We start from the raw sequence: 288,358 nt of genomic DNA on the forward strand, positions 1-288,358 counted from the left end.
TGGAGGCAGAGTCTGGGGACATCGGGGGGGGCCCTTCTATCTCTGGGGCCGAGGTCGCCGAGGTGGTTGAAAAGCTCCGCGGTGGCAGGGCCCCTGGGGTGGACGAGGTCCGCCCGGAGTTCCTTAAGGCTCTGGATGTTGTAGGGCTGTCTTGGTTGACACGACTCTGCAACATCGCGTGGACATCGGGGACAGTGCCTCTGGACTGGCAGACCGGGGTGGTGGTTCCCCTCTTTAAAAAGGGGGACCGGAGGGTGTGCTCCAACTTTAGGGGGATCACACTCCTCAGCCTCCCTGGGAAAGTCTATTCAGGGGTCCTGGAGAGGAGGGTCCGCCGGATTGTCGAACCTCGGATTCAGGAGGAGCAATGTGGTTTTTGTCCTGGCCGTGGAACAGTGGACCAGCTCTATACCCTCCGCGGAGTCCTGGAGGGTACATGGGAGTTCGCCCAACCAGTCTACACATGTTTTGTGGATTTGGAAAAGGCGTTCGACCGTGTCCCTCGGGGGCTCATGTGGGGGGTGCTCCGAGAGTACGGGGTACCGGATTCCCTGATCGGGGCTGTCCGGTCCCTGTACGACCGGTGCCAGAGTTTGGTCCGCATTGCCGGTAGTAAGTCGAACTTGTTTCCGGTGAGGGTTGGACTCCGCCAGGGCTGCCCTATGTCACCGATTCTGTTCATTACCTATATGGACAGGATTTCTAGGCGCAGCCAGGGTGTTGAGGGGGTCCGGTTTGGTGACCTCAGGATCGGGTCGCTGCTTTTTGCAGATGATGTGGTCCTGTTGGCTTCATCGGGCCGTGACCTTCAGCTCTCACTGGAGCGGTTCGCAACCGAATGTGAAGCGGCTGGGATGCGAATCAGCACCTCCAAATCTGAGGCCATGGTTATCGACCGGAAAAGGGTGGAGTGCCATCTCCGGGTCGGGGAGGAGATCCTGAACCAAGTGGAGGAGTTCAAGTACCTCGGGGTCTTGTTCACGAGTGAGGGAAGAATGGAGCGCGAGGTCGACAGGCGGATCGGTGCGGCGTCCGCAGTGATGCGGGCTCTGCATCGGTCCGTCGTGGTGAAGAAGGAGCTGAGTCGAAAGGCGAAGCTCTCTATTTACCAGTCGATCTACGTTCCTACCCTCACCTATGGTCACGAACTATGGGTAGTGACCGAAAGAACGAGATCGCGAATACAAGCGGCCGAAATGAGCTTTCTCCGCAGGGTGTCCGGGCTCTCCCTTAGAGATAGGGTGAGAAGCTCGGTCATCCGGGAGGGGCTCAGAGTAGAACCGCTGCTCCTCCGCGTCGAGAGGAGCCAGCTGAGGTGGCTCGGGCATCTGATTAGGATGCCTCCTGGACGCCTCCCTGGTGAGGTGTTCCGGGCACGTCCCACTGGGAAGAGGCCCCGGGGAAGACCCAGGACACGCTGGAGGGACTATGTCACTCGGCTGGCCTGGGAACGCCTCGGGGTCCCCCAGGAAGAGGTGGTGGAAGTGGCCGGGGAGAGGGAAGCCTGGGCCTCCCTGCTTAGGTCGTTGCCCCCGCGACCCGATCCCCGGACAAGCGGCAGATGACGACGACGACGACGACGACGTGTACTAAACATTCTCAAGAGTCTTCATATGAACTTGTTTGACTGGCTTACGTGTAAAGCATTGCGAACCATTGAAAAATGTATATTCTTGGCAAATTGTAACTGTATAGAAAAATCAATGCTGCAGAATTTCCAATGGGATACCAAATCTGAAATGCAATAACATCAAGATCCACAAGGGCCTTTATTTCAAGCCAAGAAGTGAAGTGCTTTAATCTTCACAAGAAGTGAAGTGCTTTGTGCTTTAGGGCGTGGCCTGTAGTGACACCTATTGGTAATGGTGGGCCATTTGTGGTGTGGTAGTTACTCTTGGCCTATACTATCAATGTTTCAGGATGTTTTTAACTTTTTACCATTGCATACAAAATCGGAAATGCAATACCAACAAGATCCACATGGGCTTTTGTTAAAGTGTTGTTGTTACTGTTGGCCTTTACTATCAATGTTTCAGGATTTTGAGAACTTTTTACCATGGCAAACAAAATCTGAAATGCAATACCATCAAGATCCACAAGGCCTTTGCAAAAGACCAAGGAATGAGTGGGGGCTTGGTCAGCCCACACTCTCCTGAAATGTTGCGTGTGCGTCTTGCCAAGCCCGCGCGTGTGTCAAGGGAAGACCTATGGGTAATAGTGGGCCATTTGTGGTGTGGTAGTTACTCTTGGTCTATACTATCAATGTTTCAGGATTTTTATAACTTTTTACCATTGTATACAAAATCGGAAAAGCAATACCAACAAGATCCACATGGGCTTTTTGTTAAAGTATTTCTTTGCCTATACTATCTATGTTTCAGGATTTTGAGACCTTTTTACCATTGCATACAAAATCGGAAATGCAATACCATCAAGATCCACATGGGCCTTTTTTTCAAGCCAATAAGTGAAGGGAGGGTGCTTGTTGAGCCTATCCATTCCAGAAAGCCTTGTATCTTTGTGCTTTTGGGCGTGGCCTGTAGCGCCACCTATGGGTAATGGTGGGCCATTTGTGGTGTGGTAGTTACTCTTGGTCTATACTATCAATGTTTCAGGATTTTTATAACTTTTTACCATTGCATACAAAATCGGAAATGCAATACCAACAAGATCCACATGGGCTTTTGTTAAAGTGTTTCTCGGCCTACACTATCAATGTTTCAGGATTTGAGACCTTTTTACCATTGCATACAAAATCGGAAATGCAATACCATCAAGAGCCACATGGGCCTTTGCTAAAGACCAAGGAATGAGTGGGGGCTTGGTCAGCCCACACTCTCCTGAAATGTTGCGTGTGCGTCTTGGCCGCGCGTGTGTCAAGGGAAGGCTGAGTGTGTGTGAGATTTTGGAGCACGCGCGGGGAGGAGCAGGGGAGACATTCATTGGAAATTTGCCTAGAAATTAGCCAAGCAAGCATGTTTCAAATATTCACCAAAAATCGACCTTTCATCTTACAGTCAACTTTTTCACAGATTTGTGTTATGAACATTCTCAAGAGCCTTCATAAGAACTTGTGATTGAATCAGAGTATCAGTTTTTGACTGGCTGATGTGTAAAGCATTATTTTAGCGTTAGCGATAAGTTCAATTTGATTTATATCAATCATTTTTTGAGATATGAATTTGCCTTTGCACATGGTAATATGTTGTAGTGTCTTCCTCCGATCTACCAAGTTTAGTGTTGATATCTCAAAGATTTGCTGAGACATGACTTCACATCCTGTTTGGCGGCTTTTCTGATGAATTTGATTGGCTGTACCGGACAGACGGTTATGAGGATCAAAATTCCTTTGATAACTTTTGTGAGGCTTGGTCTGAAGATCATCTCTGGTGATTTTGAAGAAGATATGACAAAAATTGTAGGAGGAGTAGGCTTTCAAAGGTTTTTGATAAAACCGGAAATGGCGGGAAATCTATATAACCGGAAATTAACGCCATGGTGTGCGTTGAACTCGGCTTGATCCAGGGAATCCAATGGTACCTCATTTTTGAAAATGAGTCATACGGTTCAAAAGTTGCGTGTGTAAACACAAGTCCAACTTTGACCCATTGGTGGCGCTAGAGTGGTCTAATGGGAGACATGAAACTTGGTGTAGGTATAGAAGAAACTGTCCTTAATGAGTGTGCCAAATTTCACAAAAAGTTGTCGATGGGGTCTAGGGGCTGCCATTGACTCCCATGGTACAAGAATTACAAATAATAAAACCACCAATAACAATAGGTTTCCTCCTTACGGAGGAATCCTAATAAAACTAACAATAACAATAGGTTTCCTCCTGACGGAGGAATCCTAATAACAATAGGTTTCCTCCTGACGGAGGAATCCTAATAACAATAGGTTTCCTCCTGACGGAGGAATCCTAAATATAGCTACAAACAGCAATGGAGGGGCCAAGCAGTCCAGAGCAGGACATGGCCTCCATAGCACTTGCGCAACAATTAAGTCACAACAACCTGTTGCACTCATGCAACACACCAAGTTTGGTTGAAATATCTGTTTGCGTTCAAGAGTACTGAGTGTTCAAATGTTTTTTTTCTGGTATAAAACCACAAGCCTCCTCTGCTCCTCGTGGGAACAAAGGAACCGAAGTTTGGTGATGATCGGACACATTTTTGCTGAGTTATGCTCTCACGTGTCTTTGGCGGCTTTACCGCCGCCTTTGATCAGCTCTACCGAACAAACGGTTTTGAAAATGGAAAGTCCATCCGACATCTTTGTGAAGCTTCGTCTGAAGATAATCTGTGCCAAATTTAGTAAACATTGGACAAAATTTGGGGCGTGCAAAAGGTTTTTACACTTTTCCATTAAATCCAAAATGGCGGCCGCGTCAATTCGGTTGTTATGAAATATTATCGATGGTCAAGCTTGATAACTCATAAGACATCAACAGACAAAGAAATTACCTTATTAAGGTAAACACTTAAATAGTTATTAGCCAAAACACGTTTATGCTTCCGGCCACGCCCCCTTTTAGTCACATGACACAATATTTGGAGGACATCCTCAGAATAAGGTTCCGAGTAAGCATACCAAATTTGGTGTCACTGTCTCAAAGAACTGCTGAGATATTACTTCATTTCCTGTTTGGTGGCTTTCCTGATGACTTTGATTGGCTGTCACGGACAAACGGTTGTGGGGATCAAAATGCTCTACCATAACTTTTGTGCGGCTTAGTCTGAAGATCATCTCTGGTAATTTTTAAGAAGATTTGACAAAAATTGTAGGAGGAGTAGGCTTTCAAAGGTTTTTGATAAAACCGGAAATAGCAGACACTCTATATAACCGGAAATTGACGCCATGGTGTGCATTGAACTCGGCTTGATCCACGGAATCCAACGGTATCTCATTTTTGAAAATGGGTCATACGGTTCAAAAGTTGCGTGTGTAAACATAAGTCCAACTTTGACCCGTTGCCCAAGTATGGGACATGAAACTTTGTGAATTGGACCAGAGCAGGACATGGCCTCCATAGCACTTGCGCAACAATTAAGTCACAACAACCTGTTGCACTCATGCAACACACCAAGTTTGGTTGAAATATCTGTTTGCGTTCAAGAGTACTGAGTGTTCAAATGTTTTTTTTCTGGTATAAAACCACAAGCCTCCTCTGCTCCTCGTGGGAACGATGGAACCCAAGTTTGGTGACAATCGCACAAATGGTTGCTGAGTTACGGTCTCACGTGTCTTTGGCGGCTTTACCGCCGCCTTTGATCAGCTCTACCGAACAAACGGTTTTGAAAATGGTAAATCCATTTTACACCTTTTTGAAGCTTGTTCTGAAGATCATCTGTGCCAAATTTTGTAAACATCGGACAAAATTTGGGGGATGTAAAAGGTTTTTACACTTTTCCATGAAATCCAAAATGGCGGCCGCGTCAATTCGGTTGTTAGCTTTGCTGCTTGGCCCCTAATAATAATAATAATAATAATAATAATACTAACAATAACAATAGGTGCCTCGCAGCTCGCTGCTTGGTTAAATATAGCTGCAAGCAGCAATGAGGTGGCCAAGCAGTCAAATGACCCAGAAAACATTTTAGACATCCTCAGAAGAGGGTAACAAGTACACGCAGCAAGTTTGGTGTGAATCCATCAAAGATTTGCTGAAATACGACCCAACTTCCTGTTTGCAGGCTTACCGGCATTTTAATTGCCTGTACCAGGCGGGCAAACGGTTTCGAAAATCAGAAAAACATGTGATAGCTATTGTGATGCTTGGTCTGAAGATAATCTCTGCCAAATTTGGTGAAGATTGGACAACACGTGTAGGAGGAGTAGAGAAAAAACGTTTTTCAATTAATTCAAAATGGCGGCCGCATCAATTCGGCTATTATCACAAATTATTATGAGTCACGGGATGTCCCAAGATATCATGAGACAAAGGAATCACTTAATAAAGGCAAAAAAATCAATAGTTATTGGCCAAAACACATTTTTGCTTCCTGCGGCCACGCCCAGTGATTACATGACACCAAATTGTGTGGACAATCCTTGGCCACCAATAATAAGAAAAGGTAGAAACACTTAAGTGGCTTCGCCGCTTCGCGACCAATAAGAAAAGGTAGAAACACTTAACCCTTGTGCTGCCTTCGGGTCACATGACCAAAAGGTTCATAACGAACCATCGTTGTGTTTACCCAATTTTACCCTATACAAAAGCAAATAAAAATAATTTTCTTTTCACCTTCGCAATGTGGGGGGTCTGAGACAGCCCAACAATTAAAAGAAAATGCTTTTTTTTGTTTTTGTATGCGGTAAAGTTGTTGCAAACAACGGTGGGTCACAATGACTGATGCGTCAGAATGACCCGAGGAGAACACAAGGGTTAAGTGGCTTTGCCGCTTCGCGGCTTGGCCACCAATAAGAATACCAACAATGGCCGCGTTTCCCAGATTCGATTGTTCTTAAGGACTTAAGAAGGCTCTTAAGAAGGGTTCGGCTAAGAAGGAGCGCTAAGATAGGGGTGTTTCCCAGACGCGTTCTTAACTGCCTTCTTAAGATCCCGCCAAAGAAGCCTCTTAACCCTTGTGCTGCCTTCGGGTCACATGACCAAAAGGTTCATAACGAACCATCGTTGTGTTTACCCAATTTTACCTAATACAAAAGCAAATAAAAATAATTTTCTTTTAACCTTCGCTATGTGGGGGGTCTGAGACTGCCCAACGGTTAAAAAAAAATGCTCCTTTTTGTTTTGTATGCGGTAAAGTTGTTGCAAACGACGGTGGGTCACAATGACTGATGGGTCAGAATGACCCGAAGAAAACACAAGGGTTAAGAAGCTCTTAGTGGGAGCTGTCCACCGCCGTGGTGTTGAAACTAAATCAATCGATGCCAGGAAAATCGATCACCCACCACTTTATCAGCGCATAGATCACACACAACACCGTGTAAGGCCGTAATCATAATACATATTAGGGGGACACATCCCCCCCCAATATTCAAATCTGGTCAAAATGTCCCCCCAATATATTGATATAAAAATATAAATGTGCTACGCTACGACAGGCAACCACGCACGTTGTCTGAAACTATTATAAAAAATGTAATTCGTACCCCCCAATGTTGACTCCATGGCTACGGCCTTGAGCCCTATACATGATAGTTGATATGGGTTGTGTGATGGTAGTGGGTTTATTGTTGGGAGTAGGGTGGTGCTGATATCCATGCTTGGTGACTGGTGGTGACGGCGTAGGGGCTGATAGACATCAAAAGAGATTGACAAGCTCCTCTCTGGTCTGGACACCAGCTTGGTGGAGTGTTGCTCGGGATTTGCGGGGGGCGAGGTTGTGGGCTTCATCTTCCGATGATTCCCCATCTTCATCCTCAGGAGGCCGCTCATCTGCTCCAACGCGCACTGCTTTGTTGTGCAGCATGGCTGTGACAACAATGACGCGGCAACATTTTACAGGTGACAAGCGCAGCCCCCCCGACGAACGATGGATACTGAGGGCAAAATTGCAGCGGGTTGCCCTCCGGATGTGTGGTTACACTAGCGTGACGAGGCGTTGCATCTCCATACGGGGAAGCAGGTCCTTGGACTGGACAGCCCAGTCCGACAGCACATTCAGTGGGGAGAAGTGCTGACGCACATAGGCATTTATATAAGCTATCTGGCTTCGCGCACGGCGACGCTGTTGATTAGCAGCGAGAATATGTATGTATTGCTGTATTGCAGCCATGGTGTCTCACTCGCGTGGACTTCAGCAATGCCTTTATATATAGACTGAGGTGGAGCCTCGATCTCTTGATGAGGTTCCAGCCAAGTTCAATTACACCTGTCAGTTTCCCTGATATCTGTGAAATACCAGGGTTGTTGATATTTTTATATCTAATGTAAACTCATGCAGATGCCGAATGTTTGTGAAAACGTAATGAGTGATAGTAATGATGATTCATTTTATTTATGTAGCTACAGGAACACATGGGCAATTATTTATTTTTACATCGTTATTTTTCTTCTTATGCTATTATTTTTCTTGTTCTGCAGCTGTGGGCGCACATTTATCATCACGCATGGTTTTAGAATTCCTTTGTGTCAGATATAACTTTCCCTGATAAGGCTGCAGTGAGTGTTTGGTCGCTAAGAAGGCTGATAAGAGTGGGTCAGGCTGATCTTACATTTCCCTCTTAGTGAAAGATCTTCTTAAGCTAAGAACGACTCTGGTAAACACGTCCTTCTTTCACAGCGCTGTTAAGAGGGCTCCTAAGAAGCTCTTAGCGCTTAAGAGCTTCTTAACGAAGCACTCATCGGCATGTAAAAATGTTGATAGAGCTTGATGGACACATGGACTTGCTTGTTCAAGGGAAGAACATTGTGATCAATAAAGGGCCATCAAAACACAATGATGGCTATAAGGAGTCTGTGATTTCACAGCCAGCTACGGAGCGGTGTAAGGTAGAAGAGTGCGAGTCAGCTAGTTTACTATAGGCATAGACTGTTTTAAATCTGTATAGCAGCCCCTCAGTGGCTTTAAGTTTTAGGCTTAACCATTATACATAAACTGACTTGTTAATTACACATTGTGGTGCTAATTGTGTGTTATTGTTTAACCACCCACATGTGGCTACACAGTTTGCCAACCATGGTTTCTGATGTTGGATTATGGGGTAGATTGCCTATAATTGGCCTTGTGTATATCAGGGTGAAGGCTATGAATGCAGGTAGGCCTTTGAGTGTGTAACCCATTGACATTGTCTTATAATACAAAGTAGCACACAATGAGGGTGAAGGAAAATGACACAGGTTATTACTGGATAAAGCGTCGGCTAAATGACAATTAACGTAGGCTAATAGACTATTAAATATGCAAGCTGTCTTTTAAAGACTCAATGTCCGGCGCGGAATCAGCTGCTATCTGGTAAGCTGAAAAGATATAGCGGTCATGGCTTGAAAATGCAGAATTTTTTGATGGCTGAACGGTTTTAATAGCTGAAGATTTGAAGGCACTGAAAGGTGGAGCGGAAGAAATAGAATAAGAAGTTGAATAAAGATTCAAAGAACAATACTTGGAATGCTGAAGCAGCATTCCAACAATTATCTTCTCCGGCCACGACAACAAAATCTTTCTCTGTTGCACCAGCTTCTACGTTAAGTTTGCATGCTGCAAGTTTTCAGGCAGTGATAAGCGTGCTCTGATGATTTGCATGTTAAACAAATAATATTTTTAATTTCTAGTACATTGTAAGAGATACTAAATACCGTTGGCTTTCGGTTACAACAGGACTGATGATACGAGTCTTATTATTATCCACACCCTACAATTCCCCCAGAAATTGTACCCTCTCTAGTTTTATTTGTAATGCACTTTATATTTAGCTAAATCTCAAAAGTGCTACAGGGCTTTTGTTGCCAATACCTGATGACAGACTGCCAAATAGGACACATGTTCTCGCCTTCACCTCAGTTGTTAGAACCTCGATCTCAGTAAAATTCTTTTTTTGCGTGTTTAGCCATTTTCATTTTTAATTCAGACAAAGAAAGGACCTCAGGAGCAAATTTATAGGCCATCTGCATATTCATTTATGGGAGGAGGCAAGGCGGGGTCAGTGGCTCGTTCACGTGAGGCAATCTCTCGTTGATTGTGATTTATAAAGAAAAGGTGCGCAGGATCTGGCGTATAACCGGTTTTCTACATGTGACCATTTCTGTGGGTAGGTACTTAAGTTTTGGTCGTACGCCATCTTCTGGTATGAAACAGGAGCAAATCTAGGTTCCCACTCTTGGGGGGGCTAAGCCCCTAGATAAAACCTATAATTTTTCCTGTGACCCAGCAAAACTAGGGGGGTCTGGAGGGCATGTTCCCCCAGAAGAATTTGTTTTCAATATCCTTTTAAATAGTGTCCTCTAGTGTTATTTTATTTTCATAAAACATTTTTTTGGGGGGGCTAATTAAACTTTTGGGGCTCCAACCCCCTTTGGTCTGTAAACTAACATTTTAACAAGTGGCTCAGCTTCACTAACACTCCAATCCATCCTTAAATTCACATTTTCAGATCAGTGGTCAAAGGAATGACGTGAGAAAAAAAAGCACTACAATAAAGAAAATTTAATTCAAAAAAATTTAATTTAAGAAAACATAAGTTCATGCAATGTTGACCAGGTGTCTGGTGAGAGCTCTTGACTTTCCTTCAGTTTTACTGGGGAGTCTGGATCTAGTACCAGCTTGATCTGTAGTAGGAAAAACCCAGACCCCTATGTCACAGATCCCCAGATAATGGCCCAGTCCCAGTCCATGATAGTGGTGGATGACGGTATACACCTCACTGGGGTTAGTAGGGGGTGTAGATAGACAGGCTGTAATGGTAGGCCAGGACAGTCCTCCCTAGCGGTTGACCTCAGGTCAGTCATTCAACCATTTGATCAGAACTTGGATCAAATGACCTGATGCTGATCCACTAGCTCCGTTTCTGACAATTGGTTCCCCACCTAAACTGATACATGATCATATTTAATGTATCTATGCAGACGACTGACTGAAATGAGAGACGCTTCTTCTGACTAATGTGACCTGCCGGAAAGGTTTGCCTTTGGGTGTGGGAGGAGCACAGCAGGCTGACCAGTAAAGTGTTTGGCTACTCTGAACGGGGCTTGCAAACTCATCAAAGAGCCAATGACCTTCATGAGCCCAACACTTCCCAAGAGCTAGATGTCAGTACAAAATCATTTAGGGGGCCAAAATGCCCAACAAAACTAGACAGAAACACTTTTAAACAAGTCTTCCGAGTTGTAAGAACCCCTCAAAGACTCCCCTTACAAAACAATCATGATAAATGCCTTCTACATCCAACACTATCAAATTAACTACAGTATCAAATCCAAAGCACCTGAGAAAGTGCTGAATGATGTTGATTAAAGAACAACTAAAGTTTAGCCAAGGGCAGAAACTTATATATATATATATATCCTGACATAACCCTGTTTTAACCAGTTTGGTGTACTTAACATTCCAAGTTCTGGCCTGTCATCTATGTCTCAGTGCGGCTGTTTGGAACTATCCTCTCTCCCCACTTGTCCACTCTTCCCCCTCTCCCCCAACCAATCACCTACCACTACAGTTCTTCCTGGGGGGGGGGGGGGGGGGGGGGCTCAAAGAGTCAGCCTTTTGCTCTGCCACTCTGTGTCAGCGGTGACAGTTCCAGGATTGTCCTCTGCGCCACCACCATTCCGGCCGTCCGCCAAGTACCCGCTGCTGCCCTTGTCCTCACTGCAGCTGGCGTACTCCGCCGACTCAGGCTGCGAATCGATGTCCTCGACCGCCGTCTCCCATTCCTCGATGTCTCCGCCCTCTTTCTCTTCCTCCTCTGCCCCCTCCCCAGCTGAACCGCCACCCTCCCCGTCTCCATCCCTCTCCTGCTGGGCCTGGATCTGCCTCAGACGGGCCATGGCCTGGTCGATAGTGGCTGTGCTGACCAGGTTAAAGTCGTGCATGCTCACCAGGTGGAGCAGGAAGTTCCTGCACAGGCTCCCATGGGTAAGGTAGGGACCGTAGCATTCCACGAACTGCAGGCATGCTTGCTTCATCTGGTTGTCTGCTATATAGCTGTCGGAAGGGAGGTTGAAGATAGGACAGATTAATGATCAAATTAAAATAATTCGACATACAAGTAAAATGTTGTCTCTTTTTTTGATTATCCCAAAAATGATCAGATGATTGACTAAAAACCGTGATCCAATCAGAGTTTTGCGCCACTATTTGCGGGTGCACCATCCGGCTGAACATGCTACTGTAGCATCCAGGGCCAGGTTAAGGACATCTGGGGCCCGGGGCAGAAGCCGACCCCATTTTAGTGGCGGCTGCTGGTCTTTTAAAGAGGGGAAGCTCATTTTCGACCTACATCCTAAAAATGTTGTATTTATTTGGCTAGTTCACAGGCTAATTCACCCCTACAACAAGCCTAGCCTACTGAATGAACCAACAATCTAACAAAACAATATTAATCAAGGAGGAAATGTGGAAATTAGGTTATATATGATGAATATTGGTTAGCAATTTCGCGAGGCAAATACCAAGAAATAGGTTGCTGCAGTTTGTCCTTCAACTACAGTTGCAAAATCCGCAATGGGACTGAGTTTGAATACTTTCGGTGACTTTTTGTAGTACAAAATTACTGTCAATCAAAAGGAGATGCAATCTTTCAACAGACCCTCCAATCATCACGTGGAAGCCCAACGTCCAGGCCAGCCCACTCCTCCATTCACCCCCAGAGACGCTGAGCGTCCGAGGCGGGACATAATCTGCTGAGATTCATCCAATGACCGTATAGTTTCGAAGCACTGAAAAAACCTGTTCAGAGTAACCCCATTGAAGTCCATGGAAGCTGAGCTTCAACAGGGAAATGCACTGTGACGCTACGGGAATGTATGAGAAGGAAATCAGTCAGTCGAGCTGCTAATATATGTTGCTGATTCTGAAAGAACTCGTCTTCAATATGAACGTGTTCTAACGCATTTAAAATGTTAACAGTGACTTCACCCTACTTGCCTTGGGGGGAAAGTCCCTGTACTTACTGTAAGTCGTTTTGGATAAGAGCATCTACTAAATGTAAATGTAGTATTCACTCTTTTCAAGCTAGCATGTTAGTATTGGGAAATTCTATAGGCTAATATTTTGTAACTTATTGCTGGTGAGCTGTCAACAGCTGGCTGCGGTAACTTTAGTGTGGAAAAGCAACAATATTGACTCGACCATTGATATGGTTTTACTTATTGCTAATTCATATTTATTTTCATCTAATGTCTGATTAATCTTTTGTCTTTTAACTGAGATTGGATTTAATTGGATTTGTTGCCTGCTGTTCCTCCGCAATTCATGTGCCTCTTGCTCAGTTGTTAATAACACCTCTGCCTGATTGAGAACTACCGTAACGCACATTGATTGGAGGGGCAAAGTGCGCGCAGGTAGACAGACAGACAGACAGGTAGTCCCTCCAACCATTAGACTGGGCCCGGCTTAATGATTGGTTGTTTTTTACAGTCTTGCGATGCCCACTGATGCTTGATTGATTTCATGTTACCGTTAAACCTTTATACGTATTGGTTGCTATCAAGATGTGAAGTTTATTTAGGCAAATATGACAAAAAGTGCTTCTCAATAACATTGGCTACACCATCTTGAACAATAATAAATAGGCAATATATTTTTGTAATTTCTCCAGTACCGAAAGCAGAACCAATAGCGTCAGAGCTTATCGATACTACGGTCTTTCAGAATTTAGCACCGGGGCCAGTTTAATACTGGGTTTCGGTATGCATTCCTAGCCATCATACCCATGCTTCAGGACGTGTAGGTTCCACAGCTTCATGATCTCCTTCTCCCCTTCGTTCACGTCTGTAAACTCCTCGATTTGCTGTTAACGGGACAGTCAGATCAACGTCACCATCATGGGCCTTTACATGTGTTTGAGTCTGCTTATCGGATGTGTGGAGTTTTTGTGCTTGCGCGGGTACGACGGCATGCGTGCGTTCGTGTGCCAGTGTCCCACCGTGGCCGTCTTCTCCCGCAGCCAGGCAGGGTCCTGTTCGTCCTCGCTGTCCACCTCCATCTCCTGGGGCCAGCGGGGTACGCAGCTGTCGCTACGGAAGTACAGACGGTTGTGTCCGCTCACGTAGGTCCTCTGCTGCTCTTCCTCGCCGTCCTCCGGCTCCAGGAACTCAGTCAGGCTGGGGCGCACCCGCCTGGGCCTGAGAGTGGGGAGTAGAGGCAGGGTGTGACTGATCCGCTGAGTGGCTATCTCTATACAATGTTTGCTTCAGGTGTGATTTGTGTAAAATAAATTGGTTCAGTTTTCTGTGTTCATGTGTGATCAAAGACTTGAGGGTGTGTTACCTGCAGACAAAGACATGTGTGACGGCGGTCCTCTTGACGGGCCCATTTCTGCTGAAGGCAAAGCCAGGCTGGCTGTGGACCTCCTGGGGGTTGCCCACATACGAACCGTCGTAGCACTCATTGATGGACACGTCTACCCGGGCGCCCTTTGGATGGGGCTGGGGGGTGAAGGAGGTGGATGAGTAGGAAAGGAAAGAGAGGGGCAATTGAGAGGAAAGGAACGGGAGAAAAAAATGGATGGGGAGAAGCAGGGAGAAGTTGAAGTTAGGAAGAAGAGACTAAATCTACTTAAGCACCTGAGCAACGCACTTATGCAGTTCTGTAACTGGAGATCCATTTCCTGATTGTTGCCTCATTCCTAGTCTTTTGCTCACACACACACAGGGTCCCTCACCACATAATTGAAGATGAAACGGCTGTGCGAGAGTTTGAGGTGCTTTAGCAGGCTGTAGAGCTTCCTGCAGTTTAGGGTGCACCAGGGACAGTGGAGGTCATCCCTGGCCTCAGTCTGCTGCCTCGTGTTGTTGTTGTACAGGAACTAAGAGGCAGAGTTTAAAAGAATGGCAGTGGTATAAGGTAGGTACAGTCAAATAGAGGGGAGTGGGGCATAAAAAATGAACACATGCCACACCAATCAATAACAGAGAAAAAGGTAATTGCCACAGAAAATTATTTTGGCCCCCTGCTGTGAATCCTACCCGTACCATTGTATTGGAGGGGCGTCCCGACCCGCCAAAACATCCTCCCACCCCGCTTAAAGAATTAAAAAATATTGAAAATTAGGCTATACTCGTGCATAGTGCCCATGATCAAATTGGTGGCAGACACAAACAGATTCCTAGAATTATTGATAGTAATGCAGCTTGTGATGACATTTCTTCAGTGGTTTTGGTACTTATATTTCTCAGATCACAAATGAAATTCTTAGTCACCTCTGAAGTATTTGTTCAACCTCCACATCTATACTAGTGTGTGATGAGTGTCTCACTCTCACCTGGTAGAATATGCGCAGCTTCTGCTGAGTCTCCATTGAGATGTTCTCTCTCCTGGTCTGTACGTCGCTACTCAGAGGCTCCTTCAGTACTACATGAGAGGACGGGGCTGCGAGTGAGTCAGGAAGCGCAGCAGGCAGATTGGCTGGCCATCCACAAACTCACAGACGAAGCACAAGTTATGGAAACCCCAATTTAACCCCTCTCGGCCATCTCACCAAGCATGTGGGATGGTCTGACAGTTCCCGGTCTGGGCTCACTGGCGGCAGCACTGGCACAGTCTGAGTTGCGTGTAGCGAGGGGCTTGGCCACAGGTGCCGTGGAGTGGCCTCTGGCCTCGCCAGTCCAGCGCAGCGTGAACTGCAGCGTGGGACCCCGGGAAAAGGTCTCGAACGGAGGTAGGCACTGGGCTCAGCAGCAAAGATACAGACCGGAGATTATAGTTAAAGGGATGCAGTGTTTCCCCTATGTTGATTTTGTCGTGGCGGCCTGCCACAGCTAAATTTCTGCCGCCACGGTATCAGAAATAGGCCATCTATCAGCGGTGATTGTTAGAGTGCATGTCGGAGAATAGCAAGGACGCGCGTCACAGCGCAGTTGAGATTGCGTGTGCATCTTTGAGAACTGTAAGTCGTATAACTTATGTTTTCAGTTCATTAAAGCCTGTTATTGTATTAGTCTACAGTTATTGCAAATTTAAGTTAACTGGTGATTTTCGTTGTTTGTATTCTTCCCCTGCTAGCATAATTGCATGCCTGTTGATTCTATAGCGATTGCTGCCCTTGCTAGTGGCTATATTTTTATTATTTGCTAAAGAATGCTTAGCCTATAAGATCAAATGAAGCCGACACTGTACATGCTTTCGAGTACCTTGATCGATAGGCTAGGCTACTGACCATTTACAATAAGTTGTTACGTCAATTATAACTTTTACATTTACATTTAGTCATTTAGCAGACGCTCTGCATCATATGGCAGCATATTTCTGCCATTTAGAACATACTTTAAGTAACCTAACTGTATTACTTTACGGAAAATAGGACAAAAATATATGCAATATTACATTTGTTATTAGACTATTACATTAATCTACTCCAAAATATAGGGTTAGAACTTTATTTTGGCGGGGGAGGGAGGGGGGCGGGGGGGGGGGGGGTCGGACAGACCTTGCCCCACTGCAAAACAAAATCCTAGGGTAAACACTGGGATGGTTCACCCAAAGATATTTATCCACTTACCCATTTGCCTATCTAGATTTTTTTTTGTGAATTGCTGAGTTTTGTAGATATCGGCCGTAGAAATGTCTGCTTTCTCTCGAAATAATGAAGCTAGATGGCACTTAGGATTGTGGTGCTCAAAATACATTTGAAAAGCAGTTTCATGGAGAAAGTTCAGTAGAATAAAAATTGTTGCAACATGACCTTAACAATAAGGTCTGTGGTTTATCTTGAGGAACCCGGTCATGATTGCTGGAAACTGACATTGCTGTCGAGTTTTTCACATTTATTTTTGGGAGCTTTGAGCATGTATTGTGTGTATTTTTGGGTGAACTGTAGCTATAACTCTATGAATGGGTCTGCTGTTTATGTCTCACTTTTACAGCTGTCTTGTAGTCTTGTGGTTGTATGTTATCTATTTGTCGTGCCTCCCCACCCAACCCCCCCACCCCCCACACACACACACCTTTCCATCAAGGATGGTCTCCCAGGTAGCCCTCTTCTTGCTAACAGGACACACTTCCATCTCCTGCATAGACACCTCATACTCCCCATCCAGCAACTGCAGACGCCTGCACACGCGAGTATTTGCACGCCCGAGGATGAGAACGTTAACATTCTTTACAGAAGACATTCAGTTTTTCAGGAAGATTAGTGTCTGGGACAAGTGTGGAATTTGGCGTCACACCTGTTCTTATCGAACACAGTCATCTGAGCCACAAACGTTATCTCTCCCTCGTCCCTGAGAGAATACATTCTTTTCTTCCTGTTTGGCAGCTCCTCTGTAAAGTCTAACACACACACACACTAAACGTTTCAAATAAGTATATGCAAATCTTGCACAATTATTGTGCAAAAACATGTTGCATGAAAACCTAATTTCACTCTCTCCGTCCCTCACCGTCTCACCTATGTTTTTGTTAGTGCCCTCGGCACGGCCCAGTCCATTGAGCTGGCCGCGGTGGGTGGAGCCTGGCTGCGACACCCTGAACAGCAGGGAATAAGACTTGATCATGTGGCTGTTGCTGGCCTCAAACTCGCTGCTTGAGACCAGCAGAGAGGGACAGCTGGCCGGCTTTCTGGGGTCCGGGTTTAGTGGGACCTGCTTCTGCCCCGTGGGGACCTGCTTCACTGGGCAGCTCACATCCTGGGTGGGGAAGGGGAGGAGGAAGAGAGCGTCAGGTCCTTTTGTCATTTCATCGCCCTCACCCCTTCAACATCTCTGGCATATGCTTCATATGCAATACACCAGGTCAAACAAGTGTGTAGAGGAGGGATGTATAAGTTCACGCTCAACACACACACACACACACACAACCGGGTGACTTGGAGGCAAGCTTGTGGGAAGGAGAGGAGGAGGAGACTGGCGTGGAGAGGTACAGTGAGGCAGTCTTGCTAACTGACCCTCCTCTAAAGTTGATGTAGCATTATGAGACGTATCCACGTCCTCACTGGGAGACAACAGGGTAGTGAGATGTGCGGAGGGGGGAGAGAAAGAAAGTGAGAGAAAGAAAGAATATACAGTATTAGGGCTGAACGATTAATTGCATTTGCGATAATATCGCGATGTGACAACGAGATTTTGTAATCGCAAAGGCTGCGATTTTACTTTGGTGCACATTACACTTTACCTTGACCTGTACGATGGCCTCAGACTCGACAGAACCTGACACTACAGACACTTTGCCAATTTTGCCTTTAAAAACCTGTGCAAAACCTGCCTGGCTAACGTTGCTACCTCACGGGACAACACCACCAACCTAATTCAGCCCTAAAAAACACCACAAAGCCATGTACGATGCATAGCTAAAATGCTGAAGACCAGTATGTCAAATAACACCCGACAGGATCACTGATCAAAATGTTTCAAAGCCTAACTACATATTCATGTACGAAATTACTCAAGCAGTAACAGCGTTCATCACGAAAGATATGATGCCCCTCGGCGATACACATACAGTAGGATCACTATGGCTGTCAGTGCCATTATGTTTCTATTAGGCTACTGACTGGACGAGAAATGTTCAGTGTTTCTTTTTCTTACCAGATTTAACCTTTAGATGTGCGAATTCTAAATATTTCAGACGGTCCCCACAGCGCATGTTTTTTCTCTCCAAAACGGTAGCTAGCTAGTTAAGAGAATGCAACCTGCACATGTTATTAGCCTACGTTTAGCTTTGATTTGACCAAAATATTTTCAAAGAGGTACAGGCGGAATGTTTTCCGAAATTGTTCTGAACTTTGTGTGTTATGTTGCTGACTGGAGATCAGTAGTATATTGCCTATCTATATTTATTAATAATAAATCATATAATAATCGCATATTAAATCGCTATATTAGTCAAAATAAAAATGTGCGTTTTTTCCGAAATCGTTCAGCCCTATACAGTACACAGTCTGTAAGATCCTACTCTAAAACAAGTCCCATCAAACAAATAAAAAGTACACACACCTTTCTCTTCTTGTGGCAGACTTTAACCAGTAGGACCTCTAAAGACACAGAGTTCTGCTCATTTTCAGAGTCCTGCGATGGCTTTTCTGGGAAGTTGTCACAAAGCAGAGTTAGAGAAACATCCTAGAAGCAGTGTTATTGTGAGTTAGCCTGACGTTGTCATACTCATAATTCTTGTCAGAATATGTGTCTGAAACCGCTGTTGGGCTGTGAGTCTTGATTCAAGACGTACCAAGTTCATGGAAGAAGCCGGTGAAGGTGAGTTGCAGGTGAGAAGCCAAGCTGAGGAGATGAAGACAGAACTGTTGAATGCCATTCTCATTATGCCAGGTGGGTCAAGCATGACCATCTCAGGTAAGATGTGGTACTATTTAAAGTCTGAACTACATATCCACATGACACAGTGACTACAAACAGCTGAAGGGCTACCAAATATCTAACAAAAATAAGTCGCCAAAGTTCAGTGATTGGGATGATTTCAATGACGATTTATTTTTCTAAAAAGAGGCAAGGCCTGTTTTTGAAACGTATACCTACATCAGGAAGACTGCGTTAGACTATGTTAAGAGTGCCCAGGATTGGGTCTGAGTTGTTCACCTGTACGTCTCCTGCTCGCCCCTCATCTTCTCCACTTTGAACAGCAGGTCGTCCACTTTGGAGCAATTCCTGTACCCAGAGATACATTAACAAAACCAGCACACAGAGGAACATCATCTGTATATAGAAGGCTATATGATACCGATGCAGAGGTGATCATACACAGTTCATGCACACACCCAGTTCACGCTGCTTTCTTATAGAGACTGGTGGTAATCTGTAGGCCAATTCTCGAAACATGATTGGTAGGGCAGTTGGGTGACGGGGCCGATTGGGCAAATGAAGGACCACACTTGCCCGTAACACAATAAATGTGCATCAAGACAAGTGAGGGGACTGTACATTTAGTATAGTGATAATAGTTAACGAGAATCTTCTCAGCTGGAATAATAAACATTACCCTTTGGAAACCCAATACCTTCAATGAACCTTACCTTTTGGCATTTGTTCTTGAGTTTCTATGGGACATATAAGTGAGAGTTCTGTGCAAGAATATGGGCTGAAAAGCAACACAAATAACAATATTACTCACAGGTAACATTTGCTATGGTCAGGGACGTGCACAGGCTATGGCTAAGGTTGCCCGGGCAACTGCCCTTTTGCCCTCCTCGAATCAAAGTGCCCCTCAGAGGAAAATAAATAATAGTGAATTTAAACAGCTGCAGAATTTCAAGTAGACCTAGATTTAAAAAATCGACACCCGAAACATTTCATAAAGTAGCCTTATTCACTTTCAATCGATAAGCCTAAGGGCAACGAGAGTGGAAGTCACAAAGGAGAGGGGGTATGCCCCCTACTCTGTTTACTCTGCGGTACTGCACGCGACTGCCAACTGAGCCTGCATTTTCTTGCACTTAAGAGACGGTCACGGTTGTTTTATTCTGTGTCGATAAACTGCTTTGACGTTGTCAGAAAAGGTGAGTTTTAAGTTGTAAAAATTTATAACAAACAAACAATCATCATCAAGTTTTATGAAATAAATTAAAATCTTTATAAATCCAGGTTCAGTTTGCCACGTTTACCCTAAATAATCAGACGGCTAGCTTTCCTGCCAGACAACAAGCCCGTTCTCACATGCACATTTTTGGTAGGAAAACTAAGCTACATGTCTGCTGATGGTTATTTTATAACATTTTGTTTTAACAAGAAGAATAAATGATGGAAGTAATGCATGACATGAAATTATTATTAGTAGGCAGGCTATTTTTTTCTTTTTTGGGGGGAGGAGGGGGCTTTCTTCAGGCCAGAGCAACTGCCCTTCAACATTCCTGTGCACGTCCCTGGCTATGGTTGTCAGTGACTTGATGGCAGTTGTGAATGTTGTAAATGCTCAAGACATGAAGACTCACTGCTATCAAGTTCCTGGTTCTAAGAAATCTGTAGATTTGAGTTGGCTCTGAAAATAGACAATTTACATGTCATGTCACATGGTATTTTTTGTCGGTAATGATGACTTTCGGAGGTCAATTATGTTTTACCTAAAACTAGGACATAACTAACTTCGCTGTAAAAAGCTCTGATCAAGGATTAAACAGTGTTTAATGCTGACGGGAATGATTTAGGACCCAGACGTTGCTACAGTAATATTATCAGTGGAATGCACATCTGCAAGGCAGCACATGTCATCTTCGGAGCTGGCTGCACGTGGCTCAGCATTGTGTTCAGAATAAATAAACTTGTGGGGTTTAAAGATTAATATAAACTATTCTTCCCCTCATATTGCGAACGGAATCTGCAATATATACAAGTATTTTCACCTGTATTAACTTTCGGTAGAAAATGGTAGCGTATTATTTACAGCTCATAATGTAAACTCCTCAAATCAATAATTTGATTCTGACACAGGGTATTATTTGTTCATACTTATTCTTTGTCTGTCCTGCTTTCCAAATCCTATTTTCTGGTTATTCTGTCAAGTGTCACAAAGTTGTATCAAACCGAGCACTCATTTTTATATCCACTTCAAAGACTTAAATTAGAATGTTTTATTGCATGCAGGACACTCTAAAGCATAACTAGTGATGACAAGCAACTCACTTTCGAAAGCCTGCAAGAAGAGCTCATGGTCGGCTTGAACGTGTTCCATCTTGGGCTTCTTGGCTGCGGCCATCACCACAGCAGAGGAGTGGTACACACTGCCATTGGCTTTTCCGGTATTGGTGCCATAACTTGGGCCCGAACCAATGTGACCTCCTCCAGAAGACCCATGCTTCTGGGGAGCCATTTCACAAAAAATAAAGTGTCACGCGCGTTTCCAATATGTCAAGGGAGAAAACTATTGTTATTTGTCAAAACAAAGGACTCGATAAACTAACGTTCGCCAGCTAACCTAGCTGTAGCTCTGTTAGTGTGAAATATAGTAGCTAGCTATAAACACAGTCGTTATCCGTTTTGATGGCTTTATCAGCTGACTAAATGTGGATGTTTTGACAAGAGTTTTCCCGAGGCAAGAACTCGAGAAGTCACATGGAAATGCGCAACATGCAATCTCAAAACACTTCCTTTAGACTGAACCTCAAAGATAATAAGCTCACTAAAGCTTCCCGGATTCTGTAGCTAGCTTAGCGTTGCTAACTGGAGATGCCTATTCAGTGCTCCAGCAGCCGAGTAAGGGAAATCTATGAAAAGAACATGGCTAGCTGCTGTTTAGCCACTCAGGTGGCGGATTGTTCCAACTAAAGGTACCGGCGGTATAGTTCGCGTGTCCAGGCTGAAGGCAGTGATCATTCTAAAAATGCAATGAGTGAAATGAACCAACCTTGTTAAATTACAATATAAAAATAACATGCAGATAATATAAAACTCCAAAACCTCCATGATTTGTGTCTACAGAACCCGCCTTCACGGGTGCTCGTCAAATCAAAGGACTTGTTGGGGAAAGTCAGAGTTCTTATTGGTGCGAATAATCGTCGTTCTAATGCAAGAAGGTTTGGTAGAGATACATGAACCGAGGGCAGGGTTGCCATATCAACATGAACCGCAGGCAGGGTTGCCATATCCGCAGTTTTCTAGCCAAATTGGGCAACTTTGAAAACAGTGTCGCGGGTGAAAATGTATCGGTCGCGGGTGGCGGGTTTTTTGGCCTACTTCCAGGGACGTGCACAGGCTATGGCTAAGGTTGCCCGGGCAACTGCCCTTTTGCCCTCCTCGAATCAAAGTGCCCCTCCGAGGAAAATAAATAATTGTGAATTTAAACAGCTGCAGAATTTCATGTAGACCTAGATTTTAAAAATCGCCACCCGAAACATTTCATAAAGTAGCCATATTCACTTCCAATCGATAAGCCTAAGGGCAACGAGAGTGGAAGTCACAAAGGAGAGTATGCCCCCTACTCTGTTTACTCTGCGGTATTGCACGCGACTGCCACCTGACCCTGCATTTTCTTGCACGGTCACGGTTGTTTTATTCTGTGTCGATAAACTGCTTTGACGTTGTCAGAAAAGGTGAGTTTTAAGTTGTAGAAATGTATAACAAACAAACAATCATCATCAAGTATTATGAAATCAATTAACATCGTTATAAATCCAGGCTCAGTTTGCCACGTTTAGCCTAAATAATCAGACGGCTAGCTTTACTACCAGACAACAAGCCCGTTCTCACATGCTAATTTTTTGGTAGGAAAACTAAGCTAGCGTTACATGTCTGCTGATGGTTATTTTATAACAATTTGTTTTAACAAGAAGAATAAATGATGGCAGTAATGCATGACATGAAATTATTATTAGTAGGCAGGCTATTTTTTTCTTTTTGGGGGGGAGGAGGGGGGGGCTTTTTTCAGGCCAGAGCAACTGCCCTTTAACATTCCTGTGCACGTCCCTATGGAGGACCAAACCTGCCATATTAAAAAATGAATGAATGAATAAATAAATAAATGTCCACATCCATGCATTTAGACATAAATAAATGAATACATGTACTAATTAATGCACAATTGTCAATCAATATTACCTTATAATTTACATGTATTTATGTATTTATTTGTGTATTCATTTATTTATTCATTCATGTATTCATTCATTTATTAATTCATGTGTTTATTCATTTATTCATTCATTCATTCATTCCTGTATTTCTTCTTCTCAATATGTTAATGAGATGTGTCAATCAAAATAGGTAGGCGGTATTTGACACACCATTGGCTAATGGTTTTCCACGCTTTGTATTCGATTATGTAGCCTCACATCCATCCTTGCTGTCATGGACAACATAGCCTACATGGACAGGCTGGCTGACCTTGTTGAAAACAAATATTTAATTCACCATATATGATATTTGGATAAACAAACATGTTATAAAGATTTTACTACGTTAGTTGTGGGCTATCACTTAACACCCAACTTCACTACGCTGACCGGCCAACCATGTGTTTACCCCGATAAAAACGTTAACATTTAAAAATAAAAAATCCTGATTGTTGATTGTCAAACCAACATATTTGTCCTGTGTGTAAGAGCGAGATAGACAATCTGGCATATAGGCCTAGCCCCCAATCAAGCAGAAGAGAAATTTGTGAAGATTGACGACACAAAGTTAATAATCGAAGATGAAAAGTAGCTTAGTCCTAAATGGAGTTGTATGCCCCATAGCACATATTTTACAAAGACTACGGCAACAAAAGCCAAACGTTGCCACGTTATGTTGGGAATGGGATGCCGTTGCGACGGTTATTGTTGGAGCAACAAGTTGCCTAAATAGCCTGTAGCCTATGCCATGTTTATGTACATGTCAGCTTTACATGTAGAAAAGAAAATCTCAGAGAAGGTGAAAGGCTTGGTGACCGGCGTGGAGAAATGCGCGTCTAGTGTGAACAGCATCGCGCCATTCGTAGTATATTGTGGCGCTCCAGGGCGCTTCGCAGCCAGTGTGTCCCAGGCGTTAGCTAGATTGAATCTATGGCTCTGGATTGATTGCAATGTCTGAACATCAGTTTCCACGCCTACTGGCCTCCTCTCATTATCATATTGGGAACAATGAATGAATAAATAAATGAATATATAAATGAATGAATGAATGAATGAATGAATAAATAAATCAATCAATAAATAAATAAATACAAAATAAATAAATACATAAATGTAAAATATATGTAACTATTGATTGACAATTGTGCATTAATTAATATATATATTTGTTTATTTCTGTCTAAATGCATGGATGTGGACATTTATTTATTCATTCATTCATTTGTAAATATGGCAGGTTTGGTCCTCCATACGTCCCTGCCTACTTCTAACAGTGCGTGTCCACTGCAGCGACGCGATGCAAGCGACAACATGTTTTCCATTCATTTTATATGGAGCCAGACGAATCGCTTGCGTGGTGCATTGTGGGTAGCGACGCGACGCAACAGAGTTGAGATTTTCTCAACTTTATGCAAATGAGGAGCGATTTTCGCTAGCGATGGCCAATCTGAGTGTTTTCTAGCTTTCTAGGTTTCAAGGTGGAGGAGAAACTAATCGTTTGAGTGGCTGCTTACCCAGTCCTGTACGATACATAGCTGTATTTGTACAGAGGTGTTAATAATTAAAAAATGATGCATGGCGCAAGGTTGCCGAAGTTGTTGGTGCTTGTACTTTCTAATTCAGCCTAGTGACATTACGTAACTTCGTTCTGTAGTAGCTAGCTTGCTAACCCGGCTGGAACTCACTATCGTATCGACAGATTACTGTGGCAGAGACTGAGGAATATAGTAAAACGTTTTTACACATGTCAACATGTATGTCTATTAAGCAGTTTTGTATTTTGTATACAAGTTGTATTTTGATTGATGTTGCAACTACGTAAACCCAAGTCTGCACACTTGGCCATGACAACTACGAGTGATTTTAGAGAACTACATTCTACATTCATCCGTTTGAAATGCCCCCGAGCGTGGTGAACTGTGGGAAGGCGAGCGATGGCAAGCGATTCGCGTTGCTGCGGTGGACACGCACTGTAACGGTGCGTTCACACTGCAGCGACGCAAATCGCTTGCCATCGCTCGCCTTCCCACAGTGCACCACGCTCGGGGGCGTTTCAAACAGAGTCATGTAGAATGTAGTTATTTTAAGTCACTGTTGTAGTTGTCATGGCCAAGTGTGCAGACTTGGGTTTACGTACTCGCAACATCGATCAAAATACCAAACTGTTTAATAGACATACACGTTGACATGTGTAAAAAACGTTTTACTATATTACTCAGTCTCTGCTAATCTGTCGATACGATAGGGAGTTCCAGCCGGGCTAGCTAGCTAAGTAGTTACTACAGAACAAAGTTACGTAATGTCACTAAACTGAATTAGAAAGTACAAGCACCAACAACTTCGGCAACCTTGCGCCATGCATCGTTTTTTTATTATTAACATCTCTGTACAAATACAGCTTATATCGTACAGGACTGGGTAAGCAGCCACACAAACAATTAGTTTCTCCTCCACCTTGAAACCTAGAAAGCTAGAAATGTTTACCATGGTTGCTACGTTACGAGAAACAAGAAAAAACACCCCGATTGGCCATCGCTAGCGAAAATCGCTCCTCATTTGAATAAAGTTGAGAAAATCTCAACTCTGTTGCGTCGCTACCCACAATGCACCACGCAAGCGATTCGCCTGGCTCCATAGAAAATGAATGGAAAACATGTTGTCGCTGCAGTGGACACGCACTGTTACAGTGCGTTCACACTGCAGCGATGCGATGCGAGCCAGGCGAATAGGTCTAGTGACATTACTTAACTTCGTTCTGTAGTAACTAGCTAGGTAGCTAGCCCGGCTGGAACTCACTATCGTATCGACAGATTAGCAGAGACTGAGGAATATAGTAAAACGTTTTTTACACATGTCAACGTGTATGTCTGTTAAGCAGTTTTGTATTTTGTATACAAGTTGTATTTTGATCGATGATGCAACTACGTAAACCCAAGTCTGCACACTTGGCCATGACAACTACAACAGTGATTTTAGAGAACTTAATTCTACATTCATTCGTTTGAAACGCCCCCGAGCGTGGTGAACTGTGGGAAGGCGAGCGATGGCAAGCGATTCGCGTCGCTGCAGTGGAGCAGTTTTGTATTTTGTATACAAGTTGTATTTTGATCGCTGTTGCAACTACGTAAACCCAAGTCTACACACTTGGCCATGACAACTACAACAGTGATTTAAGAGAACTACATTCTAACATTCATCTGTTTGAAACGCCCCCGAGCGTGGTGAACGGTGGGAAGGCGAGCGATGGCAAGCGATTCGCGTTCACACTGCAGACTTTTTTACCGCTCTGCACCGCTGGCCTTCCCACAGTGCTCCACGCTCGGGGGCGTGTTAAAAAAGTTAATACAGAGTTGTAGTTCTCTAAGGTCACTGTTGTAGTTTGTGTAAAACGGTGTCATGGACAAGTGCGCAGACTTGGGTTCATGTATTTACAATAGCGATAACGATTATTGGAAAATAATATAATTTCAATTATTTTTACTAATATTGCAATTGCGATTGAATATGCGATTATTATATGATATATATATATATATATATATATATATATATATATATATATAATGCAAACCAAACGAACAATGTATGGTTTCAACCTAAAACAAACAAAACGTTGTTTGGTTTGCATCGACATACATTGTGTGTGTCGCCCCCTATGGGATGTATTTGGTACCTAGGATGCATGGGCGGATTTCTGATCCAGTGTCAGTAGCCTGCAAGGGCTCTCAAGTGTCACGCATTGAGAGTGACGGTCACTAATTTCGGTCTTTAGTTACGCCCTCCCGCCACACATTGTATTTCTCACGCAGAAAAAAAATATGATAATAAATTTAATATGCCGCAGCACCCAACCAAAATTCCTCTGGCCGCCCCACTCTCACTATGGAACAGGTGTTGGATCACCCGATGCATGACTCTCTGGATTGGCACCCCCTCACGGGAGCGTGCGCGATTCAAAGAGTGAAGGATTTCGTCTTGATATTGCATCCAAAAGAAGGGGAGACAGAAGTCTCACATTATACCGTCTTTATTGTTGAATTCAAGAGAAGGATGTCTGTTATCTGTGTAAATATCAGATGCTATTTTCAACACAAAACCCTTAAAATTCGTCATTCAAACGGTATAGTAAAGAACGCGAACCAACATTCTTGCTCCACAACATCGCATTCTGAGGAAATATACCCCAGTATGATCATGATGCCATGTGAAATACTTTGAACCTGCTACACAAAATGTATTTTGTGTAGCAGGTTCAAAGTATTTCACATGGCATGGCTCTTCATACTAATGTATAGGTTCAAAGGCATGCGATTTTAATGCAGTTAGCCTGTGCGTAGGGTGGGTTACTCAGACAGGTCGAAAACAACAGCCTTCTGATCCAGAATCAGCTGTCCTGAAAAGGGACCAAAGGTTCACATGCCTAGCCTACAAAAGACAAGTACTAAAAACAATGTATCAACCATGTATCAACATCAAAAGAACCATCACATCCTTTTTTAAGATAGGAAATATTCTTATTGTTTAAACCAATGAAATAAATGAAAAAATAAAACATAATAATCCCTCACCTCCCATGGACTGTTGTGTTTTCAGACCTGTCCACCCTATACATACACATGTATTGGTATTCAATTTATGCTATTAAATGTACATAATGCTGGCGTAGAAGGATAGAAACGTATGCGGGGGGAGAGCATTTCATGGCAGGTTTCCCATTAGATGTAAGTGCAATGCACCCCCTGTTAACCCTGACTAGGACAGTGTGACATGCCTGAAACTTACTGTGCTTACTCATACTAGTGCCCTCAGTGTACAGTTAGAATCATTTGATGCTGGGATATACAGAACAGACAATAGAAGGGGGGTGCATCTCACGACAGGCTTGTTGTATTCCTTCTTGTCACAAAATGCACCCCCCGCTAACCCTGACTAGGAAAGTGTCACATGCCTGAAACTTACTATGCTTACTCATACTAGTGCCCTCAGTGTACAGTAAGAATCATTTGATGCTGGGATATACAGAACAGACAATAGAAGGGGGGTGCATCTCACGACAGGCTTGTTGTATTCCTTCTTGTCACAAAATGCACCCCCCGCTAACCCTGACTAGGAAAGTGTCACATGCCTGAAACTTACTGTGCTTACTCATACTAGTGCCCTCAGTGTACAGGAAGAATCATTTGATGCTGGGATATACAGAACAGACAATAGAGGGGGGGTGCATCTCACGACAGGCTTGTTTCATTCCTTCTTGTCACGAAATGCACCACCCGCTAACCCTGACTAGGAAAGTGTCACATGCCTGAAACTTACTGTGCATACTCATACAAGTGCCCTCAGTGTACAGTAAGAATCATTTGATTCTGGGATATACAGAACAGACAATAGAGGGGGTGTGCATCTCACGACAGGCTTAATGCACCCCCTGCTAACCCTGACTAGGAAAGTGTTACATGCCTGAAACTTACTGTGGTTACTCATACTAGCCCCATATTGTGCAATGCACACACTCTGTGAATAACAGACACTATAAAATTAAAGATATTGAAAACAATTCAATAATATAAACCTTTTATTATTTGCAATGCAGTTGCAGTCCCATATTACCTGCTGGTAGGTATTTTGATTTTGGGAAACAGTACAAATGAGCTGACAGGACAGGATTGGTTATGCATATAACTACAACAGGACAGTGGTTGTCCTAACCACTGTCCTGTTGTAGTTATATGCATAACCAATACAATCTAGTGTATGATAAATACGTGACTCCTTTTTCGTGTTATTTTCTTTGTTACTAATGTTTATTGAGGTACATCTTCACAAAGTTTTTCTTTATGTCAAGGCAGTTCTGTATATCCCAGCATCAAATGATTCTTACTGTACACTGAGGGCAATAGTATGAGTAAGCACAGTAAGTTTCAGGCATGTCACACTGTCCTAGTCAGGGTTAACAGGGGGTGCATTGCACTTACATCCCACGTAAAACCTGCCATGAAATGCTCTCCCCCCCGCATACGTTTCTCTCCTTCTACGCCAGCGTTATGTACATTTAATAGCATAAATTGAATACCAATACATGTGTATGTATAGGGTGGACAGGTCTGAAAACTGAATAGTCCATGGTAGTTGAGGGATTATTATGTTTTATTTATTTAATTGACTTAAACAATAAGAATAATATTTCATATCTTAAAAAAGGATTTGATGGTTCTTTTGATGTTGATACATGGTTGATACATTGTTTTTAGTACTTGTCTTTTGTAAGCTAGGTATGTGAACCTTTGGTCCATTTTCAGGACAGCTGATTCTGGATCAGAAGGCTGTTGTTTTCGACCTGTCTGAGTAACCCACCCTACGCACAGGCTAACTGCATTAAAATCGCATGCCTTTGAACCTATATATTAGTATGAAGAGCCATGCCATGTGAAATACTTTGAACCTGCTTGTGTAGCAATAATCATGATCATACTGGGGGGGTATATTTCCTCAGAATGCGATGTCGTGGAGCAATAATCTTGGTTCGCGTTCTTTACTATACCGTTTGAATGACAAATTTTAAGGATTTTGTGTTGAAAATAGCATCTGTTATTTACAGACATTAACAGACATCCTTCTCTTGAATTCAACAACAAAGACGGTATAATGTGAGACTTCTGTCTCCCTTTCTTTTTTCTCTCAGGGCATCGACAACACAGCTGACAGGTTAGGCTCTCCCTGTCAATACACATGCTAGAAAGAGTTTTGGCTTGCAAATGTTGTTGCTAATGTTGCTAATGCTCCGACAGTCTAATTCCGCTTCGGACGCCATCAAGCGGGAGCTCTGGTCGTATCAGTCCTTCACTAACCAATCAGCATTCATTAGCAGAATGCTTGCGTGTTATGGGTAACAACGACTCACCTTGTTAGAATTCAAATGGACATAAGTATTCGTTCATTCAACTTTCGACCTATAATCCATGTTGAACATGCTAAAACTACAATCAAATCGGAGATTTCTCAACAACAATCAGGCGAAAGAGACACATTTAGCCGTTTAGCTCCATAGACTCCCATTCAACATGCACTCGCTCGCGATCACCCCCAGTGGAACTCTGGTGGAACTGCAGCCAAATTCGGTACAATGGGGCTTAATAGGGAGTGGCAAGGCTCTCCTTTAACAGGCTCTGTCCACGGTGTAACTTTCTGCAGCAAAATAAATCCGTCGTCCTACGTCACCAAGTCAGGGGGCGGGTTCAAACCCCTGATTGGTGGTTCAACTTGAATCCACTGATTTTGACTATTCCAAGATGGCAGTACCTTGTGCGGATTCAATGAATGAAATATTGAATACTACAGTGGTCGAAATGTTGGCGGTAGCTGAAGAGATGAAGGCACCTGCCAATTCACTTCTTTTTTACGTCACATTGAGAGCTTCGCTGAAATTATAGGAATGATATTGGCCCTAACTGACACGGACATTAATGAAAATGTGTTCACGATCCTCTGAGTGATGATACAGCATAGGGGTGGGCAAATCGATCTCAAGACCGACAGTGGCCGGGTTGGGAAACCCGGAAACTATCGATACCAATGTTGGTATCAATAGCCTGATTGATAGCGTGATAAGATCGATACTTAAGTTTCATTCCACACCGAGTACACAACTCCCTTTACATCATAGTGGAAACACCGTCTGACTTCGCTCAAACTCACTTTGCCCCTCCCCTGCTAGGTTGAGTTGTTGCCGTGTACGTGCAGTAACACGACTCAGCGGCACACATTAACAGTATTTTTGACAAAACTCGTTGTCCTGTTTTATTATGGTCATAAGCATGAACAATTAAATAAAGGAAACTTTCAAATGTTTATTCAAATATTCATATTAATGATGCATTCACTTAATCAATTATGAGGCATTGCTTTCCCCGACACGAAAGTAGATAAACTGCTTTTCTAAGCCAAAAGTATCGGTATTGGCAATACTGGCCCTGTATTTACTCCTTGGTATTGGATCTATACCACATCGTGCAGTGTCACACACCCCTTGCAGCTGTAGAGTGAGGCAATAGAGGATCCCTCTAGATTGAAGAGAGCTTGATCGACTGGTAGATCTGCCTGGTGTGTAATACTGTTCATTCACCAATCAGAGGCTTTAACCCGCCCCCTGACTTGGTGACGGGGGACGACGAGAAGGGTCCAAATGCAGTGCTCCCTCCTCAGGCCCCTCCAAACCGGAACTCTCTCCTCAGGCCCCTGAAGCCGGAACTCTCTCCTCAGGCCCCTTTTTTCATGTGTATCCGAGGTATTAGTGCCACCGCTGGTCGGAGGATACTGTAGGCTATTTATATTAATAGGCTAACTTACATTGAACTTCGGTTTTAGCATAAGTCAATAGTGTTTAACAAAGCGGAAATTAGCATTGCGGCTAGCGTTAGGTACAGAGTTCTAAATTAACACCCTCCAAATGCGGGCTAAATTTCATTTTCATAATAAAAACTCGCTAGCCAGTTTGGCCGGTGATAGCCTAAATGAGGCATTTCATCAACGATACATAAGGCTATGTTCTCGGCATGGTTATTGTTAATTTATCCCCCTGCAGTAGCCTAAGTTTCCCATGAACACCGTAATCCTACGTTATTGGAATATGGAATATATGTTTAGTGCTATTACACATCTTTATGATTGAAGTGGTAATTGATGAAGCAACATTTAACATAAATACAAGGATGGATATTGATTTCAGATTAAGAGAGTAGTGTTTGTATTATCAACGTTAAAAAATGAATTATTTCAGAGCCGGCTCTTGTTGCCGTGGAAACAATAAACAATAACACGAGCCAGCTGTTGCTGCTGCAAATGACCAACGGAAAAAATGTGATATTCTATAATGACCACTAGATGACGCTAAACTGCCAAACCTATTTTCTATGCTTGCCAGGGTTAGAACAGTGATCATGTTTGTAATGTTAGCAATACGTAACGCTAGCCGCAATGCTAATTTCCGCTTTGTTAAACATTATTGACTTATGCTAACACCGAAGTTCAATGTAAGGTAGCCTATTAATATAAATAGCCTACAGTATCCTCCGACCAGCGGTGGCGCTAATACCTCGGATAGACATGAAAAAAGGGGCCTGAGGAGAGAGTTCCGGGGCCTGAGGAGAGAGTTCCGGCTCTAGGGGCCTGAGGAGAGAGTTCCGGTTTAGAGGGGCCTGAGGAGGGAGCACTGCATTTGGACCCTATTGGAGACGACGGATATATTTTGCTGCAGAAATGTACACCGTGGATAAATGTAAGTATAAATAAATAAATGTAAGTATAAATAAATAAATGTAAGTATAAATAAATAAATGTAAACACATTAAAACGTAAATATATATATATTCACACAAATACATGTAACATTTATATATTTAGTGTCTCATTTAATTTGTAATTTATATATTTTGTCTGTCAATTAGGCATTACATTATATAATTAGTCATTTATTTAAGCTTTGTGTTACAATATTTATTTATTTAGTTTTGGCCCCTATAATCCTCCATAGTCGTTGGCTGTCTTCTGGTGAAACATAAATCCCAATTCTGTACTACCCTTGTAGGTACAGTTACAATGTAACATTCACGAGAATAGCCTAATAAAACATACATATCTAACAGCTCAAAAAAGTAGCAACAAAGTTGCCATCGACTTGAACAATGATGCTCACTTGCTTCTTCTTGCTTCAAATCCACATGCAGGATAAATTGACAATTTTGGTTTGTCAGCAAAACAAAATAAAGAGTATATTAGCCTAGACAACTTACATTCCATTTTAAAACATTTGTGTAAAATGTTTCTTCCAAATTTCTTAAAAGTCTTAAAAAAATATCAAGTAGCCCATAGTCCGTAATATCAAGAATGTCTATCTCAGTATTCCTCAGTACTGGCAGAAATACTTTGCTTGTAGAAAAAAATTATAAGTGCGTACTGTCAAATGAGTTCAAGAAACAACTGGACTTGGCAATATGATTCATTTAACATGTGTGATGAGTGAAAGTTTATTTCATGAAGGATAAAAAACAATGGAATTATAATTGTATTCAATCTTTGCACACTTCTGTTCCATAATGCATTATGAGAAAATTAATCACCAAGTCAAAGCATAGGCTATTCATTCCTTTGCATTTCTTGCATTATGCAAAACTATTGGTCAAATACATTTCAGATAAGTCGAATATAACTTCAAATGGAAATCTCAAGCCAATCAATGTTATCAGTACTAATTCTATATCTCATGTAGAAGACAACAGTGTGCTCTACCTGACACTTCTCCTGATCTTTCTTATACAGTAGGTACCTGAAGGACATTTGCCTCAAAGGAAATTGTATTTCCTCTTCCTAAAGTCAGAGGCCAAACCAGTACACTCTGCAACTTTGTCCTTTCAGAGATTAACAGTCTTAACCAAGTTAATCCACATGCACTGCCACCCAAAGCCTGTAAGCCTTCGCCATGCCTTACTTGTAATTAAAATGACAATGAAGGGACTTCCTGTTAAATTACCATCAAGCCAGGGAGGCTAATAGTTTGCAACTATCACCGTAGTTACATGGATTCGAATTACTGGCATATTTGGACTGAAATATAATCATCCCTTTCTTGTAAACACCTTTGTTCGAATAATTGAAGTCCGACTACGATCCAATCGACACCCCGAGATAACTTGAATCCGAGTCGGTTGATAATTCTGACATCGCATGCTTGTAAACGGTGAATTTGACTATGAACTGGACTCTGCGTCTTTGCGCATGCTTTAGATCCCGCCGCCTTCCCTCCTGGAAGTCGAAAAAGACAATAAGTTGTCGCTGCCGGGAGCCGGCCCGGCCCGGCAGAAACAAACAAACAACGCGAGCCAATACCACCGTTTACATTCGCAGTACTCCTATTGTCATCATGCACAAAATGTAGAGGGACTTAGCTTCACCTTGCTCTCCGTTTGCCGTCTTTCATGAAATGTTGTTGTTGTTGGTAGTGGTGTAGAGGTCAAGTGGAAAGGGCTGTATCACCACTAGTTGTAATGAAAACAGCGCCACGTATCGTACTGGGATATGACATGCTTTCGGCCAATGATTTGGTTTATTCACTGCCATATATATTAGGATAATATCAGTTGCCCCAAAAATGTGCATTATCCGAATAAAGCTAGATTCGAATTGATGCCATCAAAGGAAACGTACTGTATGCTAACACTGTAACGAGGACTATATAAAAAATCAGGGCTGGCCGGACCCAATAAACAAATTAAACATTTGTTTACTGTCGCAGATCCCAGGGTGATTGCGAGATCGTGGGAGATGGAGGGTTTGGCCGGGATGATGACAACATTTAACATTTGTTTATGGCGCCGCGATTGGTTCGGGGCCTCCCCCCAAAAAAACATTAGTAAAAAGAATGTTTGGATAATCAAAGGGACCCCTACACTATTTTTGTTTAGGGCCCCCAAAACCCTAGGGCCGGTCCTGCAAGAAAGGTAATGTTTTCAATTAAGTTCAGAACATGAAGTATGATTCAGCCTTTTCAAGGACATTACCAATAGTCTGAGTCATTCTAACCATGCCAAAATAAAAACTATGTATGTAAAAAGGTTGCGTGGAAGAAATTGGATTTCCTGTGTACTTATGTTATTCACTAATCAATGGACAGCAGTTTGTATGTACTCATGTGCATATGCTATTGATAATAGTTGATTGTGTCTATTTGTCAGGCTGAATAGATGTCCAGGGTCAAGAAAATGTACTGGGCGAACGTCCCTTGTGATGACTACGGGGAGAGCTCCACCTATGATCTTTCTTTGACCTGAGTGGTCATGCGCACTGTGAATCTCTTTCTCTGTGACTGTTGCACACCATTGCTACCTGAGTTTCACTATCTGTGAGACTATGACGAAAATGTCAGATCCTTATTTGTTACCCCCAGTTTTCTTTGGTCCCTTATTATCTGCCCCAGGATGCTCCCAATTGGATTTCCATGACAGAGCTATAAACATGTATTTTGTGCATAACCCCTCCCCATACAGTGGGGATAGCTTGAAGGCTTTGAAGAGTAGGGATGCTATCAATATGCTGTGGCTGGATGGGTGAATGACATCAAAGTGCGGCACATGGCCACCAAGGACTTATATTTAGTCATGGGAAAGTTATTTATTATAAAAAAATATCAAATGTATAATTTTTGTGGTAGTTAAGTCTGATCTATTTACTTTCTTGTGCCCTATAAAATGTGCCCAAGACTGGCCACTCCACGGAAACTGCCCTCCTGTCAGTCACCACTGCCCTCCAGTCTGCCAGTGCTGCTTCAAGGTCATCCGTCATCATTCTGCTGGAACTATCTGCAGCATTTGATACGGTTAACGATCACATCCTGCTCGCTACACTTTCTGAGATGGGCATCTCTGGCACTGCACTTCAGTGGACCTCATCCTACCTGTCGGGAAGATCCTACCAGGTCTCTTGGGGAGGCAAAGTGTCAGGCCCCTGCCAGCTCTCCACTGGTGTCCCACAGGGCTCTGTCCTTGGACCCTCCTCTTCTCCCTGTACACCGCCTCACTTGGAGCAAACGCCACCTCCCATGGCTTCTCCTACCACTGCTACGCTGACGACACGCAGCTGTACCTGTTGTTCCCCCTGACTGGTCCGGGGATCTCAGTTAGTATCGAGGCCTGCCTCACAGACATCTCCACCTGAATGACCAAGCACCACCTCCAGCTGAACCTTGCCAAAACAGAACTTCTCATCATCCCGGCCAAACCCTCCATCTCCCACAATCTCTCAATCATCCTGGGATCTGCAACAGTGACCCCTTCATCCTCTGCCAGGAACCTCGGGGCTATCATGGATGACAAGCTCTCCCTCGCGGCCTCACATTGCTGCAATCTCCGGTCGTGTAGATTCACCCTCTACAACATCCGGAAGATCAGGAGATACCTGTTTGACTATTTCATCCAGCTGCTAGTCCAAACACTTGTCCTCTCCAAATTGAACTACAGCAACTCGTTTCTCGCAGGTCTCCCAGCATGCGCAACCCGCCCTCTCCAGAGGATTCAGAACGCAGCAGCCCGCCTGATCTTCAACCTACCTAGACGCTCCCATGTCACCCTGCTCCTCATCTCCCTCCACTGGCTACCCATCACGGCCTGAATCAGATTAAAGACCCTGGTACTGACCTTTGTGAACGGGACTGCACCTGACTACATCCAGTCTCTCCTCCAGCCTTACACCCCCACCCGCCACCTTTGGTCTTCTTCTGACAACTGTCTGGTGGTCCCACCTCTCAAGAGCGCCCGCTCCAAACCCAAGCTCTTCTCCTGTCTGGCTCCCCAATGGTGGATTCACCTCCATCAGAGACACTGACTGTCTCCCCACCTTCAAGCAAGGCTAAAGACGCACTTGTTCCGGGAGTACAATGGTACTTAAGAAAGATTTGCTGGATCAGATGTCAGTTTATTTCCTCCAGGAACACAATGTCATTTATTGAGGGACTTGTTGCACTTGTTGGTTAGTTGACTGATTTAACTTCTTGTACTCGCTGTGAATTATATTATTGTTGCTTGTTCTCCTACAGGCAAACTCTTGCACTTTTGAGGTTCATGTTGTTTAAGTGTAATTTATTTAACTACATGCTCTTATGTTTCTTGCCATTGGCACTCATTTGCTTTTCACAATGTATGCTTCATTTTTTGGCTACCCGAAATGTTTTTGGAGTTATCTCATGGTTTATGATCATTGACCTTTGCACTTTTGTAAAGCTGTCTCTTGGAAGTCGCTTTGGATAAAAGTGTGTGCTAAATTAATAAATATAATATAAGGTAAATGTATAAAAGATGGTCCTCCGGCCTTTAGAGCGGACTTCATCACTCTGTTAATGAAGAGGCCGACAAAACACTTAATCAGTAGTTTAAAAAAACAAATAGCCGCTCAGTGCATTACGGAAAATACTTGGTTATATGATTGCACCACTAATCTTTTACAGTAAACTGAACAATTGTTAGCCTTGATAAATACATTGTAGCAGTATCAATTTTTGTTTTCACATCCTATTGAAGACTGACACCTGTCAATGTCATCTGTGTAACAATTCCTAAAAACCATAGTTCCTTAAGGTCTCTGAATAGGGTATGTAACATTTGTTGGGCTGAAAATGGCCCGGGTGCTATTCTATGCGCTTTAATGCAACCCTATTAAATAGCCCTAGAATAAGAAGAGGTTTTCTCCCTTTTATGGTATGCTCATGAATATTTAGATGAGCTGCGCAATGATTGTTTTGTTTACAACGAGCAAAGCTCCAACGGGTGCTTTGCTTTTGTCTCAATTCTTTTCCTTTTTTCCAGGTTTGAACTTTGAATAAATCGATTAAATATCGATTACATTTTGTTTATGTCCCCTCCTTGAGTCACCACCTTACCACGGTGGAGGGGTTTGCGTGTCCTAGTGATCCTAGAAGCTATGTTGTTGGGGGCTTTATGCCCCTGGTAGGGTCACCCAAGGCAAACAGGTTCCAGGTGAAAGACCAGACAAAGCGTGGCTCAAAAAAACAACCATGAAGAAAAACATTAATGGTTCTCAGTTGCCCCTGCCCGGAAGCGGGTCACCGGGGCCCCCCCCTGGAGCCAGGCCCGGAGGTGGGGCTCGATGGCGAGCGCCTGGTGGCCGGGGCTTTTCCCATGGGGCCCGGTCGGCCACAGCCCGAAGAGACAACGTGGGACCCTCTTCCAGTGGGCTCACCACCCGCAGGAGGGGTCATGGGGGTCGGGTGCAGTGTGAGACGGGCGGCGGCCGAAGGCGGGGGCCTTGGTGGTCCGATCCTCGGCTGCAGAAGCTAGCTGTAGGGACGTGGAATGTCACCTCGCTGGCGGGAAAGGAGCCTGAGCTGGTGCGCGAGGTAGAGAGTTTCCGGCTAGATATAGTCGGCCTCGCCTCGACGCACAGCATAGGCTCCGGAACCAGTCTCCTTGAGAGGGGCTGGACTCTCTTCCACTCTGGAGTTACCCTTGGTGAGAGGCGTCGAGCTGGGGTGGGAATACTTGTTTCCCCTCGGTTTGGCGCCTGTACATTGGGGTTCACCCCGGTGGACGAGAGGGTAGCCTCCCTCCGCCTCCGGGTGGGGGGACGGGTCCTCACTGTCGTTTGTGCTTATGCACCAAACGGCAGCTCAGAGTACCCACCCTTTTTGGAGTCTCTGGGGGGGGTGCTGGAAAGAGCTCCTCCCGGGGATTCCCTCGTCCTCCTGGGGGACTTTAATGCTCATGTGGGCAATGACAGTGAGACCTGGAGGGGCGTGATTGGGAGGAACGGCCCCCCCGATCTGAACCCGAGTGGTGTTTTGTTGTTGGACTTCTGTGCTAGACACGGCTTGTCCATAACGAACACCATGTTCAAGCATAAGGGTGTTCATATGTGCACCTGGCACCAGGACACCCGAGGTCTCAGTTCGATGATCGACTTTGTAGTCGTGTCGACGGACTTGGGGCCGCATGTCTTGGACACTTGGGTGAAGAGAGGGGCGGAGCTGTCAACTGATCACCACCTGGTGGTGAGTTGGCTTCAATGGTGGGGGAAGACGCCGGTCAGGCCTGGCAGGCCCAAACGTAATGTGAGGGTCTGCTGGGAACGGCTGGCGGAACCCTCTGTCAGAAGGAGCTTCAACTCCCACCTCCGGGAGAGCTTCGATCATGTCTCGGGGGGAGCCGTGGACATTGAGTCCGAATGGGCCATGTTCCAGGCCTCCATTGTTGAAGCGGCTGACCGGAGCTGCGGCCGCAAGGCGGTCGGTGCATGTCCCGACGGTAACCCTCGGACCCGGTGCTGGACTCCGGAGGTGAATCTGGAGCAATCTGTAAATATATTACAAGTCCAAGGCAGAGGACCTATAAGCAGATAAGAGTATCCTGGAAAACAGGAAAATAATTGAGACAAGGCTACAGGTGCTTCTTATTTATAGTATCAAAAGTGTCAAAAATAAAACAATACATGCGTTTGAATGTACTAATCCTTTACAAAATTGGATTTTGAGTTCAGTACTTTAACCTCAACTATAGTACAAACAAAAAACGAACACACAATGGCTACCCTACACTTGGTTGGTAGACATGCTAGCAAAGTAAAATTTTCTTAAGATCTGACATGTGATATATGAAACATTCATATATCGAAATATTATAACAAAAACACATCTCCTAAATACAAATACCATAACAAATAAACAGTATTTCCTTATCATGAAATGTGATTGAGTCTTACGTAAAACATGTCTCGGTTTTACAAAAAAGTTGTTGCCTGCGCCATGTTTGGCCCCATGCAATATAACTTAAATGATTTGAGATAATACATATTACACATACAAATTCTTATCACCATATATCTGTAACATTTAATACCAATGCTAAACAATATGTCCATCCATCGACCGGAAAAGGGTGGAGTGCCAACTCCGGGTCGGGGAGGAGATCCTGAACCAAGCAGAGGAGTTCAAGTATCTCGGGGTCTTGTTCACGAGTGAGGGAAGAATGGAGCGCGAGGTCGACAGGCGGATCGGTGCGGCGTCCGCAGTGACGCGGGCTCTGCATCGGTCTGTCGTGGTGAAGAAGGAGCTGAGTCGAAAGGCAAAGCTCTCTATTTACCAGTCGATCTACGTTCCTACCCTCACCTATGGTCACAAACTATGGGTAGTGACCGAAAGAACGAGATCGCGAATACAAGCGGCCGAAATGAGCTTTCTCCGCAGGGTGTCCGGGCTCTCCCTTAGAGATAGGGTGAGAAGCTCGGTCATCCGGGAGGGGCTCAGAGTAGAACCGCTGCTCCTCCGCGTCAAGAGGAGCCAGCTGAAGTGGCTCGGGTATCTGATTAGGATGCCTCCTGGACGCCTCCCTGGTGAGGTGTTCCGGGCACGTCCCACTGGGAAGAGGCCCCGGGGAAGACCCAGGACACGCTGGAGGGACTATGTCTCTCGGCTGGCCTGGGAACGCCTCGGGGTCCCCCAGGAAGAGCTGGTGGAAGTGGCCGGGTAGAGGGAAGTCTGGGCCTCCCTGCTTAGGTCGCTGCCCCCGCGACCCGATCCCCGGACAAGCGGCAGATGATGGATGGATGGATGGATGGACATATTGTTTAGCATTGGTATTAAATGTTACAGATATATGGTGATAAGAATTTGTATGTGTAATATGTATTATCTCAAATCATTTAAGTTATATTGCATGGGGCCAAACATGGCGCAGGCAACAACTTTTTTGTAAAACCGAGACATGTTTTACGTAAGGCTCAATCACATTTCATGATAAGGAAATACTGTTTATCTGTTATGGTATTTGTATTTAGGAGATGTGTTTTTGTTATAATAATATATATATAATATATAGTTTGTTTGTACTATAGTTGAGGTTAAAGTACTGAACTCAAAATCCAATTTTGTAAAGGATTAGTACATTCAAACGCATGTATTGTTTTATTTTTGACACTTTTGATACTATAAATAAGAAGCACCTGTAGCCTTGTCTCAATTATTTTCCTGTTTTCCAGGATACTCTTATCTGCTTATAGGTCGTCTGCCTTGGACTTGTAACATATTTACAGATTGCTCCAGATTCATTGTGTTTGATTTGGGGTATTGATTTGAGTATGTAAGAAACCAAATATGGATTTTTCGACAGGTTTTACCTACAGTTTTACCTATGGTTTTGGTCAACAAACGTTTTAACAAATCTCTGCCAAACCTTTACAAAAAAAACATTAAAGTATTCTTAAATATGGCTAGTACAGTTTTAGTTCACTTTTGATATACTTTTAAAAGTATGCTTGCTAAATAGTTATCTTTTGATATACTTTTAAGGAGCATACTTAGAAAATAGTTCACTTTTGATATACTTTTTAGTATGCTTTTAAATTAGTTCACTTTTGATATACTTTTAAGAAGTATAGTTAAAAAATAGTTCACTTTGGATATCCTTTTAAGAAGTATGCTTAGAAACAGAAAATGGTATACATTTCTTCTGGAGTACTTTCAAAAGTACATTACAGGTTAAATGTTTTAGATCCATCTTATTTTAATTATTCATGTCTAGGAAAATCTATTATGCATTGCACGTTGAATCTTTTTTGGTACTGAAGCTGTAACTTTAATTACTGCCAAAACATTTTGAAGCCCTATACTCTTATACTAATAATTATCAATTGGAGTATTAATGGAAAAATCGAAAAAGCTACTTGAGAAAAAAGCAGACAGAAGGGTTGCATTAAACATTTGAAGGTTATGCTGTCAAACTGACTTAAGAACGAAATAACGACGTGAAAAAATTAAGATAGCGTGGCTCATTGGCTGGTCAATTCCCATGGTAAAAGGTGGAAAATAGTGTTAAAATTGGGGGGCTTCCCCCTTAAGGAAAGAAAATATATTTACCAATATATGATTTGAAATACATTTTAATATATTGTATTATTATACGGCAACGACGGTACAAGCTTTCTGATTGGCTAATGGGGAGTCATGCCAGACGCGTATTGCCCTCCAGCGGTCAATACGGCTCCGTATTGCCCTCTGACGTCATCTTCAATATGAGCGACGAGTCAGCTGCTGAGTTTTACTATCCAGATGATGCTGAAAAGATTTGTCATCGAAAGTGAGGATGAAGACTAGACTCTTTTAATCACTTGTGTCGTTATTTTGTGTTGAAATTAAAGCCATTTTAGCAGAACCATGTTGTCCGCTTTCTATCAAAAGTAATGAGTTGCTAGGCAACACATGAAACACAGCGTGAGAAGACTTGAGAGCTAGCTACAATTAGCCTAGAGGTACCATTTATTTTTGTTTACAAAATGAAAAGAAGCTAAAAATGCCATATAATAAACTACTTACTAACCCCGACCGTTCGTTCATGCCGGGAAATATCAAACCTCGGCTTTGCCGTATCAAGCCTCAGTTCCAGCCTCAGTTTGATATTTCCCGGCATGACCTCACTCTCGGTTAGTAAGTAGTTAATATATTTTTTTCCATTACATTGACCAATATATTATATATGGAAATACATAGGATAATATATTGATGATAAATATATTACTAATATATTATAAACTAATATATTTTCATGTAATATATTGCAATATATTGCAGAATACAGCAATGATTGCCGTTTTCCATATATTGCGATATATGGAACATTAATATATAATATATGTGGTTATATATCTCAAAATATATGCAATTATGTATTCATAAATAACCACCAAAATGTATGCCGCTTTAAATGGGAAAATGTATGGGTAATATATGTAAAGATATAGTGTCACATGTATGCTTCATATATGGTAGAATATATTCTAAATATATGTAAAGATATATTATACGCATGTGTACATATATGAGAACATGCCCATACAATGTACAGACATATATGGTGATATTTACATTTAGTAGACAATCTTTTCCAGAGTGACGTACAGTAAGTACAGGGACACACCCCGAGGCAAATAGAGTGAATTGCCTTGCCCAAGGACACAGCTTCAATTTTAAGCTGCCGGAAATTGAACCTGCAACCTTCTGATTAACAGCCTGATTCCCTAACTGCTCAGCCATCTAGAAGGTATTCTAATAAGGTTGTCAACGGCAGTACTTCAAATGGAATTCCGATTCAAAAAGTATCACCTGCTAACTGAAAATGTGCCCCCAAAAACATAATCATAATCGATCATTGTCAGTATATATTTCAAAACAATTTCCATATAATTTGACCTATATTTAAAATATATTCCACAATATATTGAACACATATCCATACATTTATTTTATGTATATCTTTCCATATAATTAGGATTCCCCCGTCAGGAATAGGCTTTAAGGTGACTTCCCCCTGAAGTACCCTGCAAAGTTTCACCTTAATATGTGAAAATATGACTGAATTAGAGCTGTTTGAGCTTGGACCAAATGTGACTATGATTGCCATAGGAGAAACGTCTTATTTCATTATTCAGTAACTGAACAATGATAAATCTAGATATTGGAATGGCTCAATTGGATGAGAGGTTGTGCTGGTTATTTAAGGGTTCCAGGTTCAACTCCAGACATAGGCTTTTTTTTTTTTTTTCAAAACAGTTTCGAGTTTTCTGGGTAATCCCGATGTAACTATTATTAATATTTTGCCGTTTTGAAGGAGGAATCCGCCATTGCTGCTTGCAGCTATATATATTCTTAACTTATATAACTTGCAGCTTATACAGTGAGTAAAAAAAGTATTTGAACACCCTGCTATTTTGCAAGTTCTCCCACTTAGAAATCATGGAGGGGTCTGAAATTGTCATCGTAGGTGCATGTCCACTGTGAGAGACATAATCAACAAAAAGAAATCCAGAAATCACAATGTATGATTTTTTAAACTATTTATTTGTATGATACAGCTGCAAATAAGTATTTGAACACCTGAGAAAGTCAATGTTAATATTTGGTACAGTAGCCTTTGTTTGCAATTACAGATGTCAAACGTTTCCTGTAGTTTTTCACCCGGTTTGCACACACTGCAGGAGGGATTTTGGCCCACTCCTCCACACAGATATTCTCTAGATCAGTCAGGTTTCCGGCCTGTCGCTGAGAAACACGGAGTTTCAGCTCCCTCCAAAGATTCTCCATTGGGTTTAGGTCTGGAGACTGGCTAGGCCACGCCAGAACCTTGATATGCTTCTTACGGAGCCACTCCTTGGTTATCCTGGCTGTGTGCTTCGGGTCATTGTCATGTTGGAAGACCCAGCCTCGACCCATCTTTAATGCTCTAACTGAGGGATTGAGGTTGTTCCCCAAAATCTCGCAATACATGGCCCCGGTCATCCTCTCCTTAATACAGTGCAGTCGCTGTGTCCCATGTGCAGAAAAACACCCCCAAAGCATGATGCTACCACCCCCATGCTTCACAGTAAGAATGGTGTTCTTGGGATGTTACTCATCATTCTTCTTCCTCCAAACACGTTTAGTGGAATTATGACCCCAAAGTTCTATTTTGGTCTCATCTGACCACATGACTTTCTCCCATGACTCTTCTGGTCATCCAAATGGTCATTGGCAAACTTAAGACGTGCCTGGACATGTGCTGGTTTAAGCAGGGGAACTTTCCGTGCCATGCATGATTTCAAACCATGATGTTTCAGTGTATTACCAACAGTAACCTTGGACCCAGCTCTTTTCAGGTCATTGACCAGCTCCTCCCGTGTAGTTCTGGGCTGATTTCAACTACAGGATCATTGAGACCCCACGAGGTGAGATCTTGCATGGAGCCCCAGTCCGAGGGAGATTGACCGTCATGTTTAGCTTCTTCCATTTTCTAATGATTGCTCCAACATTGGATCTTTTTTCACCAAGCTGCTTGGCAATTTCCCCGTAGCCCTTTCCAGCCTTGTGGAGGTGTACAATTTTGTCTCTAGTGTCTTTGGACAGCTCTTTGGTCTTGGCCATGTTAGTAGTTGGATTCTTACTGATTGTATGGTGGACAGGCGGCTTTATGCAGCTAAAGACCTCAAACAGGTGTAGCTAATTTAGGATAATAAATGTAGTGGAGGTGGACATTTTAAAGGCAGACTAACAGGTCTTTGAGGGTCAGAATTCTAGCTGATAGGCAGGTGTTCAAATACTTATTTGCAGCTGTATCATACAAATAAATAGTTAGAAAATCATACATTGTGATTTCTGGATTTTTTGTTGTTGATTATGTCTCTCACAGTGGACATGCACCTACGATGACAATTTCAGACCCCTCCATGATTTCTAACTGGAAGAACTTGCAAAATAGCAGGGTGTTCGAAAACTTATTTTCCTCACTGTATATTCATGTTCCATATATTGCAATATATGGAAAACGGCAATCATTGCTGTATTCTGCAATATATTACAATATATTACATGAATATATATTACAGTTTATAATATATTAGTAATATATTTATCATCAATATATTATCCCACGTATTTCCATATATAATATATTGGTCAATGTAATTGAAAATAATATATTACAATATATTTAAATGTATTTTAAATCATATATTGCTAAATATATTTTCTTTCCTTAAGGGGCCCTTTAAAGTCAATCCTGTAACTTACAGGGAGCCAGTGCAGGTATTTCAGTATAGGGGTTATGTGGTCAGTTCTTTTTGTTTTTGTAAGAACTCTGGCTGCTGCATTTTGTATCATTGAAGCTGTTTAAGGTTTTTTTTCAGAGGCCTGTGAACAGCCCATTTCAGCAATCAACCCTACTGGAGATAAAGGCATAAATTCGTTTTTCCAAGTCATCTTTTGACTTAAAACCCCTAAGCTTAGCAATGGTTTTGAGATGGTAGAACGCAGATTTAGTAATTGCCTTCATGTGGCTGTTAAAATTTTGATCACTGTCTAAAAGGACACCAAGATTTCTGACAGTGTCCTTTGCTTTAAGTCCTTTTTTGTTAATAAGGGTGGCAATCATACATCTTTCCCCCTTTTTACCAAAAACTATTACTTCAGTTTTGTCTTTGTTTAGCTGGAGAAAGTTCTGAGACATCCAGTGGTTAATTTGCTCAAGACAATCACAAAGAGATTTAAGGGTTTTGCTTGCTTTACACTTGCACTTATAGCAGTTCATGTTGTTTTAACTGTTAATTGTAACTTGTTTAACTACACGCTCTTATGGTTCTTCCCTTTGGCACTTATTTAGGTTGTTTGGTTGTTATTTTGGTTGTTTGGCACTTCATGTTTTGTCTACCCGCAATGTTTTGGGGGCTATCTTGTTATTATCAGTGACCTATGCACTTTGTCTTTAATCCAAAGCTCTCGCTTTGGATTAAAGCGTCTGCTAAATGAATAAATGTAAGGGGACCATAGTCATTAGGTGTTGTCAGCGCAGTTATGATAGGAGATCAAATTATTCTTTAAGATTTGTCCAAGTGGGAGCATATAAAGGTTAAATAGAGGTGGACCCAAAATTGAGCCCTGGGGGACTCCACAGGTCAGGGACGTAGGTCTTGAGGTGCAGTTGCCAACTGCAACAAAAAACTCCTGTCTTGTAAGTATTATTTCAGCCATTTGATAACAACACCTGGGGGGTATTTGTCATAGCTCGCTAAGCGGTTTAACTAGCTAATTTTCAGGCTAAGATAAAAAACGCCCCTCTTTTTGGTTTGTGGAAGCAACTTTCGATAAATCACCATAGTAACATATCAATTAGCACTAACCTGCTCCAGAGCAGGCTTACGTAAGTGTAGCTGGGTAAGCTTGCCACACACATTGGCTAGTCTATTCCCATGATGCAAAGCGGTAAATAGTGTTAACATTTGCTGATAAGTTTGCCGTTTGTTCGAAATACAAATGTAACTTCATGAATTTCGTTTTTTAAATGTGTCTGCTTAGAATGTAGTGTTTTAGTTGCGTGGTAATTGTCATTGTTGTGCTGGTTTACCATTGTAACCATGAGTTAAATGACTGTTACGTTTAATGAGAAGAGCTGGATTCGTAAAGCCTTAAGGCCTGTGCAGTTCATAGCTTCTTTCAGAATCTGCAGTGTAATGTTGTGAGGGCCCCGTTCTCGCCATGTGATGCAAGATCTGAGGTGTCTGAGGGGCACCTAAACATTTTAATTTATTACTAATTCATAGTAAAATTAAGTTTATTAAGTTTACTTCTTGAGGTACTTATATTAATTGAAAGTGCACTTGAAAGTATTGCAAAGTATACTTTGAGGCTCTTTAGGAAGTATACTTGAACATACTTGAACAAGTATACATGAACTGAAAGTGCACTACACAGGTTACTTTAGAGTATTCCAAGGTATACTTTTAAGTACTTTAGGAAGTATACTTCATGAACTGAAAGTGCACTACACAGGCTACTTTGCAGTATTCAAAAGTAAACCTTGAAATACACTACAAGTGTACTTTAAAGGGTACTAAATGACCTAAAAGTGGGCCAATTCAGTTTACTTAGTACAAAAAAAGTACGTAAATAAGTACACTGCTAGTATACTTTAAGCAACATGATAACAGTATACTTTTTATACTAAGTATACTTACAAAATAAACTTGAAGTACACTTCTTTTTTGTAAGGGCACTCATGGTTCCCAACAGTTGGTATGTAGCAGAGAGGATAGAGAGACTGACTTGTAACCTTACGCTCATTAGTTCAAATCCCCATTCAGCCTATTTGGGTGTTGTTGGCCAAACATGAAATTGTTTTGCTTGTACATTTTTATAATATTTTGCCATTTTGAGGAGGAACCCGCATCGCTGCTTGCAGTTATATTTTTTAATTGGTTTTGAATTACATGAAATGTGTAGAGAAGTAAACATTTATGCTCATGTTTTCTGTTCTTATGTAAAGTGCAATCTGTTTAAATAACCCTTACATGTACATAGAACAAACTCAACAAGCTAAACAGCTTTCCACAACATGTGCACATTAAAGTATCTCCTCAAAATGGTATGTTTTTTTTTTGTTGTTGCTGGATCCTCTTACATAACTGCACCAATGATTGGCTGGAACCCAATTCCTTAAAGTGGAGATCCAGGCCAGATAATTACTTCATTAATTCAAATCTAATTAAAAATGTAAGAAAAACACTTGTTAATCTAATTTTTAATTATATTTGAATTAATACAAGCAACTACAAGCAAATAATAATGAAAAAACCTCCACAAGGCCAGTGGAATCACATCATGCTTTAACCTTTTAAAAGTATTTTAATTAAACAAAACGTCAAGTAATATTTCCACTTCCCCATGTTTTCTGTTATCTATAGTCGATCTGTTTAACTAACCGTATACACAGAATAAACTCAACATTGTGCACATTAAAGATCCAACTATAATTTGCATCAAATCAAAAGTTAACAAAATGGTAGTGTTTTTTGACCTATTATTATTGAAAAGTACTAATGAATGTTCCACAGGTTCCATCTATTGGAAGCAGAATGCCCGCAAAGTCCTTGCTGTAGCAGAGAACAAATTTGTGGAATTGCAGAGTGGCAAACGAAGAAGATCAAGGTAGCTACCCTAAATATTGAACAGAATACTTCCTTTAAATTACACAAAAAATAATAATCTGACTATGTTAAGTCTTTTTGTCGAAAAGAGGATGAAACTGCAGATCTGCAGGACATCTATGAAAAGATAGAAGAGGTGATGCTCGCTGCCCAGAGTCTTCCGGACGTGACCTTGACAATTAAAAGGCTTTCTGAACTGGCCATCAGTGAAAGAGTTACATACATCTTGACAGCAGCACAGGCAGAGCACGTGCGAGTTGCTTTCAACTGTGTTGTGTGCAAGAGTATGCAGATATTTACACTTTTACTTAAACTGCTGTATAAAACTGTCTACAAAACCTGTAGTGGAGTTTGTCCATTTCTCTCATGTCTATCTTGCAGGGCCAGTGGGTGAGCCAGTTATTTCCGCCTGCTGTAAAACCCTCCTAGGATGCAAGGTCTGCATTGACGAGTGGCTTCAAAATGCATCGCAGTGTGTGAAGTGCAGAGAGGAAAACTTCAGAGCCAATGTGATTGTTGTCACTGGTCTGTCTGAGGCGTTGTTAGCCTTAAAGGATATCATAAAAGTGGTTAAGTGTTGCATCAATGGATCTAAATTTAAGTTCGTGTTAAATGTTGTGTTTTGTGATAGTGCTACTTGCATGTTTACAGTAACACAACCCTGGGATAGTTACACACATGCATAACCTTACTATACTTGTCTTTTAGTTAAGTTGACAGATCACTGCATCTTTAAAAGGTGAAAGATTTTTGTTAACTGCACTGTTGAACAGATCTGCCATGTCAGGGTAAGTTTCAGCAAAAAGACTTTCAACTGTAGCTTTCTCTTCTTCTGTTGAAAAGGGGTCTGTTCCAAATGACGACTCTCTTGTTAAGGTAACTCCCAGTTCCTCAGCGTAAAGGTTGGCTGCTTCAGGTGCCTGAGGCAGTAACACCTGCGAGACCTTTTTTGGGCACCCACCCCCTGCAAGTTGATTGGGGACACCTTTTCCTGTAATTGAATTGTTCAAATGAGTACACCTGTTACAATTGCTTACCTCGGCAACTGCTGTCAACACATCTACTTCCAACTGCGCATCAGATTTTCCCCGCTTGAGTTTGTGACCATCACAAAATCTTTGCACACTCATCACAGAGCACCCACTTCCCACCCCAATGTCTGTAAGGTGCCATGTCAGCATGAGTCTCATGCCTTCTCAACATATCAGTAATTATATCACCGTATGCCTCAAGAGAAGCCATGCTGGCCATTCATATCACCCCCTCAGTTCAAATTACCCACCAGGTCATAGCCTAGTTTTTCCAGGTCAACAGCATCACCAGGTGGCCCATCCTTAAGCCTACGAATTCATTTGAATGACGTTCTCTCATTATTGCATTTTCCCTTTTTATATGAATCCAAATTAATATTCATTTGATAGGTAGACACAAGAAAGGGGTCAATATTTATTTTTTTAATCCTAAATTATATATATAAAAAATCTACTCTTCATTCAATTAGTCACTACAGATTTTAGGAAAATCCATACCACTTGTTTTTTGTTTTTCATTTCCCTTCCAAAAATAGAATAATGAATGAATGCAAAAGTACACGGACCCACAAGCTTGACAGTCACATATTCAGGAGGGCGCATAGCAGAGCAGATGAACGATAAAATTGCTCGCAGAACAATAGAGCCTCAATGCAAAATTTGATTACATCGGACTCACTGAAGCACAAATAAAGAAGGTTCTACACCAAATTTGAATATTTTTCTAAGAAAGTCAGCAACCGGATATAATTTATAAATTATTTTTAAGTGAGTTTCCTTGACTTTTGGAGAAAAGGGACATTTAATGAATTTAAAATATGGACAATACAACCATATTTGGAACCTGTACAAAGCATCACTAATATATGTATTATTTCATTTACTGTCAAATAAAATACAACAATTAATAACATTTAGTAAAGTTGGTAAGGGTCTTATTCTTGCATTTAACAATGTGCTTTGAACTAACTGTAATAATGGTATAGGTATTGCTTTACATATCTTGTTGTATTCTCTATAAGTAAAGTTTAAATTATATTTGTCCAAGAAAGCATATTCCAAAAGTTACCATTATCATCTATAACATAATTCACAAACACAATGCCCCTTTCACACATAATATTGAAACAATGAATTCTTATTGATTACAATCACATTTACATTTATGAATTTAGCAGACGCTTTTATCCAAAGCGACTTCCAAGAGAGAGCTTTACAAAAGAGCATAGGTCACTGATCATAACAACGATGTAGCCCCAAACATTGCAGCCAAAACATGAAGCATACATTGTGAAAAAACAAATAAGTGCCAAAGAAAAGAACCATAAGAGCATGCAGTTAAACAAGTTACAATCAAACAACATGAAACCCAAAAAGTGCAAGAGTGTACCTGTAGAAGAACAATCAACAGTCAAATATTTCACAGCGAGTACAAAAGTTTAAATCCGTTATAACTAACCAACAAGAGCAACAAGTCTCTCAATAAGAGTCATTGTGAACCTGGAGGAAACTAACATCAGGCCCAGCCAAGCATTCCTAATTGCCGTTGTACTCAACCTATTGTTCCTTAAAGCTGACATTTACACAAGCTAGACAATTTTAGGCTCGAATTTGATAGGCTCGAAATTTTTAAGATCAAATTTTTTGGGGGGGTTCGAATTTCAGCAGCCTTAATATCCAAGGCTTGAATTTTTGGGTCGGATTTTATTTAACATTAAAATATATATTCATATGTGAATTCAGTTTAAATTTCAATATCAAGTATTCAATGCCTTTTAAAATTCAAAACATTATGTCACTGATTTGCTTCCATACAAATGGCAGCGTGCACTCCACTGTAATGATAAGTTTGGATCATTTTACTGATTCGGTTCTTTGAATCTCGTTCAGTAAAATGAACGAGTCTTTTTTCGAGTCACATTCCTGCATTAAAATAATGTATCATGACAGTTTGTATGATTTGGTCATTTATTATTACACTAGATTTTAATTATGACGGCAAACAATTACACTGCACTAAACTGTAAGTTTAAATGTAAAGTGAAAATAACAAAACCAGTCTGTATGATGACTTGAGCGAATATCATTCACATCTTACTATAACAGCGGCCACGCGAAGGGGAATGAGGAAACTGTTTCCTCTACTTAAAAATACAATGCGGGTCACGTGAAAAATTATCCAAAGACTCGTAGAAAGACAGAGTCGGGAAATAAACGAATCATTTCTATGTCCTACTTGGACGAGCCTATGCAACAGTCCCGATGCGCGGCCATGAGAAAATGAACAAATCACTCTTTGAGAGGACTCCTTACTCCCGAGTCCTTGTAAGGATTCGTTCAAAATGAACGAATCGTTCACGAATGAAACGTCACTACTCCACTGACATCCTGAATATGTGGACCAGACTAACTGTCAAGCTCGTGGGAGCAACTTCCGGGTCACAACACAAAAATCTAGCCTATGCAAAGATTTGAGAAGATTTCGTATAAGACATTTAAATTCCCGATTTCCATGTTTAAGCACATCAAAGAAAAAACTGGTCGTTTTTTTGTTTTCCATTTTCTAATTATCGAAACAAAACTCTGTACTCTATTGTATTCTGCATTTTTACTTAATTATCAGTTTTTTTTTATCAGTATTTGATCTTGTTTCTGTTTTGTTTCGTTTTTGTTGTTGTTTGTAAAAAGCCTCCTGTGGACAGGTGTTGTAAACCAGAGCCATAGAAAAAGAGAGTTGCGACACGCTCTGATCTCGCCGACACGTGATCACGTGGTTCATGTAGCTCGCTGTAGTTCCAAAAAGCCCCACTGTTGTCAACTTTTTTGAATGGTTTTCAATGGAGCTGGCCAACGGAAGTCGCTTTCTCAGGCAAATTACGAATGAAACAGGCTCGCATGAAGAAATCCGATATTCTGGCTATCTTCAACTGACTCGTATCTACATAACGCAGTCCTCTCTGACGTTTTTGGTGTAAAATGGAGTGAACTACAACATTGTGAAAACTCACTGCCAGTGAAACGCAGGAAAAAAGCTAGAGCTTTTTTGTGACGTGATTCCGGTAGCTCGCTGTTGTTAAAAAAAACCCCACTGCTGTCAACCTGTTTGAATGGTTTTCGGCGGGACAGACAGCAGCACCATCTCATTTCACGGATATTTTCGGTATATTAACACAATGTCAATTGGTTACTGGTGTGTTGTATCATGTATGTCTGCTACTTTATTAACATGTATATATAACATTAATTTATAATACATAACGCAATATTGTGAAGCAGAGCTAGAAATGGCTATGCTAGCTACCATACTTTACGAACTGTACATACCAAACAGTAGCCTAATGAGGACTAAATTGTTCCACTTAACGTTTAACATTCGACTGTTGAAGTAACTGGTATTTTTTAAATTCATCATTCCACTTACAATTTACCACATTAACAACACTTATATCTGTAGTACTTGATGCAAGTTGAATCAAACCATGATCACCAGCAACTGTTCAATAGATAAAAATAGAACAGAATATACAAGGCAACCAACTGCAATTCAATAAAACATGTTATTGTTTACTGTACAAAATGTCCAGTGTTCTTCCACTCCGTTTGTTTGTAGTGATCCAGTGATCTAAATGTCTGCTGTTCACAAACCTCAGCCTAGGCACACACACAATTATTATAGTGGTTGAAATGCAGTATAAAATGTCCAATGATTGAGCTCCTGCACTTCATTTGATCCTAGAAAAAGTGTTGCTTAGCTCTACATTAGATACTAGCCCTAGTCTAGCTCTAACTGCAATTAGAATCTAACAAGTCATAATCTTACAATAAATTGTATCCAAAGCTGGCTATATGAAATACTACTAATAACAATTGATATGTGTTGGTTGAAATATATAAAAAATGCAGGATTTTCATCAATTTACCAGCTAACTTGCTTCGGATCCTTTAATCTGCCATTCATTGTTGCTAGCTCCACTAACTAGGCTAATATGAGAAGACTAACTTTGTATGCCAATGAACACCAATAACTAGAACTAATTTCACAGACTATAACCAAACCAACGGACTTCTGGTTATGATACACGTGCTCTCTAGCTATAGCTTCAGTAAAAGTGTTTCTTAGCTCTACGTTAGATAGCTAGCTAGCTAGCTACTAGATTTACAGTTTAGCTCTAACTGCATTTAGAATCTAACACGCTATAATCTTACGATAAATTTGATCTAAAGCTGGTTATATGAAATACTACTAAAAACAATGGATATGTGGTGGTTGAAATATAAAAAAATGCAGGATTTTCATCAATTTACCAGCAAACTTGCTTCGGAGACACTGAAAATGAATGGGGTTCAACGGTGGAAAATACAATGTTTGGAACTATAGGTCGCGTGAGACATACTTTACTTCCGCATTCCTCAATAACAATGGGAGTCTATGGAAGTGTCGCAACTCTCTTTTTCTATGGATCTGTTGTAAACTAGCATTTATGCTAATACGCTGTAAACAATGCATCTGGTTCGTCCAATGACATTGTCATGTCCATGTCCAAATAAAATCTACTACTACTACTACTACTACTACTACTACTAAAAAACGGCAAATTTGTTGTTTTCCGTTTTTTGTTTTCCTATTTCTAAATGATAGTTTGGAAACAGCTCGGTGCCCGATTATGGTTTTCTGATTTCAAAACGAAAATACGTTGGCCGCAAAGTAGGCTACACGGACCCACAACGTACACGGACCCCTCCAGCCTGCACTCCGCGTTGGATTATAAAAAGGACACCTGGGGCCCGTTCGTCGTAAGAGTTGAAGCTAAGCTAATCCATTGTCCCTTTAGCCCGTTAACTTTAGCGAGCTAACTGAGAACCGCAAATATCGGTTCGTTGACGGCTGATCCGCATCCAAATCATGTGTTTAATTTCAATCAGGCTAAACTTATCAGGGCAAGTGCACGAGCACGCCACACTTCAAAAGGCAGGAAAGGTCGATCACCAAAACCGTGATTTTCTAACGGTATGATGGCGGAAAAGACGAAAGAGAGAGCGGTGATATTCTCGCCATCTGAGCAAACTATTATAATGAGTCTCTACGAAGACGCATAAGCATATTATCATGGCTAAGTCAAACACCGCTGCCAGAGCAAGACAGGCATCTTGGCAAAAAAATTGCCGATAAACTAAATGCGTATTTTGGTAAAATGGCTCATCTTTAGTGCCTTATTACCCCGATCAATCAGATCACATTTCTTTAAATGTGTCTGCTGGCAGTAGGCTTAATGGAAATTAATCATCGAATGAGATCTTGCTAGCGAAAATTATGATATCAACTTTTTCAGAATAAGTATAAAAACAAAGAGTATAATTGATACGAATTCATAGACACTTATGAGGATATATGTAGGCCTACTGAAAGCGCATGTACTAGGGTGATATCAGGTCAAATGGGCCACTTTTTGGTAAATCGTTTGGGACAATAATACAATACCATATATGCCTTTTGCATGTTACTAATTACTGTTTTTGATCTTTTTTTTTAAAATGATGTAATAAAATTATTTAGGCCCTACAGTTCTTGAAACATCAACTGTGCCAACTTTTTTGGCACAAGCATTTTCAGGTAAAATGGGCCAGTGAAACTGCAAAGGGAAATTGTAATTTATCATCAAATTTACTTTTAAAACACAGTTGCTTATACAGCCACAAAACATTTAAACTGCATTAAACAAACATATTCATATGTGCCATAATTTAAAAAAAATGATCCTGAAGCCAAGACTCGTCACAGTTTCATATATATGTAACGGTGTGCCCTCAATACCCAGCTTGACCAAAAGGCTCTCATACTGGTTAAACCACTGGCTAACCACCTCTTTGTTGAGTCCAGCAACCCGTGCTGCAGACAGGACCTCTGGCTTGCACATCCAAAGCTCTGGGTTGTGCTTCAGAAAGTTCTTAAACCAATAATATCCGGCCCTCCTTGCTGTCTTGGAGAAACCAGAAATGTTGTTCTTGGCTGCAAAATCAAAGGCCACTTGCCGGACATCACGTTTTGTGAAGGGAAACCCCCTCTGCGCCAATGTGTTGAGGGTGGCAGCAAGCTCCCTTTCTGCCTCCTGTGGAAGGTAGGGCTTCTGCCCTGACACATGTTCACTGCCAGTCACCTTTCCACTGATGCGTCTTTGCAGTGTTGATTGCGGCACACCCCATGCTCTTGATAAGAGGTGCACACTCACTGTAATTCCTTTCTTCTCTCCCTCCATGTATTAATCTAAGGCCCCCTTCATCCTCTCCTCTTTCCACAGATTGTAATTGTTTGGCCTTCCTTTCCATCCCTGTTTCATCTTTGTATCCTTTCCTCTCTGGTCCTTGCTCCTACTCTCTTTTTTGTCTCTCTTTCCTTCTCCCTTTCTCCTCTCCTCTCGCTTCCTTCTCCTTCGCCATACTCACTGTACATAAAAAAACTACTACCATTATTACTGTTGGGGGGGTCATGGTGTGACACACACACACACACACACACCCTCACACACACTCCAACACGTGTATGTGTGTTTGTGAGTGACACAGATGATGGCCCATTTTATCTGAAACCATGTTGCCCATTTTACCTCAGTGGGTTAAGGTAAATTGGACCACCAAGAAAAACATAACTTTTTCAAAAAATATGTTCATATACCAAACTAACAACATTATTTGTGATTGATGCCATCAAGACAGATATTCATAGTTTTTTTATGTGCATGTGAAAAAAAAAAAAAAGATTTATCATCCTTATAATAGTTAAATTAGATTTGGTATGCCAGGCTACTTACCATGCAGCTTTCTGGTGCAGTCTTGTTTGAATTATTGGCCCGCCCACCATAGCAACCATAAAGCAATCAAATCCCCTGTTACTTGTCAGGGCTGGGACCCCCAAACCTTAAATGGCCCATTTTACCTGATATCACCCTATGTATGTGTATATGCATGTAGGCCTATGTGTAGATCCCTCTTTGATTTCATTGACTGGGGCATCGCCAGGAATATGATGAATTGATTCATCAACTGGTTAAGCGCCAAGTACACTTTTCTTACAGCAACGCATGCTGTGGCTTTGCCAATGTTTTCTGCATCGCCTATACTGTATAAAAATGTAACCTACCTGACGCGAAAAACCTCAAGGCTATGCAGAGAGTCTGAAGCACAGTAAAAGTTTCAAGTAGCTTTATTGTCCATTTCTTCACGTCAAGACATAAAAAGGAATCGATATGACGTTTCCCACTCTCCCACAGTGAAACATAAAAAGCACAGGCACAACAGATAAGACATTTCTTAGAACATAGCGTTACATATTCACATACAGCAGCATAAGCTCATAAAGCATAGCTTGCTGCGGCGTGTGATATTTGCAATGTACGGCCCGAGAAGGTCTTGCAAATAAATGAGTCCTTGTCGGCTGAATCGATATTGCTCAAACAAGAACTCATCCGTGTGAAATAAAGGATCTTGGCGATAGTGAAGAACTATATTGGTATGGAAAGTTAATCGAATTATATCTCCTTGGTCAGCTGGGTCTCTCAAAAAGGGAGCTGCCAATTATTTTCCGGGGGTGTGGCAAGCTTATCCAGCTACACTTACGTTAGCCTGCTCTCGAGCAGGTTAGTGCTAATTGATATGTTACTATGGTGATTTATCTAAACTTGCTTCCACGAACCAAAAATAGGGGCGTGTTTTATCTTAGCCTGAAAATTAGCTCGCTAAACTGCTTAGCGAGCTACGACGAATACCCCCCTGCGCGCGTGCGCACACACACAGATTTATGTTATTATTAGAGACCTCAGGTTTCTGTGATTATGCAGACTTTTGTGCGACTGTTCACAGGGTAGCCAGCCTGTATGACTTCCCACTCTTAAATCACTCTTAAAGAAGGAATGTTGTTTATTTAAACAATTTCTGGTTTCTTCAGTAGGCCTACTCTCTTTCAAAAGATTTAAATAGACTTGCTCAAAGTGGCATTTGTCATCCATCCACAATATCATACGGTCAGAGATCGGCTTATAGCGCCCTCTGTCTGTAACCTTCTCTACACTGATGTCCAGAAGCGCTTTCACAGACTGGGGTTATGAAACCAAAGCTTTAGCACCACCAAATTATCTAGCTAGCTAAAGATAACTTAAACTTCGGCGAATGGGTATTGACAAGTTCTGCAGTGTTGACGGTTCCGATCCATTTTGGGTAAGTTTTCCCATAGCGACCTTTCGATAGCAGCTTACAAAGTTTATCCAGTTGTTATTAGCAGCAAACGGCTTTGCTCACGTTCTCGTAGGGCAACGCTAGCTAGTAGCTGCCTATAATATTGATACTAGGATGCAGGTTAGCAGCAAGCTACTAGCTAGGCCGTTATTGTGTCGGTGAGGCTACTATGTATGTGTGCTGGAATAGTGTAACACTGATTGGTGATATTTTGGTTGTGTATACAACAAACAAGGTTTAGATATTTTCTTTGTTTGCTTGATAAACTGCATCATTTTTACTGCAGCAGATTTGTAAGAAAAAATTCACTTTTGTACGCCAGACAGCTATCTCGCTAGTTAGCAAACCTTATTGTACAGCAGCCTAAATTGCTAGCTAGTCAGGCAATCCAAAATAAACTTGGAAGTTGGGATCACTTCACCGCACTATTGACTGTTATACTATAACAATCAGAGGCGTGTTGTTTGCCGGTGTTACGTCCCAACTGGTTCCCAATTTAACTGGCTCCCCAGCTGTGCGTGCACCTATCAGTCTGCCTCTATCACCACATTCGTCACAAATTCACAAACATATTACTGGCGATTTCCAAGTCGGATCTCATATTTGCTGCGGCAAATATGAAAGTAGGCATATGGGCCACGTGCGCACTACATTGCCTGACGTTTTCATACTCATAATTCAAGTCAGAATATTAGTCTGAGAACTCTCCGTTGGGCTGTGAGTATGGGAACAAGTAAAACAAATGCCTCTTCCCTCAATTGGATAGACCAGTGGTTCTCAACCCTGTCCTGCATGTTATAGATGTTTCCCTGCTCCAACACACCTGATTCAAATAAAAGGGTCGTTATCTAGCTCTGTAGAAGCCTGGTAACGAACATGCATTTGTATCAGGTGTGTTGGAGCAGGGAAACATCTAAAACAAGCAGGACAGGGGGACCCTGAGGACAGGGTTGAGAACTACTGGGATAGACCTACAACCAATAAGAGCAACGTAATATGTTGTTTGTTGAAAACAAATTCAACCCAAGCTCTCTTTGGTGACGTGGTTGATTACGTTACTGTTGATCATCTGTCCATCATTGTATAAAGCCCGCCTTGACAATTTCATTGGTCCGAACAGCTCCTGTTCAGACATAGTTTTTCCCCAAACGTGCCCCCCCAGACCCAACTTCCCGACCACATTTTTTGTGGGCGGGGATAAGTTGGGCTGGCAGCCAGGCTAACTGTGAACTATACCAGCTCTGAAAAGTTAGCCAAATGGTTACGTATTTGTTAACTACGTTGGCCTTCAGGTAACATTTTGATTTGGCTTCTTCTGAATCAACTGGTTCCCATAGACACTACCCGAATGTAGGCTACTAATCACGTATTTGGGGTTGTTTGGAGGCTATAGCTGTCTTTACCACATCATCAAAGCTCCTTCTGACACCACAAAATTAATACCAAGAACGTCGCTGCTAACCCAGACAATACAATCAAAATACGTATAACACAACATGGAAACATTCGTTTCCTATGCGATTTGTGTAGCCTATGGCTGAGTGTTTCTTCGCTATATCTTTTGAAATAAATTCATTTCATAATTGTATATTCTGAACAAATGTAGTGAGCACTACATTACAGCCATTCACACCAAAATAAATGGAAGCTAAGAAAATAAAAGATTTGAGTGGGATTCGATCCCACAAGCAAAAACGCATGTTTTGTAGATATCCGTTGCATTACACCGCAAGCTACTGGGGAACATGAATGCACCAGTCACAAATTTGCTAACTACGTTGGCCTTCAGGCAACAGGTTTTGGTTCTTCTGAATCAACTAGTTACCGTAGACACTACCCGAATGTAGGCTACTCATCACGTATTTGGAGTTGTCTCTAGGCAGGGCTTGAAATTAACTTTTTGGCTTACCAGCCAAAATGTCTGGGAGATGAAAAAAATTACCGGCCAATAATATTTTTTACTGGCCAAAATTAAACCTGGCATTTCAGACGTACTCTGAAATTATTTGACATAAACAACCTTTACCTATGATTTTAATATCATTATAAATCACTCTCAGAATGCAGGGGTTTTTCCTGGGTCAAAATTGGTCTTTGGTGCTCAAAAAAAATAAATAATAATATATATATATATATATATTCCCACGTGTTTTACAATTTCCTTAAATTTTTTGTTCGTGCTTACACTATAATTCCAGGTTAAGAATACCAATGGAGGCTGCGTTGGAAATCGTTAATCAAAGTTTTGTCAGCATTTTGAGTGGAAATTTAATTTGCATTTGTACAGGTGTATTCGTGCACGTCGGGCTGACACTCACAGCGGAATGACTGTTTACTGGCCGCTCTGTCCATTCGCGCACCTCACAGTTGCATATTGATCAGACAAGAAGACACGCTTATCAACTCGATTACTATTGATTCAAACAGAACGAGGGTTCGGCTGTAGCCTACTTGAAACATACTATTGAGAACATATTCGCTGACATTTTTCATAGGCGACATTTTTCATTCGCTCGGATTTTCCAAATCAGAATTCTGATGTGACAGATCAATGGGGAATTGCTTTCCGAAATGCTGTGATCCTCAACCTTTTTAGTATTTTTAAATCTAACTATTTGTATTATCCTGTCATTCTCTAGCTGTTATAAAAGGTATGTTCCCAGTTTTCTGTCATCTACATGCGCGCACAACTGTTCGTGTTGGCGGTGCAAGCTTTTTTTAACCATAACGGGCGCGGTAGTCGGGAGCTGTACTCCGCCATTTCACTCGCCAAATGGCGGAGCATCGGACACAATTTAGTCGCCAGCCCAAATATCTACACGCCATTGGCGCTTGGCGGGTGCCAATTTCTAGCCCTGTCTCTAGGCAATAGCCATATTAACCACGATATCACAGACCCTTAGGCCCCGTTTACACGGAAGAAAAACGCATATATTTTCATGCGGTTTGGCCTTTCATTTACACGAAAACTGAGATTTTATCACGGAAAACGATCATTTCTGAAAGTGGAGATTTCTGAAAACTCAGTTTTTGTGTTTGCGTGTGCACTATCTTAAACGGAGTTTCAGGTTCTCAAACGTCACAGTATGGGACTAAAAAACGTAGTTTAACTTAATAGTTTATGGTAATAAGTGCTTTCGACTTCATGCAGCGCCGGCGTCGCCTGCAGCCCGGCTGACTTAATGCAGTCAATGGCTTTCTCAGCTTCATTGCAGCCGGCTGTCGGCCCTGCCGGTGCTGCATGAACTAGTGTAATGGGTCATTTAATTGTGAATTGCGTTACATTTCTGAATCACGAAATATATTTGAGCATCGCATTTGTGAATCATTCAAGCAAATGAACCTCGCGCCTGAAAGGTAAAGGAAGTCGATCGTGTTATCCTTAGTTGTTGTTGATTTTGAACATTCTGATTGGTTTGCATGGCTTTATCCTTCACATTACACTGCCGCCAACTGGTTTGGCATAGTTATAATGGCGCTCGGGGGCGTATATGCGGGTTCATGTAAACAGAAACATTTTTGAAAACGTACTTGTGTGTACGACGTTATTTTTGAAAACGGAGGGGCAGAAATATTCGTTTCTGTAAACACCCGGCTATGTGTAAACGTGGCCTTAATGACACCACTTTTTTCTATCATTTTTCACGTGACCTGCATAGGCTCTGTAGCTAGAGGAAACGAACGATTCGTTAATTTCCCGACTTGGTCTTTCTACGAGTCTTTGGATCATTCTTCACATGACCTGCATCTGTAGCAAGAGGGAACGAACGATTCGTTCATTTCCCGACTTGGTCTTTCTACGAGTCTTTGGATCCTTTTTTCACGTGACCCGCATTATATTGTTTAGTAGAGGAAACTGTTTCTTCAATCCCTTTCGCGTGGCCGCTGTTTTAGTAGCACATGCATGATATTCGCTCAAGTCATCATACTGACAGGTTTTGTTATTTTCACTTTACATTTACACTTACAGTTTAGTGCAGTGTAATTGTCTGCCGTGATAATTAAATGCTAGTGTGATAATAAATGACCCAATCATACAAACTGTCATGATACATTATTTTAATGACTCGAAAAAAGATTAGTTCATTTTACTGAACGAGATGCAAAGAACCAAATGATCCGAACTTCCCATCACTAATTCTGACTTTTTTCTGCTATGCCTTAGCTGCAGCTCACAAGCTCGCGACTGGTTGTCGCAAAGTATGACGTATGCAGCTAGTTGCAAGCATGCACGAGTTTCGGAGCTTAAGTGCTTATTTTCTGACATGAAGGAGGAAGAGGTCCATATAAGCAGAGCCTGTTTAAGGAGAGCATTGCCACTCTATTAGGCCAAGTCTCAATACTCCCCCTTACCCCTTCCCCTTACCCCTTCCCCTTACCCCTTCCCCTTACCCCTTACCCTTACCCCTTCCCCTTACCCCTTCCCCTTACCCCTTCCCCTTACCCCTTCCCCTTACCCCTTCCCCTTACCCCTTACCCCTTCCCCTTACCCCTTCCCCTTACTTTACCCCTTGCCTTTGGCCCTCAAAATTGAGGGGTAAGGGCTACATATCCCTAAGAAATGGGACACCACTTGGTTACAGGTAGGTCATCTAGCACGTATTAATATCTCCAAAGCAAGTCGTGTTATGCACTGATATTAAACAAAATTCGCTGCAAATGGAGTTTACTTAAAGGTGACATGACATGCTGTTTTTGGATGCTTTTATATAGGCCTTAGTTGTCCCCTAATACTGTATCTGAAGTCTCTTTCCCGAAATTCAGCCATGGTGCAGAATTATAGCCACTACAAGTAGTCCCACAATCAGCTTTCCTCAGAACGCGCTGTTTCTGTGTCTGTAGCTTTAAATTCTAATGAGGAGGAGAGAGGCGGCAACATGCGCTAATGTTTACAGGATGTATCGCAATGGCTCGTTGCCCCCGTTGCTGTAAAATGCCTCGAATTTAGCCATTCTCATCTGATCACCCTGGTTTGCAGAGGTGCACACTCAGTCATTTCAATGTGGAGAAAGGCGGATATCGCGAGCCATAACACCAACAGCAGAACGGTTATCCAAATAACAAAGAAGTGTACAACACTCGCGTTACAGCGTTTGTATTCACACACACACTTGATGCCATTTATCTTTACGTTAGCAACAGTAACTCAGCTGTTAGCTGCAGAGCTTATGTTAAAGCCACATTCTAAGGGTAGCAAGCTAGGTAACCATATACAGTAAAGCAACAACATGATATAGCGTTAGTTAACTTACTTGTCCAAGGTTTGTAGCTTGACCAAGGAGATTTAGTAATGATCCAGAATTTAATTTCAGCAAGGCCAGCTTTGAGTTGGCTCAAGTTGAGGAAATGTTTGGCGCAGACATACAACACTTTGGGAAGTTGTGTTGGCGCATTTCCAGCGAAAATACAATTAAGATACAATTAAGATACGGGTTGTGCAGAGGCTCGGATGAAGGAACAAAAAAAAAAGATGTGTGCTTGCATTTGTATATCCAAGCACTGAGGAACTGTTATGCTCCGTTTGTTTGCTCGCCATGATGTCTCTCCAGGAAAAACCGATATCGCACTCGCCCTTGCACGGTGGTAGCTCAGTTTCTCATGGGTGGGCTAGATGATCTGGTCGGGCAAAGCAGAGAGAGGGGAGGTAACCTTCCCCCTATCTACGTCACTAGGGGGAGATTTTCAAACAGCGCAATTGAGCCTTCATTTTGTCAAAGGCGGAGAAGAACACGCAGGGCTTGGTTTACACTTATCGAAAATTCTAGCCACTGGGGGACCAAAGGCAGGCTAGGGGAACTCATATTAATGTTAAATAACCTCATAAAATGAAGTTTTCATGTCATGTCACCTTTAAAACTGTAGACATGCTAGTTAGAGAAATGCGGGACTGTTGTGCAATTCAGCACTGTAACATTAGCGTACCAAACTACCGATTTTTAGAAACGTTTCAATTAGGAAAATGGTTGCAAATATATATGTTCAGGACTGAGTATAACACAAAACAAGACTGTCAATTTTTAATCAATTAATTAAGCCGAAAATATTACATTTATCTGACTCTCTGGATGATCTGGCCGCCATCGTTGCCGGTCGCGCAGTATTCACATAGCCCTAGGTTTCAAGTAAGCTCCCGATCTTACTTGGTTTTAAGGGGTGTATACTCCTTAGTCTTAGCCCTACCCCTAGCTCAAAAAGAGTATTGGGACACCACTAGCTCTCACGGGAACGCTCAAAACTAAGGGGAAGGGGTAAGGGTAAGGGGTAAGCGGGAGTATTGGGATTCGGTCTTAAGCCCCATTGTACCGAATTTGGCTGCAGTTCCACTAGAGTTCCAGTGGGGGTGATCGCGAGCGAATGCATGTTGAATGGGAGTCTATGGAGCTAAACGGCTAAATTTGTCTCTTTCGCCTGATTGTCGTTGAGAAATCTCCGATTTGATTGTAGTTTTAGCATGTTCAACATGGATTATAGGTCGAAAGTTGAATGAACGAATACTTATGTCCATTTGAATTCTAACAAGGTGAGTCGTTGTTACCCATAACACGCTAGCATTCTGCTAATGAATGCTGATTGGTTAGTGAAGGACTGATACGACCAGAGCTCCCGCTTGATGGCGTCCGAAGCGGAATCAGAATGTCAGAGCATTAGCGACATTAGCAACAACATTAGCAAGCCAAAACTCTTTCTAGCATGTGTATTGAAAGGGAGAGCCTAACCTGTCAGCTGGGTTGTCGATACCTTGAGAGAAAAAAGGAAGTGACCAGAGCTTGCCATAAAGCAGTAGCTCTGGTCATACGTATGACGTATGACGTCAATGACATTTTCAAAGGCTTTTTAGGACAGAAAGGTGACTTTAAAACAATCTAACAGCCAGCAGTGTCTTTCTTTTGCCTCCCCTTTTCAATTCAGAATTCAAATTACAAGACAAAAAATTATATCCTGAGAAAAGTGGATTTTGAAGGGTATAGCTCCATAGACCTCTATTCATTCTGCATTAGCTCGTTAGCGCCCTCACATGGAACTACAGTGGAACTTCAACCAGTTCAGAACCCGGAAGTTTCCCCGAGAGTGGCAGTTCTCCCTATGTTAGACATTCTCTAATATAAGTAAACTTCTCCTTCTCCCCCAGAATTGGAACCGTACATGGCACACCCCCAACCCGGACCTGACCCGTTGCTTCCAGAACACGGTGCTCGTGTGGCTGCCTTGCCTCTACCTCTGGGTGTGTGCCCCGTTCTACTTTCTATACCTCAAAAGCCATGATCAGGGCTACATATGCATGACCCACCTCAACAAAGCCAAGACTGTGAGTACACTTACACACACAATGCAACAAGTGTCTGTTTGTTTGTCAATCAGGGACAGAAGGAGGTGAGCAGTAGATGTATATCAGTGGCGGCTGCTGGTCTTTCAAAGAGGTGAAGCTAATTTTCGGCCTACATCCTAAAACATCCTATACTATCCCTGGCTAGTTCACCCCTACGACACTAGCCTAACCTACTGAATGAATTAATGAATGAACGATCTAACAAAACAATATTAATAGTGCTGTCAGTTTAACGTGTTATTAACGGCGTTAACGCAAACCCAAATTAACGGTGTCAATTATTTTATCGCGCGATTAACGCTCTTTTTGGCCTAGCAAACTTTGTAGTTTTTTTCACATGCTGTTGCAACAACTACCGACGTTAGAAAAACTACAACACCACACCGGATCTAGCTAGACCGGAAACAAAACAACAGGCACGCCAGACACTCGTTTGGCTTGCGAGCTGGCTAAAGAGTAGTAGCAGAGCCCGTTTACGGATATTAGACATTCTCTGGTAGTAGGCTAACGTTACGTTTTGAGTGGATGACGAGCGCGAGATGCCGAAATGGATGCCAATAAGATTCTGAATGGAAAGTTTGCTTTTAAAAAGTTGCCAAATGGTTCTATTGACAAGACCAGTGATCTGTGTGTTTTGTCGTTGTAAACTGAGCTATCATCGCAGCACGTCCAGTCTGAAATACCACTTGATGGCCAAGCACACAGCTGATGCGAATTCTCTGCCCCCTCGTCAAAGCCAGGCGATTGCAATGTTGTTTTCAATAAAAAAAATATTTGCACAAAGCAATCCGAACCACTTTTCTATGTTGATAAGAGCATAAAAATTTGAAAAAAGATTGGGACAAAAAGAAATCAGGGACATTTAGAATAGATAAAAATGTGCGATTAATTGTGATTAATCGCGAGTTAACTATGACATTAATGCGATTAATCGCGATTAAATATTTTAATCGTTTGACAGCACTAAATATTAATCTTGAAGGAGGAAATGTGGAAATTAAGTTAAACTGAAACAAGGAACGTGGTGTATAATTGTATGAACTGTATGATGAAAATTGTTTAGCAATTTTGCCTAGCAAATACCAAGAAATTGGTTGCTGCAGTTTGTCTTTCAACTACAGTTGCAAAATCCGCGATGGGACTGAGTTTGAATAGCTTTGATGACTTTTTATAGTACAAAAATACTGTCAATCAAAAGGAGATGCAGTCTTTCGACAGACCCTCCAATCATAGAAGGATATGGTTTTAAGACAATTTATTTAGATTATACAATTGCATATGATTAAACAAAGCTTTGTTGATCAGTCATTACGAAGGAGGTGCTATCCACACAAATCGTTCGCAAGAGTGATACCGGACAATAAGGAAAGGCTCCCTTATATGAACAGATACCAGATGTTAATAATCAATCAATACAGCGGTCACCATGATTGGTCAGCACTGGTCAGTGACAGTTTAGGATAATAAAACCCCCCAGGCCAGTGTCCCATGTTGATGCAGTTTCTAGTTTCAACAAACAGGATGCCTGGCTTGGCCATCTCCTTGGCCAAAAGATCAGTTCAGGTCAGCTCTGCCCAACCCCCAAGCCTAACTAAGACCCTCTGGATCTTAGTTAGGCAACTTAAAACAACACCATAACTACCTTAAGACAATCTGAGTGTCCATTCTACAGAGTAAACCACATCACAGAACCTCAGTTTCTGTCTATAACAAAGGAACTTACTTTTTACAGCTTAAAGAAACATAGATATTGTAACTATGTCAAAAATTGCCATTACATTCCATACTTAAAAAATAAATAAAAAAAATAATAATAATATAAAACATCCACACATAACATATGGAGGCAAGAAAATAAATGTAACCCCTTTAATCAAACATTACCCCCAAAAGAACAATAGAATCACATATCATTCCCATTATCCTCCTCATCCATCTTCAGTTGGCTATAGGCAATCTTCTTTCAGGCAGTGTAGTCTAGTCGAACCAATTGCAAACAACGATCAAATTGCTTACAGCAACTTTCAACGACACCGCACTTTGCGTACAGCTCGGAAATTGCCTTGGTACTACGCAGAACGCGCATCCTCTCCTTCCGTCTCCAGGCAAGGCCCACGCTTACAATGGCTAGCGTGTATCCACGTTGCTCTCCCCTCAACCTTAACCGCCGAATTAGTCGTCAGGAGAATCTGGTATGGCACCAGGACTTGAGTTTCAGGTCCTTCACCACAATCCAGTCCCCTGGTATCAAATTATGCAGCGGTCCAGTCACCGGATGAGAAATAGCCTTCACCTGTCTGTGGATCTCACACAAAGACTACAAAGGTTGCACAGTGATAAACAAGCACATTCTCACAAAGGTCAGTTAATAGGTAACTGACTTCTTGTCGTCTGACTTCATCTTCAAAATCCCATTTTGAAGTAATTAACACAATGTTGACTCCTATCAACACCAAAATAACTTCCTTAACCAAGTGTAGCCCACTATCATTATATATCCTCAAAGACAAATCTCATTGAAGAATAATCTAAATTACCAAAAGCCTGAAACGTGTAAAACTTCTTCCAACAATTTCTTCTATCAACCATCAACAATCATTAAAAAGTATCACTTCTCCAAAATGTAACTCTGAAAAATCCTTCTATCAATACTCAAATGCTTTTTCTAACCTTAACCATGAAGCTTAACGTGTTTCAATTCCTTTTCCCATATTACTTGTTCCACATATGAGTCTGACAAAATGACTATGCAATCATTAAAAATCCCCTTGTATGTTAAAATGTATGTATACTTGATATCACACAAACTGTAGAGGCATGATCTTGAACTAAGCAAAACCTCAAGGTAAATGTTTTATGCAGACCATACAACCTCCATTTCATTCTCATATCCTTCCTTTTTCTTGTGGTTTAGTCCAAATCTCCATTCCACCATTCCTTTCTTCATCTGTCTGCTGCATTCTGTTATTCTTGTAAAAAAAAAATACTCAAACAAAAACTAAATTCTCACTCTGGGTTAAATACAGTCAAACATTTTCAACTTAGCAGTATTACATAAAACTCTCACAGTCCTACCATAAAGTCAAACTGCTGAAGCTAAAGTCATAAAACTGTTAAAACACCAATAGTCATTTTCTGTTTGGATCAGTCAGTCATAAATTCAGTCGTATTACTAAACGTCATCTCTTCCTCTCTAAGAAGCCTGCGCTTCCCTTAAAGAATCTGTGACAAATATTGTATCAAAGTCACACAACAATTTTCCTTGAGAGACTCTTGTTAACCCTATTTAAACACGTATTTAAATTCACCAAATCAAATCTCTCTTTGTCCAACACATGAGGAAAACCATCCACTACCCCAAATCAGAATTTAATCTGTATGATTCCAAAATGAAACATAGACCTTAGCCAAACTTATCCCATCTATATTTCTATATAGGTTAGATAGTTAGAACTTCATAACTTGCTTTGGCTGCAGTCCAAAAACAGGCAAATTAGCACCAACCATCATAACGACAATTTATTATACATAATGAGTCTTCCCAAATCATTTCAAACCCCAAAGTTATAATAACTCTCTTTATGCACCAATATCATAATAAAACATTCTCATTACAGCGTAACTGTTCATCCCAAACATTGTATCAAGCTCCTGATAAAACATCCATATCAACTTAAAATCAAAATGACAATCAAACTCCAAATAAAAGCATATTGTAGTCATTTTCTCATTTCATAACCAAATTACATCCAATACCTCTATCAAACTCTTAAAAACCTTAGATTGTACTATTTTGACTTAAAATGTTGCCCATATACTTCTTCAAAGCATATGCATAGTTCCTTTTTCTTTTTAAACCTTTAAATTCACAATTTAACAAAAGTAAAATAAGCCCATAAAACAAAAACTTATTCTTTAACTTCTCAAAAGTCTTATCAAACCATGTAATACAGAATACTCCTTTGAATATTTACCAGCCATAACACCCTTAGCTTGCGTAATGCACGGATCTCAAATTTCAAATTTTCGCGGACCCAAATGAAAATATTTAACTTGAATATTTTTAATGTAGCACTTCTCACTTTCTCAATTACCCTTTAGTTTTTACTCGAAGAACTCAACTCAATCATATTGTTTCTATCAGTGCCCATTTCAAACTCGAATCAAACAACGCTCTATGGGACAAAGCAAAACCCTTTTTTTCTTCTTCTTTTGACAACACAGCTGGTTGGCGTTAACCTTCTATTTACTTAATTCCGTTCTTGTTTAACTCTTCCAATTGTATTAGAAACAATTTAGGGGTTCAACTTCTGCATTTTTATTGAATACCGTCACACATCATAGATGTGCCGCTTATAAATACAATTTCTGGTCGGAAAGGCTTCAAAAAGCCTCCCTGTTTGGCTAGGAATTACAACAAATGTTGATCATGCATTTGTTAACCACCTAACTTCGAATTCATGCAAACGAACACATCTCTCGCCATAAATACTCACATAATTATGCAGAATTACACCCTCTGGGATCACCATTGTAAAACTTCAACGTAACAGGACTCTTGTCCCTTTCCTCGGAATTTCTGAAACTCATGTTGGCCTAAAATGTACTCAAACAAAAAAAACCTTGTTAAAGAATGTATTAAAATACTCATCACCTAACATTTTTCAAAAGCAACCAAATCAGTATGTAAAACTCCCTCCAAATTCATCTATTACTGTAAATTTGCGTCTTTGTAAATTTCTCAATTTACGTCTGTGCATGCGTCGTGCGCTTACATGTCAAGCTGCAATACCTTTACTAGCCTGTACCTGCCGCCATTGCTGTTGAGTCTGTCTGTAAGTTTGTTAGGTACAAACAGAGCCTGTTTAAGGAGAGCCTTGCCACTCCCTATTAAGCCCCATTGTACCGAATTTGGCTGCAGTTCCACCAAAGTTCCACTGGGGGTGATCGCGAGCGAGTGCATGTTGAATGGGAGTCTATGGAGCTAAACGGCTAAATTTGTCTCTTTCGCCTGATTGTCGTTGAGAAATCTCCGATTTGATTGTAGTTTTTGCATGTTCAACATGGATTATAGGTCGAAAGTTGAATGAACGAGTACTTATGTCCATTTCTTACAGGGTGAGTCATTGTTGCCCATAACACGCAAGCATTCTGCTAATGAATGCTGATTGGTTAGTGAAGGACTGATACGACCAGAGCTCCCGCTTGATGGCATCCGAAGCGGAATCAGAATGTCAGAGCATTAGCAACATTAGCAAGCCAAAACTCTTTCTTGCATGTGTATTGACAGGGAGAGCCTAACCTGTCAGCTGTGTTGTCGATGTCCTGAGAGAAAAAAGTAAGTGACCAGAGCTTGCCGTAAAGCAGTAGCTCTGGTCGTACGACGTGTATGAAGTCAATTACATTTTCAAAAGCTTTTTAGAACAGAAAGGCGACTTTAAAACAATGTAACAGCCAGCAGTGTGTATTATTTTTGCCTCCCCTTTCGAATTCAGAATTCAAATTACTAGACAAAAAATGATATCCTGAGAAAAGTGGATTTTGAGGGGTACCGCTCCATAGACCTCCATTCATTCTGCACTCGCTCGTTAGCGCCCTCACATGGAACTTCAACCAGTTCAGAACCCGGAAGTTTCCCGAGAGTGGCAGTTCTCTCTATATTAGACATTCTCTGGTACAGATGTCGTTACCACGGTTGCAAATGCAACTTCCTGGAATCTCCTCAGTCTCGGGACAAAGCAAAATGCACTTTCTCCACGTTTTACACCGTTAGCCATTAGCTAGCTAACAAAGTCACAGCTTGGATCTTTTCCTCTCAGATCCCAAAGCTACCCTAACAATTTGTAACAGACTTTGTTCAACAGACTGGCCTAAAACGGAACTAAAATCATATAAACCTTTCTAATCACATCTTCATAACCCTTTACATATTTCTTTAAATAACCATCACATCTGTGAACTTCCCACACAAATGAAAATAAAAACCATTGATTGCTTCCATGTCAATCACCAGTATGCACGTATTGAAATCAAATGTAAACATTACAGTAACCTCATTCACATAACACAAAACCAAAGCAACATTTCCAGATAAATTCAATACGTAGGCCTAAACAAAAAATATTCCTTAACAACATAAACTGAAATTTCCGTTTGAACACATTAAGACTTTCCATAAACGTTTCAATAACCTGGGATTGTAATTCTTAAAATGAATATCACTTTCGTTGCCAAAACTGGCCTTTATCTGACCCAAGAACCGAAATTTAGCAGTGATGAAGAAAGTGTTTTGTCCGTCTCTTCATAAACGGAGTGACTAAGTTCAGTTGTTCTGGATTTAGTATTTATCAATCTGCAGATTGGGAGAGAAAACCAGACCTCTGACAATAAATGACAACACAACACCAGGCTTAGGTCTCAATCAAGTCTCTCTCCGCTCTGAAGGACAGAGGACCATCTTTTATAGGGCACAAGAATGTAAACATAGATAGTGACAGTCAGGCAGTAATGACGTTACAACAGTCTCAGAGAAAGAGATTCACAGCTCCCAACACATGACCACTCAAACTACAGAGTTCATAGTTGGAGCTCTCCTTGTAGTCATGACAAGGACCATTTAGCCAGTACTTTCTCCTGATCTCAAACATCGATTAACCCTGACACATACACAATCTACTCTTATTAATAGCAAGCTTACATGAGAACATACTAACTAGTATCCAATGACTAGTTCTCTTGATTAGTGAATAATGTAAGCACACAGGAAATCTAAATTTCTTCCACAGCAAGGCAACAGCCTACGGTTCGATCCAATATCGAATCAAGCTCATAAGATAGAAAATTGGTCTGTACATGATTTCGAAATCAAAAGTATGGCAATATTTTCTTAACTTCGACAAAGAAACAGAAACACACATCTGTTTTCGGACCAATACATTTTTATTTTCAACGTCAAATTATCTTTCAGATGAGTGTCTTTTTTTTAATCACTCATTGTGGGCCACTGCAGGCAAAATGAGCTGTTAGACTCAAGCGCATGCGCCTTTTTTCAAATGGAGAATTCAGCCAAAGAATTAACATTAGCACTTTCAAAAACAGACTGTCTCCATCCTCAAAACAAATCAGACAGATGTAAAATCTAACATCAAATATTGAACGGTTAACACAAAGTTGTAAAACAATATAACAAGTGTCTCCTCATACCAACAATGTCATAACCGATAAACATCTATAAGAATCTGAAGAGGATATAACAAGTTCTCTCCCAAGCGTTTAATCTGTGTACTTGTGTCAACATTGTACCTCACCAGTTTGGAACTCAACTTCCATTCACGAGGCCCTCTGACTTGCGAGAGTTCGCCCCCAATTTCCAGAAAACTTTTAACAGTGATGACACATTTTCGGACATTCACGTCCATACCCGCGGTTAAACCACGCATTTTGTGCTCAACATAGATTGACCATTCCTATCTAATTCTGTTGGCATAACTTTGTGTCTTTGGCTTTCCTGCATGTTTTCCAACCACATTTCAACATGTTCTACATTCACTTTGATCAATAACTCAGAGCTGTCCCCTGAGACAGAGGCAATACCACCTAAGCCTATAACATTCTTCATTCCAAACACAAAAACTCATTCAGGGACTCAAACCCTTTTGTACCGGAGAGGACTGTAACTTCTCCTTCTTTTGTATATTTTGTATAAGTAATAATGCAAGTCAAAGCACAAACCGCAATCTTTGCGGGAATCTAATTCCAGGATCCTACATTTAACCGTCTGTCAGACACCCGTATCGTAAGACAAATATCTGACATGAAGTTAGTAGTTTGTTCTCTCTTTGCCAGCCGAACCTCATGCGCTTGTGCATCCTGGCGCAAAACCCCTCCAGGCTGCGGTTTGCGGTACAGCCAGAAAATTTGAATCGTGAATCTGTGTGGAAATAGATGAAAAATTCCCCACATTCTGTTCTAATCAGGCTTACATCTATTATTTTCCAATTTGTGTAACAATTTCACTCTGCACAAGCTTTTGATAATTTCACAACAAAATGACCCCACACTCTGAAATCCACATATCAATCCACATTTGCACTAAACTATCGTTACCATACTTTTGCTTCATGTAATCGATGTTTGGACAGGTTAATTCTGCCTCCAGACCATTTTTAGCCCTATTCATTTTTGAATTACAATCCACATTTAAACACATTGAACCAACAATAACCAACGAAGGAACATAAAGATTTAACAAAATTATCGCTTTCCTTTTCTAAAACTCAAATTCCGACTTCACAACTTGTCGATTAACATATACCCTTACCGAATAGCCTACAATCGTAAATTACAAACGTTCAAACCCCCCCCAATTTTTAAAAAATGTTTTATTTTTGTAATTTGTAGATATAGCTTTTATGTTGACACCATTAATTACTACCCATACTTCTTTTAACCTCAAAAAACATAACTTGCAACTAAAACAAAAAAAACGCGTGTCAACTCAAACCTTTATTCTGAAAATCCCTCAGGATACTTCCTAACTTTTTGTGTTTCACCAATTTCATGGACTCAAACCCTCCCCAAAAAAACCACTCAGCTGATTACCTCACTAGTATACTTTACTCTCTGGAATCACGTTTAGGCCACGTTAATAAATAAGAACTGTCATGACCACCGATGCCAATACAACTTCTCAAACTATCGCAAACCCAAATATTCTAACACACAACACAATATCACATGTGAGTTTTTCTCCCTCTGTGTTGTTTCGTCAAACACACTCTGCAGATCTTTTTCTTACGACTCTCACGTAAAAGATAGGTTCAACAACCTTACCTTATTAATTCGTACGACTCAACACGTACAGGACACTGTTCCTCTGACCACTGCCCAATTACTCGAATTATTGACAATAGCCTATCACCATATTTAGAATATTCAATATCACACAGTGACCAAAAATAATATCTCACCAGTTCTTTTGAATCCTGCGTCAGCCACAACGCAATCAGCCAAGCACCCCCAAAACGGCCCCGTTGTCTCCTGTCAATTTGAGGACTGAGGTTTAGGCGGCTTTACCGGACTGATCAGGTCACCGTCGGAGGGAGACTGTCCGAAGTACGCTGAGCAGACGAGGATTCCCGTACTAGGCCACCAAATGTTATGGAAGAATTCGAGTGGCACTGTGTGGATCTGAATAGTCAAAGGATATGGTTTTAATACAATTTATTTAGATTATACAATTGCATATGATTAAACAAAGCTTTGTTGATCAGTCATTACAAAGGAGGTGCTATCCACACAAATCGTTCGCAAGAGTGATACCGGACAATAAGGAAAGGCTCCCTTATATGAACAGATACCAGATGTTAATAATAAATCAATACAGCGGTCACCATGATTGGTCAGCACTGGTCAGTGACACTTTAGGATAATAAAACCAGTGTCCCATGTTGATGCAGTTTCTAGTTTCTACAAACAGGATGCCTGGCTTGGCCATCTCCTTGGCCAAAAGATCAGGTCAGGTCAGCTCTGCCCAACCCCCAAGCCTAACTAAGACCCTCTGGATCTTAGTTAGGCATCTTAAAACAACACCATAAATACCTTAAGACAATCTGAGTGTCCCTTCTACAGAGTAAACCACATCACAGAACCTCAGTTTCTGTCTATAACAAAGGAACTTACTTTTTACCACTTAAAGAAACATAGATATTGTAACTATGTCAAAAATTGCCATTACAATGCAAATTTGCACTATTCACGTCTATTAAATTATAATTTCAATGTTATGAAGTAAACTGCGTGTCGGAAAAATGTCAAACTTTGGACAATGGGGATCAGAGCGATGGAATCGCACGTGCAGAGCAAAAAAACACAGACTACGAAGGGCACGCCAGAAGTCTGCAAGTGCTAGTTTTTGCTCCAACATTTCCATCGCTAGCAACAATGTCTACGCTACAACGGTGGATGTTACAATAGGAGATCCAGAGCCAACAATGCCATCTGACCCCTGAGCAATTACACACATTTAGTCAATGTTCTTAAACTCAACCGATTATTGTCATTTTGTTATACTGTTCATTTTGAACAGACATCAGTGTGTTTATTTGGAAAGATTACTGTATATTTCCACTTTTGATTTGTATTTACATTGTAAGTTTGATCTTAAATTTCATTTAGAAGTGGTATTAAAAGGTCTTAAATTTAACTTGTTTATACCTGTAGACACCCTGATTAGGTAGGCCTGTTGCATTTGCAGTAGCCAAATGATTTGATGTTTGCAAATTGGTTTCTGGTTGATGATGTTCTCATTGTCATTTGCTTCACACCCAAAGTATTTCCATACGTGGCTCTTCCACCTTTATTGTTGAAAACTATTAGTGGAGCCCCTGCAGCATTAGCTGTTGGTCCAGTGTTGCCAATCGAACAACTTTGTACTAGATTTAGCAACTTTTTGCCTTCCCTAGTGACAAAAAATATAATCCAGCGACAAATCCAGCAACTTTTCAGAGAGCCACTATCGACTTCTAGCGAGATTTCTTTGGCAAAACCGTGCTTGTCAGCGTCTGACTGCATGCATACCTGGTAGACCCTCTACTCGGTACTACTGTTACTCTGGTATTGTACAGTTTTTTTTGGTTTGAGTACCAACTTTGTACCGGATTACCGTTTTTTGTGACAACACTACTCTCACTCTCTCTTCCTCTCTTCTCTAAGACACACAGACACACACACAGAAACATACTTTTTGCAGACATTTCTGTGCGATGTGGAAAACAAAGACCTGTCTGCAAATGTGTCTGTAAACATCCCAACAACCTGAGGCCTGTTTTATAGAAAATATAGATTTGATTGATCTCTTTCTTCCTGCCCACTACCTCTAGGCAGTTGGCTTTCTGCTGTGGATTGTCTGCTGGGCAGATGTTTTTTACTCTTTCTGGGAAAGAACCTATGGTAACAGTGCCCTTGCACCTGTGTATCTGGTCAGCCCCACCATGCTTGGCATCACCATGGTAATATGCCCGAGACTCCCCCCCCTCTACACACATACACAATGCCAATGAGTGCCAGGTATTAGGGCCTTTTGATTTTTAATCACTCTTTAATAGTATGTTGCTTAACTATTAGGAAAAAATGCCAGTTATACAAATGAATGGATGCTTTTGTTGTGTGTTTTGTAAATGTGTTGTGTTTTGTTGTCTGTGAGTGCATATCCTTTTGTGTATACTGTATTTGCATGTGGATTTGTGTGTGCGTGTGTGTGCTCGTGTGCATTCCACAGCTTCTGGCTACTTTTCTGACCCAGTACGAGAGGATAAAAGGGGTTCAGTCGTCAGGGGTGATGCTCAACTTCTGGCTGGTGGCTGTCCTGTGTGCCACGGTCACCTTCAGGTCCAAGGTCCTACAGGCACTTCAAGAGGTGAGCAAGCGGGCGTACAGGCCGCCAGTGGTCCGGCTGGTTATGGGTTAGGTTTGCACAGGAAATCAATATTCGAGCTGGCATGTTCTGAAGAAAAGTTTGCCTTAAGAATGAGTGGCATTTAATGATACGGAATCAACTCAATGAAGCTCTCCCCCAAGCAAAAAATAATCCTATTGCCCTTGGCCTGTGTACTGCAGACCTTTTGAGGACCCAACTTATTCCATTCTGTCTGCAGTCTAATTGGGTGTGCTCAAGCTTTCGGCGAGCATACCCATTGTTCTCTCATATTTATTATTATAGACATAGACAACGTCGGTTTCAAAATGTCCGTGTTGGTCCCGATTGTGTTGCTTCTCATGGGATTTACATTCTGTTGCATGGTTTAGGCTTGAATTAAGATTTTGTGGCAAAAAGTGCTTAACGTCACAACGTCAGCATACGTTAGCAAACGATGCATAAATACCACGTGGTGACATGCTAGTAAGACTGTTCCGCAAGTATTGAGGTGTACTAGCAATATCAGACATTTGTCACATTAAATAATGTATTTAAACTCAAGCTTGTGTGGTGCGTCGCTGTCTTCAATGCCACAGCCTAAACTTTATGTCAATCGTTTGTGAAAATGGCCCTGCACTACCACTAGTTAGCTTGCCATAAGCAGTTCTGACATGGACAGATGAAGGGAAATTCTGTCTTGTTTGACCTCATCTGTTTCCATATAGTTGAAATGTATGCCTACATCTACGAATGTATGGACTCAGATATACATAACCCATTTGCAACCGACGCAAGCACACCTCACAATTTCCCCAGAAACACAATTTTCCCAGAAATTGTACCCTCTCTAGTTTCAATTGAGTTCCATTGTCCTGTAACGTAAATAGGAAACATTGTAAACTAAAGTGTGTCTGTGTGCATGTGTCCTGCGTGCAGCCATCCACCCTGTGTGTGTTCAGATACACAACCTTCTACACATACTACACCCTGCTGCTCCTCTCCCTGCTGCTGTCCAGCCTGTCTGACCAGCCCCCCCTCTTCTGCCAGACCGTTAAAGACACAGTGAGTCCGCCTCCATATATCTTTCGGTCAGTCTGTCTATCTGTCTCTCTTTCTCACTCTGTCTCTCACTCTGTCTCCCTCACTGTCTCCATCTTTCTCTCCTTTTTCTAGATCACTGAGGTATTTTTAGTAGAGCAAAAAAAATAGTCTGTTCCATTGTGTTTCATTGCACGCTGTTTTTATAAATGCACACTGTGTGTTTTCTGCTCATATGTGTTTTGATGCACACTGTTCAATACATTGAGTGTTGTAATGAACACATGTCAAGTGTATAAACTGGCACTTTGTGCATGGAGAGAATGGATGGGGGGGCAATGCACCGTTTGTGTCATATTGTATCAATCTGTGTGAACAGAATGGCTACAATGATGTTTGCCTTGTCTAGTTGTTTCTAGCCATTGCTTACCTTGTTTAGACACTGAGATAACGTTTTATCTCTTATCAGTACAGTATCTAGCAAATACATTTTCCACACATCGATAGCCAGTAAGTAGTTGACCTCTTAACTCTACAAACAGTCTATTAGAAGATCAATGAGAAAAACATGTAAAAAGATAAGATATTTCCAAACTGCCACTGTATTTAAGCTTCCATGTACTGATTTAACATAGGTAATGGTAGTCTTTTTACAGTGTTTTGGATGTTCTAATTCAGTGTGAATGTGTGGACTGCAGAATCCCTGTCCTGAAGCTGGGGCCTCCTTCCTGTCCAGAATAAGCTTCTGGTGGATCACTAGGTAAGTTACATCAGCCAACGGGAACCAGGGTGTGGAGGGCTTCAGTCAATGGGCATCAAGAACAGACTGGTGGGGCAATGGTCAAATGGCCAATGGTTAATAGACAGATGAGTGGAGGAGTCAGGAGGACCTGAAGTGCCGACAAGTTTCCCTCTTGGGCTCTTGTTAGTTGTTATGGCTCTATAATACACCCCTGTTTTGTCTTTTTCTCTCCCTTTCCACTTGTTTCCTCACCCCTTTTCTTTCTTCCTTGTATTCTTTCCACCATGGCCCACTTCTCTGCTCTCTTCTCCTGTTCCAGGCTGATGGTGACCGGCTATAAGCGTCCCCTGGAGGAGAAGGACCTGTGGTCTCTGAACTCAGAGGATCGCTCCCAGCAGGTGGTTCCCCAGCTTGTACACCGCTGGAACACAGAGTGCCAAAAGGTCAAAAGGTCAGGAGCCTGGAGACCAGGCTTATGCCATGCATAAGCCCTTCCAACATAAGTAGATTTTAAGAAAGAGTGCCTTGGAGCCTTTGGGGTCACATGCTCTGCTAGGCAATAGCTCTTTACTGTTCCAGCAAAAACTCTCCTTTTCTCTTTTCCTGTGCCAGGCCAGAAGAGAAGACCCTGTACTCTCCAAAACGAACGTCCAGGGCTGAGAAGAAAGAGGGCCGGCCCATGGAGGAGTCTGAGATCCTGATTGTGAAGGCCCCCCAGAAGACAGGCGAGCCCTCGCTGTTCTGGGCCCTGTGTCTTACCTTTGGCCCCTACTTTCTTATCTCCTCCCTCTACAAGATCATTCAGGACATCCTCATGTTTGTCGGCCCTGAAATCCTCAGGTAAAGCTTCTCTTTTGTCCCCCAAGTTTTTTTTCCTCCTACTTTTTCTTTTTGTTCAGCTCAGTCTCTCCTCCCCTCTATTCTTCTATCTACTTTCTCACTCTCTCTACCTGTACCCCTTGCCGTGCCTCTTGTAACAAATGCTCTGAAAGCGGCAGAGTAGGCCTGTCGCGATACCAAACTGAAATACCACGTCATTCTCATGCACACCTATGCTGAATACCTGGCTCCAGTGTTTGTTTCCTCAAGGTGCACTTGATTGACCTTTAGGTATATGCGCTTTATGAACATTCCCGATGGTTTTAGACTCACCGGAATGAGTAAATTAAGTGCACCCTCCGCTGTGTTGTAGGTCTGTCCTCACGTGTGTTTTCTCAAGCCCAGCTGGATAGTTGAGCAGCTCCCTCTGGTAAAGAGAGCCAAGCTAATAAGTGCATGCAGGCAGGAGCTAGCAGTCCCAGTTAAAGCTAGTTTTGATAAACAGGTCAGCCCTAGTGATGTCGGTTGTTAGAGAGATTGTACTGTGTTTTAAAAAACAATGTGGAGTGGCCTATGCTTCATTCTTTCTAGCCTTCTGTCTTTCTTTCTCTCTACCTCTTTCACTTTCTTTGACCTCTTTCTTTCCTTTCCCAGAACCCACTTTTTGTTCTCTCATCCTCTTTGGTTGTGTTTGCCACTTCTCTCCTGTTACCTAAGCAGCCTGTTCCCTGATGAGACTCTCAGACACTTCTCTGCCCTTCCCTTCCTTTCTCCCCCACTCCATTTCACCCATCCCTCCCTACCTTTCCTTCCCCCAGGCTCCTGATCCGCTATGTGAACGACTCCAGTGCCCCTTCCTGGCAGGGCTACTTCTACACCGCGCTGCTGTTTGTGTGCACATGCGTGCAGACACTAATCCTGCAGAAGTACTTCCACGTGTGCTTTGTCACTGGCATGCGCCTGCGAACCGCTATTGTGGGGGCCGTTTACCGGAAGGTACACACACACAAAGTAATAATATCATGAAGCAGACGCTTTAATCCAACTGGTACTTAAAGCATACTAGCAGTGTATTTATTTATATACTATTTTTTGTACCAAGTAAACTGAATTGGCCCACTTTAAGTCATGTAGTACACTTTAAAGTACACTTATAGTGTATTTGAGGTTTACTTTTGAATACTGTAAAGTAGCCTGTGTAGTACACTTTTAGTTTATGAAGTATACTTTCTAAAATACTTCAAGGTATACCTTTGAATACTCTAAAGTAACCTGTGTAGTGCACTTTCAGTTCATGAAGTATACTTCCTTAAGTACCTCAAAGTAAACTTTGGAATACTTACAAGTGCACTTTCAATTAATGTTTAATTAATACTAAGTACTTCAAGAAGTGAACTTAATAAATGTCCATTTACTACGATTTACTAATATATTTAAATGTTTAAGGGCCCCTCACACTCTGCCAATCTTGCGTCACTTGATGAGAATGTGGGCCCTCGCCAAGTGACACTGCAGATTAGTAGTTGTAAGAAGGTAATTACTGTGTATACACTCATGTCGTAAAAATCCAGCTCTTCTGATCAAACGTAACATACATTTAACTTATGGTTACAATGGTAAACCAGCACAACAATGACAAAAACCACGCATCAAAACACTACATTCTAGGCAGATACATTTAAAAAACGAAATTCATTAAGTCACATTTGTATTCCGAACAAACGGTAAATTTATCAGCAAATTTTAACACTATTTACCGCCTTGCATCATGTGAATTGACCAGCCAATGAGCCACGCAATCTTAATTTTTTCACTGCATTTCAATGCATAATGCCTGCTTCTTTCTCAAGTAGCTTTTTTTTCTATTAATACTCCAATTGATAATTATTAGTGTAAGAGTATAGGGCATCAAAATGTTTTGGAAGTAATTAAGGTTTAAGCTTCAAAACCAAGAAAGATTCAATGTGCAATGCATAATAGATTTTCCTAGACATGAATAATTAGACAATGAATAAATACATATACAGGTTAGGTATAATTGCCTTCAATTAGGCCAACTATCAATTGAAAACATCTTGCTGGTCTAAACTGACTGCTGCTTCTCAGTCAAGTGGTTGTTCTCTGCAAAACATATTGGCATAATTTCCCTGTGTACATCATCACCTGCACAATAGTTCACTCCACTGTCAAAATCTTTCAGGCACATAATACCATGAAAAACATCATGGTATATACTGTAATATGGATCTCTTGGATCATCTGCTTACAGTCATCGTCAGGTGCAACTAGAACTTTACAAAACAAGGGGACACATCCTATCACCAATCACACAGTAAGTTTAGTTAGCTGACAGGAGCAATGCAGCAATGCGTCCATCAAATATATAGACTTGTCCCAGGCCAGCTCGGGGGAAACATCACTGTTTGTGCTGCCATTTCAGAGAATGGTGTAGTCACCCACATTCCCAGTCTTGGCTGGTTTAGTAAGGCCTCACTTTCTTACATTTGTCGAGGATGAGCAGGAGAGTGAGGACGACAACTAGTGAAACTCCAGCTTTGCTTTACTTTCTTACTGTATGTGTTTCCTTCTCGCCATGAAATGCACCCTCTGTAACTCGGACTAGGAAGGGGTCACATGCCTGAAAAGTACCATGGTTACTCATACTAGTCCCTTCTGTGTACAATAGGAATCATTTGATGCTGGGATATACAGAACAGACAATAGAGGAGGTGCATTTCATGCCAGGTTTACTGTAATGCACCCCCTGCTAACTCTGACTAGGAAAGTGTCACTTGCCTGAAACTTACTGTGGTTACTCATACTACTAGTGTAGGTTATACATAGTTAGTTTTGATTTGCTTGTTGTATGACAGTATATTGTGCTGTACACATTTCCTGTTACAGTAACCATGATGTATGGCAATTACAGTAACAATTTCCATGGCAGTGTAAGTGCAATATGTGATGTAAAACCTTGTAGGCTACTTTTGAATTACTGTAATCTTTTTTCTGTTTGATACACATTTACATTTGACATATATTCATTTAGCTTTTATCCAAAGCGACTTCCAAGAGAGAGCTTTACAAAAGTGCATAGGTCAATGATCCTAAACAACGAGATAACATCGTGGTTAGCCAAAACATGAAGCATACATTACAGTATTGTTGCTTGCTTTTCTACAGGTACACGTTTGCACTTTTGAGGTTCATGTTGTTTAGTTGTAACTTGTTTGGCTACATGCTGTTATGGTTCTTCTCTTTGGCACTTACTGTATTTGGGTTTTTCAAAATGTATGCTTCATGTTTTGGTTACCCGAAATGTTTGGGGCTATTGCGTTGTTATGATCAGTGACCTATGCACTCTTGTAAAGCTCTCTTGGAAGTCGCTTTGGCTAAATGTAAATGTAGATTGAGACACATTGTATTCTGGAAAGAAAACATCTACTACAGTAACTGTAGCACAGTGCACATAAGGGATATTTCTAAGGTTCACTGCCATACTGATAAAACATCTAAACATTTTAACCAGCAGTGTTTACACAATGCCAAAGGGACTTCATTTTGGGGGCACTGATTATTTGGATGAGAAAAGGATTTAGTTTTGACTGATAAGTTGTCTGTTTTAGGAAAGAGATGACCCTTTGCAGGTGTTCTATGGTGTTTTGCTGAACCATCTGGGTTATTTTGGCAAATGTATTTAAAGGTTTGAGAATGTTCTCTTTTTTCTCGAGAGATGACCCAAAGCAATTGAGAAGGAACTTTTCATTTTGGGGGCACTGACTATTTATATGAGAAAATGATTTGATTTTGAAGCATGAGTTTGTTTTGGGTGAGATATGACCTTTTGAAGGTGATCTATGTAGTTGCGCTGAACCATATAGGCTATTTTGCAAAATGCACGTGGAGCTTTGAGAATGTAATTTCTGTTTCAAGAATTGAGCCAAAGCAATGGAGAAAAACTGTAATATACTTCTTTTTTGTAAGGGGATTCATTTTTGCTAATCGTACCTGAGCTTGTTTTCACTCGTATTCTTAAACTAGAGAGGGTACAATTTCTGGGGAAGTTGTGGGGTAGTTGCTAGATATAGGCCTACATTTCAACTATATGGAAACAGATTATGAGGTTGAACGGATTAAATGACCGAAAACGAGACAATTTCCCATCATCTGTCTCTATGACAAATGCCTATGGCAAGCTAATTAGTGCTAGTGCTGGGCATGTTAGCCGTTATCACAAACGATTGAAAACGTTTAGGCTGTGGTATTGAAGACAGCAACGCACCACACAAGCTTGAGTTTAAATACATTATTTAATGTGACATTACTTACTGTACATGTAAGTCTTGAATTGCTTAAATGTATTATGCTGTTAGTACACCACGGCACGATACGATACTTGCTGTTCAACAGTCATAGCCCGAATCCCAATACTCCCCCTTACCCTTACCCTTAGTTTTGCGCGTTCCCGTGAGAGCTAGTGTCCCAATACTGTTTTTGAGCTAGGGGTAGGGCTAAGACTAAGGGGTATACACCCCTTAATTAAGCAATAAGCCCCAAGAGGCCGTGGTTTAGCTAATTTTAGAACAGGTAAGGGGAGTTGTTAAGCACGACGCGAAGCGGAGTGCCGAAAACCCCCTTACCTGTTCTAAAATCAGCATAAACCACGACTCGCAGGGATTATTGCTTTTCTAAAACTGTTACTACAAATATTTGATATGGTTTCATCAATAAAAACAATTAGAAACTAAATAGTTAAATAATAAACCTTCATTCTTCTGCTACTACAAAGTATAGTTCCTACATAAATCGTTGCCACGCAACAGCCAGATGGACATCTTTACCGTCTTTTTCAATTTGAAATATTCGATGTGCAGTAATATGGAATGTTAAAGAATGTTATGAGGACAACCTGTGAGTTTATGCTGGATTTTACAACGGCATGGAATGCAATATAGCCAATCACAATCAAGGATGGGAACAACCAGTTTTAGAAAACCTAGTAAGATCTGGAGCTTACTTGAAACTTAGGGCTATGTTAATACTGCGCGACCGGCAACAATGGCGGCCTCAATTTAGAGGGCCAAGGGCTAGGGGTAAACTAAGGGGTAAGGGGAAGGGGTAAGGGGTAAGGGGTAAGGGGTAAGGGGAAGGGATAAGGGGGAAGGGGGAAGGGGTAAGGGGGAAGGGGTAAGGGGGAAGGGGTAAGGGGGAAGGGGTAAGGGGGAGTATTGGGATTCGGCCTTACTAGCACATCTATGCACGTCGTATCTATGCGTCATTGCTAACATGTGCTGACGTTGTGACATAAGGCTAGCACTGAGTTCCCTTTGTGCACACAAGGCACTTTTTGCCACAAAAACCTTGTAACCTCTTAAACCGTGCAAAGGAACGTAAATCCCAATCAAGCCCCCACCCCTCGACTCTCGGCTTAAGGCAACAGCCCTGGTGGATGTAGGTGGTATTGCATTTCCGATTTTCTACCCGACTCGTCCGGTCGTTTTTATTCTATTAACTCTTGTCAACATATCGAAAACTATCTCCCCCAAAAGATTTTGTTTGATTCTCGAACCTGGCTCATACTACTAGCTTTTTTTCATAGAAGAATTTTTCCTGATTTTTGCAAAGATTGAAACTAATCCGAAATGGGTAAACTAGCAGCCCATTTATTTGCTTACGTCAAGAAAAGTTGCCTGGAAACGTGCTCGCGGATACAAACAATGAACAAGCACAAGGGGGGGCACCATCTTAACTTTTTTTGAACAATTAAATATCTCTTGTTCTGCCTGTTTTGTGATATACATGCCTAAAAGGTGCCTTATATTTCTATACTGAAATAATTTTGGCATTATAATTATAACTATGAGGATTTTTCAGTTGTCTTATTTTTTGGTGCCCCCTCAGGACTTGGTTCCTTACGCGCAGCGCGTAGTGCGCGTTATGGGAGCGGCGGCTCTGAGGATACCCTTCAAGAGAGAAAGCGATTACCCATTGATCTGTCGCATCAGAATTTTGATTTGGGTCACGAAAGTCTTGAAATTTGAGTGAGAATGTCGCCCGGTACAGACCGCATAGTCGAGCGGCAACCATGTCTTCACGTCATGTCACAAAGTTAATAATTGTACAGTTTTTCAGTCAATTCTACATCTAAAAAGTCGAGCAGGGCAGCTTTCAAGAGATATGGGAATTCTGCTTTTAGCCAGCTGGTCCGATTATTTTTGTGATTTGTTTAAACTGCCAATCTGAGTGAGACTGCGTCCCCGTTACTGTTTTGACGTTAGCCTGAGTCTGACTGAAATACAACATTAGGTATCTAGTGGTGTTACTCTCGATACCGTGGTCACAAAGCGGTATCGACCTTTCAAAACAATTGGTACCGACATAAATGTGTCGAGCGTGGCTTCAAATTGGCAAAAAACACGTGATCAGTGTCGAAGTGACGTCCAAAGCTTCGGACGTCACACGAGCAGCTGAGACACACAGCATTTTATTCAAACACTTAAAAAGACATCAGAAATCACTAATATTCGTAGGTTATAGAGAGGAGACAGGCCTATTTACAGACGCTATAGAATACATTCATAGACAGAGATAGATACAGATATGAGATAGTACATAGTACACAAGCACATAGCCTATGTTCACATGGGCCCATGTGACATACAAATGTGGCCGTCCCTTTCCCGGTTACAAAAGCATGTCCCAAAACCTTAACCGCTAGCTTACATTATCATATAATAATGTATTAAATTAGCATATACTTGATGCTGATTACTATGTCTGAGTGATGGGCTGCGCTCTTACCATGAGGCCATACTCAATTGAACTTTTTCGTGTAAATGTTATAATCACCTAAAAATAAATGTTATAAATGTAAAGTAGCAAAGACGTTACGTTGTTTATAATACAACAAGATATATGATAAAATTTTTGACAATTGCAAATCGAAACATTTGTCACATAACCTTTATCAAGTTGTCACTGACGATTGTGAGACTGACGTCTCGAGAACTTGACGTCACTTGATTCCTTTCTTTCGCTTGATAGAATCGCCATACCATAAACTGACCAGCAGATGTCCCTATGGAGAAGATGTATTGAACGCTTCGAAAAAGCGATACTTTTTCGAGACAATTGTGTCAAATAGCTAGCCTGACGTCATACTCCTAATTCTAGTCAGAATATGAGTCTGAACTCTCCGTTGGGCTGTGACTATGGGGCGTGTTTCAATCCAACTCGTAAAACAAATGTCTCTTCGCTCAATTGGATAGACCTACAACCAATCAGAGCAACGCAATATGTTGTTTGTTGAAAACAAATTCAACCCAAGGGCTCTTTTGTGACATTGTTGATTACGTTACTGTTGATCATCTGTCCATCATCGTATAAAGCCCGCCCTGGCAATTTCATTGGTCCGCCCAGATCCTGGTTTTATATAATTGTTCCCAATACGAGACCTCCAGACCCAACTTACCGACCAAATTTTGTTGTGGGCGGGGCGAAGTTGGGCTGGCAGCCAGGCTATCAAATAGCTTGTTGCTTTGGAAAGCTTTGTTTCCCCCATCACTACTCATATTTACATTAGTCAGACTCGCTCACGAGCAGTGTGCACAATGTTGTATTTCACTCCATTCTACACCAGAAACGTCAGGGAGGACTGCCTAATGTAGATACGATCCTGATGAAGTTAGCCAGCATCTCGGATTTCTTTAACCAAGACCGTTTCATTTGTCATTTGCCTGAGAAAGCGACCTCCGTGAGCCCGGCTAGTTTTGCTAATCACTTGGTCAGGCTATTTAACGGTATCGGGGTCAAGTGACTTCTGTGCATAGACAAGTCAAACGTAAATGTATTTGTCCAAAGGCCAAGAGCCTCAAAAAGTTAATATCAACTAACCCTAGATTTTGGAGTAGGTTAATGTAATAGTCTAATAACAAATGTAATATTGCATATATTTTTGTCCTATTTTCCGTAAAGCAATACAGTTAGGCTACTTAAAGTATGTTCTAAATGGCAGAAATATGCTGCCAATTAATAATTTACGTAACAACTTATTGTAAATGGTCAGTAGCCTAGCCTATCGATCAAGGTACTCGAAAGCATGTTCACTGTCGGCTTCATTTGATCTCGATAGGCTAAGCATTCTTTAGCAAATAATAACAATATACCCACTATTAATTAAAACTACTTCAGCATAATAATGCACCTAAAATACAAACGTGAGCAAGGGCAGCTATCGCTATCGAATCAACAGGCATGCAATTATGATAGCAGGGGAAGAACGAAACAAACAACGAAAATCACCAGTTAACTTAAATTTGCAATAACGGTACACTAATACAATAAGAGGCTTTAATGAATTGAAAACATAAGTTATACGACTTACAGTTCTCAAAGACGCACACAATCAACTGCGCTGTGAAGCGCGTGTCCTTGCTATTCTCTGACATGCACTCTAACAATCACTGCTGATAGACGGCCTGTCTTGTACAGCCCTATTTCTGATACCGTGGCGCCAGAAATGTAGCCGTGGCAGGCCGCCACGACAAAATCAACATAGGGGAAACACTTAAATAATACGCATTATATTAGTGCTGTCAGTTTAACGCGTTATTAACGGCGTCAACGCAAACCCATTTTGACGGCGTCAATTTTTTTTGCTCGCGATTAACGTTCTTTTTGGCCATGCAAACGTTTGTTTTTTTTCACATGCAGCTGCAGCAACTATACTGACGTTAGAAAAACTACAACAGCACACCGGATCTAGCTAGACTGGAAACAAAACAACAGGCACACACGACTTGCGAGCCGGCTAATGAGTACGGATATTAGACATTCTCTGGTAGTAGGCTAAAGTTACGTTTTGAGTGAATGGCGGGCCCGACATGCCGAAATGGATGCCAATAAGATTATGAATGGAAAATGTACTTTTAAAAAGTCGGCAAATGGTTCCATTGACAAGACCAAAGTGATCTGTGTGTTTTGTCGTTGTGAACTGAGCTATCATCGCAGCACACAGCTGATGCAGTTCTCCACCCCCTCATCAAAGCCAGGCGATTGCAATGTTGTTTACAATTTTTTTTTAACCATTTGCACTAAGCCAGGGGTGTGAAACTCATTTTGGTTTGGGGGCCACATTCAGCGCAATCTAATCTCAAATGGGTCGGGCCAGTAAAATAATAGCAAATTAACCCATAAATACCTTTTGTACCCTTTTTTTCCCTCCAATATTTCAATATTATTCCTTAATGTATCATTGAGCCTACATATCTCACAGATCATAGTGGATCTACAAAGGTACAAAACATGTATTCACAGATAGGCCTATGGAACTGAAAAATTTGCTTTTCACTTCGATTAAAACAATTTGTTTATTTTAATGTACAGTAGATACACTTTCACATCTGACCACCTGAACTGACTCACCACACTATGCACAAACTAAGATGGGAGCTATGAAGAACGTTATCACCCTGCCTTGTAAATTTGTACATTTCAAAATCCCATAAAGGTGATAGCATGAGCAATAGTGTTACACCAGACCAAACTATTTTGTGCTGAAGCTGCTGTCTGATATTATACTGCACAATGTTCATGGTCTTTAAATATTACATTACCACAGTAAATGTTATTTTTCACAGAACTTTATTCTTCAGAGTGCAAAACGTCTCTTAAAGAGCATTACAGGAATTGGACTTACTCGCTGTTTAACCCCCTCCCCTCTCTTTCTCTCACTGCGGCCTACCTACTGCAGCCACCGGCTGCTCCTGAAACTTGGCATCTTTTAGCCTTCACGATTGCATCAATATCAGGTGTCAAATCTTGAGCAGCAGCCAATTTCATAATGTCATTTAAGTGCTTGTGTTAGCCTTAAGCGCAGCTTTGTTTTATTGACGTTCATTACAGAGAAAACCTGTTCACAAAGATAGGTAGTCCCAAACATGCATAAAACCTTTGCAGCCAGGGCTGTTAATTTGGGGTACCCTGGCAAGAGATACTGATAAAATGTGTTCAAGCCCACCGAGGCAAATTTGTCCTTCATACCTGAATTACACTGCAAGTCAATTATTTCGAGTTGGATGTCAGCGGGCAGATCAGAACCCTTGACTGTGAATGGCGAGCGAAAAACTGCAAATTCTGTCTCAAGTTCACCGAAGACCTGAAACAGTCGCTCAAACTCCCGCAGCAATCCTGTAATCTTGTCTTTGTATTGATCCATGTCAGCATTAAGTCCGGTGTCACGCACATCTCTTAGACAAGGGAAATGAGCGGTGTCACCGCTAGATAGTTGTGTCTCCCAGAGTGACAACTTTTTTGCGGCCCTGCAACAATTTGTTAAGATTATTCAGGTGCTCTGTAATATCCACCATGAAGGCAAGATCCTGCACCCATTCTGGGCATTTAAGTTCCTTCACTGGTTTGCCTTTTTTCTCCATGAACTGTCCAATTTCCTCTTGTAGCTCAAAGAACCGCTTCAGCACGGCACCTCGGCTTAACCACCGTACTTCGGTATGGCAAGCCATGCATAATGTCTTTTTCACTGAGAAGACTGTCCAACCGATGGTGATTCAGACCTCTTGCTCAGATGAAATTAACAGTGCGGACAACCACCATGACATGATCCATTTTGAATGATTTGCAACACAATGCTTCCTGGTGCAAAATACAATGAAATGTCCAAAAATCTTGTCCTCCATTTGCGGCCTATTCTTTCTCTTTGAATTTTGGCACAACGCCTGCTTTTCTCCCGATCATTGATGGCGCACCATCTGTAGCCAGGCTGACGGCACGGGTCCAGTCCACTCCGACCCTTTACAGCGCTCCAACGAGAGAGCTAATAATGTCATCCGCTGTTGTAGTATCCGTCATAGGTACCAACCCAAGGAACTCCTCGGTGACTGTCAAAGTCTCATCAACACCACGAATGAATATGGCCAGTTGAGCAACATCTGTAATATCAGTGCTCTCATCAATTGCAACCGAAAATGCAACAAATGCCTTGACTTTGTGATTAATTTGGCTGTCCACGTCTGCCGAGAGATCTGAAATTGTATCTGCGACAGTGTTCCTCGTTAGGCTAATGTTGACAAACAGCTTAATAACGATAAGGCAAGATTGCCAGTTAGCGCATTCTGGGAGCGTTGCTGTCACGTGCTGGTTACTTCAGGATCTCTCGTTTTGTCAGTGCGACCTCTGCTGAACAAATTTGGAATCTGTTCCTTTTTTTCTTTTTTTTTTGACGTCGTCTCGTGGGCCGTATTGAACCATCTGGCGGGCCAGTTTTGGCCTGCGGGCTGTATGTTTGACACCTCTGCACTAAGCAATCCGATCCACTTTTTCATGTTGATAAGAGCATTAAAATGAGAAAATAATGGGACAAAAAGAAATCAATGGACATTTAGAATATATAAACATGTGCGATTAATCGCGAGTTAATTATGACATTAATGCAAAATTAATTATTTGCAATTAAAATTGTTTGACAGCACTAGAATATATATAAAAGAGAACAATGGTTGTGCTCGCGGAAGGCTTGAGCACACCCTATTATGGCGTATCCAGAACAACAGGTCAGAAGGCCTACAACAACCATCTTTGAGTTTGAGTAGCTACACTATTTATCATCACAGTACCACACAAGCTCTTCCAAAACCCATCTCTGACCATTAATTCATCAGGCCCTGGTGATCAGTAATGCGGCTCGGCGCACCTCCACGGTGGGTGAGATTGTCAACCTGATGTCTGTGGACGCCCAGCGCTTCATGGACCTCATCACTTACATCAACATGATATGGTCGGCCCCATTGCAGGTCATCCTTGCCCTCTACTTCCTCTGGCAGGTACCACACTCTCAACAATGCCATGGTACCATAGCCTTAGCCCTAGCTAGCACGTTAGTGCACTAGTCTCCATTAGAATGCTCTTTGATCTGTTTGTAATAAATATCATCTATAGAGCTTCAGGTTTGCCAGAAAGTCTTGCTTAACAAATTGATACACGTTTACAATTTTTTTTGCCTTTCTTATTCTGTATTTTATTGACCCCTCAGTATTATTTTATGACTTGTCTCTGCTGTAGAACCTGGGTCCTTCTGTTCTAGCTGGAGTAGCAGTGATGGTTCTGATGGTACCAATCAATGCTGTTATCGCCATGAAGACTAAAACGTACCAGGTCAGACCCTTTTCTGCTTGACCACCTTACCCCTTTTTATTTTCCCACACTCTCAGAGCTAAGCCGAAAGGATGTGTATGTATTTGTTGTTGTTGTGAGCCATTTTTCATAATGGTTCATGTCTTCACCCTGTGTCTTTTAACCAAATTGCTTTCTCGATATTTAAATCAACTTTAATTACATTCTACACAAAACGATGAACACATGGTGCTGATGTAATCGCCACTAGTGTTCACTTATTACTCTTAAGTGTAGTCTAGTATTTGATAGTCTGCTTTGCATTCAAAATCATACTCGAGTGTACTCTACAGCAGTGGTCTTCAACCCTGGTCCTCAGAGCCCACTGTCCTCCATGTTTTAGATATTTCCCTGCTCCAACACACCCGATTCTGACCACTGCTCTACTATGCCTACTTCAGCATATTACTTTAGATTACTCTGAAGCATACTCCAGTGTGCCAACCTGTGTTTCTCCGGTAACGAGGAGCAGGTAGCCCAGATGAAGAGCAAAGACAACCGAATCAAGCTGATGAACGAAGTGCTGAATGGGATCAAGGTATTGAAGCTGTACGCCTGGGAACTGGCCTTCAAGGACAAGGTGTCGGCCATCCGGGAGAGCGAGCTGCGCGTCCTCAAAAAGACGGCCTACCTGGGCGCCGTGTCCACCTTCACCTGGGTCTGCGCCCCATTTCTGGTGAGTGAGGGTTTACACACGCATACACACACTACTCACATGGATTTGCTCACGCACTACTTACACACACAAACACGACATGTGCACACTCCCACACACCCAAAATACTGACAATGTTGTAATCGGTTGACTTTTTGCTCCTCAAGCACCATTTTCCTAATCCCATCCGTACCTGTAGGTGGCTCTCTCTACCTTCACCGTGTACGTGCTGATTGACGAGAAGAATGTGCTGGACGCCCAGAAGGCCTTTGTGTCTCTGGCACTCTTCAACATCCTGCGCTTCCCCCTCAACATGCTGCCCATGGTCATCAGCAGCATGGTGCAGGTACGTGTCCCGAGGACCCCCCTCCACATCTGTCAATCCATAACCCTCCCCCCCCCCCCCCCCACACACACACACACCAATCAGTCACCATGTCAATCAAGCAATCATCCAGGTTTCTTGATTCTTTAATATAGATCTTTCCTTCTAATGTGAACTAACCTTGGGCGAGTTGAAACTTGCTTCTATTATGGGCAGGATATCTTTTTTCACTAACCTTTTATTTCTAACTGTCCCATGTCCTGTCCCCCAATACACACACATTAAACATTGTACAGTGCCTCTTTGAGCATCACCCTTTGGCATTTGAAACCCTATTATAAATGTCACAAAATAAATCTAACTAAAATAAATAATATAAAATCACACAATACTAAATCAATATGATACCTTTACTGGTAGTGAATGGTCTTTATCAGGTCTATGGCGACAGTCCCTTTTGGAATCCAGATTGACCAGTTTGTTGTAGGGTCCTCGGCGCGCTGTGCTGCTGGTGGCGATTGACAGCACGTTGGTCAGTTGTGGTGCTGCAGGTCAGTGTGCTGAGGCCTCTACCGGGTCTTCGAGCGTCTACTGCACCTCCAACATGACTCGCCGCTGCTATGTTTTGGTACATGCTAGCTGTGCTTTATTCTCTAACCCAGGGGTTCCCAAACTTCTTTGCTCGAGACCCAAAAGAGAAATATGGTGTCTCCCTGGGACCCAAACATAAAAATACTACATAAATTCAAGTTCAAGTATTTTATTTGTCAGGTACACAAAACAACAAAAGGTCAGACTGGGCACTGAAATTCTTAAGACAAGACAACGCAAGCACCTGGCATAATATAACATACAAGTACATAGAACATATTTTACATCTATGCTGAACTTAAATAAGTGAAACTTCCTAAATATACAGATAGCAATAAATAATCGACTCTACTAACCCTAATACTAAAACTTCCTAAATTACAGATAACAATAAATGATAAACTATACTAACCCTAAATGCACATAAAACCTATTTCAACCCTATAACCTATTCTAACCTAAGTGGAGTACAGTACAATTGCCATAACATCCATATTTTGATAGGAACTTTTTGCAATTCGTGGTGAAAAGTATTTTTCATAGGTGAGTGAGTGTTCTACTATTTTTAATACAAATATAACTTGATGATAACAGTGTTTCCCCTAGGATTTGTTTTTAGCAGTGGGGGCAGGTCTGTCCGACCCCCCCCCCCCTCCCCCTCGGCCGAAATAAAGTTCTAACCCTATATTTTGGAGTAGGTTAATGTAATAGTCTAATAACAAATGTAATATTGCATATATTTTTGTCCTATTTTCCATAAAGCAATACAGTGAGGCTACTTAAATTATGTTCTAAATGGCAGAAATATGTTGCCAATTAACAATTGACGTAACAACTTATTGTAAATGGTCAGTAGCCTAACCTATCGATCAAGGTACTCGAAAGCATGTACACTGTTGGCTTCATTTGATCTTGATAGGCTTAGCATTCTTTAGCAACCCTAACCCTAATAACAATATACCCACTGTTAATTAAAACTACTTCAGCATAATAATGCATCTAAAATACAAACGCGAGCAAGGGCAGCTATCGCTATCGAATCAACAGGCATGCAATTATGCTAGCAGGGGAAGAATACAAACAACGAAAATCACCAGTTAACTTAAATTTGCAATAACTGTAGACTAATACAATAACAGGCTTTAATGAACTGAAAACATAAGTTATACAACTTACAGTTCTCAAAGACGCACACACGCAATCTCAACTGCGCTGTGACGCGCGTGTCCTTGCTATTCTCCGACATGCACTCTAACAATCACTGCTGATAGACGGCCTAAAATCTTGTACAGCCCTATTTCTGATACTGTGGCGGCAGAAATTTAGCCGTGGCGGGCCGCCACGACAAAATCAACATCGGGGAAACACTGGATAAGTTAGCTTTTAACAGGGGTAATATCAACTACATTGTCTTCTATTTAATAATTTAACAGTTCAACAACAGCCTACTGTACTGATCGGATTCACACTTATCTCTATGGTCTACTTGAAATGGCTACTATTATCAAGCAATAGCTGATGCATGCTGTGGCAAAGAAAATAGGTCGGGCGGAGAGTAAATGGTAACTTCTTTATTCCAGCCAAAAACCCAACTTAAAACACCCGGCAGACAGGGTCCGGTGGACCGTTAAAGTGGTAGAAAAAAAATAAAGTCGGCAAAAAGAGACAAAAACACAAACAGGGTCGGAACCCGGGGTCCGTCCTGTGCTGTCTCCATGGTTTTTATCGAGGGAGGGGGCCGTGCCCGCTTTCATTGGTCGAGTCTGGGGAAAGAGGGAAAGAGATTAGTCTCTGGTAGCGGTTCGTAGCTGCACTGTGATTCCCCCCCAAACTGGACTGGTCTCGCTTCTTTATGGCACGGCTGATGAGGTCTAATTTGGCACAGGTGTGGCCTTCAACCTATATTACTGTGACATAACACACACACATTAATGACTCTTCCGCTGTCAAAACAAAGTTGAATAAATGCACTTTGCGGCCTAATCCACACTAGGAACAACAGGGGCAGAATGTCACGTGGCATTGGCTGTCGCCACTATAGTAGGCCGTAAGGTGAACCCTGTTATCGTTTCATCCCGCTCTACAGTCTGACATCTACACAATCTTTACCTCATAAAAAAGAACGAGTCGTGCTAAGCTACCAAAAAAACGTTTGTCGCTGAAATTCCAGTCGATTGTTGATGCGTCTGTGTTTTATGTAAAACTAGTTTCTTCAGAGCGTAATAGGATTTTGGTGGCACGGTCAACACGTGATCGGTACACACCAATAAGGTAGCTGCTTTTTGTCAACATGGATGGATGTGGTTGGCAAATAGAGGATGGGTTCTTGCACGTCACCTGGATGACCAGAAATTCGGCCCCTGACAGTGTTTTGCATGTGATACACTGCGGCTGCAAAAGTGCCCGTAAGACAGGCAGATGTTCCTGTTTTTCTGCAGGACTGTGTTACAGAGACTTATGTCGTTCGTTTAAGTGTAGGCTATGCTTAGCGCCTCTCAGAAGGGACTAACCTTCCAGCCAGTTAGATGAAATATTAACAGATTAAGACCGTCTTTGACTCACTTATACTGGTAGAAATGGTCTTTATTTATTTTTGCACTGACTGTCTGTGTTCTACACACCTCCTCCATCACCTTTATTGTAAACCCTTTGCTATTGTACAGGCCTGCTCGCATACAATTAATTATCCCATCAGGCTGGTTTTACAAGTATGTCTACCCCGTTACACCCCTGAAGTACAATTTATTAAACTCTTGACAATAACAGTGACATAACATGTTGTTACATTTAGCACCAACAAATGCTTGTTTAAAAACAGAATGGAGGCTCTTTCTCTATACTCAAACTGTACATAAACGATGACCACCAACACACGTCAAAGGCAAACATTCTAAGCCTGTCCTGTGCAGCAAAGGAGAACATGTGCTGAAATCAGTTTTGGCATGAAACGCTCAGTCTTGCTCACTCTTGCTCAAGTCCAAATCTAGATCCAGTCCTTTGCAGGAGAGACAAGTTTATGTGATAGTCTAAATTTCCTACTGTTGCCTGCTTAGTTTTGGACAATCCTTTCAGATGGTTCAGAGTACCAAGAATGCAGGTCTTTGGGACTGAATCAGGAGTTGATTTAGGGCAGGGCATATGCCAGTTTAGCTACTATGCATTTTAAATGATCACAGCGTTTAACGTAGAGTACAGATGGGTCACACCCTCTATCACACACACACGTTGTCTCCCTCGACTTATGTCGTTGTTGTAATTGTGCCAACACAAAAAAGAAACTGAGGAACTGGAAGATAACTGTCCTGACACTGACAGTGAGGACTGAGTGTCCTTAATCTGTTATTCCTTATGCTGTTTTGTACAGTTTTATATATAATATTTCATATTTTTCATAAAGATCGTTTTTATGGTGGATCAGTGTTGTTTTCAAGGCCGTAATCATAATAAATAGTGGGGGGGACACATCCCAAATCTGGTCAAAATCCCCCCCCCCCCCCAATATATTGATATAAAAATATAAATGTGCTACTCTACGACAGGCAACCACGCACGCTGTCCGAAATTATCATAACAAAATTAATTTGTCCCCCCCAATGTTGACTCCATGGGTACGGCCTTGGTTGTTTTCATTTGTGGAAGAATGAATGAATGAATTGAATTTACAACTACGACATAAGTCTGTGCATTGTGCAAGACAGTCCTGCTGAAAAACAGGAACATCTGCCTGTCTCACAGGCACTTATGCAGCCGCAGTGTATCACATGCAAAACACTGTCGGGGGCGAATTTCTGGTCATCCAGGTGACGTGCAAGGTCCCATCCTCTATATGTCAACCATATCCATCCATGAGGAGCGAGGGCAAGACGGCGTCACGGTAACATCACTCTGTTATCACTCTGCAATGAAGTAGCAAACCTCGGTTTGTTGAACTGTTAACACGAATTGAGGGCTTTCAAATGGTATCCTAATACCTGACAACTCAGAGACTTCTTGAAGAAGACGTTTTTCTACGCGTTTCCTTACTTTTCCGGCTTTTTAAAAAACGGCCAAAGGTAGTTGCGATCTAGGGTTGCCAACTTCCTCAACCCCAAATGCAGGACACTTTCAACCCCTCCCCCCCCCCCCCCCGCTAATGTATGCAAATTATGGGCCTGATGTGATGCTAGTTAGGGACTTCCATGGTTAATGCGAGCGTGCGTTGCGAGCAAGCAAATTTCTTTGGCTGACAACATAGCAGTTTGTCCAATTGGTAAAACGTTGTCTAGTGAAGGTAATTACGTTTGTTTCTTAGCCTGGTTTTCCATCTTTATATTGTCTCAAATTAGCTTTCGATCTTTCAGTGTCACTGTTGTGTGTAAGCGGCACTAAGGGCTGCATAAGTTCATTTGGAATTTTCCACCGGAGCTTTAGCTAGCTGGGTAACGTTGCGTTCTGTCTTCCTGTGTTCAATGACTCAATTCATCAAGCTGTAGCTAACGTTAGCTAAGTCTATGTCAACAGAGCTCCTGGGTAACTTAACTTAGATATACCAGAAAATATAAAAATGATTGAAATCATCATTCACCAAATTCAGTCAGGTAAATCGCCAAGGCCAGGAGTGCTTTCAGCTTCTGATGGTCGTCTGCACTGGTGATGCAAGGGCCTTTGCGTTAATATTTCCATGCACTTGCTCTCCCTTCTGACACGCGCACCTGCTCATAGTTCACTGAATATGAATACCGGCCCGCGAGGCTGTGATTGGAAAACGGGACTGCAGCTGTCCCGGACGGGACAAATCAAAATCACCCATAAATCGGGATGTCCCGGAAAAATCGGGACGGTTGGCAACCCTATTGCTATCTAACGCAAACCACCCGATAATCTAAGTGTTAACGCTAGCTAACTTTACAAAAGGCACAGACTTATCTCTTCTATTCGGCCAGTTGTACTCGGTTGACCCAGAAATGGACAAAGAGGAAGATATTAGTAGCACAATGCACTCATATGCCAAGAAGGCTCTGCAGGTCAAGAAAGGCAAGATGGAGGTGACTTTGGCGGAGCAGGTGGGCTTGGACTCGGCGCAACCGTTGCCAAATGCGCCGAAGCCGCGAGCCGCCAAGAGAAGTAAAACATTTGAGGACAAAGTTGGATTCCTAGAGAAACAAAGCGGTGTGCTCTGTGACAGGTGCAATGAGCTTGATAATTACAAGAGGAGGTGGAATCTACGTGTCGCTGGGGTCAAGGAACAAACAGAGCAAAAAAAAGAAATTATGGTGGACCTACACAGCCAGGTCTCACCAGATATCGCAGACCAACTGGCCTTTTTCGTGGGCATCGCTCACAGACGGGACCCCCCCCCCCCCCGCTAATTTATTGCTGTATTTATTTCCGATCTCTCATGCAAACGAGAGGGGCGTGGTTATCTTCCGACCAACGCAGCTACACAAGATTGAAGGCAGATAGGGACATCTAGATTCGGTAGATAATGGAAGACATTAGCCGTGTCAGAGATTGCATGCTGGCCTTATAGATCAAATTGTTCAGCATGGCTTGTCAGGATATATTATTTTGCCACACATAGTAGATTTTGTAGAGGTAATTGGGCTGAAAAGTGCTCTACAAAACATAGATATTGAAGTCTTAAATAGTTTGAGACTTATCGAGCACTGTTCGTGTGCAAGATGTACAGGTAGTGGGGGGTGGTTAATGCCAGGTAATGTTAGCTAACACAGCTAGCAACCGTCGCTACGCCTAACAAAGACAACAATCACTGCCACCGCTACATCGCTTAAACAGATTTGTCTTTAACTGTTTTCATCAAAGGACATCAACATATTTATACAGAAGTTGCATGCATGCCTGTGGTCTTTTGCTAAGGGGTTTGTTTTTTCAATTGCAGAGTGTATAACAACTTTCTAACTAAGTATTTAGAGAGAATCTTGTTTATTCTTCCAGTTTTCAGGTTATACCTGATATTGTTCTATTATATATATTATATATATATATATATATATATTATATAATCTATTATATGGTGGATTATAGGGGCCAAAACTAAATAAATACTGTAACACAAAGCTTAAATAAATGACTAATTATATAATGTAATGCCTAATTGACATACAAAATATATAAATTACAAATTAAATGAGACTAAATATATTAATATTACATATATTTGTGTATATATATATGTTTTAATGTGTTCACATTTATTTATTTCTATTTACATTCAATTTATTTATCCTTACATTTATTTATTTATCCTTACATTTATCCACGGTGTAACTTTCTGCAGCAAAATAAATCGCCCTGTGACTTGCTGACGGGGGACAACGGATTTATTTTGCTGCAGCAAGTTAAACCGTGGATAAATGTAAGGATAAATAAATAAATGTAAGGATAAGTAAATAAATGTGAACACATTAAAACGTTAATAAATATATATATATATATACACACACAAACACATGTAACATTTATATATTTTGTATGTCAATTAGGCATTACATTGTATAATTAGTCATGTATTTAAGCTTTGTGTTATAGTATGTATTTATTTAGTTTTGGCCCCTATAATCCTCCATACTATTAATGCCAGGGGTCTTACAAATAGTGTGAAACACAATGCTCTGTTTTTGTTTGCAAAGAAAAATAGGACAGATTTGCCTTTTTACAAAAAAATTACGAAATAATTTAGATGACATTTATAAATCAAAAGCTAAACGAGCATATATAAGGTCAAGAAAACGATGAATAGAACAGGGTGAACAAAACTCAGCCTACTTCTTTAGACTTGAAAAGAGTAAAAATGCACTGGCTACTGTAGATCAAATTAAAGTGGAGGGAAAACTTATTGAAGATCCAAGAGAGATAACCGTCCACCGCTATAATTTCTATAACAATCTCGTCGTCGTCGTCATCTACCGCTTGTCCGGGGATCGGGTCGCGGGGGCAACGACCTAAGCAGGGAGGCCCAGGCTTCCCTCTCCCCGGCCACTTCCACCACCTCTTCCTGGGGGACCCCGAGGCGTTCCCAGGCCAGCCGAGTGACATAGTCCCGCCAGCGTGTCCTGGGTCTTCCCCGGGGCCTCTTCCCAGTGGGACGTGCCCGGAACACCTCACCAGGGAGGCGTCCAGGAGGCATCCTAATCAGATGCCCGAGCCACCTCAGCTGGCTCTTCTCGACGCGGAGGAGCAGCGGTTCTACTCTGAGCCCCTCCCGGATGACCGAGCTTCTCACCCTATCTCTAAGGGAGAGCCCGGACACCCGGCGGAGAAAGCTCATTTCGGCCGCTTGTATTCGCGATCTCGTTCTTTCGGTCACTACCCATAGTTCGTGACCATAGGTGAGGGTAGGAACGTAGATCGACTGGTAAATAGAGAGCTTTGCCTTTCGACTCAGCTCCTTCTTCACCACGACGGACCGATGCAGAGCCCGCATAACTGCGGACGCCGCACCCATCCGCCTGTCGACCTCGCGCTCCATTCTTCCCTCACTCGTGAACAAGACCCCGAGATACTTGAACTCCTCCACTTGGTTCAGGATCTCCTCCCCGACCCAGAGATGGCACTCCACCCTTTTCCGGTCGATAACCATGGCCTCAGATTTGGAGGTGCTGATTCGCATTCCCAGCCGCTTCACATTCGGTTGCGAACCGCTCCAGTGAGATCTGAAGGTCACAGCCCGATGAAGCCAACAGGACCACATCATCTGCAAAAAGCAGCGACCCGATCCTGAGGTCACCAAACCGGACCCCCTCAACACCCTGGCTGCGCCTAGAAATCATGTCCATATAGGTAATGAACAGAATCGGTGACGGAGTCCAACCCTCACCGGAAACAAGTTCGACTTACTACCGGCAATGCGGACCAAACTCTGGCACCGGTCGTACAGGGACCGGACAGCCCCGATCAGGGAATCCGGTACCCCGTACTCTCGGAGCACCCCCCACATGAGCCCCCGAGGGACACGGTCGAACGCCTTTTCCAAATCCACAAAACATGTGTAGACTGGTTGGGCGAACTCCCATGTACCCTCCAGGACTCCGCGGAGGGTATAGAGCTGGTCCACTGTTCCACGGCCAGGACGAAAACCACATTGCTCCTCCTGAATCCGAGGTTCGACAATCCGGCGGACCCTCCTCTCCAGGACCCCTGAATAGACTTTCCCAGGGAGGCTGAGGAGTGTGATCCCCCTAAAGTTGGAGCACACCCTCCGGTCCCCCTTTTTAAAGAGGGGAACCACCACCCCGGTCTGCCAGTCCAGAGGCACTGTCCCCGATGTCCACGCGATGTTGCAGAGTCGTGTCAACCAAGACAGCCCTACAACATCCAGAGCCTTAAGGAACTCCGGGCGGACCTCATCCACCCCAGGGGCCCTGCCACCGCGGAGCTTTTCAACCACCTCGGCGACCTCGGCCCCAGAGATAGAAGGGCCCCCCCCCGATGTCCCCAGACTCTGCCTCCACGTCGGAAAGTGTGTTGGTGGAATTAAGGAGGTCTTCAAAGTATTCCTTCCACCGATCCAGGACGTCCCCCGTCGAAGTCAGCAGCGCACCATCCCCCCCGTATACAGTGTTGACAGAGCACTGCTTCCCCCTCCTGAGTCGCCGGATGGTGGTCCAGAACCTTTTTGAAGCCGTTCGGAAGTCATTCTCCATGGCCTCGCCGAACTCCTCCCATGCCCGGGTTTTTGCCTCTGCGACCGCCAGAGCCGCGTTCCGCTTGGCCTGCCGGTACACATCAGCTGCCTCAGGAGTCCTACCAGCCAATAAAGCCCGATAGGCCTCCTTCTTCAGCTTGACGGCATCCCTCACCTCCGGAGTCCACCACCGGGTCCGAGGGTTACCGCCGCGACATGCACCGACCGCCTTGCGGCCGCAGCTCCGGTCAGCCGCTTCAACAATGGAGGCCCGGAACATGGCCCATTCGGACTCAATGTCCCCGGCCCCCCCCGAGACATGATCGAAGCTCTCCCGGAGGTGGGAGTTGAAGCTCCTTCTGACAGAGGGTTCCGCCAGCCGTTCCCAGCAGACCCTCACATTACGTTTGGGCCTGCCAGGCCTGACCGGCGTCCTCCCCCACCATCGGAGCCAACTCACCACCAGGTGGTGATCAGTTGACAGCTCCGCCCCTCTCCTCACCCGAGTGTCCAAGACATGCGGCCTCAAGTCCGACGACACGACTACGAAGTCGATCATCGAACTGAGACCTCGGGTGTCCTGGTGCCAGGTGCACATATGGACACCCTTATGCTTGAACATGGTGTTCGTTATGGACAAGCCGTGTTTAGCACAGAAGTCCAACAACAGAACACCACTCGGGTTCAGATCGGGGGGGCCGTTCCTCCTAATCACGCCCCTCCAGGTCTCACTGTCATTGCCCACATGAGCATTGAAGTCCCCCAGGAGGACGAGGGAATCCCCGGGAGGAGCGCTTTCCAGCACCCCCTCCAGAGACTCCAAAAAGGGTGGGTACTCTGAGCTGCCGTTTGGTGCATAAGCACAAACGACAGTGAGGACCCGTCCCCCCACCCGAAGGCGGAGGGAGGCTACCCTCTCATCCACCGGGGTGAACCCCAATGTACAGGCACCGAACCGAGGGGAAACAAGTATTCCCACCCCAGCTCGACGCCTCTCACCAAGGGCAACTCCAGAGTGGAAGAGAGTCCAGCCCCTCTCAAGGAGACTGGTTCCGGAGCCCGTGCTGTGCGTCGAGGCGAGGCCGACTATATCTAGCCGGAAACTCTCTACCTCGCGCACCAGCTCAGGCTCCTTTCCCGCCAGCGAGGTGACATTCCACGTCCCTAAAGCTAGCTTCTGCAGCCGAGGATCGGACCGCCAAGGCCGCCGCCCGTCTCACACTGCACCCGACCCCCATGACCCCTCCTGCGGATGGTGAGCCCACTGGAAGAGGGTCCCACGTTGTCTCTTCGGGCTGTGCCCGACCGGGCCCCATGGGAAAAGGCCCGGCCACCAGGCGCTCGCCATCGAGCCCCACCCCCGGGCCTGGCTCCAGGGGGGGGGCCCCGGTGACCCGCTTCCGGGCAGGGGCAACTGAGAACCATTGTTGTGTTTCTTCATGGTTGGTTTTTTGAGCCACGCTTTGTCTGGTCTTTCACCTGGAACCTGTTTGCCTTGGGAGACCCTACCAGGGGCATAAAGCCCCCGACAACATAGCTTCCAGGATCACTAGGACACGCAAACCCCTCCACTGCGGTAAGGTGGTGACTCATGGAGGGGTATATATAACAATCTCTACACATCTAATTACTGGGAGGTAACAACTCAATAATTTATGGACTCTATCAGCCATTGTAGAACTATATCCCCAGAAGATATAGACTACGGTGATGATAGCATTACCCAAGAAGAGGTGTTGAAGGCGATTAAAGAGCCCAGGGTGTGATGGTATAACTGCTGTACAAAATGTTTGATGAATTACTAACTCCCTTTCTGGTAAAAGTTTTTCTCAGAGAGCTTAGAGAAAGAAGCTCTTCCAACAACTATGATGCAGGTTGTCATCACATTGATTCCAAAACCAGACAAGTACAAAAACTGTCTAGAGAATTGGCGCCCTATTTCTCTCTTAAATAACGATTACAAAATATTTGCGCTAGTTTTTGCTAATAGACTTAAAGAAGTGTTAGACTTTTATAGTTACAAGTTACTAGTTACTTCTGAAAATTGTAACTAGATTACTTTACTTTACTAGTTACTGCATTTGAAAAGTAACTTCACAACTAGTTACTTTACTTTCAAATGTTTTGAGCAAATGTCCAAATTTACCGCAAAGATACATGGACAAACATCATGGCCCTTTCATCACTTTATTTTTCAATAAAGGGCATCTCTTAGCATTTCCACATAGTGTATTGTAATTGTAAACGTTTAAAACAAAATGGCATATAAAACTCAGCCATTCACTTGAACAAATATTATGCCTGTCCACAGTCTGACCAAAGAAATATGCCTCACTTTAAAATCTCATTGAATTGACAGCAGTTAAGACACCTCTTGCCTGGACAGAGTGCATTTTACTGTAATATTTTTGTCCTTTCGAGCAACAACGTTAAAATAATGAGAATATCGCCACTGGCTGATCCTCCCGTCTCCGTCTCATCCATTTTCCCGCTTCCCTCCTTCTTCTACGCCAACCTAGCATCATGTGATACTGGGTTGTCAATAGGTGCGTTCGACTTAATGCGGCGTCGTATGCAGCCGCCTGCAGCCCGGCTGACTTGAAGCAGCCAATGGCATTCTCAGATTCAAGGCAGCCGCCTGCAGCCGGCTGCAGCGCTGCATGAAGTCAGCCCATGTCGAACGCGCCTAATGTCTACGCACCAGCAGCTACGTCACTCAAATCGGTCTCTGTGGCAACGGTGTCCAAACAAGTAAGCACACAGGGAAGCATACAGGCCCACTAAAAGAGAACTTTTCGGACCGGCAAAAATGGCTTGGGTAACGCAGGAAAGCGCGTTCCTGAGGTCTAGTAAAGTAGTATAGTTACCAATATTTTGAGTGTAATGCGTTACTTTACTTTGTTACCGATAATAGCAGTATCGTTACTGTAATACGTTACTTTGTTACTCGTTACCCCCAACACTGATTATAGATGAATCACAGTCTGGGTTCATGAGGAAACGACATATTGCAAATAATATTAGATTATTGGATTCTAATGATCTTATCACTGACAACAGCTTCATTCTGTTCCTTGATTTTTATAAGGCGTTTGACTTGCTTGAACATGGCTGTTTCCTGCAAGCGCTTAAAACGTTTGGATTTGGAGATGGTTTTGCAGAACTGTCAGGACCCTGTATGAAAATGGTAGTAGTGCAGTCAAATTGAAATTTGATACTTTCCCTAGATTCAGAGTGTCACGTGGAATCAAACAAGGGTGCCCAATCTCCCCGTACTTGTTTTTGATTGCCTCCCAAATCTTAGCTCTACATGTCTCTAACAGTGCCTTGGAAGGCATAACATTGGCTGAACGAAGTATCATCCTTAAGTCAACTGGCTGATGACACAACCATCTTCCTGAGAAATGCCTCCCAGATTCCCCCTGCGATAGAGTTGATCAGAAGATTTTCACAAGCTTCAGGTCTCAAATTAAACTTAGAAAATTTGAATTTATGGCAGTTAAAGAATGTTATGTGCCAAGTATGTGTGATATCCCTATGAGGGATCAGGTTACATACTTGGGAAAATTAATAACTAAAGACCACAATACAAGAAGTCCATTCAATTTTAGCCCAATCATTGAAAAAACAAAAAATAAATTAAACTCTTGGCTACAAAGAGACTTATCCTTGAGAGGAAGAGTGTTACTGACAAAAGCGGAGGGAATTTCCAGACTTGCTTATTTGGCGGCCTCTTTGGATGTTGATTGTAGGGTATCAAAAATAATTGGCAATCAAACTGCCCAATTTTCATAAACACATGCTTTTTCCTTGGTCTCTCTTATTTAAACATAACTTCTCACCCCATCGATATTACATTTGGCATAATAAGGACATTTTCTTCAAAAACAAATCTCTATTTTTTGAAAACTGGTACAGGAATAATATTTTCTTGTTGGCCAACTCTATAACAAATGGCAGACTGTACAGTTATTCAGATTTTTTTGCGGAAATTTCAAATTCCTGTTTTGATTAAGGAGTATGCAATTGTCTTTGATGCAATTCCTTCTAGAATCAGAATGCTGCTGGGAGGCATTCATTTCCCATGGCCACTGACTCACAATATGGATTTATCTGATATTGCTGTGGGGAATGTATGCTTTTCTGCCGCGTGCCGGACAAAAAATAAAACAATTAGGACTTTATACGAAAAATATATTGTTACTATTCCTAATATAATCCCATATTGGAACAGTCTAATAGAGAAAGTCCCTTGGAAAAACGTTTGGTCTTTGCCTTTCAAGTTCAAGTCTGGTCAGACTGGGCACTGACATTTTTAAGACAAGACAACGCAAGCACCTGGCATAACATATAAGTACACAGAACATAATTTACATCTACGCTGAGCTTAAATAAGTGAAACTTCCTAAATATACAGATGGCAATAAATAATCGACTATACTAACCCTAATACTGAAACTTCCTAAATAACAGATACCATAAATAATACACTCTACTAACCCTAAATGCACATAAAACCTATTTCAACCCTATAACCTATTCTAACATACAACCTTTCAAATGTATGCTTACTAATAAAGTGAGAGAACTTGCGTTTAAATTAATTCACAGATTCTACCCAGCAAAGTGTGTGCTTAACTGGTATAAACCAGATATTGAATCTGAATGCTCTTTTTGTAAATGGTCAGATGAAGATATATCCCATTTATTTTGGAAATGTTTCTACACAGAAAAATTCTGGTCAGATGTCCTTGAATTTATCCAAACCTATTTTGTTACGGATTTCTAATTTTGTTTTAAAGATATTTTCTTTGGTGTGGTCGAGCTTAAGACAGACAAGGATGGAAAATATTTCATTATTAATCTTTTATTCCTAATCGCTACATCCATAAGTGTAAATTCAGGGGCTCTAAACCTTTCTTTACTGTGTTTGAGAGTGAAGTCAATAAATATTTGGACTCCATAAGATATTCACAGATTTGTGTAAAAACTGTAAAGCTCTGAAGGCAGATATATTCAACACTTGTGACATCACGTGACTGAATGAAATTGTAATTGTTCTTACTCTCAGTAGCGGTTCTGGCACATTGTGCGCCCAGGGCGAGTTTATCATCACCACACTTACTCTAAGTGATGCTATGATTTGGACTGCTTGCTAATTAGCCTTGCTGGACTTTGCAGACTCCCTGGGATATGATTTGTTTATACTTTTTTGTAGTTGTGTGTATATGTACTCATATGTGTTTGTAACTGCAAATGCTATCAATAAATTAAAAAAAAAAAAAAAAAAACATCCATCCATGTTGACAAAAAGCAGCTACCTCATTGGTGTAGACCGATCACATGTCGAACCATGCCACCAAAATCCTATTACGCTCTGAAGAAACTAGTTCTACATAAAGCATAGATGCATCGACAATCGACTGGAATTTCAGCGACTAACTTTTTTGGTAGGTTAGCACGACTCGTTCTTTTTTATGAGCTAAATATTGTGTAGATGCCAGGTAATCATTTTCTAAAAGACTTTTCGTGGTTCACCTTGTGGCCTATATGTAAAGTTAGCTAGTAGCAACGTTAACTACATACATTTTAGTCACAAAATAACCATTGGCATTGCAACTAACAGACACACAAAACATTTCAAATGCTACTGACTTACATTTCTGAGAATGCCTCATTTGGAGATGTCAGTCCAATTTGTTTATTTTCAAGCTCTCATTACTGAGCACGTCCCCACATAAAATCCACTGAGGCCTCTCTTCTCCATTTCGAATGGCTTTGGTGAAGCCAACGTTTATAAACTCTTCCTTAGTTGTATTTTCGTTTCGACATCTTGCATGCCAAGGGAATCACAGAAGTCCCTCTCAATGTTACCTCAGCCCAGACTCCAAGAAAGAGCAGGTAAACTCAGCATCAGGATCGTGAGAAGAAAGGGGGAGGGGTAAACCGCCTCGCACGCAGCATCTGTGCCGACTAGACGAGTGATGCAAAAAGAATGCTCCTCTTCTATTTTAATCAGGAAAATTATTTCACATCATAGAATTGCATGCATCAAGCATATTTTGGCATGCATCAAGCAAAAAAAAAAAAAAAAAAACTCTAAGGAGATTGCTGAAACTACTAAGATTGGGATAAGAACTGCCCAGATTGGACTCTGGAGCAATGAAAGAATTAGTGCTGATTAGATTCCAGATTAGTGCTGCAACAACAAATCGATTAAAATCGATTATTTAAAGCTTTGGCAACCAATTTCATTATCGATTCGTTGTTTCGCGCGATTATTACGCCACTCAATAAGTCGCAGAGACGTTAGTATAAAAAAAAGAGTTTAGTTTAGCGCGAAACGGAGGTAGAAGAAAGACCATCCGAGAGTACGGTGTTCATTTTAGGACATCCTCAGACTCAAACGAAAAGGCGTCAAGTCTCAGACCAAACGGCTTCAGTCTCAGAAAAACCTCAGACAAAACGTCCTCAAACTAAACGCCATCGTTCTCAGACCAAACGCTCTCAAACCGAACGCCATCGTTCTCAGACCAAACGCTCTCAAACCAAACGTCATCGTTCTCAGACCAAACGCTCTCAAACCAAACGCCATCGTTCTCAGACCAAACGCTCTCAAACTAAACTTTGTCAGATTTTTTGTTATCAAAGTTAGCTAGATGGGGGAGCTGCTGACTAGCTTTCTGAATTAGCTAAAGTAGCAGCTTTTAAAGTGAATACCATGGTGTTGTTTCTGTTAACTGGTACAGCAAGAAAAATTACTTTTGATATAGCTAATACAAAATAGTTGTTTTCTGCAACCTAGTTCACTCGTGTAACGTAAACCCATGTGTAGTCCTCCGGTTGCCATGGATACTGCAAACAAACTTTGGTAAAGAATCAGAAACGTCATCAACACGCAGCGCACAAGGGTTTTCTGATGACGTTTGGTTTGACTTCGTTTTGTCTGAGTCTTATTAGGATGTCCTAAAATGAACACTAGCGTGTTCCATAGAGTTAATATAACTAGAGACAGCTACTTCTGTCTTCCAAGATGGCGTCCCCATTCATTTCTATGAAAAGTGCTCAGTGGCGCAGTGAGGCAAGCGAGAGCGCGAGACTGTACGCAGCCATCTTTCCACTACCGTGTCTTCCGGTCTAGCTTTAAACAGTGGCTCTTTTTTTCCCTAGCTCAGAGACCTCGTGCACGCTTGCAACTAGCTGTACACGTCATACTTTGCGACAACCAGTCGCGAGCATAGATTGATATGGTTACGAGCCTATGTTACGAGCGTGTGAGCTAAGGCATTGCAGTGGCAGAATGGGGTACAAGTCCGATAAGAATCAGACACATGATGCAAACTTAACGGAAATGTATTCTGTCACTGTATAGTATTCCTTTCACTTGTTTTTTAGAAATAGGCTATAGGGCTAAATATAGGGCTATTCTAGATGGAACTCATCACATAGGTTGCTTTTTTTCTTTGTGATATAAGTATGATTTCCAACGCATTGTATCGGATGAAATAAACTGTTAGCATGAACAGCTCCGTCTTTGTTCTCGCCAGGCAAAGAAAGCTTTATAGTTATTTTGGTAACCGAAATCTTCCATAATGCAGACTTAGCATAGCTTACTTTCTTCACACTGCCTTCAATTTAACATCAGTGTAGAAATATGGCCATGTGTTTTATATGTTCATCCTAACCAAACGCCTATTAATGGATATAATGTGATCTAACAAGACTTGGTAATAATGTAATAAATAAAATCTTGAGAACTGTTTCTAAAATATACTTTATTGGACATTTGCCTTTGAAAGGGGAATATTCGAAGAACCATATAGGCTACACGACGTTTCCATCAGATGTAAGTGGGGGTGAAACATTTAGTCACCGAGGACCTTCATTGTCCCACAAAAGCAGTCTGGCTTGATGACACAATCAACAAAAGAATAATGGGTGTGTTTAACAAAAGCTTCTGAAGGCAAGACTAATATTATTTAAATATAGGCCTATATAATTTCCTATTGTGGTTACCGGTTAAAGTATTAATCTTCGTCTTTGCTCCAGATAGACGTCAACAATCTATGCTCGCGCTTAACATAATATTTTGGCCATCATGTCATGAACGTTTTTACGAAAAATCAAATCCGTTTTAAAATAACGGGAATAAACTATATTAACAACATTTCATGTATGTGTGACAACGATTTGCTAAACTTGCTACAACAAGGCAGGCAACTCAAGCCATTTCTCCCTGTGCTCATTCAATATAAGTCTATGGCTCATTCAGCTCAATGTAAATCGGCTACCGGCCAATGTGAACTTTGGTGCTCGTGCACTGTTAGTATCCGCGAGCACATTTGCAGGCAACTTTTATTGAAGTAAGCAAATAAATGGGGTTCTAGTTTACCCATTTCGGATTGGTCTCAAATTTAGCAAAAATCTGGAAAAATTATTCTATGAAAAAGCTAGTAGTATGAGCCAGGTTCGAGAATCGAACAAAAATTATTGGGGGAGATAGTTTTGTAAATGTTGACTGGAGTTAATAGAATAAAAACGACCAGAAGAGTCGGAAACCTAACCCTAATGCAATACCACCTACATCCACCGGGGCCGTTGCTTCAAGCCGAGGGGCGAGGGGTGGGGGCTTGGCGTGTTCATTGTAGGACATGGAGTTTGTAGTATCCATGGCAACCAAAGGACTACACATGGGTTTACGTTACACGAGTGAACTAGCTTGCAGAAAACAACTATTTTGTAATAGCTATATCAAAAGTATTTTTTCTTGCTGTACCAGTTAACAGAAACAACACCATGGTATTCACTTTAAAAGCTGCTACTTAAGCTAATTCAGAAAGCTAGTCAGCAGTTCCCCCATCTAGCTAACTTTGATAACAAAAAATCTGACAAAGTTTAGTTTGAGGGCGTTTTGTCTGAGAATGATGGCGTTTGGTTTGAGAGCGTTTTAGCTGAGAATGACAGAGGTTTTTCTGAGACTGAAGCTGTTTGGTCTGAGACTTGACGCCTTTTCGTTTGAGTCTGAGGATATGATAAAATAAACATCGTACGAGATACGTTGTTGAGTAACGTTAACGCATGGCGGCAGTGACGTACGGTGATGTCAGTAAGAGGCTGGGCATTGAGTTATGAAAGCCAGATTACCTAATTTATTGCTAGGCTAATATGTCAAAACAGTAAACGCAGTAAACAGTACAAGCAGTAGCCTACGGCCGCTGAATGTTAGCACAGCCACATAGCCAATCTTTTCTTCATACCAGTCTGTTTGAGACGATAGAAAACATGTTGTCCCATTTGCTGCAGTAGTCATTATAAGTCTGGCGTAGACCTCCCTCTTCTTATTAACTAATTTTTTGAATAAAATCGATCTTGGGGAAATTCCTCAACTCTGTGATATTGGCAGACACCGCTGCTGTCATTTTGACTTGAATTTTGCGGCGATTACGTTTACAACGTAGCCAGTGTAATGACGTTAGCTGCGCAAATGTCCAGTAATCTCGTTATATGTTTGATAGGCTACATAACGTAGATGATTACTGGCATATTTACGTGCAAAGGCACAGAAAAATTGTGAAGAATACAGGATCAAAGTGTGCTTGTCGCCCGCAATGAATGGACAGTAAAAGCACTGCTTATTCTACCATTTTTTTGTATTTGATTATGCGTAACTCTTACATTTGTCATCGTAACGTCTAAACAATTGGAATTACATACATATTGCATGTATAAATCACAAGAATAATTAGTAAAAATACAAATACTAGTTTAAATAAAACTTAAAAATAAGTAAAAAATAAAATGATTTAATAAACATTTTTACGTTTGAATTTTGGCTTTGTCTTCCCTGACTACACGTCATTGGCGAGGCAGAGAAATCAGTACGACCTAAGTCCTCCAAGGTGTGGGAGCATTTCACACTAAATACATTGAAAAATTGTGTTAATTGACCTAGGTGAAGTTAGTTTCATATTCAACATTTGTCTCACAATCGGAAGACACTACTTTGCAGCATCGCGTTAGGGACCGGGTGAAAACTACCCATACTTTTTTGAAAAATGTAGACTTTTATAATATTTTTAGGAATATGAAACTTCAAACAGACACCAGTATCTTAACAATGTCTGGTATACGTCCACAGCCTTTACTTTTTCAATTAAGTTTCAAATAAAATTATTGCAAATTGATAGCACTGAATTTGCACTGTCAGTCTTGTTTTTGAATAAAGGGTTGGAAATTAATGTTTTTTTTAATTTGTTTTTTTAATCCAATTCATCGATTAATCAAAAAAAGAATCAACAGATTAATCTATTATTAAAATAATCGTTAGTTGCAGCCCTATTCTAGATTTACCCTGTTCCAGAGTGATGGTTAGTGAATCCTTTGCAAGAGTCTTCTTTTGAGCAGTGGTCCAACTCCCATCATCAATACAAGGTCTTGGTGAAAAATGTATGTAGCTCTGGACAGAAAAATGTTGTGACATTGCAGAAGCTTATCAAAACAATGCCACAGCAAATGCGTGCCGTAATCAAAGCTAATGGTGGGCCAACAAAATATTAGTGTGGCTTTTTTTTGGTATGTGTGTGTGTGTGCAAGATAGATAGAGGTAGAGATATATGTACATATAGATTATATAACTGTGTGTGTATGTATTTGTATATGTATGTACGAGTTATGTCTTGATTGTCTCATCGATTTTTGCGTCTTTTCTTTTCTCTCTGTCCGTCTCTTGGTTTCTCTCCTTTCTTTATTCCGCAGGCGAGCGTGTCCATGAAGCGTCTGCATGTGTTTCTCTCTCATGAAGAGCTGCAGGCGGACAGTGTGGAGCGCAGGGCTACTGTAGGCTGTGAGTCTCTTACACACACATCACACTCACACATTATACTCACACATCACACATAGGTCAGTCCCTCTATGCCAGGGGTGCACAATAAAAATTCAAAGAGGTCAATTGATGTCCCCTTAAAGGTCCAAACCATTACCTCTGCCTCGTCCATTAATTTTTGATAGCGACACAAGTTATCCCTTATCAGCGTGAGAAATACAAAGTGTAGCATGTGAGATCTGACACCACTTTCCTGACCTTTGCGCACACCATTCTACAACTTCTCTTGCTTCAGTTTTTGCTTCTCTCGCTGTGTGGGGGTCAGATCGCTGAGCAGTTAAGGAATCGGGCTATTAATCAGAAGGTTGTCTGTTCGATTCCGGCAGTGCAAAATGACGTTGTGTTCTTGGGCAAGGCACTTCACCCTACTTGCCAAGGGGGAATGTACCTGTACTTACTGTAAGTCACTCTGAATAAGAGCGTCTGGTAAATGTAAATGTCTCTCTCTTAACATGCATTGTAGGGCTGTCAAAATTGCTCAAAAATGACAATCGAATTTCCCTTTAAAAAACCACATTCGAATTTCTGATTGCGCATTAGTTACGTCAATAACAGGACAAGTTAATACAATGAAACATAACTACTTGTATACTGTAGGTAGGCCTAAGTTATTTAAGTTTAAACATATTTGACAAATTACCTACACAAAAATAAGTAAATGAACTAATGGCCAAGACCACAGACCTTGGCCTCTCGATCGCACACACGCAGTCTTTCTTTCTCTCTCTCCTGCACCGTCGCGCTTTCTGCACATAGCGGTGTAAAATGAACGACAACAATAAACAAATGCTGAGTTCTGATCAAGAGTTTTGTGCGAGCAATTTAAGGTCGCGATTCTTGTCCCAAATGTGATTCAGTGATTGAAACAAATATTACTTACATTAAAGTTTTACAGTATAGAACTTAGGGCTGCACGATTAATCGAATTTTAATCACGATTTCTGCTTCCCACGATCAAATTCGCGTGATCGAGCGATATTTAAAATGCGTCATTCCGTTCATAGAACGCTCCGTATCAAAGTTTTTTTTTTTTGCAAAGCCAATCTAGCGCTCCGTAAACCAATAGGTGCGTTCGACATCGGCGGTGGCTGCATGAAACGACCAGCGAGAGTTGCCGCTTGTTGTCGGGGAGGAGTTATAAACGGCTTTAAAATTGGTCATTTTATGTATTGGGCTATGGTAAACTCTTTCTCCAATGTGCAGGCTGCAGCCGGCTGCGGCGCTGCGTGGAGTCGAATACACCTAATGTCCGTTCACGTGCCTCCATGAGCCAGTCAGAGTTGTTCCCTGCACCATACAGCTCAATTTCTAGATGTAGACGGTTACAGACAGAGTAACGTGAGGAAAATTCCGCAACAGATAGAAGTCGGTCATAAGGCTGCTATCTTAACAAAGAAAACTAAAAAAAACTACATGTGACCCGCCTTCGCTAATCCCTAAAGAATTATTTTAGATACAGTATAAGTTTAGATAGCTTGCAAATACAGAGGATAGCCTACCGAAGTTGAGTTAGCCAATGTTGTTAGCGATGCTAGCTAACGTTTGCTAGCTGCATAACTTTTAACTGGGTCTTGCAGCGCTGCTTGATTTACTGAAATTATTCTGAAATGTTATGTTCTACTAGCCATTAGCCTATTTGAGTTTGGCACAGTTTTCCAAAGCCCTAGTGTAACTGTGTCGACAGAGTAAATAATTCCTCTTTCAAGTAATAAGCCCCCGTTCAATTGTTGAGCATTAAATTAAATTCACTATTACTATAGCTGCAAGGTCTGTAGAGATCTTGGGACTATGCCACTCGAGCGAACACAGGTCTGTGTTTTGCTCATGCAGAATTCGGTTAAATAAAATCGGTAAAATAAACGTAATGAGTGGAACAAAAGATGAAGTAACGTGGCATTTTATTTTGTGTGAGTTTTAACTTGTCCAGTGGGGCAAGTACATTTCTCTTCCACTTGCCCTACAAAAAAATCCACTTGTCCCGGACAAGCGGACAAGCCTTAATGCTGAGCCCTGCCGTATTTGTTTTTTATTGATTATATATTATTTTTATACACATCCATTATGCAAGTACAATGTATAGTGACAATACAATTTGATTAGGTTATAATCAACAAATAATTGTGATAATTAATGGTGATCTCAATATTTATCAAAATAATCGTGATTATCATTTTGGCCTTAATCGTGCAGCCCTAATAGAACTGACATTAAACGCTCTGAGCGAGCTGTGCTGTGGTAAAAATGGAGGTGTAGCCTCAAGTTGCTAGTTGTTGAATGGTAAGCTATCCATAGTTTACACACAACTTTAGCTCTAGCCTCAACAAGTTAACCATCAACTGACCAAAATCCGAATATTTCGATTAGATTTTTTGGGTTACAATCACTTTCTCTGCTGCAGTCAAGCTGGGTTCAGCACTTACTGCCATCTTCCACGCAAGTCAACTGTCAGCAGTGACGCTCAGGCGCGCGCCCACCCGCAAAGCAGACAGACGCGCTGTCGCTGCGGTTGTGTTTTTTTAATTATTATTTTTACATTTGAATATTAATTTTCACATTCGAAATTCGTTTTTTCACCACTATTCAAATATATACTCGAATTTAGAATATTCGTTGACAGCCCTAATGCATTGTAAGGTTTTGCTTTGATTGTCTGAGATAGTCTTTAAGCATCAAATAATGAAAAAAGTAGTTTCCGCATCTCTCTTTGCGTCACAGCCCCTTCACTCTGATTGGTCCTCTGGTCTGCAGCGAGTCTGGTCTGATATTTCGAGAACCAGACACTCTGCAAAGTTAATATTTTGCCGTTGTCCTTTTTATAATCCAACAGACTGCAGTAGGCTACCGCAATTGAAGTAATGCAATTAACAGAGTTTCATATAATTGCGAATGCGTAGGCATAGTACGGAAAATAGGGAAATTAATTTTGAGTTATTTAGAAGGCTTTTAGGCTGCAACGGAAGGGGCTGGCTAGCTAACAGAATGACAATATAAAGTGAATATACTATCAGATATATAGATTAGTGAATTGTTACATAAATTAATGCCGGGCTTAAAGTATTCCGGCACCGTGCCGGATGTCCGGCGTGCGGTGCCATGAGAAAAAAAATAATAATTGGGAATTGCATGCGGTTTAATATTTTCGAGTCAATTGATTTTCTCTACCAATCATATGAGAGAAACACAGCTATACCTAACGTTACAAGCCTATCAGAAGCAGAGCAGGGCGGGTCCTGGCAACACAGTGTGAATAAGATCCATACGTCACGTTAGTGTTGACGGTGAAAGCATGGAGCTCAAAATTCATGAAGCCTGGGGATGATGTCCTACCCATTGATAAATGACTCAAAAATAAATGGCGCTGGGCGTGGATAGAAGGTAGATAAGGAGAGCCTTTTGGCACTGTGCGTAGGATTCTTACTAAAATTGTACGTATGGCCAAAAGCCTAAAATGGCCCCCCAAAAATTAGATGTTTAAAACCGCGCGTACGCACACCTGTAAGCAATGTTCCCTTTATAAATCACAGATTACCCTCAAGTGTGCATACGTGAATCAGCATTTTACCCCGCCCTGAACACGCCCCTTTTTAACCATAAATGGTCATGCAAAGCACTCAATGAATGCAAATCCAGTATATTAATGGCCCTGGTATGCGATTGTTCTTACGTTACGTTCAATCATGGCATCAGGAGGGAAAACAACGAAAAGGCGCAACTTCTCAGACACTGACATTGACATACATAAACGAGGTGGAGGAGCAAAAAACCACAATTGGCCTATTTAGTGGCCACAGCAGCGGGATCACCAATAAATTAAAAACAATTTGAAAACAAAAAAGTATCCGTAAACACACATTTCTTCATGCTGGTTTTGTTATGAACAGTATTAAAGTTTGGACTGAAGTACGTAGTGTAGCAATTGCACAGGAGCTTAATGCCTGTATTTCCAGTTGTTGACATGATAACATTCACATTATTAAAGAAATGTATTTAGTTATAGGCTACACTGTTTTTGCATAAAGGTAGGATATGTGATGTTATCCTGTATTCCATGCAGTCAGAACATCTCCCCTCCTGCACTCCCGTAGGGGACAATCTTGATGGTGAGACAGCACTTAATTTTGATGTAAATTTTTTTGTTGGATTGTACAAGGTGTTTATGGAACAATTATCACTCAGTACAAGTGCAAATAACACTGCTGGATGTAATCTTAATTATAATGATGAAATTGAGTGAAAAAACGTGTGTGGAAAACTAAATATCTATTAAGAGTCATCGTTCTTCCCACATTTACTTTCTGCCGTCTGACTACAGTACGGTCATCTGCGTCACCAATTCCCACTGTCTCCAAAATGTGCGTAGGCCTAAGGATGGGTCAGAGTTTGGAGGACCGCACATTCTCCCGTCGTTAGTTTTTTATAAATCACAACCTTTGCGTGGGAAGTAGTGTACGCTGATTTTCAGCCTTGTTTTGTGCGTACGCAACGTTTATAAAGACCCCTGGAGCTGAGTGCACCAGCTGGGCGTACGCCTGGTTGTAACGCTACGTCCGACGTAGAACTGAAAGTTACAACTAACTTAAAGTTACGATTAGTGCACTAGTTTGACTTAAGCCCTGCACCTGGTGTGCTGCACCTGGGTGTACATTTTATGCCTAGTGGGGAGCAGGCTTAAGTTGGAAAATCTGACTAATATCTATGGTAATTATAATGTACAACAGTTTGATAGTTCATGCAGTGTGTCTTGTTTATAGGCAACATATGGTGCGTCATCGCACAAATCCACTGTTAATTTTATTGGTTATTGGCCTGATTTCCAAGCTGATTGTTTCTGTTTGTTTGTGTTGATATTATTAAATTTCCCTGTGAGCACGCTTCTATTCTGAGTAAACTCAGAATAGAAGCGTTTTCTAATTTCTCTATCAGTAAAATGTATTTTTCTTTTGTTTTTGTTTTTATCCATGGCTTGTTTTGAATTGAGATAGGCTAGCTATAGAGTGCGCTTTGGATAGGCTCTTAAATGTGTTGCTTGGAACGATTGCCGCTTTCGCATTTTCACAACAAAGCGCATCTTAAAACCAGTTGTAGCTACGACCGTGGTCTGTCAAGCTTGGTGCACTTGGTGTAAATTTAAATCACAAAATCAAACGTAGCTAAGGCCGACGTAGGAAAAAAGACCAACTTTTTAAGCCCAGCTGGTGCACTCGGCTCCAGGTGCTTATTTCTGCACGTTAGAAAACTAGCAGAAGACAAAAGAGCGTTTCTCTCCAACCCCCCCCCCCCCCCCTTCCCCTTAAAAAAGTTCAGGCCCAGGATTTTTTGTCACTTCAACCCTTGTTAATGTGTTTACTGATGTCAAAACTGCCAGCACATTGCAAATGTACAAGCACTGTATGATGAATTAACCCTACAATTATGACAACTGGCTCAAACATTGTGCATGTAAGGACTTCTGTTATTAACTAAATGTTTAGATGTTTATGCTGGTAAGACAATGTAACAGGGAACCAATATAGTACATTTTGATCAACATCCATCCATCATCTGCTGCTTTTCCGGGGGTCGGGTTGCTGGGGCAGCAACCTAAGCAGGGAGGCCCAGACTTCCCTCTCCCCGGCCACTTCCACCAGCTCTTTGTGGGGGACCTCGAGACGTTCCAAGGCCAGCCATGAGACATAGTCCCTCCAGCGTGTCCTGGGTCTTCCCCGGGGCCTCTTCCCAGTGGGACGTGCCCAGAACACCTCACCAGGGAGGCGTCCAGGAGGCATCCTTATCAGATATCCGAGCCTCCTCAACTGGCCCCTCTTGACGCGGAGGAGCAGCGGTTCTACTCTGAGCCCCTCCCGGATGACCGAGCTTCTCACCCTCTCTCTAAGGGAGAGCCCGGACACACTGCAGAGAAAACCGATTTTGGCCGCTTGTATTCGCAATCTCGTTCTTTCGGTCACTAGCCACAGTTCGTGAACATAAGTGAGAGTAGGAACGTAGATCGACTGGTAAATAGAGAGCTTCACCTTTTGACTCAGCTCCTTCACCACGACGGACCGATGCAGAGCCCGCATCACCGCTGACGCCGCACCAATCCGCCTGTTGATCTCGCGCTCCATTCTTTCCTCACTCATGAACAAGAACCCGAGGTACTTGAACTCCTCCGCTTGGGTCAAGATCTCCTCCCCGACCCGGAGATTGCACTCAACCCTTTTCTGGTCAATAACCATGGCTTCATATTTGGAGGTGCTGGTTCTCATTCCAGCCACTTCGCATTCGGTTGCGAACCGTTCCAGTGAGAGCTGAAGGTCACGGCCCGATGAAGCCATCAGGACCACATCATCCGCAAAAAGCGGACTACCAAACCGGACTACCTTCAGGAGGAAGGCTGCGCGTATAAATTCTGTCCATATAAGTTATGAACAGAATCAGTGACAAAGGGCAGCCCTCACCGGGAATTCCAACCCTCACCGGGAACAAGTTCGACTTACTGCTGGCAATGCGTACCCAGCGTCGGAAATACATGAGGGCAAAGGGCAAAACTGCCCCCAAAAATTATAATTTTGCCCCTGATATCACTAGGAGAGGGGCAAAAAATGCCCCCAAAATTTCCTCTAATAATAATGATATTTTAATTAACTTGTCAAAAACATTGTGACCTGGTCCAGTTGCTATATAATGCTTTTGATTTTCACCTTGACTAATGTGCGTGTGCGTAAAGAACCCAACGTTCGAAAAAATGTAGCGCTTCTTAATCAGACCTGTGAGTGACTGCGAGTGTGAGGAGAACTGACGAAGCAGTAAAGTCTCCGTCACCATCTCAGGTTTGTCTTGGAGTGGACCCGATTTTTTGCGAAGCATGTCGAACTTGTGGACAACGAGTTGCCAAAGTTGTTGTCAATCCGGCACTGTCGAGTTTTTTTTTCTCCCCATCCTCATAAGTAACTGTCATCTTGTAGTTGACAACCAATCCTCTATTTGGGGAAAGTTGAGTGTGCAGTTGAAAAAAAGTTTAAAAATGAATGTAATAATAACAATTCATAAGCACAGAGAAATAAGATAAAATTGAATATGATGGTCTGATTTATGTTTTCTGTTAAAAGAAATCGAAGAAAACAATTTGAGTCTGTAGACTACTGCTTACAGTAATAGTAATATTATTGCCATTTGATGAAAATTGCTCATACTGTAAGCCTAAATAAGCACATTTATAATCTTGAACAAAGGTTAAATGTCTTATTATTACATTTAGTAGACGCTCTTATCCAGAGCGACTTACAGTAAGTACAGGGACATTCCCCTGAGGCAAGTAGGGTGAAACGCCTTGCCCAAGGACACAACATCATTTTTCACGGCCGGGAATTGAATTGGCAACCTTCTGATTACTAACCCGATTCCCTAAACCGCTCAGCCACCTGATTCCCTCAAAGCGTCTGCTAAATGACTAAATGTTGTTTCAAAAAGTGCCCCCAATAAAAAAAAAATGCCCCTGGATTTCAGTCACTGGGGGCAAAATTGCCCTCTAAAAAATATGTAAATTTCCTACCCTGTGCGTACCAAACTCTGGCACCGGTCGTACAGGGACCGGACAGCCCCGATTAGGGAATCCGGTACCCCGGACTCCCGGAGCCCAGGAGGGCAGAGAGAATAACAGAAATGTACCTCAAATCCACTCCTTAAATAAGTTAACCTAGGCGCAAAACTATACATCCAATCCAAAAAATCCGGATATTTTCCGAGACCCTAGACTCCACGCCGAAACCACAGATATCCTTTATATGTCTGTGCGGTCAGAAATACAACTCTATCGGCAGTTTCAAAATGTTGTTCCTTCTGCTTTATCTGACACATTTTACCCACCTCTCCATTGAAGTTAGTGAGAGCATTTGAAAGGCTGCTCTCGCTTCAAGGCTCATAGCTGAAAATCTGTAAATGTGAGCTCTTTAGTAGTTGGCTGAAAGAGGACAGGTTTTCCTACATTTTAAGGTAGAGGAATTTGTTTGACAATGTAGTTGAATATCAGAAAAAGAACAGCCACTCATGGCTGCTCATTTATAAAAATCAAGCAGGAGCAAAAATGTTGATGTATTTGAAACTGACATAATTCAAAATTGGCTGAATATTTGAAAAAGCTGAATCATTTGGGAATAGCTGAATGTATTGTGAATGGTGTCTCTAGCTGAAAGTATGCTGAAGTAGTTAAGTTTGAAAGAGGAGGAAGCTTTTTTTTTTATGATTTGAAAGGATTTACCATTACTTTTAAAGGGAGAATAATTTGCACAAAAACATTAATATGAGAAAAGTGATAGCACACATATCCTGAAGGAGTTGAACGTTTTGATACCAAAATGGTAGGAATCGGTGAAAGTATGCAGGGGTGGGGGTTGCCAACCGTCCCAAATTGTCCGGGACATCCCGAATAATGGGTGATTTTGATTTGTCCCGTCAGGGACATCTCCAGTCCCGTATTTCAATCACAGCCTCGCCGGCCAATAATAGGCTACTGTAAATGTGCCAAAACTCACACAAACGTTGCTATGGAACACGGTTGTTGCTTGTTGGTGACAATGTTTGGTTTAGGGCTAAAGCTTATCAGTGTCTGTGGCATATGGTTAGAGTCTAATGCTATTTCAAGAAAACAACATGAAATTTGACAGAAACTTGTAATAATTGTCTTGACTATTACTATGAACAATACATACAAGCAAGTACAGTAGTGGTTTGCCAACATTACACTGAAATTAGTAGGTTTATGGTATGGCTAATGAAACCTTGCGATTTCCTTTATTGTTGGTTAGCTGTTGGCGCAGGTGCATAGAAAAGTGTCCCTCATTTGGGGTTGAGGAAGGTGGCAACCCTAAGGAGTAGTTAAAGGACAAAAAAAACAGCGGAACTAAGAAGTTGGAATAATAAAGAGAAACAGGAAAACAATAGCATGCTCACAATAAGTATGCGGAATAACAATAGTGTTTTTGCTTTCAGTAAACACACTAATGAGAAGAATATGAAGAAGTTGAATAAAGATTCAAAGAACAATACTTGGAACAATAAGAATATGAAGAAGTTAAATAAAGATGCAAAGAACAATACTTGGAATGCCGAAGCTACATTCCAACAATTATGATCTGAGAAATATAAGTACCAAAACCACTGAAAATTACCAGAAAAAATCTGTAATCACCAGCTGCATCAGGGGCACTGTACTATCTATAATTCCAGGAATCTGTGTGTGTGCCACCAATTCTATCACGGGCACTATGCCCCAGTCAGTATTTAATTTTAGGGATGCACCGAATCCAGGATTCAGCTTCGGATTTGGCAGAATATTGGGCTTTTTGACACGGTTCGGTTTCTGCAGAACCTTAGAATTTTTTCCCACCGAACCCTATGCTTGCACTAGGCGTGCTAAGCTGGTTGACTTAATTAACGATGACGGGAAGGTGTTTACGTAGGTGGACCGTTCAATGCAGTAGGCTGTGAGAAAGTGGAAAATGGAACAGAAAAAGTGTAGTTTGGCATCACTTTCAGTCAAAAGAAGGCAATTCAAGTTGAGCTACATGTTTTGCAATGCTGATTTGTCTCGTTGGGGGCAAGGACCCTAAACAATACACAACATTGCCGCTGTTAAAACATTTGCGTTTGAAACATCCGAAATAAATTCAAGTATACGAGTTGTGCATGATGAAATCGTCAGACAGCAGCCAAAATGCAGCAACTTCAGGTATGGCAAGACAAGTTTTTAAAAACTTGTGTTAATCAGATGACCATTAACAGCTTTGCTAGCCCTTCACCAAACAAACAGTGGGCCTCAGATCACCCATGAGCCAAAGCCATCCATGCAGCAATTGGGAAAATGATAGCCATTGACTTGTACTGTACTTTTGTGACAGTCTGTAAATGCAACATTAATTAAGTAACCTATATTTTTGAATTCTACTGAGTTATATTGGGGCGGTTCATATGCAGACCTCATTTGCCCAAAATGCTACTTGTTCTTGTATAATAGGCTACATGGTAGCCAACTTTAGGAGGACTATGTTTGTGTGATGTGTAGCCTAACTCAAGCTAATCATAAACGAGGCAGCATTTCCATGTAACATTCAGTCATTTTATTTTAAACAAAGTGCCAAACAGTGAATTAAAATCTTCTGCCAGTCACCGCTACAGGTCCTGTCAATGGCCCTGACAATGAAGCACAAAATAAGTTGGTGTCCTATCAACATAATTGCACGTGTGAAAGGGGCTATACAAGTCACAAAAAAATTACATCTAAAATAATATACATCATCAAAAAAATATTATGTGATTCTGGTTTTTGTCACATAGCCATGTGAAAGGTTGGATATGGAAGCTGCAATCGTGATTCATTCACCTGGCTTGTTTTGAATTGGCTTCTGGGGCAAGTTTGAGTGTCTCCGCTAGTATAAGGAACTCCAGACCCTTAGGACAAATCCCAATACTCTCCCTTATCCCTTCCCCTTACCCCTTAGTTTTGCGCGTTCCCGTGAGAGCTATTGGTGTCCCAATACTCTATTTGAGCTAGGGGTAGGGCTAAGATGAAGGGGTATGCACCCCTTAAAACCAGGTAAGATCGGGAGCTTACTTGAAACCTAGGGCTGTGTGAATACTGCGCGACCGGCAACAATGGCGGCCGGATCATCCAAAAAGTCTGATAAATGTAATATTTAATTTAATTAATTAATTATGACAATCTTGTTTTGTGGTATACACAGTCATGTACATATATATTTGCAACCATTTTCCTAATAACGTTTCAAAAAATCGCTAGTTTGGTACACTAATGTTACAGTGCTGATTTGCACAACAGTCTTGCATTTCTCTGACTAGCATTTCCACAGTTTTAAGTAAACTCCATAAGCAGCAAATTTCGTTTGATATCAGTGCATCACACTATTTGCTTTGGAGATATTGATACGTGCTAGATGATGTACCCGTAACCAAGTGGCGTCCCATTTCTTAGGGATATGTAGCCCTTACCCCTCAGTTTCGAGGGCTACGGGTAAATTAAGGGCTAGGGGGAAGGGTAAGGGGGAGTATTGGGATTCAGCCTTGATTCTCTCCCAGTCCCGTCTTCCACTTCATCATAGCGTCTGCAATTAGAAGTCATGAACTTATTGTCAGCACCAATTTGAACGTTGAACGCTGCGTGTAAGCCATAGTTCCTGGCATCTCCAAACACCTACCACTCTCTTTCGGAACTCCAGCACATTATTAAAACAATATGGCACTAGCTAAATTAGCTAAGCAGAGCTAGCATTGGGAGGAGCGTCGGCAAACTTTGCATGTGTTTGTAATGTTATGCTAACTATTCTAACTATAATAGGAGAAGGCTAATATAGAAGCATTTCGTAACTCAATTAATTAAAGGTGATTTTGAATTAGACGGCTCAAATATATAAGGTCCTTACTAAAGTTGTATATAGGCAGCGCCATTGCTGTGTATTCCATGACCGACTGTCTCAAAACGTGGTCAGCCACGCTAGCTACACAGTCTTCGAAAATGTATGGCTATAGCTATTTTGGAATACGTTTTTCTAACAGTTCTGAAAGATTATTTTCACAGATTCTTTTGTGGGTGATTTGTGAGACGCTAAACTTTGATATCATATATGCATTTTCACTATTTCAACATGACTGTCTGGAGGATTTAACCGATTACCTCTAGCTAGCGAAATCCTAACAAACAATGTGAATCTGATAACAAATAAACAGGCTAAATAGCCTACATTTCAAACCCATACGTAATAGCATGCCCCATTCAATTTCTGCAAATACATTTATGTATTTATATTTATACAATTATGTATTATTTACATTTATTAAGAAACTCACCTTTAAAGTAGCTATTTCCGGGTGAAAAATTTGTGAAAGACGGTGGAACTTAAGATAACCCCTGCAAAATATATTTTAAAACCCCAGTTTCAGCGATGCATTTGGGCATGTGCAATGTTGTTGCTCAGAGGCAGACTGAGGGGCAGGTTTGCTAGGAAGAACTGCAATATTCTGTGATGACTTGTCTTTGGAATTTAAACTCTTAAGAGTCGCTTACCTTTTGGTCACATTTAACAATTTTGTATTACAAAATTATTGGAGCACAAATTTGCATTGTGTGTCATACAGCTTTGGTATGCTATACAAAGAATGTTTCCTTATGTTACACATCACCAATTGATTGCTTTTGTAGACTACATGTTTATAATAAAGAATGAAAGACTCAACTATATTCTAGATTCAGCAAAGTATTTTATTTATTAGCCTAAAACTATTTTTCTGCATATGAGAAAATTGATGTGGGGCTGAGTTGCACATGAATTACATGCATTGTCTACATTTATATGTGCTGGGATGCAACATTTAATGTTGTGTGTGATTGAAATTAATGTAAACTAGGCTACATTACCAAAGTGTCAGAACTGAGAGCAGTCCAGTTTGATCTCTCCATCTCTGTATAAACCACTTATAATGCACTCGAGAGCCGTTGTCCTTCAACCAAAGAGCGACGTAACTGCGACTTAATCCATGGTACCAAAATTAACGTAGCAGACCAGGGTACAACGTTGCGGCAAAGTTGTCCATGGTATCAACTGGCAACATTCATTTTCTAACGTTGCTACGACGTCGCGGCTACGTTGTCCACGGGACCAAAAATAAGGTTTCCAGCCGACCAAGGTACAATGTCGCGGCAACGTTGTCCACAGCACCAACTGGAAACGTTTATTTTTTAAAGTTGCGGCAACGTTGCGGGTTACCAAATGAGCACTGACTGGCAACGTTGCCGCAATGTCATGTATTAGCTGGGAAGGCGCTGAATTAAAAAAAAACACCAAAGTTTCCTTTTGTCTGCTCGTATCACTTGCAACATAAAGTGTGTCATAAGAAATACACTAGCTATATTGTAGTATGTTTTAGTACATTTACATTTATTTATTTAGCATACACTTTTATCCAAAGCGAGTTCCAAGAGAGAGCTTTACAAAGTGCATCGGTCACTTATAATAACAACAAGATATCCCCAAAAATATTGCGGGTAGCCAAAACATGAAGCACATATTGTGAACAACCAAAATAAGTGCCAAAGGGAAGAACCATTTGAGCATGTAGCTAAACAAGTTACAATAGTGTTCTCAATTTATGATATAAGTTGATTCAAGATTCTAACCAAATGTATAGGCATGGCTGTGAGGGAAAACAACTGCTGCAGTGCATCTAAATGTAATGTAAAGCTTGTAAAGAAACAACGCAGCAATCAAATTATTTAATAGATCCGTCTTTCTAATTGCCATTAGATAGGAGGGAAGATTACTAGTGCACACCCTATGAATCATGTAAGTTTTAACACGTTGCATAAAGCTTGTACCAAAGACCCTCGATGTAAAAGTTGTTACTATTTATAATTACAGCACAATTTGTGTAAATTGTCACTCATATATTTGCAGTTTATGGCTAATAGCAGAGACCTACTAGAGCCTCAAGTAGATAAACAAGAAGCTAACGTTATACTGCTAACAATGTTAGCTGGTCGGTTTTTCAGGGAATCTCAAATACATGTACTGACTGTAAAATTAATCACACGACTGAATTCTAGAGGACCTAAGCTTTCAAACAAGGTATAGCAAATGCATGTGCCCTGTAGTGAAATGTTTGTGGCTAATGTTACGCCTGCTTATCGCAGCACAGCAGAGCGCAGGGCAGCGATCTGACCAGCAAACTAATTATGTTAACACTTAAAAGCCATCCAGTGAAAGGGTGTATTGTTGACTTGTTGTAGCACACGAACATAGCACATCTGCCACAAATCCACCTAATTATTTAATATTTTAGCAGCAGGACTTCTCAGCAGTTCTCCATTGAATTGAATGATATCCCCGGTAAACCGGAAGTGCCAACATTTGAAAAAAGTGGGAGGAGCGGAATTCGGAGACCTTAAGGAACAGTGTGAAATACCCAAAAAACACAGTTAATCACCCTTTTAAGTCACCAAACATAAAAAAAGAAAAACACTTTTCTTTGCATTGTTGCACTTTTATTGACAGGTTTTGGTTTGTACTTGGGGGTAGCCTACTTTATGGGATTATAAATCTAAAATTCTAATATTTTGGATATTGATTGGATCTTGAGAGGGTAAACAGGCATTTGTCAAAATAGTTTTTCCCCACTTGTTGCCTATTCTTTTTTTACAGTTAAAATAACATTTTATTTAAAATACACTGCTGTGGACGTTGTTTTCTTACATTTTAGTCATTTAGCAGACGCTCTTATCCAGAGCAACTTACAGTTAGTACAGGGACATTCCCCCCGAGGTAAGTCAGGTGAAGTGCCTTGCCCAAGGACACAACGTCATTTGGCATTGCGGGGAATAGATCCGGCTACTTTCTGATTACTAGCCTGACTCCCTCACCACTCAGCCATCTGACTACCTAACACCCTACTTCATTAATGTGTTTACTGTGTTAATGGACTGAGGATGGGAGAAGGATTCGGTTTCGGCAGAATTTAACCAGTGGATTTGGTATTTGTCCGAACCCCAAAAATCTGGATTTGGTGCATCCCTATTTAATTTAGCAATTATTTATGAGAGACATATCTAGATCCAGATAGAACCTTTATTTGGTCTGTGTCTGGACTGAAGTCTGCCAATTATGGACCCCTGCTCTATGCATTAGCAGGTGCTGCTTGATGTGTAAAGCCTTGATTAAATAAGTGTTCCGACTATTTCTTTTTCTCCTCCCGTCTCTTCTGTTCTTTTCCTTTTTTACCTCTCCCCCTCCCCCCCTTCAGCCTGTAACAGTGTTTCCATTGTGAATGGAGTGTTTAGCTGGTCCAGAAATGAAACTCCCACACTTAAAAGGTAGGTTGGTGTGCATGTATGTGTGCATGTATTTGTTTGCGTGTTGTGTCTGCGTTTTCTTCCCAGGACAGTTAATAGTGTAAAATCTGCTTCTATTGTACCGAATGAGGCACACAAAGTGTCACACACACATACCTTCTGAATAGTTTGTCTGTCCCCAGATTGAATGTGTGTATCCCCGAGGGGTCTCTGGTGGCTGTGGTTGGCCACGTGGGCTCAGGGAAGTCCTCGCTGCTCTCTGCCATGCTTGGAGAGATGGAGAAACTGGAGGGCATGGTATCTGTTAAGGTAACCAAACAGAAGTGTATGCACACAAACATGCACACACAAATTGTGTCCATGGTACAGTATCTTCCACTGCACAGGGTACAGTGACATGAAAATATACACAACATCAGTGTGGGATCTTGTTTTGCACTTCCCAGCCTCGCCACCAGAGTTGCCAAGTCTGCTTATAATAAGCGACTTTAGGCTTATTTTTTCTTTCAGTTGCTTGAGAAAAAATCACTGGTTGCAGTGTTTTGGGAATGTTTTTCAAAATATGGTCGCATGTTAGATTATTCTAACAAGCGACCATATTTTTATTGGTGGCTGAACAGTGAAGCAGTTTTTTTTTTATTCCGGTAGGAATTTGTCTGAAATTTTTATCTATCAAGCATTGCACAGACAGTCGGTGAACAAGTTAAGAAAGCTTTATTGCTTGCGGCCACAAGGAGACAAAAACATCACACGCCATTGTGCTACAAGTTTGTCTGCTAGCATGTTGTGCTAGCTAGCTATTTAAGCAGCCCCGCTCTTTACAGTCATTAGCTAAGACAAAGGCATGCAAATGTCCCATGGCTCTTCTTCATTGGCTCCCTTGCATGGACCTGGCGCGCATGTGTGTGTGTGTTTACGACATCAACCCTGATTTAAACACAACAACAGGATCTCCGGTCCTGGGGTCATAAAAGGTCCTTCACATTAGGTATCAACAAATAGTCCTTGTCACACAGTAAAACAACCAAACCCCCCTCTTCTTAGTCCTTAGCCCCAAGATAAGGGTCTTGAATGTTTACTCAGAGTTCAGATTTGGGGTTAGGCCGTTCTTTGCACCCAAGTAATACTGAATTCTTATACAGGATAACAGTTATATCTTAAATTTTTCCAACATTATTTGAATTTGGTATGTTGAAACTGCAGAGCATTAGTAACTACCATACCAAACATGGCCCATATAAGACAATAAGTGGCGCTACAGGCCACGTCCTAATTTGTCAATTTTCAAAGTGATGCCATTTGCAGACCGAAGGTCCAAAAATTCTGAAACTTGGTATATATGGCTTATTACTCATGAGGAACGAAAAAAACCTCAAGAACCTATAATGGGCGCCATATTGGATTTGTCTGTACAATAAAAAATTCTCCAGGGGGGTCATCAGGTGGCTGAGCGGTTAGGGAGTCGGGCTATTAATCAGAAGGTTGATGGTTCGATTCCCGTCCGTTCCAAAAGGACGTTGTGTCCTTGGGCAAGGCACTTCACCCTACTTGCCTCTGGGAGAATGTCCATGTCCTTACTGTAAGTCGCTCTGCATAAGAGTGTTTGCTAAATGTCTAAATGTAAATGTAAACTTCCAAAACAACAAAATTATTTTCCTCACCATAGCTCCCATTGACTTGAAATACAAATTTGTAAGACATATGTCTTTGTATAGAGTGATAAGCTAAGATAAGATGTAAATGTACAAAATGGCCAAATTATTAACATATGGGTGAATTTACACCTGTGGCACAAATGTTATGTGCCACAGTGACTTTGGGACTAAAACTCTTCCACACACGGGGAAGACACTACAAAATGTTACCATGTGCAAAGGCAACTTCATATCTCCAAAAATAATTTAATTAAAATAAATCTAATTCATCGCTAACGCTAAGATAATGCTTTACACATCCGCCGGTCAAAAATTGATACTCTGATTCAATCACAAGTTCATATGAAGACTCTTGACAATGTCATGTACACAAATCTGAGAAATAGTAAGATGAAAGGTAGATTTATTGTGAATATATGAAATGTGCATGCTTGGCTAATTGCTATGGCTTCCTCCAAAATACTGTCTCCCTTGCTCCACAGCACGCACGCTCCAAATTCTCACAGACTCATCCTGGCCCTTGACACACATGCAAGCTTGGCGAGATGCACACACATCCTTTCTGGAAAGGGTGGGCTGACAAAGCCGCCACTCTCACTCCTTGGCATTTAGCAAAATCCCTTGTCGATCTTGGTGTAATTGCATTTCCGATTTTGTATGCAATGGTAAAAAGTTCTCCAAATCCTGAAACATTGATAGTATAGGCCATGAGTAACTACCACACCACAAATGGCCCACCATTGCCCATAGGTGGCGCTACAGGCCACGCCCTGGCATTTCCACCCCATCAGTCTACAATGTTTGAAACGTGCTCTATATGCCTTGTTAGTGAACCATACAGCCCATACAGTCCGCCATGTACGGTGAACATTTTGAAAAACTTAAAAATATGTTTGTGTGAACCATGACTCCAATTTACTTAAAATTTGGTATGTATGTGTAGGACACATGTAGTTATGCTAGTTTGAGACCACAATAGCTATGGAAATAAGAGTGAATGCAGTTTTCTTGTTGTTTGTTTATAATTTGAATGAAAATGTGTACACAACAATTTGTTCCAATCAAGTAGGTCTACTTTCATCGGACGAGGCATTCCAGGAGTGCTGACGTTTGACGGCCTCAGACAGGATGAGTCTGCCACTGGGCCAAATGAAAGGCTCTTGTCTTGATTTGCAATGCAGCTAGGGGAGGTTCTAGACCATGGGGGGCCAAGCTGGGGCCAGTAGTACTGTTAGAAAGGCCAATTACATTAAACATAGTTGTCATATAGTTTTCTTCCCAGCATTGCAGGCATTTACAGGCAAAAGCAGTGGAGGTTAACTTTGAATAGTCGTTTGCGAATGAGAAGTTGGAGTCAACCAGCAAAGGAAGACCTACACCAGAACTTCATTTTGTGCAGAAAACCAAAGCTTTTGAATGCAGCAATGCTGTGTGTGCACTGTATCAGAGAATGTCTAATATAGAGAGAACTGCCACTCTCAAGAAACTTCCGGGTTCTGAACTGGTTGAAGTTCCATGTGAGGGCGCTAACGAGCGAGTGCAGAATGAATGGAGGTCTATGGAGCGGTACCCCTCAAAATCCACTTTTCTCAGGATATTATTTTTTGTCTAGTAATTTGAATTCTAAATTCAAAAGGGGAGGTAAAACAAATACACACTGCTGGCTCTTAAATTGTTTTAAAGTCACCTTTCTGTTCTGAAAAGCTTTTGAAAATGTCATTGACATCATACACATCGTACGACCAGAGCTACTGCTTTATGGCAAGCTCTGGTCACTTACTTTTTTCTCTCAGGGCATCGACAACACAGCTGACAGGTTAGGCTCTCCCTGTCAATACACATGCTAGAAAGAGTTTTGGCTTGCTAATGTTGTTGCTAATGTTGCTAATGCTCTGACATTCTGATTCCGCTTCGAATGCCATCAAGCAAGAGCTCTGGTCGTATCAGTCCTTCACTAACCAATCAGCATTCATTAGCAGAATGCTAGCGTGTTATAGGCAACAACGACTCACCCTGTAAGAAATCAAAAGGACATAAGTACTCGTTCATTCAACTTTCGACCTATAATCCATGTTGAACATGCAAAAACTACAATCAAATCAGAGATTTTTCAACGACAATTAGGCAAAAGAGACAAATTTAGCCGTTTAGCTCCATAGACTCCCATTCAACATGCACACGCTCGCGATCAGTCCCAGTGGAACTCTGGTGGAACTGCAACCAAATTCGGTACAATGGGGCTTAATAGGGAGTGGCAAGGCTCTCCTTAAACAGGCTCTGGTCCAGTGATTACATACTCACTGTTTAAGCGCGACAAATTGACCAATTAAATCGTGTGAATATTTTCTACCAGAAGACATAGTTACCCTTTACGATTGGTACAATGGTAAGGGAGGGTGGGTTTAATGTAAACGCTGAAAAAATTTTGAAAAAAATATAGCCTAGCAAGACAGGCAGCGCAGAAAATAATGGATCGACTCACTCCTTGCGCTAGCGGGTAAGTTCAGCGAAAGCAAAAAAAGGAGATAAGCGAGAGGAGCAGCTCTTTTACAAAGTAGGATGCCTTCTATTGCCAGCTTTTTTTTTTTTAGGAGGTTGGTCGTCAGAGGAGGCACCTGTTGCTAGTGCTATCTCGTAATGTGAGCAGTGAGGCTGACTTTTCTTGACTCTACTGAGGTGGACAATAGAATGCGTTATTTTTGCCCAAGGGTAATCACTGTCAAATTATCCTGGAACGCAGGTAGCAAACACAGTGAATCGAACGTTCAGAAAACATAGGGTTATTATCCTGAATGTAGCTGAGAACGCCGTCTGAAAATATGGCACCAGAATTTTCAGGTCCACGTCCTTTTCTTAGTTTAATTACTAGCGACTTCTAGCAATAAATGAAAAACAAGTATGCCAGTTGGCACGTAGACATTTACACGTTAATGCTATCAAATGTTGGTTGCAATAAACATTGAGAAAGTGTATGAAAATACTGTTAATAGTTTTTGCTGCTTTGGCTACCTTTCATAGAAGGTCGGCACCATTGGGAGACATATGTTAAACTGAAGTGTAGGTTGTTTTTTTCAAAATAAGGTATGTTAAGTCAACGTTAAAACTATACATTTTGAGAAAAATCAAGTTGAAGTCATGTAGATGAAAATCCCATAGGAATACATTGGAATCTGAACGTTCTATTGAGAACAAAGTAGTTTTTTCCATTGTAACTTTTCAGCATGTCGGCACCACATGGACACTTCCTGAAAAGCTACATTAGGTCAGAGCCATATAAAAAGAGTAAATATAAGTAAATAAAGCAAGTAAATGTATCTTCCACTTGCCCTACAAAACAATCCACTTGAGGCATCTTTATTTATTATTAGGCCTACATGCTATTATGCTTGCTGCTGGTATGTATAATTTAATTACATTTATAGATTGTGTGCTGTTCATTTTTCATTGGCTGCTGTAGCCTACTGAACAATCAATATTATTTTGCAACGGACATAGTTTTACATATATAACTAGCTGTGGTTGCGTTAATAGGAGGAGTGGTGGGAGGGGCCCATGATGCCTTCGTGCCCAGGGGCCCAGAATTTGTTCATCCGGCCCTGACATTAGGGATGGTAAAATTTACCGGTTTGCATCGGTGCTTCGGCATAAAATGTCACAATGCGATTCCCCAGATCAAAAAAGTGTGCACCTGATACAATCCAATGTATTTATATAGAATTATGTGTAGAATTAAGGCGAACACCTTTAGTATTTAGAAATGTGACTAATGATTTGTGAACAATAATTTTATATTTACGTAGATTCCTCCTCTCTAACTTTCGCTCCCATCTCCACTGCTGCCAGTGGCCCATTCTCGTCAAGTCTCTTGGCCAAGTTTCACGCAAGTTGGAGGCGTGTTCTCCCCCTCGGATTCAGTTATGGCTACAGTCAGTGGCAAGCTCCACCGTTACCCCTAACAAAAAGACTGGTGAGCAAAATATTGCATTTTTTCATGCCCCGCTGGCTAGCTCTGCTTGTTCTAAGGCAATAACCGAAGCCATGGCCTTCTTTATTTGTAAATATATCCAGCCCTACAGTGTTATAGAGAACAAGGGCTTCCAATACCTCCTCAACATATTGGAACCAAGGTACCACATATGAAAAAGGAAGCTATTCACAGAGAAACAAATCCCTGTTGTGTACGACCAAAGTAAGACAAGAGATAGCTGAGTCATTGAGAAAAACCTTAAAGTAGGACATATGATTTCAATTTAGTGTGTGAGGTGTTATGACCATGTCTACAGCAGCTTGTGACTGCCAGTAATAGTTTACCTTTTTTTTCAGAGAACACACACAACAGGAAAGAAGGACTGGTTTAAGACTTTGTTTAGTATGTGAAGTAAAACGTTCACTTTTTTAGTTAATTTATGATTTGCTGTTTGACAACTACTTCCTAACAGAGTATGGTCATGCTGGGAAATATCAAACTGAGGCCTGAACGCCCGAGCGATAGCGAGTTCGATATGGCAAAGCCGAGGTGTGATTTTTTTTTTTCCGGCATGACCGAACAATCGAGGTTAGTTAGTTGTTTATTATATGGCTTTTTCCAGCTCTTTTCATTTTGTGAATGAAAATAAATGGTATGCTAATTGTAGCTAGTTCTCAAATCTTCTCACAGTGTGTTTTAGGTGTTGCCTGGCAACAATTATTTTTGATCGAAAGTGGACAAGATTGTTCTATATAGCTGCTATGCTGTTACAATGCGCCACCACTCGTTTCTTAATTTCGAGTTTTACATCGGACCATTTCCTCTTCATTTCTGCCATGGTCCGGTTCTCCGAACCCACAGCATTTACGGTCCTATAATAATAATAATTGTATTTGTAATGGACTTTATATTTAGCTAAATCTCAAAGTGCTACAGGGCTTTTGTTACTAATACCTGATGACAGACCCCCAAACAGGACACATGTTTTCGCCTTCACCTCTGTTGTTAGAACCTCGATCTCACAGTCTGTTCTTTCACGTGAAGTCAATCGCAGGTTGATTGTCATTTATAAAGGAAATGTGCGCAGGACCTGGTGTACGACCAGTTTTATACATGTGAATATTTCTGGGTGTAGGTACTTTTCAAGTTTTGGCCGTACGCCATCTTCTGGTATGAAAGGTACGCAATCTTTTATACATCTTTTATACCCTGGTTCCCTATCGTGTCTTTCAATAGCGTGGAGATGAAAGTCACCATATCACCGTTGGGTTCACTACCCTCTGGCACATTTATTATGCAGAGGTTTGCTCTCTGAGAACGGTTCTCCAAGTCATCGATGCGGTCTATCATCGTAGCATTCACAGCCTGTAGTTCAGAGATGGACTTCACCACTTAAGAGAGGGCCTCAAAGTTCTTGCCTGCAGCAATGATCTCCACAGATGTAACTCTTTGTCCCATTGTATCCACCATTTCCCGAAAACTAGCTTTAGATGTCTGGAGAGGCGCCAGTGAGGCTTGAATGAGTGTCGCCATGTCCTCTTTGAGATTCTCAGGCTGCTTTTCCATTTCTGCTGTTAGCATCACAGTGAGTTTGTTACTAGCGGCAGCCGTCGCCATATTAACCACTCTGCTACTAAGCGTTGATTTCTTCGGCTCTGTATCCACTGTATTACACATCCATGTTCCATGATACGTCCCTGTATTTGTACAAAGACATTAATAAAAAGAATGAGGCCTGGCGCAGGTTTGCCAATGTTGTCGGTGCTCCTGATGTTTTTTTTGTACTTTCAAATTCATTCTCTCGTCACATTACGTAACTTTGTTCTAGCTAGTTACAGTTGTAGCCCGGCTGGAACTCCCTGGTAGTATCGACAGATTAGCAGAGACTTTGAGTAATATAATAAAACGTTTACACATGTCAACGTGTGTGTTTATTAAACAGTATATTAGTACTTTGTATATAAGTTGTATTTTGATCGATGTTGCAAGTACATAAACCCAAGTCTGCACACTTGGCCATTACATCTACAACAGTGACTTTAGAGAACTACATTCTACATGAATCTGTTTGAAACGCCCCCCAGCATGGTAAACTGTGGGAAGGCGAGCGATGGCAAGCGAATCGCGTCGCTGCAGTGAACGCACTGTTAGCGAGCTAAACTAGTTTACATGCCTAAATTCTAGTTGTTTTCACTATTTAGCTGTTTTTCCTTCCTTGCAAACCAGCGTTTTGCAAGGCAAATAAAAAAACAATAAAAGGCAGATGAGCTACAGTCGAGCTAACATTGACTCGACGGGCATGGCTGATGTTTGTCTGTACCGTAGCGTAGAAGATCCCTGAGCAGTTCGACCCTCAATTACACATTTGCTCGAACCATTTCACCAAGGACTGTTCTGAAAACCTGGGACAAAGTGAAGCAGGATTTGCTATGAAGCTGTTGCTGAATGGAGGTGCGTTCCGACCTTATGTTCATCACAACCGCAAGCTGTAGTATGATTTTGTCTGTAACAGTTATTAGTAATGCTAACGTATCCTGTATCTAGCACCTGCCTTTCTCCAGTTCTTTCAAATAGATAATCTAGACAGGCGTTAGCAATAGGCTAGACTGCTATTCATTTTCTGGATATTTTTTCTGAAGCTTCCATTCTAATGCCAACTACAGCTAGTCTAGCTAGAGTCATTTGCTAAGTAAGGTATGTTGATGTGTTTAGAAACGTATTTAGCATTCTACCTATGCTAGATACAGGAGATGTTAGCATTGCTAATAGGCTAACTGTTAGCGACAAAATCATACTTACAGCTTGCGTTTGTGATGAGCATACGGTTGGAACAGCACCTCTTTTCAGCAACAGCGGCGTAGCAAATCCTTTAAATTGTCCAAGGTTTTCATTCAAAAATGGTTAGAGAAAATGAATAAATGTGTCTGGGATCTTCTCATAGAAGAACATCAGCCATGCCCGTTGAGTGTCTGGTTCCTTGGGAACATTATGAAAAGTGTTAGCATTCCCAATACAGCCTGGAACACTGCATGTACGATGGTCCATTTTCAATATACTTTAAAGGTCACATGATATGCTGGTTTTGGATGCTTTTATATAGGCCTTAGTGGTCCCCTAATACTGTATCTGAAGTCTCTTTCCCGAAATTCAGCCTTGGTGCATAATTACAGCCACTACGAGCAGTCCCACAATAATAATACATTTTATTTATATAGCGCTTTTCTAGGTACTCAATGTCGCTTTACAGAGTCCAGCATTCACTCAGTCAAACGGTGGTACGGAAGTGTGGCTGCCAATCCGCGTCTACGGCCCCTCCGACCACCCACCAACATTCGTTACCAACATTCATTCACATTCATACGATGCATGTCTTTATGATGGTGGGGGAAACCAGAGTACTCAGAGGAAAACCACGCAGGCACGGGGAGAACATGTAAACTCCACACAGAAAGGACCTGGAAGCGACCGGGGTTTGAACCAGGGACCTTCTTGCTGTGAGGCGACAGTGCTAACCACTGAGCCACCATACTGCCTTATGAGCAATGAGCTTTCATCAATATGTGCTGTTTCTTTGTCTGTAACTTTAAATGCTAACGAGGAGGAGAGAGGCAGCACCATGCGCTAATGTTTACAATGGATGTTTCGCAATGGCGCGAGCCCCGTTGCTCTAAGATGCCTTGAATTTTTCCAATTCTCATCTGATCACCCTGAGATGCACTTGCCAAATAACAATATATTTTACATTTACATGTATTCATTTAGCAGACACTTTTATCCAAAGCGACTTCCAAGAGAGAGCTTTACAAAATGCAAAGGTCACTGATAATAACAACAAGATAGCCCCAAGCATTGCAGGTAGCCAAAACAAGAAGCACACATTGGGAACAACCCAAAAATAAGTGCCACAGGGAAGCATGTAGTTAAGCATGTTACAATCAAACAACATGAATCGCTAAGTGCAAGTGTACCTGTACAAAAGCAAACAACCGTAAAATAAAAATAGGATTAACTGGAATAGAATATTTCACAGCGAATACAAACGTACCCTTGAGGGTAGCGTTGGGTTCAGCAAACCATTCCTAAGTACCGTTGTACTCCCTGAACAAATGCGTCTTGAGCCTTCTCTTGAAGGTGGAGAGACAGTCTGTGTCTCTGATGGAGGTGGGGTGTTGATTCCAACACTGGGGGGCCAGGCAGGAGAAGAGCTTGTGTTGGGACCGGGCAGTCTTGAGCGGTGGGACCATCAGGCGGTTGTCTGAAGAAGACCGTAGTGGCGGGTGTGGGTGTAAGGCTGCAGGAGAGACTTGTTGTAGTCGGGTGCAGTCCCGTTCACTGCTCGGAAGGTCAGTACCAGGGTCTTGAATCTGATGCGGGCCGTAATGGGTAGCCAGTGGAGGGAGATGAGGAGCGGGGTAACGTGGGAGCGTCTGGGTAGATTGTAGACCAGGCAAGCCACTGCATTCTGAATCCTCTGAAGAGGGCGGGTTGCGCATGCTGGGAGACCGGCTAGCAGCGAGTTGCAGCAGTCCAACTTGGAGAGGTTCTGGACAAGCAGCTAGGTGCAGTGTTCGGACAGGTATCTCCTGATATTCCGGATGTTGTAGAGGGTGAATCTACACAACCGGGAGACCGCAGCAAAGTGGGCCGTGAGGGAGAGCTCATCATCCATGGTAACTCCAAGGTTCCTGGCAGAGGAGGTAGGGGTCACCGTCGCAGATCCCTGGGTGATTGAGAGGTCGTGGGAGATGGAGGGTTTGGCCGGGATGATAAGAAGTTGTTTTGGTGAGGTTCAGCTGGAGGTGGTGCTCGGTCATCCAGGCGGAGATGTCTGTGAGGCAGGCCTCAATCCTAGCTGAGATCCCCGGATCGGTCGGGGGGAACGAAAGGTACAGCTGCGTGTCGTCAGCGTAGCAGTGGTAGGAGAAGCCATGGGAGGTGATGATTGGTCCAAGTGACTTGGTGTAAAGAGAGAAGAGGAGGGGTCCGAGGACGGAGCCCTGTGGGACACCAGTGGAGAGCTGGCGAGGGTCTGACAGTTTGCCTCCCCAGGAGACCTGGTAGGATCCTCCCGACAGGTAGGATGAGATCTACTGGAGTGCAGTGCCAGTGATGCCCATCTCAGAAAGTCTGTAGAGCAGGATATGGTGGTTAACCGTATCAAACGCTGCAGAAAGGTCCAGCAGAATGATGACGGATGACCTCAAAGCCGCTCTGGCTGACTGGAGCGCAGTGGTGACTGAAAGGAGGGTAGTCTCTGTGGAGTGGCTGGTCTTGAAGCCCGATTGGTTGGGGTCAAGCAGGTTGTTCTAATAGAGAAAGTTAGACAGTTGGTTAGATACAGCACGTTCAATTGTTTTAGAAAAGAAGGGTAACAGTGATACCGGTCTGTAGTTCTGGAGGATGGCAGGGTTATGGGAAGGGTTTTTGAGTAGAGGGGTAACTCTGGCCTGTTTGAAGGCAGAGGGGAAGGTGCCGGAGGTAAGAGAGGAGTTTAGGACATGGAGAAGAAAAGTTATGATGGAGGGGGAGATGGTTTGAAAGAGAGGGGAGGGGACAGGATCAAGGGGACAGGAGGTGGGAGGATGAGAGAGAATGAGGTCAGAGAGCTCTGCCTCGGACGGTGGAGAGAGAGTTTAGACATTTAGTTGGGTCAGTCATGGAGGGTGAGGGGGGAGGGTGAGGGGGTATAGGTACCCGGTGTATCTGCGGGTGCACCGTACATCTCTTAGTCGTTGTTTTTGATAAAAGCGTCTGCTAAATGCATAAATGTAATTTTACTAGTGCTGTCAAACAATTACAATATTTAATTGCATTAATGTCATAGTTAACTCGCGATTAATCGCAATTAATCACACATTTTTATCTATTCTAAATGTCCATTGATTTATTTTTGTTCCATTATTTTTTCTCATTTTGATGCTCTTATCAACATGGAAAAGTGGATCGGATTTCTTAGTGCAAATTTTTATTTTATTTTATTGATAACAACATTGCAATCGCCTGGCTTTGACAAGGGGACGGAGAATTCGCATCAGCTGTGTGCTTGGCCATCAAGTGGTTTTTCAGACTGGATGTGCTGCGATGATAGCTCAGTTCACAACAACAACAGACACAAAAGACACTTTGGTCTTGTCAATGGAACCATTTGGCAAATTTTTTAAAGTAAATGTTCCATTCAGAATTTTGTTGGAATCCATTTCCGCGTCCACTCAAAACATAACGTTAGCTTACTACTCTTTGGCCGGCTCGCAAGCCCAAACAGGTGTGTGCAGCGTGCCTGTTGTTTTGTTTCCGGTGTGGTGTTGTAGTTTTTCTAACGTCAGTAGTTGTTGCAACAGCATGTAAAAAAAAAAATACAAAGTTTGCTTGGCCAAAAAGAACATTAATTGCGCAATAAAAAAATGTATGCTGTTAAAATGGGTTTGCGTTAATGCTGTTAATAACGCGTTAAACTGACAGCACTAAAATTTACATTTACATTTATGGTGGTTATTTTCCCTAATGCATTGATTGACACCGCCTACTCAGTTTTACACCAGTATCAATGCTGCACAGAGCGCTCCCACAACAAATCCCTTTGTAAAACTATCCCGCGCCCTCCTGCCCCTCATTATAGAAATCATCTTCCAATTAATTGCAAACTTTCATTAGACAATAGGGACGATGATTCAACGTTGAAGGCATTATGTGCAAAAATGCCACCGTAAACTAGAGTGGCCTATGTTTCTGCTTTTCAAACTCAAATTTATTTGCCATGTGTTACAAGCACAGGCATATTGGATTTGTTGGTCCTGCTCCACTTGATAATCCCTAGATTAAAATGTATAATCATAATCTAAACATCTCTCTAATAATGACAGGAATCTCTGTGTGTGCCTGTGTACAAATTAGAATGGGTTTAGTTTCCTACGATCACAGAAAGAATCGGTCAGCATGCAAAGTTCACATTTTGCAAGTGTCCTTTTTATAATCCAACAGAGTGCCTTAACGAGATTGAACTAATGCAATTATCAAAGGCATTCCAGTGAAATGAAGTTAAGCATGGGTTTTGTTATTTAGAAGCAAATTAGCTTTTACAACCGATAATCAGCTGCTTTCAAAGGGGCTGGCTTGAGAACAGAACAACAATATTGATTGGATATACTTTCAGTTTAGACCACTGAATTTTGTTACATAAAATAATGTGTTTACTGATGTCAAAACTGCATGCACATTGCAAATGTACAAGTGCTGTATGGTGAATTAGGCCAACTGCCAAATTGTCAACTGGCTCAAACATTGTGCATGTGTAACCCCCTCTATTTCGTCTGCTTTGTGTAGTTTTTTTCCCAAGAAGTTGGGATTTCGTAGTGCAACAGCGTCGATCGCAACATTATATGCGTGACTAATCTTCCAAACTCTCAGGTTGTCAATTCAAGTTGAATTATAAAGTGCAATATCAAATAGAAATTACAAAATACAATAGAAATATTCAAAGACAATACAAAATATGTACCTGGCACAAATGACAACGAGTTGGGACTTCGTAGTGCAGCAGCACCGATGACAATATTCTATGCTAATGTAAGAGGGAGATGAAATGTTAGCTATCCGCACGTTAGTTTGAACTTTGATATATACATTCAGATGTGCATAATTACTAAAACAAACACTATTTACATAAGGACAGAATGTGGAACTCATTTTCATAATCAGTATGAATTTAGGACTTTCAATATTTTCTAAAACAATAGTGTAGGAGCTCTATTTACACCCAACTCGCCATGACTAATCCTCCGAACTCTGAGGAGAGCCACTCAGTTCAACTAACATCATAACTTATGCGCATGCTCAGTGTGATTTAATAGCAGAAAAAGCAAGTGGAAGAAACCAAATCTTCACTGTTACACATGTAATGACTTTTTTTATGAACTAAATATGCACAAAACTAAATATGCACTAAATATGCACAAGACTTTTGTTATGAACTAAATATGCACAAAATGTGGTGGTAAGACAGTTTTACAGAGAATCAATATTGTACATTTTTATCAACATAACAAGCAATTTATAACATAGGAAACAGCAGACAAATGAAGGCTACATAATCATTTGCATGAATGTAGGCTAGTTCAAGTTCAAGTATTTTATTTGTCAGGTATACAGAACAACACAAGGTCAGACTGGGCACTGACATTTTTAAGACAAGACAACACAAGCACCTGGCATAACATAACATATAAGTACACAGAACATAGTTGACATCTATGCTGAGCTTAAGTGAAACTTCCTAAATATACAAATAGCAATAAATAATACACTATACTAACCCTAAATGCACATAAAACCTATATCAACCCTATAACCTATTCTAACCTAAGTGGATTACAGTACAATAGTGCAAAATTGCAGATCAGTGACTATGTCAATGACCATACAGGAGCCTGGTGGCGAGGTACAGTGAGGTACAGTAGTGCAATGTTACTGATGCAACCAGTAGCTGAAAGTGACAGTGTATAAGTGATTAGTGTGCAGTAAATCAATGTCCATATCAGTGTCCATTCAGAAGCCTGATGGCCCTTGGGTAGAAACTGTTGTCCAGTCTGCGTGTGCGCGACCGGATGCTGCGGTAATACCTGCCAGAAGGCAAAGGGGTAAAGAGACTGAAGGATGGGTGGGAACAGTCTCTTAGAATCCTGCCGGCTTTCCTTAGGCAACGTGTGTGGTAGGTGTCCTGTAGGACTGGGAGCTTCCTGCCGATGATGCACTTCTGGTTAGATGCTAAACTGCATTTCGTTGCCTCAGTACTGTACACTGTGCAATGACAATAAAGTTGAATCTAATATAATGATGAACTCAGAAAAACGGACCACACTTTGTAGGGCCTTGCGATCCCTGTCTGTGCAGGTCCCGTTCTGGATACCACAGCATTGGCAATTTGACTAGAATAGATGTGAAGGTTTAAGTCTTTCAGAGATGACAAAGAATTTCAATTGTAATCTGAGAAATATAGGTACCAAAACCATTGCAAAGAACTGTCATCACAAGCTGCATCATGGGCACTGCGCTCTAATTCCAGGAATCTGTGTTTGTGCAATATTTAATCAAACAACTGAGAATACCCTATGCTAAGAATAAGAGTGGGTGAGATAGAGTGCAGAATCCTCCGAGTGGTATTAGTTTAGTAGGCTCAATCATTGATATTAATTTTGGGCTTTTTTCTGAAGCTGCGGTCGCTTATTTCTCTCTGATTGTTCTCTCTCATATATATTCTCATATATATTATTTATAATTTTTCCACCCCTAAAGACTCAGGGTCAAAGGGCCCCTAATTTGAAAAGCATACAAAAATACAGGGTTTGATATTCACACTCTCTCTCTCTCTCCCTCTCTCCAGGGCTCGGTGGCTTATGTTCCCCAGCAGGCCTGGATCCAGAACGCCACTCTGAAAGACAACATCATGTTTGGTCAAGAGAGGAAAGAGAGCTGGTACCACAGGGTGATGGAGGCCTGCGCCCTCCTGCCAGACCTGGAGATTTTGCCTGCTGGAGACAGCACTGAGATTGGGGAGAAGGTACAACCTTCTTGCACAGTGTATAATTTCCTGAAAAGTTGAATTTGCTGTACTTTTCAATAGTCTGTCTCTTTGGCTGTTGCAGGCCCCGACAAACGTTTTTTATATATTTATATCTTTTTTTACCACTAGTTTGAAACCCCTTTCTCTCTCTCCCCCTGATCCCTGTAGGGTGTTAATTTATCAGGAGGCCAGAAACAGAGGGTGAGTCTGGCCAGGGCGGTCTACTGTGACTGCGCCATCTACTTGTTGGATGACCCACTGTCAGCGGTTGACGCACACGTTGGGAAGCACATCTTCGAGAAGGTCATTGGCCCACACGGAGTTCTCAAGAGCAGGGTAAGAACACCCCTAGGTTTAAATGTCATGAATGAAGGTTAACAAAGTTGTTAAAGCGTACTAGTGTATTCACATTACAAACATTTGGCCTTCGATACCAATATCAAGTTTAGTATTACAATACTCAATACCGAAATGATACTTGAAACTGAAACGATACTGATTCGATACTCGGTACCAAATAGATCACAGACAGTCTACAAAGGTTGATCACATTTTCAAATTAAAAGTTTATGAAGAGCCTCGTAAGTCAAGTTGCAAGTCTAAAACTTTTTTTCCAATTGCAATGCTATGTTCGCCAAATTTGCGATAGAAGTGTGTATTTTTTTGGGCTGTTCTGTCTGACTATGGAGCCACCTTGACATGTATCTAGCTCGTAGACCTAATATGCTATTTAGCTAGTGACTGTTTTAAAAAGCACCAAAATGAGACCCCAAATAACTGTAGCTTAATTTATTTGGACACTGTAAAAATCCCTTCCACGTCAGTGCATGTAAGCTGTCCAGTTTCATGCACTAACAGAAGTGCCAGTGGCTCATTGGGTTAGAGTGTAGCATTTGTAACGCAAGGGTTTGTAGTTCAAATCATGATGACTGCTGCAGGGTGAAACTTGATATAACATTTCCTTTGTCAAGAGTTAACTCTGACCCTCTACCATGTTTTTATATTTTGCCATTTTGAGGAGGAACTCTCATCACTGCTTGCAGATAAAAAAAATTATACTTGTACTTCAATGAATTATACAGCTTTTTACTAAATGCTGATTGGTTAGTTGGGTGGTATAAAAGTCGATGACTGCGACGAGAGAGGTGCGCTCTGAAGTTTCTGGACAGTTGACAACCTCTTGTCACATCTGGTGGTTAGCTGGCAAAATTGTGTTTTGAGTCTTTGAACAAAACAGGGAGAAAACAGTTATTGCATTTGACATTTGTTTTAAAATGTATTTGCATTCCTACATTTGCTTTTTGGGAGAGGGGGCAGCTAGTGTTGTTGGATTTTAGGCTGTTGCATGTGAGGAGCAATTTGTTTCCGTATCACATGTCTCACTACTCTGTTCACCTTGCTGGTTTTAGCCAATAGGTTGCACAGCAGCACTGTTTCCATGGATTGTTAATGTTATGATTGTTTATCCTTGTGCATGCAGATTAATATTTCAATCAACTCGTACAGAGGAGCAAATGCATGCCACTATTTTTGGATGGCATTGCCACTCCTTTTATAACTTTCTTGTCAGTTATTAATGAGGATACGCAACTATACAACGAACCACACAAAGATCCATTACATTTTAGTCATAGTTCCCCTCAGATTGCACCAAATTGAAGCTTTAAATTGCTATTTTTAAAAAATATCCAGGGGAGGATGACCCCGGACCCCCTTGCTAACATTCCTTTGCACCCTACAAAATGGCTTTTAAATCCCGCTCAACAGTCTTACTAGTCAAACTTGCTATATAAACATCCTAAAAGAGATTAAAAAATATATATATATGCAGTGGCAGCAATGTAAATTAGAAATCTTACCTGAAAGAAAAAAAATTATATTAGATACACAAGTTACAAATCATTTTACAGTTATCTTCAACCTGAAAGAAAAGATTAATATTAGAAGATACACAATAATAACAAATTAAGACTACTACTGCATGTCCCCTGCTCTTTACTGTTGGCTTTTAAATCCTCTCTTTTAAGGTCACGCTCACAGCTGACATTTAATGTTTTAGGTGCAGAGGCAAGTTGGTCAACCAGTTCCTCAGACAGTCCATGTGTCGCGCCTAGCAGCACGCTCAAGTACCAGATCCTCCCAGGTCACAGACAATACCCAGAAACGGAGTACGTTTGTACAAGTTTATTTTTACAAAAAGGCAGGACTGTAGCACAGAACAGTTGTATCTGGGACCCCACTAGGTGCTAGACACAGACCCCCCTTACTGGCCAGCTATGCCTTGACCGGCGAGCCCCCCCCACAGAACAATATCACCCCACAGCAAGGTACTTAAGGACCCACAACAAAGCCACAGCAGAGCACAGCAAAGCCACCACAACATCACTGCAAAGTCACTACCAAGAGGGGAGTAGTCTTGGGCTGGGCAATAGCCAACCATGGGAACCCCTGCTCCCACACCTAACAGTCCCTTGTCCTCCCCAACAGCCTACAGTACTGACAAATATAAATTGGTACTGGTCGGTCGGTCCTTACCGACCAGTATTAAAAACAATGAAACAGGCAGTCTACGCAGTAGCCCAGCGCTGAATACCGTCTGTGAAGCGTGCAGTCACTGTCCAGTACGGCAGACACATGCCTTCGCCTGCTCCAGCGCAGACCCTGATCTGCGCACCGCTGTCCATTGCGAATGCCTCCGTAATAGCGCTGGTGATGCTCCGCCCACCTCGAGGACTCCCCCAAGCTGCAGAGAACAAAAACACGAGACAGGAATGCTTAGGCAAACTCACACCCTTCAACAGACCGAGCTAGTGGAACAGAAGCACAGTGAGGTGGAGTAATGAACTTCGCAAGGCGAACGTAGAGCAGGTTGACAGTCAGCCTTGACACCAGACCAGGCACCGCGTCCCCTCCCCAGGGTCCCTTCTCACTCCGTTGTCGCCAGAGCTGTTGAATTGCTAGTGCTCCCGTCCGTCGTATCAATCGCTCCCCCACATTCATCCACTGCCCCTTCTTATACAGGGAACGGACCTATCCCCACACACTACACCACTCCCTTCCCATCAAGCTAATTGCCCGGTAATTGGCAATTAGCCAATTGCCCGGTAATGGGCAATTAGCTTTGCAGCAGCATTTGTAGGCCATAGTAACGCCACCAACACAGACACATTCAACACATAACAGTCCAGCACATAATACACATGGCATTTACACTAAAACATTACAGTACACTTGACACATGCACTAAGTGGTCCACTAGCATGCTGCTACACACCTTTACCAGGCTGGCTAAAACTATCTCAACAGCCTGCACTGTCAAACCATCAAACTCTGTCAGTCTTTGTAGTCAAATACTTCAAAACAGAACTACCCTTACAAAAAAGTTTATTAAAGTATACTATAAGTATACTAAAATATGGATAGTATACTTTTAGTTCACTTTTAATATACTTTTAAGAAGTATGCTCAGAAAATAGGTCACTTTCAATATACTTTTAAGAAGTATACTTAGAAAATAGTTCACTTTTAATATACTTTTAAGTATGCTTTGAAAATAGTTCACTTTTGATATACTTTTAAGGAGTATACTTAGAATATACTTTTAAGTATGCTTTGAAAATAGTTCACTATTGATATACTTTTAAGGAGTATACTTAGAAAATAGTTCACTTTTGATGTACTTTCAAGTATGCTTTGAAAATAGTTCACTTTTGATATACTTTTAAGAAGTATGCTTAGAAACAGAAAATGGTATACATTTCTTCTGGAGTAAGATGTACGTTTTCTATTAATATACAGCAAAAGCAGTCAAAAGAATTTTAAAGTACATTACAGGTTACATTTAGATCCATCTCATTCTAATTATTCATGTCTATGAAAATCTATTATGCATTGCACATTGAATCTTTTTTGGTTACTGAAGCTGTAACCTTAATTACTGCCAAAACATTCTGAAGCCCTATACTCTTATACTAATAATTATCAATTGGAGTATTAATGAAAAAAAAAAAGAAAAAGCTACTTGAGAATTTGAAGGTTATACTGTCAAACTGACTGAAGAACAAAATAACAACATGAAATAATGAAGATAGTGTGGCTTATTGGCTAGTCAATTCCCATGATGCAAGGTGGTAAATAGTGTAAAAAAAAGTTTGCAGTTTGTTCGAAATACAAATGTAACTTCATGAATTTCGTTTTTTAAATGTGTCTGCTTAGAATGTAGTGTTTTGTTGCGTGGTAGTTGTCATTGTTGTGCTGGTTTACCATTGTAACCATAAGTTAAATGACTGTTACGTTTCATTAGAAGAGCTGGATTCGTAAAATGTTGATGCCTATGCAGTAAGTAGCTTCCTTCAGAATCTGCAGTGTGACTTCGTGAGGGCCCCCGTTCTCGCCATGTGACGCAAGATCTGATTTGAGGCGTCTGAGGGTCCCCTAAACATTTTAATTTATTACTAAGTCATAGTGAAATTAAATTTATTAAGTTTACTTCTTGAGGTACTTACATTAATTGAAAGTGCACTTGAAAGTATTGCAAAGTATACTTTGAGGCTCTTTAGGAAGTATACTTCATGAACTGAAAGTGCACTACACAGGTTACTTTAGAGTATTCCAAGGTATACTTTTAAGTACTTTAGGAAGTATACTTTATGAACTGAAAGTGTACTACACAGGCTACTTTACAGTATTCAAAAGTAAACCTTGAAATACACTATAAGTGTACTTTAAAGTGTACTAAATGACCAAAAAATTGGGCCAATCCAGTTTACTTAGTGCAAAAATAGTATATAAATAAGTACACTGCTAGTATACTTTAAGTAACATTATAATAGTATACTTTTTATACTAAGTATACTTACTAAATAAACTTGAAGTATACTTCTTTTTGTAAGGGTATCATGGACCACCATGTCCTCAAAGAGAGTCACTTACATTTACATTACATTTATTCACGTATTTATCCAAAGTGACTTACAAGAGAGAGCTTTACAAAAAGTGCATAGGTCAATGATCATAAACAACGAAAAACATGAAGCATACATTGTGAAAAGCAAATAAGTACCAATGGGTAGAACCAGCAGAGCATGTAGTTAAACAAATTACAATCAAACAACATGATCCTCGAAAGTGCTAGAGTGTACCTGGAGGAAAGCAAGCAGCAATAATATAATTCACAGCGAGTACAAGTAGTTAAATCAGTTACAACTAACCAACAAGTGCAACAAGTCCCTCAAGTGTCATTGTGTTCCTTGAGGAAATAAACTAACATCTGATCCAACATATCTTTCCTAAGTACAGTTGTACTCCCGGAACAAGTGCGTCTTTAGCCTTTTTTTGAAGGTGGAGAGACAGTCAGTATCTCTGATGGAAGTGGGGAGATTATTCCACCACTGGGGGGCCAGACGAGCTTGGGTTGGGAGCGAGCGGTCTTGAGAGGTGGGACCACCAGACGGTCAGAAGACCGAAGTTGGCGGGTGGGGGTGTAAGGCTGGACGAGAGACTGGATGTAGTCAGGTGCAGTCCCGTTCACCACTCGGAAGGTCAGTACCGGGGTATTGAATCTGATGCGGGCCGTGATGGGTAGCCAGTGGAGGGAGATGAAGAGCAGGGTGACATGGGAGTGTCTGGGTAATCCTGACATCCTTATATCCACAAAATAGGTTTGGTTTTGACTAGTGCTGTCAAACGATTAAAATATTTAATCACGATTAATCGCATTAATGTAATAGTTAACTTGCAATTAATCGCAAATTTTTATCTATTCTAAACGTCCCATGATTTATTTTTGTCCCTTTTTTTTTCTCATTTTAAAGCTCTTATCAACATGGAAAAGTGGATCGGCTTGCTTTGTGCAGATGTATTTTTATTGAAAACAACATCAGCCGTATTCTTGGCTAACAAGTGGTATTCCAGACTGGACATGCTGCGATTATAGCTCAGTTCACAAGACAAAACACACAGATCACTTGTCAATGGAACCATTTGGCAACTTTTTAAAAGTGAACTTTCCATTCAAAATCTTATTGGCATCCATTTCGGCGGCTCGCGATCGGCATCCACGCAAAACGTAATGTTAGCCTACTACTCTTTGGCCGGCTCGCAAACCCAAACAAGTGTGTGCGGCGTGCCTGTTGTTTTGTTTCCGGTCTAGCTAGATCCGGTGTGGTGTTGTAGTTTTTCTAACGTTACTAATTGTTGCAACAGCATGTGAAAAAAACACAAGTTTGCAAGGCCAAAAATAACGTTAATCTTGCAATAAAAATATTGTCGCTGTTAAAATGGGTTTGCGTTAACGCCGTTAATAACACGTTTAACTGACAGCACTAGTTTTGACATGATTTAATAAAAACACACAATGTTGATGCTATGTAATGTGACTGTGGCCGATATATGTTCGTTGCATGACTTGTAAAGGCTGTGAATACTTACTTTTTAAATACTTTTTTTTGTATGTTTTTTTTTGTATGCTATGTAATGTGACTGTGGCCGATATATGTTCGTTGCATGACTTGTAAAGGCTGTGAATACTTACTTTTTAAATACTTTTTTTTGTATGTGTGGATAATGATGATGTTGTGTGTTCAGACTCGTGTGCTGGTGACCCATGGTCTGGGCTACCTCCCCCAGGCTGACTTGATCCTAGTGATGGTGGAGGGAGAGATCACAGAGATGGGCTCCTACCTGCAGCTGATGGGGAGGGATGGAGCTTTCGCAGAGTTCCTGCGCACCTATGCCAACACTGAGCATGGCGAGGATGACAGCGGTGAGTGTCCCCTCCGCTGGCAACTTTAGTATCCTCTAGCCACTGACCAAACATTGTAATTTGTGTAGCTCTTTGCTGTCAATGATAAACTTGTGACTACACAACAGTATCAAAACTTCACAACAGTATAAAAAGGTGACTTGAGTTGGCTCAGAACTCAGGTTGTCATTCAAATATTCTCAACCAGGTTCAGTTGTGTGGGACATTAAAAAGCCTTGATACCATTAAAACTTAATCTTAACAGGATCACACACACACCACCCGCATGTCGAACATGAAACCCTTCGTAACTCGGTAGTCTTTCCTTCTCCTCTTTCAACCATTTTTGCTTTTCATTTTTTCCCAAACTGTCTGTGTTCACTTCTCTCCATCTTGTCTCTTGTGCCCTCCCTCTTTCTCCTGTCTGCCTCTCATCAGAAGAGCGCAGGGATGATGAGGAGAAGGTGGAGCAGGTCAAAGGTGAAGGTCTGAGTGGTTGTTGGTCCCTCACTGGTCTGTGGTTTAGGATCTAACGGGCTAATTCCTTTCCAGTTAACTGACCTCTCGTTGTCTCCTTTCCTTTGGAACGAGCCTACCGATGGCATACTGTGCTGCTGCACTACTTAGAGCCACCCAGTACTGTAGATGGTTTTTGTGACACTCGGTTGGAATTTGTCCATCATCCCAAAGATAAATACAAATGACTAAATGCAATTTAGAGGTCATACTGTGCATCTTGTACATACAAAGTTAATTCTGTGACCGTTCAGACACCTTCACGTTTACACATTTTATTATATTTGAGGCTAAATGTATTTAAAATGTAATAAAAACAATTTATTTCTTCAATGTAAAAACGTATATGGATATGTCTGGATATGGCCCCTTGTGTTTGCATGTTAGCCAACAACTGAAGTTGGAATGTTACTGGAATATTCCTTCTGGTTTCCTGAGTTGGGAATACACTCACATAATTCATAGCCCAGTTCTTTCAGACAGCACTGAATCCAGTGTAATTTGTGAGTGAGATGATACAACAGAATGTAAGAGTGAGATTGAACTTGTTCTTCTGGTTTGAGTCTTGATGATACATGTATGAATGATACTGTGCAGTACTGAGACTGTAATGGCCATTAAAGTTCTTACTTACTTCTTTTTGTGTGGAGAGTATCTTGGTAGATTTGAACCCACGGGTCAATTTAGTGGCAAGTCATGAGTTTCAAATGCACGTTTGGTTAATGGCACAAATAATTGCTGTCTCTGAAATCAGCGTAGTTTACGATAGTGGTTGTTGCTGCCTGTTGTTTCAGTTTCATAAGCACTAGTTGTTCAGTTGGGCTTTATGTTGATATTGGGTCATTATATTAACAAGTAAATTAGAATCTATACCAGTGCTTTCAGGCAGATGATTTTGGTGTGTGTGTGTGTACGTGCATATTTGAGAAATTTGAGAGATTCCAGACTAATATGTTTCTCTTTTTTGGACGAGGGGCATTGTAGACAGTGCACCAAAGAAAACTATGGAGAACGGTAGTCCTGCTACTACTATTGGGTGAGTAGATTCAATAAATTTGAGAATACATTCCCCATTGGCTCTTTACTTTTAAAAACTCTCAATGTGGTTTGTAATACACTGCACATTCAATCCATCAAAAATCTGCTTTTGTAATTGAACTGTTCTGTGGTAGGACCACCAGCCTCAGTGTCACCAAGTGGGCACCTTCATGTATCACACCCTGACATAGTGTAGAATGGAAAGTTTCAATTTTTAAGCGTTCTTTACTCTCAGCTAGGGCTAGGCGATAAATTGATATAAATAATTATTGAAGTAATGACTTCCCTCAATAAAGATATTGCAACAATAATTCATATTCAATCATATCGATAATGTCGACAGAGAATAATTAGGAACAGCAGTCCATTTAATTTCTGTGATGCAGCAGGAAGTTGCGGAGAAATGGTAGCTTACGCTCACTAAAATATACTGAGCACCTCGAGTGGAGTAGCTAATGTTAACTGCAGAAAATTTGTCTTATTGCCGAAAACAGTGGCAGCGATAGCCATGGCGAGAGCAACTTCCAATGAATAAATGATTGATAAAAAGGGTTTGTCTTCTTCAGTTATTTGGAGGTTGTTTGGCTTTTTGAAATCCGACAAAGAGCAGTTTGGTGAAAATTGATGTAGCACTAGTAAACAAACAGGTGGCTACCAAGTCTGGTAATGCGACAAACTGCAAATGTGGACTTCTTCTTGTTGACCTCGACCTACGGTCTCGGTTAACAAACCTTCTAAAACTGGTTGTTCCCATCCTTGATTGTGATTGGCTAAATCGCGTACCATGCCGTTGTAAAATCCAGCATAACCTTACAGGTTGTCCTCATAACATTCTTTAACATTCCATATTACTGCGCATCGAATATTTCAAATTTAAAAAGACGGCAAAGGTGTCCATCTGGCTGTTGCGTGGCAACGATTTATGAAGGAACTATACTTCGTAGTGGCGGAAGAATTAGGGTTTATTATTAAACAATTTTTTTTCTAAGTGTTCCTGTTTATGACACCATATCAAATATTTGTGGTAACAGTTTTAGAAAAGCAATTAGCCCCGCGAGTTGTGTTTTGCGCTGATTTTAGAACAGGTAAGGGGGTTTTCGGCACTCCGCTTCTCGTCGTGCCTAACAACTCCCCCGTGTTCTAAAATCTGCGCAAAACACAGCCTCTTGGGGCTTATTGCTTAATTTTTTACCACCTGAAGCAAAATCACTTGTTGGAACATGCAGAAAGTGTGAGTTTGCGCCAAGGTATTGATAGGTAGGCTATTGATAAAAAGCAAAGTTTTAAAAAGCTTAAGTTACTTGACCCCAGGTACGTGTTCCCTGGCCGCAAACATTTCTCTCACACCGCTCTGCCTAAACTTTATGCCGAGTGTAGGGAAAAAGTTGAGGAAGAGACTTATTTTGCTACTACTACGGATCTGTGGTCTATCGTCTTAATTATCGTTATCGAATGTAAATATCTGTATTGATCATTTTTTACCCATATTGCCCAGCCCTACTCTCAGCCTCAACAACACATTCAGAAACACCTAGTGCAGTATAAAGACATTTTAAACCCAACCCAACAGTGAGAACTGCTATCCCACTGGTTGATTTATTTGAACAAAAATACCATAATGGCAAAAAAGCCAGTCAACATTATAGCATGTCTCTTAACCTGTCCTGGCCATGTTTCTGTGCTCCTTGTCCAGTCAGAACACCTCAACCATCACTAAAACCACCCACAAGGCAAAGGGAGAAGAGGTACTAGGAAAGAAGGCCAAGAATGACGAGGTCGGGAAACTGACTGAGGCTGATAAGGCCAACACAGGACGGGTAAGTTGTTTAGAGCCTATGTATGTGTGTGAACTACAATAATCTATGTAGTGATTTACTTCCTACTGGTAACAAGATGTTTGTTGATAATCTAGGGTTTCATGTTTCTGCACTGAAAAGCCTGAACATTATGACCACTCACAGGTGACACAAGTAACACCGATCATCCGCAAACAAGGTCACGTGTCAAGGTAGATTAGATGAGAAATTAACAATCATTTCTCATAGTCTCATAGTTGGATGCAGGAGAAATGGGCTGGAATAAAGACTTTATGTAACTTTCACAAGGGTAAAACGATTGGGTCAGGGCATCTCTGACATAGCAAGGCCTGTGGGGTGCTCCCAGTCAGCAGTGGTGAGTACCTATTAATGGTGGTCCCAGGAGGGACAAACTACAAACCGGCGACAGGGTGTTGGGAGGCTGAGGCTCATCGATGCACAAGGGCTACAAAGGTTTTCCCGTTTGGTCTGAACAGACAGTCTCCTGCGGCACAAGTCACAATTTTTTTTTATTAGGATGGTCACGGGAGGAATGTGTCACAGCACAGTGCATCGCACCCTGCTGTGTATGGTGCTGCGCAGCCGTAGACTGGTCAGAGTGCCCATGATGACCCCTGTCCACCATCGAAAGCACCTACAATGGCCACACACGCTGGAACTGACTCTTGGAGCAGTGGAAGAAGGACACCTGATCCGATGAGTTCCGTTTCCTTTAACATCACCTGGGCGGCCGTGTACGCGTGCGTTGTTTGTGGGGAAGTCATGGCACTGTGGGAAGACGACATTCCGGTGGTGGGACATGCTCCGGGCAATGTTCTGCTGGGAAACCCCGGGTCTGGCCTTTCATGTGGACTTCAATTTGACATGTGCCAACTAGCTAAACATCGTTCAGGCCAGGTACACTCCTTCATGCCAGTGATATTCCGGGATGGCAGTGGCCTCTTTCAGTAGGATAATGCACCATCCCAAACTGCACATAATATTCCAGAATGGTTTGAGGAACACAAAGTGTGTTAGATGTTGTGCTGTTCTTTAAATTCCCAGATCTCAATTCGATTGAGCATCTGTGAGATGCGCTGGACCAAAAAGTCTGATGCACGGCGGCTCCACCTAGCCACTTACGGGACTTAAAGGATCTGATGCTAGTGTTTTCCTGCCAGATACCACAAGACACCTTCATGGGTCTTATAGAGTCCATGCGTCGGCAGGTCGGGCTTGTTTTGGCGGCACACAGAGGATGAACAGCATATTAGGCAAGTGGTCATAATGTTTTGTCTCATCGGTGTGTATATTAACTGTGTTATTTTACGTGTGTGTGTCCAGGTGAAGCTGTCTGTGTTCTGGGAGTACATGAAGGCCATCGGTGTGCTGCTCTCTTGCATCAGCATTGTGCTCTTCTTCAGCCACCACATGGCCTCGCTCTTCTCCAACTACTGGCTTAGCCTATGGACTGATGACCCTGTTGTCAATGGAACACAGCCCAACCGACAGATGAGGCTAGGGGTGTATGGAGCTCTGGGTGTCTCTCAAGGTGCGTGTGTCTGTTGTGTGTCATTGATTTGGAAAGTAACTATAAGAATAGGTGAGCAATATGAGTGTACACAGTATACTTTGCTTTACAATTTATGCATTACCACTCAACATGGGATCCCCCTGGGTGTGTATGTGTTTGTTTGCCTCACCGACCCTAACACCCCCCCACCGGTCCTTTGCAGGGGTTGCCGTGTTCTGTTACTCCATCTCGGTGTCCATCGGAGGCATCCTGGCATCGCGCTACCTCCACCAGAACATGCTATACAATGTACTCCGCTCGCCCATGGCCTTCTTCGAGCGCACACCCAGCGGCAACCTGGTCAACCGCTTTGCCAAGGAGACGGACACCATTGACGCGGTTATCCCCAGCATCATCAAGATGTTCATGGGCTCCATGTTCAATGTGATGGGCTCCTGCGTGGTCATTCTTATTGCGACACCGCTCGTGGCCATCATCATCCCCCCGCTGGGACTGCTGTACTTCTTTGTGCAGGTGGGTTGCTGGGCATGTTGGTTGGATGTGAGGGTGCATTGGTTGATTACAGTGTGGGGGGGTGGATTGGCTACTGTGTGGATTTGTTTAACCACGCGACACATCCCCATGCGAGATCCCATCTTGCTGAGCTACAAGTTAACCATTGGCCCCAACCATAGTGGTTCGGACCAGTTAGCATCCTATGAGGAGTGTCTGGCAGCTCCGGGCATGGTTGAACCTCGCCTGTGATTGGATGAACCATCTGTCTATCACCTGCAAAGTGCCTGCATGTTTCCAAACAGTGTCTAAGGATGTGTAACAAACAATCTGGCGAGTCAGGTTAGCGTTCATTAGGGTGGAATTCTGTGGATATACTGTTTTGGGGGGATTATTTGGTACCTAGTTAGTGAGTTGAATACAAATAAAATGACTTGAATCAAATGTAAACATTCACACAAGGGTCATAATATGTATCTTGTGTAAGAATTCAAAAAGGTGATGATCCTTGAAATCAAATTTTTTATGTAAAATGGTATGTCCTTCCTCCTCCATTGCCAGAGGTTCTACGTGGCGTCATCCCGCCAACTGAAACGACTGGAATCAGTGAGCCGTTCGCCGGTGTACACCCACTTTAACGAGACCCTGCTAGGAACCAGCGTCATCCGGGCCTTTGGTGAGCAGGAGCGCTTCATCCGCGAAAGTGACGGACGCGTTGACCATAACCAGAAGGCGTACTACCCCAGCATCGTGGCTAACCGGTGAGCAGTCGTGTTGGAGGGTCCAAAGCCATCCTTATCATGCTGTGGGTTATTCTTAGGATTAGGGGGGACAAGGATCTTTGAGTCCTGTTCAGATTTTGTTTTCCTGATACAAATTCTTTGTAGCTAGGCAATATTAAGTGTGTGAGTGTGTGTGTGTGTGTGTGCGTGTGTAGTTGGCTGGCAGTGCGTCTTGAGTTTGTAGGAAACTGCATTGTGACCTTCGCAGCCCTCTTCGCCGTCATGGCTCGGGAGAACCTTAGCCCAGGAATCATGGGATTGTCCATATCTTATGCACTGCAGGTTAGCTCCCCTGAACCCCTTACCAGCATAGGGGTTTGAGCATAGACTGTAAAAAGAATGGACGACGCGTCTCCGCTTTCTCCCACTGTACACAAATGAAGCCAAAATATCCCGGATACGGGTGCTGCCATCTTGCGCTGGTGATGTCCTTTGGAGCGTGTGGTGGAGCCGCAATATCGACCCCTTTTTATATCGTTAAATAACAAATACAAAACAAACTGATCGGAAAAATTTGCTCTTGAACAGACATCCGCGTAAAATAATAAAAATTAAAACCACCTAAAATGACAGAGACCATCTTTGGAAAACGTTATTAGACTTGCACTTAGATTTTTTTGTTTGGAATATGTCCCATCAGCTAACATGGAGGGGCAGGACTTATGACCTATACTGCAGCCAGCCACCAGGGGTGATCGAGTACTGTCCATTCTTTTTAGAGTCTATGGGTTTGAGTTTAAACTAAAACACAGATGTTTTGTGATAAAAGTATGTTATGTCTCGTTACATGTCTAGTGTGTTTTAAAATGCTAACCATCAACAAGAATGGTTTGTTTTTATCTATGTCTCTATGATAACATCATTTTGAAGTTACTTACTTCAAAGCCTTTGAGGTTGACAAAACTAAGCTTAATTATGTTGAGAATCCATAACCAGACAGTATATTAGTTTTGGCTTTTCTAATGGACCTCCTGTCTGTGTAGCTGACTGCCTCTCTAACTTGGCTGGTGAGGATGTCCTCAGACCTGGAGACCAACATTGTTGCTGTGGAGAAAGTGCAAGAATATAGCAACACAGAGAAAGAGGTAGGAGGGGCTAACCAGTTATTTGGCAGTATAACTGAAGAAAAATGTCCTCAGAATGTGGAGAGACAACCCAAAAGTGAGATCATTTTACTACTTTGAACACCATGTGAAAATGTATTCTGGTATGTATGTTTTTTTCTCTCAGGCTGAATGGAAGAACGAACAGTCAACCCTGCCTCCTGGCTGGCCTACGGCAGGACACATCCAGATCAGGGACTTTGGCCTGAGATACAGGGAGGATCAGGAGCTGGCCATCCGCAACATCACTGTCACCATCCACGGAGGAGAGAAGGTGTGGTTGTTGTGTGTTGGTGTTGTTGTTGGAGCCGGGTGTGTCTAAATTTGTAAGTGCATCTGTCTCTCTGTATGGTCTGTCGGGGTTATATGGCCTTTGGAGTCTTGGTGGTTCACCAACCGAAGATGTGTTTACAACACATAGTGTAGGTATATATGCTAGTTACAAAATTACAAATGTATTTCTTTGGATCAGACAGGGAGTTTTAATCCCCATTCATTCATAATAGAAGTGTGAGTGGATGTCCACCCAGGTTGGCATAGTCGGGCGGACGGGAGCCGGCAAGTCCTCTCTGACCCTGGGTCTCTTCCGCATCATCGAAGCCTCCCAGGGAGAGATCCACATTGACGGGGTCAACATCGCTCAGCTGGGCCTGCATGAGCTGAGATCCAGGATCACCATCATACCACAGGTATGAACTTTCACACACCAGTCTCCATATCTTCAAATGCTGTTTTCAGGGGGTTTTGGGGTCAGTGTCAGAATTACATTAAAGGTCACATGACATGAAAACTTCACTTTAGGAGGTTATTAACTACCTACTAACCGAGAGTGAGGTCATGCCAGGAAATAATCAAACTGAGGCTGGAACGTATCCGCTGATACCGCAAAGCCGAGGTGTGATATTTCCCGGCATGACCGAACGATGGAGGTTAGTAAGTAGTTTATTATATGGCATTTTTAGCTTCTTTTCATTTTGTAAACGAAAATAAATGGTACCTCTAGGCTAATTGTAGCTAGCTCTCAAGTCTTCTCACGCTGTGTTTCATGTGTTGCCTAGCAACTCATTACTTTTGATAGAAAGCGGACAACATGGTTCTGCTAAAATGGCTTTAATTTCAACACAAAATAACAACACAAGTGATTAAAAGAGTCTAGTCTTCATCCTCACTTTCGATGACAAATCTTTTCAGCATCATCTGGATAGTAAAACTCAGCAGCTGACTCGTCGCTCATTTTGAAGATGACGTCAGAGGGCAATACGGAGCCGTATTGACCGCTGAGGAGGGCAATACGCGTCTGGCATGACTACCCATTAGCCAATCAGAAAGCTCGTACCGTCGTTGCCATATAATAATTAACATTAATGAGTTTCCCTAGCCTGCCTTTGGTCCCCTAGTGGCTTGAATTTATTTTCGATAGGTGTAAACCAAGCCCAAGACCAAGACTCAAATGCTCTATTTGAAAATCTGTTACTTGTGACGTCACAAGGAGCCAGGCTACCACCCTTCTCTCTGCTTTGCCTGCCCAGATAATCTGGCCCGCCCATGAAAAACTGAGCTACGATTGTGCAAAGGCGAGTGCGATATCGGTTTTTCCTGGAGAGACATCATGGCTAGCAAACGAACGAAGCATAACAGAACGAAGCCTCTGCACAACCAGTATCTTAATTTTATTTTCGCTGGAAATGCGCAGACACAACTTCCGAAAGTTTTGTATGTCTGTGCCAAACATTTTGGCCACTACTGTTTCCTCAACCTGAGCCAATACAAAGCTGGCCTTGCTGAAATAAAATTCTCGATCATTACTATCTCTCCTTGGTCAAGCTACAAACCTTGGACAAGTAAGTTAACTAACGCTATATCATTTTGTTGCTTAACTGTATATGGTTACCTAGCTTGCTACCAGGGGCGGCGCCAGAGAATTTTTAATGCAGGTGCTAAGGAGGTGCTAGATCATTGACAGGGGGAGCTTCGCAATTCTATATATTATATATAAATACTATCAGGGCTGCCTGGGCCAGAGTGGCACCCATTTTCAGCCCGGCAGTGTAATGGCCAAAGCCAGCCCATCCCCCACCAGGGGCCGAGCCATACGTTGAACAATCGGGGCTTAACCTGAACCTAGAACCTAGTCAAGGTTTTGATGCGAGGTGAATTCGCAATTTTTTCCATAAATTTCTGTGCAAAATAGTTTTTTTTAGCTTTTTGTAGGCTAATATAAACATAACGTTGGACTCCTATTGTAATATTTTCCGGAAATTACAACCCAAATTTGTACCTGAAAGATTCAGGGCTTTTGAGAAAACATTTTTCCCACCCCTGCAGGAACCTCGATTTATGCAGTGACATATCTTTCTTTTATTACTTGGCTTTTTCAGTTCCTCCTGGCATCTTTTCCCCATCCATTTTATTCTTTTTTTTCATCAGCTTAATCTTGATAACTCCACAACAATACATGATTGTTTAGGGTTGTCTCAGTGACAACAAATTTGGTACGCACTTGTGTTTGAGAAAGAGAGCATGCGCGACAACTGAAAACAGCACTTTTTAATCCACCAATCTGATCATGCGTTTATTTAGATTAAAACCTAGTGTAGCCTATTAGTTTACTTATCAGTCACACAGTAACTTAACACATATCGTTTTATTCGGTGTGTGAAAAAAACTAAGAGAAAGCAGGCGATCTGCTGGACCAATTCATGAGCAGGCAGAGCGGACCACCGTGAATTCTCCCAATTGCCACTCCGGGCCTGAATACTATTAATAAGTGAGCAATATTTTTGGGGGTGCTATGGGGGTGTTTGTTCTTTCTTGGGGGTGCTGAAGCACCTGTTAGCCCCTCCGTAGCGCCATTGCTTGCTACCCTATAGAATGTGGCTGTAACATTAGCTCTGCAGCTAACAGCTGAGTTTCTGTTGCTAATAGGTACGTGGCATTAAGTGTGTGTGTGAACACAAACGCTGTAACGCCAGTGTTGTACACTTCTTGGTTATTTGGATAACCGTTATGCTGTTGGTGTTATGGCGCGCGCAATATCCGCCTTTCCCCTCATTTAAATTATTATGAGTGTGCACCTCTGCAAACCAGGGCGATCAGATGAGAATGGCTAAATTCGAGGCATCTTACAGCAATGGGGGCTACCAGCCATTGCGATACATGCGTTGTAAACATTGGCGCATGTTGCCGCCTCTCCTCCGCAATGGCATTTAAAGCTACAGAAACAGCAGTTTTGAGGAAAGCTCATTGTGGGACTGCTCGTAGTGGCTGTAATTATGTAGCCTGGCTCTGCCCTCCTACATACTTCTGCTCAATTTGGATTTTGCTTCTGTACCAGGTCTGGGAGTCTGACTTTGAAGTCGGTTTTCAGAAACAATTTTGTATGTCCAATCAGCAGAGGGAGTGGCTGAGAACGATGACGTTAATGTCGTGCACTAGTTTGAGTAGTTCAGTAATGGTGGCGGAGAAAGATGCGAGCGAAGTTATTCTGCGGTTGTGGCAATGCTGCCGAATATCCATAAGTTAGAGACGGAGCAAGAACATTCCTTGCTGAGTTTTGTAGGTGGCCATGATGTTGTAGCCCTCCTCCCCACAAGGTTCGGGAAAAGTTTGATTTTCCAGCTAAGGCAGCTAGCTCCGTTACACTAGCGCTGAAGGAGTTGGCTAAGACAAACGCTTGCGATTGGTTATGGCAGATCAGAGTGGCTCTGGGCAGATCCAATAGTTTTAAACTTCAACAGAGGACCCGCCTTCAATTAAGTTAACGCTTGTCAATGGAGCGATCCCAGACCCTCTGTACAAATGAAATGTACGAGGGTCTGGTTAGGACCAGGCTAGTAATTATGCACCAAGGCTGAATTTTAGGAAAGATACTTCAGATACAGTAATAGGGAACCACTAAGGCCTATATAAAAGCATCCAACAACAGCATATCACGTGACCTTTAAGGATTAAGGTTAAGGTAGGAGATAGTGGTTGGAGAGAACACACTTTTGAATGGGTTTGAATGGTCTGGGCCCACTAGGATTGGAAAAACAAATCTGTGTGTGGAGAAGGTGTGTACCTTTCTTCTCCATGCACTTTTGTTACAACCCCCTCTCTGTGGTCTTGATGTAGGGCAAGAGATGGGCCAAATGAAAGTCTACCGTGTACGGTGACTTGCTTTAAATACAACAACGTGTGATATTTTAAATATAAATAGTGATTATAAATGGCACAGAGGAACAATGAATGGTGCCAAAGAACAGTAAGTAATATGAGTGTCCTTGCTGCTGTACCTAACCAAAAACATCCCTGTACTAAACATATTGGGTGGCACCCGTTCCATATCTAAGGTATATAACAGGTTTTGCTACGTGATGAGATGCATGTATGACCCATGGGCAGCTTACCTATCTCCGTACAAACATCCAAAAACATGACCGTATTTTTCGGAAATAAAGCCACGGTTTATACCCGGATTTAACATTTTTATTAAAATGTTACGTGTCGAAAGGTAAATATTAGTTAATTCCCGGGCAATAGAAAACATACATTAAGGACTTTCTTTCGTTTTCGAAGTGTGTAGCAACGGCATGCTTAGTGCTATGTAAGATCGCCTATACTCGTGCATTGCTTTGTATCATTGTTCCCTGGAATCATTGTTCCCATATCAAGTGCGGCATATATTCCAGTGCGGTTTACACTCAGATTTACAAACACAAAGCTTCCATTCTGGTGGGATGCGGTTTATAGAAAATGTTGCTTATTTTCCTAAATATACGGTATACCGGGTATAGGTATGAACAGGAAAAAAAGTGGAAAGAGTGCTTTCACACAAAACACAACTACCTCAAAGCCAAAAATTAGACAAATGGCTTAGTCAACACTGACAGAAAACACAGAATGTATCAGTTCTCAAACTGAAAACTGGAGAGGTTTATTTATGAGAGGGATGACCAGCCGTTTTGACTGGAGCAGTTGCGCCCGTGAAATTGAATGGACTGGATCAGCCGATCACAGACGGAGAGTCAAACTCTGCCCCCACTTCTCATATGCTAACGTCTGATTTTCTGGACGGTCTCAACTTGATGGCTCTCACACCCCTTTCAAGATGTGGTCTGATTGGTTGTTCTTGTGTATAAAGGGAATTGTAATGCATTGTTCTTTGGATTCTTCATGTCCTGAGACCTTCTCCTCAGTTCTCCCTCAGTTCTCCCTTGTCCTACTGTCCTACTCTTTGCTCACCTCTTGCTTTCTCTCTGATTTGCAATGATCATGGTAGAGTAGGTAAGATTTAAAGCTTTCATATTGTAACATGTTTGCCTGGTAATTGATTTCATTCATTTGCAAAGTAATTAAATGCGTATTTCATTTAACTGTACTTTGACCACTCTTGCTCTGATTTAACCCATAGAGTCAAATACTTGGAATTCTATTGGTATTGGCATTATTTGGTTCATGCTAATACACTGTTCAGTTTCCCATTTTCCTTAAACCATAGGAGAATTCATTTTGGTTGTTTGGCCAATATATTACCCCCCTACAGTGGTAACAATAGTGGTAGGGAGAAACAGAAGACAAAAATTCACAACACAACTACACGGACACAGACAATGTTAACATGTGGCTATAACAGCTTCATGTCAGCGAGCTTCTCTACGCAGCACGTGTCCTGCAGTAAGAATCCTCCATCGTGTCCTCTATAATTTCACTCGCTATTGCGTTGTTTACAAATGTGTACATGAAAATGTTGGGTCACACAAACACACCATTCAGACTTCTTCCCCCAGGTATCCCATACCTTTGCCCCATTATCACCACCATTCCACAGATAAAACACTCAAATGCACAAAATCCATAACCCACACATTATTGTATATGCACCTGGCTTTTTTTTCTGAATTTCTCACTCTGTCCCTTAGGACCCAGTTCTGTTTTCAGGGTCTCTGAGGATGAATCTGGACCCCTTCGACTGCTACTCGGATGAGGAGGTGTGGAGATCCTTGGAGCTGGCTCACCTCAAGAGCTTTGTGTCAGGCCTGCCAGACAAGCTTAACCACGAGTGCTCCGAGGGAGGAGAGAATCTCAGGTACATAGAGAAGCATATTTACAGCCCACAAAAGACTTCCGAGCTATACATACCTCAAGCATATCAGTCTTAATCTTTCTCCCTCCTGCATTCAGTCTGGGTCAGCGCCAGCTGGTGTGTCTGGCCCGAGCGCTCCTGAGGAAGACCAAAATCCTGGTTCTGGACGAGGCCACAGCTGCTGTTGACTTGGAGACGGACAACTTGATCCAGTCCACCATCCGCACCCAGTTTGAGGACTGCACTGTCTTGACCATCGCTCACAGACTCAACACCATCATGGACTACACCAGGTATCTAGTATCGCACCCACCTCCTAGTAACTGGCAGAAATGCCATTGACCATGACAGACCACTTTTGTAAGACCATGCTTGTGCACAGGTAACTTGTGCACAAGCAATATAATGCATTAGACAAGTGAGATGTAAACAACAATACTTACTTCTGAGTAGTGTTGTCACGGTACCAACATTTCAGTAGTCAGTACCAATACCAGTGAAATTTCACGGTACTCGATACAATTTTTGATACCAAAGCAAAAAACAAAAATAGGTTACTGAACAACTCTCATTTGTTGACAGTAACAGTCACCTACAATATCTAAGGCTGTAGCCTACTTATGACAACAACAGAACATTAATACAATCACAATGCATGTAGGCCTAAAGGCAAACAATGTGTGTGGACTGAGTGTAGACATTAAGAGAACTCAGCAGATGACTTAGAGATCATTTGTTGAGCTAAAAAATATAAATCTTGACTTGAACATAATTTATAAGAAGTAGAAAAAGTGGATGCAATACGCATTCACAAAACGTAAATATAGCTGCAAGCAGCAATGAGGGGGCCAAGCAGAACAGGGTTCCGAGGACACGTAGCAAGTTCTGTGTGAATCCATCACAGATTTGCTGAGATACGAAACAACTTCCTGTTTGGCGGCATTGCTGCCGATTTTGATTGGCTGTACCGGACAAACGGTTTCAAAAATCTAAACGTGTGAAAACATTTGTGAGAGTTGGTCTGAAGATGACTCATTCCAAATCTTTGCTTATTGTAGCGCCCCCTAGAGGTCAAATGACAGAACCCTTTTTTTAATGTCTTTAGAACAGGATCCTGAGTTCATAGACCCAGTTTGGTGTGAATGCAGCAATGATTTGCAGACATATTACGTCACTTCCTGTTTTGGCGGCTTTGTCGCCAACTTTGATTGATTGGCTGTACCGGACAAACGTTTTGTGTTTAATATTTTTATTGACCATTCAAGTTAAGTAACATAAACATGTCAACAGAAATTGGGCATCAGTCTTTATGTCTTTACAATACAATCACCCCAATTAATGCCAATCTAGCAACTTTTCTGATCTTATCTGTTTTATATTCCCCCCCCCCCCCCCCCCCACCACCACTGAACTTGTAGGACACCCACCCCGAAACAAAAAAAGATAATAATAGAAACCATAGCAATAACACCAATAAAAAAGGAGTAAAAACACATACATAAACATAGGCTCAGCTGAAGTCTTGTACTACACACCATAGTTTACATGGATGAACAGCACAACTATAAATGTTAGAGGGCTGCTGGGTGTTAAGGTTACCTAAATATGTCAGCACTGGATCCCAGACCGAGAAGAATTTGTCCCTGGACCCCCTGAGAGTGTATTTTATTTTCTCTAATTTTATGAACGGCATTAGGTCATTAAACCACAGAGACACACTGGGTGGATGCTTAGATTTCCAATGTAAAATAATTTGTCTGCATGCCAGCCGTGTTGTAAAGGCAACAATGTTTTTATATCTTGTCCTTATTGTAAAATATCTCCTGTCTGTAGTACCAAAAATGGCCATTACTGCGTTGGGTCTTAGATCAATACTAAGAGCTTCTGACAATATTTTAAAGATTGTAGACCAATAGGATGCTACGGTTGAGCACGACCAAAACATATGGTTTAAGTTGGCAGGAGTCTGTCAACACCTGTCGCAGCTTGCATCTGTGTTAGGGTATATTCTAGCAAGTCTGGCTTTGGAGTAGTGGATGCGTTGTAAGATTTTGAACTGTATTATGCTTAATTTGGCACATGAAGTGCTACCATTCACTCTTAGTAAAGCGCTGTCCCAAATGTCTCCTTCCAAGTCCTCTCCCAGCTCATCCACCCAGTCTGCCTTGATCTTTGCAAGAGTCGTATTTCTAAAAGAAGATATACAGGTATTGATTCTTGAAATACGTCCTTTAAAGCTGAAGGTAGTCCCCAACAGATCATCTTAAGCAGAAGGTGATGGTAAATATGGAGAGTTGGGGTCCTGATGTTGAAGGAAGTGGCGGACTTGGAAGTATCGAAATAGGCTAGACTGAGGGAGGCCAAATTGACGTGATAAGTCATCAAAGCTAGCGAAAATACTGTTTATATCCATATCCTTAAATGTAAAAATACCTTACCTTTGCCAGAGAGTAAATTCAGAGTCCAATCTAGCTGGAAGGAAAAGATGATTGTTGTGCAAGGGACTTAAATGGAGAAGATCATTAAACCCGAAACTACGTTTAAGTTGGAACCATATTTTGAGAGTATTGATGACTACTGGATTGTTGGTGTATTGAGAGGCAGAGATGGGAAGGCTGGAGGTGACTAGGGCTCTAAGAGAGGTTGAAGTGCAAGATGCGGCTTCAAAACGGCACCAGTCTGTATCAGGAGCGTGGAGCCAGTGCATGATTTTTTGAACATTTGAGGCCCAATAATAATGACAAAGATTTGGAAGAGCTAGGCCACCTTGCAGTCAAGGCCTCTGTAACAGTTGTAGCCTTATTCTAGGTTTCTTCCCGTCCCATATAAATGAAGTGAAGATCTTATCAATAGATCTAAAAGAACAATTTAGGGAGATAATGTGGAATACATTGAAACAGATAGATAGAGACATTTTGGAAGCACATTCATTTTTATACAGTGCACTTTCCCTGCTAAAGATAGGTGAAGTGTCTTCCATTTCTTCAGGTCTGACTTAATCTTTTAAAATAGCAGACCAAAGTTTTCCTGGTAAAGTTCCTGCATGTCCCTTGTAATGTTGATGCCCAAATATCTAAAGCCATTTCTAGACACATGGAACGGTAGAGCATTGTCTTGTATTTGAAGAGCCAGGTCATTAACAGGATAACATTCACTCACCTAAAATTCAGTTTGTACCCAGAAAAAGCACCAAATCTCCTCAAAGCACAGATCACATGAGCGGCACTTGAAGATAGTAGCTTTGCCTTTTTAGGCAGATTCGTAGATTTAGAATTGGAACGGTCTAATACCGGATTCATTTTAGGCGATGATTTCAGTTTAAATCATCGCCAAATATCAATAGCTGCAAGTTCAAATCTGGAATTAATGAAATTATTTTCCCCATAAATGTATCATTGTCCAATTCGGGGCATAGTTATTAACCAAAATCACAGGCCTATGGTAGAGAAGCCCAGATATCATTACAAACCGTCCTTGTGGGTCAGAGGTAGGGGTGGAACGAGTTCTGTACAATGGAGGGAATAGCAAAACAAAAATGCAGAACTAGGGCTCCAGGCTAACTACTGTAAATGCTAGTCTTAGCTAAATGTCTTAAATGTATGATGCGCTTGTCGATCAGTCCTCCTACACCATGACACGATGGACTACTTGCTGAGCAACAGCGCAAACACAGGCAGGGATACAGTAGCAGCAACGCTAGTGCTAAATAAGTATTAAGACATGTTTGTAGTCTAGGTATAGCAAAAAATAGCCTAACTTTACTAGACTTTTAGCTGCGGTACTAATTCTGAGAGCTCGCTGATATCGCTTTCTTACTAGAACGTGCATTAGTCATTTATTTAGCAGACGCTCTTATCCAGATCGTCGTATCTATGAGTCGTTGCTAACATGTGCTGTTGTTGCACACCCAAGAAATTCCACATTTGTAGGTCGCACATGTGCGAGTACAAGTTAAAAAAAAATTGCACTGTCTCAAAAAACTGTCTGGATCACTGAGAACTCAAAGCCATTTTTTTGTATTGTATATCTCAGGCTGTATCACCAACAGTCTCTCCCCTGAGCTAGCTGCAACAGCATGAAGTGTGTAAAGTAGTAAACAGTAAGTTGGCCTACCCCACATATATATATTTTATTTCGTTATAAAACTGAAAACACAGCATCTCTTATTTATTAAGTACATAGAATACCTCCTCACTAAGTCCTTGTCCTATCCACTACTCTCTCGCCTGTACTAGAGTAGCGTTAAGTGACCGGGAAACCGAAGTCGGCGGGTCCTAGCTCGTGTGTGTCGCCACCACTCGCCATATTCATCTTTAGTGCTGCTGATGGTTATGTCTGACATACTCGGTTCGGCTACACAGGTGACGGCGACAATCAATTTCCGAGCTAAGGCGGATCTACACATTAGGTGTTCCTAAAGAACACAAGTATGTAACAGTAGTTCTGCATTACATTAATTAAATTGCACGCAAGTTTTATTAATTCAATACTGTGTATTCTCTGTGTAATTTCATGCACTGAACCGTGACGCCCGTACCGTAGGGTTCGGTACGAATACATGTACCGTTCCACCCCTAGTCTGAGGTAACAGTGGTTGCACTAAATTTGATTCTTTTATGGATCAGTATGGCTGTTCCACAAGTTTTTGAATTAAGATTGGAGTGAAATACATTCCCCACCCATCCTTAACCAGTAGGTGGGTTTCCTGTAGAATGCAATATCACACTTGAAGTATTAGGGCTGTGAAAAATAACGCGTTAACGCGTTATGATTAAATTACAGGATTAATTCGTTATTTTTGTTTAACGCATTTAACGTAATATTACCACAATTCCACCCAATCTGCAACTTCTGGATGAGAAGTTTGTGTTCCAAAAAAACGAAGTTGGAACATCCAATAAAACCAAAGTGATATGCACACTCTGCGGCAAGGCTCCAGACTGCGACCAAATTGTCGCATTTTGCGACCAGTTTTTGAGACAGTGCAGCATTTTTTACAAGCACTCGTGCATGTGCGACCTACAAATTTTGAATTCATTGGATGCACACATTAGCAACAACGCATAGATACGACGTTCTAGTAAGACAGCGACTAATGAGAAAAATTCGGAAAATCGGTAATATGTGATTAATCATGATTAATCCACAGAAACCTGTGATCAATTTGATTAAAAATGTTAATCATTTCACAGCCCTAATTTTAAATGATTAAATATTCTGGCCATTTTAACAGGCCCATTTAAACCTTTTAGATTCCAGCTAATGAATCATACAGCAGCCCTCTTTGCATCAATACCACCTCCCATGTTCAACTATAAAGAATACAAATGAAGGAATGGTAAACATAAATAAATTAGAGCAATGATTGTGATAAAGTATGTGCGATTCTTTTGGTTGTAAAAATTTAGTGGTGTCCCTTTCCCCAACCCTATCCCTATCCCATGACCAAAACAAAAACAGAACTAGATTTAAAACTAAGCCTATACTTGACCTTATTCCTGAGGTAAGCTGCAGGCTAAACACTACATCCCAAAACTTCTGGCGATATAGTCTCTGACACTCAGGAAGACTCCCAGCGATTATGACATGTAAAAAAAAAAAATATGAGAAGGTCGAGCAATAGAATAACAGTAAAACAAACGAGCATATAAAAACGTGCATAACATAAGTATTGAAAGGTAGCATAAGTGGTCTATACGAGATCCAGTACTCGTGTACAGTATAATACCGATTAGTCCAGCAATAACGTCAGTGAGTATTCATACCTCTGGTCCTAGGAGTTTAACTCCTTACCGAACTTCTGACCGATAAACTTCTGAGCCTCATCAGGTGAGTCGAAGGTAAACAAGTCTTCCCTGCACATCACACGCACCCGGGCCGGGTATAGCAGATGGAATCGGACATTCCTCCGGTACAAGGCTTGTTTGACGCCGTTAAACGCAACTCTCTTTTTAATGAGCGTTGCACTGTCATCTAGATAGACCCGTGTAGTGGTATCTTGATATTTGAGCTTATGGTTCCTGGCCCAGCGCAACGCAGCTTCTTTCTGTTGAAATCGGAGAAACAGATCAGGAACGTGCGGGGGGATGATCTCCGATCGGATCTGGAGGTTGGGGTCCGGTGGGCCCTCTCCAATTCAGGTGGCGCAGGGAAGACATCGGGACCCATCACCTGCATCAGTGCCTCGGACATGAACTTCACGGGACCTTTGCCATCCTCGCTGCCTTCAGGGATGTTTAATATACGGAGGTTATCTCTCCGAGCGATTCTGGAGGTTATCAATTCGATCCAGAAGTGACTGGTTTTGTTCTTGGAGCGTTTTAATGGCAGGCTCCGCTACTGTTAACCTTTCAAAGTTGTCACCAGCCACAGACTCAACAGAGGCAAGACGGCCCTGGAAGGACTTCACTGTCGATTGTAGTGAGTCTAGTGAAGATTGTAGCAGTTTAATAGCTTCTAGAATCAGGGATGAGACATCCTCCTTCAGTGAGGTTCTCTGTTTGGCGAATTCTGCAGACAATTGGTCCATGCCAACCATCGCGGTTACCTCTGGAGCTGCAGGAGGTATTGCCGATGTTGGAGAATTGTTAGCTGCAAAAGATGCTAGCTTGCCTGCAGCACTCGTAGCAGCACGTGTGGCCGGGGTTTCCACGTTGTCCGCCGATTTAGTGGTTTTAGATTTGCTCATCTTATGCAGGGTTGACTAAACTAGGTCAAGCTGCGTTGGTAATACCAAAATGCTCAAAGAAAGATTGTTTTAAAAGGAAAGGAACAAAACCAAATTGGGAGCTTCCACGTGTGCGTCCTCTCTCTACATATCACAACCGGAAGTCGACAAACCCTTTTCGAAAATCAAAAGACCATGTGATAGCTTTTGTGAGATAGCTGTCAGATCATGTCTGGCAATTTTGATGAAGATTTGACAAAACTTGTAGGGAGTAACAAAAACACGTTTTCCCTTAAACTTCAAAATGGTAAAAAAAACTGTGTTGAAGTCGTCTTGATCCAGGGAATCCAACGATACCTCATTTTTGAAAATCGGCCACACGGTTTAGAAGTTAAATGTGTAAACACACCTTCAACTTTGACCCGTTGTTAGCGCTAAAGTTCTCCAATTGGAGACATGACATTTGGTGAAAATTATGAGGGGACTATCCCAAAGTGTGGCAAATTGCACAACTTTTCACCATAAGGTTCTAGGGACTGCCATTGACACCAATGCACGGAAGTTTACACATAAAAATAATAAATATAGATGCAAGCAGCAATGGCGGATTCCTCCAAAACATTGCGAACCATTGAAAAATGTATATTCTTCACAAATTGTCACTGTATAGAAAAATCCATGCTGCAGACTTACCAATGGGATACCAAATCTGAAGTACAATACCATCAAGATCCACAAGGGCCTTTGCTTCAAGCTAAGGAGTGAAGGGTGGGGGCTTGGTCCGCCCACCCATTCCAGAAAGCCTTGTATCTTCGTGCGTCAGGGGGTGGCCTGTAGCGCCACCTATGGGTACTGGTGGGCCATTTGTGGTGTGGTAGTTACTCATGGCCTAAACTATCGATGTTTTAGGATTTGGAGAACTTTTTACCATTGTATACGAAATCAGAAATGCAATGACACCAAGGTCCTCAAGGGCCTATGCTAAAAATCAAGGAGTGAGTGGGGGCTTAGTCAGCCCACAATGTCCTGAAATGTTTTGTGTGCGTCTCCCCAAGCTCGAGCATGTGTCAAGGACTCTGGGGCCGGTTGCACAAAACACCTTAAGTTAAGATTTTCCTTAAAGTCAGAGTTAAGGTTTCCTTAAAATATAAATTGGTTGCACAAAGCACCCTTAACCCTTGTGTTATCTTCGGGTCATTCTGACCCACCGCCGTATTGCGACAACTTTACCGCATACAAAAACAAAGTGAAGCATTTTCTTTTAACCGTTGGACTGTCTCAGACCCCCCACATGGCAAAGGTTAAGAGAAAATATTTTTTACTTGTTTTTATATTGGGTCAAATTGGGTAAACACAACGATGGTTCGTTGTGAACCTTTGGGTCATGTTACCCGAAGGCAGCACATGGGTTAAGTATTTTCCTTAGGTTCCCTTAAATGTTCCCTTAAGTATTTAAGATTTTCTCCTTATCTTGGTCTTATACTTAAGGAATCCCTTAAAGTTTGTTAAAGCGTTGCACGAAAGACCATGGCCGAGTTTATGCAAATAAATGAACCTATCCTTGACCTGCAGTCAATTCACAAATTATCTGACCATTTACAGTTGGATCACTCTACTTTCCACAGCTGTGCTCTTCCAGCCGTATTGCAGTTATTAATTGCTCTATGGTTCTATGCTACGGGATTGTTTCGACAATCAATCAGTGATGTTCTATGCTACGGGAAAATCTACAATCAATCAACGTCCAGTTATTTTGCAATCATGTAAATAAGATAACCAACGTCGTTGCACAATGGCTTGGCACCCATGATGCTCGGATACTGGATTTAAGCAACCAAGCAAGGGAGTTTGAGGAGGGTATTCACAAAGGCATCCTACTTGGAGACAGTGGGTATCCATGTCGTTCATGGCTTATGACACCCTTCAGGAATCCTGCCAATAGATCTCAGGCGAGAGTGGTCTCACCTTTTATCAGCTGCATTCTTGACCTTAATTTGGACCAATAGCCGAATTTAGTCAATGTTATTGATAATAATTTATAGTACCATTTGGTCCAATCTCCATCTCCCACACCGCTTCCACTGCCTGCAGGCTGAGCTCCGTGTAGATCCAGGCAGAGCATGCAAAATAATTTTGGCATGTGTTGTGCTGTTCAACATGTCAAAGAACTTCACTGTACATGAGGAGGAGTAGCAGCATGCCATTGAATAATTTGAAGAGGATGCAGAAGTGGAAAACAATGGCTACACTATGCGTGAGGCCATAGTGAATAATTTCTTCAGTTAAATGTGACAGGCTACAAAAAAGAATGAATCATTGAATAGGCCAATTGTATTTTTTTGTATTGAAATGTAATTATTTGATCAAGTTGTAAATATGGCTGCTATTCTTCCAGAACAGTTAATGTTATGCCGACGAATTCGTCAGGGAACTTGCTCATCTTGTACTGTAATAAAATATTCTGCATGTTCAAATTTCTCTGCTCCATGTTCAAGTTCTCAATTTGTATTAAAACAAATTTGGGGGAGAAGCAAAACTTCCCTTTGGAGTGATAAGATGGTATGATCTCCAGTTTCTCTGCAATGAAAAAAGAGGGGATATGCGATAATGCAACATTATAAGCCTACGTGCTAAAAGGTAATATAAGACAGTAGAGATATTTAGGGCTATGTGAACTTACTTAACTTAACTACACTTCAAAAAGAGTGATATTAGATAACTGAATGAGCTACTTTGTTAGATATCTTCTTACTTTGAAACTTTTTGTGTCCGAGGGTGAGGGTTCGCTGGGCTGCAACGCCGCTAGCCTAAACTACTGTAATTGTAAATGTTACTGTAGAAGAACAAAATGTTACTATGTAGCAACTACACCTACAAGTAAAGTTGATCTCACCAGTTTTATTAGACTCCCTTCTGAAATGCGTAATCTCTTTTTTGAACATTACAGTTAAGTTATTTTAATTTTTTTTGAATTTCTTAAATTGACCGTTGACCAAACTTTTTGAGTTTATGTTGGTTGATATTTCCTCCCACATTCATAGATTTTTGTGGGCAGTTATGTGCAAATTTAATGTACTTTTCAGTATGTTTGCTATATTCCTGTAGAAGGACAATCTTCCGCTGACCAATTCAGTTTTCTTGCCTTTTTTGCTTCCATTTTTAGCTCTAGCTCCTAGTTTACTAACGAAAAAACTGAACGGACGCGGTCACCGTGAAAACAGTCGAATTTTACTACTGTCAAATCACGTTCAATGTAGTAAATCCCTTAATGTTTCACCTTAGCTAAGGAAACCATTTAAGGGATTCTGTGCCACCCCCTTAAGTAAATCCCTTAGCTAAGGAGAAATGTACCCTTTAGTGTCATAGTTAATAAAGGCAAACAAATCACAATTATTGGCCAAAACACATTTTTGCTTCCTGCGGCCACGCCCAGTGATCACGACACCAAATTGTTTGGATATCCTCAGAAGAGGGTTCCGAGTCATCTTACCAAGTTTGGTGTTGATTTCTTAAGGATTTGCTGAGATATGACCCAACCTTCTGTTTGGTGTCTTTGCTGCCAATTTTGATTGGCTGTACCGGACAAACGGTTTTTGAAAATCCTTTCGATATTTTTTGTGAGGGTTGCTGTAATGATGATGTGTGTCAATTCTGGGGAAGATTTGACAACAGTTTAAGGAGGAGAAGCAAAGAAACATTTTCCCTTAAAATTCAAAATGGCGGAAAATCTAGATAACCGGAAATTGACGTCATAGGGTGTGTGTTGAACTCGACTTGACCCAGGGAATCCAACAGTACCTCGTTTTCGTCACATGGTCATTTCGTCATACGGTTCAAAAGTTATGTGTGTAAACACAAGTCCAACTTTGACCCGTTGGTGGCACTAGTCTGGGAGTAGTGAGTGACCTGTTGAATCATTGGGCAAATTTGAAAAAATCTGGTCAAGGACTTTTTGAGTTACTGAGCCATTTCATGGAGAAGAAGAAAAATAAGAATACTAACAAAAACAATAGGTTCCCTCCTATCGGAGGAACCCTTATAAAAAAAACTATTAGTCACCAAAAGTACAGTAAAGTGGTACAAGTTGTAAATCAAGTAACATGTTGTAGGGTGGGAGGTTATGCCTTCCAGGGGTAAGTGGATGTTACCATTTTGTTATTGTAACACAACCTTCAACTGCCCCTTTACAACATCCCCTTACCCTCCTCCCCCTGCCCAAATCCTTTTGTAATAATCTGTATCGCTAACACTTAATACCATTGCATTAAATACCAATTCCTATATAACTAATGTTTTAGGTATTGTACGGTAGTTAATGTAACCTTAATGTAAAATGTGGCTAGGACCACACAAACTGAAAATGTGATGCTTAATCCTCACACACACATCTTATTGATGCATTCTGATCCTCAGGGTCCTGGTCTTGGATAAGGGAAAGATGGCCGAGTTTGACTCTCCCTCCACCCTTATCTCAAAGAGAGGGATCTTCTACAGGATGGCCAAAGACTCTGGACTGGTTTGAATTTTGCCCCGAAGAACTTATTGCAGTGCTCCTTCACCCAAGTGTGTGTCTGTTCTGTGTAACAGAACATTTTGTTTCAAACCACGCTTCTTTATCCCCTAAAGACTCTTGAAAGGTTTCACCCCAAATGCTGCTTTAATGGGATGATTTCCTCTGTTTTTTGACATCCTGCTCCTTTTATGGGGGACTTTTGAGATAAATCCCCCATCTTGATTGCCATTGTTGCTGTTGTAGAGTTGAACAATTGGATTTGTCCTGTGAAACGGACTTTGGGACAAAAGAGAATACGTAACAGAACATTTTACATATTTTTTTTATTTATTTGACAGTGTGCAATGTTGTTTCCTTACAATAAGTGAGGGTAATATCAGTCTGATCATCTCTTTAGTAGAGATGGATATTTAATTTCAATTCTTTACTTTATTTTGTGTACCGCCTGCCCCCTTCTCTATAGCGGAGAGAGGTCACAACTCCCACTGGGGACTATTGACCTCAAGCTCAGGGGACTTTAAATAGACACTTTCTTCCTTAGACATGACTTAGTGCTACTACAATCCCCCCCCCCCCCCCCCCCCCCCCCCCCCCCCCCCCCCCCCCCACACACACACACACACACAGACAGGCTATAACGTTTACAATGAGTAATCATATTCAACCCTTACAGTAAAACCTATTAAATAATTTCAGATTAAGAAGACCTGTACAGGGGTAGGGGCTACAGCAGGTGTCAATTTGGGACTGAGCCAAAGTGTATTTCTTTTAGAGTACTACTTCTTCTCAGGTGCTCTTAGATTGTTGGAGGAGCCTCCGTTACCCTGTTCCAACTGTACCCCCTAAATGTGTCCTTCACTTTCTCCTCTCCTTGTCTGCAAGCAGTATATGATTTGCTGAAAAATATATTCAATTGAAAAAAAATTGTGATTGAGGAAGAAAGAAAGTCAACCATCCTTTTTCTCACAGCTGGAACAGGGCCCAAGCCTTCTACAGAGCCACATGCATGTTATTCATCCAGCTAGCCTAGCGCCACCAGCTAGTGCAGGGTCACGTGGCTGGAAATCAGTTTTTTAATAAAGGTATCTATGTTCTAGTTTGAAATGTTCAACAGTTTGTCTCTGGCTGCTTTGGTACAGTACTTTATAGACACTTGGTTGAGCAGAATGTCTTATGTACCAAATCATTAGGGGCTTTCTTTTACCATTGCCTGCTAGCTAAATATATACGGTCACTGCTAACACATTTGAGTTAGCAGGGTTCTAAAAATGTGTAGTCTACAAAGACTATCGGCTGTCTGTTTTACACTTTTGTTTGTCTTTCAGCACTTTATTTCATGGATTTCTCATAGCCATTGATTAGGTCAAGCAATCCTCTTGCCTGTTAGTCCAGGTGCATTATAGTCATGTCAATTCTGGTATCAAGATAATTGGTTGATCCATCCAACAGTCCGTTCTTCAGGGCTGGTTTTATAGTCCTAATGTGCTGTTGAAATTGACACACGTTTACTTTAGTAGGTTGTGTTTGACCACTGGAGCTATAGGGCTTTATATTTTTTTGCCATTCATCAAATTGCTGCATAGGCTGGATTTTGTTGCAAACTATTTAGGTCACGTTAGTCATAGATAGAAACACAATGTTTGAGCATAATTATTTAAAGGTGTGTCAGGGTAGAAAATCCAGGAAATATGTCTTATTCTGGATTTGAGCATGCATGTTTACATTGATACACTGTTTACTATAAAAAACCCACAAACACACTATATCCACTTGTCTCTTCCGTTATGCTCCAGTGTCTAGGCAGACACGTTTTTGTTCAGTGGTCAATTCCAGAGTCACAGAGGTCTACACACTATCTTCCGTCTTGGCTACCAATGCCAATGTTTGGTGACACAAAGTGACAAAATTGCTGATATCAACAGATCTGGAATAAAAACTGTTCTTTACTCTAGTTTGTTTTTTCTTTTGGAAGTTTTATTAGAAAGAACAACTTTTTGTCTGTGTATCCCAGAACATAGAATGACAAACCGTTTGGGGCGGAAAAAGCTAGAAAATACATGTGTTGTTACATATTTATATAATTTGTAAGTATATGGATATAATTAATATTTGATATGTGTACATACACTAGTTTTTAAGTGTGATTTTTCTTAACAAATCTAAATGTGTTAAATGGAAAATAAATTTTTGTTAACCTGTTTTATAAATGCTCTATCTTTCTAGATCTCTCTCTATATGTAATTTGTGTTTTTCCTAGAGACCTAGAGAATGTAGTTGAACTACTCTTAAGTTTCATTTCCTCTACGTTGTCAATGATAGTCCTGCCCCCTGTGGTATAAAAAAGAAAACTAGGATGGATGATAAACAATTGGATTCTCATTCTACACCTTATTTATTGACAAGATTTTACAAGAGAGGGCCAGATTGGTATTGTGGTATTGAATTGATCACCATAAGAGAATAATTCTATCCAAGGCGACAACATCAAGGTATAGCAATTTGAGACACTGAATATCAACAAATACATTACATTTTTCTCTCAATCGCTTTGACTGATTTCTCGAATGAGAATATTTTTTTTCACAACTATAAATTCAAATCTCTGAACATTTATTTTATTATGTCACACCAGATTAGAATTTCTTATTCATTTAAGCAATTTGGTTGCATTTGTCACATGTGCAAAAGAGTAAGTGCAATTGTCTACAATTGGGCACATTAACTACATGCACATGGATGCTGATCAAAACTGATGACTTGATTCTCAGTGACAGTCATACTCTTCACAACTTCGAAACATTCTTTCATCGTGTGAGCTATCCCATGCAAAATGATTAATTAAATTATCAAAATCTGTCAGACATACATGTATATCCCATAAATATCTATGACATGGAATGTTTGTGATGTCTGCTAAATTGGCAAATTACATGCCAGGTGGCATAGAAATGAAATTGGAATGAAAATCTTATCAACCGATTTCCCTCTTTTTTTTTGCATTGATGTAATATTGTAGCAATTTTCTGTTCACTCTATATGACTTTACATGTAAAGCCAGCTGCATACTATATGATTTTGGCCACAATTTGGTTGTCTGAGACAATTTTGTGATCGTTTGAGAATCCTAAAAGATTCCTATAATCTCAGGCTAAAATCTGTAGTCGTTCATCGGTAGTTTGACATGTTGAAATAGACACTTCCTTCCTTAGACATGACTTACTGCTACTACAACATTTATCCAACCCACCAATAATGGCTTCAATTACATTTTGGCAGTGTCAGAATATTTTCTTCTCCTACGACCATTTTCAAATCAAAAACCAATAGTAATGCAGAACCCAGTAGCGAACCGTGAATCTTGGCCCTCTGACCCCAATTACTCGTTGGAAAAAACACGATACAGCCAGAGCCTGTTTAAGGAGAGCCGAATTGTACCGAATTTGGCTGCAGTTCCACCAGAGTTCCACTGGGGGTGGTCGCGAGTGAGTGCATGTTGAATGGCAGTCTATGGAGCTAAACGGCTAAATTTGTCTCTTTCGCCTGATTGTGGTTGAGAAATCTCCGATTTGATTGTAGTTTTTTCATGTTTAACATGGATTATAGGTCGAAAGTTGAATGAACGAGTACTTATGTCCTTTTGATTTCTTACAGGGTGAGTCGTTGTTGCCCATAACACGCTAGCATTCTGCTAATGAATGCTGATTGGTTAGTGAAGGACTGATACGACCAGAGCTCCCGCTTGATGGCATCCAAAGCGGAATCAGAATGTCAGAGCCTTAGCAACATTAACAAGCCAAAACTCTTTCTAGCATGTGTATTGACAGGGAGAGCCTAACCTGTCAGCTGTGTTGTCGATGCCCTGAGAGAAAAAAGTAAGTGACCAGAGCTTGCCATAAAGCAGTAGCTCTGGTCGTACGATGTGTATGATGTCAATGACATTTTCAAAAGCTTTTCAGAACAGAAAGGTGACTTTAAAACAATCTAAGAGCCAGCAGTGTGTATTTGTTTTGCCTCCCCTTTTGAATTTAGAATTCAAATTACTAGACAAAAAATAATATCCTGAGAAAAGTGGATTTTGAGGGGTACCGCTCCATAGACCTCCATTCATTCTGCACTCGCTCGTTAGCGCCCTCACATGGAACTTCAACCAGTTCAGAACCCGGAAGTTTCTTGAGAGTGGCAGTTCTCTCTATATTAGACATTCTCTGATACAGTGCACACACAGTATTGCTGCATTCAAAAGCTTTGGTTTTCTGCACAAAATGAAGTTCTGGTGTAGGTCTTCCTTTGCTGGTTGACTCCAACTTCTCATTCGCAAACGACTATTCAAAGTTAACCTTGAAAACGGCACATAACAAATGTGAAACGATGTCCTCCTCACTAGCGGGAACATTGCTCGCGGCTTCCATTGTGAAGTGAACGAACAAACTAGTTTATTAGATTGTGATCGCGTTCCAAACAGCGGGCTGGAGACTACCAAATTAGCGATAACAAAGCCCACCCATTTAGAGGGAAGATATGATTGGTCCATTTTTCTGTCAATGGAAATTAGTCTTTCATTGAATTACTATTAATCGTCCCTCTGTAAATTTATACCTGGACCACCAATCACAGAGCTGCATAGCATTTTCCTCCCAACAAAGGAGGCAGCAAAATTCTGATAGGGTGACAAAAGGGGATTTTTTTCATTTAATGCTTCACATTCCAGCACAAACTGAATAGGCAGGATTGAAGGGTTTATTTCAGAAACATTGTCTTTAGAAACGAATGAAATAAACTCGACATAGGAATATAATTTTTCTTCTTACAATCTGACAAGCAATAGTCGCAAACGACTATTTAAAATCGTACAGTGTACAGTTGGCTTAAAGCGCAAGACCCCCTGCCGCACTGCTCAGTCAGCAAATGGTACATCAGGCCAAAGCTACACTCCATAAAACGGTAAGGTACATGATTTACCTACTCGTATTGAAAGTGATGACTGTGTAGATATCTGTTTATATATTTGTATGTATTTAAATATGTATGTATCACACTTGTGAACAATGGGAGAGGCTGAAGAGAAAGGTGGTAAAATCCAGTCTTTTAAATGGGGGGAGGGGCCTCCCTAACTTTTCTGTGTTTTTATCGAGCAGGTACACTGCCCTCCACAAGGAAACTTCGGAAAACTTCTTCTGTTATCTGTTTTCCGGCCGTGTGCATTAACAGGGCCTTTATGTCTCCCAGAGCCAATGTCACCCCTGCTGTGCTCTCTTCCAGTGCTGTTATCCATTTGTTAGCTCCATCAGTGAGCGTAGGCAGCCGTCCTGCCAGGCCGATCATGTCCATGAACGACCATGGTACGTACAAGGGATCTTGTCCCGTTCTTTTCACCACTAGGGGGCATTGAGGGGATGGATTGTTTGGATCCTCTGCTCCTATTTCTTTTGGGTAGCCGTTTAGGCTGGATCTTCCCAGCCTTCCTCCATCCCTCACCCATTGCTGTGTTCGTTCTTCCCCTGTTGTTACTCTCCGTTTAAAGCCTCCTCCACCTCCATTGTCTTGTGGAGTTAGCATGCCGTTCAGACTTGCATTACTCCCCTGCTGTTGGGATGTTGCCATGCATTGTGGGGGTCCTCGTTTGGTTGAAATTCAGATATTAACCTGGGAGTTGATGTCTTATCTCTGAGTTTTTTTAATTTGGTTGATAGGTTGTGTATTTCACTCTCCATTCTGTGTATTGACTCCTCCCAGTCTTGGCAGTTTTGTTTGCCCCACTCTTTCAGTGATTGATCTCTGTTTTTTTGTTTTGGGCGTGCCCCAAATTACTGATCTGATTGCATTGGAGGTGTTGCGTCAGTGTCCTCACACTCCATTTGTCTGGCATCGTGATGGTCATGCTGTTTTTGCTTTCTCCACTCTTCGGTGGAGTCTTTTATTGTTTTTTCCAGGTAATTTAGTCTGTCAGCCAAGGCTGCCAATTCTGCTTTTCCTGCAGCTTTCTTCTGATATTCCAGTCTATCTAGACAGTCTTGTGATTGTTTACTGCTGCATGTTGAATTCTTGTCTTTTTGTCCCATGCCAGTCTCAAACAGCTCTCTTCTGTCTGATATTTCTGCTATTCTGTGCCCAGAATAGATTTCTGGTACTTTGTCGAGGGTGAAAGTGAAATCTCCTTTTAATTGTCCTTTCACTTTCTCTCCCTCAGGGTCAATGTTCAGGAGTGGATATTATCCCACTCTGAATAGGTTTTTACTATCCAAATATGGAGGTGGTTCCACAGGCCATGTTGGTGCGGTGGGGCTCTGTCTCTGTATTTCCTCTGTTCCTGTCGTTGTGCGGTTGGTTTCTTTCCCTGTCTTTCCTTCGTACCGTATTTTCCGCATTGTGGTCACTTGTCGTCTATATCCTTCTCTTCTAAACCAATTCAACACTTCTCTTTCCCTAGTTTTCTTGCCCAATCTCCTGTCGCTGTGGTCTTCAGATTTATGGTGCTTTATATTGTTCTCCATCTCATCACAGCACACCAGATCAAAGGATCCTTCTTTCGGCCAGAGTGAATTGCGAGCATGCCATTTTTTCATAAACCATTGAATTAACTTTTTATCGTTTGGGTGGCGTTGTATAATTAGCTCCATTGGAACTCTCACCAGGCCATCCATAGCCTTCCCACTATTTTTCCCGTGAATGATCCCAATGTAAATTTGTTGTGCACTGTTGACCAAAGACCTGGAAAACTCCAGTTGATTGTTTGTTTTCCGGATTTTATTTTTTATTTTATCTCCACTCAATAGCTAATTCGTTGTCCCAGTTAGTTTATTGAAGCCAGGCCTGGGGGTCTTACTCCAGCCTTTCTTTTATTGTTTCTTGGAGGTCTGGGTGTTTTTATCCCACCTTCCTACCTTCACTTAACCCACTGGGAACAACGGTAATACTCAGCGATGGATATGTGGCTGGCCTGCCCCGTACTGCTATGGTCTGCCTTACGGGCCCTTTTAAACAAAAGTCACCAGAATAGAGGCTACTGCAGCCTGTTCCAAACCTGTAGAGTCAAATCAATTATATAATGCTTGTTGCCAAGACACGCCAAGGAAAAAAATATCTCTTGGGCTGTATTAGTGATTTGGTGATCTGCCAAATTTTCACTTTATCAGCTGAAAAGTCTAAGCTTTCCTGAATATGTGTGTGCATTTGTATTAATCAGATAGAATTTGCAGAGAGTGGAGTTGTATCACTCTAATTCAGTATATAATTGTATTAAATGTCACACAAATTGTTGTCTTTAAACTGGATGTCTCAGGTTTCTGAAATGTTAAAAATTGTTTTGTTTTAGCTTATGAACAATGCTTTGCACAAACTTTTCCTCTGATGCCTCTTTCCCAAGCTAATTAAAAAATTCCTTCCTTCCTTATCTATTCGTAGCGCCGTACATCAAACACTATTCAATGATAGCAACAAAATGGCAAAAAGGCACAGAGAGAGAGTGCGAATTGTGTGTGTGAGGGTGTGTGCGTGGTGTGTAAATGTGTGTATATGGGTGGTGTGAGAATGGGTTGTGCGTAGATGTGTGGTGTGAGAAAGGGGTGTGGGTGTGTGTGTGGCAGAGGAGAGGTTATAGGATTGAAGAGGAGAGTGGGGGGAGAGAGAGAGGGAGAGCTGGTTGTGTGTGTGTGTGGGAGAGGACAGGTTATAGGACTGTGTGTGTGTGTGTGTGTAGATGTGTGGTGTGAGAATGGGGGGATGTGTGTGTGTGTATGGGAGAGATGGTGTGAGGGAGGTGTGTGTGTGTGGGGTGTAAGGAGGAGTAATGAGATACAGGCTTTCCCCCCCCTTTTTTTTTATCCCCTGCTGCCCATGCAGAAAGCATGCAGCGCCAGTCCCTACCGGCCACGTCTACCACGGTTAAGTGGAGAGTGGTGTTCCAGGGGAGGTACGCTAGCTTGCCTGCCGCCCAGCCCAGCAAATAAATCCAAATCTGTTGTCTTTCCCTACTCTACCGTCTTCCTTAACTCTGTCTACGGGAGAGAAGTGAGTGTGTAGAGTGTGTGTGTGTGTGTGTGTGTGTGTAAGAGGATTGGGGAGAGCTGGTAGTGTGTGTGTGTGTGTGCGTGTACGCGTGCGTGTGTGGGAGAGGACAGGTTATAGGACTGTATGTATGTGTGTGTAAGAGAAGAGTGGAGAGAGAGAGAGCTGGTAGTGTTTGTGTGCGCGTGCGTGTGGGAGAGGAGAGGTTATAGGACTGTATGTATGTGTGTGTAAGAGAAGAGTGGAGAGAGAGAGAGAGAGAGAGAGAGAGAGAGAGAGAGAGAGAGAGAGAGAGAGAGAGAGAGAGAGAGAGAGAGAGAGAGAGAGAGAGAGAGAGAGAGAGAGAGAGAGAGAGAGCTGGTAGTGTGTGTGTGTGTGTGTGTATAGGAGTTAGGAGTGAGGAGAAGAGAGTTAGGAGATAGGAGAGAGAGGGGGGAAGAGAGGAAGGGAGAGTGGAGGGGATAGGAGTGAGGATAGGAGAGGAGAGGAGAGAGGAAGGATCTCAACCCAGCTAGGGAGAGTAAGATGGGCGTGGAGGGGTCGGAGGGGTCCACACACCACGATCAAAATGTATGCAGATGGCAGCTGAAGCCGAAGCTCAGACAGTCTCCCCACACAACTTTGTCTGTGCTCAACTGTTCCAGAAATCCACCTGTTATGTGTCTCCCAGTTTAGAACTCTCAAACTCATGAAACACTGAACCAGAGCTTTCCGTCAGGTCTCACACAGCAATTTGTCCGTCGTTTATCTATAACTTCTATGGTGTGTCTGTCGGGGGAAGAGTAGCGTTTTCCTGCCGATTTTTCAGACCTCGACCCAACTCAGTCTCCCAGTGTCGCTGTGCGTCTGCCCTCCCCACGCCGCACGGACCAAACTACACCGAGTTTCACCGGCCTTTCTCAAAGATATATTTCTTCAGGTTTAGGGAAAAACTATTACAACTCCTGGGGCAGGGGTCGGCAACCCAAAATGTTGAAAGAGCCATATTGGACCAAAAAAACCAAAAACAAATCTGTCTGGAGCCGCAAAAAAATTGACAGCCTTATATAAGCCTTATAATGAAGGCAACACATGCTGTAAGTGTCTAGCTATATTAGCCTACTATTTTCCATGCTTTATTCAGGGCTGCCAACTTTTGCAAAAACCTTGGAGTGAGATTTGGTATTTGGCCCCACTCGTTATGCAAGCGCGCAAGAGAATTTTTTTTGCCATTATTTGAGCGCAAAATAGTTTAATTGAGCTTTATGTAAAATAAACATAGACGTTTATCAAAAAACCGTGTCTAGTGATGCCATCACTCCGGCCCTGCTCCCATCCATCCTCGCTGACGCATATCGTTACGGTAGAGGCCCAGCCCGGTGTCATGTCCCTGGGTTGGACCTGCCCTTTTCGTTCTGTCTTCTTTGTCTGTCGGTCCCTTTAATTTCAATTACAGGCTCCTGCATTCTTGTCCACACGCTCCGTGTTAACGACGCACATCTGCGGATCATTTACCAATCACCATCTGTATTTCAACCCCGGTTTCCCATCCACTCTTCGCCAGTTCAACGTCGTCACTATTGTCCACGTCAGTCAGCCGTCTGAATTACCTTAGTCAGTATTTCATCGCATTCTGTTAAATAACCAGTTTTGTTCCTGCCTTTTTCTAGACCCGGTTCATACCCCTGCTTGCTCCAGGCTCGTCTCGGTTCCAGCATCCCCCCGGATTCTCCGCTACCGCAGCCCTTTCTTTTGTTTTTCCCGACTGGACGTTTTTCTAGTAAAAATAAATTGTTAATTTTCCTACTGAGTCTGAGTCCTGCATTTGGGTCTACCTGCTAGCCAGCCCTCGTGACAACCGGCCCTCTTTACAACGTTAACAGGACAACTTGGTTGGCGTTGCCTTTTCAGCGTGAGATATGCAAGGTGTGACTTGAGAGCATGTGAAATGGTTGAAATGCGTGTGTCTCACGGCCAATGCGTTAGCGTTTGCAGCCCTGTTTATTATCTCCCGGGTTGCAACAAAACTAGGAGCAGTAGTGGAGTTTGGAGATGCAATCCAATTCTTAAATCTATCTTTGCGCTCGTCTAATTTCTCCAGAAGTAATGCAATCGCACTTTTTCTCTCACTCCCAACTGGGTATTCGGCTGCAAATGTAGCATGCATTCCCTGGAAATGTCTTTTCACGTTACTCTTTTTGTTATTTGACAACTTCTCATTACAAAGCAAACGTTCAGGCAATCCTTCCGCATTGACAATGAAAGCAGATGATTCCGTCCAAGAACTGTTGAATCCTCTGTTCTCCTCAGCTATCTTTCTCTTTTACCCTTTGGGACCCATGGCCCATGACACACCCTCCGGTTTGTTTGCAACAGCCACCTGTCTGGCACTACACCGAACTGAAAGAAACGTGTGTCGCAGGCTATGACGTAAATCTTTGTTGACAGAACAAAGCAGAAGCAGACAGACGAAGCAGACAGAACAATATTAAAACATTTCTGTTTTAATAATTAAAACAAAAAAATGAGTTCACACCATCTTTTTTCATATTTTTGAAAAAGCTAGGGCGGCGCTAAAGAGCCGCGGGTTGCCAACCCCTGGGGCAACTGGCGGTTTTAAACTATTTCATATACTTTTAGGTTGGACACAAACTTGGAAAAAATATATCAGCCTATTTTTCTACACAGCAAAATCGACAGACTCAAATTAACACTATTCGAGTTAATTTTAACACTTTTAAAGTGTCCCATGGGGTCCACTCTTCACAGTGTCAATGTAACACTTTTGAAAGTGTTGCCATTTTAACACTGTTTTATAGTTAACTTTAACTCTTTTATAGTTGAAATTTAACACTACTCAAGTGTTAGTTTCTCAACACCAGTGGGTAGTGTTAGAAATTAACACTCATAGGAGTAATTAATTAACTCTTATAGTGTGATTTGTGTACTATAAAGGAGTTGCCTCATTAACACTATAAAGTGTTATTGCTGCTCCCCTCCCCCCAAATATTTAATGTAATTGTCAATAATGAAAAATCTTGGTCAATAAAAAATATGAATGACAAGTTGATTACTTTAACAGTTTTATTTTTTCAAATGCATCAACATTACTTAATACCTTTTCATTGCTGTCAATTTATCTAAATGTAACAATAAGGCACTATGTACGCTCTTTGACTATTCTCATTAGAGCACTGCTTGTCAAATGGTCTAAAATAAGTCAGTTCCTTCACAGAGATGACAGAAAACTCATTCATTTGGTCTTCAATACAGTATGCATTTAAGTGGTCATCATAGTACATTGTTTCTACATTACAGGATATTATGAAAGCACGCTGTTCATATATTATAATATCAGAGATCTTTTTGAACACAGGGAGATCATCGGTACATCCAGTGCATATGTACAACCCATCCTGGTACTCAGTACCGTAATATCTGACCCACCTTGTACTTGTAACATTAGAACAGGCTTCTAAATGTAATGTCTCACAAATTTCTTCCCCACCTTGCAAGTTGCAGATTTCTTTGGATGATGTAGGACCAAATTCAAACCTTCTAAAGCAATAATTTTCATAGTTAAATGCCAATTGACGCTGATGTTGTTTAACTAATGATTTGGTGAGATTCTTAAAATTTTTGCCACATCTTTAAAAAAAATTGTGTTTAGCTTCAAATCGCATGCACCAGATGTGGATAAGAGGGCCAATTTTTTTAATGCATCTGGGATAATGTACCATCAAGTGGTGCTTGGGAATCAACTTCTTGTCAGGAAACAAAGCTTTAAACATAGTATGGTGATCACAGATCAGATGTTTCAAGTAACATATCATTCCATCAGTTATGGTGTAGGAGAACACTATATTGACAATCTGAATCAGAAGCAGCAGAAAGTTCCAGTGACTGTTATTCTTTTCAATGACATCACCAAATATTAGTGGAGTGTTACGCAGGAGACACCATGACTGGATGGCATTTAAACCCAGGTGTTTGCTCTTATCATCCATTTTGACCCCACTTGGTTTGTTTTTACGCTCTGTGTAACCATAATTAAAGCTCTGTATCCTGTCTGACAATGTTTTCAAAGAGATATAGTTCTGTTTAACAAGGTACTCAAAAACCAGCTTAAGTTCGTACTGTACCACACCCTCCAGCAGATCGTGCATTATGTCAACAGCATAGTTGTCAGTGCTATGGAAATACTGTAAGGAGTTGAGTACACATGACTTTTTAACACCATATATTGACCGCAGTTCAGGATTTTCATTTAGTGCCTTACAATGTTCAGTATAAAGCTCTTTGGAACGGAAAATTAACCCAGGATCATCTTCAGTAAATATAGATTGAATGTCTTGCTTACTGATTAAACAAAATCTACAGAAATGGGTTGCGCTGAATGATTCTACAAAGCCCAACAAGCCATTTAAAGCCAAATTATCTCCTGTTACTTGAATGACTGAGCCAAACAATGGTTGTTCAAAACAAGGAAGTTTTAGGCCTTCAGTTTCTAAAAGCTTCAGGTCATCAATAAGAGGCTTTAGTATCACATCAAAACCATATTTTTTCAGATCTTCAGAGTGAAACAGAAGCGCAAGATGTACATTCATCAGAACTGAGTTACACTTGGGTGGAAGATTTTTTAAAGTGAAGTAAACACAACCTAGTTTGTGGATCCCCTTTTTGGAACCAAGAGGGTTAGCCGTTTCGAAGTCATCGTAATATAGTAGAATCTGTAAAGCATGCTTTTGCTGTGAGAATAGGGCATGGTTTTGGCAATATGACCCATCATTGATATCTTTGTAAATGCCATTTTCACTCTGTTTGTCTTGTAGAAAGCTTTCTCTTACTTGGTCATTTTTGAATATGGATTTAAGTGTACCCAGAATGGGTACATACATGCACTTGTCTGTAACAGGAACCTGCCTGTATACCCTTGTTATTCTATCTCTGCGCAAATCCAGTCTCACCCCAAGGACACATTCTTTAGGTTCTTCTATTTCCCATTTTTCCTCATAATATTTACACCTTTTTGACTCTGTGTTCAATTCTGAAAAAGGATTACCTAATTGATCAAAACAATCATCTATTCTGGATCCTGTAGTGTCTGTACTTTCTGAAAACAATGTCTTAAGAACGGCATTTTGTGCCTGACTTTTAACATCATTAACAACTTCTTCCATTGAACAAACAATTGTTTGGACAGCACTTTCAGAGATACCCGATGCTTGCAAATGCGCAACAATTGATCCACACATTGACAATAGTTGACTTTTATCAACAGAGCTTTGTGAGTTTTGCAAAGTGGCAACAAAAGTTGGGCGATCATTTGAACATTCCGCCTCACAAGTAGAAGAAGTAGAAACATCATGAACAATGTCAATCTCTTGATCAATCTGACTATGTACCTTGCTGAGGTGCTTTCGGAAGCCACTATAAGTACAAAATGATAATGGACAACGTAGCTCTCCACATTTTAAACGCAACTTTTTACCAGGATATAAACCATGTTGGAATTTTAAATGTTGACAAAGAACCACACAGTTTTTGTGGTTAGATTTACATACAAAACATGTCAACATCTTCAAGGCTGTTTATCGGTTACAACATCACGCTGCAGCAGTCGTGCTCGAACTTCTTTAACACGTGGGCTCTCCTTTGCTCTTCCTACATCGATGTTATAAATAGTAGTTTGGATAAATGTGTAGAAATTACAGAGAGCTTCGTCATATGAGAGACTGAAGACGTAGTGAGCTTTGAACAGTTCATCAAAAGCTGCCACTGATGTGTGTGCCTTGCATGGGATTGGTTTTCCATCGATAATAAGGTAGAACCTTCGGATATCTTTCTTTTGCTCACCGATGCAAAGAAGGAACGGTTGTCTTGTATCGGCACTCTCAAGGAAGGTAGTCATACTGGCTCCTTCCTGTAGGTAAGTAAAGGGACATAAATTACTATCACATCTCTTACTGCAGATATAGAGCAAAATGACAATTGTCTCAGAATACCAAGATCCATTCAGAGATTCTCGGTGTAGATTCAGATCTATAATGTTTAAAAAGGAACTTTTGCATACCTTAAGATATCTAACAAGATGGCTGGTTGCTTGAGCTGAACTGATCTTGGCAGTTTTTTTCTGGCCCCTTGAAGTTGGAGGGAGCAGATGCAGCAGCAAAAGGATTGAGGACATATCGCTGTCCCATCCTAAAGGCATTACAAATATATGTATTTATTTAGTATATCATTGAAATATATATTTTAGCAAAACTTTTTATACTGACCGTTGTTGTCTTCAGGTTCGGGTTCAGTTGCTGACAGCAACTCATCTATATTCTTTAAAGACTTGCAGTCTGCGATGATTTTTGGCTTGAAGAAAGTTGACCACTTTGACAGGAACTTCTGGGAAACTTCGTTACCAAACATCATTGAGAAATCCTGGTCGATCTACAAACAAGACAAGAAAACAATATTTTAATATAAAGGTTAAGCATACCTGACAAAATTGATAAAAGGTCAAATAAATGGAAATGGAAGATTGAAAGAAAATTAAAGACATTATAGTATAGTGCAGTAGACTATTTTATTGTCCTGCACTGTACTATATTACTGTTATATACTGGACAGGACTACTACTACCAAAGCAAAAGATTTTTCTTACCAATCCAGGTACATCAAGGAAACGAGGGAACACATCCAGGACTGAAGAAGATGCATCATCACCAACCATCTTCTGTCGATACTGGAAAGTCGCTTTCATCTTCTCTTTGACCACAGATTCATCGCTGGAATGTCTTATTGTAGATATCGCCTCCCTGCACTCCTCACCAAATAGCTGTTGACAGCTTAACAGTGATTCTCGTCTGGTTTTCGGACCATCCTGAAGAACAGTCTTGGAACGAGCCCGTGAGCCAGCAAAGGTGTTGCGTTGAACCGTCTTGATCCTCCACGAAATGAAGCCAGTATTACCCTCAGGATCATAGTAGTGTTCCTTTTTAAAGAAAGACCCAAACAGAGGCATCTCGTGCTTTACTTTAAGAATAAGTTACTCAACACAATAATTGTAGACAGTGAATATGCTGCAAAACATATTACAAAAACAGGTGGAAAATGCAAGGGTGAGCAACCTGTAAAAACTCATCTGAAACAAGACGAGTACAAACTAGAAAACTGAAGAAAATATTGAAATCACACTGATTTGGTTTTCAGATAGAAACCAAGAACTTACATATCCATGTTTGGAGAATGGATCTTGGAGGTATGGAAAAAGAGTCACAATTCCCAGTGCATAATTTGTTCTCACGCTTGACGGTGGAATCCTCCTTTTAAAATAAGTCATAGTCTACTTTTAAGCATGTATGTTTTGTAAGAATAAATACACCTTTACCACTAACACAGAACAGCATTATTTAGCTACGACAAATGACTGCTCCAATAACAAAGTGACATGCAATTCTTACCCATGTAGCTCCATCATGTCTGCAACCAGGATGTTCACCATTTGTTTCCGTGTTGCATCTGTTAGTGTTTTAGTCTTATCATACTCGTTGAAGACTTCTTCACCCTTTGGATTCGCCCTTAGAACACCATCAACTTTCTACCCCCAAAAATTACATTGTTATGGCATGCTAATGGTAATTTAGTGGGATTTTTTAAGAATTACATTATTCTAATGGCATTACTTTCCTCATAATATATTTACAAAACACTTGCACAAAAAAAACTAATTAATTGAAGATTTGAAATGCGTGTATTCAAAGCTTACTTGTCTTGCTTCATTCTGATCCATTAACCCTGTTGGGTTCCTCCTCTTTCTTGTGGATTCAAGAATAACTGTAGAATCTGAAGAATGGGATAAAGCTGGGGATAGTGCAGTCTCTGTCACTACCAAGGATGAATGGGATGAAGTTGGGGACAGTGAAGTAAGCACAGAGGAGGATGCTTGATCTGCGACCAGCTCAACATCCAGATCTACAAAATGGCAGACAAAACAAAGACAATTTAAATGAACCTATCAGTAACAAAACGATCTTAATACAAATTTAAAAAGTACTAAGCATAATATGTTCTTCTTTAATTACTACCCATGTATAGATCATATGTATTTAAGATAATGATCATTAGTATATCAAATTATTGCATAGTTTGAGGTCCCTCAAAAACATATTTCGACAAAACACTGTGCCTTCTACTTGGCGCTGCCTCATCAAATCCCTGCCTTCACATCCTTACCCATTACTGGTAAAGGAATCTTGAAGGTCAAGACACCTGACTTCACAAGCTCATCAAAGATATCTCCATCCACCCCTGTTCCTGACATATCTGTGATGGTGAGCTGGCCCTCACTGAAGCTGTCTGGCTGCAGACTAAACTTATCTTTCACTAGAACAATAAAAAGTATAGTACACAGCAATAACAATATAAATTAGTCATGGAGATTATTTTTTCATGTTTGGAGACAAAACTGTTATTAATATTCTAATAACACTAGTACTTATGACCTCTTTATTCAGAGAATGGTTAACATTGAATGTTCAACTACATAAAATACAAACCTTCTTGAAGGAACTTATCAAATTGAAATACTTCATCAGTCTCTGGAATTTTCACATATTTTAGGACTCCTCCAATCTCCACTTTAGCCAACATTTCCTGTAAAATTATATAGAATAAACATGTTATTCAAGTCAGACTAATAAGGTCCAAATAGGAGCCAGAGTCATGCCTCTCTAAAACAAGAGTTATTAGCACATGAAAACAACATGGATTAGCACAGTACTAGTAGTCTTTTCAGTCTAAACATGTCGCTTGCTGGCTAACAACGATTACATAGCATTACTAAAGTAACCACGACTCCGGCATCAGAAAACACATTTAACTGCTGTAATACCGTGTCTAACAAACACTGACTCATAATGGCATAACTAGACGTAACAAGAAGCAACAGAAATACTTACATGTATGTGAACGCACACATGACAACATGTTTTACTCTACTCGTTAAACTACTGTCCGCACCAGAAACAAGGCAGTCCACTACTACGCTATTCCCGCCACTGGGTATCGTCAGCGCGAGCATCCCCAAAACTGCACTCCGATTGGCTGTACCAGTAGAGCCATAAGGGGTGCATGCACTAACGGCATGACCCAACAGCAGCGAAAGGGCTGTTCACGTGCACAGTCTAAGGCGGCAAAACCATCAGTCCTTCGCAACAGAATCCTTCAAATTAACTGTACTATTGTAACTTCAAATTAACTATCTACACGTCTGATAATCAAAATGTTATTTAGATATACATATGCACAGTCCTCATATCAGAATATTTGCTTCCACGCGGCTAACAAGTGGGAGCTCTTAGCTAAACTACCTAGGTTAGCGTTAGGTAACTAGTTTTTTTTTTATTTATTCAAAAGAATATTAGCATAACTGAAGTAACGTCACAACTTACATTGCCAAACTTTAGAAACTCAACAGAAATTCCATTTAGCTAACAGTTAGACTTTATAGACCAGTAATCATAAAACGTGTGACAGAAAAAAACAAACGCTTGCTAACGTTAGCATGCCAGTTACTGTACAGTAGGCGAAGACTTAGTTTGTCCACTCTGGGCTAACGTTACGGTTGCTAGCTACTTGTAACTGACATTAGGCCTGGCTGGAGTAAAAACGGCAGCCTAACAGTTAGCTAGCTATAAATATCATAGCTCTACCAATGTCTAAATACATATTTCCATCTGTATATAACTCATTAGGTAATCTAATTAACTGTTACTTACCGACACAATGCAACAAGATTTCTTCAACTGACTTCGAACAAAAAACTGCTGTGCGTTCCAGTTGAGTTCTGCTGCGACTGAGGTAAATTACTTGACTCCCGCCATATGGTTGCTCTCACGAGATTCTTGTTCCCAGCAGGCGAGAGGGTAGTTACACCCTAGCTGTGAGACTGACAACTCCGAGAGTTGATTTCACAATAACAATTATAACACTCGATTTTGACTCCAACTCTTTTGTGGTGCAGTGTGAAATCCAACAGATTTAACAACATAAAGATTTAGATCAATTCCAAATAGAGTTTAATTGACTATATCTTTATCAACACCAGACTTTTAACTCTGCTTAATTTGCTGTGTACGTTTTCCCGTTATATAACACTTAAATTTTAGCAACACAAACGTATTTCTCTTAGAGGGAAATATGCTGTTCCGCCTTTAGTACAAATACAACTTTATTTTTTGCAAAAGTCTCCAAATGCTCTTTGGTTTGCCGTTACTTTAAAGCAAAATAAGATTACGAAATATTGGGGATTATAAGCCAATATTTAAACCTCTTTACATAAATCTATTTTTTAGTCAGTTCACCCGCTGCCCGTCTTCTATCTACTGGCCGTGTCTCTCTCGCAGAGCCACCGCTGCTCCGAGTCTCTCTCTCCTGCTCCACTCAGCTCCAGGCTGTATTTTTATAATGCTGTGCAAAGCGCAGCCTCACTTTGTAGTTTTCTCTCTATTTCAACAACATATTATACAACACTTTATGTTACTTTTGTCGAATTATCTACTACTCAGGAAATTTACAAGCATTAAAATCTGGCCAACTGTGTTATTTATCGCTATTCCAGCGATGCGCGCGGTTTCCTATCTAACAAGTACTTTGACTCCCTCTTCACCAAGAGAGTCTGCCGATGACTCTCTGGATTGGCACCCCTTCGCGGGAGCGCGCGCGACTCAAAGAGTGAAGGATTTCGTCTTGATATCGCATCCAAAAGAAGGGGAGACAGAAGTCTCACATTATACCGTCTTTGTTGTTAAATTCAAGAGAAGGATGTCTGTTATCTGTGTAAATATTAGATGCTATTTTCAACACAAAATCCTTAAAATTTGTCATTCAAACGGTATACGCGAACCAACATTCTTGCTCCACGACATCGCATTCTGAGGAAATATACCCCCCCAGTATTATCATGATTATTGATTTTGTGTGGCAGGTTCAAAGTATTTCACATGGCATGGCTCTTCATACTAATGTATAGGTTCAAAGGCATGCGATTTTAATGCAGTTAGCCTGTGCGTAGGGTGGGTTACTCAGACAGGTCGAAAACAACAGCCTTCTGATCCAGAATCAGCTGTCCTGAAAAGGGACCAAAGGTTCACATGCCTAGCCTACAAAAGACAAGTACTAAAAACAATGTATCAACCATGTATCAACATCAAAAGAACCATCAAATCCTTTTTAAGATATGAAATATTATTCTTATTGTTTAAGTCAATGAAATAAATGAAAAAATAAAACATAATAATCCCTCACCTCCCATGGACTATTCTGTTTTCAGACCTGTCCACCCTATACATACACATGTATTGGTATTCAATTTATGCTATTAAATGTACATAATGCTGGCGTTGAAGGATAGAAACGTATGTGGGGGGAGAGCATTTCATGGCAGGTTTTCCATGGGATGTAAGTGCAATGCACCCCCTGTTAACCCTGACTAGGACAGTGTGACATGCCTGAAACTTACTGTGCTTACTCATACTAGTGCTCTCAGTGTACAGTAAGAATAATTTGATGCTGGGATATACAGAACAGACAATAGAGGGGGGGGTGCATCTCACGACAGGCTTAATGCACCCCCTGCTAACCCTGACTAGGAAAGTGTTACATGCCTGAAACTTACTGTGCTAACTCATACTAGTGCCCTCAGTGTACAGTAAGAATCATTTGATGCTGGGATAAACAGAACAGACAATAGAGGGGGGTGCATCTCACGACAGGCTTAATGCACTCCCTGCTAATCCTGACTAGGACAGTGTGACATGCCTGAAACTACAAGTATTAAGTATAAACGTAATCAAATGGCATTCTTCATCATATATCCATACTCATTCTTCATCTTCATAATTACAACAGTGTGATATTTTTCCACTTCAAACTCAAGTTCAACGCTTCTCCTAATGCTGGGGACACACTACAGGATAATAGGGCCGATTTCGCCCCTTCCGACAATCCTAGGTAACGTCCCGATTATCTTGCTGGTTCTACAGATTATTTTATCAGATGTTCCCTTGGTGTGAGGTGTGTCAGGAGTGACTGAATCTGCTCGGAAGAACGTCGGAGGCGCCCCGATCGCGAATCCTAAGGCCACGTTTACACATAGCAGGGTATTTACAGAAACGAATATTTCTGTCCCTCCGTTTTCAAAAATAACGTCATACACACAAGTACGTTTTCAAAAATGTTTCTGTTGACATTAAACCGCATATACGCCCCCGAGCGCCATCATAACTATGCCAAACCTGTAGGCGGCAGTGTAATGTGAAGGATAAAGCCATGCAAACAAATCAGAATTTTCAAAATCAACAACTACGAATAACACGATCAACTTCCTTCACCTTTCAGGAGCGAGGTTCATTTGTTTGAATGATTCACAAATGTGATGCACAAATGAATCTCGTGATTCAGAAATTTAACGCAATTCACAAATAAATGAACATTACGCAAGTTGTGTTCGACTTCATTCAGCGGCACTGCAGACAGCCGGCTGCGTTGAAGCTGAGAAAGCCATTGGCTCCTTCAAGTCAGCCGGGCTGCAGGCGACGCCGGCGCTGCATGAAGTCGAACGCACCTATTACTAAACAGGACGCTCACATGACGTGATGCTTTTTTAGTCCCATACTGTGACGTTTGAGAACCTAAAACTCAGTTTAAGCTAGTGCACACGCAACACAAAAATTGAGTTTTCAGAAATCTCCACTTTGGACTGAGTTTTTAGAAATGATCGTTTTCCGTGATAAAACCTCAGTTTTCGTGTAAATGAAAGGCCAAACCGCATGAAAATATGCGTTTTTCTTTCGTGTAAACGGGGCCTAAATATTCAACATGTTGAACATATTCAACATGTTGAATATTTGCCATCATAAATCCTGATGTGTGGGAGGAGCCCCAAGGACAAACGCTGAGTTTATCACCTGAACGAAACAATATCCAATCAGAAAGCAAGCTGAGAGAAGACGGAAGCATAACAAACGGAGTCACGGCGCAGCACAAATTAAATGGAATTGATTTGTGGCAAAAGCAAACCCTTTTCTTTTTTTCCGTGAATTTTCTGTGAAAATCATTCCAAACACTATCATCACAATTTCTTATTCTTAAGTCTCGACAGATTTTGCGAGATTTCTTGTGTTAGCAGTCGGGACACTGGTTTGAAATCTGTGTGTGGTGTGCTGTCTTTGTCAAATCATGGCACACCACACACTGTAGGAGCGAAACGGCTAAATCTAGGATTTTTTGTCTTCATGTGTGTGGGCTCTCACAGTTTGAAGATCTTATAAGACCAATAAAATCATTTAGCGTGTCCCCAGCATAAGTCAGTGGTTCTCAACCCTGTCCTCAGGAACCCCCTGTCCTGCTTGTTTTACATGTTTCCCTGCTCCAACACACCTGATTCAAATGCATGTTTGTTACAAGGCTTCTACAGAGCTAGATAACGACCCTTTTATTTGTATCAGGTGTGTTGGAGCAGGGAAACTTCTAGAACATGCTGGACAGGGGGTCCCTGAGGATAGGGTTGAGAACCACTGTCCTAAGTTGTTAGTACCGGCTCCTATGCTATGTTTAAATTACTTGCACTCCTAATAATTGTGTTTTCTTTCTGCCTGTTACAGACTGTAAGAGCCATTTTCATATGTTTTGGGTGTAGGACACATTGTCAACGGTTGTCACTAGTATGCTTCGGAGTGATTCCTATTTAAGTAGGAACCTTTCAACAGGTAACAGGGGGTACTGTTATGGGAGGAGCACAAATCGTTTTTGACCACTTCAAATCTCTACACACAGTAAACGCTCAAGTGGATGTAAATGTTTGGTTGTTGGAGCTTAATTGGACACATGGGGGGAGTTCCATCAACGTTGATTAAGGGAAAGCGAGACTTATTTCGCCAAGTCTCACTTACTTTAGCGAGAGTTCTGTTCCATTAAGGTGGATTATTCTAGTTCGAGCTACGTAACTAAGGTTCGGAACTAGCCTGATCCGTGTCAGGCTAAAAGTCAAGCTAAACTAAAATGTGTTGCAAATAATTTTAAACAGGCGGAAACAGAATCTCAAAAGAGTGTTCCGTCGAGTGAATTCCTGCGCGCAAAGCACTTTAGTCCGTGTTCGGAAACGTAAATTCAGACTTTTTGAAGTGCAGACATAAAGGATTCACGTCTTTAGGCCTACTTCATCTCCAAAAAATATATTAATTTAAATTAATATACAAATTAACAAGTTAAGAAATAACGTCACTTTATCTGTTTTCAAAAGCCATTGGTTAATTGGCATAAAATAAGGCCTTAGAAACTAAGCTAAGCAGTGTCAAGACAAGTTACAATCAATTATGGCGTATCCATTCTTTGACAAGCCTGTGGTGGATGAAGGTGCTCAGATTATACCAAGAGCGTTTATCCCACCAGCCCCAAGGGTCTTCAGAGACAGAAGTAATGCTTCCCTGACCAGTATCTGTGGAAGAAGTATAGATTCAGCAGGCCCAGCATAGTTTATCTAGATAGATTTAATTGTCATTCTTAAAAATAAAAAAACATATATATATATGTAACACTTTAGCAACTCTTAAAGATGGCAATGAACACATAAGAGCAGCCTACTATCCTTTTTAGAAAGTAATCGAAAGGAGAGTAGACTATAATAGTAAAGGAGGGTAATAGACTGCAGTCTATATAGGTAGGCCTAGACTATGCAGTCTGCTGGAATCACACACGCCAAGCCAAGCCTTGACACTGCTCAGTCTGTTTGCATCTGTCTATGTCTTTGCATATGGGACGTTCTTGAACTATGCCAGGAAATATGAAGGGTATACCTTGCTCCAAAGCAGTACCTGAATATTGTCATCAGTTTTTCATTGTTTAAAGCAGCCTGTATGTTGACAAGCCTCTATATTAGCTCTCCTCTGGCTTCCCCAATATTATAGGTGCAATATACTGTCCCCATGGGTGTATCCAGGCCCATTGAAAGACTCAGAGGGTGACTGCCTGGTGCCCCCAAGTGTTTCTAAAATACCCTTGAGTGGAAAAAATTAGACCACGTGCCCTACTGTCTGCCATTCACGTTGTGAAATATTATTGAGTGCCCAGGATGCCCCACGCAATAAAGGACAGTGTGCCCTCTATAAATGTAAAAACATGTCTTAATGAGTTCCTTTATAGTATAGAAAATGTGATGCAGTACCATATAAGGTGCCCTTATAATGGCCTAAATTGGACTGTCCCCATGCCCTTACTTCCAATGGAAAAGGGTGCTGTTATGAAGTGCCCTTTAAGCTGCCCCTACATGACTGTGTCCCAAATGTTGCCCTTTCCAAAGAAGACAATTACATGCTGTGCCTAACAGTCTCCCCTAATGTTCCCAGTAGGGAATGCTTTCCCAAACACTTGGCACAGCCACAGTTTGTCACTGTCCAAGCCCCCTCTGGATCTGAGGAGGCAGACTGTGTTAATTGGAAATACTCGTATTATAATAATGATAGTCATGCAGAGCAATTTTAAATGACTGTTCTGCCAAACAAAGTGTGCAGTTGGGGTCACCTTCTGATCTAAAAGGTCAGTGCTGGATCTGTGCAATACTAGTCATTTCAGTGAATCCCTATTTTAGTCATGGTTATCTTTCCCTTTTATCTTAAAGCTCAGCATGTAGCCTATCAGTTAATAAATGCGTGTGGCAAAGTTATTTTGAAGTAATTTATTGATTTTGTTCAAGACAAAAACATTATCAGCCCACATCAAGTGCAATTAACCATGTCCTTCTTCAGTGTGTGAATTTTATCCTACAATTTTCAATTGCTGCCACGTTCTCTTTTGAGCTTTTTTTTGCTGAAACAACACCCCTGCTGCTTTACACTTTTTGCGACATAACTCCTCTTTTCGACAATCGCCTGATCTGGGCTGCACAGTCTCAGTTTATTGAGGTCTAGCTTGAATTAGCGTTGCCTGTTAGTGGAACGGAACGTTACTGGAACGGCTTGAGGCTTAATTAAGCAATAAGCTCCAAGAGGCTGTGGTTTACGCTGAGGGGGAGTTGTTAGGCACGACGCGAAGCAGCGCGCCTAACAAAGTATAGTAACGCTACTAAAAAGTATAGTTCCTACATAAATTGTTGCCACGCAACAGCCAGATGGACATCTTTGCCGTCTTTTTCAATTTGAAATATTCGATGGGCAGTAATATGGAATGTTAAAGAATGTTATGAGGACAACCTGTGAGGTTATGCTGGATTTTACAACGGCATGGAACGCGATTTAGCCAATCACAATCAAGAATGGGAACAACCAGTTTTAGAAGTCTAAGTTGCCGTTTACCCAAGTGAAACTTATTCGTGTTAGCGTGACTTGTGTTAGCGACGTTGATGGAACTTGGACATGGACTTGTAAGTTAATTGAACAACAGTATGAACAATAAATGGCCATCAAATGCAATGATGACTATTGGAGTCTGATTTCTACAGCCAGCTACGGAGCAGTGTGAGGAGCAGTTTGTTTTTACGTCCAGATAACAGCCCCTCAGTGGCTTTAAGTTATAGGCTTAGCCACTATATCAAGTCAAAAGCTTACCTCAAAGCAAGTCAACTTTGTCCAAACATGGAAATTAGAGGAGTTTTGTCACGGCGGCGAAGGACATCGGAAGCTGCTGGAAATTGACATCCTTCACCGAGTCAGCTGTAGCCACTAGCTGAGCAGCGAGATGCCGGGGCGTCGGATGGCGTACGGTTTAGCGGTATTATATGGAAGGCCTAGTGGGCAAGTATTAAGACGCCCCCGTGTGTTAACCACGCGTAATTAACGCCGACTTGGCATGCAAAGCCGTCTCAACCACGCGTAAAAAACGCTGACTTCCATACAAAGTCGGCGTCTTTTTCGCCTCGAATTGACGCATGTCAAGTGACACGTTGCCATTTACACACGTAAATTACGTCTCAAACTTTGAGACGTGTCAAAAGCACGCGTCTAAAAAAACGCGTGCTTTGAATGTGTCACGTGACACGTTTCCATTTACACACGTAAATTGCGTCTCAAATTTTGAGACGTGTCTAAGGGTGCTTTCACACCTATTAGTCCGTTTGCTTGGTCCGAATCAGTGGATGAGTTGCTACTTTGTTGCATTTTTCATTAGGTCCGGTTAGTGTTCACACGGTCCTGTTTTAAGCGAACCAATGTTTGAAAAAAAACCTGACATTTAAAAAAAGCTATGACACGCGGTCATACAGGTTGTTAATCTATTGGACAGAAAATGTGTGAGGGAAAATCACTTCCTTGTCACGAACAACAATGGAGCAACAGCAGCGTATTGCGATCGCAATACTATCTTTAATTGTTATTTGGTGTTGCACGACCACGTTTTTTGGGTTGCTCGTTGGTCTTTTACTCAGGATTATATCCAGGTTATCAAACCATGGGAATGATATGTTTTCGTCTGACGAGCTACCACTTTTCCATAGAACATCACGCACTTTTAGCTGTCTAAATTTGTAACTTTCAACCAACATTGGTCCACTGTGCAATATTGACGCTTTATTTCAGTACCTAGGCCTATATCAATAAATAATTTAAATACCTCGCTACTCTGTCTCCACAAGTATCTCTGCAATATGATCATCAGACCATATTTGCCGTTGCTTCACTTCATCATTGCCCCACTTTCCCTCAACTAATTTCGCTGCTAATGAACGGCTGTCTCCGCCAAGTGTAAATTCCTTTTTCAACCCACAATGCACTACATTTTGGTTTGCTTCCTGGAATAGGTCAATATTAAGTCCAATTACGTTCACACCTAAAGCAAACCGAACCATGGTTCACTTGGAACCGGACCGAGTCCCATCTTTTTAGGGGGACCATGGTTCGGTTGTTTGGTCCGCACTAGAGTTCGAATGCGTGTTCTCACCTCTCCAAACGAACCGTACTTTCAGAGAAAACGGACCATGGTCCGATTGAAACGGACCAAACATGTCAGGTGTGAAAGCACCCTAACAAACCACACGAAAATAACGCCTGGTTTGGCACAATCAGCGTCTGGTTTTCCAAAATTAAAGTCTGCTTGCTTGAATCTCCGATGGTAAATTCACAATTGTAACATCTAATACGTAAATAAAGTAGGTATTAGGATGCTCGTGCGAGCTACTATCAAATACAATGTTGGTTAGCTAGTTAGCTATTAGTTTGAAGTTGGGGATCACAATTGCAATACTATGATATAACAAGGGCTGCAGAGACAAATACATGCAGTAATATCAGGCTGGCTGGCTGGCTGTCTGGCTTGGAGTTTTGTGAACTGCCCTTGCACTGCGATTGCGTTGCCTCAGTATTGTGCGCGATTTGGTTTCACTGCCAACATTCCTTAATGTAAGAGGCAATGTGCAAACTCAGTTGGTGGCAAAATACAACTGTTGTTACTATTCATGTCAAGTGTATTTTATTGTCATTTTTTATTACTTATGGTTGTACAAACGAAACAGAGTTTCCCCAGGACCATGATGCCATATTAAAAAACATGACAGTAAGGTACCAGGGTCAACGTATATGTAGCCAACAGTGACAGGGCAGTATGTACACTGACAGGAAAGTATGTACAGTGACAGGACAGTATGTACAGTGACAGGGCAGTATGTACAGTGATTGGAGGTAGCAGTTATGAAGTGATAGGTTCTCGTGCCAATATATTGTGATGCCAATTTGTTGAGCGGTCATCTTTCTTGTATAGACTTAGAAAAGTGAAATACACACGGTGAGATAAATAAAGGTTCATCGGCTGTCCTTCACATTCACACACTTGTCTTTATACTTAACAGATCATCTATGATGTCCCAAAGGCCCAACTCATTTTCAGGTCAACTTCTGGCAGCAACCTTGCAGGTGGGTTTCACTGTGCAACCAGGCCTACCCAAGCTGCTGCTGGGTCAAGGGATGATTTTAATGGCACACTGGGACTTGTAGATAACCTGAAGTAAATATTAGTCTTTCTGCTGTGTAAGATGTAGGCCTACTGCTTTTAACTTGAGTTGAACGCCGTTAAACACTGCCATGGTCAGCAAACACTAGCCATGGCTCTACTTCATAAAGGATACTGTTCACAGCTTTATGAGTCAATAGGACATTACCATTACCTGAATGACTTGTAGTGACCGGGAGGCTATGCCTGTTGTGATGATAGTATAAACCATGTTAGATTGTTGCCTTTATGTGCACTGTTTGGGTCTCCTTTCTCTGTTTTCTGTTGCTGTGTCTTTGGTTCTGTTGCAGGTTGGCAGGCAGGTAGAGGAGCTGTGATTGCTGCAGGGGCACAGCTGTGACCTGTGCCTTGGTCCTTAATAAGCTGTGCCCTAACAAGCTGGGTCTCTCCATTACTAGCAGGAACATCATCACTGTTTACTTTTTAGTTTGTAATGATTCTCTATACTTGCACTGATCCCACATCCATTCCCTACACTACTAATTTACATGACCGTCACATACAACCGTTTTTTGGCAAGCACTTTCTATTGAATAAATACGCTGTTATCCATGTTCATGTGGCTTGCCACTTCCTTCATTTACTTCTGGAGCAATAAAGTATCAATCTAATCTTTCTATGAACCCGGTTAACACAAAATATCGTACACTGCTAATCGTCAGCTAACTAAATGGTAGGCGAATAGACAATCAAGCTTGATATGGTATAGTCATGAACTAGCACTAGCATGTAATACACTTTCCCCTACATTCAGCCTAATAACATACTCCAAACTAACACAATGTACCATCATTAGGCTACAGTGTCTCGGTAAAGGGTGAAAAATACTAGATTTTAACTAAGCTTCCATTCAGGATTACGACTGCAGATGCATTGATTAAAGAGAAGTTTAAAGAATTATAATAGACATTTTTGTAAGTCCAACGGTAATATCTGTAGGTTGCCACCTACACTCAGAAGCCAATTGCTACTAAGAAACCCTTTTAAAATCAAGCACTCTAAAAGTAAGGTTATACAATTTAATTTGATGTCTTTAATTAATTCAATTATGCCTTATGTGTCATGGTGTGTGGTGGGGTAGGACCCAAACGCAGGAGAGTAGCCATACATTGCCTCAAACAAAGAGTTTATTCTTTTAAACGGGAAACAGCCATGGTCAGTAGCGGTGTTAGCACATTTGGCGCCCTAGGCAAGATTTTTCACCAGCACCCACTCTTATGCCGCCCTAGGCGGCTGCCTATGTCGCCTATAGGAAAGACCGGCACTGGACAGGGTACTCACATTAACAAGGGTAAGGACAAGACAAAGACTGGACACAAAACAGGAACCTAAAATACACAGAACCAAACAAGACACAGGTGGACAAGATAATACAAACAAGAACTGAAACCACTCAACGAGACACAGGTGAAGACAATGGCAGACACAAGGACATGGTAGGGCAGGGCAAAACCAAAAACGGGGGCACGGCTGTGGCCGTGACATTATGCCTGTCCAAAGGTGGGTGACTGTATTATACCAGACTTCATGTACTGTTTGTACAGTTGTACATGGGTTGTGTGTATGGGCAGTCTCAGGGTTATGTCACAGGTGTTGGCCTTTGGGAACACCCTTGGTGCTGGGGGAGGACCAGGGGGACAGAAAGATAGTCAAAATATAGTATTTTCCTTAGAGTAGAGGTGCTAGACATTTCGTAAATGGATACAGGTCACTATACAGACGTTGAATGTATTCATTTACACAAGATGGTAGCCTACACTAAACCTTTCAAAGTGCCAATACACACATCTGTATAAGCCCGGCATGAGGTGTGTAGCCAACCAGTGCTTGTTTAATGCTGTCATAACGATTCAAAAGAAGATTAGATAAGAACTTCAGGAAGTGACAAGCCACGGTAATAAGAATAAACATGTATTTATTTAATAAAATGTGCTCACAAAGAAACGGTTGGTAAATTAGTAGTTTAGGGAATGGGTGTGGGATCAGTGCAAGTGTTGAGTGTAAAGAATCATTACAAACTAAAAAGCAAACAGTAATGATGTTCCTGCTTGTAATGGAGACCCAGCTTGTTAGGGCACAGATTATTAAGGACCAAGGCACAGGTCACTGGTGTGCCCCTGCAGCAATCACAGCTCCTCTACCTGCCTGCCAACCTGCAACAGAACCAAAGACACAGCAACAGAAGACAGAGAAAGGAGACCTAAACAGTGCACATAAAGGCAACAATCTGGTTTATATACTATCATCACAACAGGCATAGCCTCCCGGTCACTACAAGTCATTCAGGTAATGGTAATGTCCTATTGACTCATACAGCTGTGAACAGTATCCTTTCTGAAGTAGAGCCATGGCTAGTGTTTGATCCATGGCAGTGTTTAACAGCATTCAACTCAAGTTAAAAGCACTAGGCCTACATCTTACACAGCAGAAAGACAAATATTTATTTCAGGTCATCTACAAGTCCCAGTGTGCCATTACAATCATCCCTTGGCCCAGCAGCAGCTTGGTTTGGACTGGTTGCACAGTGAAACCCACCTGCAAGGTTGCTGCCATAAGTTGACCTGAAATGAGTTGGGCCTTTGGGACATCATAGATGATCTGTTAAGTATAAAGACAACAGTGTGTGAATGTGAAGGACAGCCGATGAACCTTTATTTATCTCACCGTGTGTATTTCACTTTTCTAAGTCTATACAAGAAAGATGACCGCTCAACAAATTGGCATCACAATATATTGGCACGAGAACCTATCACTTCATAACTGCTACCTCCAATCACTGTACATACTGCCCTGTCACTGTACATACTTTCCTGTCAGTGTACATACTGCCCTGTCACTGTTGGCTACATATACGTTGACCCTGGTACCTTACTGTCATGTTTTTTAATATGGCATCATGGTCCTGGGGAAACTCTGTTTTATTTGTACAACCATAAGTAATTAAAAATGACAATAAAATACACTTGACATGAATAGTAACAACAGTTGTATTTTGCCACCAACTGAGTTTGCACATTGCCTCTTACATTAAGGAATGTTGGCAGTGAAACCAAATCGCGCACAATACTGAGGCAACGCAATCGCAGTGCAAGGGCAGTTCACAAAACTCCAAGCCAGACAGCCAGCCAGCCAGCCTGATATTACTGCATTTATTTGTCTCTAGTCTGCACCCCTTTCAAGTATTGCAAGTGTGACCACCAACTTCATACTAATAGCTAACTAGCTAACCCACATTGCATTTCATAGTAGCTCGCACGAGCATCCCTAGACCTACTTCACTTACGTATTAGATGTTACAATTGTTGTCATAATTTCCCATCGGAGATTCAAGCAAGCAGACTTTAATTTTGGAAAACCAGACGCTGATTGTGCCAAACCAGGCATTAATTTCGTGTGGTTTGCTCGACACGTCTCAAAATTTGAGACGCAATTTACGTGAACACTAACCGGACCTAATGAAAAATGCAACAAAGTAGCAACTCATCCACTGATTCGGACCAAGCAAACGGACTAATAGGTGTGAAAGCACCCTTAGACACGTCTCAAAATTTGAGACGCAATTTACGTGTGTAAATGGCAACGTGTCACGTGACACATTCAAAGCACGCGTTTTTTTAGACGCGTGCTTTTGACACGTCTCAAAGTTTGAGACGTAATTTACGTGTGTAAATGGCAACGTGTCACTTGACATGCGCCAATTCGAGGCGAAAAAGACGCCGACTTTGTATGGAAGTCGGCGTTTTTTACGCGTGGTTGAGACGGCTTTGCATGCCAAGTCGGCGTTAATTACGCGTGGTTAACACACGGGGGCGTCTTAATACTTGCCCACTAGGCCTTCCATAGTATTACGCCTGGGACACACTGCCTGCGGTCTGCTGCAAAGCGCCTGGAAGGGCTGCCTTTTTTCTTTCGGCGCCCATGTTATCAAATGGGACCGGCCACACTGGCTGCAAAGCGCTGCAATTGCCTGCGATCTGCAGCGATCGTTTCGGCAGCTGGTCAAATCTTTTCATGAGACGCTTGCGAAACCGGCTGCAGGATGAGAAAATACACCATATTAGTTTATATATTTGGATAAAAAAACATGTTAAGATTTTACTATATTAATTATAGACCGGTGATCATTTGTAAAGTTGTAGACTTTTAATTATTTTTTAAATACTTACATTTACATTTATGCATTTAGCAGACGCTTTGATCCAAAGCGACTTCCAAGAGAGAGCTTTACAAAAGAGCATAGGTCACTGATCATAACAACGAGGTAGTCCCAAACACTGCAAGCAGCCAAAACATGAAGCATACATTGTGAAAAACTAAACAAGTGCCAAAGGGAAGACCTATAAGGGCATGCAGTTATACAAGTTACAAATTAAAACAACATGAACCCCAAAAAGTGCAAGACTGTACCTGTAGAAGAACAATCAATAGTAAAATATTTCACAGCGAGTACAAGAGTTCAAGAGTTAACTTCGTTATAACTAACCTACAAAAGCAACAAGTCTCTCAATAAGAGTCATTGTGATCCTGGAGGAAACTAACATCAGGTCCAATCAAGCAAGCATTCCTAAGTGCCGTTGTACTCCCGGAACAAGTACGTCTTGAGCCTTTTCTTGAAGGTGGGGAGACAGTCAGTGTCCCTGATGGAGGTGGGGAGCTGGTTCCACCATTGGGGGGCCAGGCAGGAGAAGAGCTTGTGTTGGGACCGGGCAGTCTTAGAGCGGTGGGACCACCAGGCGGTTGTCTGAAGAAGACCGCAGGTGACGGGTGGGGGTGTAAGGTTGGAGGAGAGACTTGATGTAGTCGGGTGTAGTCCCGTTTACTGCTCGGAAGGTCAGTACCAGGGTCTAGAATCTGATACGGGCGTTGATGGGTAGCCAGTGGAGAGAGATGAGGGGCGGGGTAACATGGGAGCGTCTGGGTAGATTGTAGACCAGGCGGGCCGCTGCGTTCTGAATCCTCTGAAGAGGGCGGGTTGCACATGCTGGGAGACCAGTGAGTTGCAGTAGTTTAACTTGGAGAGGACCAGTGCTTGGACTAGCAGCTGGGTGGAGTGCTCAGACAAATATCTCTGTTGTAGATGGTGAATCTACACGACCGGGAGACTGCAGCAATGTGGGCCGTGAGGGAGATCTCGTCATCCATGGTAATCCCAAGGTTCCTGGCAGAGGATGAAGGGGTCACCGTCGCAGATCCCAGGGTGATTTCGAGTTTGTGGGAGATGGAGGGTTTGGCCGGGATGATGAGAAGTTTTGTTTTGGCGAGGTTCAGCTGGAGGTGGTGTGAAAGAAAATTCTTGCTGGACTGTGTAGATTTGAATAGTTGAAGATGGCGGGTTCAATACAATTTATTTAGACTACACAATTACATAAGATTAAACAAAGCACTTTGTGATTAGTCATTACGAAGGGTGTGCTAGTCACAAATCGTTCGCAAGAGTGATTGTGAACTATCACACATTATATAAACTTTAGATCAAATGGAATTCTATAACGTCAATCAATCAATGTAGCAAACTCTGTGATTGGCTAACTCAACTCAGTGACAGTTTGAAACAATACATCTCCATACCAATTGTCTCACAGTTCTTTGATGTGGCATCTCTCTCCAGGGCAGTAGATAATAAAGCCCTAGGAGTTGGCCAGCCAAATGGTCAACTGTCCTTTGTGTGTGTCACGCCTGTGCATGTCCGCCGCTCCTCCAGAGGGTGATGCAGATCCTAGGACACACCTTTCACCTGTCACTGACTTCCTATTTAAGGACAGGAAGGCCCTCCTCATTCACTCCGTCATGGTTTGTCGTGGACACATGTGAACCGAAGTTGGTGAGAATACGTTTTCTACCCTGGATTACTGTTTTGTAGTGAGGTCAGCAAGACCACACGGAGCCAACATCTTGCCACACCTAAAGAGTGATTCAATCACATCAGACAGACCTAATCAGCCCTTGTGACACCCTCAGTATGCTGATTACCCACCAAACGTCGATGCAAAGGAACCATAGAATTGGGGGGGTGGGACCTCCCCAATCTCAGCCCTCCTGCTAGCTTGCAAGCTTCAAAGGGGCTGCTTGGGACAACACGTCTCCAGCAACCATTTGCATCCGTTTTGGCGGCAGTTGAACAAAGAACATACCTTAATCAGAACTTTTGAGGAAAGTTCTTCAGACTTCACCTTTACCACGAGAGTACAAGGTGGAGAATTATAAGAGGGATATTTGTGTCATGTTTGTTACTTTGTTTTAATGTTGTGTTCACTGAAATCTTGATTCTAGTCCTTCTTCCTGAAAGATAACCATGTCATTCTTGGTATCTACACAAAGCTCTCATAATAAAACAATCATTCAACTATATTTTGTAACTGTACCAAGATGTCCAGAACAATATTTGAATGATCTTTTGAACCAGCCAGAGACCAGATCACACCTTTGGTAGGTGTGAAGGAAGGAGGGGGGAGTTGACAACCCAGCTTCCCCCAATCAACGTCTGACCCCCGACAGGTCCTCCCTCGAACTCTGAACTGTATAAATATCTGAGATTACCTGAGATTGACTGAGGTCCCGCAGACTCAGCCACATGACCCGGCAGCGCAGCCGCGCTTTCACTTCCGATTCTTCAAATGGACCTTTGGCTTAAACCGCCCTCAACCTCATTGATCAACCCCTGATCAAACGTAACTATGGCTAACGCTCTTTCCTCCCAGACATGGCATTGGCGTGAGCTCTGTTTATGATTTGTAAGGATGTAATCATTGACTTACCATTTCTGTCTTTCTTGAAATTAGACCATGTATTCTGTTCATTGAAACCAATAACTTAAATCAAACTCATAATCTAAGTTGTTCATAAGATTGTAAGTTTACCTTACTTGAATAAATTCATTGTAAAGATATTTTGACGTGCGTGTTCACTGATGTTACGATTGGCTCTACACTTAGAACGAATTCATTCCTAAAGATGAGACTGATTATTACATGTTAAATATAGGATTCCCTAATGTCCTAAACCAATATTAGGGTGGTGCCCCAAACTTTATGATAAATTAAGTATTTCTATTTTAACACGACGAGACCCCGCTACAGTTTATTTTGTAGCATTTTGGAATATACCTCTTTCGTTGTGGATTATATGGACTGTACTGACTGCTCCGCTCTGTGAAGTTCACAGTAGCCGGATACAAACTTTCCTTCGTTTTTTTTTCTGGTTTCCTGTGTGGATTACCTTTTGTTTAAATATTGCCCGCTCTGTTCCGAGGAGAACTCAGCATCAACTAGAGAGCATACAATTTCTGGGGAAATTGTGAGGGTGTGCTTGTGGCTGCCCCAGCTTTCCATACACTCCTGGTGTTTACATATTTCAAAAAGCATTTAAGTGTATGACTACAGTTCTGACCATTGTGTTCCCTTGATAATAAGTTTGTAAAAATGACATGCATCACTCAGATAGAGGAGAGGTGATACTGGTTGGTTGGAAGAGAAGGAGGCCAAATGTAGCTCATGAAGATGCAGCGCTAGATAACTTATTAAATTGTAATCAGATATAAACAACTTGTTGGTTGCCCTATTATGTCCTATTATCCTCCTATCATCGCCCTATTATGTAATTTGAACGCCCTGAACGGCATCATTTGAGTAATGAGGGCAAGCGTAGGCTTATTGATTACTTAAAAAACGTTAAGTTTCATTATGCATCATAGAGGAGCCTAGTTAGAGAAGGATTTAGCAGTTTAATATTAGAAGCCTATTTTATTAATAATTTTCAGAGTAACCTCAAACCTTTCTTTTGTTTCTTTGACCTTACATTTTCTTTGAGGGCTTAGTGGTCTCGGTTTAACATCATTATTTATAGCGACATAATTACCGGACACTGTTAGCTCGCAATGTAGACAAAGAATGCCCCTGCAACAAAGTTGTAACTTGGTAACAAGTAGCCAGCTAGAAACCGAGCAGAAGTTTGTAGCCATATAAAGGCCTATAAATATAGGCTACTTGATTTGGCTGCAAGATTCGCTGATTTTGAGTGTCCAAGATATGATGGATTCTGATCTGGATCAACAGTCTAGCCATGTAGCTAAGGCTTGTCCGGGAAGAGTACATTTTTTTTTACGGCAAGTCTGGAAGATCAATTTAGGCTAGTGCTACTTGCCCCGATGCACTGGACAAGTTATTAAAACTCAAACAAAATAAAATGCAATGTTAGGCCTACTTCACGTTATGTGCCACTTGTTACGTCTATCGATTTTATTTGAGCAAATTCTGCATCAGTAAAACCACCAACCCAAGATCTCTACAGACCAGCTAATTTCCTGCTCAACACTTCAACGGGGGCTTATTACTTGAAAGATGAATTAGGCTATTTACGGTATTCTCAGTTACACCATGAGGGGTGGGAAATACTGTGATTTGCTTAAGAAGGCAAATGGCTAGTAAAACATAACATTTCATAATAATTTCAATAAATCAAGCAGCGCAGCAAGACCCAGTAAAATGTATATCCTACAGCTAAGCAAGGCTGAAGCAGGCTGACATTAATTATTTTCATGAACAGACAAAGTTTTGACATTGACAAAGTTTAGGCTGTGGCAATGAAGTTCAGGTTAGTAGTCAGATACTTTCACCTATTGAAAAACTTTTGAGTAAGGGGAAAGCCAAACATGTTCCGTCGCCGTTTGACTTTTTAAACATCTCTAAAGAGATGTTTTTGTTAGCTACTCATTAGTGTCTCGGGTAGGCTACAGCGTTGCAGTGAGCCGCCACACTGATTTGAAACCACAGGTAATGGTCATTTCACCAACAAATCGTTTATTAATGTCAAAATAAATCCTACAACAAAAACGTATTTGTGAGGAATGTTTATTTTAACGATTGAAAACAGATGCATCATGACCACTGTAGTATGTGTTTCCCAAGCAACAGAGGCTAATGTCATGATGCTAAAGCTTCAGTGAAATAGTAGACTACCGTTTCCGAAAGTAGATGTGGGCCTACTTACTTAATAATATCAGCTAATATTGTACATTACATTTCACAATTATGTTTCACACCACAAAGTAAAATGATTAAATATCACCCTGGCCTCTTTGCTTGTGGCGTTTCTGCAGCTGCCTTGCAGATTAGTATCCCCCAAGTTAACAGATGGGAAACTAATGTTCTGCTAGAGATAGTCACGCGAGTTTTCGTGACGTTGGTGACGTTAGTGGCGTCAGTGACTGTGGCTAGCAAGTTAGCCACCGTTAGCTTCACTTTTTGCCACAAAAACGTAATTTCTACTTAAACCGTGCAATGGAACATAAATCCCAATACAACCAACGCAATCGCTACCGAGACGAACCTTTTGACATCGCCGTTGTCTATGTAGTCCAAATATTGAGGCATCCTTAGGGGGGCGAAAAGAAACAATAAATAATAAATAATATATATGTGAGATAACAATGGTTTGTGCTCGCCGAAGGCAAGCACACCCCAATAAACTTGTTGAACCCTACACTTGCATTCTGCGCTTGTGCTTCAGACCTAGCCTGATAGCGTGGTCATCTTCAAACAATACTTTTAATTAACACAAACAATGAAACAGGACACAGTCCTTCTAGCCAAAGTTCAGAGCAACTACGTCAATAGCCCCTTACATTGACGAGGGGACAGAAGGCTATATACGATAATTCACTCATCCCCCAGAGTAAAATGCCCACAGAGCCATCGGCACCTCACATTTCTTTGAACACAACTTAATTATCTTCCCTTCCTGTCTCTTACCAATGAACATAGAAGCTTATAGATTTCATACACATACAGTACATCTATGCATATGACCAAAATTTCTACCACATTCCACTTCTTTTTTTTTTACAACACCATAACCGTACACCAAACAGTACATTAAGAAAAATAAGAATCAAGCATCAACATAAGTATGCAATATAACTCAGTAATAAACACCCATACCGAATACAAACATACCCAAAGCAAATGTATTCTCATCAATCTAAACATACCCTTATATTCAGAACATCAGAAGCAAACACATTAATATATCCATCCTGAAAATCCTACTATAAGTAACACCATTCCCAAAGACAAATCGTATTGTTCCTATACCACAACAAAGTACAGGTTCAGAAATATGGAAGTTTATTAGACTCTTTATTCAAATGGCAATGCATTTGTCAAATGGCAATTCAATGCGCAAAGTGACAATGCAATCCGCAATTCAAATGGAAAAGCAGTTGTCAAATGGCAATTCAATGTGCACATGACAATGCAATCCGCAATTCAGTTTGTATTATTTTGAATAAAAATGTGAATGAACGCTTATTGCATTGCATTTCATATTGACAAGGTTTTTTTGACTCTTTATTCAAATGGAGATTCAATCTCAATTCAATCTCAATACACAAATCTTTTTCTTCTACGGAGACACAACACTTTTTTTTTACAAGTACACAAATCTTTTTTTGCAAGTACACAGATCTTGCCTTCTTCTACGGAGACACAAAACTTTTTTTTTGCAAGTACACAAATCATTTTCTACAGAGACACAAATCTTTTTTGCAAGTTACAAATCGTTTTTACAGAGCTCGCTCTCCTGGCACTAATTTCACGCCATAGTAGCAACTCAGAAGCAGAGTAGAGTTGGGTCTTACCCTCAAGGGGCGGGGACCCGCCTTGATGGGGGAACTGACAGATTGCATTTTCATTTGAATTTTGCAACAAAAAGAGCGTGATGACAAGTAAATGCTAATGCAATAGACTGGGGGCGCTGTTTAGCTACCACATTGAATCTCCATTTGAATAAAGAGTCGAAAAGACCGTGTCAATATGAAATGCAATAAGCGTTCATTCAAATTTTTCTTCAAAATAATACAAACTGAATTGCGGATTGCATTGTCATGTGCACATTGAATTGCCATTTGACAACTGCTTTGCCATTTGATTTGCGGATTGCATTGTCACTTTGCGCATTGAATTGCCATTTGACAAAGGCATTTTCATTTGAATAAAGAGTCGAAAAAACCTTGTCAATATGAAATGCAATGCAATAAGCGTTCATTCACATTTTTATTCAAAATAATACAAACTGAATTGCGGATTGCATTGTCATTTGCACATTGAATTGCCATTTGACAACTGCTTTGCCATTTGAATTGTGGATTGCATTGTCACTTTGCGCATTGAATTGCCATTTGACAAATGCATTTCCATTTGAATAAAGAGTCTAATAAATTTCCATACAGAAACGGATGCCATGGTTGTGTGATGTCCATGATTATCATCTTCAGTAGACTGTGTTTCTTCTTGTAGGCAGTGTAGCCTAGTTAAATCAATTGCAAACGACGATCAATATTGCTCACAGCAACTTTCAACGACACCGCACTTTGCGTACAGCTCGGGAATGTCCTTGATACTACGCAGAACGCGCATCCTCTCCTTCCGTATCCAGGCAAGGCGCATGCTTACAATGGCTATGGCTATCCACGTTGCTCTCTCCTAGATCTTAACTGCCAAATTAGTCGGCAGGAGAATCTGGTATGGCACCAGGATTTGCGTTTCAGGTGCTTCACCACGATCCAGTCCCCTGGAATCAAATTATGCTGTGGTCCAGTCACCGGATGAGGAATAGCCTCCTTCACTTGCCTATGAATCTCACACAAAGTAGACTACAAAGGGTTGCACAGTGATAAACAAGCACATTCTCAAGTGGTCAGTTTATAGACAACTGACTTGTTGTCTGACTAGTCTTCAAGATTCTGTTTTCTCATTCAACTGAAGTAATTAACACAATGTTGACGCCTATCAATACCAAAATAACTTCCTTAACCAAGTGTGACCCATTATCATTATATATCCTCAAAGACTATCTCATTGAAGAATAATCTAAATTACCAAAAGCTTGAACACTGAGCCCAAATCTGCCAGAGAAGTCTAAACTTCTTCCCATCTAACAACCATCAAACAATATCACATCTCCAAAATGTAACTCCAAAAAATCCATCTATCAATACTCAAATGGTTTCTCTAACCTTAACTTTGAAGCTTAACATATTAAATTCCTTTTCCCATATTACTTGTTCCATATTTGAGTCTGACAAAATGACTATGCAATCATTACAAATCCCCTTGTATGTTAAAACTAATGCAAACTTGATATCACACAAACTGTAGAGGCATGATCTTTCCATGTGTTAACTGAGCAAAATCTCAAGATAAATGTTTTATGCAGACCATACAACCTCCATTTCATTCTCATATCCGTCCTTTTTCCAATACACATTTTATTGTGGTTTAGTCCAAATTCAAATCTCCATTCCACCATTCCTTTCTCCATCTGTCTGCTGCATTCTGTAATTCTTGTAAAATATACTCAAACAAAAACAAAATTCTCACTCTGGGTTAAATACAGTCAAACATTTTCAACTTAGCAGTATTACATCAAACCTTCATAATCTTACCACCGAGCCAAACTACTGAGTCTAAAGTCATAAAACCATAAAACCTCATAGTCACTTTCTGTTTTGATCACTCAGTCATCATCAGCAATATTACTAAATGTCATCTCTTCCTCTCTAAGAAGCCTGCGCTTCCCTTAAAGGTGACATGAAATGCTGTTTTTGGATGCTTTTATATAGGCCTTAGTGGTCCCCTAATACTGTATCTGAAGTCTCTTTCCCGAAATTAAGCCATGGTGCAGAATTATAGCCACTACAAGTAGTCCCACAATCAGCTTTCCTCAGAACGTGCTGTTTCTGTGTCTGTAGCTTTAAATGCTAATGAGAGGAGAGGGGGGGGCAACATGCGCTAATGTTTATGCAATGGCTCGTAGCCCCCGTTGCTGTAAGGTGCTTCGAATTTAGCCATTCTCATCTGATCACCCTGGTTTGCAGAGGTGCACACTCAGTCATTTCAATGTGGAGAAAGGCGGATATCGTGAGCCATAACACCAACAGCAGAATGGTTATCCAAATAACAAAGAAGTGTACAACACTGGCGTTACAGCGTTTGTATTCTCACACACACTTGATGCCATTTATCTTTATGTTAGCAACAGTAACTCAGCTGTTAGCTGCAGAGCTAATGTTACAGCCACAATCTAAGGGTAGCAAGCTCAGTGACGTGCAGTCAGGGTAGGCAAGGTAGGCACTGCCTACCCTGCCAAAATTCAAACGTAAAAATGTTTATTAAATAATTGTATTTAATAAACTTGAATTTGTATTTTTACTGATTATTCTTGTGATTTATATATGCAATATGTGTGTTATTCCAATTGTTTAGACGTTACGATGACAAATGTAGCAGTTACGCATAATCAAATACAACAAAATGTTAGAATAAGCAGTGCTTTTACGGTCCATTCATTGCGGACGACAACGAAAAACTCATGCGCATGCGCACTTCGATCCTGTATTCTTTAACATGTACGTCGAAAAGCACACCTCTTTGCACGTAAATATGTTATGCCAGTAATCATCAACGTTACGTATCAAACATGGACCAATTAAAATCGAGATATTACTGGACATTTGCGCAGCTGACGTCATTACACCAGCTAAACGTAATCCCCGCGAAATTCAAAGTCATTACAACAGCTAAACGTAATCCCCGCGAAATTCAAAGTAAAAATGACGGCAGCAGTATCTCCCCATATTGTAGAACTAAGAAATTTTTCTAAGCTCGATTTTAATGGTAAAAATGAGTTGCTAGCAAGAGGGAGGCCTATGCCAACCTTGCCTGAACTACACCAGCAAAAGGGACTAAAAATTGTCCGCTCGTTTCAAACGGACTGGTATGCCAAAAAAGATTGGCTATGTGGCTGTGCTAGCAGTCAGCGGCTGTACTGCCATCCCTGCCTGCTTTTTTCAACGAGTCAGACGGTTTGGACTTTAGCTGGATACTGCGATTTGAACAACCTGCCCACAGCGAAGCATGAAAAGTCATCAGCTCACATCCAGTGTCAAATTATGCTGAAAACCTTCGGTAAATCACGGATTGACCTTGCACTTGACGAGCAAAGGAGACTGAATATAACCTCCCACAACGAAAAGGTTAAGGAAAACCGAGAGGTGTTGAAGGATCTGATAAATGCGACCTGCTTCCTTGCAAAGCAAGAGCTTGCTTTTCGTGGCAATGATGAGAGCGCTAGCTCTAGCAATAGGGGCAATTACATTGAGTTGCTCGATGTGCTAGCTGAGAAAGACGAAAGGTTGGGTAGACATCTACGTACATCTACTGTATTTTCTGGAACATCTACAGAATACAAAATGATCTGATCGACTCAGTGGCAGACGTGCTCCTCGCTGACATTAGGAGTGACATAAATGCGGCCCCCTTTGTTGCTGTGGAGGTGGACGAGTCGACTGATGTGACAAATAAAGCCCAAATATCTGTTGTTGTACGTTATGTATGTGAAGGTAAAGTAAAAGAAGCCTTTCTTGGCTTTGATGATGTTAGCAACGACCTGAGAGCAGCAGCTATTTCGCAGTATGTATTGGGCTCATTAGAGAAATACAACTGCTGCGATAAACTGGTTGCACAGACATATGATGGAGCCTCTGTCATGGCCTCAGAGCTAAATGGGGTGCAGGCAAAGGTTAAAGAGAAGGTGCCCGAAGCTATATTCATGCACACAAGCTGAATTTGGTTCTAGCCCAATCCACGAAATGCATCCCCGAGTGCAGAACCTTTTTCAAGACAGCTGAGGGACTTTCTGCTTTTTTTAGCAAATCATCCAAACGCACCCATCTCCTGGATGAGACTGTCAAGCGCCGCATCCCAAGAGCAGCAGCAACCAGGTGGAGCTCCAATTCAAGGCTGGTCCAAAGGATTTTATTTCACCGACAATTTCGGCGACAATCCCGACAACTGGGACGGAGAAACATTGGCAATGGCTGCTGGGTTTGAGTTGTGGCTTTCAAAACGGTCAACCTGTTTCCTACTGATGGCTTTTGAAGGGATCTTCAATGACACCGATGCTCTCTTTAGCATCCTTCAGTCCAAAACCATGGATATCGGATTCTGCTGTAATCGCATCAAAGACACAATGAAAGTGTTGGACAGCAAGCGACAGGATTTTGACCGTTTTCATGCACACTTTGAGGAAAGATGTGATGAAATGGAACTCGTTCACCGCGAGACACGAGATGGCCTGTCAAACAAAACAGAACGAGCTCGCATCTACTATTGCATTCTGGACAATGTCAATGTTCAGATGAAGACCAGGTTTGTGGATAACTTTTCCGATCTCGATTTCATTGGACTGGTAGATTGCAACAAGTTTGAAGAGATGTTGCGCCAGTTTGATGACAGCAAACTGGAGAAGCTGTCAAAGTATGCAAGGTACTTTGACTTCGTCAGGCTAAAAAGTGATCTTGTGGGGTTGTATGGCTCACAAGAACTAAGGGGCAAATCACCGACACAACTTCTTGACTTTTTAAAACAACACGACTTGGAAGCAACCGTTCCTGAAGCAACAAAGTTGCTGCAACTGGTCTTGACAATACCAGCCACTACAGCTTCGGTGGAGCGCACATTTTCCACCCTGAAACGGATAAAAACATACAGTCGGAACCGGACCGGGCAAGCACGTCTCTCAGCCCTTGCCATTCTGTCAATTGAGAGCCAGAGACTGTGCACACTGAAGGCCCGTAAGGAGGAGTTTTACACAGCTGTGATCGACGTCTTCACGAGGAAAGAGCGGCGGATGGATTTTATCTACAAATAATCTACCGATTGGTGAGTCAGAAACGATTTGGGGTTTAATTTTGAATTGGTTGAATTAATGCCGAATGCAAGCCATTTGCCTTCATATTCAATTGAGCAGTGTGTGTTCTCATTGTTGCTGACTGACAAACATAATTGGCCGCTGTGCAATAATTAAGGATAAAGATGGTTGCATTCTGATGCTGGACATTGGTGTGTGTGTGTGTGTGTGTGCGTGCGTGCGTGTGCGAGAGAGAGAGACTACGATATGTCATGTCATGAGAGTAAGATATGTCATCCTGTTTGGACATTTCTTGATATCAACCGTGCATGTGTGCCGCTTGTGCGTATACTGTTTTGACGTAGCCTATTAGCCTAAACGATAAATTAGGTAATCTGGCTTTCATAATTTAGTGACTATACCCTCTTACTGACATCACCGCACGTCACTGAGCAAGCTAGGTAACCATATACAGTAAAGCAACAAAATGATATAGGCCTAGCTTTAGTTAACTTACTTGTCCAAGGTTTGTAGCTTGACCAAGGAGATTTAGTAATGATCCAGAGGTGGAGGGCCAGTTTTGTGTTGGCTCAAGTTGAGGAAACAGTAGTGGCTGAAATGTTTGGCGCAGACATGCAAAACTTTGGGAAGTTGTGTCGGCGTATTTCCAGCGAAAATAAAATTTAGATATTGGTTGTGCAGAGGCTCGGATGAAGGAATTAAATAAAGATTTGTGCTTGCATTTGTACATCCAAGCACTGAGCAACTGTTGTGCTTCGTTTTGTTTGCTCGCCATGATGTCTCTCCAGGAAAAAACAATATCGCACTTGCCCTTGCACGGTGTAGCTCAGTTTCTCATGGGCGGGCCAGATGATCTGGGCGGGCAAAGCAGAGAGAGGGGAGGTAACCTTTCTCGTAGGAGATTTTCAAACAGAGCGTTTGAGCCTTCATTTTGTCAAAGGCGGAGAATAACACCCAGGGCTTTGTTTAGACCTTTCAAAAATTCTAGCCACTAGGGGACCAAAGGCAGGCTAGGGGAACTCATATTAATGTTAAATAACCTCATAAAATGAAGTTTTCATGTCATGTCACCTTTAAAGAATCTGTGACAAATATTGTATAAAAGTCACAAAACACTTTTCCTCGAAAGACTCCTGTAAACCCAAATTTGTTAAGTTAGGCTTATCCAGACATGACAACACCATCTCATCACTTCCTGTAAACATATGTCAACATCAAAAACACATTCAAGTTAGTTCATCATTGTTGCAGAAATTCTAGAAACTGCTCCAGCTAGTTTCAACACTCGCATTTCTCTGTAAAATAATGTTAGTCAAGGGCGTAACCACGCATTCTTTGGGGGGGTCGTGTGTCCCCCCAATATGGAGCAAATACCAATCTGTCCCCCCCAATATAGGGGAGAGCGGGGTTATGTGAGACATCGGGTAATGTGAGACACCCCCTGAATCTAGGCAACGGAACACATTCGTGGTCATGTGACCATTATGTTTTCAAGCCCCTCCCATTCCCCCATTGCCATGAAGGAGAAGTTGGTGCTGGTGCTGTGGTAACTATGTTTTTTCACAAAATGTGTTTTTTGCATTTAAAAGTAAATTTTCTTCCTGTGAACTTAATCAACTGTTGTGTCAAAACAAATTGATTCAGGTAGAAAAACTTATATCATACATGTCAATGAACTTCCAACATATACAACCATGTGATTGATGCTAGCTGAACATTAGCCTGAATTGCTAAGAGATGTTGTTTTTTCTGAAATAGTGGCTATGGGGTAAAGTAAGACAAATGCTATGGGGTAAGGTGAGACACTGTATTACTTTACCCCACCATGAAGCACAAGTTAAGTTTAGTCTTAAACATAATTTAGTGTAATATTACATGACATATGTTTTATTTTTATGTCATAAACATTGTAGAAAAGCCATCATGCCAAGGAACTACACCAGGAAGACAACCTGGGGCCAAACACCCCTCGCAGAGATGGAGCGTGCAGCCGCTGAGGTCATGCAAGGAAAGAAGTCCTTAAGAAAAGCTGGAAGGGATAGAAATATTGACAAGTCAACTCTCAAAAGATTCAAAAAACAAAAAAAAGAGAAAGGGAAAGTTAAATCAGTAGCTTGGGGTGCAGTTGCTGAGGCAAAGAGAATATTCACAGATGAGATGGAGGAGGAGCTTGCCAAACACTTGAAACAACTAGCTGACCAGTTCCATGGCCTTTCTCCAGTTAAGTGTCGTGAACTGGCATTTGAATACGCAGAGAAAAATAATATCCCTGTCCCTACCAATTGGACAGAGAAACAATGTGCAGGTAGGCTAGGGTATGCAAGAGATCACATGATTCTGTAGGTTAACTTAGGCCAACTGATATTGCCACAAAGCTAAATCTTAGAGATATAAATGTTAATTAAAACATTTTGAATTATATTATGTTGTATATGATTTTGTTCTGAGTTACTTTCAAGTGTTAAAATAAATGTGCTTAATTGACCAATCCCCATGATTCTGTTACAAGTCCAATATTAGTTTTGGAATGTGTGGTTGTCAATATAGCTGTCAGGATTTTAACGATAACAACATCTGTTGTTATGACAGTTTTAAAGTGGAAAATGTAAGTGGATCAGTTTACCCGTAGCTGGTTCACTTTACCCCCTTGATTTCTCTGGTCTGTCTCACTTATCCCTAAGCTGGGGTAAAGTGAGACACAAGACCACTTTTTTTAAAACAATCATATTTTCACTGCCCTTTGTCCTGAAGACATTCTAATAATTTCCATTGCTAGGAGACATCTTGTATTCATACTGCAAAGCCTTTATTTTGATAATTTTCATCTCAAGTTATTAAAAATGAATTCTTTATTCAAAATAAACCTTCAAACTTCAATAGCTTTTTGGTCATGTGACCTATCACCCTCAAATTCATTTCAGTGTTCACTGAAAAATATATATATATTTTATGTATATATTTTTTTATATATTCCCAGAGGAGTATGCCCCGGACCCCCGAGGGGGTTTGGATCCGTGTCACCTTTGTCATCATATATTCTGTGGCAGTTAAGACATGGGAAAGCTGTTTCGTGAAGATGTTTAGCCATTAGATTCCGTTTTAGAGACTTTCAGTTTTTTATTGCTCTAAAGTGAGTTTCAGCTCCTGGAATAGCGTTTTCAATGCATTTACAAAGTTTGGCATATAACTTCTGTCTGAAAGGTTTTCTTGATGTTTGAAGTGTAATATAATGCTTCTGTGGCAGTTTAGACATGTGAAAGGTGTTTTGTGAAGATGTTTAGCCATTAGATTCCGTTTTAGAGACTGTTTTTTATTGCTCTAAAGTGCTTTTTCAGCTCCTAAATAGCGTTTTCAATGCATTTACAAAGTTTAGCATGTAACTTCTGTCTGAAAGGTTTTCTTGATGTTTGAAGTGTGACAACATGCTTCTGTGGCAGTTAAGACATGGGAAAGGTGATTTTTGAAGATGTTTAGCCATTAGATTCCGTTTTAGAGACTTTCAGTTTTTTATTGTTCTAAAGTGCTTTTCAGCTCCTGAACAGCGTTTTCAATGCATTTACAAAGTTTGGCATGTAACTTCTGTCTGAAAGGTTTTCTTGATGTTTGAAGTGTAATAACACGCTTCTGTGGCAGTTAAGACATGTGAAAGGTGTTTTGTGAAGATGTTTAGCCATTAGATTCTGTTTTAGAGACTTTCAGTTTGTTATTGCTCTAAAGTGCTTTTCAGCTCCTGAATAGCGTTTTCAATGCATTTACAAAGTTTGGCATGTAACTTCTGTCTGAATGGTTTTCTTGATGTTTGAAGTGTTACAACACGCTTCTGTGGCAGTTAAGACATGGGAAGGGTGATTTGTGAAGATGTTTAGCCATTAGATTCCGTTTTAGAGACTTTCAGTTTGTTATTGCTCTAAAGTGCTTTTCAGCTCCTGAATAGCGTTTTCAATGCATTTACAAAGTTTGGCATGTAACTTCTGTCTGAATGGTTTTCTTGATGTTTGAAGTGTTACAACACGCTTCTGTGGCAGTTAATACATGGGAAAGGTGTTTTGTGAAGATGTTTAGCCATTAGATTCCGTTTTAGAGACTTTGTTTTTTATTGCTCTAAAGTGATTTTCAGCTCCTGAATAGCGTTTTCAATGCATTTACAAAGTTTGGCATGTAACTTCTGTCTGAATGGTTTTCTTGATGTTTGAAGTGTTACAACACGCTTCTGTGGCAGTTAAGACATGGGAAAGGTGTTTCGTGAAGATGTTTAGCCATTAGATTCCGTTTTAGAGACTTTCAGTTTTTTATTGTTCTAAAGTGCTTTTCAGCTCCTGAACAGCGTTTTCAATGCATTTACAAAGTTTGGCATGTAACTTCTGTCTGAAAGGTTTTCTTGATGTTTGAAGTGTTACAACACGCTTCTGTGGCAGTTAAGACATGGGAAAGCTGTTTCGTGAAGATGTTTAGCCATTAGATTCCGTTTTAGAGACTTTCAGTTTGTTATTGCTCTAAAGTGCTTTTCAGCTCCTGAATAGCGTTTTCAATGCATTTACAAAGTTTGGCATGTAACTTCTGTCTGAATGGTTTTCTTGATGTTTGAAGTGTTACAACACGCTTCTGTGGCAGTTAATACATGGGAAAGGTGTTTTGTGAAGATGTTTAGCCATTAGATTCCGTTTTAGAGACTTTCAGTTTTTTATTGCTCTAAAGTGAGTTTCAGCTCCTGGAATAGCGTTTTCAATGCATTTACAAAGTTTGGCATATAACTTCTGTCTGAAAGGTTTTCTTGATGTTTGAAGTGTAATATAATGCTTCTGTGGCAGTTAAGACATGTGAAAGGTGTTTTGTGAAGATGTTTAGCCATTAGATTCCGTTTTAGAGACTTTCAGTTTTTTATTGCTCTAAAGTGCTTTTCAGCTCCTGAATAGCGTTTTCAATGTATTTCCAAAGTTTGGCATGTAACTTCTGTCTGAAATGTTTTCTTGATGTTTGAAGTGTTATATCACACTTCTGTGGCAGTTAAGACATGTGAAAGGTGTTTTGTGAAGATGTTTAGCCATTAGATTCCGTTTTAGAGACTTTCAGTTTGTCATTGCTCTAAAGTGTTTTTTCAGCTCCTAAATAGCGTTTTCAATGCATTTACAAAGTTTAGCATGTAACTTCTGTCTGAAAGGTTTTCTTGATGTTTGAAATGTGACAACATGCTTCTGTGGCAGTTAAGACATGGGAAAGGTGATTTTTGAAGATGTTTAGCCATTAGATTCCGTTTTAGAGACTTTCAGTTTTTTATTGCTCTAAAGTGCTATTTAGCTCCTGAATAGCGTTTTCAATGCATTTACAAAGTTTGGCATGTAACTTCTGTCTGAATGGTTTTCTTGATGTTTGAAGTGTTACAACACGCTTCTGTGGCAGTTAATACGTGGGAAAGGTGTTTTGTGAAGATGTTTAGCCATTAGATTTCGTTTTAGAGACTTTGTTTTTTATTGCTCTAAAGTGCTTTTTCAGCTCCTAAATAGCGTTTTCAATGCATTTACAAAGTTTAGCATGTAACTTCTGTCTGAAAGGTTTTCTTGATGTTTGAAGTGTGACAACATGCTTCTGTGGCAGTTAAGACATGGGAAAGGTGATTTTTGAAGATGTTTAGCCATTAGATTCCGTTTTAGAGACTTTCTGTTTTTTATTGCTCTAAAGTGCTATTTAGCTCCTGAATAGCGTTTTCAATGCATTTACAAAGTTTGGCATGTAACTTCTGTCTGAAAGGTTTTCTTGATGTTTGAAGTGTTACAACACGCTTCTGTGGCAGTTAATACATGGGAAAGGTGTTTTGTGAAGATGTTTAGCCATTAGATTCCGTTTTAGAGACTTTCAGTTTGTTATTGCTCTAAAATGATTTTCAGCTCCTGGAATAGCGTTTTCAATGCATTTACAAAGTTTGGCATATAACTTCTGTGTGAAAGGTTTTCTTGATGTTTGAAGTGTAATATCACACTTCTGTGGCAGTTAAGACATGGGAAAGGTGTTTTGTGAAGATGTTTAGCCATTTGATTCCGTTTTAGAGACTTTGTTTTTTATTGCTCTAAAGTGATTTTCAGCTCCTGAATAGCGTTTTCAGTGCATTTACAAAATTGGCATGTAACTTCTGTCTGAATGGTTTTCTTGATGTTTGAAGTGTTACAACACGCTTCTGTGGCAGTTAAGACATGGGAAAGCTGTTTCGTGAAGATGTTTAGCCATTAGATTCCGTTTTAGAGACTTTCAGTTTTTTATTGTTCTAAAGTGCTTTTCAGCTCATGAACAGCGTTTTCAATGCATTTACAAAGTTTGGCATGTAACTTCTGTCTGAAAGGTTTTCTTGATGTTTGAAGTGTAATAACACGCTTCTGTGGCAGTTAAGACATGGGAAAAGTGATTTGTGAAGATGTTTAGCCATTAGATTCCGTTTTAGAGACTTTCAGTTTTTTATTGCTCTAAAGTGAGTTTCAGCTCCTGGAATAGCGTTTTCAATGCATTTACAAAGTTTGGCATATAACTTCTGTCTGAAAGGTTTTCTTGATGTTTGAAGTGTAATATAATGCTTCTGTGGCAGTTAAGACATGTGAAATGTGTTTTGTGAAGATGTTTAGCCATTAGATTCCGTTTTAGAGACTTTCAGTTTTTTATTGCTCTAAAGTGCTTTTCAGCTCCTGAATAGCGTTTTCAATGTATTTCCAAAGTTTGGCATGTAACTTCTGTCTGAAATGTTTTCTTGATGTTTGAAGTGTTATATCACACTTCTGTGGCAGTTAAGACATGTGAAAGGTGTTTTGTGAAGATGTTTAGCCATTAGATTCCGTTTTAGAGACTTTCAGTTTTTTATTGCTCTAAAGTGCTTTTCAGCTCCTGAATAGCGTTTTCAATGTATTTCCAAAGTTTGGCATGTAACTTCTGTCTGAAATGTTTTCTTGATGTTTGAAGTGTTATATCACACTTCTGTGGCAGTTAAGACATGTGAAAGGTGTTTTGTGAAGATGTTTAGCCATTAGATTCCGTTTTAGAGACTTTCAGTTTGTTATTGCTCTAAAGTGCTTTTTCAGCTCCTAAATAGCGTTTTCAATGCATTTACAAAGTTTAGCATGTAACTTCTGTCTGAAAGGTTTTCTTGATGTTTGAAATGTGACAACATGCTTCTGTGGCAGTTAAGACATGGGAAAGGTGATTTTTGAAGATGTTTAGCCATTAGATTCCGTTTTAGAGACTTTCAGTTTTTTATTGCTCTAAAGTGCTATTTAGCTCCTGAATAGCGTTTTCAATGCATTTACAAAGTTTGGCATGTAACTTCTGTCTGAATGGTTTTCTTGATGTTTGAAGTGTTACAACACGCTTCTGTGGCAGTTAATACGTGGGAAAGGTGTTTTGTGAAGATGTTTAGCCATTAGATTCCGTTTTAGAGACTTTGTTTTTTATTGCTCTAAAGTGCTTTTTCAGCTCCTAAATAGCGTTTTCAATGCATTTACAAAGTTTAGCATGTAACTTCTGTCTGAAAGGTTTTCTTGATGTTTGAAGTGTGACAACATGCTTCTGTGGCAGTTAAGACATGGGAAAGGTGATTTTTGAAGATGTTTAGCCATTAGATTCCGTTTTAGAGACTTTCTGTTTTTTATTGCTCTAAAGTGCTATTTAGCTCCTGAATAGCGTTTTCAATGCATTTACAAAGTTTGGCATGTAACTTCTGTCTGAAAGGTTTTCTTGATGTTTGAAGTGTTACAACACGCTTCTGTGGCAGTTAATACATGGGAAAGGTGTTTTGTGAAGATGTTTAGCCATTAGATTCCGTTTTAGAGACTTTCAGTTTGTTATTGCTCTAAAATGATTTTCAGCTCCTGGAATAGCGTTTTCAATGCATTTACAAAGTTTGGCATATAACTTCTGTGTGAAAGGTTTTCTTGATGTTTGAAGTGTAATATCACACTTCTGTTGCAGTTAAGACATGGGAAAGGTGTTTTGTGAAGATGTTTAGCCATTTGATTCCGTTTTAGAGACTGTTTTTTATTGCTCTAAAGTGATTTTCAGCTCCTGAATAGCGTTTTCAGTGCATTTACAAAATTGGCATGTAACTTCTGTCTGAATGGTTTTCTTGATGTTTGAAGTGTTACAACACGCTTCTGTGGCAGTTAAGACATGGGAAAGCTGTTTCGTGAAGATGTTTAGCCATTAGATTCCGTTTTAGAGACTTTCAGTTTTTTATTGTTCTAAAGTGCTTTTCAGCTCATGAACAGCGTTTTCAATGCATTTACAAAGTTTGGCATGTAACTTCTGTCTGAAAGGTTTTCTTGATGTTTGAAGTGTAATAACACGCTTCTGTGGCAGTTAAGACATGGGAAAAGTGATTTGTGAAGATGTTTAGCCATTAGATTCCGTTTTAGAGACTTTCAGTTTTTTATTGCTCTAAAGTGAGTTTCAGCTCCTGGAATAGCGTTTTCAATGCATTTACAAAGTTTGGCATATAACTTCTGTCTGAAAGGTTTTCTTGATGTTTGAAGTGTAATATAATGCTTCTGTGGCAGTTAAGACATGTGAAAGGTGTTTTGTGAAGATGTTTAGCCATTAGATTCCGTTTTAGAGACTTTCAGTTTTTTATTGCTCTAAAGTGAGTTTCAGCTCCTGGAATAGCGTTTTCAATGCATTTACAAAGTTTGGCATATAACTTCTGTCTGAAAGGTTTTCTTGATGTTTGAAGTGTAATATAATGCTTCTGTGGCAGTTAAGACATGTGAAAGGTGTTTTGTGAAGATGTTTAGCCATTAGATTCCGTTTTAGAGACTTTCAGTTTTTTATTGCTCTAAAGTGCTTTTCAGCTCCTGAATAGCGTTTTCAATGTATTTCCAAAGTTTGGCATGTAACTTCTGTCTGAAATGTTTTCTTGATGTTTGAAGTGTTATATCACACTTCTGTGGCAGTTAAGACATGTGAAAGGTGTTTTGTGAAGATGTTTAGCCATTAGATTCCGTTTTAGAGACTTTCAGTTTGTTATTGCTCTAAAGTGCTTTTTCAGCTCCTAAATAGCGTTTTCAACGCATTTACAAAGTTTAGCATGTAACTTCTGTCTGAAAGGTTTTCTTGATGTTTGAAATGTGACAACATGCTTCTGTGGCAGTTAAGACATGGGAAAGGTGATTTTTGAAGATGTTTAGCCATTAGATTCCGTTTTAGAGACTTTCAGTTTTTTATTGCTCTAAAGTGCTATTTAGCTCCTGAATAGCGTTTTCAATGCATTTACAAAGTTTGGCATGTAACTTCTGTCTGAATGGTTTTCTTGATGTTTGAAGTGTTACAACACGCTTCTGTGGCAGTTAATAGGTGGGAAAGGTGTTTTGTGAAGATGTTTAGCCATTAGATTCCGTTTTAGAGACTTTCAGTTTTTTATTGCTCTAAAGTGAGTTTCAGCTCCTGGAATAGCGTTTTCAATGCATTTACAAAGTTTGGCATATAACTTCTGTCAGAAAAGTTTTCTTGATGTTTGAAGTGTAATATAATGCTTCTGTGGCAGTTAAGACATGTGAAAGGTGTTTTGTGAAGATGTTTAGCCATTAGATTCCGTTTTAGAGACTTTCAGTTTTTTATTGCTCTAAAGTGCTTTTCAGCTCCTGAATAGCGTTTTCAATGTATTTCCAAAGTTTGGCATGTAACTTCTGTCTGAAATGTTTTCTTGATGTTTGAAGTGTTATATCACACTTCTGTGGCAGTTAAGACATGTGAAAGGTGTTTTGTGAAGATGTTTAGCCATTAGATTCCGTTTTAGAGACTTTCAGTTTGTTATTGCTCTAAAGTGCTTTTTCAGCTCCTAAATAGCGTTTTCAACGCATTTACAAAGTTTAGCATGTAACTTCTGTCTGAAAGGTTTTCTTGATGTTTGAAATGTGACAACATGCTTCTGTGGCAGTTAAGACATGGGAAAGGTGATTTTTGAAGATGTTTAGCCATTAGATTCCGTTTTAGAGACTTTCAGTTTTTTATTGCTCTAAAGTGCTATTTAGCTCCTGAATAGCGTTTTCAATGCATTTACAAAGTTTGGCATGTAACTTCTGTCTGAATGGTTTTCTTGATGTTTGAAGTGTTACAACACGCTTCTGTGGCAGTTAATAGGTGGGAAAGGTGTTTTGTGAAGATGTTTAGCCATTAGATTCAGTTTTAGAGACTTTCAGTTTGTTATTGCTCTAAAATGATTTTCAGCTCCTGGAATAGCGTTTTCAATGCATTTACAAAGTTTGGCATATAACTTCTGTGTGAAAGGTTTTCTTGATGTTTGAAGTGTAATATCACGCTTCTCTGGCAGTTAAGACATGTGAAAGGTGTTTTGTGAAGATGTTTAGCAATTAGATTCCGTTTTAGAGACTTTCAGTTTTTTATTGTTCTAAAGTGTTTTTCAGCTCCTGAACAGCGTTTTCAATGCATTAACAAAGTTTGGCATGTAACTTCTGTCTGAAAGGTTTTCTTGATTTTTGAAGTGTAATATCACGCTCCTGTGGGTTAAGACATGGGAAAGGTGATTTTTGAAGATGTTTAGCCATTAGATTCCGTTTTAGAGACTTTCAGTTTGTTATTGCTCTAAAAAGCTTTTCAGCTCCTGAATAGCGTTTTCAATGCATTTACAAAGTTTGGCATATAACTTCTGTCTGAATGGTTTTCTTGATGTTTGAAGTGTTACAACACGCTTCTGTGGCAGTTAAGACATGGGAAAGGTGATTTGTGAAGATGTTTAGCCATTAGATTCCGTTTTAGAGACTTTCAGTTTGTTATTGCTCTAAAGTGATTTTCAGCTCCTGGAATAGCGTTTTCAATGCATTTACAAAGTTTGGCATATAACTTCTGTGTGAAAGGTTTTCTTGATGTTTGAAGTGTAATATCACGCTTCTCTGGCAGTTAAGACATGTGAAAGGTGTTTTGTGAAGATGTTTAGCAATTAGATTCCGTTTTAGAGACTTTCAGTTTTTTATTGTTCTAAAGTGCTTTTCAGCTCCTGAACAGCGTTTTCAATGCATTTACAAAGTTTGGCATGTAACTTCTGTCTGAAAGGTTTTCTTGATTTTTGAAGTGTAATATGTCGCTCCTGTGGGTTAAGACATGGGAAAGGTGATTTTTGAAGATGTTTAGCCATTAGATTCCGTTTTAGAGACTTTCAGTTTGTTATTGCTCTAAAGTGCTTTTCAGCTCCTGAATAGCGTTTTCAATGCATTTACAAAGTTTGGCATATAACTTCTGTCTGAATGGTTTTCTTGATGTTTGAAGTGTTACAACACGCTTCTGTGGCAGTTAAGACATGGGAAGGGTGATTTGTGAAGATGTTTAGCCATTAGATTCCGTTTTAGAGACTTTCAGTTTGTTATTGCTCTAAAGTGCTTTTCAGCTCCTGAATAGCGTTTTCAATGCATTTACAAAGTTTGGCATGTAACTTCTGTCTGAATGGTTTTCTTGATGTTTGAAGTGTTACAACACGCTTCTGTGGCAGTTAAGACATGGGAAGGGTGATTTGTGAAGATGTTTAGCCATTAGATTCCGTTTTAGAGACTTTAAGTTTTTTATTGTTCTAAAGTGCTTTTCAGCTCCTGAACAGCGTTTTCAATGCATTTACAAAGTTTGGCATGTAACTTCTGTCTGAAAGGTTTTCTTGATGTTTGAAGTGTAATAACACGCTTCTGTGGCAGTTAAGACATGGGAAAAGTGATTTGTGAAGATGTTTAGCCATTAGATTCCATTTTAGAGACTTTCAGTTTTTTATTGCTCTAAAGTGAGTTTCAGCTCCTGGAATAGCGTTTTCAATGCATTTACAAAGTTTGGCATATAACTTCTGTCTGAAAGGTTTTCTTAATGTTTGAAGTGTTACAACACGCTTCTTTGGCAGTTAAGACATGGAAAAGGTGATTTGTGAAGATGTTTAGCCATTAGATTCCGTTTTAGAGACTTTCAGTTTTTTATTGTTCTAAAGTGCTTTTCAGCTCCTGAACAGCGTTTTCAATGCATTTACAAAGTTTGGCATGTAACTTCTGTCTGAAAGGTTTTCTTGATTTTTGAAGTGTAATATGTCGCTCCTCTGGGTTAAGACATGGGAAAGGTGATTTTTGAAGATGTTTAGCCATTAGATTCCGTTTTAGAGACTTTCAGTTTGTTATTGCTCTAAAGTGCTTTTCAGCTCCTGAATAGCGTTTTCAATGCATTTACAAAGTTTGGCATATAACTTCTGTCTGAATGGTTTTCTTGATGTTTGAAGTGTTACAACACGCTTCTGTGGCAGTTAAGACATGGGAAGGGTGATTTGTGAAGATGTTTAGCCATTAGATTCCGTTTTAGAGACTTTCAGTTTGTTATTGCTCTAAAGTGCTTTTCAGCTCCTGAATAGCGTTTTCAATGCATTTACAAAGTTTGGCATATAACTTCTGTCTGAATGGTTTTCTTGATGTTTGAAGTGTTACAACACGCTTCTGTGGCAGTTAAGACATGGAAAAGGTGATTTGTGAAGATGTTTAGCCATTAGATTCCGTTTTAGAGACTTTCAGTTTGTTATTGCGCTAAAGTGCTTTTCAGCTCCTGAATAGCGTTTTCAATGCATTTACAAAGTTTGGCATATAACTTCTGTCTGAATGGTTTTCTTGATGTTTGAAGTGTTACAACACGCTTCTGTGGCAGTTAAGACATGGAAAAGGTGATTTGTGAAGATGTTTAGCCATTAGATTCCGTTTTAGAGACTTTCAGTTTTTAATTGTTCTAAAGTGCTTTTCAGCTCCTGAACGTTTTCAATGCATTTACAAAGTTTGGCATGTAACTTCTGTCTGAAAGGTTTTCTTGATTTTTGAAGTGTAATATCACGCTCCTGTGGGTTAAGACATGGAAAAGGTGATTTGTGAAGATGTTTAGCCATTAGATTCCGTTTTAGAGACTTTCAGTTTTTTATTGCTCTAAAGTGCTTTTCAGCTCCTGAATAGCGTTTTCAATGCATTTACAAAGTTTGGCATGTAACTTCTGTCTGAATGGTTTTCTTGATGTTTGAAGTGTTACTACACGCTTCTGTGGCAGTTAAGACATGGGAAAGGTGATTTTTGAAGATGTTTAGCCATTAGATTCCGTTTTAGAGACTTGGTTTTGTATTGCTCTAAAGTGCTTTTCAGCTCCTGAATTGCGTTTTCAATGCATTTACAAAGTTTGGCATATAACTTCTGTCTGAATGGTTTTCTTGATGTTTGAAGTGTTACTACACGCTTCTGTGGCAGTTAAGACATGGGAAAGCTGTTTCGTGAAGATGTTTAGCCATTAGATTCCGTTTTAGAGACTTTGTTTTTTATTGCTCTAAAGTGATTTTCAGCTCCTGAATAGCGTTTTCAATGCATTTACAAAGTTTAGCATGTAACTTCTGTGTGAAAGGTTTTCTTGATGTTTGAAGTGTTACAACACGCTTCTGTGGCAGTTAAGACATGGGAAAGGTGATTTGTGAAGATGTTTAGCAATTAGATTCCGTTTTAGAGACTTTCAGTTTTTTATTGTTCTAAAGTGCTTTTCAGCTCCTGAACAGCGTTTTCAATGCATTTACAAAGTTTGGCATGTAACTTCTGTCTGAAAGGTTTTCTTGATTTTTGAAGTGTAATATCACGCTCCTGTGGGTTAAGACATGGGAAAGGTGATTTGTGAAGATGTTTAACCATTAGATTCCGTTTTAGAGACTTTCAGTTTGTTATTGCTCTAAAGTGCTTTTCAGCTCCTGAATAGCGTTTTCAATGCATTTACAAAGTTTGGCATGTAACTTCTGTCTGAATGGTTTTCTTGATGTTTGAAGTGTTACAACACGCTTCTGTGGCAGTTAATACATGGGAAAGGTGTTTTGTGAAGATGTTTAGCCATTAGATTCCGTTTTAGAGACTTTCAGTTTTTTATTGCTCTAAAGTGATTTTCAGCTCCTGGAATAGCGTTTTCAATGCATTTACAAAGTTTGGCATATAACTTCTGTCTGAAAGGTTTTCTTGATGTTTGAAGTGTAATAACACACTTCTGTGGCAGTTAAGACATGTGAAAGGTGTTTTGTGAAGATGTTTAGCCATTAGATTCCGTTTTAGAGACTTTCAGTTTTTTATTGCTCTAAAGTGCTTTTCAGCTCCTGAATAGCGTTTTCAATGCATTTACAAAGTTTGGCATGTAACTTCTGTCTGAATGGTTTTCTTGATGTTTGAAGTGTTACAACACGCTTCTGTGGCAGTTAAGACATGGGAAAACTGTTTCGTGAAGATGTTTAGCCATTAGATTCCGTTTTAGAGACTTTCAGTTTGTTATTGCTCTAAAGTGATTTTCAGCTCCTGGAATAGCGTTTTCAATGCATTTACAAAGTTTGGCATGTAACTTCTGTCTGAATGGTTTTCTTGATGTTTGAAGTGTTACTACACGCTTCTGTGGCAGTTAAGACATGGGAAAGGTGATTTTTGAAGATGTTTAGCCATTAGATTCCGTTTTAGAGACTTTGTTTTTTATTGCTCTAAAGTGATTTTCAGCTCCTGAATAGCGTTTTCAATGCATTTACAAAGTTTGGCATATAACTTCTGTGTGAAAGGTTTTCTTGATGTTTGAAGTGTAATATCACGCTTCTCTTGCAGTTAAGACATGTGAAAGGTGTTTTGTGAAGATGTTTAGCAATTAGATTCCGTTTTAGAGACTTTCAGTTTGTTATTGCTCTAAAGTGCTTTTCAGCTCCTGAATAGCGTTTTCAATGCATTTACAAAGTTTGGCATGTAACTTCTGTCTGAATGGTTTTCTTGATGTTTGAAGTGTTACAACACGCTTCTGTGGCAGTTAAGACATGGGAAAACTGTTTCGTGAATATGTTTAGCCATTAGATTCCGTTTTAGAGACTTTCAGTTTGTTATTGCTCTAAAGTGATTTTCAGCTCCTGGAATAGCGTTTTCAATGCATTTACAAAGTTTGGCATGTAACTTCTGTCTGAATGGTTTTCTTGATGTTTGAAGTGTTACTACACGCTTCTGTGGCAGTTAAGACATGGGAAAGGTGATTTTTGAAGATGTTTAGCCATTAGATTCCGTTTTAGAGACTTTGTTTTTTATTGCTCTAAAGTGATTTTCAGCTCCTGAATAGCGTTTTCAATGCATTTACAAAGTTTGGCATATAACTTCTGTGTGAAAGGTTTTCTTGATGTTTGAAGTGTAATATCACGCTTCTCTTGCAGTTAAGACATGTGAAAGGTGTTTTGTGAAGATGTTTAGCAATTAGATTCCGTTTTAGAGACTTTCAGTTTGTTATTGCTCTAAAGTGCTTTTCAGCTCCTGAATAGCGTTTTCAATGCATTTACAAAGTTTGGCATGTAACTTCTGTCTGAATGGTTTTCTTGATGTTTGAAGTGTTACAACACGCTTCTGTGGCAGTTAAGACATGGGAAAACTGTTTCGTGAAGATGTTTAGCCATTAGATTCCGTTTTAGAGACTTTCAGTTTGTTATTGCTCTAAAGTGATTTTCAGCTCCTGGAATAGCGTTTTCAATGCATTTACAAAGTTTGGCATGTAACTTCTGTCTGAATGGTTTTCTTGATGTTTGAAGTGTTACTACACGCTTCTGTGGCAGTTAAGACATGGGAAAGGTGATTTTTGAAGATGTTTAGCCATTAGATTCCGTTTTAGAGACTTTGTTTTTTATTGCTCTAAAGTGATTTTCAGCTCCTGAATAGCGTTTTCAATGCATTTACAAAGTTTGGCATATAACTTCTGTGTGAAAGGTTTTCTTGATGTTTGAAGTGTAATATCACGCTTCTCTTGCAGTTAAGACATGGGAAAAGTGATTTGTGAAGATGTTTAGCCATTAGATTCCGTTTTAGAGACTTTCAGTTTTGTATTGTTCTAAAGTGCTTTTCAGCTCCTGAACAGCGTTTTCAATGCATTTACAAAGTTTGGCATGTAACTTCTGTCTGAAAGGTTTTCTTGATTTTTGAAGTGTAATATCACGCTCCTGTGGGTTAAGACATGGGAAAGGTGATTTTTGAAGATGTTTAGCCATTAGATTCCGTTTTAGAGACTTTCAGTTTGTTATTGCTCTAAAGTGCTTTTCAGCTCCTGGAATAGCGTTTCCAATGCATTTACAAAGTTTGGCATATAACTTCTGTCTGAATGGTTTTCTTGATGTTTGAAGTGTTACAACACGCTTCTGTGGCATTTAAGACATGGGAAGGGTGTTTTGTGAAGATGTTTAGCCATTAGATTCCGTTTTAGAGACTTTCAGTTTTTTATTGCTCTAAAGTGATTTTCAGCTCCTGGAATAGCGTTTTCAATGCATTTACAAAGTGTGGCATATAACTTCTGTCTGAAAGGTTTTCTTGATGTTTGAAGTATAATAACACGCTTCTGTGGCAGTTAAGACATGTGAAAGGTGTTTTGTGAAGATGTTTAGCCATTAGATTCTGTTTTAGAGACTTTCAGTTTGTAATTGCTCTAAAGTGCTTTTCAGCTCCTGAATAGCGTTTTCAATGCATTTACAAAGTTTGGCATGTAACTTCTGTCTGAATGGTTTTCTTGATGTTTGAAGTGTTACAACACGCTTCTGTGGCAGTTAAGACATGGGAAAGCTGTTTCGTGAAGATGTTTAGCCATTAGATTCCGTTTTAGAGACTTTCAGTTTGTTATTGCTCTAAAGTGCTTTTCAGCTCCTGAATAGCGTTTTCAATGCATTTACAAAGTTTGGCATGTAACTTCTGTCTGAATGGTTTTCTTGATGTTTGAAGTGTTACAACACGCTTCTGTGGCAGTTAATACATGGGAAAGGTGTTTTGTGAAGATGTTTAGCCATTAGATTCCGTTTTAGAGACTTTCAGTTTTTTATTGCTCTAAAGTGATTTTCAGCTCCTGAATAGCGTTTTCAATGCATTTACAAAGTTTGGCATATAACTTCTGTGTGAAAGGTTTTCTTGATGTTTGAAGTGTAATATCACGCTTCTCTTGCAGTTAAGACATGTGAAAGGTGTTTTGTGAAGATGTTTAGCAATTAGATTCCGTTTTAGAGACTTTCAGTTTGTTATTGCTCTAAAGTGCTTTTCAGCTCCTGAATAGCGTTTTCAATGCATTTACAAAGTTTGGCATGTAACTTCTGTCTGAATGGTTTTCTTGATGTTTGAAGTGTTACAACACGCTTCTGTGGCAGTTAAGACATGGGAAAACTGTTTCGTGAAGATGTTTAGCCATTAGATTCCGTTTTAGAGACTTTCAGTTTGTTATTGCTCTAAAGTGATTTTCAGCTCCTGGAATAGCGTTTTCAATGCATTTACAAAGTTTGGCATGTAACTTCTGTCTGAATGGTTTTCTTGATGTTTGAAGTGTTACTACACGCTTCTGTGGCAGTTAAGACATGGGAAAGGTGATTTTTGAAGATGTTTAGCCATTAGATTCCGTTTTAGAGACTTTGTTTTTTATTGCTCTAAAGTGATTTTCAGCTCCTGAATAGCGTTTTCAATGCATTTACAAAGTTTGGCATATAACTTCTGTGTGAAAGGTTTTCTTGATGTTTGAAGTGTAATATCACGCTTCTCTTGCAGTTAAGACATGTGAAAGGTGTTTTGTGAAGATGTTTAGCAATTAGATTCCGTTTTAGAGACTTTCAGTTTGTTATTGCTCTAAAGTGCTTTTCAGCTCCTGAATAGCGTTTTCAATTGATTTACAAAGTTTGGCATGTAACTTCTGTCTGAATGGTTTTCTTGATGTTTGAAGTGTTACTACACGCTTCTGTGGCAGTTAAGACATGGGAAAGGTGATTTTTGAAGATGTTTAGCCATTAGATTCCGTTTTAGAGACTTTGTTTTTTATTGCTCTAAAGTGATTTTCAGCTCCTGAATAGCGTTTTCAATGCATTTACAAAGTTTGGCATATAACTTCTGTGTGAAAGGTTTTCTTGATGTTTGAAGTGTAATATCACGCTTCTCTTGCAGTTAAGACATGGGAAAAGTGATTTGTGAAGATGTTTAGCCATTAGATTCCGTTTTAGAGACTTTCAGTTTTGTATTGTTCTAAAGTGCTTTTCAGCTCCTGAACAGCGTTTTCAATGCATTTACAAAGTTTGGCATGTAACTTCTGTCTGAAAGGTTTTCTTGATTTTTGAAGTGTAATATCACGCTCCTGTGGGTTAAGACATGGGAAAGGTGATTTTTGAAGATGTTTAGCCATTAGATTCCGTTTTAGAGACTTTCAGTTTGTTATTGCTCTAAAGTGCTTTTCAGCTCCTGAATAGCGTTTTCAATGCATTTACAAAGTTTGGCATATAACTTCTGTCTGAATGGTTTTCTTGATGTTTGAAGTGTTACAACACGCTTCTGTGGCAGTTAAGACATGGGAAGGGTGTTTTGTGAAGATGTTTAGCCATTAGATTCCGTTTTAGAGACTTTCAGTTTTTTATTGCTCTAAAGTGATTTTCAGCTCCTGGAATAGCGTTTTCAATGCATTTACAAAGTGTGGCATATAACTTCTGTCTGAAAGGTTTTCTTGATGTTTGAAGTATAATAACACGCTTCTGTGGCAGTTAAGACATGTGAAAGGTGTTTTGTGAAGATGTTTAGCCATTAGATTCTGTTTTAGAGACTTTCAGTTTGTAATTGCTCTAAAGTGCTTTTCAGCTCCTGAATAGCGTTTTCAATGCATTTACAAAGTTTGGCATGTAACTTCTGTCTGAATGGTTTTCTTGATGTTTGAAGTGTTACAACACGCTTCTGTGGCAGTTAATACATGGGAAAGGTGTTTTGTGAAGATGTTTAGCCATTAGATTCCGTTTTAGAGACTTTCAGTTTTTTATTGCTCTAAAGTGATTTTCAGCTCCTGAATAGCGTTTTCAATGCATTTACAAAGTTTGGCATATAACTTCTGTGTGAAAGGTTTTCTTGATGTTTGAAGTGTAATATCACGCTTCTCTTGCAGTTAAGACATGTGAAAGGTGTTTTGTGAAGATGTTTAGCAATTAGATTCCGTTTTAGAGACTTTCAGTTTGTTATTGCTCTAAAGTGCTTTTCAGCTCCTGAATAGCGTTTTCAATGCATTTACAAAGTTTGGCATGTAACTTCTGTCTGAATGGTTTTCTTGATGTTTGAAGTGTTACAACACGCTTCTGTGGCAGTTAAGACATGGGAAAACTGTTTCGTGAAGATGTTTAGCCATTAGATTCCGTTTTAGAGACTTTCAGTTTGTTATTGCTCTAAAGTGATTTTCAGCTCCTGGAATAGCGTTTTCAATGCATTTACAAAGTTTGGCATGTAACTTCTGTCTGAATGGTTTTCTTGATGTTTGAAGTGTTACTACACGCTTCTGTGGCAGTTAAGACATGGGAAAGGTGATTTTTGAAGATGTTTAGCCATTAGATTCCGTTTTAGAGACTTTGTTTTTTATTGCTCTAAAGTGATTTTCAGCTCCTGAATAGCGTTTTCAATGCATTTACAAAGTTTGGCATATAACTTCTGTGTGAAAGGTTTTCTTGATGTTTGAAGTGTAATATCACGCTTCTCTTGCAGTTAAGACATGTGAAAGGTGTTTTGTGAAGATGTTTAGCAATTAGATTCCGTTTTAGAGACTTTCAGTTTGTTATTGCTCTAAAGTGCTTTTCAGCTCCTGAATAGCGTTTTCAATTGATTTACAAAGTTTGGCATGTAACTTCTGTCTGAATGGTTTTCTTGATGTTTGAAGTGTTACTACACGCTTCTGTGGCAGTTAAGACATGGGAAAGGTGATTTTTGAAGATGTTTAGCCATTAGATTCCGTTTTAGAGACTTTGTTTTTTATTGCTCTAAAGTGATTTTCAGCTCCTGAATAGCGTTTTCAATGCATTTACAAAGTTTGGCATATAACTTCTGTGTGAAAGGTTTTCTTGATGTTTGAAGTGTAATATCACGCTTCTCTTGCAGTTAAGACATGGGAAAAGTGATTTGTGAAGATGTTTAGCCATTAGATTCCGTTTTAGAGACTTTCAGTTTTGTATTGTTCTAAAGTGCTTTTCAGCTCCTGAACAGCGTTTTCAATGCATTTACAAAGTTTGGCATGTAACTTCTGTCTGAAAGGTTTTCTTGATTTTTGAAGTGTAATATCACGCTCCTGTGGGTTAAGACATGGGAAAGGTGATTTTTGAAGATGTTTAGCCATTAGATTCCGTTTTAGAGACTTTCAGTTTGTTATTGCTCTAAAGTGCTTTTCAGCTCCTGAATAGCGTTTTCAATGCATTTACAAAGTTTGGCATATAACTTCTGTCTGAATGGTTTTCTTGATGTTTGAAGTGTTACAACACGCTTCTGTGGCAGTTAAGACATGGGAAGGGTGTTTTGTGAAGATGTTTAGCCATTAGATTCCGTTTTAGAGACTTTCAGTTTTTTATTGCTCTAAAGTGATTTTCAGCTCCTGGAATAGCGTTTTCAATGCATTTACAAAGTGTGGCATATAACTTCTGTCTGAAAGGTTTTCTTGATGTTTGAAGTATAATAACACGCTTCTGTGGCAGTTAAGACATGTGAAAGGTGTTTTGTGAAGATGTTTAGCCATTAGATTCTGTTTTAGAGACTTTCAGTTTGTAATTGCTCTAAAGTGCTTTTCAGCTCCTGAATAGCGTTTTCAATGCATTTACAAAGTTTGGCATGTAACTTCTGTCTGAATGGTTTTCTTGATGTTTGAAGTGTTACAACACGCTTCTGTGGCAGTTAAGACATGGGAAAGCTGTTTCGTGAAGATGTTTAGCCATTAGATTCCGTTTTAGAGACTTTCAGTTTGTTATTGCTCTAAAGTGCTTTTCAGCTCCTGAATAGCGTTTTCAATGCATTTACAAAGTTTGGCATATAACTTCTGTCTGAATGGTTTTCTTGATGTTTGAAGTGTTACAACACGCTTCTGTGGCAGTTAAGACATGGAAAAGGTGATTTGTGAAGATGTTTAGCCATTAGATTCTGTTTTAGAGACTTTCAGTTTGTTATTGCGCTAAAGTGCTTTTCAGCTCCTGAATAGCGTTTTCAATGCATTTACAAAGTTTGGCATATAACTTCTGTCTGAATGGTTTTCTTGATGTTTGAAGTGTTACAACACGCTTCTGTGGCAGTTAAGACATGGGAAAGGTGATTTGTGAAGATGTTTAGCCATTAGATTCCGTTTTAGAGACTTTCAGTTTTTTATTGTTCTAAAGTGCTTTTCAGCTCCTGAACAGCGTTTTCAATGCATTTACAAAGTTTGGCATGTAACTTCTGTCTGAAAGGTTTTCTTGATTTTTGAAGTGTAATATCACGCTCCTGTGGGTTAAGACATGGGAAAGGTGATTTTTGAAGATGTTTAGCCATTAGATTCCGTTTTAGAGACTTTCAGTTTGTTATTGCTCTAAAGTGCTTTTCAGCTCCTGAATAGCGTTTTCAATGCATTTACAAAGTTTGGCATGTAACTTCTGTCTGAATGGTTTTCTTGATGTTTGAAGTGTTACAACACGCTTCTGTGGCAGTTAAGACATGGGAAAGGTGATTTGTGAAGATGTTTAGCCATTAGACTCCGTTTTAGAGACTTTCAGTTTTTTATTGCTCTAAAGTGCTTTTTCAGCTCCTGAATAGCGTTTTCAATGCATTTACAAAGTTTGGCATGTAACTTCTGTCTGAATGGTTTTCTTGATGTTTGAAGTGTTACAACACGCTTCTGTGGCAGTTAATACATGGGAAAGGTGTTTTGTGAAGATGTTTAGCCATTAGATTCCGTTTTAGAGACTTTCAGTTTGTTATTGCTCTAAAGTGATTTTCAGCTCCTGGAATAGCGTTTTCAATGCATTTACAAAGTTTAGCATGTAACTTCTGTGTGAAAGGTTTTCTTGATGTTTGAAGTGTTACAACACGCTTCTGTGGCAGTTAAGACATGGGAAAGGTGATATGTGAAGATGTTTAGCCATTAGATTCCGTTTTAGAGACTTTCAGTTTTTTATTGCTCTAAAGTGATTTTCAGCTCCTGGAATAGTGTTTTCAATGCATTTACAAAGTTTGGCATATAACTTCTGTCTGAAAGGTTTTCTTGATGTTTGAAGTGTAATAACACGCTTCTGTGGCAGTTAAGACATGTGAAAGGTGTTTTGTGAAGATGTTTAGCCATTAGATTCCGTTTTAGAGACTTTCAGTTTGTTATTGCTCTAAAGTGCTTTTCAGCTCCTGAATAGCGTTTTCAATGCATTTACAAAGTTTGGCATGTAACTTCTCTCTGAATGTGTTGGGTCACAAATTCAGTCTAAGTTCCTAAGTTCGTTTCAAAACCTAAGTCCAAAAATTCGTTTCAAAACCTAAGTTCAAAACAGCACGGAAACCGGGAGCAGAGTATGATGCAAAGTGTGTATTCGAATCTAACACAGAGGATTGATTCCAACAAACGGGAGCATGGTCTCGAGATCAGACTGCAATTTTTCTCCGGACATTTGCTTTTATATTTTTCCTTCAATATTTTGATGATTTCTCATTGGCACAGTACATGTTGTCACATTGTCACAGAATTTGCATAGCCTGACCATTCCCCAACACTGTGGCCACGCGAGGCTTGTAGTTCAGGTCACCTGGAGTTCAAATCCATAAATTTGTTCTCAGTCGCTTGTAGTTCTCTCTATCTGGGCCTTGTAGTTTTTTATGGTTGAGGCCTACACACATACGTTTTCCTCCGGCTCTCAAACTCTGCTTATCTGGGCTTCCATGTCTGGCTTATTTCTTCTATGTTTAATGTTACTTTTCAATCCATCTACTCAATTGCATCTGATTATCCATACTATAGAATAATATAGCGTATAAATGCACAAAGGTGATTTTTCAATAATATAAAATAATACATCATATAAATGCACACAAGTGATTTAGTGGTTTCACATCAGTTATATAGTACCATGATTGTTTTCTCCTTCGTCATGATTACAACAGTGTGTTAATAATTCTTCATCAATCCCCCCTGTGTGACTTACTAGTCACACCTCACTCATAATGAAGTCACTGTTGTATTCAGTTAACGGAAATTAATACTGATGTGGCATTTTGTGCTCAGTGCTGGTATAATACTGATAGTAACTTAAGTACTTTATGTGGATATAATATTGGCAGTCAGAAACACATTTAGGCAACTAATACAATTATAACAACAAAGTCATCCCGTGCACATAGCTAGGAATTGTTAATTTTAACCTCATTCACATATTGTCATCATGCGCATAGCTCATTCAATGTGGGCTGAAGGTCTGTACCTCTTCCAAGCTTATTTGCTAACATGGCGGGGAAGTGGAGGTTATAAGGGTATTGGGTAATAGAAACTCCCCGTAGCCCTTTTGTCCCACAAACAGTGAGCCATCAGGGTATTACCTTGCAACATAAGCGCCCGGTTCTACCTCTACCATAGTATATGTGACAGACTGAGTCATTGCTAGTCGTCATACAGTACTTTCATACTATTCCATCATCCTCACTGAGTTGCTATGCACTGAGGCCCTAGTATTTATATAGAATTGGTCCGTTTCAGGTATATATGAATATATAGAGAAATGACTACTGCCTGTGTTTTTTTTTTTTTTTTATATATAAGACTACCTTTTTGGTTATACACATCACCCCATCCAGTGGTCGTGATGTTCTAGGGTTATATATTCGTTGTCCTACCCTTGGCAGCAAGCGTCTCTCATACACAGGGAGCATGTGGTCGCATGTTGAGCCTGTGTGCTTGGGTTTTAGTCCCCTCACTACTCAGGGTGATGTGAACTACCGTTGTCCGTGAGCCTTCCATCCCCCCCCCACAAACCCATGTTTCAGTGTAGAGGATCCTACTTTCAAGGGCATCATGCGGGACAAACAAATCAACTATGGAATTGATGTGACATTCTAAGTTTGTCGGTGAGTACCATACATTGATATGACACTTATCCCGGAAAAAATAAACGGAAGGGGAACATAAATTGGGAAGTTGGTGTACATTTTCAGCAATATGCCATGAAGTAATGCTTTATGCACTCCACAGTACCGATGTGTATCTATGAGACATTTTGACCAATACAAACTGCAAATGAATGCTTGATGATGTTCTGGGGACCGTGGTGCTCTTCAATGACTGGGGGATGTGTACTGATGTCTGGGGAAAAGGGGTGTGCGACGGGGATGTGTGATGAAGTCCGTAGGATGTTTGAAGGGGATGAGTGAAATGGATGAGTGATAAAGTCCATAGGATGTACGTAGGGGGTGAGTGAAATGGATGAGTGATAAAGTCCATAGGATGTACGTAGGGGGTGAGTGAAATGGATGAGGGATGAAGTCCATGGGGAGTGTGAAGGTGATGTGTGTAATGGAGATGAGTGAATCAGTCCATAGGATGTATGAAGGGGATGAATGAAATGGATAAGGGGTGAAGTCCATGAGGAGGATGTACGTAGGGGGTGAGTGAAATGGATGAGGGATGAAGTCCATGGGGAGTGTGAAGGTGATGTGTGTAATGGAGATGAGTGAATCAATCCATAGGATGTATGAAGGGGATGAATGAAATGGATAAGGGATGAAGTCCATGAGGAGGATGTACGTAGGGGATGAGTGAAATGGATGAGGGATGAAGTCCATGGGGAGAGTGAAGGTGATGTGTGTAATGGAGATGAGTGAATCAGTCCATAGGATGTATGAAGGGGGTGAGTGAAATGGATGAGGGATGAAGTCCATGAGGAGTGTGAAGGTGATGTAAGGGAGAGTGCTGTGGGATGAGCTGTGGTTGGGGTGGGGGTTACTACTCCCGGAATGGGACTTTCTTGTATCGTTGTCGGCCCAATGGGGGTATGAATAATCCAAGTTGGAACGGGCCCAGTGGCTTTGTCGTCATCTCCCCGCCGGGAAACGCTCTCAGGTGTGCCCGAAAAATCCCGGTGCTGATGGACCGAGTTGATACACAGGTAGGTATCCCCCCCCTGCCTGTTGCCAACTGGCCAGAGACGCCTTCAGCTCCTCAGTTTGGCGCAACAGCTTTTGGTTTGCGGTTAGAAGCGCCGCCATTTCTTCCCTAGCACGTTCTTTCCTCCTGTAGCGCTTCCTCCACTGAATCTGTGCCAGCCCTCTTTTCCTGGCCCTGTTGAGGCGACGTGTCATCTTCCTGGAGACTCGTTCCTGGAAGCTGTCAAACTGAGGCTTTGTCATGGCACCAATTCGACACTCTGATTCTATGTTTTCGGGTTCCGCAGTCAGTATAGCTTCATCTGGGTGGCTGTCTTCTTCCGGGTCCGTCTCTGGGCTATCCTCCGTGTCCTCCGATGTGTCTCCCGACTCGGGGCCCGTGGCTGTTCCTTCCCTGGATGAGACTCCTGGAGGGGGCGGGGGCTTGTAGACTGGCTGCCTGGAGCTGCCTGGTGCGCCAAGCTGTTGGTTCTGGTACGATGAGCCGGGTTCGCCATACTGCTGGGCAGGATACGACGAGCCTAGTTCGCTGAAAGGGGTTGACCACCCAGGGGCTGTGCCCAATGGGGGCAGCAGACCGAGGTCGGGAAGGGGCAATGGACCGAGGTCGGGGAGGGGCAGCTCCTGCACCAGCTGCTGCCAGGTCACTTGAGATGGCCCTGCAGCCGCCTTATCTGTGTTTACGTCTACTGGGTGATCCTGCTTCTGTCTTAGCTCAGGGTGTGGGGGGCCCTGTGATGTGTCTACTCCAGCTACAGGGTTTTCACTGGATGTGGTGGATGTGGGGCCCAATTCTTCCCTTTCGGGTGACTTACTGGGGACCTTTGGGGGTGATATTATTGGACTTACTGGTGGGACTACCGTGGGGTTTCCTGTCTGTTCTGGCGGTGTGTATGGTGATGGGGGTTCCTGACTTATTGTAGGTGTTGTGGGTGATGTCGGTGTCTGTTGGACGCTGGGGTTGTCGAGGCCGTTCTCCTGGTGGGGGTCATCTGCCGGGTTCATCTAGTGACATAATACAAAGTTAGGTGTCGCCCAAATCCCCTTGTTTCTCCCCATCCAAATTAGTGGCACACTTTAATGTTGGTTGTTCTGCCATATCAGTGTAAATCTCTTCTGGGCCCCTTTCCAATGCTTGTATTCCTAGCATCTCGGTGTAAGTCTCATCTGAGACACCTTTTATGTCTACTTCCAGCATTTCAACGTAAGTTTCTTCTGCGGCACGTTTTAATTTATGTAATTCTATCATTTCAGTGTACGCCTCCTCCCCAGGTTGGTAGTTATCGGAATCTGTGAGCAGTGACTGAATGTCCTTATCTTCTTCCGGAGCTATTTGTACGGGAAACTGTCCTGTTATTACCCCTGCCATTTTCTTGATCAGTCGTCCTACTAGCGGGAGTATGCAGCATGCAGCAATCACCACTATTATTACCACTATTGCTATGGCCATCGCTATTCCTTTCAGTAGTTTAGGCCAAGTTAGGTTTGTCAACCAGCTCCATAATGCATTTGTCCCCGTTTTCCAATTAGAATGTATTACATGGTCTTGCCTTAGTTTTTTTAGATCGAGTAGGGCTTTTGTGAGATTTCCTCCCTCCCCGGTGTGCATGGGTATGACGGCACAACATTCCTCACCAATGAGTTCGCAGACTCCCTGATCGTCTGCTAGCATGGTTTCTATGATGAACCTATTTTGGAGGGCCATCAGTGTGGTGGCGTGTAGTTGCTCTTTTACTCCCTCTAGGGCATTTATTGTGTAGTTCATGAATCGTTGTTGGTTGTACCATAAATAGTTTATCCATCTGCTATTGCGTGCTATGTATTGAGCATTTGTTATTTGACCGAAGAAAGGTATTGACCCAGCTATGCGTCCTGAGATTATCCAATCATTACTTATGGCCAAATGCTCAGTGGGCGTTCCGACAGGTATCTGATCGTATGAGATGTATACTGTGTCCTCTGACTTCCCCTGAGCCAGGGCGTCTCTTTTCTGTTTGTTTTGTACTGGTTCTTGCGGTACTAACACTGTTACCTTTCCAGTCAACATGACAGGGGCGCATATGCCTTCCCATCCCGGCTCTAGCTTAACTTTAAGACTTTCGTCTCCATCGCACAGCCAAAATATGTCTCCCAACGGTGTAGTTCCCTCTGCGTAACTTGGGATGGGATATTTTGAGCTGACTGTCGATTTCTCATCATAGGTAACGTACCCTCCGTCTTGTATGACTTGTTGGCACAGCATTTTAGCTTTGTTAGTAGTTTTGCATACATTGTCATGCCAGTAACCTTCTCTGTGTCGTTTACACTGCAATAATCCTCTGGGGTCGGTTATGACTAGGTCGTTGGGTTGTCGGCGTTCAATTACCTCCACTAGTTCTTTTCCTCTAGCTACACAGAATGGAAAAACAAAATCTTGCGCGATTTTTACCATAGGCGGTGTCATGTAATCTTCTCCATCTCGTGTCTCATCTAATCTGCGTGGGCACATTGACTCGTCTCTAACCCACCTGTGTTCTCTACCTCCTGCCATGCGTAAAACACAGTAGGTGAAACAACTGTGTAGATTTTTACATGTCCCTATTACGCTACCAGGAAGGGGTCTGATTTGCGGTAGTGTTTTTGTGTTGTAACATGCTATACAGGTTTTTTTACTCACTTGCTGAGCTGAGTATTTCAGCCAGTCATAGAACATGTTGGATTTGAGTTGCTTTGTCCCTAACGTCTTATCTCTGTCCTGGCTCCGTTTGGCTCGACGGGTCACTGAGTATATTTTGATCATTTTTATGGCTGTTTGGTTGTTCATTATTTGTAACGTGTTTACATCAATGCATCGAGTTTTTGAGCATCTTATTGTAACTTTTACCACTCCTTTGTCTCTGCACCTTGCGCCTGGGGAGTAACTGTAAACTATTAGGTTGTTGGGGCCCTGTGTTATCATTACGTTTCGTTTGGGTGGATTGGCGTATGTCAAATTAACTTCCTCTGTCAGTGGTATATAACCTAGGTTGGCAGCCATAACTCCTACGGCTAATGCGCATTTGGTCATGGGTGCTCTTTCCTTGGACGGTGTTGGTTCGTGGGTGGGTGATGCATGCTCTTGTGTTAAGTTATGTTGGGGGTATTGGGTGGTTGAGACCTGCGGTTGACTTGAGTTAGGTTGGAGATCTGTGGTGAGTGGAGTGGGCTGCTGAGTTGCGTTGAGGCGGGATTGTGGGATGGGTGGTGTGCATAGCATGGTCCATATCAGACCGCCTGTCCATAATATGGCTATCCATATTAGCATTATCCTTAGCCCTGTTCGTATTGTGGTTCTTAAATCTGGGGGGTCCCTTTCCTGCATCGTGATGGCCCTGGCTCTCTCCACTGCCTGCTGGGATCTGTTTTGTTCATCTAGTAATAGTTGAGCTGCTGCTCTTAGCGTTATTGTTGTTTGTGATTCTCTGCTGGACCAGTCTGTGAGATCGTCTGGGTCCCAGCGGGGAGGAGTGACCGTCTCCATCTTGGAGTCCCTGCGGGGCGGTGTCACCTGCCCCCGATTCTGGTGGAGTTGTTTCACTTCTAAGCGCCTTGGTCTGTTCTGGGTCTTCTGCTCTGCAACAGTGATTGAGATGGTACCAAAACTTCTTACCGTCGACTTTTAGAGCTGTGTGGGTCGTTAGACGAACTCTGAAGGGGCCCTCCCGTCTGGGCTCGTTCCACTTTCGTTTGAATACCTTTACGTAGACCCAGTCTCCCGGCACAACCCTCCGCAGGTTCTCAGGAATCTCTGCTTCTCTCTGCTCGGTAGCACCTTTTACCTGTGAGAACACTTCCTTATGTATTTGTGTTAAGTGTTGTAGGTAGCTTTGCAGCTCCCTTTCCAATTTTTCGAGAGGAGGGCCCTCAACGGGTCCTCGTAAGTATGGAACTGGAAGCGGCCTTCCAGTCGCCATCTCATGCGGTGTTAGAAATGTCATGCGGTTAGTACTTGAGCGCATTGCCATTAATGCCAGTGGTAAGGCCTGTACCCAGTTTAATTTACCATCTGCCATGATTTTAGCTAGTTTGGTTTTCAAAATACCGTTGGCTCTTTCTACTGTTCCTTGTGATTGGGGATGATAAACGCAGCCAAACCTTTGTTTGATTCCTAGCATTCTCATTGCCAGTTTAAACGTTTCGGCCACAAAATGTGGTCCATTGTCTGAGCTCATGCTATCCGGAATGCCGAATCTTGGAAAGACCTCTCTACATAGAAATTTCGCAACTGATCGGGAGTCGGGTCCTGCCGTTGGCACCGCCTCTACCCACCTGCTGAATCGACAGATTACTACCAAGATGTATCTTAGTCTTCCTATACGTTGTGTCATGTCCACGTAATCTATCATCAGATGTCTAAATGGTCCGTCTGGCGTTGGAATGTGTGAGATGGGAGCGGTAAGTGTCTTCCTAACGTTATAGTGTGCGCATACTTCGCATTCGTGTAACACTCTGTCAACTGTGGATGTTAGATATGGTGACCACCACACGGCTTGAAGACGACGTACAATCTCCCCCCTTGCGCAATGGTCACTACCATGCGCATTACTGATAGCACAGCGCAGCAATGTACTTGGTAGAACAAAATGGCCCTGACTACTCCTCCATAGACCTTTGTTGGGCCCCTCTTGGGTGTGTTGCAATGCACCCCGTTTCACCCACATGTCTTTCTCCTGAGGACTAGCTCGGTCTTGTGCTAGCACAAGAGAAGATAGAGTGGTAAGTGGGGCTGGATCATCCGCCACATGCAGTGGTCCCATCATTGTCTCAGACCCTGCAGCTGCCTGTCTGGCTACTACATCTGCCAAGTTGTTGCCTCTGGCAATGAGAGTGTCAGCCTTTTGGTGGGCCGGGCATTTAATAATGGCCAAGGCCGTTGGCACGTGCATGGCATCCAACAGCTGAGAGATGGATTGCCCATGGCTAATTATTGTGCCATCGGCTCTGCGGAAGCCTCTCTGTTTCCATATGTTACCGTAAACGTGACATACTCCGTATGCATACGCGGAGTCCGTATAGACATTGAGGCTCTTGCCCTTTGCCAACAGACACGCCGCTGTGAGAGCTTTGACTTCAGCCAATTGGGCGGAGCACGGTTGGTCGACCTTTACCGATTGGATGGTCTCAAATGTTGTGTCATCCTTAAGTCGTACAACACCGTAGCCAGCATGGTTGCCCACGGCATCCCTATAGCAGGATCCGTCCACGAACAGCGTGAGGTCCGCTATGATGGGCTCATTGTACAGGTCTTGGCGTGCACGCATGAAGGTGTCGGTGTCATGGACACAGTTGTGTGGTGTCCCATCTACTGGTAACACCATTTTAGTTGCTGGGTTCACCGTGTCGCACCTTTGTATGGTAAGTTCTGGGGCTGATAGGATTACCTCATAGCCCGTTCGTCTGGCCTGTGTCAAGACAAACCTTGTGCTTGTGAGTAGGGCATACAGCTGGTGAGACGTGTACAGAATTACTGGGTGTCCCATCGTTAGTGATGTTGCCTTCTTGAACGCGAAAACAGCGGCTGCCAATCCCTGGTAACAAGGTGGCAAACCTGCCTCCACGTTATCAAGTTTTGTGCTATAATAAGCCAATGGTTGTTTCCCAACCGGCGTGTCCTGCAACAATACAGCAGTAGCATATCCAGACCGTTCTGCAACATATAGATGAAATGGTTTCGAGTAATCGGGATTGCCAAGGGCGGGGGCAGACTGCATGTCACTTTTGAGGGCCAAAAAGGCTCCCTCCGCTTCTTCGGTCCACTGCAATGTAGCAGCATTACTATTCTGCCCTGCAGCCCTGATAAGGGCACGCAGTGGCGCTGTTTTGAGGGCATAATCACAAATCCATGGTCTACTGTATCCCGCCATTCCCAACAAGGTGAGCATCTGTCCCACTGTCTGAGGCTTTGGAGCTGTGACTATGGCCTCTATTTGTGACACGGCCACCTGTCTTGTATCTCCACTAAGCCGCCTCCCCAGATAATCTACTGTTGTCTGGCAAAATTGCAATTTATCTCTGCTAACCTTATGGCCTCCCTCCGCCAATTGTTTTAACACTGTGATGGAGTCTCTCTCACACTGCTCTTTGGAACTACTACATACTAAAATGTCATCCACGTATTGGACCACGGTACTGGCAACATGCAGGTTTTGTAGGTCTTGGGCCAACACCCGATTGAACACTGCAGGGCTGTCTAGGAATCCCTGGGGTAATCGAGTGTAAGTCAGTTGTCTACCTTCAAATGTGAACGCAAACAGATACTGTGAATTTGCGTCTACGGGGACTGAGAAGAAGGCCGAGCACAGATCTATGACAGTAAACCATTTGGTGCCTGGGGGAATATTGGACAGTAAAGTATGTGGGTCGGGGACAATCGCCTTTGGAACGTTCACAATGGAGTTAATTGCTCGCAAATCGTGCACCAATCGATAATCGTTAGAGTGTGGCTTTTTTATTGGAAAGATGGGTGTATTACAGGAGCTTTTAGTTTCTTTCAGGACTCCCGCCCTTACTAGGCCCGTAATGGTGGGTCTAATCCCGTCTATGGCGTGTTGTCGGAGTGGATACTGTCTCTGGTATGGTAATCTTGCTCCCTGCTTAACGTCTATGTGTATGGGTTCTGCGGACTTTATATAACCTACGTCTGTCTTGTGTTTTGACCATAATGTTGGGGGCACCTGTCCTAACAAATCCTCATGTTCTGAAAGTAAGCATTGTTTGATTGATGTTTGCATGTTAAGTATCACTGTGTCTGCCGTTCCTACATTGTAATTTTTTGCTGATATTCTATAAAAGCGTGTGTCAGGGGATATGTGGATGTGTTTATTGTTTGTGGGCCTCCATTCTGGTATCTGCAAAGCTGTCCTAACCATTGGTCCTAACTCTCTTGTCCTATGTCCTTCAGTTGTCATCAGTGTTATGTGGGGGGCAGAGCCTTGGATTTGATACCATTCTTGTAGTTCAGATGGGAGTGTTATAGCTGCAGCAGCTCCCTCGGGGCCCACAAAGATATCCTGGCTGATGATAGAGAACTGTTTTTTATTGATCATCTCTATCCAACAGTCAGCATAGTCCATGTGGCTTTGATATTCGTCGTACAACAGAGTGCAGTGGAGCGGCATGAGTCGCGTTTTAGGTTGCCCTATCAGCGCTTGGACCCACGGCTCCCACTCTTCCCATAGTTGGGTCAGCGAGGATTCGTGTGGGACCAATTGTAGCCAGTACGCCGTTGGTGGCGGTTGACGATGATTATCCTTTGTTGTTGTAATTGTTAGTGAACTCAGGGCATTTTGTAGTGCGTCTTCTGCCATTACTGGCATCATTTGTTTTGCTGTGGAAACGTCTTGGAACTCTACTCGCAAGCCACTCTGGGTACACTCGATGTTGGCTTTTAATATACATAGAATGTCTCTTCCCAACAGGTTAATTGGAGTATGTGCTGAGTAGAGTAGAGGTGCCACGATGGTTTTCCCTTCGATTTGCATCGTGAGAGGCTCCGTGAGTGGTATAATTTGTGTTTTCCCAGAAAAGCCAACGGTTCGGATGGATGAACTTGAGAGGGGAAGATTGAAGCCATTTTTTCCGATGCATGAATATGTCGCTCCCGTGTCCACCATGAAGGCATGTTCTCGGCCTTGCACTGTTATTGATATGGTGGGTTCTTCTCGTGGTTGTAGTGAGATTACTGGCGACATTGTTTCCCCTTCTGGCTTCTCTGGGCACCTCTATTGCCAGTTGGTGGCTGGTGGCATATGTGGGTTTGGTGGTGGCCCATATTGGTTTGTGGATAGTCCTTGTGGGTTTGTTGGTTTCGCGTATGGATTCGCGGGTGGCACGTATTGGATTGTTGATGTCCCGTATGGGTCTGTTGGTTTTGGGTATGGATTCACGGGGCAATCCCTTTTGACATGGCCTAGTTGTCGACATCCCCAGCATTCCTTCCCCTGCTGCTTGTAGGCTTGGTTGGGGTTAGCTTGCGTTTGTCCGTTCCACGGTGGGGGCGGGCCTTGCCCTTGTCCTCCTGGGGGTTTCCCACCATATTGGGTGGATCCACCCTTTCCCGTCCATTGTTGCTGATAACCGTTTGAAGGCCCAACGTGTACATGGATTGGTGGTAGGATGGCGGCTGGAAAATTGCCTGGTGTTGTCTGCCTTGGTCCATGTGGAGTCGGAGGTTGGGGCTGTGTCCGGAGCACCAATGGGGCTTGGGTTGTCGTGTCCTCTAGGTCCTGCGCCTGTGTTGTTATTACTGGTGCTTGTGTTTTGGATTTGTCTTTTTTTTGTTTACACAGCTCTCCCAGTTGCAGTTGTGTTAGCTTATTGCTAAGTTGCTTGTTTTGCTCTTCGGCTTCTCGGATTTCTCTTCTGCAGTTGTCAACATGGTGGACTATATGTTCAGAGAACAATGGCCAGTCCATCTTCATCAGGCCCACTACATTGTCCAGGCACTTTTGTACGTTTTGTGGCATAGCCTTCTTGACCATGAGCATGAACAGTCTCTGAGTGGTGTTGTTTGTGTTCCAGGCACCCCCCGTCTCCTCTCTCCATCTGCGCTGGAAAGTGTGCAGGAATTTGGTGGGGCATTCATTGTCTTTCAGTACTTCGCCATCCAGCTTGGAGGGATCCATCTTCTCCGGGTAGTGCTTCCTTAGTTCAGCCCATATTTGATTGCGGTGGCCTCCAAACCCTACGCTGTCCACCTGATTTCCGGTCACCACTCTTGGCAGTTGTGCACCCTGAAAAACCTCTTCTGTTAATTGTTTTCCGGCTGTGTGCATCAACAATGCCTTTATGTCTCCCAGTGCCAGGGTCACTCCTGCTGTGCTCTCTTCCAATGCTGTTATCCATTTGTTGGCTCCATCGGTAAGGGTTGGCAGCCTTCCTGCCAGACCTATCATGTCCATGAATGACCATGGCACGTACATGGGGTCTTGTCCAGTTCCTTTCACCACTAGGGGACACACTGGGACTGGATTGTTTAGATCCTCTGCTCCTTTTCCTTCTGGGTAGCTGTTTAGGCTGGGCCTTCTCCCCAACCTTCCTCCATTTCTCACCCAGTGCTGTGTCCGTTCCTCCTGTGATGCTATTTTTTGTCCGCAGACTGCCCCACCTTCTCTGTTTTGTGGAACTATCATGCCTTCTAGACTCAGACGCATTGCCCCTCCGTTGTTTGGATGTTGCCATACGCTGTGGGGGCCCTGATCTGGTGGGATCTCCGATGTCGGCCTGGGTGCTGACGTTTTGTTCCTGTGGCTGCTTAATCTGTTCGTCAGGCTATTTATCTCTCTCTCCATTGTGTGTATGGATTTTTCCATATCATCGCATTTTTGTTTGCCCCATTCTGTCAGAGAATGATCTCTGCTTTTTTGTTTCGGGCGTGCCCCAAGTGGCTGGGTCGAGGGACGCAGTTGAGACGATGCATCTTTGTCCTCACACTCCTTTAGTCCAGTCTCTTGATGTTCGTTGTGTCTTTGTTCTTCATACTCCTTTTCGTTGGATTCTTTTATTATTTGTTCCAGGTAATTTAGTTTATCTATCAAATGAGCCATTTCTGCTTTTTTAGCAGTCCTCTTCTGGTACTCCTCTCTGACCAGATGTTCTTGTGATTGTTCGCTGTGGCATAATGAGTTCCCATCTTCTTGTCCCATGCTGGCCTCGGCCAGCTCTCTCTTGTTTGGTGTTTCAGCTTTTTTGCCCCCCGCATAGACTTCTGGTGCGTTGTCCAGAGTGAAAGTGAAATCTCCATGTAGTTGCCCTCTCATTTTCTCTCCTTCGGGGTTTGAGTTCAGGAGTGGATATTGTCCCACTTTGAATGGGTTCCTGCTGTCCGGGTATGGGGGTGGTTCCACTGGCCACGCTGGTGCCGTGGGCCTCTGTCCCTGTAATTTCACTGTTCTTGTTTCTTTAGAATTGCTTAGTGACTCTTTTTTATTTTCGTTTTGTGTTTTTCGCTCAGTTCTGGCCATTTGACGTCGATGTCCTTCTTGTCTAAACCAATTTAACACTTCTCTTTCTCTTGTCTTTTTGCCTAGTCTCTTGTCGCTGTGATCTTCAGATTTGTGATGTTTGATGTTCAGTTCCATTTCCTCACAACACGCCACATCAAAGGATCCTTCTTTCGGCCAAAGTAGATTGCGCGCATGCCATCTCTTCATTAATCGTGTAATTAACGTTTTAACGTCTGGGTGGCGCATTATTATTAGCTCCATTGGAACTTCCGCAGTTTTTCCACTGCTGTTCCCGTGAGCGTTCCCCATGTTAATTCGTTGTGCTCGTTTGACCAAAGACCCAAAAACCCGCGGTTGTTTGCCTGTTTCTCCGATTTTCTTTATTTCTACCAGGTAGTTCATTAGTTTTCCTGGTTGGTATAACGGGACCATGTAGGGACTCTCTCAACAGCCTCTCTGTTTATTTTTATTTTTGGAGGTCTGATTGTTTCAATTACACCTTCCTGCCTTCACTCACCCTACTGGGAACAACGGTGATACTTGTTGCTGGTATATGATCGGCCTATCCCGTACTGTTTTTGTTTTGTCTTTTGTTTCTTTTAGTAGTTAGCGGCTACTGCAGTCTGCTCCAACTTCTGGGCCAGATTGCAGTGTTCCAATAGTGTTGTTGCTTGTTGCCAAGACACGCCAGGGAGAAAACCTTCTCTCCTGGGGCTGTTATAATGATTTAGGGTTTTGCCCAGTCTCTGTTTTGATTTATTTCGTCTGTTTTGTTTTTTTCTTCAATTGAGCATTTAAACTGTTCTTAATTTGTGATTATGTGTGTGCGTCTTATATCAATTCCGGTGGTCTGAGTGTGAGTGTATTTGTATTACTTATTGTCTGGTGCTCATTCGTTAGAATGACACACGACCTCAGCAGGATTTTTTCTAGTTTCTGTGGTAGCCACCAGTGGTATGGGTTGCGAATGCCAGCCCAGTTTATGGTGTTGTTTTTTCCTTGTTTGCTAGAGGCTCTTGTTTTCCTCTGCCAGGGGTAGAGCTTTAAATCTGTCACGACTCGGTAAGAGTAACGACTGGTTGATGGCAACCGAGAGGGGACGCGTGTGTGTGTGTTGGAGAATTGGAAAAGGTCCACAGTGATGATGTTTAACAACCACTCTCACTATTTTCTTGTGTCTCTCCTGTCAGTTAGTCACAAGTCGTTCTTGTTTTCACATCTGTTGTAGGCCAATAGTTCAGCTTTACTCTTCTATAAGTAGTTGACCATGGGGAGGAACGCCACAAAGGAAAAAAAGTGTGTGTGTATACTTGAAGTTTTGTGTGATTATATGTATTTGAGAGTGTGTGTGTGTCTTGTCTGTTGGATAGGTGTGTTGTGTGTGTGTGTGTGTGTGTGAGTGTGTGTGTGTATGAGAGTGAGAGGGAGAGTGTGTATGTGTGTGAATGGGAGTGTATGTTGTGTGTGTGTGTGGAGTGTATGTCGTGGGTGTGTGTGAGGGGTGTGTGTAGATGTGTGGTATGAGAGTGTGTGTGTGTGTGTGTGTGTGTGTGAGGGTGAGTGTGTGCGTGTGCTTTTGAGTGGGGGTTGAGTGAGGGTGCGTGTATTGAGCGTGGTGTGCGTGTGGCACAAGGTGTGTGTGTAGATGTGCGGGAGGAGGAGGGAGAAAATGAGTGTGTTATGTGTATGCGGTGTTGTGCGTGTGAGGAGTGTGATTATGTGTGCGTGTGTTTGGGACTGAGGAATTAGAGTGTGTGTTGGGTAAACGTGTACGTGTGTGTGTGTGTTATTGTGTGGGAGCGTTGCGTATACTGTGTGAGGGTGAGAGTGTAATGAGAGTGGTGCGTGTGTGGTACAAGGTGTGTGTATATGTGTACGGGAGGAGGCGGGAGAGTATAAGTGTGTTATGTGTATGTGGTGTTGTGTGTGTGTGGTGTGAATGTGCGTAGTGGAGGATGCTGGTCTGTGTATAAGTGAGGGTCTGTGTATGTGTGTGTATTAGTGTGCTGCTGTGCGGGAGGTATGTGTATGTGTGTATGTGTGTAAGTGTGAAGTTAGGTGTGGTAGCTTGGGAGTGGATGGGACTTTGTGTGTTTTCGTTGTGTGGGAGTACGTATGTGTGGTCACTGGTGGGATTCGGGAGGGCAATGGTTTGCGGGGAGTGTATGTCTGTATCGTTTGAGCGTGTGTGGTGTGTGTGTGTGTGCGAGGTACGGGTGAGCATGAGCGTGAATGGGATAGAGAGAGATAGATTGAGGGGAGGGGTTATGATGAGTGCGGGTGAGATGCGGAGAGTGATAGTGAGCGTGGGTGAGGGGGAAAAGAGAGAGAGAGAGAGAGAGATCTCAGGGGTTCCAGCACCCAGTCAATTTGCTGGCCACAGACAGTTCGGGCCGCTCCCGTTTCTGACTGTGCCTGACCACAGGTTATTTTCTAGTCGCTCGCCTTTGACTGATGTCCTGAGGTTTCGGTTGATGAGTTCAGCCACATAACCCACACAGCACATAAGCAGGACCTGCGCTCTCTCGCAGGGAGTATATTGCCACACTAATACCAAATCTTTTTATAAGACAATCGGGGAAGTTAGTCAATTTTAACCAATTTGGCTGAGTTTATTCCTTTGAGTTTTAATCACTCATGAATAGATGGACTGTGTCCGTCCCTTCACCGCTCCGGGTGGGGTCTCAAGCGAGCTCGTTATCTCTCCTGAACTTCACGACTGAGGCGGCCGGCTCGGTCGTTCGTTCCTCTATTGGCTGTCACGACATACAATGAGTATATGTGTATATTTACACTTTTCCTAATAACTATTTCGATCCAGACTACTCAATCTGAGCCGCAAGTGACTTTACATACATGAGTTAATGTGCTTTGCGCCCAAACCTGGTAAATCCTAACGAAATTACACGCAATAATTTTAATATTCGTCGGGCCTTAGCCCACTCGACATCTAATGACTATAACATCACGAATTAACCTTCATTAGGATCTAGCTCTCTACACATTTAATTATTTACATAAGAACAAAACGAACTAACATTCGTCAGGATCGAACCCACTAAACATCTAATGATTATAAAACACTATTCAACCCTCGCCTGGCCGTAGTCTCACAAAATATCAACAGTATTATTAATTTTGCGAATCAAACTTCGCCAGGCCACAGCCCACAAATATCAGACAATATTATTTAATTTGCGAATCAAACTTCGCCAGGCCACAGCCCACAAATATCAGACAATATTATTTAATTTGCGAATCAAACTTCGCCAGGCCACAGCCCACAAATATCAGACAATATTATTTAATTTGCGAATCAAACTTCGCCAGGCCACAGCCCACAAATATCAGACAATATTATTTAATTTGCGAATCAAACTTCGCCAGGCCACAGCCCACAAATATCAGACAATATTATTTAATTTGCGAATCAAACTTCGCCAGGCCACAGCCCACAAATATCAGACAATATTATTTAATTTGCGAATTTCTAACAATGTTATTTAGACAGTAAAGAAAACTGAACGGAGCTCAAACTTTGCGGATCTTAAACGAAAATTACTGTAGCCTACCTTGAGCCCCGGCTCCAATGATCTAAGCGTTTTTTGTATGCATCGATTGTTTTTTTTTTTTTTTAGACAGTATAAATATAATAATGGCTATATTCTAAAGTATGTTATTTAATCTAAACCTACTTTCTGTGTTTTACCGCTACCGCGATCCAGATAAAAATTAAAGCAAATGTTAAGCAAGCTAGCAACCAGCAGATAATAGCCGAGCGTGACATTTTAAACATTCAGACTGGATTGAACATAGCTGTTAGCAAGCAGTTAGCACACAGCATACAAACATAACATATAATAATTTGCATCACACTCCGGTTCTCCGTGCTTTTCGAGTTTATCAATTAATCAGAAGAAATTGGTTCTTTTGGGCATAGGAGCCAGTGCAGCCTGGGTGGATTCACACCTCGGATACGCACGTAATTCAAGCAGATATAAAAGAAAAAAAATCTGCTTACCTTTTAAATTTGTTTGGCCAAGCGTCCGGTGTGGCCCTCCGCTCAGGCGACTGGCTCTCCGGCCTCCTGGCTGGCTCGCCAAATGTTGGGTCACAAATTCAGTCTAAGTTCCTAAGTTCGTTTCAAAACCTAAGTCCAAAAATTCGTTTCAAAACCTAAGTTCAAAACAGCACGGAAACCGGGAGCAGAGTATGATGCAAAGTGTTTATTCGAATCTAACACAGAGGATTGATTCCAACAAACGGGAGCATGGTCTCGAGATCAGACTGCAATTTTTCTCCGGACATTTGCTTTTATATTTTTCCTTCAATATTTTGATGATTTCTCATTGGCACAGTACATGTTGTCACATTGTCACAGAATTTGCATAGCCTGACCATTCCCCAACACTGTGGCCACGCGAGGCTTGTAGTTCAGGTCACCTGGAGTTCAAATCCATAAATTTGTTCTCAGTCGCTTGTAGTTCTCTCTATCTGGGCCTTGTAGTTTTTTATGGTTGAGGCCTACACACATACGTTTTCCTCCGGCTCTCAAACTCTGCTTATCTGGGCTTCCATGTCTGGCTTATTTCTTCTATGTTTAATGTTACTTTTCAATCCATCTACTCAATTGCATCTGATTATCCATACTATAGAATAATATAGCGTATAAATGCACAAAGGTGATTTTTCAATAATATAAAATAATACATCATATAAATGCACACAAGTGATTTAGTGGTTTCACATCAGTTATATAGTACCATAATTTGTTTTCTCCTTCGTCATGATTACAACAGTGTGTTAATAATTCTTCATCAAATGGTTTTCTTGATGTTTGAAGTGTTACAACACGCTTCTGTGGCAGTTAAGACATGGAAAAGGTGATTTGTGAAGATGTTTAGCCATTAGATTCCGTTTTAGAGACTTTCAGTTTTTAATTGTTCTAAAGTGCTTTTCAGCTCCTGAACGTTTTCAATGCATTTACAAAGTTTGGCATGTAACTTCTGTCTGAAAGGTTTTCTTGATTTTTGAAGTGTAATATCACGCTCCTGTGGGTTAAGACATGGAAAAGGTGATTTGTGAAGATGTTTAGCCATTAGATTCCGTTTTAGAGACTTTCAGTTTTTTATTGCTCTAAAGTGCTTTTCAGCTCCTGAATAGCGTTTTCAATGCATTTACAAAGTTTGGCATATAACTTCTGTCTGAATGGTTTTCTTGATGTTTGAAGTGTTACTACACGCTTCTGTGGCAGTTAAGACATGTGAAAGGTGATTTTTGAAGATGTTTAGCCATTAGATTCCGTTTTAGAGACTTGGTTTTTTATTGCTCTAAAGTGCTTTTCAGCTCCTGAATTGCGTTTTCAATGCATTTACAAAGTTTGGCATATAACTTCTGTCTGAATGGTTTTCTTGATGTTTGAAGTGTTACAACACGCTTCTGTGGCATTTAAGACATGGGAAAGCTGTTTCGTGAAGATGTTTAGCCATTAGATTCCGTTTTAGAGACTTTGTTTTTTATTGCTCTAAAGTGATTTTCAGCTCCTGAATAGCGTTTTCAATGCATTTACAAAGTTTAGCATGTAACTTCTGTGTGAAAGGTTTTCTTGATGTTTGAAGTGTTACAACACGCTTCTGTGGCAGTTAAGACATGGGAAAGGTGATTTGTGAAGATGTTTAGCAATTAGATTCCGTTTTAGAGACTTTCAGTTTTTTATTGTTCTAAAGTGCTTTTCAGCTCCTGAACAGCGTTTTCAATGCATTTACAAAGTTTGGCATGTAACTTCTGTCTGAAAGGTTTTCTTGATTTTTGAAGTGTAATATCACGCTCCTGTGGGTTAAGACATGGGAAAGGTGATTTGTGAAGATGTTTAGCCATTAGATTCCGTTTTAGAGACTTTCAGTTTGTTATTGCTCTAAAGTGCTTTTCAGCTCCTGAATAGCGTTTTCAATGCATTTACAAAGTTTGGCATGTAACTTCTGTCTGAATGGTTTTCTTGATGTTTGAAGTGTTACAACACGCTTCTGTGGCAGTTAATACATGGGAAAGGTGTTTTGTGAAGATGTTTAGCCATTAGATTCCGTTTTAGAGACTTTCAGTTTTTTATTGCTCTAAAGTGATTTTCAGCTCCTGGAATAGCGTTTTCAATGCATTTACAAAGTTTGGCATATAACTTCTGTCTGAAAGGTTTTCTTGATGTTTGAAGTGTAATAACACACTTCTGTGGCAGTTAAGACATGTGAAAGGTGTTTTGTGAAGATGTTTAGCCATTAGATTCCGTTTTAGAGACTTTCAGTTTTTTATTGCTCTAAAGTGCTTTTCAGCTCCTGAATAGCGTTTTCAATGCATTTACAAAGTTTGGCATGTAACTTCTGTCTGAATGGTTTTCTTGATGTTTGAAGTGTTACAACACGCTTCTGTGGCAGTTAAGACATGGGAAAACTGTTTCGTGAAGATGTTTAGCCATTAGATTCCGTTTTAGAGACTTTCAGTTTGTTATTGCTCTAAAGTGATTTTCAGCTCCTGGAATAGCGTTTTCAATGCATTTACAAAGTTTGGCATGTAACTTCTGTCTGAATGGTTTTCTTGATGTTTGAAGTGTTACTACACGCTTCTGTGGCAGTTAAGACATGGGAAAGGTGATTTTTGAAGATGTTTAGCCATTAGATTCCGTTTTAGAGACTTTGTTTTTTATTGCTCTAAAGTGATTTTCAGCTCCTGAATAGCGTTTTCAATGCATTTACAAAGTTTGGCATATAACTTCTGTGTGAAAGGTTTTCTTGATGTTTGAAGTGTAATATCACGCTTCTCTTGCAGTTAAGACATGTGAAAGGTGTTTTGTGAAGATGTTTAGCAATTAGATTCCGTTTTAGAGACTTTCAGTTTGTTATTGCTCTAAAGTGCTTTTCAGCTCCTGAATAGCGTTTTCAATGCATTTACAAAGTTTGGCATGTAACTTCTGTCTGAATGGTTTTCTTGATGTTTGAAGTGTTACAACACGCTTCTGTGGCAGTTAAGACATGGGAAAACTGTTTCGTGAAGATGTTTAGCCATTAGATTCCGTTTTAGAGACTTTCAGTTTGTTATTGCTCTAAAGTGATTTTCAGCTCCTGGAATAGCGTTTTCAATGCATTTACAAAGTTTGGCATGTAACTTCTGTCTGAATGGTTTTCTTGATGTTTGAAGTGTTACTACACGCTTCTGTGGCAGTTAAGACATGGGAAAGGTGATTTTTGAAGATGTTTAGCCATTAGATTCCGTTTTAGAGACTTTGTTTTTTATTGCTCTAAAGTGATTTTCAGCTCCTGAATAGCGTTTTCAATGCATTTACAAAGTTTGGCATATAACTTCTGTGTGAAAGGTTTTCTTGATGTTTGAAGTGTAATATCACGCTTCTCTGGCAGTTAAGACATGTGAAAGGTGTTTTGTGAAGATGTTTAGCAATTAGATTCCGTTTTAGAGACTTTCAGTTCTTTATTGTTCTAAAGTGCTTTTCAGCTCCTGAACAGCGTTTTCAATGCATTTACAAAGTTTGGCATGTAACTTCTGTGTGAAAGGTTTTCTTGATGTTTGAAGTGTTACAACACGCTTCTGTGGCAGTTAATACATGGGAAAGGTGTTTTGTGAAGATGTTTAGCCATTAGATTCCGTTTTAGAGACTTTCAGTTTGTTATTGCTCTAAAGTGATTTTCAGCTCCTGGAATAGCGTTTTCAATGCATTTACAAAGTTTGGCATATAACTTCTGTGTGAAAGGTTTTCTTGATGTTTGAAGTGTAATATCACGCTTCTCTGGCAGTTAAGACATGTGAAAGGTGTTTTGTGAAGATGTTTAGCAATTAGATTCCGTTTTAGAGACTTTCAGTTCTTTATTGTTCTAAAGTGCTTTTCAGCTCCTGAACAGCGTTTTCAATGCATTTACAAAGTTTGGCATATAACTTCTGTGTGAAAGGTTTTCTTGATGTTTGAAGTGTAATAACACGCTTCTGTGGCAGTTAAGACATGTGAAAGGTGTTTTGTGACGATGTTTAGCCATTAGATTCCGTTTTAGAGACTTTCAGTTTGTTAATGCTCTAAAGTGCTTTTCAGCTCCTGAATAGCGTTTTCAATGCATTTACAAAGTTTGGCATGTAACTTCTGTCTGAATGGTTTTCTTGATGTTTGAAGTGTTACAACACGCTTCTGTGGCAGTTAAGACATGGGAAAACTGTTTCGTGAAGATGTTTAGCCATTAGATTCCGTTTTAGAGACTTTCAGTTTGTTATTGCTCTAAAGTGATTTTCAGCTCCTGGAATAGCGTTTTCAATGCATTTACAAAGTTTAGCATGTAACTTCTGTGTGAAAGGTTTTCTTGATGTTTGAAGTGTTACTACACGCTTCTGTGGCAGTTAAGACATGGGAAAGGTGATTTTTGAAGATGTTTAGCCATTAGATTCCGTTTTAGAGACTTTGTTTTTTATTGCTCTAAAGTGATTTTCAGCTCCTGAATAGCGTTTTCAATGCATTTACAAAGTTTGGCATATAACTTCTGTGTGAAAGGTTTTCTTGATGTTTGAAGTGTAATATCACGCTTCTCTTGCAGTTAAGACATGTGAAAGGTGTTTTGTGAAGATGTTTAGCAATTAGATTCCGTTTTAGAGACTTTCAGTTTGTTATTGCTCTAAAGTGTTTTTCAGCTCCTGAATAGCGTTTTCAATGCATTTACAAAGTTTGGCATGTAACTTCTGTCTGAATGGTTTTCTTGATGTTTGAAGTGTTACAACCCGCTTCTGTGGCAGTTAAGACATGGGAAAACTGTTTCGTGAAGATGTTTAGCCATTAGATTCCGTTTTAGAGACTTTCAGTTTGTTATTGCTCTAAAGTGATTTTCAGCTCCTGGAATAGCGTTTTCAATGCATTTACAAAGTTTGGCATGTAACTTCTGTCTGAATGGTTTTCTTGATGTTTGAAGTGTTACTACACGCTTCTGTGGCAGTTAATACATGGGAAAGGTGTTTTGTGAAGATGTTTAGCCATTAGATTCCGTTTTAGAGACTTTCAGTTTGTTATTGCTCTAAAGTGCTTTTCAGCTCCTGAATAGCGTTTTCAATGCATTTACAAAGTTTGGCATGTAACTTCTGTCTGAATGGTTTTCTTGATGTTTGAAGTGTTACAACACGCTTCTGTGGCAGTTAATACATGGGAAAGGTGTTTTGTGAAGATGTTTAGCCATTAGATTCCGTTTTAGAGACTTTCAGTTTGTTATTGCTCTAAAGTGATTTTCAGCTCCTGGAATAGCGTTTTCAATGCATTTACAAAGTTTGGCATATAACTTCTGTCTGAAAGGTTTTCTTGATGTTTGAAGTGTAATAACACACTTCTGTGGCAGTTAAGACATGTGAAAGGTGTTTTGTGAAGATGTTTAGCCATTAGATTCCGTTTTAGAGACTTTCAGTTTTTTATTGCTCTAAAGTGCTTTTCAGCTCCTGAATAGCGTTTTCAATGCATTTACAAAGTTTGGCATGTAACTTCTGTCTGAATGGTTTTCTTGATGTTTGAAGTGTTACAACACGCTTCTGTGGCAGTTAAGACATGGGAAAACTGTTTCGTGAAGATGTTTAGCCATTAGATTCCGTTTTAGAGACTTTCAGTTTGTTATTGCTCTAAAGTGATTTTCAGCTCCTGGAATAGCGTTTTCAATGCATTTACAAAGTTTGGCATATAACTTCTGTCTGAAAGGTTTTCTTGATGTTTGAAGTGTAATAACACACTTCTGTGGCAGTTAAGACATGTGAAAGGTGTTTTGTGAAGATGTTTAGCCATTAGATTCCGTTTTAGAGACTTTCAGTTTTTTATTGCTCTAAAGTGCTTTTCAGCTCCTGAATAGCGTTTTCAATGCATTTACAAAGTTTGGCATGTAACTTCTGTCTGAATGGTTTTCTTGATGTTTGAAGTGTTACAACACGCTTCTGTGGCAGTTAAGACATGGGAAAACTGTTTCGTGAAGATGTTTAGCCATTAGATTCCGTTTTAGAGACTTTCAGTTTGTTATTGCTCTAAAGTGATTTTCAGCTCCTGGAATAGCGTTTTCAATGCATTTACAAAGTTTGGCATGTAACTTCTGTCTGAATGGTTTTCTTGATGTTTGAAGTGTTACTACACGCTTCTGTGGCAGTTAATACATGGGAAAGGTGTTTTGTGAAGATGTTTAGCCATTAGATTCCGTTTTAGAGACTTTCAGTTTGTTATTGCTCTAAAGTGATTTTCAGCTCCTGGAATAGCGTTTTCAATGCATTTACAAAGTTTGGCATATAACTTCTGTGTGAAAGGTTTTCTTGATGTTTGAAGTGTAATATCACGCTTCTCTGGCAGTTAAGACATGTGAAAGGTGTTTTGTGAAGATGTTTAGCAATTAGATTCCGTTTTAGAGACTTTCAGTTTGTTATTGCTCTAAAGTGATTTTCAGCTCCTGAATAGCGTTTTCAATGCATTTACAAAGTTTAGCATGTAACTTCTGTGTGAAAGGTTTTCTTGATGTTTGAAGTGTTACAACACGCTTCTGTGGCAGTTAAGACATGGGAAAGGTGATTTGTGAAGATGTTTAGCAATTAGATTCCGTTTTAGAGACTTTCAGTTTTTTATTGTTCTAAAGTGCTTTTCAGCTCCTGAACAGCGTTTTCAATGCATTTACAAAGTTTGGCATGTAACTTCTGTCTGAAAGGTTTTCTTGATTTTTGAAGTGTAATATCACGCTCCTGCGGGTTAAGACATGTGAAAGGTGTTTTGTGAAGATGTTTAGCCATTAGATTCCGTTTTAGAGACTTTCAGTTTGTTATTGCTCTAAAGTGCTTTTCAGCTCCTGAATAGCGTTTTCAATGCATTTACAAAGTTTGGCATGTAACTTCTGTCTGAATGGTTTTCTTGATGTTTGAAGTGTTACAACACGCTTTTGTGGCAGTTAATACATGGGAAAGGTGTTTTGTGAAGATGTTTAGCCATTAGATTCCGTTTTAGAGACTTTCAGTTTTTTATTGCTCTAAAGTGATTTTCAGCTCCTGGAATAGCGTTTTCAATGCATTTACAAAGTTTGGCATATAACTTCTGTCTGAAAGGTTTTCTTGATGTTTGAAGTGTAATAACACACTTCTGTGGCAGTTAAGACGTGTGAAAGGTGTTTTGTGAAGATGTTTAGCCATTAGATTCCGTTTTAGAGACTTTCAGTTTTTTATTGCTCTAAAGTGCTTTTCAGCTCCTGAATAGCGTTTTCAATGCATTTACAAAGTTTGGCATGTAACTTCTGTCTGAATGGTTTTCTTGATGTTTGAAGTGTTACAACACGCTTCTGTGGCAGTTAAGACATGGGAAAACTGTTTCGTGAAGATGTTTAGCCATTAGATTCCGTTTTAGAGACTTTCAGTTTGTTATTGCTCTAAAGTGATTTTCAGCTCCTGGAATAGCGTTTTCAATGCATTTACAAAGTTTGGCATATAACTTCTGTCTGAAAGGTTTTCTTGATGTTTGAAGTGTAATAACACACTTCTGTGGCAGTTAAGACATGTGAAAGGTGTTTTGTGAAGATGTTTAGCCATTAGATTCCGTTTTAGAGACTTTCAGTTTTTTATTGCTCTAAAGTGCTTTTCAGCTCCTGAATAGCGTTTTCAATGCATTTACAAAGTTTGGCATGTAACTTCTGTGTGAATGGTTTTCTTGATGTTTGAAGTGTTACAACACGCTTCTGTGGCAGTTAAGACATGGGAAAACTGTTTCGTGAAGATGTTTAGCCATTAGATTCCGTTTTAGAGACTTTCAGTTTGTTATTGCTCTAAAGTGATTTTCAGCTCCTGGAATAGCGTTTTCAATGCATTTACAAAGTTTGGCATGTAACTTCTGTCTGAATGGTTTTCTTGATGTTTGAAGTGTTACTACACGCTTCTGTGGCAGTTAAGACATGGGAAAGGTGATTTTTGAAGATGTTTAGCCATTAGATTCCGTTTTAGAGACTTTGTTTTTTATTGCTCTAAAGTGATTTTCAGCTCCTGAATAGCGTTTTCAATGCATTTACAAAGTTTGGCATATAACTTCTGTGTGAAAGGTTTTCTTGATGTTTGAAGTGTAATATCACGCTTCTCTTGCAGTTAAGACATGTGAAAGGTGTTTTGTGTAGATGTTTAGCAATTAGATTCCGTTTTAGAGACTTTCAGTTTGTTATTGCTCTAAAGTGCTTTTCAGCTCCTGAATAGCGTTTTCAATGCATTTACAAAGTTTGGCATGTAACTTCTGTCTGAATGGTTTTCTTGATGTTTGAAGTGTTACAACACGCTTCTGTGGCAGTTAAGACATGGGAAAACTGTTTCGTGAAGATGTTTAGCCATTAGATTCCGTTTTAGAGACTTTCAGTTTGTTATTGCTCTAAAGTGATTTTCAGCTCCTGGAATAGCGTTTTCAATGCATTTACAAAGTTTGGCATGTAACTTCTGTCTGAATGGTTTTCTTGATGTTTGAAGTGTTACTACACGCTTCTGTGGCAGTTAAGACATGGGAAAGGTGATTTTTGAAGATGTTTAGCCATTACATTCCGTTTTAGAGACTTTGTTTTTTATTGCTCTAAAGTGATTTTCAGCTCCTGAATAGCGTTTTCAATGCATTTACAAAGTTTGGCATATAACTTCTGTGTGAAAGGTTTTCTTGATGTTTGAAGTGTAATATCACGCTTCTCTTGCAGTTAAGACATGTGAAAGGTGTTTTGTGAAGATGTTTAGCAATTAGATTCCGTTTTAGAGACTTTCAGTTTGTTATTGCTCTAAAGTGCTTTTCAGCTCCTGAATAGCGTTTTCAATGCATTTACAAAGTTTGGCATGTAACTTCTGTCTGAATGGTTTTCTTGATGTTTGAAGTGTTACAACACGCTTCTGTGGCAGTTAAGACATGGGAAAACTGTTTCGTGAAGATGTTTAGCCATTAGATTCCGTTTTAGAGACTTTCAGTTTTTTATTGCTCTAAAGTGATTTTCAGCTCCTGGAATAGCGTTTTCAATGCATTTACAAAGTTTGGCATATAACTTCTGTCTGAATGGTTTTCTTGATGTTTGAAGTGTTACTACACGCTTCTGTGGCAGTTAAGACATGGGAAAGGTGATTTTTGAAGATGTTTAGCCATTACATTCCGTTTTAGAGACTTTGTTTTTTATTGCTCTAAAGTGATTTTCAGCTCCTGAATAGCGTTTTCAATGCATTTACAAAGTTTGGCATATAACTTCTGTGTGAAAGGTTTTCTTGATGTTTGAAGTGTAATATCACGCTTCTCTTGCAGTTAAGACATGTGAAAGGTGTTTTGTGAAGATGTTTAGCAATTAGATTCCGTTTTAGAGACTTTCAGTTTGTTATTGCTCTAAAGTGCTTTTCAGCTCCTGAATAGCGTTTTCAATGCATTTACAAAGTTTGGCATGTAACTTCTGTCTGAATGGTTTTCTTGATGTTTGAAGTGTTACAACACGCTTCTGTGGCAGTTAAGACATGGGAAAACTGTTTCGTGAAGATGTTTAGCCATTAGATTCCGTTTTAGAGACTTTCAGTTTTTTATTGCTCTAAAGTGATTTTCAGCTCCTGGAATAGCGTTTTCAATGCATTTACAAAGTTTGGCATATAACTTCTGTGTGAAAGGTTTTCTTGATGTTTGAAGTGTAATATCACGCTTCTCTGGCAGTTAAGACATGTGAAAGGTGTTTTGTGAAGATGTTTAGCAATTAGATTCCGTTTTAGAGACTTTCAGTTCTTTATTGTTCTAAAGTGCTTTTCAGCTCCTGAACAGCGTTTTCAATGCATTTACAAAGTTTGGCATGTAACTTCTGTGTGAAAGGTTTTCTTGATGTTTGAAGTGTTACAACACGCTTCTGTGGCAGTTAATACATGGGAAAGGTGTTTTGTGAAGATGTTTAGCCATTAGATTCCGTTTTAGAGACTTTCAGTTTGTTATTGCTCTAAAGTGCTTTTCAGCTCCTGGAATAGCGTTTTCAATGCATTTACAAAGTTTAGCATGTAACTTCTGTGTGAAAGGTTTTCTTGATGTTTGAAGTGTTACAACACGCTTCTGTGGCAGTTAAGACATGTGAAAGGTGTTTTGTGAAGATGTTTAGCCATTAGATTCCGTTTTAGAGACTTTCAGTTTGTTATTGCTCTAAAGTGCTTTTCAGCTCCTGAATTGCGTTTTCAATGCATTTACAAAGTTTGGCGTGTAACTTCTGTCTGAATGGTTTTCTTGATGTTTGAAGTGTTACAACACGCTTCTGTGGCAGTTAAGACATGGGAAAGCTGTTTCGTGAAGATGTTTAGCAATTAGATTCCGTTTTAGAGACTTTCAGTTTTTTATTGCTCTAAAGTGCTTTTCAGCTCCTGAATAGCGTTTTCAATGCATTTACAAAGTTTGGCATGTAACTTCTGTCTGAATGGTTTTCTTGATGTTTGAAGTGTTACAACACGCTTCTGTGGCAGTTAAGACATGGGAAAACTGTTTCGTGAAGATGTTTAGCCATTATATTCCGTTTTAGAGACTTTCAGTTTGTTATTGCTCTAAAGTGATTTTTCAGCTCCTGGAATAGCGTTTTCAATGCATTTACAAAGTTTAGCATGTAACTTCTGTGTGAAAGGTTTTCTTGATGTTTGAAGTGTTACAACACGCTTCTGTGGCAGTTAAGACATGGGAAAGGTGATTTGTGAAGATGTTTAGCAATTAGATTCCGTTTTAGAGACTTTCAGTTTTTTATCGTTCTAAAGTGCTTTTCAGGTCCTGAACAGCGTTTTCAATGCATTTACAAAGTTTGGCATGTAACTTCTGTCTGAATGGTTTTCTTGATGTTTGAAGTGTTACAACACGCTTCTGTGGCAGTAAAGACATGGGAAAGGTGTTTCGTGAAGATGTTTAGCCATTAGATTCCGTTTTAGAGACTTTGTTTTTTATTGCTCTAAAGTGATTTTCAGCTCCTGAATAGCGTTTTCAATGCATTTACAACGTTTGGCATATACCTTCTGTCTGAATGGTTTTCTTGATGTTTGAAGTGTTACAACACGCTTCTGTGGCAGTTAAGACATGGGAAAACTGTTTCGTGAAGATGTTTAGCCATTAGATTCCGTTTCAGAGACTTTCAGTTTGTTATTGCTCTAAAGTGCTTTTCAGCTCCTGAACAGCGTTTTCAATGCATTTTTCAAAGTTTGGCATGAAACTTCTGTCTGAAAGGTTTTCTTGATTTTTGAAGTGTAATATCACGCTCCTGTGGGTTAAGACATGGGAAAGGTGATTTGTGAAGATGTTTAGCCATTAGATTCCGTTTTAGAGACTTTTAGTTTGTTATTGCTCTAAAGTGCTTTTCAGCTCCTGAATAGCGTTTTCAATGCATTTACAAAGTTTGGCATGAAACTTCTGTCTGAATGGTTTTCTTGATGTTTGAAGTGTTACAACACGCTTCTGTGGCAGTTAAGACATGGGAAAACTGTTTCGTGAAGATGTTTAGCCATTATATTCCGTTTTAGAGACTTTCAGTTTGTTATTGCTCTAAAGTGATTTTTCAGCTCCTGGAATAGCGTTTTCAATGCATTTACAAAGTTTAGCATGTAACTTCTGTGTGAAAGGTTTTCTTGATGTTTGAAGTGTTACAACACGCTTCTGTGGCAGTTAAGACATGGGAAAGGTGATTTGTGAAGATGTTTAGCAATTAGATTCCGTTTTAGAGACTTTCAGTTTTTTATCGTTCTAAAGTGCTTTTCAGGTCCTGAACAGCGTTTTCAATGCATTTACAAAGTTTGGCATGTAACTTCTGTCTGAATGGTTTTCTTGATGTTTGAAGTGTTACAACACGCTTCTGTGGCAGTAAAGACATGGGAAAGGTGTTTCGTGAAGATGTTTAGCCATTAGATTCCGTTTTAGAGACTTTGTTTTTTATTGCTCTAAAGTGATTTTCAGCTCCTGAATAGCGTTTTCAATGCATTTACAACGTTTGGCATATACCTTCTGTCTGAATGGTTTTCTTGATGTTTGAAGTGTTACAACACGCTTCTGTGGCAGTTAAGACATGGGAAAACTGTTTCGTGAAGATGTTTAGCCATTAGATTCCGTTTCAGAGACTTTCAGTTTGTTATTGCTCTAAAGTGCTTCTCAGCTCCTGAACAGCGTTTTCAATGCATTTTTCAAAGTTTGGCATGAAACTTCTGTCTGAAAGGTTTTCTTGATTTTTGAAGTGTAATATCACGCTCCTGTGGGTTAAGACATGGGAAAGGTGATTTGTGAAGATGTTTAGCCATTAGATTCCGTTTTAGAGACTTTTAGTTTGTTATTGCTCTAAAGTGCTTTTCAGCTCCTGAATAGCGTTTTCAATGCATTTACAAAGTTTGGCATGAAACTTCTGTCTGAATGGTTTTCTTGATGTTTGAAGTGTTACAACACGCTTCTGTGGCAGTTAATACATGGGAAAGGTGTTTTGTGAAGATGTTTAGCCATTAGATTCCGTTTTAGAGACTTTCAGTTTTTTATTGCTCTAAAGTGATTTTCAGCTCCTGGAATAGCGTTTTCAATGCATTTACAAAGTTTGGCATATAACTTCTGTCTGAAAGGTTTTCTTGATGTTTGAAGTGTAATAACACGCTTCTGTGGCAGTTAAGACATGTGAAAGGTGTTTTGTGAAGATGTTTAGCAATTAGATTCCGTTTCAGAGACTTTCAGTTTTTTATTGCTCTAAAGTGCTTTTCAGCTCCTGAACAGCGTTTTCAATGCATTTACAAAGTTTGGCATGTAACTTCTGTCTGAATGGTTTTCTTGATGTTTGAAGTGTTACAACACGCTTCTGTGGCAGTTAATACATGGGAAAGGTGTTTTGTGAAGATGTTTAGCCATTAGATTCCGTTTTAGAGACTTTCAGTTTGTTATTGCTCTAAAGTGATTTTCAGCTCCTGGAATAGCGTTTTCAATGCATTTACAAAGTTTGGCATATAACTTCTGTGTGAAAGGTTTTCTTGATGTTTGATGTGTAATATCACGCTTCTCTGGCAGTTAAGACGTGAAAGGTGTTTTGTGAAGATGTTTAGCAATTAGATTCCGTTTTAGAGACTTTCAGTTTTTTATTGTTCTAAAGTGCTTTTCAGCTCCTGAACAGCGTTTTCAATGCATTTACAAAGTTTGGCATGTAACTTCTGTCTGAAAGGTTTTCTTGATTTTTGAAGTGTAATATCACGCTCCTGTGGGTTAAGACATGGGAAAGGTGATTTGTGAAGATGTTTAGCCATTAGATTCCGTTTAAGAGACTTTCAGTTTGTTATTGCTCTAAAGTGCTTTTCAGCTCCTGAATAGCGTTTTCAATGCATTTACAAAGTTTGGCATGTAACTTCTGTCTGAATGGTTTTCTTGATGTTTGAAGTGTTACAACACGCTTCTGTGGCAGTTAAGACATGGGAAAGGTGATTTGTGAAGATGTTTAGCCATTAGACTCCGTTTTAGAGACTTTCAGTTTTTTATTGCTCTAAAGTGCTTTTTCAGCTCCTGAATAGCGTTTTCAATGCATTTACAAAGTTTGGCATGTAACTTCTGTCTGAATGGTTTTCTTGATGTTTGAAGTGTTACAAAACGCTTCTGTGGCAGTTAATACATGGGAAAGGTGTTTTGTGAAGATGTTTAGCCATTAGATTCCGTTTTAGAGACTTTCAGTTTGTTATTGCTCTAAAGTGATTTTCAGCTCCTGGAATAGCGTTTTCAATGCATTTACAAAGTTTGGCATATAACTTCTGTGTGAAAGGTTTTCTTGATGTTTGAAGTGTAATATCACGCTTCTCTGGCAGTTAAGACATGTGAAAGGTGTTTTGTGAAGATGTTTAGCCATTAGATTCCGTTTTAGAGACTTTCAGTTTGTTATTGCTCTAAAGTGCTTTTCAGCTCCTGAACAGCGTTTTCAATGCATTTACAAAGTTTGGCATGTAACTTCTGTCTGAAAGGTTTTCTTGATGTTTGAAGTGTTACAACACGCTTCTGTGGCAGTTAAGACATGGGAAAGCTGTTTCGTGAAGATGTTTAGCCATTAGATTCCGTTTTAGAGACTTTGTTTTTTATTGCTCTAAAGTGATTTTCAGCTCCTGAATAGCGTTTTCAATGCATTTACAAAGTTTGGCATGTAACTTCTGTCTGAAAGGTTTTCTTGATGTTTGAAGTCATACAACACGCTTCTGTGGCAGTTAATACATGGGAAAGGTGATTTTTGAAGATGTTTAGCCATTAGATTCCGTTATAGAGACTTTCATTTTTTTATCGCTCTAAAGTGCTTTTCAGCTCCTGAATAGCGTTTTCAATGCATTTACAAAGTTTGGCATGTAACTTCTGTGTGAAAGGTTTTCTTGATGTTTGAAGTGTAATAACACGCTTCTGTGGCAATTTATACATGGGAAAGGTATTTTGTGAAGATGTTTAGCCATTAGATTCCGTTTTAGAGACTTTCATATTTGTATTGCTCTAAAGTGCTTTTCAGCTCCTGAATAGTGTTTTCAATGCATTTACAATGTTTGGCATGTAACTTCTGTCTGAATGGTTTTCTTGATGTTTGAACTGTTATAACATGCTTCTCTGGCTGTTTATACATGGAAAAGGTGTTTTGTGAAGATGTTTAGCCATTAGATTCCGTTTTAGAGACTTTCAGTTTGTTATTGCTCTAAAGTGCTTTTCAGCTCCTGAATAGCGTTTTCAATGCATTTACAAAGTTTGGAATGCAACTTCTGTCTGAATGGTTTTCTTGATGTTTGAAGTGTTATAACACGCTTCTGTGGCAGTTAATACATGGAAAAGGTGTTTTGTGAAGATGTTTAGCCCTTAGATTCACTTTTTGAGACTTTCATTTTTTCTTTGCTCTAAAGTGCTTTTCAGCTCCTAAATAGCGTTTTCAATGCATTTACAAAGTTTGGCATGTAACTTCTGTCTGAATGGTTTTCTTGATGTTTGAAGTGTTATAACATGCTTCTGTGGCAGTTAATACATGGGAAAGGTGTTTTGTGAAGATGTTTAGCCATTAGATTCCGTTTTAGAGACTTTCAGTTTGTTATTGCTCTAAAGTGATTTTCAGCTCCTGGAATAGCGTTTTCAATGCATTTACAAAGTTTGGCATATAACTTCTGTGTGAAAGGTTTTCTTGATGTTTGAAGTGTTACAACACGCTTCTGTGGCAGTTAAGACATGTGAAAGGTGTTTTGTGAAGATGTTTAGCCATTAGATTCCGTTTTAGAGACTTTCAGTTTGTTATTGCTCTAAAGTGCTTTTCAGCTCCTGAATTGCGTTTTCAATGCATTTACAAAGTTTGGCATGTAACTTCTGTCTGAATGGTTTTCTTGATGTTTGAAGTGTTACAACACGCTTCTGTGGCAGTTAAGACATGGGAAAGCTGTTTCGTGAAGATGTTTAGCCATTAGATTCCGTTTTAGAGACTTTGTTTTTTATTGCTCTAAAGTGATTTTCAGCTCCTGAATAGCGTTTTCAATGCATTTACAAAGTTTGGCATGTAACTTCTGTCTGAAAGGTTTTCTTGATATTTGAAGTCATACAACACGCTTCTGTGGCAGTTAATACATGGGAAAGGTGATTTTTGAAGATGTTTAGCCATTAGATTCCGTTATAGAGACTTTCATTTTTTTATCGCTCTAAAGTGCTTTTCAGCTCCTGAATAGCGTTTTCAATGCATTTACAAAGTTTGGCATGTAACTTCTGTGTGAAAGGTTTTCTTGATGTTTGAAGTGTAATAACACGCTTCTGTGGCAATTTATACATGGGAAAGGTATTTTGTGAAGATGTTTAGCCATTAGATTCCGTTTTAGAGACTTTCTTATTTGTATTGCTCTAAAGTGCTTTTCAGCTCCTGAATAGTGTTTTCAATGCATTTACAATGTTTGGCATGTAACTTCTGTCTGAATGGTTTTCTTGATGTTTGAACTGTTATAACATGCTTCTCTGGCTGTTTATACATGGAAAAGGTGATTTGTGAAGATGTTTAGCCATTAGATTCCGTTTTAGAGACTTTCAGTTTTTTATTGTTCTAAAGTGCTTTTCAGCTCCTGAACAGCGTTTTCAATGCATTTTTCAAAGTTTGGCATGTAACTTCTGTCTGAAAGGTTTTCTTGATTTTTGAAGTGTAATATCACGCTCCTGTGGGTTAAGACATGGGAAAGGTGATTTGTGAAGATGTTTAGCCATTAGATTCCGTTTTAGAGACTTTTAGTTTGTTATTGCTCTAAAGTGCTTTTCAGCTCCTGAATAGCGTTTTCAATGCATTTACAAAGTTTGGCATGTAACTTCTGTCTGAATGGTTTTCTTGATGTTTGAAGTGTTACAACACGCTTCTGTGGCAGTTAATACATGGGAAAGGTGTTTTGTGAAGATGTTTAGCCATTAGATTCCGTTTTAGAGACTTTCAGTTTTTTATTGCTCTAAAGTGTTTTTCAGCTCCTGGAATAGCGTTTTCAATGCATTTACAAAGTTTGGCATATAACTTCTGTCTGAAAGGTTTTCTTGATGTTTGAAGTGTAATAACACGCTTCTGTGGCAGTTAAGACATGTGAAAGGTGTTTTGTGAAGATGTTTAGCCATTAGATTCCGTTTCAGAGACTTTCAGTTTGTTATTGCTCTAAAGTGCTTTTCAGCTCCTGAATTGCGTTTTCAATGCATTTACAAAGTTTGGCATGTAACTTCTGTCTGAATGGTTTTCTTGATGTTTGAAGTGTTACAACACGCTTCTGTGGCAGTTAAGACATGGGAAAGCTGTTTCGTGAAGATGTTTAGCCATTAGATTCCGTTTTAGAGACTTTGTTTTTTATTGCTCTAAAGTGATTTTCAGCTCCTGAATAGCGTTTTCAATGCATTTACAAAGTTTGGCATATACCTTCTGTCTGAATGGTTTTCTTGATGTTTGAAGTGTTACAACACGCTTCTGTGGCAGTTAAGACATGGAAAAGGTGATTTGTGAAGATGTTTAGCCATTAGATTCCGTTTTAGAGACTTTCAGTTTTTTATTGCTCTAAAGTGATTTTCAGCTCCTGAATAGCGTTTTCAATGCATTTACAAAGTTTGGCATGTAACTTCTGTCTGAATGGTTTTCTTGATGTTTGAAGTGTTACAACACGCTTCTGTGGCAGTTAAGACATGGGAAAACTGTTTCGTGAAGATGTTTAGCCATTAGATTCCGTTTTAGAGACTTTCAGTTTGTTATTGCTCTAAAGTGATTTTTCAGCTCCTGGAATAGCGTTTTCAATGCATTTACAAAGTTTAGCATGTAACTTCTGTGTGAAAGGTTTTCTTGATGTTTGAAGTGTTACAACACGCTTCTGTGGCAGTTAAGACATGGGAAAGGTGATTTGTGAAGATGTTTAGCAATTAGATTCCGTTTTAGAGACTTTCAGTTTTTTATTGTTCTAAAGTGCTTTTCAGGTCCTGAACAGCGTTTTCAATGCATTTACAAAGTTTGGCATGTAACTTCTGTCTGAAAGGTTTTCTTGATTTTTGAAGTGTAATATCACGCTTCTGTGGCAGTTAAGACATGGGAAAGGTGATTTGTGAAGATGTTTAGCCATTAGATTCCGTTTTAGAGACTTTCAGTTTTTTATTGCTCTAAAGTGATTTTCAGCTCCTGAATAGCGTTTTCAATACATTTACAAAGTTTGGCATATAACTTCTGTCTGAATGGTTTTCTTGATGTTTGAAGTGTTACAACACGCTTCTGTGGCAGTTAAGACATGTGAAAGGTGTTTTGTGAAGATGTTTAGCCATTAGATTCCGTTTTAGAGACTTTCAGTTTGTTATTGCTCTAAAGTGCTTTTCAGCTCCTGAATTGCGTTTTCAATGCATTTACAAAGTTTGGCATGTAACTTCTGTCTGAATGGTTTTCTTGATGTTTGAAGTGTTACAACACGCTTCTGTGGCAGTTAAGACATGGGAAAGCTGTTTCGTGAAGATGTTTAGCAATTAGATTCCGTTTTAGAGACTTTCAGTTTTTTATTGCTCTAAAGTGCTTTTCAGCTCCTGAATAGCGTTTTCAATGCATTTACAAAGTTTGGCATGTAACTTCTGTCTGAATGGTTTTCTTGATGTTTGAAGTGTTACAACACGCTTCTGTGGCAGTTAAGACATGGGAAAACTGTTTCGTGAAGATGTTTAGCCATTATATTCCGTTTTAGAGACTTTCAGTTTGTTATTGCTCTAAAGTGATTTTTCAGCTCCTGGAATAGCGTTTTCAATGCATTTACAAAGTTTAGCATGTAACTTCTGTGTGAAAGGTTTTCTTGATGTTTGAAGTGTTACAACACGCTTCTGTGGCAGTTAAGACATGGGAAAGGTGATTTGTGAAGATGTTTAGCAATTAGATTCCGTTTTAGAGACTTTCAGTTTTTTATCGTTCTAAAGTGCTTTTCAGGTCCTGAACAGCGTTTTCAATGCATTTACAAAGTTTGGCATGTAACTTCTGTCTGAATGGTTTTCTTGATGTTTGAAGTGTTACAACACGCTTCTGTGGCAGTAAAGACATGGGAAAGGTGTTTCGTGAAGATGTTTAGCCATTAGATTCCGTTTTAGAGACTTTGTTTTTTATTGCTCTAAAGTGATTTTCAGCTCCTGAATAGCGTTTTCAATGCATTTACAACGTTTGGCATATACCTTCTGTCTGAATGGTTTTCTTGATGTTTGAAGTGTTACAACACGCTTCTGTGGCAGTTAAGACATGGAAAAGGTGATTTGTGAAGATGTTTAGCCATTAGATTCCGTTTCAGAGACTTTCAGTTTGTTATTGCTCTAAAGTGCTTTTCAGCTCCTGAACAGCGTTTTCAATGCATTTTTCAAAGTTTGGCATGAAACTTCTGTCTGAAAGGTTTTCTTGATTTTTGAAGTGTAATATCACGCTCCTGTGGGTTAAGACATGGGAAAGGTGATTTGTGAAGATGTTTAGCCATTAGATTCCGTTTTAGAGACTTTTAGTTTGTTATTGCTCTAAAGTGCTTTTCAGCTCCTGAATAGCGTTTTCAATGCATTTACAAAGTTTGGCATGAAACTTCTGTCTGAATGGTTTTCTTGATGTTTGAAGTGTTACAACACGCTTCTGTGGCAGTTAATACATGGGAAAGGTGTTTTGTGAAGATGTTTAGCCATTAGATTCCGTTTTAGAGACTTTCAGTTTTTTATTGCTCTAAAGTGATTTTCAGCTCCTGGAATAGCGTTTTCAATGCATTTACAAAGTTTGGCATATAACTTCTGTCTGAAAGGTTTTCTTGATGTTTGAAGTGTAATAACACGCTTCTGTGGCAGTTAAGACATGTGAAAGGTGTTTTGTGAAGATGTTTAGCAATTAGATTCCGTTTCAGAGACTTTCAGTTTTTTATTGCTCTAAAGTGCTTTTCAGCTCCTGAACAGCGTTTTCAATGCATTTACAAAGTTTGGCATGTAACTTCTGTCTGAATGGTTTTCTTGATGTTTGAAGTGTTACAACACGCTTCTGTGGCAGTTAATACATGGGAAAGGTGTTTTGTGAAGATGTTTAGCCATTAGATTCCGTTTTAGAGACTTTCAGTTTGTTATTGCTCTAAAGTGATTTTCAGCTCCTGGAATAGCGTTTTCAATGCATTTACAAAGTTTGGCATATAACTTCTGTGTGAAAGGTTTTCTTGATGTTTGATGTGTAATATCACGCTTCTCTGGCAGTTAAGACGTGAAAGGTGTTTTGTGAAGATGTTTAGCAATTAGATTCCGTTTTAGAGACTTTCAGTTTTTTATTGTTCTAAAGTGCTTTTCAGCTCCTGAACAGCGTTTTCAATGCATTTACAAAGTTTGGCATGTAACTTCTGTCTGAAAGGTTTTCTTGATTTTTGAAGTGTAATATCACGCTCCTGTGGGTTAAGACATGGGAAAGGTGATTTGTGAAGATGTTTAGCCATTAGATTCCGTTTAAGAGACTTTCAGTTTTTTATTGCTCTAAAGTGATTTTCAGCTCCTGAATAGCGTTTTCAATGCATTTACAAAGTTTGGCATGTAACTTCTGTCTGAATGGTTTTCTTGATGTTTGAAGTGTTACAACACGCTTCTGTGGCAGTTAAGACATGGGAAAGGTGATTTGTGAAGATGTTTAGCCATTAGACTCCGTTTTAGAGACTTTCAGTTTTTTATTGCTCTAAAGTGCTTTTTCAGCTCCTGAATAGCGTTTTCAATGCATTTACAAAGTTTGGCATGTAACTTCTGTCTGAATGGTTTTCTTGATGTTTGAAGTGTTACAAAACGCTTCTGTGGCAGTTAAGACATGTGAAAGGTGTTTTGTGAAGATGTTTAGCCATTAGATTCCGTTTTAGAGACTTTCAGTTTGTTATTGCTCTAAAGGGATTTTCAGCTCCTGGAATAGCGTTTTCAATGCATTTACAAAGTTTAGCATGTAACTTCTGTGTGAAAGGTTTTCTTGATTTTTGAAGTGTAATATCACGCTCCTGTGGGTTAAGACATGGGAAAGGTGATTTGTGAAGATGTTTAGCCATTAGATTCCGTTTTAGAGACTTTTAGTTTGTTATTGCTCTAAAGTGCTTTTCAGCTCCTGAATAGCGTTTTCAATGCATTTACAAAGTTTGGCATGTAACTTCTGTCTGAATGGTTTTCTTGATGTTTGAAGTGTTACAACACGCTTCTGTGGCAGTTAATACATGGGAAAGGTGTTTTGTGAAGATGTTTAGCCATTAGATTCCGTTTTAGAGACTTTCAGTTTTTTATTGCTCTAAAGTGATTTTCAGCTCCTGGAATAGCGTTTTCAATGCATTTACAAAGTTTGGCATATAACTTCTGTCTGAAAGGTTTTCTTGATGTTTGAAGTGTAATAACACGCTTCTGTGGCAGTTAAGACATGTGAAAGGTGTTTTGTGAAGATGTTTAGCAATTAGATTCCGTTTCAGAGACTTTCAGTTTTTTATTGCTCTAAAGTGCTTTTCAGCTCCTGAACAGCGTTTTCAATGCATTTACAAAGTTTGGCATGTAACTTCTGTCTGAATGGTTTTCTTGATGTTTGAAGTGTTACAACACGCTTCTGTGGCAGTTAATACATGGGAAAGGTGTTTTGTGAAGATGTTTAGCCATTAGATTCCGTTTTAGAGACTTTCAGTTTGTTATTGCTCTAAAGTGATTTTCAGCTCCTGGAATAGCGTTTTCAATGCATTTACAAAGTTTGGCATATAACTTCTGTGTGAAAGGTTTTCTTGATGTTTGATGTGTAATATCACGCTTCTCTGGCAGTTAAGACGTGAAAGGTGTTTTGTGAAGATGTTTAGCAATTAGATTCCGTTTTAGAGACTTTCAGTTTTTTATTGTTCTAAAGTGCTTTTCAGCTCCTGAACAGCGTTTTCAATGCATTTACAAAGTTTGGCATGTAACTTCTGTCTGAAAGGTTTTCTTGATTTTTGAAGTGTAATATCACGCTCCTGTGGGTTAAGACATGGGAAAGGTGATTTGTGAAGATGTTTAGCCATTAGATTCCGTTTAAGAGACTTTCAGTTTTTTATTGCTCTAAAGTGATTTTCAGCTCCTGAATAGCGTTTTCAATGCATTTACAAAGTTTGGCATGTAACTTCTGTCTGAATGGTTTTCTTGATGTTTGAAGTGTTACAACACGCTTCTGTGGCAGTTAAGACATGGGAAAGGTGATTTGTGAAGATGTTTAGCCATTAGACTCCGTTTTAGAGACTTTCAGTTTTTTATTGCTCTAAAGTGCTTTTTCAGCTCCTGAATAGCGTTTTCAATGCATTTACAAAGTTTGGCATGTAACTTCTGTCTGAATGGTTTTCTTGATGTTTGAAGTGTTACAAAACGCTTCTGTGGCAGTTAATACATGGGAAAGGTGTTTTGTGAAGATGTTTAGCCATTAGATTCCGTTTTAGAGACTTTCAGTTTGTTATTGCTCTAAAGTGATTTTCAGCTCCTGGAATAGCGTTTTCAATGCATTTACAAAGTTTGGCATATAACTTCTGTGTGAAAGGTTTTCTTGATGTTTGAAGTGTAATATCACGCTTCTCTGGCAGTTAAGACATGTGAAAGGTGTTTTGTGAAGATGTTTAGCCATTAGATTCCGTTTTAGAGACTTTCAGTTTGTTATTGCTCTAAAGTGCTTTTCAGCTCCTGAACAGCGTTTTCAATGCATTTACAAAGTTTGGCATGTAACTTCTGTCTGAAAGGTTTTCTTGATGTTTGAAGTGTTACAACACGCTTCTGTGGCAGTTAAGACATGGGAAAGCTGTTTCGTGAAGATGTTTAGCCATTAGATTCCGTTTTAGAGACTTTGTTTTTTATTGCTCTAAAGTGATTTTCAGCTCCTGAATAGCGTTTTCAATGCATTTACAAAGTTTGGCATGTAACTTCTGTCTGAAAGGTTTTCTTGATGTTTGAAGTCATACAACACGCTTCTGTGGCAGTTAATACATGGGAAAGGTGATTTTTGAAGATGTTTAGCCATTAGATTCCGTTATAGAGACTTTCATTTTTTTATCGCTCTAAAGTGCTTTTCAGCTCCTGAATAGCGTTTTCAATGCATTTACAAAGTTTGGCATGTAACTTCTGTGTGAAAGGTTTTCTTGATGTTTGAAGTGTAATAACACGCTTCTGTGGCAATTTATACATGGGAAAGGTATTTTGTGAAGATGTTTAGCCATTAGATTCCGTTTTAGAGACTTTCATATTTGTATTGCTCTAAAGTGCTTTTCAGCTCCTGAATAGTGTTTTCAATGCATTTACAATGTTTGGCATGTAACTTCTGTCTGAATGGTTTTCTTGATGTTTGAACTGTTATAACATGCTTCTCTGGCTGTTTATACATGGAAAAGGTGTTTTGTGAAGATGTTTAGCCATTAGATTCCGTTTTAGAGACTTTCAGTTTGTTATTGCTCTAAAGTGCTTTTCAGCTCCTGAATAGCGTTTTCAATGCATTTACAAAGTTTGGAATGCAACTTCTGTCTGAATGGTTTTCTTGATGTTTGAAGTGTTATAACACGCTTCTGTGGCAGTTAATACATGGAAAAGGTGTTTTGTGAAGATGTTTAGCCCTTAGATTCACTTTTTGAGACTTTCATTTTTTCTTTGCTCTAAAGTGCTTTTCAGCTCCTAAATAGCGTTTTCAATGCATTTACAAAGTTTGGCATGTAACTTCTGTCTGAATGGTTTTCTTGATGTTTGAAGTGTTATAACATGCTTCTGTGGCAGTTAATACATGGGAAAGGTGATTTGTGAAGATGTTTAGCCATTAGATTCCGTTTAAGAGACTTTCAGTTTGTTATTGCTCTAAAGTGCTTTTCAGCTCCTGAATAGCGTTTTCAATGCATTTACAAAGTTTGGCATGTAACTTCTGTCTGAATGGTTTTCTTGATGTTTGAAGTGTTACAACACGCTTCTGTGGCAGTTAAGACATGGGAAAGGTGATTTGTGAAGATGTTTAGCCATTAGACTCCGTTTTAGAGACTTTCAGTTTTTTATTGCTCTAAAGTGCTTTTTCAGCTCCTGAATAGCGTTTTCAATGCATTTACAAAGTTTGGCATGTAACTTCTGTCTGAATGGTTTTCTTGATGTTTGAAGTGTTACAAAACGCTTCTGTGGCAGTTAATACATGGGAAAGGTGTTTTGTGAAGATGTTTAGCCATTAGATTCCGTTTTAGAGACTTTCAGTTTGTTATTGCTCTAAAGTGATTTTCAGCTCCTGGAATAGCGTTTTCAATGCATTTACAAAGTTTGGCATATAACTTCTGTGTGAAAGGTTTTCTTGATGTTTGAAGTGTAATATCACGCTTCTCTGGCAGTTAAGACATGTGAAAGGTGTTTTGTGAAGATGTTTAGCCATTAGATTCCGTTTTAGAGACTTTCAGTTTGTTATTGCTCTAAAGTGCTTTTCAGCTCCTGAACAGCGTTTTCAATGCATTTACAAAGTTTGGCATGTAACTTCTGTGTGAAAGGTTTTCTTGATGTTTGAAGTGTAATAACACGCTTCTGTGGCAGTTAAGACATGGAAAAGGTGTTTCGTGAAGATGTTTAGCCCTTAGATTCACTTTTTGAGACTTTCATTTTTTCTTTGCTCTAAAGTGCTTTTCAGCTCCTAAATAGCGTTTTCAATGCATTTACAAAGTTTGGCATATAACTTCTGTGTGAAAGGTTTTCTTGATGTTTGAAGTGTTACAACACGCTTCTGTGGCAGTTAAGACATGTGAAAGGTGTTTTGTGAAGATGTTTAGCCATTAGATTCCGTTTTAGAGACTTTCAGTTTGTTATTGCTCTAAAGTGCTTTTCAGCTCCTGAATTGCGTTTTCAATGCATTTACAAAGTTTGGCATGTAACTTCTGTCTGAAAGGTTTTCTTGATGTTTGAAGTGTTACAACACGCTTCTGTGGCAGTTAAGACATGGGAAAGCTGTTTCGTGAAGATGTTTAGCCATTAGATTCCGTTTTAGAGACTTTGTTTTTTATTGCTCTAAAGTGATTTTCAGCTCCTGAATAGCGTTTTCAATGCATTTACAAAGTTTGGCATGTAACTTCTGTCTGAAAGGTTTTCCTGATATTTGAAGTCATACAACACGCTTCTGTGGCAGTTAATACATGGGAAAGGTGATTTTTGAAGATGTTTAGCCATTAGATTCCGTTATAGAGACTTTCATTTTTTTATCGCTCTAAAGTGCTTTTCAGCTCCTGAATAGCGTTTTCAATGCATTTACAAAGTTTGGCATGTAACTTCTGTGTGAAAGGTTTTCTTGATGTTTGAAGTGTAATAACACGCTTCTGTGGCAATTTATACATGGGAAAGGTATTTTGTGAAGATGTTTAGCCATTAGATTCCGTTTTAGAGACTTTCTTATTTGTATTGCTCTAAAGTGCTTTTCAGCTCCTGAATAGTGTTTTCAATGCATTTACAATGTTTGGCATGTAACTTCTGTCTGAATGGTTTTCTTGATGTTTGAACTGTTATAACATGCTTCTCTGGCTGTTTATACATGGAAAAGGTGTTTTGTGAAGATGTTTAGCCATTAGATTCCGTTTTAGAGACTTTCAGTTTGTTATTGCTCTAAAGTGCTTTTCAGCTCCTGAACAGCGTTTTCAATGCATTTACAAAGTTTGGCATGTAACTTCTGTCTGAAAGGTTTTCTTGATGTTTGAAGTGTTACAACACGCTTCTGTGGCAGTTAAGACATGGGAAAGCTGTTTCGTGAAGATGTTTAGCCATTAGATTCCGTTTTAGAGACTTTGTTTTTTATTGCTCTAAAGTGATTTTCAGCTCCTGAATAGCGTTTTCAATGCATTTACAAAGTTTGGCATGTAACTTCTGTGTGAAAGGTTTTCTTGATGTTTGAAGTGTTACAACACGCTTCTGTGGCAGTTAATACATGGGAAAGGTGATTTGTGAAGATGTTTAGCCATTAGATTCCGTTTTAGAGACTTTCAGTTTTTTATTTTTCTAAAGTGCTTTTCAGCTCCTGGATAGCGTTTTCAATGCATTTACAAAGTTTGGCATGTAACTTCTGTCTGAAAGGTTTTCTTGATGTTTGAAGTCATACAACACGCTTCTGTGGCAGTTAATACATGGGAAAGGTGATTTTTGAAGATGTTTAGCCATTAGATTCCGTTATAGAGACTTTCATTTTTTTATCGCTCTAAAGTGCTTTTCAGCTCCTGAATAGCGTTTTCAATGCATTTACAAAGTTTGGCATGTAACTTCTGTGTGAAAGGTTTTCTTGATGTTTGAAGTGTAATAACACGCTTCTGTGGCAATTTATACACGGGAAAGGTATTTTGTGAAGATGTTTAGCCATTAGATTCCGTTTTAGAGACTTTCATATTTGTATTGCTCTAAAGTGCTTTTCAGCTCCTGAATAGTGTTTTCAATGCATTTACAATGTTTGGCATGTAACTTCTGTCTGAATGGTTTTCTTGATGTTTGAACTGTTATAACATGCTTCTCTGGCTGTTTATACATGGAAAAGGTGTTTTGTGAAGATGTTTAGACATTAGATTCCGTTTTAGAGACTTTCATTTTTGTATTGTTCTAAAGTGCTTTTCAGCTCCTGAATAGCGTTTTCAATGCATTTACAAAGTTTGGCATGTAACTTCTGTCTGAATGATTTTATTGATGTTTGAAGTGTAATAACACGCTTCTGTGGCAGTTAATACATGGGAAAGGTGTTTTGTGAAGATGTTTAGCCCTTAGATTCCGTTTTAGAGACTTTCTGTTTTTTATTGTTCTAAAGTGCTTTTCAGCTCCTGATAAAAGCGTTTTCAATGCATTTACAAAGTTTGGCATGTAACTTCTGTCTGAAAGGTTTTATTGATGTTTGAAGTGTTACAACACGCTTCTGTGGCAATTAAGACATGGGGAAAGGTGATTTGTGAAGATGTTTAGCTTAGATTCCGTTTTAGAGACTTTCAGTTTGTTATTGCTCTAAAGTGCTTTTCAGCTCCTGAATAGCGTTTTCAATGCATTTACAAAGTTTGGAATGCAACTTCTGTCTGAATGGTTTTCTTGATGTTTGAAGTGTTATAACACGCTTCTGTGGCAGTTAATACATGGAAAAGGTGTTTTGTGAAGATGTTTAGCCCTTAGATTCACTTTTTGAGACTTTCATTTTTTCTTTGCTCTAAAGTGCTTTTCAGCTCCTAAATAGCGTTTTCAATGCATTTACAAAGTTTGGCATGTAACTTCTGTCTGAATGGTTTTCTTGATGTTTGAAGTGTAATATCACGCTTCTCTGGCAGTTAAGACATGTGAAAGGTGTTTTGTGAAGATGTTTAGCCATTAGATTCCGTTTTAGAGACTTTCAGTTTGTTATTGCTCTAAAGTGCTTTTCAGCTCCTGAACAGCGTTTTCAATGCATTTACAAAGTTTGGCATGTAACTTCTGTCTGAAAGGTTTTCTTGATGTTTGAAGTGTTACAACACGCTTCTGTGGCAGTTAAGACATGGGAAAGCTGTTTCGTGAAGATGTTTAGCCATTAGATTCCGTTTTAGAGACTTTGTTTTTTATTGCTCTAAAGTGATTTTCAGCTCCTGAATAGCGTTTTCAATGCATTTACAAAGTTTGGCATGTAACTTCTGTCTGAAAGGTTTTCTTGATGTTTGAAGTCATACAACACGCTTCTGTGGCAGTTAATACATGGGAAAGGTGATTTTTGAAGATGTTTAGCCATTAGATTCCGTTATAGAGACTTTCATTTTTTTATCGCTCTAAAGTGCTTTTCAGCTCCTGAATAGCGTTTTCAATGCATTTACAAAGTTTGGCATGTAACTTCTGTGTGAAAGGTTTTCTTGATGTTTGAAGTGTAATAACACGCTTCTGTGGCAATTTATACATGGGAAAGGTATTTTGTGAAGATGTTTAGCCATTAGATTCCGTTTTAGAGACTTTCATATTTGTATTGCTCTAAAGTGCTTTTCAGCTCCTGAATAGTGTTTTCAATGCATTTACAATGTTTGGCATGTAACTTCTGTCTGAATGGTTTTCTTGATGTTTGAACTGTTATAACATGCTTCTCTGGCTGTTTATACATGGAAAAGTTGTTTTGTGAAGATGTTTAGCCATTAGATTCCGTTTTAGAGACTTTCAGTTTGTTATTGCTCTAAAGTGCTTTTCAGCTCCTGAATAGCGTTTTCAATGCATTTACAAAGTTTGGAATGCAACTTCTGTCTGAATGGTTTTCTTGATGTTTGAAGTGTTATAACACGCTTCTGTGGCAGTTAATACATGGAAAAGGTGTTTCGTGAAGATGTTTAGCCCTTAGATTCACTTTTTGAGACTTTCATTTTTTCTTTGCTCTAAAGTGCTTTTCAGCTCCTAAATAGCGTTTTCAATGCATTTACAAAGTTTGGCATGTAACTTCTGTCTGAATGGTTTTCTTGATGTTTGAAGTGTTATAACATGCTTCTGTGGCAGTTAATACATGGGAAAGGTGTTTTGTGAAGATGTTTAGCCATTAGATTCCGTTTTAGAGACTTTCAGTTTGTTATTGCTCTAAAGTGATTTTCAGCTCCTGGAATAGCGTTTTCAATGCATTTACAAAGTTTGGCATATAACTTCTGTGTGAAAGGTTTTCTTGATGTTTGAAGTGTTACAACACGCTTCTGTGGCAGTTAAGACATGTGAAAGGTGTTTTGTGAAGATGTTTAGCCATTAGATTCCGTTTTAGAGACTTTCAGTTTGTTATTGCTCTAAAGTGCTTTTCAGCTCCTGAATTGCGTTTTCAATGCATTTACAAAGTTTGGCATGTAACTTCTGTCTGAATGGTTTTCTTGATGTTTGAAGTGTTACAACACGCTTCTGTGGCAGTTAAGACATGGGAAAGCTGTTTCGTGAAGATGTTTAGCCATTAGATTCTGTTTTAGAGACTTTGTTTTTTATTGCTCTAAAGTGATTTTCAGCTCCTGAATAGCGTTTTCAATGCATTTACAAAGTTTGGCATGTAACTTCTGTCTGAAAGGTTTTCCTGATATTTGAAGTCATACAACACGCTTCTGTGGCAGTTAATACATGGGAAAGGTGATTTTTGAAGATGTTTAGCCATTAGATTCCGTTATAGAGACTTTCATTTTTTTATCGCTCTAAAGTGCTTTTCAGCTCCTGAATAGCGTTTTCAATGCATTTACAAAGTTTGGCATGTAACTTCTGTGTGAAAGGTTTTCTTGATGTTTGAAGTGTAATAACACGCTTCTGTGGCAATTTATACATGGGAAAGGTATTTTGTGAAGATGTTTAGCCATTAGATTCCGTTTTAGAGACTTTCTTATTTGTATTGCTCTAAAGTGCTTTTCAGCTCCTGAATAGTGTTTTCAATGCATTTACAATGTTTGGCATGTAACTTCTGTCTGAATGGTTTTCTTGATGTTTGAACTGTTATAACATGCTTCTCTGGCTGTTTATACATGGAAAAGGTGTTTTGTGAAGATGTTTAGCCATTAGATTCCGTTTTAGAGACTTTCAGTTTGTTATTGCTCTAAAGTGCTTTTCAGCTCCTGAACAGCGTTTTCAATGCATTTACAAAGTTTGGCATGTAACTTCTGTCTGAAAGGTTTTCTTGATGTTTGAAGTGTTACAACACGCTTCTGTGGCAGTTAAGACATGGGAAAGCTGTTTCGTGAAGATGTTTAGCCATTAGATTCCGTTTTAGAGACTTTGTTTTTTATTGCTCTAAAGTGATTTTCAGCTCCTGAATAGCGTTTTCAATGCATTTACAAAGTTTGGCATGTAACTTCTGTGTGAAAGGTTTTCTTGATGTTTGAAGTGTTACAACACGCTTCTGTGGCAGTTAATACATGGGAAAGGTGATTTGTGAAGATGTTTAGCCATTAGATTCCGTTTTAGAGACTTTCAGTTTTTTATTTTTCTAAAGTGCTTTTCAGCTCCTGGATAGCGTTTTCAATGCATTTACAAAGTTTGGCATGTAACTTCTGTCTGAAAGGTTTTCTTGATGTTTGAAGTCATACAACACGCTTCTGTGGCAGTTAATACATGGGAAAGGTGATTTTTGAAGATGTTTAGCCATTAGATTCCGTTATAGAGACTTTCATTTTTTTATCGCTCTAAAGTGCTTTTCAGCTCCTGAATAGCGTTTTCAATGCATTTACAAAGTTTGGCATGTAACTTCTGTGTGAAAGGTTTTCTTGATGTTTGAAGTGTAATAACACGCTTCTGTGGCAATTTATACACGGGAAAGGTATTTTGTGAAGATGTTTAGCCATTAGATTCCGTTTTAGAGACTTTCATATTTGTATTGCTCTAAAGTGCTTTTCAGCTCCTGAATAGTGTTTTCAATGCATTTACAATGTTTGGCATGTAACTTCTGTCTGAATGGTTTTCTTGATGTTTGAACTGTTATAACATGCTTCTCTGGCTGTTTATACATGGAAAAGGTGTTTTGTGAAGATGTTTAGACATTAGATTCCGTTTTAGAGACTTTCATTTTTGTATTGTTCTAAAGTGCTTTTCAGCTCCTGAATAGCGTTTTCAATGCATTTACAAAGTTTGGCATGTAACTTCTGTCTGAATGATTTTATTGATGTTTGAAGTGTAATAACACGCTTCTGTGGCAGTTAATACATGGGAAAGGTGTTTTGTGAAGATGTTTAGCCCTTAGATTCCGTTTTAGAGACTTTCTGTTTTTTATTGTTCTAAAGTGCTTTTCAGCTCCTGATAAAAGCGTTTTCAATGCATTTACAAAGTTTGGCATGTAACTTCTGTCTGAAAGGTTTTATTGATGTTTGAAGTGTTACAACACGCTTCTGTGGCAATTAAGACATGGGGAAAGGTGATTTGTGAAGATGTTTAGCTTAGATTCCGTTTTAGAGACTTTCAGTTTGTTATTGCTCTAAAGTGCTTTTCAGCTCCTGAATAGCGTTTTCAATGCATTTACAAAGTTTGGAATGCAACTTCTGTCTGAATGGTTTTCTTGATGTTTGAAGTGTTATAACACGCTTCTGTGGCAGTTAATACATGGAAAAGGTGTTTTGTGAAGATGTTTAGCCCTTAGATTCACTTTTTGAGACTTTCATTTTTTCTTTGCTCTAAAGTGCTTTTCAGCTCCTAAATAGCGTTTTCAATGCATTTACAAAGTTTGGCATGTAACTTCTGTCTGAATGGTTTTCTTGATGTTTGAAGTGTTACAACACGCTTCCGTGGCAGTTAAGACATGGGAAAACTGTTTCGTGAAGATGTTTAGCCATTAGATTCCGTTTTAGAGACTTTCAGTTTGTTATTGCTCTAAAGTGATTTTTCAGCTCCTGGAATAGCGTTTTCAATGCATTTACAAAGTTTGGCATATAACTTCTGTCTGAAAGGTTTTCTTGATGTTTGAAGTGTTACAACACGCTTCTGTGGCAGTTAAGACATGGGAAAGGTGATTTGTGAAGATGTTTAGCAATTAGATTCCGTTTTAGAGACTTTCAGTTTTTTATCGTTCTAAAGTGCTTTTCAGGTCCTGAACAGCGTTTTCAATGCATTTACAAAGTTTGGCATGTAACTTCTGTCTGAATGGTTTTCTTGATGTTTGAAGTGTTACAACACGCTTCTGTGGCAGTTAAGACATGGGAAAGCTGTTTCGTGAAGATGTTTAGCCATTAGATTCCGTTTTAGAGACTTTGTTTTTTATTGCTCTAAAGTGATTTTCAGCTCCTGAATAGCGTTTTCAATGCATTTACAACGTTTGGCATATACCTTCTGTCTGAATGGTTTTCTTGATGTTTGAAGTGTTACAACACGCTTCTGTGGCAGTTAAGACATGGAAAAGGTGATTTGTGAAGATGTTTAGCCATTAGATTCCGTTTTAGAGACTTTCAGTTTTTTATTGTTCTAAAGTGCTTTCAGCTCCTGAACAGCGTTTTCAATGCATTTTTCAAAGTTTGGCATGAAACTTCTGTCTGAAAGGTTTTCTTGATTTTTGAAGTGTAATATCACGCTCCTGTGGGTTAAGACATGGGAAAGGTGATTTGTGAAGATGTTTAGCCATTAGATTCCGTTTTAGAGACTTTTAGTTTGTTATTGCTCTAAAGTGCTTTTCAGCTCCTGAATAGCGTTTTCAATGCATTTACAAAGTTTGGCATGAAACTTCTGTCTGAATGGTTTTCTTGATGTTTGAAGTGTTACAACACGCTTCTGTGGCAGTTAATACATGGGAAAGGTGTTTTGTGAAGATGTTTAGCCATTAGATTCCGTTTTAGAGACTTTCAGTTTTTTATTGCTCTAAAGTGAGTTTCAGCTCCTGGAATAGCGTTTTCAATGCATTTACAAAGTTTGGCATATAACTTCTGTCTGAAAGGTTTTCTTGATGTTTGAAGTGTAATATCACGCTTCTCTGGCAGTTAAGACATGTGAAAGGTGTTTTGTGAAGATGTTTAGCCATTAGATTCCGTTTTAGAGACTTTCATATTTGTATTGCTCTAAAGTGCTTTTCAGCTCCTGAATAGTGTTTTCAATGCATTTACAATGTTTGGCATGTAACTTCTGTCTGAATGGTTTTCTTGATGTTTGAACTGTTATAACATGCTTCTCTGGCTGTTTATACATGGAAAAGGTGTTTTGTGAAGATGTTTAGACATTAGATTCCGTTTTAGAGACTTTCATTTTTGTATTGTTCTAAAGTGCTTTTCAGCTCCTGAACAGCGTTTTCAATGCATTTACAAAGTTTGGCATGTAACTTCTGTCTGAAAGGTTTTCTTGATGTTTGAAGTGTTACAACACGCTTCTGTGGCAGTTAAGACATGGGAAAGCTGTTTCGTGAAGATGTTTAGCCATTAGATTCCGTTTTAGAGACTTTGTTTTTTATTGCTCTAAAGTGATTTTCAGCTCCTGAATAGCGTTTTCAATGCATTTACAAAGTTTGGCATGTAACTTCTGTGTGAAAGGTTTTCTTGATGTTTGAAGTGTTAGAACACGCTTCTGTGGCAGTTAATACATGGGAAAGGTGATTTTTGAAGATGTTTAGCCATTAGATTCCGTTATAGATATTTTCATTTTTTTATCGCTCTAAAGTGCTTTTCAGCTCCTGAATAGCGTTTTCAATGCATTTACAAAGTTTGGCATGTAACTTCTGTGTGAAAGGTTTTCTTGATGTTTGAAGTGTTACAACACGCTTCTGTGGCAGTTAAGACATGGGAAAGCTGTTTCGTGAAGATGTTTAGCCATTAGATTCCGTTTTAGAGACTTTGTTTTTTATTGCTCTAAAGTGATTTTCAGCTCCTGAATAGCGTTTTCAATGCATTTACAAAGTTTGGCATGTAACTTCTGTGTGAAAGGTTTTCTTGATGTTTGAAGTGTTAGAACACGCTTCTGTGGCAGTTAATACATGGGAAAGGTGATTTTTGAAGATGTTTAGCCATTAGATTCCGTTATAGATATTTTCATTTTTTTATCGCTCTAAAGTGCTTTTCAGCTCCTGAATAGCGTTTTCAATGCATTTACAAAGTTTGGCATGTAACTTCTGTGTGAAAGGTTTTCTTGATGTTTGAAGTGTAATAACACGCTTCTGTGGCAATTTATACATGGGAAAGGTATTTTGTGAAGATGTTTAGCCATTAGATTCCGTTTTAGAGACTTTCATATTTGTATTGCTCTAAAGTGCTTTTCAGCTCCTGAATAGTGTTTTCAATGCATTTACAATGTTTGGCATGTAACTTCTGTCTGAATGGTTTTCTTGATGTTTGAACTGTTATAACATGCTTCTCTGGCTGTTTATACATGGAAAAGGTGTTTTGTGAAGATGTTTAGACATTAGATTCCGTTTTAGAGACTTTCATTTTTGTATTGTTCTAAAGTGCTTTTCAGCTCCTGAATAGCGTTTTCAATGCATTTACAAAGTTTGGCATGTAACTTCTGTCTGAAAGATTTTATTGATGTTTGAAGTGTAATAACACGCTTCTGTGGCAGTTAATACATGGGAAAGGTGTTTTGTGAAGATGTTTAGCCCTTAGATTCCGTTTTAGAGACTTTCTGTTTTTTATTGTTCTAAAGTGCTTTTCAGCTCCTGATAAAAGCGTTTTCAATGCATTTACAAAGTTTGGCATGTAACTTCTGTGTGAAAGGTTTTCTTGATGTTTGAAGTGTTACAACACGCTTCTGTGGCAGTTAAGACATGGGAAAACTGTTTCGTGAAGATGTTTAGCCATTAGACTCCGTTTTAGAG

General features: G+C 40.9%; 3 protein-coding genes and 1 long non-coding RNA gene across 14 annotated transcripts; 2 read left to right on the forward strand and 2 right to left on the reverse strand.

Annotated features, from left to right (window-relative positions):
- Positions 1–10,105: 10,105 nt before the first annotated feature.
- On the reverse strand, positions 10,106–30,163 carry LOC146253596 (polycomb protein suz12-B-like). 7 transcript variants are annotated; one of them, XM_084677570.1, is made up of 17 exons: positions 30,005–30,163; positions 21,182–21,356; positions 20,494–20,540; positions 19,579–19,643; positions 19,145–19,213; positions 18,780–18,829; positions 18,548–18,633; positions 17,005–17,242; positions 16,784–16,886; positions 16,562–16,667; positions 15,097–15,283; positions 14,881–14,987; positions 14,281–14,424; positions 13,887–14,044; positions 13,543–13,741; positions 13,328–13,407; positions 10,106–11,600 (listed from the first exon to the last, which is right to left on the reverse strand). In XM_084677570.1, exons 2-17 carry the CDS (start codon positions 21,252–21,254, stop codon positions 11,147–11,149), a joined length of 2,166 nt encoding a protein of 721 aa, XP_084533696.1. In that variant the 5' UTR covers positions 21,255–21,356; positions 30,005–30,163; the 3' UTR covers positions 10,106–11,146. The 7 variants fall into 7 exon arrangements, with proteins under 7 accessions (XP_084533696.1, XP_084533695.1, XP_084533693.1 ...); XM_084677569.1 differs by lacking the exon at positions 30,005–30,163 and adding an exon at positions 21,903–22,130; XM_084677567.1 differs by lacking the exon at positions 30,005–30,163 and adding an exon at positions 21,956–21,976.
- Positions 30,164–31,804: 1,641 nt separating this feature from the next.
- Positions 31,805–53,658, forward strand: LOC146253597 (uncharacterized). The gene is made up of 3 exons (XR_014731706.1): positions 31,805–32,377; positions 48,010–48,386; positions 48,484–53,658. It is a non-coding gene; the product is annotated as an uncharacterized LOC146253597 (long non-coding RNA).
- A 92-nt stretch (positions 53,659–53,750) lies between these two features.
- On the forward strand, positions 53,751–175,428 carry abcc1 (ATP binding cassette subfamily C member 1 (ABCC1 blood group)). 3 transcript variants are annotated; one of them, XM_084677105.1, is made up of 32 exons: positions 53,751–53,927; positions 64,489–64,665; positions 75,567–75,695; positions 75,965–76,102; positions 77,039–77,164; positions 77,839–77,900; positions 78,202–78,333; positions 78,495–78,722; positions 79,520–79,697; positions 90,377–90,538; positions 90,777–90,869; positions 91,360–91,563; positions 91,742–91,888; positions 111,837–111,924; positions 126,748–126,817; positions 126,979–127,105; positions 141,795–141,971; positions 142,143–142,310; positions 148,560–148,737; positions 149,155–149,196; positions 150,217–150,268; positions 151,964–152,087; positions 153,411–153,618; positions 153,803–154,113; positions 154,654–154,853; positions 155,030–155,156; positions 155,858–155,959; positions 156,105–156,251; positions 156,508–156,666; positions 161,878–162,044; positions 162,140–162,334; positions 173,122–175,428. In XM_084677105.1, the coding sequence occupies exons 1-32, from the start codon at positions 53,766–53,768 to the stop codon at positions 173,228–173,230; spliced, it is 4,689 nt and encodes a 1,562-aa protein (XP_084533231.1). In that variant the 5' UTR covers positions 53,751–53,765; the 3' UTR covers positions 173,231–175,428. The 3 variants fall into 3 exon arrangements, with proteins under 3 accessions (XP_084533231.1, XP_084533232.1, XP_084533233.1); XM_084677107.1 differs by lacking the exon at positions 53,751–53,927 and adding an exon at positions 56,996–57,341; XM_084677106.1 differs by lacking the exon at positions 149,155–149,196.
- Positions 175,429–184,274: 8,846 nt separating this feature from the next.
- LOC146253599 (uncharacterized) lies at positions 184,275–191,531 on the reverse strand. 3 transcript variants are annotated; one of them, XM_084678369.1, is made up of 10 exons: positions 191,007–191,531; positions 189,754–189,850; positions 189,431–189,580; positions 188,964–189,169; positions 188,659–188,795; positions 188,427–188,520; positions 187,860–188,189; positions 187,483–187,645; positions 187,278–187,405; positions 184,275–187,127 (listed from the first exon to the last, which is right to left on the reverse strand). In XM_084678369.1, the coding sequence occupies exons 2-10, from the start codon at positions 189,845–189,847 to the stop codon at positions 186,786–186,788; spliced, it is 1,644 nt and encodes a 547-aa protein (XP_084534495.1). In that variant the 5' UTR covers positions 189,848–189,850; positions 191,007–191,531; the 3' UTR covers positions 184,275–186,785. The 3 variants fall into 3 exon arrangements, with proteins under 3 accessions (XP_084534495.1, XP_084534493.1, XP_084534494.1); XM_084678367.1 differs by having other exon boundaries at positions 190,975–191,527; XM_084678368.1 differs by lacking the exon at positions 191,007–191,531 and adding an exon at positions 190,156–190,931.
- Between the last annotated feature and the right edge of the window lie 96,827 nt (positions 191,532–288,358).

Source organism: Hypomesus nipponensis, chromosome 17, assembly GCF_054491055.1.
Source record: "Hypomesus nipponensis isolate SF chromosome 17, ASM5449105v1, whole genome shotgun sequence".
Classification (NCBI taxonomy): Eukaryota; Metazoa; Chordata; class Actinopteri; order Osmeriformes; family Osmeridae; genus Hypomesus; species Hypomesus nipponensis.

Coding starts and splice junctions, on each gene's coding strand:
- LOC146253596 (XM_084677565.1), bottom strand. CDS start 21,871: ATGATCACTGCCTTCAGCCTGGACACGCGAACTATACCGCCG. Junction 19,214..19,578: donor TCAAGAACAAATGCCAAAAG/GTAAGGTTCATT, acceptor CTCTGGGTACAG/GAATTGCTCCAAAGTGGACG. Junction 14,425..14,880: donor AGCTGCGCATATTCTACCAG/GTGAGAGTGAGA, acceptor TCTGCCTCTTAG/TTCCTGTACAACAACAACAC.
- abcc1 (XM_084677105.1), top strand. CDS start 53,766: ATGATAGTTTGGAAACAGCTCGGTGCCCGATTATGGTTTTCTGATTTC. Junction 127,106..141,794: donor AGGGCATGGTATCTGTTAAG/GTAACCAAACAG, acceptor CCCTCTCTCCAG/GGCTCGGTGGCTTATGTTCC. Junction 153,619..153,802: donor AGCTCTGGGTGTCTCTCAAG/GTGCGTGTGTCT, acceptor GGTCCTTTGCAG/GGGTTGCCGTGTTCTGTTAC.
- LOC146253599 (XM_084678369.1), bottom strand. CDS start 189,847: ATGTTGGCTAAAGTGGAGATTGGAGGAGTCCTAAAATATGTGAAAATT. Junction 188,796..188,963: donor ATCAGAATGAAGCAAGACAA/GTAAGCTTTGAA, acceptor TTTTGGGGGTAG/AAAGTTGATGGTGTTCTAAG. Junction 188,190..188,426: donor CATTCTCCAAACATGGATAT/GTAAGTTCTTGG, acceptor TTCTTTAAAAAG/GAACACTACTATGATCCTGA.